Here is a 243,793-nt window from a genome sequence, read left to right as displayed (position 1 = left end):
ATTAAAATCTATTTTATCTGATGTCAAGATTGCCACCCCAGCTTTGTTTTGAAGTCCATTAGCATGGTAAATTGTTTTCCACCCCCTCACTGAAATATATATATGTATATAATTAGACTGGTGAATATAAAAGAGCCACACAGTTGATTTTGGGTGTATTTTTGTCTGTTAGGAGAGAATGCCTCCCAAAATTTTAAAGAAAAAAAACTTATATATATACAAAAACAAGGGTAAACACAACGAAGGGATGGAATATGACTATAAGATGAAAATTTTTAAAGTCCCTTTAAAAAAAGGATTGATAAGTTGAAAAAAGAAAAATAAAGGAGAGAATGTGATCAGGCTAGAGACTAGAACAAAGCTATATGCTAGATTTAGGGTATGTTCTGCTCTGTTAGAAGAATCTATATCCCAAAATTTTGAAGAAAGAAAGACATATATGTATATAAAAAATAAGGTTAAATACAATGAAGGGATAAAATATGACTATAACAATGAAAATTTTTAAAATTTTTAAAAAAGATTTTAAATTTTAAATTTTAAAAAAGATAAAATATGACTATAACAATGAAAATTTAAAAAATTTTTTAAAAAGATTTTTAAAAAGTTATTGATAAAATAGTTAAGTTAAAATAGGAAAGGGGAAATTTTTAAAAAGAATTGAATAAGAAAAAAAGAAAATCTAAAAAATGTAACTTTGAAAGACTAAAGAATCCTGGGGGAAAGCCATGAATTCTATGTGCTGTGTTCCCATAGCTCTGATGTTTTGCAATTCTCATTGATCAGTGAACTTGGTCTTGGCCAGAGGTTCTTGCAGATTTTCTGGGAGAGGGGCCTGTTTCAGTGATTCTCAAATGTCTTTGCCTGAGGCAGAATTGCACTGCCTTTGCTGGGGCAGCCTAAGGAATCTGCTCAGGTTCTCTGTAGCTTTTGTTTCCTGAATGCTTTCCGTAGAGTTCTGGAGGATGGGAATGAAAATGGAGGCCTCCCAGTCTCCCCAGGGTAGGAGCCAAGAGCTCGGGGCTGCATTCCTCAGAGTGACCCTGGAGAAAAGCGCTCAATCACTCCCGCCTCCCTGGTCTCCGGCTGCACTGCCCAGCCTGTAACTGAGCATTTCTATCTCTGGCCCATGGCCCTGTTTGGAGTCTCCAAACCCAGCAGATTCCTGCAGCATGCTCCTGCACTGCTCCTCTCAGTGGAAGAGGGGATGGCATCTCCCCGGATCTGCCTGTTGTGGGGTCCCTGCTCCATGAGGTATGCCTGACTAAGCCCTGGTTTAAGGTAACCCCGAGCTGAGAGCCCACTCTTCGGTTCCTCTCTGTAGCCTGCTTTCCCACTCCAATACCTGGGAGCTCTGCTGTACTCAGACACCCCAGGCCTTTCTGTGACCCCCCCCCCCCCACAGGTCCTATGACCACACTGTGCCCGTGAGGACTCCACCCCACGCTTAGCCTCTGGAATGACGTTCCTCCATGGAGCAGACTTCTAAAAGTTCTGATTTTGTTCTCCGTTGCTCTACTGCTTCCTGGGAGCCAGCCCCTCCCCGCTGCGGTCTATCTTCCCATATAGCACCTCAGATTCACTTCTCTGCATGTCCTACCTTCCAGAAAGTGGTCGCTTTTCTGTTCCGAGAATTGCTACTATTCTTTTTTTCGATCTCCTGTTGAGTTTGTAGGTTCAAAATGGTTTGATAACTATCTAGCTGAATTCCTGGGACCCGAAGAAATTTAGATTTCCTACTCCTCTGCCATCTTGCTCCTCCCCCATACAAATTACTTTTATGACATCTTTTTCATTATAATCCATCAATGCAATTTAGTAAGAACCTGATAACTTTGCTTCATATAATAATCAGACTCTAGATCCCTTTCTTCAAAATGCCTACATGCAATTCAAGCATCTTAGTAGTGGCATAGCGGAGATTTAATTGACCAGTCATGAAAACACTATAGACTGCTTTGTAAAAAATTATGTTAGAGTGTCTTCCAGTTATGTTATTTTTAAATTATTTTTTTTTTAATTTTATTTATTTATTTGACAGACAGAGATCACAAGTAGGCAGAGAGGCAGGCAGAGAGAGAGAGAGGAGGAAGCAGACTCCCCGCAAAGCAGAGAGCCCGATGCGGGGCTCGATCCCAAGACCCCAGGATCACGACTCGAGCCGAAGGCAGAGGCCTTAACCCACTGAGCCACCCAGGCGCCCCTATTTTTAAAAACCTAACTCAGGGGCGCCTGGGTGGCTCAGTGGGTTAAGCCGCTGCCTTCGGCTCAGGTCATGATCTCAGGTTCCTGGGATCGAGTCCTGCATCGGGCTCTCTGCTCGGCAGGGGGCCTGCTTCCCTCTCTCTCTATCTGACTGCCTCTGTCTACTTGTGTTCTCTGTCTGTCAAATAAATAAATAAAATCTTTAAAAAAAAAAAAAAAAAAAACCTAACTCAGATTTTTTTCCTCTCATCAGTGATACCAAAGATGATTGCCTTCTCTTGCAAGCTTAATTTGGGCATCCTCCCCAAGTAGAAACTTCACCTTTCTTTGTATTCCTTTGATCTTCCTTCTCAAATGAGGAATAGCATTTTCCTTTCTTGACGACTCCTTTATTTCCCTTTTGGTACCATCCGCAGTAAATATGTAAATGTAGAATAACAACTCTTCTGATGTATATGTGCCTGTCCACTGTATCTTACATATTTGTTTTTTTATTTCAATGTGAGGATTAGTCCAATACCCCAAAATAAATGTTTTATGCACTGACTTTGATGGTGCTCAAGTCTGCTTACACTGAGGAAATTAGCTGACTTGCACTTTTGTGGTACAATATTTGACCCTCAGCTCCATCAGCTACTTTTTTGAATGTTATCAAATGTTCCTAAACAGTTTACAGTGACTTGATGGATTCAAAAAAATAAAAATAAATATGAAAATGATGTACTATAAGGAGGTGAGAAAGATAAAGGGAGAACAAAGATAAAAATGGAAAAGTTAATACAAAAGTCATTCCTATTACATCTGCTCGAGGGAGAGAATTTGCCTCTAAACTTTCTAGCAGCTCATTAAATAAAAATCGATTACTTACATAATTCATGAGCCCATTAAACATTAAGAGTTCCTAATTATAAGACCAGAAAAACTTGCTCCCAAGTACCTTCTAAAAGACAGCAAGATGTGTCATTGGGGTCTTCAACGATATCCATTGAGTAGACAAATACCTTTTGCAGGTCTGTTCTTACGTATGTCCCTTACTATAACGTGCAGAATTTTATGCCTAATATAAGCAAATGGCATGAAAAAAAGAAGAGTTGGGAAAAGAAACTCAGGGGTATTACAATCCTGTCCTAGTACACTACCCTTATTCTGCTAACTTGGCTTGACTGAAGATGGTACACTAGAAATGAATGAACTCCATTGCCTTAAGTCTCTCCACTGATGATTGCTCTTAGCTGAATTTCATTTATTGAGACCCTCAGAGATTGCTCTGCTTAGGAAGTACCTAAAGAAGTGCATCCTATACCTGGCTTTACTGTAGAACCACCTGGGGAATTAAAGAAGAAAAAAAGACAGGGGGCACTCCTTCCAGAGATCCTGATTTAGTTGACTTAGAGGAGTATCTTGGTATAGGCCATGCTTTTTAATATCTCTAAGTAATTCTAATGTGCATCCAGCATTGAAAACTGCTGTCTTTGAGAACAGCTGTTCCACTGTGCCAGTTACTATGAGTAGATACCTATATTTTCACATACGTTATGGTTTACAAATGTTTGGAGAGAGAAGATGGGATCTGGGGTATTTTAATTTTGACCATTAATACCAAGATCTGACTGCCTTAATTTCTCAGTGTTTTAAATTGGATAAAAAAATAAGCATAATTGACTTATTAAAAAGACAAAGAGAAACAGCTGGGCTTTGATTTTTTTACATTAAATTATCCAGAGAGTATTATTTGGGGGAGGAAAAAGAATTGCTCTGTCATTCACTGAATTGGCCCTGAATTATCATATGCATAAAATCTTTTGTTCTAAGCTTTCTTCTTAGTTTATCAAATCAGCATATTCTTTCTCAAAATTCCCATGCATCTTTAAACTCTCACTCAACTGTTATATAAATTGAATATTTAAGTAGGTGAATGACAAGGGAAGCCAAAGACTTGGTTTTAGGGCCTTTTCCCCAGACTGTCATCTACCTAATAGCTCAAAGTTGGTGTAAGTCAAAGTTGATGATGCCCATAGCATACTTCTCAGATTTCAGTGAATATAAGTATCAGCTGTGGGTACTTATTTTGAGAGGACGGACTCTTGATCCCGTACCCAGAGTTTCTGATTCACTATGCTGGGTGGGGCCCAGATCTCTGCATTTTTAAGAAGCATCCCTGGTGATCTGGACCCAGGTGTTCTATGGACCATCTCCAAGAAATAAAGTCCCACAGAGAGTAGCCAAGCCTTAAAACAATTATTAGGCATACGAAGCCATGTTCTCAAATATATGGTCTCCAGAGAGAGAGGCCTAGAAGTCATTGACCCCACTTCCTCAAACCCACATCACAGAAACCACAGGTGCAAATTATCTTCACAGCCAGAACTTACCTACCAGCAACATCTCCCTTCCATTCCCTTAACAAGGATCATCCCAAAGACAAAAATACAAGTGATGTCGTCCACAGGCCACCACGCTAGTCTTATTTTCTCCTTTCAAATCACACCTAAAGGCAAGAATCCACCAGATACATTTGGTGTGTTTTTCCTGCATCCTTATTTAAGGGAGCATATATATTCAATCTAGAGAATACACTGATGATGATAAATGTGACTCCTCCTTATAGACTTCCAATTTCTGAAACACCAATACCCAGAGATGTCGGTCATACCTCTAAACTAAAGGTACAAAACAAGAAACAAGTATTTTCTGTGCTCCAAAACTGAGTACACTGTACCATCACAGGGATTTACCAAAGAAGACTTGATAAGAGAGTGCCCAAGTTTGGACATATGAAGAAAGAATATGAAATAGACGAGTTTATAAAGACAAGTTTGACAATAAAAGAACTCTTCATTTTTGAGGAAAAGTGCGTTTTCTCCTATACACATACATACATAACCTGAACAAACCAGTTACTTGAGAATGCTTCATTTGGTTCCTCTATTATACTAACATCACTCTCCATGTCTTTAAAAATATATATTGTCCAGGAGCTGACGTAAGCATGCAAATGGATGAAACAGCACAAATGCACTGGTTCTTACGATTAACTTCCAGATAAGGAGGTAGTTCCATTCAGTAGTGCAGCCTAGTCTTAGCCAATATTGACTTTGGAAAGAACGCCTGGTTAAGATGAGAAAGTTCTGAAATTCCAAGCACTAGATCTTACTATACACCATTCTGAACCCACCTATAGCTGTATCTTATATGCCTATAAAATACAGACCATTTTATTAGTCAAAGTTCTTTAGTCATAAATCACAATTTACACAATTCTTACTTATTAAGAATTAATAATGATAATAATGAAAAATTAATAATTTATTAAGGTATAGTACTACTATTTATTCATTCACATAACTGAAAAACTCAGGCATGGCTAGATTCAGCAACTCAGAAGATGCTATCAGGAATTTGCCTCCCCTCGTCCCTCAGTTTGTCTTTCTTCTACAAAGGATTCATTTTCATGCACACTCTCCACCCAGAAGTAATAAAGGTGGCAACCAGCAACTCTGAGTTTAAATCCTCCCAGCATTAACTTTGAGGGAGATACCTTCCCTTTCTAAAGAGTTCTAATACATTGACTAACTGGCCTGATTTGATTTCTGTGCAACTTTAGAATAAATCACCATAGGCAGGGCAAGTGGGATATGTAGAACCAGAGCAGAGTCACATCTCACAGTAACCACACTGATGATTTATAGAGAATTTGTTTCACCAAGGAAACTTCAGATACTACTGCCAGTTGAATAAATGTTGATTCTGGTAAGAAAAAAAAAACAGTAGACAGGCACTAATGTTCTATTTCTTGGATAAAGAGGTTTACTGAAATGCCTATTTGTGTGGTGCTTAAATTATTACATTAAAAAGGGACATTGAGCAATTAAGTCTGTACCAGTGTATAAATGAAAAGAGTCTCAAATTCCCACAAACAATACTGAATACAAGAAGAAGTGTTCAATTTGGATCGTTCGCAAAAATAATGACAATGAAAAATATACAAAGAAAACAAGAGCAAAGATTTGAGACCTAAAATCTGTCTCTTATACTACGATTTCTACTCATCTAAGGTTGATGGAAACAGGTAGCTTCGAATCAATAAAAGAGATAGTTGCCTTACTTAAAAAAAGATAAATCATGGATGTTCAGTCAATACTATTCATTCTAATACAAACAAATTATGATGTTCTTTTGTCCCCAGTTCTTCCTCTGAAAATTTCAAAGCTATAGCAATACTGAAGACTGTCATATTGACTATCCATATACCCTTCGCTTACACTTAACAGAGATTAACATTTTGCCATATGTGTTTTTCTCTTTCTCACAGGTGTGCAATGCATGCACACACTAGTTTACCTCTACTGAGCAATTTGAGAATAATTTGAGGACATCATAACATTTACTCTCAATAGTTCAACACATATCACCTACAAATTAGGCATTCTCCTACATAACCACAGAAACATTGTTACACAAAAGAATTGAACACTGATTCCTTAATATCGGCTAATATGGTAGTCTACATTTGAACCCCCAGTATCTCTAAAATTCCCTTTGGAGCTTTCTATTTTTGATCCAGGATCCAATTAATATTCACATGATGCATTTGTTTCTTACAACTCTTTTGTCTCCTTTTTAAAAAAATTTATTTATTTGACAGAGAGAGAGCACAAGTAGGCAGAGAGGCAGGCGGGGGGTGGGGTGGGGGTGCAGGCTCCCTGCTGAGCAGAGAGCCCAGTGCGGGGCTCCATCCCAGGACCCTGAGATCATGACCTGAGCCCAAGGCAGAGGCTTCTTCCCACTGAGCCACCCAGGCAACCCCTCTTTTGTCTCTTTAATGTAATTCTTTTGCCATTCTTTTTCTTCCAAAACATCAACACTTTTAATAATCCAGTCTGGGGCACCTGGGTGGCTCACTGTGTTAAGCTTCTGCCTTCAGCTCAGGTCTTGATCTCAGGGTCCTGGGATCAAATCCTGCATCAGGCTTTCTGCACAGCAGGAAGCCTGCTTCCCCACCATCTCTCTCTGCCTGTCTCTCTGCCTACTTGTGATCTCTCTCTGATAAATAAATAAAAATCTTAAAAAAAAAAATAGTGCAGGCCAGTCATTTTGCACAAGGGCTCCCACTGTAACTTCATCTTTTTTTCTCATGATTGATTTATAATTCTGATGATGCCTACCTCCCACCGCCTCATATTAGGAGACACACAATGTCAGTTTGCTCCATTATTGATGATGCTACATTTGATCACTTAAGTAAAATGATGTCCAGGGCACCTGGATGGCTGAGTCGGGTCATGATCTCAGGGTCCTGGGATTGAACCCTGCATCCAGCCCCCAGCCCCCTGCTCAGTGGGGAGTCTGCTTCTCCCTCTCCTTTGGTCCTACGCCCCGCAATTCGTGCTCTCTCTCTCTCTAATAAATAAGTAAAATCTTAAAAACAATAAAAATGTTTTTAAATGTACAACAAATTCCCCATTATATATGTTCCATTTCTACCTTTTCTTTATAAAGTGTTTCTGAGAGAAAACATTTTTTTGAGATTTATTTTTTATTTTTTTATTAACAAATAATGTATTATTAGCCCCAGGGGTACAGGTCTGTGAATCGTCAGGTTTACACATTTCCCAGCACTCACCATAGCACATACCCTTCCCAAAGTCCATAATCCCACCACTGTCTCCCTACCAACCCCCCACCCCAACAACCCTCAGTTTGTTTTGTGAAATTAAGAGACAAAGTAGGAGAGAAAGCATTTTTAAGATCATGTGAGTATCTACTCCCCCAAAACTTTTACCTAATAGTTTTTATATCCATTGGTGATGTTTTCCTAAATTTATAATTTGGGGGGAGTTCTTAAATAATAATGGTTTTCTAATTATATTATTTTTTCTTCATTTATTAGCAAGCATTCTTCTGTAAATGACTGAGTCTTTATCTCACTCCAATAAATATTGGTAGCATCTGTTCAAGAACATAAATGAATCCCCTCATTTTATTTATAATTAGTATGATATATTCCCCAAACTCATGGCACAAATATGGTCAAATACCTTCTATCATCCTACTTAACTGCTCAGGTCCTCACCTTTCTTACTGATAGAAAGCCAGCTACCAAACGTTTGGATTTTGGGATTCCCTCTCCTTTCCTTCTCTGAAGTGGTCAAAAAAACTGACGGATGGTCAGAGCAGGAAGGGGTGAGAGAGGGACAGAGGGAAGGAGAGATGAAGGTGACAGCCACATAGATTTTTATAAAGCATCTTCAGGGTAGTTATTACCAGTGTAGTGAATGGCTGACATCTGGTGGTAAAACAGTAAAAATTTGCATGGATTTGTACACTCCTAGAAGAGGGGCCATTTGGTGAATGACGGCTGTGTCTTCAAGAATAATTTAAAATGCTGCGAGTCACCCAGTTTTTATGTCCACATCATACCAAGCACCCAGGTATTTGAAAAGATCTGTAACATCAGCTGTCACATAGATACTGACAGTATCCATGTCATCTTTGACAATGGAGTCACTATTCTCCAAACCAAAGAACAGAAAACCATGAAATAGTTCAGCTACTTTTTCTTTTTAACATGAACACTTAAGGAAGGAAAAGTAAACATATATAATGGCACTCAAAATCATTTGCATATTTTGTTAACCCATTGCCATTTTAAGAAATAAGAGAAAATTAAAATTAAGTTCAGAAAAGTTTAAAAAATGGGTGCTTGGTATTGATCCCTGGGAAAGAAGACACAGGCGATAATGATGCCAAAGGCCATTACATCATTGGCTAGGAGATTGTGACCTGGACTGGATCTGAAAACTGGCAGATCTTTGTACAGTGCTGTGGGACTTGCTCATCTTCCACAGCTCTGGGGACAACGCCAGTCCCAGGTTTGTGCCCCTACTCATGAATCAGTTCTTGGTGGTGTATGGCAAGAAGCCCAACCTCAAGTTTGCCAGTCCTCCAGGTTTCAACAGCCATGGTGGAGCCCCACAATTCCTTCTTGATCATTCACATGACCTTCGATCATTCTTGCTGTGCCTTCATGGTCACCAAGGAAGCCATCTACGACATAGGTCAGCACAACCAGGATATCATACATACTAATCTCCATCATTTGATTGGGCAGGTTGTGTCTATCATCATTACGTCTCTGCAATTTGACAGTACCCTGAATGTGAATTTGACAGGCTTCCCAACCAACCTGGTTCCATACCCCCACATCTACTTTCCCCGGGCCACTGACTCTGAGGCATCTCAGCTAAGAAGGCCTACGATGAGCAGCAAGATCACCAACACCTGCCTGAAGCCAGCCAGTCAAATGGCCAAGTACATGGTTTGTGGCCTGTGGTGTTGGAGGGACGAGCCAATATCAACACAGCCTTTGCCAGCAACAGGATGAAATGCAACATCCAGTTTGTGGATGTTGCCCAACTAGATTTAAAGTGGACGTCAATTACCAGCCCTCTGATTGTCATCCCCCAGGGAGACGTGGCCAAAGAGCAACAGAGTGTCGGCGTACTAAGCAATACCACTGCCGTGGCTGAGGTCTGGGCCTGCCCAAACCGTAAGTTTGATCTCACGAAGCAAAGTGAACATTTATGTATTGTATGTGGGAGAAGGCATGTAGGAAAGAGAGGTCTCTGAGGCCCAGGAGAACTTGGCAGCTCTGGAGAATGATGGGGAAGAGGTAGGCATGGATTCTGTGGAAGAATAGGAGAATGCGGCTGGCAGCATGGCTGGTTTCAAGTTGTTTGCAATTAAATTTCCTGTATTAAATGATTAAAATAATAACTCTATGACTACTAAAAACCATTGAATTTTTACTTTATTTTTATTTTTTTAAAGATTTTATTTATTTATTTGACTGAGAGAGAGACAGAGATCACAAGTAGACAGAGAAGCAAGCAGAGAGAGAGGGGGAAGCAGGTTCCCCACCGAGGAAAGAGCCTGATGTGGGCTCGATTCCAGAACCCTGAGATCATGACCTGAGCCAAAGGCAGAGGCTCAACCCACTGAGCCACCCAGGTGCCCCTGAATTTTCACTTTAAATGAGTGAATTTTATTGTATGTTAATTTTACACACACACACACACACACACACACACACACACACAATCATATTCAAAACTGGCAAACAAAGACCATCCTCAAAGCCTGAAAACTCCTAGTCACAGTCGGGCCGTGTAGAAATCGCTTTGTATCTTCCAAAACTGAGTCATATCTCCTTCAAATAATGAATCATTCCTACCTCTACCAGGGGCCTCACTAATGAATTCTCTAGCTTCACACTTGTGAAAATGCCCTATAGCTGTCCTGCTTAGGCCAGCTGCCTACTCTTTCCCAGGGTGTCCTGCAGCCCTGCTTTCCTTGCTTAGGTAAAGGCCTACAGATATGGGAACATTTTTGTTGTGTGTGGAAGTCTGCATCCCACAGCACAATTTCTCTACCTGGTGCCGTCCTCTTGCTGTACCTTCCTGCCCTCCATCTCACTGTCAGGCACATCTACTGCCTACTGTGGATTCCACAGCTCAGGGAGCCCAAGTCTGTGACATTCAAAACCTGAAGAGTCTCCCATAGGGGAGAGATGAGAAGCTAGCTATGGAAAGAAAGGAACTGTGTAGGAGGAGAACAGAAAACATTCAGCTTTCTACTCCTTCAGTACCTTCAGTGCCCATTCTGTCTTCCCTACTTGTACATGACCAGTCTTTCCACACAGTTGGAATAAAATTCTTTACCACTGGAGCCAAACACAGCTTCCTGTCAGAGTGAACTGAAATATCATATTGTTTCAGAAAAGCTCTGTATCCCAATGATCTTGGCAATTCAGGTATCTCATTAAAATACATACTATGCTAAGACTTTCACGTTCTATTATGAACTGACTGGAATTCAAAGGAAGATTTAGGATTGAAGGCTAATAACTTCAAGTTTGTGAGGTAGGATAGGACATATTCCTAAGAATTTCTGATTCTTATTCTGGAAAAAAAAAAAAAGGTTCTGTCTCCAATTTTCAAATTGAAAATTGAGGTAAAAGTAGGAAATTGATATTCTATATAAATTACACTGGATTGTAAATTCCTTAGCAAAGACCAAGTGCTATGTGATTACAAAATAATATGTTACTGCAAAGACTAATGTTCTATCTCATTAGGTTTCTATTGGCAGATGAGAATGAGATTCTTGAAAACTTGCAGGCTTTATTTGTAGTCACTTAAATGTGGCGTTCACATCTGGTATACCCATCAAAAGGCGGAAGGGGGCCAAATGCTCTGCTGCCATCATTCATAAAGCTAGGAACCTTGCTTGAGCATCTGTTCGATTGGCCAGGTAATATAAATAATGCCACAGACTATGTATAATCAGTCACCAGATGTCTTGGATCACTACCTCAGCCAAGATTAACAAGAAATGTGGCAGGTCAATAGCAAGTACAGATCTCTGTAGCAAAGAGAATGTCTTGGCCTCTCCAAAGGGACACATATTAATTAAAGTTTCATTCTGGAGAGTTCCAAACTGTGCATAAGTGAATGCTCAATTCCTATCCCCAGGACTCCAGATTCATATCCAAATATCTACCCAGTGGATCTACTCAACGTATAATAAGCATCTCAAACTCAACACGTTCAAACTGAACTTCTCTTTTCTTTCCCAAACCTGTTCTTCCTAGTCTTCTTCATCTCCGTGCTTCTAGTCCTGCAAGCCTAAAAAGTTTATAATCCTCATAGATTCCTCTCCTCCTCTAAAAGCTATCTCTGGTGTCAGCAAATCCTGTTTACCTTTAAAATATAACTGATACTAACCATTTCTCATCGCCTCCACTGCTATCCGTGCCGTCATCTCTCCCCTGAATTACCACAACAGCCTCATAACCAGTCTGCCAGTGTGCTTTTTCTGACCATTCCTATTCCAGTTTGCAGAGTGATTATCTAAAACAAAAATAGTAAGTCAGATCATGTCTCTTTTCTCAAACACTTTCAGTGAGCTCCCATATTAAACTAAAAACAGAGTCCATACAATGACCTACATGGCTGAACACAATTTATTTCACCCCCTAGCCTCTGTGGTCTCCTGTTATATTTTTCCTTATTTCATTCTAGGTCTCCTGGACCCCTTCTTATTCCTCAAAATGCCAGACACAGAAACACTACATTTCTCACTTGCTATTTCTTCTCTCTGGAATGCTCTTCCACTAGGTATACACATGGCTCCTTTTCTCATTCTATTCAGAATTTGTCATCTTCTCCTGTTAAGTTGATTTTTCTGCTCCCTATGATGTTTCTGATTTCATCCATGCTTTCTTTTTATGTAGCTTTAACCTACTCATTTTCATTGCATTTAGCATTCTACTGTACAAATATGTCACAATTTATCAATTCTATTGATGGAAATCTATGGTGTTTCCAATGTTTTATTATTATGAAAAAAATCCTCTTATAAACATTCTTTTTTTTTTTTAGATTTTATTTATTTATTTGACAGAGAGAGATCACAAGTAGGCAGAGAGAGAGAGAGGAGGAAACAGGCTCCCTGCTGAGCAGAGAGCCCGATGCGGGACTCGATCCCAGGATCCTGAGATCATGACCTGAGCCGAAGGCAGTGGCTTAACCCACTGAGCCACCCAGGTGCCCCTCTTATAAACATTCTTGAACATAGCTCCTGGTTGGACATAGCTCCTGGTGCAAAATTGCTGGATTATAGACTTGCTGCATCTTCAGCTTTGCTTTGCTACATAAAGCTAAACTATTTTTCCAAAATAGTTGTGTCTATTGATACACTCACCAACTATGTATAACTGTATTATCTCCTCTACATCCTTGCTGATATTTTTAATTATTCCCAATATGGTAGTTTTAAATCGTCTTTAATAAGGGCTTTGATCTGCATTTTTTTCTGGCTATTAATGAGGTTGAGCATCTTTTTGTATGTCAATTGACTGTATCAGGAATCCAACAGGGAACAAATGACAAGTTAGTAATCAAAGGAACTAAGTACAAAGATGTACATGGAGTGTAGGAGAACCCAGTCTGTCCACAATAGTGTTGTTTCCACCCTAAACCCAAAAGGACAAGAAGAGGAAAAGGTTACTGAAACCCTAGAATAGTTCTTACAAAGCAGGAAACTATGGCTAAAAGAAATAGCTAGAGTGAGGAAGGGATCAAGGAGAATATCTCAACTTCATTCTCCTCCCTCCTTCTGGTCTATTGTCAGGAAGCTCCATTGGCTAAATCCAACTGGAAGTCAAAGGGAATAGGAACTCTGCCAATGCCAGGATCCTGGACAGAGCACAGGAAAAGAATGTAAAGTTGGTATGTAGGGGCAAACAAAAGGTATCTGTAGGTGCTGTTCATGTTCACTTTTCTCTCCTATGAAGTACTTGTTCAAGACTTTTGCCCATTTTTGCATTGGATTTTCTTTTTCATATTGATTTATATGGATAATAATTTCTATTGCAAATGACTAGTTTTTCTCGTAATCCTTATGACTTTTCTTTTTTCTTGTCCTAATATATTGGCTAGAGCACCTAATACAATAGCAGTGACACCTGTCTTGTTCATGATCTTAAGGAGAATACTTTCAATGTTTTCCTCATTAAGTATAAAGCTTACTATAAAATTTTTTCTTAATAACATATACTGTATCAGGATAGGGAAATGTTCTTTTGAGTTTGCCAAGAGTTTCCTGTTGCTCTTGTTGTTCTAAATTTCAAATGGATGTTAATATTCAGCGAATATTTTTTTCTGCATCTACTAGATCCAGGGTCTAAAAACTAGTGTCCTCAAAGGCCAAATCCTTCCCACATTTTTAAAAAATAAAGTTTTATTGGAAAACAGCCACACATACCTGTTTAGTACACATGGCTGCTTTCATACTACAATGGCAAAAATGTGTAGTTCTATGGCCAGCAAAGCTAAAAATATTTACTATCTAGTTAGCCTTTGGCACAAGTTTGCCTTCTAGATGATTATACAAGTTTCCTTTTTACTTCTGATCTTTTTGTTTAACTGGCTATTCTCAGAGTGAACACCCCAAATCCGCTCCTTGTCATTTACTGTTCCATTGCCTACAAGGCTTATTTTTACTGCTTGCATCCTGAAGCTTCCTTGCCACTTGCTTTTCCTGGAGGCTGACAAATGAGAGGAAATAGGGAGCCCCCGTTGGTCACAGCACTGACCAAAGGTTCTGGCAGTAGACACATTCTTCGATGGCTACAAATACTGATGGTTAAACCTTCTTCCATAACTCCATCTCTCACTAAGCATTTCCTCTTCTTGCGCTTTCATTCCTATAGGTTTCTGGCTCCTACTGGTCATCAAAGGGATGTCCAACTATCCCTTACTGGTTCCATTAATCCTTCTTTAACTTGTTCCTTAAATTTCCTTCAGTTATAACTGTTTTTTGTGTTTCATCTCTTTCTTGCCATGTCTCTTAGAAATGTAGCCATTAATTATACAAATTGCTTTTCTAAATCAATCTTTAATTTTGGGGATCTACTACTCAATTGCTCATAATGCATATTGTTATAGGTCACTGTATTCAGTTTGTTTTTTATTCTTTTTCGTGTTTGTATTTGTATTTATTTTGAAATTTTTATTTTATTTAATCAATTAATTAACATGTAATACATTATTAATTTCAGAGGTAGAGTTCAGTGATTTATCAATTGCCACATTTGTATTTATGGGAGAATAACTTGTTATTTTCCTTTTTCATTCTGTCCTTTTCAGATTTTGATTATTACAATTATGCCACCCTCATGTCAAGACTGAAGGAGTATCCTGTTTCTAGACTGAATAGTTTGTGTAAGATGTAATACTATGTGTTCTTTAAATTTTGTCATGTTTGGCAAAATCATCTGGCTTATTATTTTTTTTAATCACAGTCAGTTAAATTTTTTTTAGAATTTATCCATTTTAATGTTTCAAGTTTATTGAAACAAAGTTGTAATATCTTCTATCTTTTAAATATATGTCTCATATAGGTCCTGACCCTTTTTACCTCACAGTATTGTTTATTTATAAATTCCCTAGGTTTATTTTTTCTTAGTAGAATTGCTAAATTTTGCCTCAGTTCATGTCATTATATGTTCATTTTCTATTCCATTAATTTCCATTACTCTCATGATTTCAATCATTCCATTTTCTTTAGGCTTATTCACTTGTTCTGTTTAGATCACATTAAATTACATTAGCTCATTAATTTATAACCCTTTTTTTTTCCCAATATAAGCACATAAGTCATAAATTTTCCTCTAAGGACAATTTGAGCTGCATTCTACAAATTTTAAACAGCTTAACTGAGATATAATTCACACAGCATATAATTTACCCAGTTAAAGTGAATACTGTAACAGTTTTTGGCATATTATGTTACTCACTTGATGGTAAATTATAGTAAAATATATATAATATAGAAGTTGCTATTTTAACCACTTGAAATCTACCATTCATCGACATTAATTGTATTCACAGTGCTGTGCAAGCATCACCACTATTTCTAACATGTTTTCATCATTTCAAACAGTAACTTTGTAATCAATAACCATTAACTCTCTTTCCCACTCCCCTTGGCCCTAGTAACTACTAATCTACTGTCTCTATAAATTTGCCTATTCTTAAATTTCATCAAGTGAAATCATACAATATTTGTCCTTTTTGTTTGGCTTATTTCATTTAGAATAATGCCTTCAACAGTCAATGACGTAGCATTATTCAGAACTTCATTCCTTTTGATGGCTAAATAATATTCCATTGTACATATATACTGCATTTTGTTTATCCATTCACTTGCTGATGGACACTTGTGCTGTTTCCACCTTTTGGCCATTGTGAATAATGCCGCAATAAACACTGATGTTCAAATATCTCTTCCAGTCCCAGCTTTTAGTTCCTTTGGGTATACACCCAGGAGTGAAATTACTGGTACATACGGTAATTTTATCTTTGAAGAACAGCCAAACTCTTTCCTTAATTAACTGAACCATTTTACATTCCTATCAGCAATGTACAAGGGTTCCAATTTGTCTACATTCTCATCAATACTTGCTATTTTCCATTAAAATATAGTGCAGCCATTCTAGATGTGAAGTGATATCTCATTGTGGTTTTGATTTGCTTTTCCCCAAGTACTAATGATACTGAGCATATTTCCCTGTGCTTTCTGGCCATTTGTAGATCTTCATTGGAGAAATGTGTAATTGAGTCCTCTGTACATTTTTTTTTTTTAAGGTTTTGTTTATTTGACAGAGAGAGAGAGAGAGCACAAACAGGGGGAGTGACAGGCAGAGGGAGAGGGAGAAGGAAGCTCCCTGCTGAGCAGAGAGCCCAGTGTGGGGCGGGGGGGCTTAATGCAGGGATAGATCCTGGGATGCTGGGATCATGACCTGAGAGTTTTTATTTTTTTTTAATTTTTTAAAAAATTATGTTTTTAATATATATTTTTTCTGCACTTTAGGTTTTGTTTTGTGTTGTTTTGGTTTTTTTTACATTACATAAATAGAAGCCATTACCTCTTCAAACCGTATTAATTACCCTAGGTAAAATTAGTGATTATTAAACATAGTTGGGTATGGCTTAACAGAGGTCTGACTCTAAGTCTTGTTCTGAAAGCCTAGGCAGATTTGCCACTGATTTACTTCTAGCTATGATCAAGTCACATAAACCATCACTATGATCATTTTATCACTATTTATTACATAAAATTGAAAAAATGAGTAATATATATATTTGTAAGGATATATATCCTTATATATATATTTGTATATATATACATATATGTATCTCTTGATACATACATATTTCTTGATATGTACATATATACATATATGTTATATGTATATATATTTGTAAGGATGAAATTCTAAATAAGTAGAGCAAAACCCAGAACAAAACACTGCTCAGAAGCTCAGAGACTACAGATTTTGTATTATGATGCAATAGAAAAACGTGGTATTGGAGGAGAACTATTCCATCTAGTCTTTTTCCTCCATCGCTAATATGAAAGTGATACAGGGGAAGGATTAAAGTCAGACCCCCTTTCCTTTAGTTTCTCCTGATTCTCCACTTCGATTCCTGAGACTTTCAGAACTAACAGAGGCTTCCTTGGGATATAGGGGAGAGGAACAAAGTTGTCATTGACTATCTGGTCTCCTCCAACTACTCACCAGGCTATCTGGTTTCCTCCAGCTACCCACCAGCCAAGGCTCTCCTGTGTGCTCCTCACAAGACCTTCAAAGTCTGAACAGTGAGGTGGTCAGATACGGCAAGTCCCCTGGGCCCAGTGCCACTTAACTTCTAAACAAGTTGTGGCTGGGTGCACAAAGGAAGTAGTATTAATGGGAATAAGGAGAAAGGGGGTGAGGAGAACACTGAAGGATTGATTAGAGGAAGCAAAAGAGTCATTTTGCCTGGGCCTCACACTCAGGGCAAGCTACCAGTTTAGGTACTTTTTAATTTGATGGCACTGAATTGATCTTTGCCTGCTTAACATTAATTGTTAACACTGCACAAGGCTAGCATTTCCCACTGAATAATAAAGCACTTGTAGAAAATAAAAGTTTGAAAGAAGTTTGCTTTTTAAATGCTTAATTTTTTTTAAATTACTAATTATACTGGTTAGAAACTCCCACTGGAAGTGGCCCAGCCCTTTTTAGACATGTGAACAAAACACTGTTACAACTTTCTATATAGTCAAACATAAGCAGAAGAGAATACTTACTTCTTTTTCAAGGCTTAATGTAGGGATCTGAACAAAATGTCTGTGCAAAAGGCTACCAATGAGATTTTGATTGAACGTAAGTAATGTATTAATTAAGAACTGTAGGTACTACTTTACTATCCAATTGGAACATAAGCTCTAGGAGTGTAGGGATTTTTGTTTCCCACTAATATAACCTCAGTGCCAGAACAGTACTTGGAGCAGAGCAAGCATTTAATACACATCTTTTTTGCGTGTATGAATGAATTCCATAGCTACATATGTAATAAGTTTTCTTTTATAAATCTCAGTGAGTTACTTTTTTTAGACAGTCACATAAGAAAATTTTACACTGTAAATGTTAATAATGATATTTAAAAATAATTTTTCAAGCCAAGATATTATTCTCATTTAAAATATATTTCTCTTCTATTGTAGCTCAGGATCTCCATTTTCTACTATATCATGTTTTTAAGTGTTCCTAAAAATACCACAAGGTGGCATACAAAACCTCATAGAGACATTTCTGGAATTCTGTCAAAATTTTATTATAGACTTACAGAAAAACCACCCTGAAATCCAGGCAAGAGGGATTTGCTTGAGGGCTAGGATCTGTTCCACTCTAGCATATGAATCTCCCTACAGGGTGAGAAGACGACAGAGCCCAGGGACATGCCCCTCTTCACCTGGAGAACCTCTTCCAAGGCCTTCCTGGTCCGTCCCAGAAGGGCAGGTGAAGCTGGAGAGCACACACCAAAGGTCAGGACTACTCAAGCAGTGCATCTGCAGGAGCTAGGTGGGTTGTCCTTGGGAGAAGACGGCACTGGGACAGAGGGCTCTCTGAGTTCATCTCTCCCTGTTCTGCCACACATTAGTGCAGGGCTTGAGGAGTCCAAGAATTCTGGGAACCTTAAGAAGGCATGTTTGACAAGGTAGGAACAGTTTGTTAGTGTGATTTGTAACTTCTGGTTATTTAGGTAAACGGTATGTGGACCTCCATTTTCACTGACAGAGCCCTGCAAACATTAGAGACAAGACTGTGTGTATACATAACTTGTTGATTGTTGTGTGTATATTTGCTTACTTATAATCTGTACTTGGAATTCCTACTTTAGAATCCCAAGATTTCAATAACAAAATCAGCAGTTTATTTGAATAGCTTGTATTGGCTATCGGGATTTAAAAATTATTCATCAAAATGGCCTACAATAGAATTTGTAAACAAAGGTAAGTACAGCAGCTATTATATTTATCTGTCACTATTTTGGTTTTTCTCCTTCCAGGAATATAGGAGGACTGAACTTAACGTATCCTTTGGTGTTAGGTGTGGCTATGTGACATTTATTTTAAATTCTGGTTTAGACTCTTTATAATAATTTTATTGAGATGTAACTCTCATATCATAAAATTCACCCTTTTATAGTGCACAATTCAGTGGATTTTAGTATCTTCAGTTATGCAACTAACATCACTAACTTTAATCCTTTTGTACCATTGCCACCTGTACCCGTTAGCAGAGTATGACCAGATTTGACCACTGCAATTTGAGTAGGAAGGTTGTATATAATGTGACAGCAAGTCTTTTCCAGAGCTAGTGCTGGGTTCACCACCTTGTCCCCTTGCCACGGTGGCTGGTGTATTCCACAGATGAGGCTCTATCAGCCTGCATCTTGGAGGATACAAATGGAACCAACCATTAAGAATGTGGCTAAGAAATAAAAGTTTCATTATGTTTATTTACTAAGAGTCTACCATGATCCATGCACACAGGATAAAGATCTGTTTCATCAGAAACTACTTGAAGCGGAATTTTTTTACTGTGCTTAGAAATTGTAATTATAAAATGACTCATTACTAATCACCCCATTATAATGAAAAAGAGGCTATTTTGAATGAGATGACTATTGAAGGAAAGTTACTTCATTTGAGCTAAGGACACTTAACCAATTATATTTACCATAGAGGGTCCAATATGACTCCATCATGAACTTTGATCTGTTGATGGGAACATGACAGGTATCACTGTTTGGGACAACTATGCTTTAAGGTTTCCTTCTAGAATCCTACCTGGAATTTACTTGGTCTATGGTATAAGATAAAGCTCCAGATTGGTATTTTTTTCCTCCAATCTTTTACCCTCTAGCCTATATTAAACATAATCTTTCTTCTTAAATGAGTAATTGCAGTATCTCAGGTCTCCATTTTCGGTATCCTATCACTATTCAGTATGGTTGATACATAAAATGTGAGATATTCTATAGATCTTAAGCTATGCTCTATTCATGAATAATGAACGCTACCAGCATAGCTTAGGTTCCCATTACTCATCATCACTGCAAAATCGTTATCAATGACGAATGCCCATTCTTTTCTTCTCTCTTCCTCTAACGTACTAGCTGCCAGATTAAACTCCCTAAAATGTAGTTCTGATCGTGACACTTGCCTATACAAAAACCTTCCTCAGTTGGAGGAGAATTGGACTCTCTTCATTTGGGGTACTGAGTTAATTAAGCCTTATGTTGTGTGTAGGGTTTACATTAAACAAAACAAAACAAAACAAAACAAGAAGTAAAAAACCAACTCAAAATCCAAACACAAATTTTAAAAAATCCTCAGAAAATTTAAAAAAAACAAAAAAAGGTAGCTAGGTATTGTATTACTTTGCTAGGGCTGCCAAAACAAAGTACCACAAACTTGGTTGCTTATAAAAAAGGTTATTTATTGCCTCACCAGTTCTGGAAGCTACAAATCTGATATAAAGATGTTGACAGGGATGATTCCTTCTGAGGGCTGTAGGAAGAATCTCTTTCTATGCCTCTTCCTTAGTTCTAGGTGATTTAATGGTAATCTTTGGCATTCCTTGGCTTATAGAAGAATCACCCAAATCTCTGCCTTCTTCACATGGCACTATCCTTGAGTCTATGCCTAAACTTCTTCCTTTTATAAGGACATCAGTTTATTAGATTAAGACCTCATTCTACTGCAATATGACCTCATCTTAAATAATGTTTACATCTGCAATAACTCTATTTCCAAATGAAGTTACATTCTGAAGTACCAGAGTATAGGACTTCAACACTGGAATCTGGAGGTATACAACTCAATCCTTAACAGTATTCGAAGCCCTCCACTAGCTTTCCTACTTCCCTTTTCAGCTTTATTTTCCCATACCTTATTATGTCACCTTACACCTGAGGCACTGCAGACAACAAAAAGCTTTCTGTGAATCACTACAATACTTGTTCTGTCTGTTCATTTTTCTTCCTTTAATTCTTTTGGACCCTCTCATCACATCCTGTGCATTCTTCAAGGTCAAACTCAAATGATCCTTCTAATCCTTCTAAGCATAAACCCAAGATTTCTATCTAGAAATAACTTCTCTCTTTTTTGACTCCCTAGGTGTATTATTTGTACTTCTCTAATGGAATTTAGCATGTAATTTGTAACTTGTGTTATACATGGCTTATATTGGCCTATAATCCTTACCAGACTGTAAGCCTCTTATGAAGATAAGACACACATCTAACTCATCCTTTAGTTTTCTCACAGTATTCTTCAAAGTGCTTTCTAACAAATATTTGTTGAATAAAGTTATAAATATCATAGAGCTTATAGTTTAAAACCTCTGATACTATTTTATCATTAGTATTTACTTAAGACTGGCAGAAAAAATTTTATTAATGGGTACTTTTGACTTTAATATGTTTTATGGAAATGCACAAATGTTTTCAAACCAATATATAGATTCAGATGCAAATTCTGAGCCTAAAAGGTGAAATTATCAATATCCTATAAGAGCCCATTAAACAACTCTAAATTCTTTCCTACAATATTATTTTTGAAAGTTCCAATGACACAGAAACAAACTTCACTTAATTCACTGTTACAGTTGAATAAATATTTATTAAGCCCATTCTAGGTAGTTCAAACTTGTTTTTTAAAGGGGAGAAATAATCTAAAAAAACCTGTAAACTGAAAACATGGTACCAACACCAGAGAAAGATCTGACAGTCTTGAGCTGGAATTTAGTTTCTTTTGTAAGAAGCAATTATACTTTGCTTATTCTATTCTCATAAGAAAAAGTGGGTTTCATATATTATATGCTTTCTTTGCCTTTATATATATGTACTGACACTTAAACATGACACAAGTTTAGATAAATTAACAGTTATAAAATAAACCTTCAGGAGTTAGTCATTCAGAGAATGGCAAGACACTTCTATACAACTTTTTTTTTAAGTGGAAAAGATAAAGATTCAAGGAGTTATACTTTTTAAACAATCACTTTACGTGAGTTTTGGTATTTACTAACTTAAGTACTCAAGGACTTGGTTTGAAGAGTCCAACAGACTGAAAGTCTGCTTTTCAAGAGTACTATGATCTTCTATCAATGGAGAGATTTTGGCATTTCTAAACTCTAACAGTTCATGATCTTTGCTTGATGTGAGTAATTCATTATCAACTACACCAATAGTTGCATCTTCTACCAGAATATTTGCTTGGTATGCTCCAACTGGAATTTCAGGCAATCCAATGTAGTCATGATCTGCCACGACTGAACCTTGTAAGAGATAAAGACTGTCTGAAAGAAGAAACATTGTAAGTTCACCTTTTAGAATTACAATTAAACATCATTTAAAAATTAAACAGTGTTAAATGAGGATGAAATCCCAAGTAATAAAAATTAATTATAACTTCTGGTGGGTTCTCCTATCTGCTAAATAAATATACATGTCAAAGGGCGAATAAAATCATACATACATTTGACAGTTCATATATATAGAATTCGGGAAAGAGCAAAGATTTTAAAAGAGCCAACTTTTCCCATTCTCTTGATCTGTCTTTGGCAGGTATGTGTGATGTGGTAGAAGTGGCTGAAGATTATGGTGAAGATTACAAGCAAAGTTATAAAACTCTGCTTTTGATGATAGGCTTTACATACTATTGCAAGGCACCTCTGAGTCAATTAATGGGATACTGAAAGATATTTAACAAATTAAATTGTTACATTTGTAACTTTGGTCTTCAAATAATCCATATTAGAACAATAATGTCAGGTTGTTTATAATTAGGACAATAATATTGAGTTGTTTATAATATGAAATTATAAACTATGATGAAGTTCCTAGCATCAGGCTTATATGACAGTTACTAGTGTCAGACTCATACAATATAGGTAAGTAAGCAGGCTTATATGTAAGTAGGCAGTTTAAAATGCTTAGCTTATTTGGGGCATTTGGGTAGCTCAATGGGTTAAAGCCTCTGCCTTCGGTTCAGGTCATGATCCCGGGGCTCTGGGATCGAGCCCTGCATTGGTTTTCTGCTCGACAGGGAGCTTGCTTCCCTTCTTCTCTCTCTGCCTGCCTCTCTGCCTACTTGTGATCTCTGTCTGTCAAATAAATAAATAAAATCTTTAAAAAAAAATGCTTAGCTAATTTAAGCCCAATTTAATAACAAAATGTTCATGAACTTTTCAGGTGGAGCTAAAATCATACCAAAAATATTGCCAAAGAATTCCCCTTGTCAGCATTCAGTTCTGTTTTGAGCAAACTTATCATTACTATCAGGAAAAAAAAAAAATGCTTCATAAGAATGTGAGACTGACAGCAAAACAGGAGCAACTATTAAAAAAAAGGTTAATGTATATAAAACGATTCCTCCCTACCTGATATTTTAATTCATTACAACAAGGAATTCTTCCACCATAGATGATTAACTTCCTGGACCCCTGCCTTCTCTTTCTGGATTTTCTCCCAAAACATTAATGATTCTCTTTAAGATTTTAATAGCTTAAAGAACCCTCAAATTTTAGGTTCAAGAAATAGCAAGAGGAAGATTAATTGTCCATTAGATTGGAAGTCAAGGGAAGTTTCTCAGAGCAGATAAATTTCCTAATAAACCCAGGAACACAATCTTATTCTACCCATTCTCGTACTAGTATGCGAAAAGCTCAATGAACCTATTCCAATCCTGTAGATTTACACACTTAAGAACTTTTTATTTAAAAACTTAAAAAGGTCAAAGACATGCTGCTTTCTACCCACAGATGGCCTAAGTGGATTTGGGGATGTATGGACATTTAGTTTTGCACATTTTGTTCTTCATTAGGCAGAGTTTACTTGGAATTTTATTTTTGAGAGATTTTCCAAGTTTTACCCCACCAATTCTTATTTATGCAAAAGTAGTAATTAGACTAAAAAAGATGTAAGATACACATACTATGATGAAAACAGAAGCGTGGATAAATAAAGAACTAAGATTTGTTTTGTTTCATGAAAGCAGACCATAACTGCAGTAGAGAGAATAATGGGCCCCAAAAGATGTTAATGTACTAAAACTCCCTGGAACCTGTATATGCATTACCTTACATGACAAAGGAGAATTAGAGAAGTGATGGAATTAAGGTTGAGAGCCAGCTGACCCGAAAGTAGGGAGCTTATCCTGCATTATCCAGGTGGGCCCAAGGACAAGGGTCCTTAACTGTGGAACAGGGAAGAGAGAAGGCTGCAGAACTGATGTGGGGAGGACTCAACCTGTTATTGCTAGCTTTGAAGACAGAGGCAAGAGACCACAAGCCAAGCAGTGTGGGCAGCCCCTAAAAGGTGGAAAAGGCAAGGAAATAGGTTCTTTTTGGGGCCTCCAAAAAGGAACACAGCCCCAGCAATGCCTGATTTTAGCTCCTGATTTATTGGAATTCTAAGCTATAGAACTGTAGGATGTCTTAAACCATTAAATTTATGATAATTTGCTATAGTATCAATAGGAGACTTATGAAATATGAAAACCATCTCAGAAACTGTGAAGGGCAATCAGTAGATGGAAATCTATAAAAACTCTGCCAAAACAAAACAATAAAACTGCTCAAAATCTATATTGGGTAGAATAATGAATCAGAACATTAAGATTGCAAAGAGATACAATAGTATGTCCTAAAACTTACTAAAATAATTAGTCTTAAAAAAAGTACCTAGCATTGAACTGGACAAAATGACATATGCCTGCTTAAAATAGCAGAGAGAAATACTCGTGTACTGAATGTGCTCCCTCTACATTATGTTCTAGATAAGAATGGATAAGTAGTTGGCAATAGAAGCTTATCTGCTTTGGAGAGTGAGTCTTTAACACAGCTACAAGATATCCCAGCTGGTAGTAGCAATGACAAGTACAGACAGATAAATTCATAGTTCTTCTGGCTATACCACTTCCAAATTTATGTCAAATGAAAGAGCAGGATTTAAGACATTCAAAGGCATCTAGTTCGCTTTACATTCAGTTCAAAGACTCTTTAAAATCAGCTTTTGAGGTAAAGATTTTCAGGACAATATGTGATACTGAAGAAAAAGATGGCAGAAATCATATTTATTTTGAATTTCTACAAAGAAAAGAAACACAAAATAAGGAACAAATCAAGAACCAGATTCCAGGACGGCCAGATCACACTTCCTTTGGTTAACAAGAAAAAACAATTTTACCCATCTCAGTTTCTTATATGTACACTAGTACTAATATTGTAATTTCCTTTATACTACTGGAAGAAATATCTACATAGAATTCAAGCATGAGGGAAAAATTAGACTGCCTCTGTTTAGAAACTGTTCTACTCAATTGGATTCTGAAATATGCAGCAGTAGCAAAATGTTTGGCCTCCTTTCTGAGAAAGTCTTTGGCAAGAGCAAACTGCAAAATGTTGAAGCAGATCCTGATATAGCAACATTTAAAATGTAAATTTTGTATTAAGTAAGGAAGGCTAACACATTAGAAGGCAGTGACTCCTGAATGCTGAGGTTAGGGAGAAAATCTTGCTAGAAAGGAAAGGATAACATGTATCTATATAATCTTTTTTTTTTTCCCCCCTACTTAACTTACATAAGGCAGAAATCATAAAGGGCAGCTCAGTACTGAGAAGAAGTACAAGGAATGAAAGTGCTGATCTTCCAACAAAGAGAACACAGGTGCTATGAGGTTTCAGAATTACAACAGTCCAAGGTAAGTTTATTAATAGAGAAAACAGGCTGTCACAAGGAGAAGGAAAGGTACGAAGAGTTTTTAACTTGAGAGTTTTCATACAGATCAGTACAGATCAGAAGCAAAGTTGAGCTATTTACTGAGCAACCCCCTTGAGGGGGGGCTTTATCCTAAAAAAATAAGGTAAGATTAAATACTGTTATTTTTCTTGTAATATTCACTTATACCTATTAAATAACTCAGTTGTTTAAAAATGTACGAAATTCACCTTCCATTAATTGTTACTCATATTTAAGGGATATCAATGCTTTATTTTTCTTTATAGGAAAAATTAGCTGGCTGAGGTACCAATTCACTTCCTCTCAGCTAAATGCCCCAGAGAAACTCTAGGGAGAGGTTACCATAGGACAAAATAAAACAGTTTCCATTAAATGGGATTTAATCTGAAAGCCATAGCAAAATGTGATTTGTCTCTTAATTTCTGAAAGAAAGGGGTTAACCCAGAAGGATATCCTTCTGACTGTTCAAAACCACATCTGGGGTCAAGTTCAACCTTGTTCAGGCTATCACCTCTTCTTAAAGCACCTTACAGCATTTTGGTTACACCCGACCTTACAGCCTCCCCTGCATCTATCATGACCTGACTATAGCATAACATATAAAAATTAATCACTTTTTAAAAAGTTCCCTAGTATATTTATCTCAAAACAGAATTCTGGATGGTATGTTTGGTTTTGGCAACATTTATCTTAGTTGATATTTTCTCATGTTAAACTGAGACACAAAGTGACAAAATATTGTGAAAGTGAAAATTGAGAAGACGTAATTCTTCCTTCTGTGAAACAGGTCTAGTATCTCCTATGTGAACTATGGGTAAATGTGTGAAAAGGACACTAGAAGTCAGAATAAGATCTCTTACAACCCTGACAGTTTCAGAAGAGTTATTCTAATAAAAGAGAATACCTGAGATCTAAAACTATACCACATCTTATAAAAATGAGAAGGGAAAAGAAAACCTAACCGAGAGAAGGGGTTTGGGCTAGATTGGGGGTAGATTCTTATATTATTTTTAACTTCCGTCCTCATTCACAGGAAGTAAAAATGTAAAGAATTGACAGATGCTTACCTTGTTCACTGGACTCTCTTACATAGGGCTTAAGATGGGACATTTTGATAGGTCTTTTAAGTCTAGTCCCAGTGTTGTCTCTCAGAACAGCACATCCACTTTCTGTAATATAGTCTATGACACAAGGACCAACCCATTCAGATTGGAACCGACCATCCTTCCACCAATTTTTCCTTTGTCTTAAAACTTCATGACCCACTTTCAAATGAAATGGATTTAATTGCTTTGGTTTCTTTTTAACAATGATCTTGCTTTTATTTAGTTCATCAGGATTGCTGTTCTCCAACTATAAGAGCAAAATAAAAGAGAAAACAAAGGGATGAAAGAGCTGTAGTTTCTTGAAGGTAAATGTAGATAACAACAAGATGGTCACTGCTAATACAAAGCAGGCATGGATCCCATTTATTTTATTTTATTTTATTTTTTAAAGATTTTGGTTATTTATTTGACAGAGACGAGTGAGAGAAGGAACACAAGCAAGGGGGGTGGAGGAGGGAGAAGCAGGTTCCCCACTGAACAGGGAGCCAATGCAGGGCTCGATCCCAGTTCCCTGGGATCATGACCTGAGCCGAAGGCAGCTGTTTAATGACTGAGCCACCCCGGCGCCCCACCATTTAATTCATAAAGTCATATTTCAAAACCAGTATCATTACCCCAACTTTACAAAGAAGTTAAATAGACAAGTTAAGTAATCTGCCCAAATCAAACTGGAAAGCAACAAGACCAGGAATATGAATTCAGCTCTACTGGATTCCAAAGAATAAAGCTTTCCCATTACTGCCTCTCAAAATTTTATAGCTAATAAACATACTGCATAATCAAGACAAAAGCAGAATTTAACAAAAAACAAAATCTGGCTTAATATATCGTATGTATGCCATATGTGTGTGTGCATGCTGAAATTTTTAAAATTACTTCATGAATTTTTAGACTATAGAGTTTTCTATTAAATAGAATCACCTGTCTTGCTGAAGTTGTCTTATTCTCTGTTATTTTATCAGCTTCTTTAATTGCACCTAGAATTTTGGCAAACATACTTGTATCATCACCATCCACTTCATGAAGAGCATCTGAAGTCTCAGGCATATAAGGATTGCGATTAAACATTTGAAAATATGGTGTATTTTTAGGAGGCTCCTATTTTAAGGAAAACGGACAAGGATTTGTAATAAAATATTTAAGTAGCCAAACAATAGTCATAACTCAAAAGTACAGAATCATAAAAAGACACATACCAAGTGAGTTACATTGAACGCAAATGAAATGGCTGATAGGTGATCATCCCAGTTGTTTGGGTGGTCAGCACAGTGTTTAGAAAGAAATGCTTTGATTGTGCTAGGTGTACTTTCAGTTGGATTAATGGTTTGGGAGGTAGGAGAAATTACAATTTGCTTTGTGCCGAATAATCCACACAGTTCAACATTGATCTGAAAAATATATAAAACAAAGTGGACTTTAAAATTTGTATTTTACTTTTCCCTTGACTGAATGGCTTCAAAAGAATCTGAATCTTGCCATTTTCACTGAACCATACCCACGCTATATAAAAACATACATACTGTATTTAAAACAGCAGTTACCATTTAGTGAGTCCTTACCATCTACTGGTAAATACACTAGATGCTTTACATGACTGTCATTATACCTTACAACAATCATGAGTTCTCATTAACCCCCTTTTAAATAGAAGAAGTTTTGGGAGGCTAAATTCCTTGCCAAACATACATGTACAGCAAGGAAATGGAAGTACAGAATTTAACACTAACTCTGAGTTCATATAACATTTTAATTCAGCAGACAATTTTTCAAACAAACACTATATCACAAATCTAGTTAATAGTTATGTGACTTTAGCAAGTAACTAAGCTTCTGTGTACTCAGTTTCCTTATCTGTAAAATGAGGAAAATCCTACCCAGGACCCTTTTGAGAATTATATGAGTACATGTTTGTAAAGTACCTAAAACAGCTATTGGCAAGTATTAAGCACTTTATAAATTGTAACGTTGCTATTATTGTTGTGGATTTATTATCTGCAGAGCCTAAAAAAAAGTCAAAATGAGTTTAGAAAACTTCTAACAATAAGCAGTAAAATAAGAGTAAAAGAGTCTATTTTTCCTACCTTATGCCTCAGAGTATTTTTTCTTACTATTTTTAATTGGGTAAACTTTTGGTTAATAAAAGATTGTATTCTTGTTGCCTAATTGCAAGAAGACAAGTAGTACCACAGTAACAAAAGAGGTAAAGCTAGAAAAAACGCACCAAAACCAAAACCACATTTCCCATGCTTCCTTGTAAGGAAGGAATAGTCATGTGATATAGTTTTGGTAAAAAAGATGTAAGTGGGAAGTTATTGGGCTTTTAAAAGTTGTTGGGTAGATTCAGCTGCTACTAGGTATTTCTGTCTATTGTCCTCCCCATTCTTTCTGTCTGAAATACAGATTTTTGTGGCATGGCCTCTGGCAGCCATATTGTGATCCTAAGACTGAGTCACATCTCAAAGATGGTAGAAGAGAAAACTAGAAGCATGGGTTCCCAAAGACATTCAGGTTAGCCTTCCAACCCTGGACCATCTGGTCTTCTTTTACTTTTTGGAGATTATATATTAGGCACAAGAGGAGTTCTCTCACTTGCAGGTAATACATTTCCTAGCTGATATTTGTACTAATTTAGGCTACTTCCTTTTAATCTTTTTTTTTTTTTTAAGATTCATTTATTTATTTGAGAGAAAGCATGAGTTGGTGGGGGGCGGGGGGGAGGAAGCAGAGGAAGAGGGAGAGAATCCCAAGCGGACTCCACGTTCTGAGTGCAGAAGCTGATACTGGACTAATCCTATGACTATGAGATCAAGACCTGAATGAAACCACAAGTGGGATGCTAAACTGACTGTGTCACCCAGGAACTCCTCCTTTTAATCTTTTAATTTAGGAGTAGTTAAAAAGATATCCTAGAAAAAAAAAATCCTAGAGGGGCGCCTGGCTGATTCAGGAGATTGAACGTGCAACTCTTGATCTTTGGGTTGTAAGTTCAAGCCCCACATTGGGTGTAGAAATTATTCAAAAATTAAATCCTTAAAAACAAAAGAGAGGGAGAGAAATCTCAGAGAACTGGTATCATTTGGGTCAGCCTCAATCTGAGGTCATAATCAGTGGTTTTAAATGACTGAGCTCTGGAAGAGAGTCAAACCACTTCTTAGTTTCAAGAGGCTGTTGCCTAAGAATTATCCAGTGAATTCATTTGTGGGATGCCAGCCCGATATCCTAACCCCAGAGCCTTTTTTCTCCCATCAAACCATTCTATTAGTTGTTACAATTTTGGTTTTCCATAGACATATTTTTAAAATCAAAGAAGTAGATTTTCCTTTGGAAAGTGTATTTTCTTTCCTTCAGAGATTTACAAAAAGTTCATGCAGTTTATTGAAACATCCAATTGTGTGTGTAATACACACACACTGTATGCATCCACAGTGTAATATTCTAATCTTATTTCAACACTTAAGCAGTGTTTGGTATGTGTTTGCTGACAAAAGAAACCATTTCATTTTGTCACCATTATGCTAATATTTAAGCCATTTAAGCTAATATTTAAGCCAAAAAGAACACATTTTCTCAATCTTCAGTGATTTTTAGTTTTTTGCTATTAAACTTTACAAAAGAGGCTTATAAACATTTATTGCTACCTTTGTTAAAATTTCCAAAGACCTGGATTATCACATGACTTTAAACATAACCAGAAAAAGTGGTGACTCATAATAGCTTCATACAGTCATTATTTTTATCTCTGAGCACTTCATGCACTAAGGGTGAAGCTTTTCATTAGATATGGTGGAAGCAAATCAGTATTTCAAATCAGTTTCTTGATATTTTGAATTTAGGTGACCAATTTCCTATCATATTTGTTTTCATCTCATTAATATGTCTATAAAAGAACTAGTACCAGAGGTTAAGTAGAAGTGTCAGCTCTATCATTTTCTTATGGCTGACAGGTGATTGCATTATTGTATTATCTTGTTTTCACTGTAAGAAACTTAAGCCACCTGGCTATTCTATGAGGAGTAGTTTGGTGGAAACCAGATGATGTTCAGAAATGCAACTACTACTGAAAACAAAGAATGAGCTAGGAAACTAATGAAGACCTCTTACATGTTGTGGATTCTTATTCTTTTCTCAAGATAACTTTATATATCATGTGTGATATACAATCCTTTTTTTTTGTTTTTAAAGCCTTCTTTTTTTTGTTTTTAAAGATTTTATTTATTTAATAGAGAGATACACAGTGAGAGAAGGAAGACCAGCAGGAGGAATGGGAGAGGGAGAAGCAGGCTTCCCACCGAGCAGGGAGCCCGATGTTGGGCTCAATCCCAGGACCCTGAGATCACGATCTGAGCCAAAGGCAAATGCTTATCGACTGAGCCACCCAGAAGCCCCCAATCATCTGCCTTCTTACATGTTGTGGATTTTTACTCTTTTCTCAAGATAATTTTATATAACATGTGTGATGTACAACCACCTGCCTTGTTGATCTGGGATGCTCTTAATCATCTATACATACCATTAGCAAAACTTCTTTTCTTTCTTATTTATTAGGTAAAAAAGAAATATAAGCAGAACTTCTAACATTGTTTATCCTATAAACTGGATTGTTTCATATGCCTCATTTTGACTATTGCTCTGTCAGTCAAGGCAGGCAAGATTATCTGATAGTCAACAGAACACATTCAAGTCTCAGCTTTAATGCAACAATTTTACTGCTTGCTCTTATGAACCTGGCTATGCGTCAGAATGTCTCTTCATGGCAGTTATTCTTGACTATGTCCTAGATGAGAGAGATCCCACCACCCTATAATGTAATAACTGGAATGTTCTGTCAATTCCCTAGAGAAAAATTAAGTATTATTACTATTTTTGTTTTTTAGATAAGTTAAAATGGTCTTAATTTTCAATATTCATTCCTATTTAATTTGAACACTTTTCCACATTTGTTATTCATTTATTTATTTATTTTTTTACAGATTTACTTATCTGAGAGAGAGAGAAGGAGTGCGCATACTCGCAGATGCATGGGAGCTGAAGGGATCAATAAAAAGAGGGACAAGGAGACTCCATGCTGACTGCAGAGCCAACATGGGGCTCAAATCCAGGACCCTGAGATCATGACCTGAGTGAAATTAAGAGCCAAATACTTAACCAACTGGACCACCCAGGGCTAGGAACGGGATTTGGGGTGGGTTTCCACCATTCCCTAATTGATATAGGTTGCTCACAGCATTTAAACTATACAAACAAGGGGTGCCTGCGTGGCTCAGTGGGTTAAGCCTTTGCCTTCGGCTCAGGTCATGATCTCAGCGTCCTGGGATTGAGCCCCGCATTGGGCTCTCTGCTCAGCAGGGAGCCTGCTTCCCCCTCTCTCTCTGCCTGCCTCTCTGCCTGCTTGTCATCTCTCTCTGTCAAATAAATTAAAAAAAAAACAAAAAACGAAACAAAACAAAAAACTATACAAACAAGGTGGTTTATGCCAAACACCATTTTTCCTTTAGAATCTAGAATTTTGGTACGAGCCAGGCAGTGGGCACCTTCGTGACTAGCTACCAAAAAAAAAAAAATCCTAGGCACTGAGGGACACCTATGTGGCTGTTGGTTAAGCATCTGCCTTTGGCTCAGGTCATAATCTCGGGGTCCTGGGATTGAGCCCCACACTGGGTTCTCTGCTCAGTGAGGAGTCTGCTTTTCCATCTTACTCTCCCTCTCTTTCTCTCTCAAATAATAATTAGAAAAAAAAAACGATTAATCTTAAAAAAAATAAATCCTAGGCACTTTGTCTCTAATGAGCTTCCCTGGTAGCACATTTTACATGTGCTTGCTTTAATTCCTTGTTGACAGAATTAAACATGTCTGGCTGTAATTTTTGTTTATATTAGTACTCTGTTTAATTATGAAAATTTTAAAATACGCCTTAAGTGTCATAGTCACTATTCCTTTTTTAGAATTTTCATATATATTCTTGCCTGTATATTCTTTCAAGTTTACTTTAATCTGTAAAAAGATGAGGGCAAGAAATAAGCTCCCTCCTTATTAATGCTGATTAGAAATTAATTATATAAATTACTGTGATTTGGGAAAAATCAATACCTTTCAATACTGAATATTCTCATTCATAAACATGATATATTTTCAACTCTCCCTCTATATGTCAATCATATAATTTTTTTTTAACGATTTTATTTTTAAGTAATCTCTATGCCCCATATGGGTCTTGAACTTGCAACCCTGAGATCAGGAGTCATATGCTCTATCCACTGAGCCAGCCAGGGACCCCCAATCATGGAATTTTTAAGCTAGAACTAAACAAGGATTATTTGGTCCAGTTTCTTCATTTTTAGTTTTAGGAAACCTAAAGACAGATTTATAATTATTTACTTGCACAATCAACATAAAAATCCTGGTCTCTTAACTGCCAGTCCAGCTACCTTTGTGCTATGCAATATTAAACTTTAATTATCTGTACCAATTTATATAAATTTACTAAGAACCCTATAATGCATAGGTGTGCGTGGCACTGAAAGTTTAGTAAAATATGCTCTTATACCTAACTAATTATTTGTCTTACCTCATGAATGAACTCTTCTCTTTGGTCCATTATTATTTTCTGAGGTGGTCCATATAAGAAAAATATATTGATAATAGCTTTAGAAATTTCTGATGCTGAAACATCACAGAGAGGCAAAATCACAACCCATTTTGTGAACAAATCTGTCATGATTATAGTATAAACATGACTTCTGTTGCTTGCATGAAATGGGCCCATCAGATCAACAGTAACTATACTCCATGGATTTTCCACCTTCAGAAGGTGCTGTTTCGGTGCTAGAATAACTGTATTTTTTGCCACTTGGCAATGCTGACAGGCATATACCTATAAAACAGGCACACAATAAGAAAAAGGATATACAGATGTTTATATAGTCAACATAATAAAAGCAGTCTTATTAAGTATGAAGTTTTTATTAAAATGGCTAATAGTTACTTTCTGCTTTGAAGGAGAAACCGTTAGACTATTCTCAGAATAGAATAAAACCTTCTGTTCAGAATAATAAGCAAGTAATTACTTGCTATTACAATCCAGTGACTACTTTAAGGGGTCTTATTAACACAGAACATCACTCTAGTTTACATTCAACAAATATTTTTTATGTAAATAAATATTAAAACAAATTTATTATATCAAATTTATTATATTTTTAAGTCAATATCTGAATATATAATAATTTCTATAAGCAAAAGATTTTTGATCTATTCTAATGGTATTTACTAAAACATAATTTTATTCAAAAAATACTTAGAGATGCCAGAAATTCCTCAAGGTCCCAGGAAAATAGAAAGAACAAAAGCAAAGCCCATGCTGCCATGGAGCTTTTAATGTGAGTGGGATGAGAACTGATTAACATATGGATGGTGCCAATGCTCAGCATATTTTGAGAATTCCACTTTGGAAACCACTTTCAGACCAACTTGTGAACAAAATTTTATAAACTCTCTTTGCATAGTTACTTTTAATCAGAAGTTTTATTGTCCAAATTATATACTAGCTTTCATCATAAATAACCTCTATTTCTAAAAATCATATCCATTCTCAAATGATAAAGATCTGACAAAGATCAAAGAAATGTGTGGCAGGTTCTAAAAGCAAATACAAATATTGAGGTCTACCTGCACAGACAACAAACTGATATTATAAACAATATTTAAACGTTGCTTTAATTCTTTACACCTGAAGTGACAATCTTCTGATGTACTATTATAATTATTAAAAGGATCTCACATAGACACCAAAGTCATATAGAGTACACTAGAAGGAGTAGGGATCAGATGACCTACCAGTAAAAACACCAGAATTCCTAGGGGAATATACTTTAAGAAGCTGAAGGTTGTAGTAAGTTATAAAGTTACAAAACTCAGACTAATGTCATCATTTTCACAACTTGATTTTGACTTTAGTTGGTTTTGGGTCTCTGCCATATTTGACATTTTCTACATCAAGATGAGATATGCACAAAAGATAACAGAACACACTGGACCTGACTTACAAACAGATTCTCCTTTTGAGAAGAGATTAAATGATGGCCATTAAAGAGGTAATCATTTAGTCAAAGGAATTTCACCCCCATTTGAATTCTGCCAATATAAGAGTTCAATGATGAAAATCTGGTTCTAAATAATCTATTTTAATATGCTATTTTTCAAAATTTTAAATACTGTTTTAGTTCAAATTATGCTTTAGTGATTCTAAAGGAGAATTTGAAAACCTGATTTCTTTTTTATTTCGAGGGGGGGTAGGGAGGGAAAGCGGGAGAGAGAGAATCTTAAGCAGGTTTCATTCCCAGTGCAGAGCCTGAAGTGGGGCTCTGTCTCACAACCCTGAGATCATGACCTCAGGTGAAATCGAGAGCCAGGCACCCTGAAGGAGAATTTTGATGGGAAATAAAACTCCTTTTAAATGTTTTTGTACAAACACTACCCATAGAAAAAGTACTTAACAAGAGGTAATCTCCAGAGTAAATCTGAAGCAATAATGAATTCTGGATATCTACTACAAAGATACTATTTAAAATATTCTCAATATGTAAGCCATACCCACTGTTTGACATCATTGGTCACAGAAGTCCAATAATAATTGGATTCCACTAGAGTAAGGGTTCTGGATATGCCATGATGAGCTCCAGTGTCATTTTCATGGCATTCTCTTAGGACTTTCTTTTTTTCTTCTTCTGAAACAATTACCAAACGGTTTTGTTTTCTGTCTTTTCCAACATAAAAGAGCTTTTTTTCTGGAATAAATCATAACAAAAAGATACTATTGCAATTTTTAGAGATCAATATAGTTTTAAGATAATCTAATCATGGCCTTATCATCAAACCATTATGGTTTTTAAAAATCTTTTTCCCTCTGAGATAGAATACTTATTTGTAATGATGCATACATACAACCTGAGAGGGTCTCAGCTGTTATGTTTGCTTGTTATATAAGAGGATCACTAGTTGCTATAATTTTGTAGCTATCTGTACCAGTGGAGCTAGTTTGTTCACCAAAACATGTGATAACTACAGGAGTATGAAATTATCTTTTTATGGGAGTACTCAAACCGGAAAAATACTTGCAGGCACCCCTTAAAAATGGCATGAATTAGCAGATGAATTATGTATAGATAAGCAACTTCTGGAACAGAATTTTCTAAAATAGTATTTCAACATAACTTACATTTTTATAAGCAATCACACTGTTAAGTTTTTCTAGATTTGAACAGGAGGTGGGATGTGCAAAGCAGGAAAGCAAGAGAACCTTTATCCTTAAGATAGTTCTCTGCTTTCTTCTGGAGGGTACCTGAGAAGAATCCATAGCTGGAAAGCAATTGAGGTGGGGAAAGAATCCTCTCTCTCTCCAGGGTGAGTACATACTCCAAAATACAGCACTAAGTTACTAGTGTTTAATGAAGCATATGCTGAGTGAAACATTCCTTCCTTGAATTAGAAGGTAAGCAACCTAAGGGCAGGAACCTTATCTACCTTATTCATCCATGTATTATCCCTAAGGCCTAAAATGTGATTGACACACAGTAGGAAACTTGGTAAACATTTGCTGCATGAATGTTTAAATAAATAAATGAATGAATGAATCATAACTTTACTAAGAGCTAAGAGGTGTACTTATGAAGTATAAAGGAGTTACAGGACTGGATATACACAGAGATATGAGGAAGTATTTATATATTATTTTAAAGTCCCCTGATTTTGTACCTAGAGGAAAAAATTCCATTAATTAATAGCACCAACATTCATTTAGTCCTCTGGCAACCTAACTTCTAGCTTATTTCATTGCAAACGTCTCTTCCCTTTGAAGGAAGAGAAGAAGGAAAAATTACCATAATCTTTCAACATAAATTTTCTACTGCCTTTCAAATATTTAATCCATTCAGGGGGATTAGGTATCCAAAAATGAATGTGATCCTGAAAATATCTGATGGCAGAGGGACCACAGAAATAAATACAGTAAAAAGTCAATATTTTCAAATCAGCATCAAATAAGCTCTTCATCAATAGTGACATAAGTGCTAGAAAATGCCATTAAAGTAGGAACTACCTGAGCATGAGATGTTAATTCAAATGGGTGTTTTTTATTTTTTTTTTGCCATGGTTATCATTTTCTATGATTTAAAGTCCTTTTCATGCTTACTTATATTCAATTAGCTTCACTGGAATTTTTATTTTGCTTTTGACTGAGAGTCATCATCAACTGCGCTGGTAATTGTTAAACAACAACCAGTTACTGCAGAAAATTCTCTGAATTCCACAAAGTACACATGGAAAATCATCTATATTAACTCTACACTTAAGATTTGGGGCATACATGTTACCTTTGTTTCTTTTCTTTTTCTTTCTTTCTTTTTTAGAGACAGAGAGAAAGAGAGTGTGTATGAGCGGGGGTGAGGTAACAGGGAGGGGGAGACGGAGAGGGAGAAAGAATCTTAAAGCCCACACCAGGCTCCACCTCAGGACCCTGAGATCATGACCTGAGTCAAAATCAAGAGTTGGATGCTTAACCAACTCAGCCATCCAGGTGCCCCAGTGTTACCTTTGAAGATAAATTTTTTTGCTGCTCTTCTTATGCCACTTCTTTCACTTGGTAGTGTAGTTGGATGGTATTCACCAGTTCGTTTATAATATGCAATCTGTTTAAGATGAAGGTCACCATTTTTTCCACTACGGACCATGATGAACCTAGGTAAAGGTATTTAAAGATATAATTTGAATGGTAAGTTCATTCAGTTGCTATTTTGGTTCATGCTTCTGTCACATTTCTGCTTACATATGATTGAACATTCCCGGAATATTATCTGTGATGGAGATAAATATAGTACAGAAAAGGATCTGTGTGGTGTATACGAACTAAAATATTCAAAAGCTATTTTTGAGATACATCATAACACATTATCTTGTCTCCTTCCATGTGAAAAGAAATGCTGAAAATTTTCCACATACTGGGAAAAAACAAAATAAATGATTACACCTCAAAAAGTTTTGCATAAAGTCTCTCACTACCATCAATCGAAATCTTAGTTACATAGAATGGTTCTGTTGTATGACATTTAAATACGTGATAGGTTATAAAGGGGAAAAATGGTTTTTTTCCCCCTTCTTTTTTTTTTTTTTAAAGATTTTATTTATTTATTTGACAGAGAGAAATCACAAGTAGATGGAGAGGCAGGCAGAGAGAGAGAGAGAGGGAAGCAGGCTCCCTGCCGAGCAGAGAGCCCGATGCGGGACTCGATCCCAGGACCCTGAGATCATGACCCGAGCCAAAGGCAGCGGCTTAACCCACTGAGCCACCCAGGCGCCCCTTTTTTCCCCCTTCTAAATATATTCATGGTCATTGCAAAATGCAAAATGCAAAAAAAAAAAAAAAGTCCACTCAGGTAATTTATGAAAAAGATCGATTTTGGAAATGTTTAAATGATAAATGACAGAGAAGATATTTAGTTATGCCAGATCTCATATACTCTTCTGAACTACATATAAGCTGCTTTTTCTTGAACAGAACTGATTTTTGGTCCTGTACATACTTTATCTATGTTATAAAGAAAACTCTGACTGTACCAGCAAAAACAAAACAAAATAAAATTTGTCAATTTTAGACCATAAATTATATGGGAAACCATTAAGTTAAAAAAAAAAAAAAAAGCCCCTTTCAGATTTTTAGGTGAAAGAAACTATTCTATGCAGATTATTCTGTTTGCCACCACTCCCACCCTTCCAGATCAATCTTCTGGCCTTTCTTTCCCTGCTACTGTGCCCTAAGAGACTGACCCTTGGAAACTACACTTACAGTTTTCTGATTAGGCTTGCTCAGTGGGAGGTGCCAGGAGGCAAATCAGAATGCAGAAGCAGTCAGGATATTTATTTATTGGTTTAGACTGCAACCCTCTGCAACTACTGCTTCTGTAGAATAGCCCATCTTCCATGTTTCTAATTCTCACTGCAAGTCTATAACATCATTTCTTCTTTTCGCTAACGCAGGAGCACTAGTCCATCATCATGCCCTGCTGTTACTAATCTCAGAGTACCATGCGGATTTCTTTGACCCTGTTCTTTGGTCTTTTAAATAGGAGCTTCATTTAATTTTCTTCAGATTTCCAGGAGAATGTACCTTCTGTTTCTCCCCTCCCCCCCCCCCGATTTTATTTATTTGACAGAGAGAGAGAGAGAGTGTGAGCATGCACGGGGGGGGGGGGGGGGGGAGGGAGTGGGTAGGGAAGAAGTAGGCTCCCTGCCTAGCAGGGAGCCCAACATAGGGTTGGAACCCAGGAGCCTGGGAACATGACCTGAGCCCGGAATCATGACCTAAGGCAGACGCTTAAGGACTGAGCCACCCAGGTGCCCCATCCCCCATCTTCTGTTTCCTACTAGGACTATAACACAGAAGCTTAAAATTTTTAATTCTGAAAACAATACTGATATTTTCTGATTACTAGAAGATCTAGTGATGAGTGTACAAGAGAGTATTACCACAGAAAGAATGTTAGAATAAAAAAGAATAGACTGCCCAGGAACCTATGGCTTTAACAGTCTATTAAGTCTCTTCTCCTATGATATAGTATATGATATAACCATCTTTCCGATCTTTTCATAACTTCACTGAGGATATCAGTACATTTATAATATCTCTTAGTCTTGGGTTAGCATAAAGTGTAACCTATTTTATGGTCTATATAAAGATTTCTTCAACATGACACAAAAAACCACTATTCTTAATTAGGAGGAAAAAATTATAACAAATTGTATTTCATCGAAATCACAACCCATTCAAGAGACATCTTTAAGGAAAGGAAAAGGTAATCCACAGACTGGCAGAAGATATCTTTAATATGTATATCTAACAAGGGACTCATACTCAGCATACATAAACAACTGCAAATCAAAAAGAAATGGATAAAAACCCAACTCAAAAAATAAAAGTAAAATCTTACTTGGCACTTTAAAAAAGAAAATATCCAAATGGTTAACAAGCAAGTGAAAATGTGCTCAACATCACTACTCCAAAAGAAAATTAAGAAGTCATGATTTCTGTTAACTACACACTATCAAAAGGGGTAAAATTAAAAACATAGACAATGCCACCTATAAGAACAGGTAACAAATGAAACACTTATACATGATGGCAGTGCAAAATGCTACAGCTACCTTGGAAAAACTGAGTCTTCTAACTTGTCTACAGTAAGGACTTGACCAATCTACTTTTGAATTTATACCCCAGTGAAATGAATACATGACTACCAAAAGACGTGTAAGAAAATGTTCATAGACTTTTTGTAGTCAGAATAACCCCTAATTGGAAACAGTAAAGGCATGGAAAGATTTTACTATGTATATACTTAGCCCTTGTCCTGTGGTTCTGTCTTCAAATTCCATCATGCTCTAAATCTTAGTTCTTTTCAAACTCTCTTAGGTGAAGTACCATTCCCCCTGACCCCTACCACCCACTCCATCTGTCAAAGAAGACCTTGATGCCTTTACTTTAATGTCACCCTCACTACAGTTTTTCCCCTGCCGAATGATTCTGGCAAACTTCCACTGTTCATCAATTTTCATTTTAGGGAAACTGGTGAATCAAGTAGGGAATACAGACTATGCTGGCCTACCTATCCATTTGCCTGCCTGTCACTCTAGCTCTGTATTAAACCTCCTCAACTCTTAAACCAACAAGCAAAAATCATTTATCCTATTTTCAACTCCAGGGTACACTGACACAAGCTCTTCCATGTCCAAGGGAGAGAAAGAACTGCCCTGTCTCATTTTACTTCTTAAAGATTTTATCTGTAAGTAATCGCTACATCCAACATGGGACTCAAACCCACAACTCTCAGATCAAAAGTCACATGCTCTGCTCACAGAGCAGGCATCCCTGCTCTAAATCACTAGGGTCTATATTGTATAAAATATATGACCAACCCCAAATTATGGTTTTCTATGAGTGGCTTTTGGAATCAACAATGTTCTAAATCCTCTAAAACAGAACCTTGAAACATCCCATCCTAGCCAGCTTCCGAGCATGGTATTTGGAAGAAGACATGATTTATACAAATAAGATAAAATCCTTTAGTGCCTTCCTTTCAGAGATCAGTAAAGGTTGCAAAACCTGAAGGACCTTAAAAAGAAAAGGGAAGAAGCATTTTCAGGCCTATTAAAAAGCCTCCAGGAGCAAAACCAAACTCGCACACCTTATGAGAAAATACAGGTCCCATAACACAGAGGGATATGGGTAATTGTAACTGGTAGAAAAAAAAAACCTGGCTATTGGACAACAGGAATGTCTCCATAAACTATAGTGATGTCCATTATTTTCCCCTTATACTTAAAAACTTCTACCTTTTAAGTTCCCCCAACTGTCCCCTACAATTCTCCAGGGTGTCTTAGTCCACTTGGGTTGCTCTAACAATATACCATAGACTGGGTGTCTTATTAACAACAAACATTTATTTTTCACAGTTCTAGAGGCTGAAAAGTCAAAGCACAAGCTGGCAGATTCAGTGTCTGGTAAAAGCTTGCTTCTTGCTTCATAGATTACATCTTTGCTTTGTCTTCACATAACAGAAGGTGCTGGGGAGCTCTCTGACATCACTTTTAAAAGAGCACTAATTCCAGGGTGTCTGGGGGCTCTGTCGGTTAAGTGCCAACTCTTGATCTCAGCTAAGGTCTTGATCTCAGGGCTATGAGTTCAAGCCTTGCACTGGGCTCCACACTAGGCATGGAGTCTACTTAAAACAACAGCAGCAGCAGCAGCAGCAATAATGAAAGGCACTAATTCCATTTTTGAGGGCTCCATCCTCATGACCTAATCACCTTTCAAACGCATCACCTCTTAATATCGTAACACTGGTGGTTAGGATTTCAACATACAGATTTGCAGGAGCTGGGGTATGGGGGAGAGAACACACAAACATCCAGAAAATCTTTACTCTAATTACTCAATATAAGATAAAGCCCTTAGTACATTTAAGCATCTATGCTATTAGGATACTCCTGGCTGTCCTACCTAAAATACATGAGCAAAGATTCATGTTCAGAAAGTCTATTCACTAAAATTAACCTTTCCACTTTCAAACCCTTAACTTTTGAAGAACTGAAAATACATCAACATAGAACTTTTGCTCCTCAGAGCAAGCGCATAGTACAAAAGTTCGAGGAATACAAGAAATCAATAAAATTTCGAAAACTGAGTTCTCTGAGGTTTTTGGCTTTGTTGTTTGTTTGTTGTCAACATTAAGGTAGAGGACTCTTCTAATGGTGGAAGACATAAAAATCAGAAAATTTCCACATATTTTTGTATTTCAAAAGTGTGTTATATAAGGGTTGGCTGTCTTAGTAAAGAACAGAACACTAAAGGGGTGATTATTTGACAGTTACCTTGAAACTTAAAAACTATTCATTGTCCTAAGCATATTTTTATCTTCCAAATGAATTATTAGACAGAGTAGACACTATTAAAGACTGCCCTTGGCCATCTCCACTGCTTACTGACAAAGTCTGAACTATTTAGCCAAGCCTCTACAACCTGGCACAAAACAAGCTCACAGTTTCTCTTCTGGCCTTCTTTATATACCTTTGCCCACATCCCAACCACTCTGTACCTTGGTTTATGTTACCATTTCCCCTGTGAATGGTTTATCCTTCCAATTTTATCTGAGTAAATCTTTTTTTTTTTTTTTCCTAAGATTTTATTTATTAGAGAGAGAGAAAAAAGCAGAATTCCCACTGAGCAGGAAGCCCAGCTTGGGCTTGATTCCAGGACTCAGCTATCATGACCTGAGTCCAGGGCAGATGCTTAACTAACTGAGCCACATAGGTGCCCCTACCTGATTAAGTCTTAACCATTTTTCAAAATAAATCTCTTAGCACCTCACTGAAGCAAGCCTTTCATGATGTCTGAATGTGAAGCGGTCTCAACCTCTCCTGACCTTTGTACCACTGAAGAACTTCCTTTGTTTTATCACTACTGCAGTTGTCAGGCCTTTGATCCACGTAACTTTTTGTTTGTTTATTCATTTACCAAGTCCTTAAATCCTTATATGCACTAGGTTATGGGAATACAAAGCTAAATAAAAAACCAAAAAACTTTTGTTCTTTTATTTTTTTAAAAGATTTATTTATTTATTTGAGAGAGAGAGAGAGAGAGAGAGAGAGTAGAGAGAAGTTGACCAGGAGCAGGGGGGAAGGGGCAGAGGGAGAGAATCTCAAGCAGAAACCACCTCAGCACGAAGCTCATTGCAGGGGCTTGATCTCATGACTCTGAGATCATGACCAGAGCTGAAATCAAGAGTCAGATGCTTAATTAACTGCACCACCCAGGCGCCCCAAAAAACTTTTGTTCTTTTAAAGGCAATGTTAAGAAAGTGAAAAGAATAACAACAGCTGGGAGAAAATATTTGCAGTATACAAATATAATAAAAAACTTGTATTCAGAACTTATAAATAACTCTTATTTCTTTCAAGTTTTCATTTAAATTCTAGTTAGTTAGCATATATGATAAATTTGGTTTCAGGTGTAGAATTTAGTAGTTCATCACTACATAGAACACCCAGTGCTCATCACAAGTGCCCTCCTTCCTCCATCAACTCTCAGTTTGTTCTCTATAGTTAAAGAGTCTCTTACGGTTTGCTTCTCTCTTTTTTTTCTTTCCCTATGTTCATCTGTTTTGTTTCTTAGATTCCACATATAAGTGAAATATGGTATTTGTCTTTCTCTGACTTATTTTGCCTTGTTTAAATCTCTAGCTCCATCCTCATCATGGCAAAGAATTTGTAAAGAATTCTTAAATCTCAATAAGGTACAAACAATCCAACTTAGAAAATGGGCAAAAGATTTGAACAGACCTTTCATCAAAGAAAATATGACTTGCGAATAAACACATGAAAATATGCTCAACACAATTAGACATTTAAAAAAACAAATAGTGTTAAAATACTGCTATACATCTATCAAAAAGGCCAAAAAAGAAAAGAAAAGAAAAGGAAAACAAGCTAACAATACTAAGTACTACCAAGGATACAGAACATCGCTGGTGAGAATACAAAATGTTACAAACATGCTGGAAAACAGTTTTAACTCAAGAGAAATTAAAGTATATATCCATACAAATGTGTATGGGACTGTTTCTAGAAGCTTTATTCCTAACCGCTGAAATCTGAAGACAAACCAAATGTTCAGCAACTGGTGAGTGGATAAATAAATCATGGTAGATCCATATGGTGAAATACTACTCAGCACTGATAATGAACAAACTAAAAAGATCCTTAATAGGGATAAATCTAAAAACCAATGTTTTTATGCTAAAAAGTCAGACACAAAATGCTCCATACTATATGCTATTATTTAAATGACATCTGAAAAAGCCAAAACTACGGGGGCAAGGAATAATTTTTTTTAATTAAAGGAGAATTTTGGGGTGCCTGGATGGCTCAGTGGGTTAAGCCTCTGCCTTCGGCTCAGGTCATGATCTCAGGGTCCTGGGATCAAGGCCCACATCAGGCTCTCTGCTCAGTGGGGAGCCCGCTTCCCCCTCTCTCTCTGTCAAATAAATAAATAAAATATTTTAAAAAAGGAGAATTTTTAATTAACTGCAAAGGCAATTTTTAAGAATTGCAAAACATTTATACAATGCTTTACTGTGATGATCCTCACAACATCCTATGAAGTAGGCACTAGCTGTATATCCACTTTATAGATAAGAAAATAGAGTTTCAGAGAGATTATCCAATTTGCTCAAAGCAACACAGTGAGTGGGGGCACTGACATCTGAGCCTTGTTTTCTGTTGTTTCAAATTTTGTTGGCTTTTTTCTCCCTGCTATGCTAATAACATCATTACTGTCAATCTCAGATTTCATAATACTTGGTTCAGGCCTCTTCTAGTGAAGTTGTAAAATTATTTTGTAATTAATAATTCAGAAAGTCTTATTCACTTTTTAAAAATTTTTTATTTTTCATAAACATAGAGTATATTTTTATCCCCAGGAGTACAGGTCTATGAATCACCAGGTTTACACACTTCACAGCACTCACCATAACGTCTTATTAATTTTTAATGTTTATATCATTTCACATAGTTTGGGACACAGTGGACATTCACGTATTTGTGAATGAGCAAAGAATTATTTGCCACTCCTCATAGGAAAGATAGCAGTGAATTAAAAAAAAAGAGCACATGTTCCAAACGTAATTGTTATTGCACTTAGGAAAACACTACTTCTCTTACATATATATGGCAATATAAGTAGGGTGTGTCTACGAAGTCATGGCTTTCAGGAGTCAAAATTTGTGGTGTATGAGCTACCTAAGCTTCAGTAATCACATATGAAAAAAAAAATAATACTTATTCCTCCTTTTTCATAAATATCAGGATCAGTGAGATTAAGCATTTGCAAAGTCCCTTGCAAATGGTAATTCAACATAAAATTATTGTTAGAGTATTTATTATCATTCATATCAAACTGTTCAAAATAATAGAAAACTCTTTTCTCAAAACCTCTATCTACAAGGAAAAAGATTTTAAAATCTCGTTTTCACTAATGGTGATTAATGTTTTATGGTAACGTTTATGTTTTAATGCTAACAAGGAAAGCCAGAAGACTGAAGAGTTGCACACTTTGTAATGATTATAGTCTAATGTGGTTCACAAGCTTAAATACATAAGAAAAATCAGTTCACAAAAATGAAAATCATCTAAATAGGTTAAAGTTTGCTGCTAATATTTGGCATTAATATACAGAAATAATACAGGCTTTAAGTTGTAGGAGTAGAACAAACATAAATCAAGTAGTTTCCCATATCCAAATATTCAACAAAAGTATCATTTACAAGGGAGAATTAGTGGTTTAAGTTATAAAAATAAATATTAAGCCTTCTTTAAATAGCCCTTATTTTTAAGAATTTGTGTTAAATAAGTACTTGTGTATTAAAATATGTAGGGATGACAAGAGGAGGTGAAGGTGGCTGATTACAAGTTCTGATTTTGCAAGAGGAACTGTCAGGGTCAAATTTGATTAAGCTTTAACGCTAGGTCCCTAAGACAACGTCAAATAAAATGAGTAAGTAGTTGCGTAAATATTTGTTACTTAATTCCTTTGGTTTTTATCTTGCGTATGCAAAAACTAAGGCAGTTAAGTATCACTTTAAGTAAGAACTGGACAAAACCCATCAAGGGCAACAACTTCAGTCTCCAAAGAGTTGTCACATGCATGTGTTCCAGCTTAAAAACTTAAATTTTGCAATATTTCAACATATTGACTTGTGATCAGAGTTTTTACTTCTGATTTAGTCTAATCTTTGAGAAAAAGAGGAACACGATTTTTTTGGGTCAGGTCTAAGCATGGGAAAACTGATGACACCGGAACACTTGTAATCGGCTTCGCTTCCACCTACAAGTTCGCTGAACCAACAGGCCCTCCCTTCCAGAAGCAGACCCACAAAAGTCACGTGGGATCCATGAATTCCCATTTTGGAACACGATTTCTCTACTTTGGCCCAGAAACGCTCATTTGAGGAAAACTCACACTGAGGTCGTGTTCTTTTCCTTTTAAACTACACTACCGGGCTCGATTCTCCCCCGAACTCGGCGATTTTCCCCCGCCAAAGGAAATTTTAATTTGGGGGGCACGAGGGCAATATTCCAGATCAAACGACAACGACGGTCAAGGCAAGTGGGGAGAATTCTCCAGAGTCCGCCAACTGCGGCAGGTCAACCAGCTCGCGGTCTCGGACGCTACTTTGACTATCGGAGAGGAGAGCACGTCCAGCGAGTCTTGAACGACTCGTTCATCAATTCTTAAGGGCAAGGTCCAGCTACACTTGGCCTGACCAGCCAAACGATCTGAAGCCAACCTCGGTCCCACAGACGAAGCACCACCCCACGCCCAACTCCAGAACTCGCCCCTTTTCAAGTCAGCTGGCGCGGGACACCGCAACGCCCAAGCAAGGCCCTCTCTCCCCAAGAGCGCCTGCGCAATCTCCGCGGTCAATTAAACCCGTCCTTAAACTAGTCGATGCAAGTGGTTTCGAAATTACTGTCAGGGGATGCCTCACTTAAAAAAAAAAAAAAACAAACAATACCTCTAACAAAGCATACCGGAACGACCACTCACCGAAAGTGGTCCTACACACAAACGACAGGATTTAAGCTTCCTCTCGCGACTTATCTGGTGCTGCCGGAAACGGAACTACCGTGCCTTTAAGGGGGGGGTGTGCTTATGGGGGCCGGGCAGGCCGTTTGGCATTTGCCGGAAAGCGTTCCGCCCGGTGAGGTTTCTGTGTGAGACCCGAGGCGGGCGGGGAGAGGCGTGACCCACCGAGATAAGGGAGGTGGTGTAGTGCCTTGCAGTACCTCTGTGTGGCCCTACAGCTGCTACTGGAGTGAGAGACCTGCGTCCAAGCTAACAGCTGGAGTCTTTCGCGGACCGCTTGCCTTCTGTCTCTGGGATTAAAGGGGAAGCCGAAAGCTGGGAAGGGCGCGGCTCTCTTCTGCAGCTTGCGTGGCTGCTGCAGCGGTCGCAGGTGAGGACCAGCCCTGAGGAGAACCGAGGTGCCGAGCTCGGTCACCCGAGGCCGCTGCTGGGCAGTTAGTTGCTTTGTCTTCTGCGCTTTGCGGAGCTTAGACACGCGCTCTTCCCAGGGGCGTGTGCCAGGGCGAAAGGCGGCGTGGGCGCGGAGGCGTGACCCTCCAGCCCCGCGGGTCTTTTCGCGTCTCATTTTCTTCTTCTCCGCCGTTGCCTCGCTTCTGTATTCCTTGGGCTGGAGAGACCCGACATTTCAGAAGAAACCGAAGGAAACTGCCGAGCGGACTCCGTGGCTGGTACTCCAGGCGGAGGGCTCGCTCCTCCAGAGTAGGCAGCCTCGAGTCCGGGGACTGAGGTGTGGGTAGGGTAGCGACGGCTGTTTTGATTTCCCTCCCTCAGTCTTGACCCCTCTTCTCCTCGCCGCCTGCACCCCCTCACCCCCCCACTTCGGAAGAACCGAAAGGCCCTTGCGTTGCAGCGTTTCCAGAGTAAAAACGGAGACGGCAGGTCACCGCCTCACCTGATCAGTTCGAGTGGGCTGCACCTCGCGCGCTTCGAGGGAGAAGGACCGAGGGTGGGGACCTCAGGATCGCAGGGACTAGGTTCGGGACGACTTCTGGGAGTTGGCGACCTTTGGATTCCTGTGGGTGATCCTTGTTTTGCTTCAGTGTGCTGGAAGCCTTAGATGGGGGAAGTAGGAGGAAGCGTGGCTGGCTTTAGTACCCAGCATCTTTTTGCCCTAGCCTGGGATATTTTTGCTATTGGATAGTTTTGCTATTGAAAAACTTCAGTGAAAAATACAGTTTTTGTTTCAGGCGGTTGCCAGTAACTGAATTTTTTTTTTTTTTTTTTTTTTTTTTTTTTTTTTTTATGTACTTATTTGACAGAGATCACAAGTAGGCAGACAGGCAGGCAAAGAGAGGGAGAGAGAGGGGGGAAGCAGGCTCCCTGCTGAGCAGAGAGCTCCTCGCTCGGGACTCAGGGCTGGGATCATGACCTGAGCCGAAGGCATAGGCTCTAACCCAGTGAACCACCCATGCGCCCCAGTAACTGAATTCTTAATTGTGCCAAGTGCTTTACGTATTTTCTCATATACTTCTCTCAACAATTCCATGAGTTATATTAGAGTATTATTTTCACTTTACTGAGCTAGGTTCTGAGACTGAGAGAGGCCACTTACCTTGTCCTAACTAAAACCACTTTTGTTACTAGTAAACATTTAAGCTTATTATTAAATGTGTATTAGAAACCACATTTATTAGATTCCATAATCTGTATTCTTTTTTTTTTTTTTAAAGATTTCATTTACTTATTTGACAGACAGAGATCACAAGCAGGCAGAGAGGCAGGCAGAGAGAGGAGGAAGCAGGCTCCCCGCTGAGCAGAGAGCCCGATATGGGGCTCGATCCCAGGACCCTGGGATCACGACCGGAGCTGAAGGCAGAGGCTTTAATCCACTGAGCCACCCAGGCGCCCCCATAATCTGTATTCTTAATTATACTACTTTTTATTTTTGGGGGGGGAAGATTTTATTTATTTATCTGACAGACAGATCACAAGTAGGCAGAGAAGCAGGCAGAGAGAGAGGAGGAAGCAGGCTCCCCGCCGAGCAGAGAGCCCCATGTGGGGGGCTCGGTCCCAGGACCATGACCCAAGCCAAAGGCAGAGGCCACAACCCACTGAGCCACCCAGACACCCCTATCTTACTCTTGTCTTACCATTATGCTTCTTTGCTTCCAGTTTCTTCACTAATATTTTCAGTGGTTGAAAGTATTCATTAAAAAAAAGAAGAAAGTTTTCATTAAAAAAAAAAAAGAATTCAATATGCCTATTTATGTGTCTTATGAAATGATCTCTGTCCTCATGCAGCTTCCATATTGTGAGGCAGAAATAAATAGTTCAGAAACCAAAAGACTAACTGCAGCATGGGTTTTTTTTTTGAAAGCAGACGATGAAGCTAATGTGCAGAACCTTCAGAGTTGCATGGTCAGATCTTGCTGTTTTAGGTTTTAAACTTGTATGACTTTTGTGGTGGTTGTGGTGAGGTTATTACACTTAACAGTTGGTGGGACGTTTATTGATCACCCACATAAGTGCTCTGCACCAGTTAAGTACTAGGAATATACAGATAAGGTCCTTGTTCTCTAAAAGCACCGGCACAGCTACGTATACATAGTATTAGGGAACTACTAATTTCCTAAGTGGAAATGATAATTGGTTATATAGGAGGATGTCCTTATTTTTAGGAGATGCATACTGAAGTATATAGAAATGAAGTAAATTGATGTCTATAACTTTCAAATGATAGAGCAAGTATATGTGTATATAAATAGAAAGTAAATATGGTGAAAAGTTAGCAATTGTTGGAATCTAGTGGTAAGTATATGAATGTAAGTGTGTAGTGAATCATTCTCTCAACTTTTCTGAATATTTCAAATCTTTCACAATAAAAATTTGTGGAGGAAAAACCTTAACTCTAATGGAAACAGGTAATTGGGGAGATACATCTCAAATGCTGTGGATCATGAAAGATGGGAAAGATGCTGATGTGTATTTATGGGTTGTCAGAAGCATGACAGTTGTCAGAAAGGCGTTTGTTGAAGACTTTGCAGTTGTTTATTCAAGGAGGAATTGGAACTTTCAAGGGCAATAGTGAATTATAAGTAGAAGGACAGACAGGCTCAGCAAAAAGATAGTGTATGAATGTTTGAAGAAGGAAAAAAAAAATCAATGTGAGGGTTTTGTGAAACTTGGCATGGGCTTTCTTGTATACACTTCTAAATGATGCTTGGCTGCCTTTGCCAGCATGCAGAAGCCTATTTAATAACCTATTATGTAGCTGCAGTAATAGCGCCTTGCAACTGGAGCTACCATTTACAACAGTACTTGCATTGGAAACTGCTTTTAGGGTTTCAGGAAAATCAGGCTTTTCAAGAAAGGTGGGTTTATGAATACTAGGTATTACTGAGGCTTAATCAGTGGTATCATTTTAAGAATTAAGCAGCTTTGGGGCGCCTGGGTAGCTCAGTGGGTTGGGCCGCTGCCTTCGGCTCGGGTCATGGTCTCAGGGTCCTGGGATCGAGCCCCACATCGGGCTCTCTGCTCAGCGGGGAGCCTGCTTCCTCCTCTCTCTCTGCCTGCCTCTCTGCCTACTTGTGATCTCTCACTGTCAAATAAATAAATAAAAAATCTTAAAAAAAAAAAAAAAGAATTAAGCAGCTTTGACCGTGGTAGATCTGTTAAAGAGAGGAGTGTTTTTTTTCAGGCAGTAGTGTTCGTGATAGTCTCAAGCAGTGTGGTAAGACTGGAAAACATGTCATGAAGTCTCCAGTGTCAGCCGCAGCAGCAAAAAGGAGTTTCTGTGGCTTCATTACGGGGTGCTAAGTAGGTACCTTTTAAACTGAATTGTTTGTATTTGTTCTGAGCCAATTAAGATAGGTCAGGAATCTAGGTCTTAATTATAAGAGCCCGCAAGATAAATAAATAGCTAACATTTACTAAATGCTTACCTTGTGCTAATTGCCATTTTATCTTCATTTTCATTTAATTTGCATAATAATTAATGAGATTTATCCCATTTTACAGATGATGGCTGGAGTTTCAGTAACTTAGTTAAGGACACAGAACTAAGGACAACTTAACAAAGTTAACAACTTAACTAAGTTAAGGACAGTTATCAGCAAAAGCTATCTACCCAATTTTGTCAAAGTCTAGAGCAGTGCGTCCCAATGTGTGATTTCCAGGCCAGCAATGAGCATCACGTTGGAATTTTTAGAGTATTGGGTCCTACTTTGAGACTTTTTTTTTAGTTTAATATTTTAACAAGCCCTCTGGTGATTCTGATATGTGAAGTTTGAGAACCACTTCTTTGAGTGTGGATACTTAGTAGCATGGTAGTTTCCAATACAAAATTCAGAGTTGAGCAGTATTTGGTATTCATGAGCAAGTATTTTACTTTAATTTTTTAATCACCAACTGTTTCAAATTTTGTAACACTGTGAAATTTTAATTTAAAGTTTCATAAAGTGAAGCCTAGGTACGCTAGGGTTTTAATATTTAATAGGGAGTCACCAATTAAACTAGAATTAGATCTTTAGGAAAAAGAGTTTTGGGGATAGTCTTTGTGGTTCTAACATATAATCCAGCTTCTAAGAATATTTGATCAAATAATTTACTATATTACCAATAGGCAAATGAATTATTTGATATATCGTTTCATCTTGGTAGGTTATTAGTTTTAATATGACTAAGGGAACAGTAATACAAACAGCTTTGGTAAAGATGTTTTGAGATATCACTGTTATATGAGAGTTCTTAAACTGATGTTCATAGGCATCAGTTTATATAGAAAAGCTTGGATGTCAGTCATATAAAATTGTTTGCAGAATTTATTACTCATGTACATGTTTTTCTGAGGAGAAGATCTATAGATTTTATTAGGCTAGCCAAGGAATTTCTGACTTTTAAAAGTTTAAGATCTGCTGTTATAATGAAATCTTGTTTTTATTCTAATTTTATTTTGTTGATTTTTTTTGAGATTAGAATGCGAAACGGTTTTGTTTCTTGAACTTTCTAGTTAGTCTTTTAAAAATTGGTTTAATCAAATTTCAGATTGATTTATAGATGCCAGTGGGTTTTAAACCCACATTACACTTTATGGTTTTTTTTTTTTTCATTCTATTCAGGTATTCTTAAGTGCATTGCAGAGGTATTTAGCTTTTAATGGAATTTTGTTATAATTTGAATAATTTTCTCATTTGTTAGATATTTTTGGACTTGAAGAATTTAGTGTGTATTTTTGTTATTGTTACTTTGTTATTTTGTTACTATGCTTTTATTTTGAATCAGTTTGTCAAATTGCTGAAATGTAGATTATTGAAGATTAGAGCTTAGTTTTTTATATTTTATGGAAGCAAATGTCATTTCATTTGAAGGTATGCATCAAGTTACTGATCAGGATTTTACAAGTGTCATTTAAATAAATATTTTTGAAGTACAGTCTCCAAAATTAATTTTTTTATTGCATTTTAGGTAGAAAGATTACTGCATCAACTCACTGAAGCAATAACCTCACTCTTTGTCTTTTAAACTTCATCAACAATGAAGCAATGATATCTGAGAACAGAAGAGCATTTGCCAACTAACTGTCATCACAATTCCAAGTGATTGTATAAGCAGAAACAAGCTGCAACAGAGCTCTGTCTGCTAGTATAGAGAGAATGGTTTATTTAGAAGCAGTTTTAGTATAGTGCTTTATATCTGTATCAAATGAAATAAAAATGAGTGAGGCCCCCAGATTCTTTGTTGGGCCTGAAGATACAGAAATAAACTCAGGAAATTACCGACATTTCTTCCACCATGCAGATGAAGATGAGGAGGAAGAAGATGAGTCTGTAAGTTGTTTTTTTGGAGAGAGAAGACCAGTACAATATAGGCTTATTGCTAATCAATGTCAGGGTGAATTAATAGTATCTAAATTGTGAAGACATTTTTGCACATAGAAATTTGTTGGAAATCTTCTGCACTGAAAAAGCACATTTTGTTTCACTAGTAACATTATTGAATCTGTGGTACGGCAAGAAATCCATTAGGGGTCAGATTTCTAAGTTGCTTAATGATGCTAACTTTAATGTCTTTCATGATATGTTCACTGATATGCCTAGCGTAACACAGGATTCAGTTGAAAACTTGGCAAGGAGAAAATAATCAGGGCCATAAACCAAAAGGGTTTCTTGTATACAGAAGTACCTAAAAAGTACATGAAGATAAAGAAATAAGTTGAAGGAGATAATTTTAAAAGTACTGACTTAGCCAGCTTCTTTAAGTTTGTCATGTTGTCAGTAAAAGTCGTGGTTGACCCAAAGATAGCCTTATATATTAACTATTCAGGAGTCTGTAACTGTGTGACTAGATGGAGAGGCTACATCAAGTATCCAGAGAGGTGTATAGGAACATGAGTCTTGTTTTCTTTTTGATCTATCTACGAGGATGTATAGCTGTACCAAATCTTTGGGAATAACACATATTTATTATGTTCATTTTACTATAGTTACATCAGCTCAACATTTTTCTTTTTTTTGCCATTTTATTTTATTTTTTAAACATATAATGTATTGTCTGTTTCAGGGGTACATGTTTGTGATTCATCAGTCTTACACAATTCACAGTAGTCACCATAGCACAGTTGAATGCTATAGAGCCATAAAAAACAAAATCTTGCCATTTGCAATGACATGGATGAAACTACAGGGGATTATGCTAAGCAAAATAAGTCAGTCAGAGAAAGACAATTTTCATATGATCTCATTGATAGGAGGAATTCGAGAAGCAAGACAGAGAGGATCATAGGGGAAGGCAGGGAAAAATGAAATAAGTTGAAACCAGAGAGGGAGACAAACCATAAGAGACTCTTAATTTCAGGAAACAAACTGAGGACTTTTGGAGTGGAGGGGAGTAGGAGGGATGAGGGGATGGAGTGGTTGGGTGATGTGCTATGGTGAGAGCTCAATGCTTTTCTTACTTGTTTCCCCTTTAGAAGTAGATTGCTTTACTGTGAAAACTGATTTAAGATACAACCTTACGTTTGTTTTTTTTATATTTCCAGTTGAAAAGATAATTTTTTTAAAGATTTATTTATTTATTTGAGAGACAGAGAGAGAGAGTGGTGGGGAGGGACAGAAGGAGAGTGAGGGAGAGTCCCAAGCAGACTCCATGCTGAGCGCAGAGACCAAAACAGGGCTTGATCTCAGGACTCTGACTGAAACCAGGAGTATGTCTCTTAACCAACTGCACCATGCAGGCGCCCTCATAATTTTGTTTTCAAATCAAAACCCGTTATACTTTGTAAGAGTAGAAGAAAACCCAAAAGACAAAAATAGCTATTGGATAATTCTTAACATCCATTTTCATCAACCATTTTCACAGTGTTGTAACACATCTGAAATGCCAATGAGACTGTCATTCACTTAAAACCTATTCCACCCCCATCTTACCCCAGAAAAAAATGATTTTCAGGCTTCCCTTACCAGCAAAATATTTCATCACCTAAAGTTGTTATGCAGAAATCCAATGAATAAAACATACTTTTTTCTGTCTGCCTTAAGCTAGAAAGTACTATTGACTCAGCCTCTGCTAGCCTACCCCTTTTCGCCTGAGTTCTTCTGAGTTCATCTGTGAACATCACTGACAGCTCAAGTCCATTTCTTACAAATATTGTCTGTCCCTTATATCTAGAACTGTGCTTGTCTCTCCTCCCTTCTCCCTTTTATGTTTAAACAATATCAAATTTTTTTTCACGTATTATTCAATGTTGTACTATGCCTCTTCGCTCTTGTATGTATTTCTTCATCTCTGTAAAATGCCCCCGCCTTTTTAGATTTTATTTATTTGACAGAGAGATCACAAGCAGGCAGAGAGGCAGGCAGAGAAAGAGGGGGAAGCAGGCTCCCCACCGAGCAGAGAGCCCAATGTGGGGCTCGATCCCAGGACCTTGAGATCATGACCCCGAGCCAAAGGCAGAGGCCCAATCCACTGAGCCACCCAGCTGCCCCTGAAATGCCCTTTTCTGACGGGTACCTTATGAATTGTTTTTCATTCTTCAAAACCTTGCTCATATTCCCTATACATTCTTCCCCTTCTCCTTGTAGATTTGAATACTTCTTCCTCAGTACTTTTTATTTTTTTAAAGATTTTATTATTATTATTTTTTTAATTTTTTATAAACATATAATATATTTTTATCCCCAGGGGTACAGGTCTCTGAATCGCCTGGTTTACACACTTCACAGCACTCACCAAAGCACATACTCTCCCCAATGTCCATAATCCCACCCCCTTCTTCCAACCCCCCTCCCCCCAGCAACCCTCATTTTGTTTTGTGAGATTAAGAGTCACTTATGGTTTGTCTCCCTCCCAATCCCATCTTCTTTCATTTATTCTTCTCGTACCCACTTAAGCCCCCATGTTGCATCACCACTTCCTCATATCAGGGAGATCATATGACAGTTGTCTTTCTCCGCTTCACTTATTTCGCTAAGCATGATACGCTCTAGTTCCATCCACGTTTTCGCAAATGGCAACATTTTGTTTCTTTTGATGGCTGCATAGTATTCCATTGTGTTATTATTTTTTTTTTAAGATTTTATTTACTTGAGAGAGAGAGCACACACAAGCAGGGGGAGGGGTGGAGGGAGAGGGAGAAGCAGACTTGCTGAGCCTGACATGGCGCTCTATTCTCGGACCCTCTGGGATTATGATCTGAGCCAAAGGCAGATGCTTAACCAACTGAGCCACCTGGGTGCCCTCACAGTACTATTTCTGTACCTTGACACATATACTTGTATTCCACATAGCATGAAGTACTACATTATTACTGTGATCTGTTCGATTCATAGCACTTTGAGGATAGGTAGTTTCTGCTTATCTAACTTTAGCATTTAGTGTAATTCTTAGACTATTGGTACTAATTAAATTGAGTTCAAATTTCTGTTGCATAGTTGACACTTTTGAGAAACTTGATTTGGTTCATTTGGCCTGCAGTTTGATAAAATAATTGGTTCCAGGTCATTCTCCTATTTTTAAGATTAAAGAAAAGAATTTCAGAAAAATAAAATAAAGGTATGGATTTCATTTTAGACATTAAATCTATCAAAATAACTAAGATCTGGGGCGCCTTGGTAGCTCAGTGGGTTAAGCCTCTGCCTTTGGCTCAGGTCATGGTCTCAGGATCCTGGGATCGAGCCCTACATTGGGCTCTCTGCTCAGCGGGGAGCCTGTTTCCCCCTTTCTCTCTGCCTGCCTCTCTGCCTACTTGTGATCTCTCTAAATAAATAAATAAATAATAAGATATGTTTTTAAAGTTATTTTCATGCTTCCAAGGTTCTACCTAATAAAATCCTATAATTTTGCCTTAATAATGCAAGTTTATTTATGCATTTTAACTTGGAAGTTTCTAGATCATTTTAACTAATGAATAGATACTAAATAGATCTGTAATAAATAAAATTTAACTTAGTAGCCTTTTTATAAATTATAGAACAATAGGGAATGTTAGGTTGAGTGCTTTTTTTACTGAAGTATAATCGACATAATAGTTTCATGTGTACAATATGGTGATTCTGCAATTATATACATTATGAAATGCTCATCATGATAAATATAGTCATCATCTGGCACCATACAAAGTTACTCTTATTGACTGTATTCCTTCTGCTATATTTTTCATCTCCACGATTTTATAACTAAAAGTCTGTACCTCTTAATCCCCTTCGCCATTTTTATCCATCCCACCTCCCCCCTTCCCTCTGGCAGCCACCAGTCTGTTTTCTGTATTTGAGTCTATTTGCTTTTTGTTGATGTTGTTTTGTTTTGGTTTTTAGATTTCACATGTTAAGTGAAATCATAGTGTATTTGTCATTCTGACCGACTTATTTCACTTAGCACAATACCCTGTAGGTCCATCCATGTTGTGAGTAACAAGAATTTTTTCTTTTTTATGGCTGACTAATATATATACTACACCTTCCTTATCCATTCATTTATTGAGGGACACTTAGATTGCTTCCATATCTTGGCTTTCGTGAATAAGGATGTAGTCAGCATATCTTTTTGAATTAGTGTTTTTGTTTTCTTGGTAATACCCAGAAGTAGAATTAGTGGGTCACATGGCATTTTAATTAATTAATTAAGTTAATTAATAAAGTATTAATTTAATCAAGTATTTATTTAACCAATAATGATTAATTATATACTATCACTATTAATTATTAAATTAATATTAATTATATAATAATAACAGGGACCTCCATACTATCTTCCACAGTGGCCATACCATTTTACATTCCCAGCAACAATACAGGATAGTGCTTGCTATTAATTATATAATAATAACAGGGACCTCCATACTATCTTCCACAGTGGCCCTACCATTTTACATTCCCAGCAACAATATAGGATAGCGCTTGCTATTTTTTGTCTTTTTGATAGTAGCCATTCTTACTGGTGTGAGGTGATAGATATCTCATTGTGGTTTTGATTTGCATTTTCCTGATGATTAGTGATTTTGAGCGTCTTTTCATGAATCTTTTTCCCATCTGTATGTCTTCCTGGGAGAACTGTCTGTTAAGGTCCTCTCTCCATTTTTTAATTGCATTATTGTATTTTTTTGGTATTGAGTTGTATGAGTTCTTCATATATTTTAAAAATTGGCCCCTTAAAAAAATAAAAATAAATAAATAAAAATTGACCCCTTAGTGGATATATCATTTGCAAATATATTTTGTTGGTGGGGAATTATTCATTAGGAACATCATAAGCTATATAGAGGCTTTTAATCAGGAAAGAATTGAATAACGGTACATAAAAGTGGATGATCAAGGGGGAAAAACAGTAGATCCCAGGGAGATTAGGCTTTACAGTCAAATTCAATACCAGTTTAATCTCTAAATTTCATGAGTTAGAAGAGGGAATGAAGAAATCTAATTTTAGACATAAGAAGAATAGTAATTTAAATCTGATGTTACCCAATTTTATTTTTAGATTTACAATAAGAGAAAGACTAGTAAAACACTTTTGAGCTCAGATTACAATATTATGTGAAACATAAAATATGGAAGAGGGAAAACTAAAAAAAAAAAAAAAAACAAACAAACTGGGCACAGCTTTATTTATTTGATAAAACTCTTCATTACTTGAATGCAAAGATCTCAGAATGAATCTTGAGTCATTTTGTAAACCTCTGAGTTACTTAAAAGTATTTCTGTATCTTGGTTTTTTAATTTTTTTAGTTTTAGGACGAGCCGTGGCCTTTGAGCTGTAGCAAGGGCATTAGGAGATGAGCAATACCATTAAATAGGAATATTTAGTATGTAGTGTAGATTGGAGTTCAAAGAACATTGACACCTCTGTTAGCAGTTTGGCTTTCTCCAAAATTTTCTTCCAAGTTGTTGTTGACCAACTCCTATTCAAGCTCAAACTACAAAAACAGTTTAATACTATATAATACAGCTTTGTAGTCAGAATATCTTATTTTAGGCAAAAGAATGTTTTATCCCACTCTCATTGGTCTTTTTACTTGGATTGGATAGGTTTGGGCCCTCATTTTTCCCTTCCTATTGTGGCAAAGGTAAATAAATACTAGAGATAGTTAAGGAAGGAGTATTTTTTAAGTTTAAAATCAGAACAAAAATAGTAACAATGTCCTGAAAGTGAAAGTTTTTCAGACTTTTGTATTATTTTTTATTATTTGTTATTTATTGTAACAAAAATGTAACTTAAAAAAATGCCTTTTTTGGTTAATGTATCATTTATATTGATTACATCCTATAGCTACTTCTGAAAAAGATTTAATATAGCTCTACTTTGGAGTTTGTATTAAGTCAACTTGATTTTTTGTTGTTGTTTTCTTTCTGTTTTAGCCACCAGAAAGACAGATTGTGGTTGGAATATGTTCCATGGCAAAGAAATCCAAATCCAAACCAATGAAGGAAATTCTTGAACGGATCTCCTTATTTAAATATATCACAGTAGTAGTATTTGAAGAAGATGTTATTTTGAATGAACCAGTAGAAAACTGGCCTTTATGTGATTGTCTTATTTCGTTCCATTCTAAAGGTATTAAAGAATGGGGTGGGAACTCCCTTTATCGTCTTATAATAAACCTAATACATATTAATTGTAGAATATTAGATAAAACAGGAGAATAAAATTAAATTCATCCATCTCACAGATCAGTGATGTTAACATTTTTATGTATTTCTTTTCAGCATTTTTTTCTCTGTGCATTTTTCTAAACAAATTTACTGTGGCTGTGTATATGTAATTTTATATTTAAGTTTTTCATTAGTTATATCAAGGAGTTTTTTTTTTTTTCGCCTCTATTATATTCTTCAAAGACCTAATTTTTTTTAAGATTTTATTTATTTATTTGACAGACAAGGATCACAAGTAGGCAGAGAGGCAGTCAGAGAGAGAGAAAGGAGGGAGCAGGCTCCCTGCGGAGCAGAGAGCCTGACGTGGGGCTCGATCCCAGGACTCTGGGATCATGACCTGAGCCGAAGGCAGAGGCTTTAACCCACTGAACCACCCAGGCGCCCCAAAGACCTAATTTTTAACGACATCATAGGGTGTCATCATGAGATTGTCCTATGACATAGTTAACTATTATCCTAACAGTTAGTCTCCAGTTTTCATTATTAGAAATATGGTTGTTATGAACTCTTCTAATGCATATCTTTGTTGGAGCTACTCTAAGTTACTTAGAATAAATTCTTGGATTATTGGATATTTTTAGCCATATGCTTTTGCCATACAGAAAATGATCTATCTTTCCACATATACATATTCATATTTTATTTCTAAAGAGCTTAATATTTGAATTTTCCATTTTACTTGGTTTCTTCTATAAATCAAACAGAGGTATTAATTAAACTTAAGTATTACTTGATGGTAAATTATGCCTTCATAGTAAAACCCACAAATCAAAATTATTAGTGAATATTTGAAAATTTGTAACCCAAGAATCTGTGAATTAAGTGAATTTCTAAGAACTATAATTTAAAAGATGCATGCTCAGTTATAAATGTATTCATATTAAATCACCTTGTTACCAAAACACGTAATCTCCAGTTATGTTAAAGTTTTACTTTAGTTAGGTGTTCAAGAAATTTCTCCTTCAGCAAGAAGGAGATGGAACAGGGTTGAGATTTTTTGTGCTCCTATATCCTATAGATAAGCCAAGGCCCTGGTCTTTATAAATTGAAGTCCTTTACTTCAGAGAATTTTAAAATTGGCTTATCCTTCAGGGTAAGGTGGTCTTCCCTTACTACCACATGATTTTTCCTACCATTTTCCTACCTTTCCTATTTGTTTTTGTCTGTAAAAACTAGCTGCTATCTAAGGTCATATCCCATACGCTGTCTCTTGGTAAGGAAAAAGTTCCTCTTTAACAGCAGTAACAGAACCAGAAAACTGTTACAGCGGTTCCTATATGCTGAATTCGGTTAAGATGCTTTAAATCATAGACACTGAGCTATCCTGATGACAAGTGATGAATTCTTCTCAGAGTCTTTACAAAACGAGAAGGGTTTTTAGTTTGTGGAAGTCATTCTTGGTATAGAGTACTTTCATTAAATTTTAAAAACTAAGAGGAATTTAGGAATGTCTTTTTTAAACTGACCATAGTTGTTTGTTTAGTTTTGTTAACTTCAGTATGCCTTTGTACTTACTTCCCCTCCAACTGTTCTGATAATAGTACAAAATACAGTGTCTTCACAGTAATACTGTAGTACCCAACGTTAAATTCTAAAGTTATGCATGCTTAACTGATTTTTACGCTTTTCCATAGATAAGATATCCACTAAAATATTGTCACTTAAGGAATATTAAATATTTATCGGGCGCCTACTCTGTCAAGGACTATACTGTTTGATATATACTCCTTTATCGAGTTCCTCAAAAACTCTACTAGATAAGACTAGTATAATACCCATTTACAGCTGAGAATCAGGGGCTTAGCGATGTTAAATAAACTTACCCAGGATCACAAAGCTAATGAAAGATGGAGCCAGGATTTTGAACCCTGTTTTATTAGACTCTATGGTATACTGCCACAACATCTCTTAATAATATATATTGATGGATAAAATTGGAGACTTTTAGTGTCAATACAGAGAGTGCAGTATAATTATTAAATGCTTTAGATTTTTTTTTGGACCTCTTACTATATCTGCTATTTGAGTTGTTTTCCATGTAATTAGTAGTTTTATCAAAGTCTAGAAATTTTAGGGAGTTAATTTCTAATATCTTAACAGTGACCTAGTAGCAGCAAGTATGATTCTATGCATAAATTTTATATTTAGAGCATATCTATTGTATGTGAATTAACTTTTGTTTTTGCTATTTTTAAAGGTGCATAAGTTCTTTGAATAATTGGCAATTTATATGTATAAATATCAAACTAAAGTGAGAAGTTATATTTGTTTTCTTTTAAACACCAAGTGATTGTGATACACTTAATTATATTTAGATTTCTCTTTTGTACATGAAGTAATCTTAACTTGTTATTAGGTGACTTTGAATAATCAGGCATTGACTAACATGTCAGTGCTTTATATTTGGCTATATAGCCACTGGCTTGTTATGCCTTATCAATCAAATTAACTAGGAAAAAATAAGACTTATTATTAATACATGTCAAGTTTTATGTGTTTTTCCTTGCTTTGTATGGAAAGCAGTTATATGCATAATTAAATTTACCTTTTATGGGAAGTGATACAGAATCAAATTGATATAGTTATAGATGTCAACTTATCTTGAGATTATACGGAATATGTTAATAATATGTGTTCTTAGGATTTCCACTGGACAAAGCAGTTGCCTATGCAAAACTCAGGAATCCATTTGTAATCAATGACTTGAATATGCAGTATCTCATACAAGATAGGTGAGTGATGGAGATGGCTGAATTAAGGGAAGGAAAAATAACATTTATTTAATGCCTACTGTAAGCTGACATCAGGTGTTTTCATATATATTAATTTGTGGTATCCTCTAAATAATACTTAGAAATAGGAAATTATACCTAGTTTTATAGATGAAGAAACTTGAGACTCAGGGAGATGAATAAATTTGCCCAGAGTCACAAGTAGTTCAGTCAATAGTGGAACAAGGACTTAAACTAGGTTTGTTTAATTTCCAGAGCCTACCGAACCATTGAAAATTTAGTTTCAATTTGAAATTATGAACAGTTTCTCTCTCATTTGACTAAAGATGAAATTAGGGTTGTACTCATTGAACTAGACTTTTTTTTTAATGGAATAGTGCAATATCATGATATATCTCATGATATATCTTAGCATATATTGAAAAATATCTCATGATATTTTTGAAAAAAATCTCATGTTTTGAAAAATATCTCATGATATATCTTAGCATTCATTTTACAGGCTAAAAGCATGGATTTCTAAGAAAAACTGTAGAATACAAATATATTTATTTATTTTGTTTGAGTGCTGTTTCACTCTGATGGCTACCATATAATTCCGCCAACATTTACTTTTCTTTTGTGTTAGGATTATTGTACGAGATTATATGTGTGAAAATGCATTATAAAGTTTAAGGCCCTATAGTTTTCTGGTTTTGTTTTTTTTTCTGTTCTTCCAAATAGTACAATATCTAACATTTTAAAACATTTTCCCTAGATTTACATATTAATACATACTTCTTTGTTATAAATATATACATAAATATGTAAATGTATATTTACTTTAAGAAATTTAGAAAATAAAAGCAGAAAGAAAGGCATTTAACCCTACTACCGTCTATCCTATTTTTTCATGTGGAAAGCAATACATATATCCACTCACATTTTACACAACGAGGGTCACTTTTCTTTTAAAATACCATGAACATTTTCCCATGTCATTAAATATTCTTTGAGTATAAAGTTTTTAATAGATAATATGCTGTCATGTCATATCACAACTTTGCATTTAACCATTTCTTTTTATACATTTTTATTCTCACTTTGAAATATTAGTGTTTTAATATGTCACATAAAGTATTGTGCATATATTTTTGCTCTAATGAGGCTGAATATTTCCTTAGAAGTGTTTAATATTTTTAAATGATTTATTTGTTTATTTAAAAAATAAGAAGACTGGATACTCATGCCTTTTTAATTAATACAATAGTAATAATGTACTCTTCAAATAGAGCAATAAAACTTAAAAAAATGTTTTCCTTTTTCTTCAGGAGAGAAGTATATAGTATTCTTCAAGCCGAAGGTATTTTACTTCCTCGTTATGCAATTTTGAACCGTGACCCAAATAATCCCAAAGGTAAGAATATGAGATTTTGAGTAAGCTACCTTTTGTCATTCAACATACTTTTGAGTTATTTCCTTTCTAATTAAGTAGAAGGAATTCAGAGAACTCATACTATTCTATTTACTTTTTTTTAATGAGCATTTTGCTCAGTTAAAGTGTGCCACTATAAGCTAAAAGGCCCGCTAATAATTTAAAAATTATACATCCTACTTTTCTTTGTTCTACATTTAACATATGGAATCATAAAGATTTTTGAATTACATGCTTAATAAATTTGTATTGATTACGGGTGATCGGTAATCAGGTGATTTATCTGTGGTTGTTGAATTCAGGATTAGAAACTTCATGCTAAGATACCATAATTTCTGATAACTGGGAGTTCAGAAATATTACTACTTATTAATATCCTAAAGCACCCTTTGCTTCATTTTTCTGGTTATCTAAAACATAGCATGTAAGTTATATGTAACATTCTAAAAAGCCAAGATAAATGTTTATCTGCTTTAAGAGTTAATATTCTGACAAGGGTATTTTGGGGAATTTTGTTGATTTTATTGTAGTTTAAAGCAACTTTTGTTAAAAAACTAGATATAGCATTTATTATCAGTAACAGAGAACTTCTCTTATTTGTCTAGAGCAAAAAATTAATTTCCTGATTGGTTTGCTTGCTTACTTTATATAGGTTACTTTAATAAGTTAAATAATTTCATGTTTTATGGTATCTGTGATACAAATAATTCCATATAATTTTCAGGAGATGGTAGCAATCTAGAAAGATTTCTCAGTCTTTCTTGTTGGCATCATTTCATATCTAATATTGAATTCTGTGGGATGACAAGGTAAGATGTCAGGTTCATAAGATTTTGAAGAATAACTGTAGTTTTTAATGTCATAGATCATAAATCTTGATGTATATTTTTTGTGTAAATATTATTTTAAAGATGATTTATTATTTTAGCAAGAGAGGTTGGGGAGGGGCAGTGTAGAGAATCTTGAAGCAGACTTCCTGCTGAGTGTGAAGCCAAGACTGAGCTCCATCTTCAGAGCCATGAGATCATGACCTGAGCTGAAACCAAGAGTGGGACGCTTAACCAACTGAACCATCCAGGCACTTTTGCATGACTTTTTAATTAAAATAAAATCATACGTTATCCACAGTTACTTTTCTTTGTAAACTCTATTCTAGTAAAAACTTAAACAATAATGTTAAATGTAGCTAATATACAATATGTAATTTTTTCTGCTGTTATGTTTGATTTTTAGAATGCAATCTGATTGAAGGGGAAGATCATGTAGAAGTAAATGGTGAAGTTTTTCAAAAGCCATTTGTGGAAAAGCCAGTCAGTGCAGAGGATCACAATGTTTACATTTACTATCCCACATCTGCAGGTGGTGGAAGTCAAAGACTTTTTCGAAAGGTAAACCTTTGTTATCCTAGGGGATACTGTTACTCATACTTCATAGAAATTCTATTAAAAGTAACCAAGTATTCAGTAGAATTAAGATTAAATAAAAATGTACCATTCAGGTATAAATTCAAACATATCCTTCTTTGTTAGAAAAGCAAGATGTTATTTTAGTTATTTAATTTTGTTGATGCAAAATTTCTACATACAAAATACCAAGAAAATTACTTGATTTTCTTTCTATCTTCCATTTATGTATCTGGCATATGAGAAATACAAGCAAAGATCAGTAGTTTGTAAGAAAAATGGCCTCCAAGATAGATAATTCATAGGCACAAGTAATATCTATAACATTTACATTCATGAAAGTATGCTCAAAACTGTACCCATAATAAAATAAATGCAAATGAAGTCTAAAAGGTAATGACATTGAATTACTTTTTTGTTAACACAAAATCAAAAAGATCGAGATAGTTGCAAAACAGGCATAAGCCCAAATGTTGTTAGCAGAAATGTACATTAATATAGCCTTTATCCTCTTAGCAACATAATTTAACAGTGTATTAAGATCAAAGATGCACGTATACTTATAAGCAATTATGGAAATACAAAGTAAAACACAGTGAAGTACTATTTTATATCCATTAGAGTGGCAAATATTAAGTTTAACAATACCAATTATAGATGAGGATGTGGAGCAGTGGGAGCTCACATACATTGCTAGAAGACTAAAAATTATTAAAATAGTTCATAAAATATTTTAGATTTATCTTTGTAAGTTGAATATGAGCACCTAGTAATTCTATCACCTAGTAGTTCTACTTGTAGTATGTACCTTAGAAATGCCCTTGCACCTGGGACACTTAAAAGAATATTGAAAGCAATACTCTTCTACTGGCTAAAGGTTAGAAGACAACCTAAATATTCATTAATAAAATGAATGAATTATGGTGTACCTATACAGTGGAAAATTCTGTCGTGGAAAAAGTAAACAAAAGAGGGTTACATGCAAGAACATGGCTGAATCTTAAGAGCATTATTCTTACTGTTCATTGTATTCTTATGCTACTTAATTTACACGTAAGTTACATTACAACAACTCTATAGTAAGTGTTGTTAAATACTTGTTCACCAATAAAAGTTTTTGGAAATGTCTAAGATGGAAATAGATGATTAAGAAGTTATATTATAAAATGAGATGAATAACTTAGCTTTTATATTTGTGGACATCTTTTGTTTCAGATTGGCAGTAGAAGTAGTGTTTATTCCCCAGAAAGCAATGTACGAAAAACAGGCTCATATATATATGAAGAGTTTATGCCCACAGATGGTACTGATGTAAAGGTAGGATTGATTACAATATATTTTAATTTTGCCTTTAGTTTATCAGTGATACAGAAAAAGGGATTACCCCAAGGATAGACTATATTCTGGATCTCTTTCTTTTTATGACTAGGGATTCTTTATCTATTTTGTATTATGAATGCCTTTGGCAGTCTGAAACCCGTGAACCCTTGTTTTAGAATCATGTTTTTTGATGCCCAAAACAAGATTGCCAGGGAGACAAATTTTTTTGAAATGTAGTTATAAAAATATTTAAAAACCAACTTTGTGATACAATAATATGTGTGCTTCTTTAAAAGGACATTAAATAATAAAATATAGTGGGTTAAGGGTCTAATAGCCACTAGTTTCTAAGCACTGATTAGTGTAAATGATGCTCTGAGATCTGTGACAACTGTAGTGTAATATAACAATATGTTTGAAATTTCCTTGGGTGACAGATAAGGTCTTAATTGCTTTACCTTCAACTAATCTCTGTCTCATGAGAGTATCTTTTTTTCTAAGGTATAAACCTGATTGTGAACCTCTCCTTTAAAATTCTCTTATGGATTTTGTTAACTGTAGGGTAATAATCAAATTCATAAGGGTGGCATACAGAATATTTCCCAGTCTGTTCTATGAACCTTATTTCTTACTGTATAAATGGCACCAAATAACTTACTCTTACTTTAATACATCGTGCTTTTTAATGCTTCTGGCCTCTGTGTTTACTTAGGGTGCTGTTCCCTTTCTTTTCTGCCTTTCAGCATATGCTGCTCCTCACCACCACCATCACAATCTTTCTTTTGGCTATTACTTCCTTCTATAACGTTTCTATAATTATTTTTACTTCTCCTTTGGTTAAGCTAAAAAAAATTTGGGAAAGATCACATCCTATTCAACCTTGTGTTCCCTCATCTCGCTCAGAATAATCATTCTCTGTAGAGAACAGAACTTCATGTTACCAGTTTTGCCATGTAATTAATTATTTATAATCTTTTCCAGTGTATTGAAAATTTTGGCATGTGAAATAGAAAGAAGTGTGAAAAGAACAGTCTGGAGACTGAAGTATTTTTTTATTGATTTTTTTTTCTTTTGATTTGTTGTCTTGCTTTTTAAAATTTAATACATTTTTTATAATATATACATTTTTAATGTATATATTTTAACATTTATTAAAGGTTTATACAGTGGGTCCAGATTATGCGCATGCTGAAGCTCGAAAATCTCCAGCTCTTGATGGCAAGGTGGAACGAGACAGTGAGGGAAAAGAAGTTAGATACCCTGTTATTCTTAATGCACGAGAGAAATTAATTGCCTGGAAAGTCTGCCTTGCTTTTAAGGTAAGATGTTTTACAGGCCACATGGACCCTTGTAAAAGAAATTCTAATTTTCTCTCTTGAGTAAAAGAAATGTTACATGGGCATTTAATAAAGTGCCATTAATAAAAATATACAGTAAATGAAGGCCTTTGTTTTTCTGTATTCTTTCTGTGTTATGTAAAAGGGAATTTTGCCTATTTGTTCAGAAATTAAAGTTTGATGGACTTAACTAAAGCAGTAGCATTAACCAGTGTTTAGAGGTATTGTTTAACATGGTAAAAACAACTGGTTAAAAGTACTGTTTACTCAGAATTGATAAATGATTGCTTTGTTGAATAAAAAAGGTCCTTAGCAGTCTTTCAGCTTTGGCAATACATCCTATAGCCCATTTATTGTTTATGTTAAAATGTGTTCATGAAAGCAATATGAATACATTTCTTAAAGAAAACTTTTTATTTCTAGCATTTTACTAATTCCCTCAGTCTAGATCATTAGGCTTCCAATAATGTATGCTAAAGATGTAAACCGAGGTAGTACAACCTGATCTTTTAAAGGATAAACTTTACCTTTTGAAGTCTTGTCTTGGGTATATAATGTAAAGACTAGTGTATTACTGGTTATTAAATAATCCTTTATGTCTTAATATATTGAAGTCACTTTTGTGAAAGGAATATTTGTCTATAAATACATTTTAATAGCTTTATATAAATTGTTTTAATTTTGTAATACCAGGATTCCAAAAGACATGACTTAAAATCCCATTATACTGGTATGTGATAATTTGAATATAAGATGCAGAACATAGAAAATTTCAGGAGCCTGAGCAGGAGCCTTGCAACTGTTTCCTTCTCCCGAATAAAATAAATGTATTTCAGGTGCTCACAAGGATATAGTTGTCAGGGTGTAAAATATTCAGAGGGCAGAGCACCTGGCTGGTTCAGTTGGTAGAGCCTGCAACTCTTGATTTCAGGGTTGGAGTTTGAACCCCCCATTGGGTGTAGAGATTGCTTAAAAATAAAATCTCATTAAAAAAAAAGATTCATAGGGGTAATTGGATGTTTCCTCTGGGACATATCTTCAAAACTGTTTTCCTTTATGCATTTTTGGATTAAAGCAGTAGAATTTCTACTATGACAAAATTTAACAAAGCTTTGAAAAACTGTTACTCTTGTTTTTTAATTAAGTGTTACTTGAAGAACATCTTATAATAGTATGTTATTTTTTGGCCTCTCTAATCTCTTATACATTTTGGTTCTATATTTATTTCATGGGGGAACTCAAATGGTCATATGGTATGTTTTATATATTTTCAGAGTACTCAGGTTAGAGATGGGTAATTTCATTTATTACTATGAAATTAACTAATAATCAGTAGTAAATTTTTAGGCATTTATAAAATTTGATACATTGTAAGACTGAAAAACTGTGGATCCTAATTCAAATGTAACTTTTTAAATATAATTTATTTTAAATAGCAAACAGTCTGTGGTTTTGATTTGTTACGGGCCAATGGACAGTCTTATGTCTGTGATGTCAATGGCTTCAGTTTTGTGAAAAATTCCATGAAGTATTATGATGATTGTGCAAAAATACTTGGGTAAGAATTTTTCTTTACATTTCTCCTCTTTACCTTTGTTACAGCTAACGCATACTAGCTATTCAGAAACTAAATAATTGCAAACATCAAATGATCAGGGTCCTGAAAGCACTCTAGAATAAAAATCAATGTTCATAAAATGACATTCCCCAAAGAACTACACCAAATCCTGAGTTATACTTCGGGTTATCAAAGGGGGAGTGATTTATGGCCAGGATAGATGATGGCTTAAAGATACTTTAACTTAAAGATTTAGAAGTGCTATGCAGTGATTTTTTTTTTTTTAAGATTTTTTTTTTTTTAATTTGACAGAGAGATCACAAGTAGGCAGAGAGGCAGGCAGAGAGGGGGGGGGAGCGGGCTCCCCGCCTAGCAGAGAGTCCAATGTGGGGCTCAATCCCAGGACCCCGGGATCATGACCTGAGCTGAAGGCAGAGGCTTAACCCACTGAGCCACCCAGGTGCCCCATGCAGTGATTATTACAGCTAATTTATTAGGTTACTTTGTTTTGCAAGTTTTTGGTATATGAGTACAGTTGAAAAGGTTTCATTTTCTTACTTGGAGTTATAAAATGAATATTCATGAAATAAGTAACTGGATTAGAATAGAAATATTTGGAATTTAGAGTTCTTTTGAATGATAACTGTTTTCTACCATTACATGCCACTTAAAGATAGTCACAAGAGATTATCAAGTGAACCCAAAAGAAATTACTACATGTAGAAATGCGATTTTTATTTTCTTTGAACTATTTTCTTGTACCTTGATTTAGAAGATTCACAAGACATATTTTTAAACCGTTTCAAAGTATATATGACAAAGGCTTAAGAAACTTACATTTTAAAATGTATTGTCATAATTATCATATGATCTCTCTGATATGAGGAATTTGAGAGGCAGGACAAGGGGGTCCTGGGGGGAAGGGAGAGAAAAAAACGAAACACGATGGGACCAGGGAGGGAGACAAACCATAAGAGACTGTTAATTTCAGGAAACAAACTGAGGGTTGCTGGGGGGGCGGGATAGGGTGATTGGGTTATGGACATTGGGGAGGGTATGTGTTATGGTGAGTGCTGTGAATTGTGTAAGACTGATGACTCACAGACCTGTACCCCTGAAGCAAATAATATATTATATGTTAATAAAAATAAATTTAAAACATGTATTGTCGTAATTGGAGTCTGCTTTTATAATATATTTTAAAGATTGGGGAACTGACCCTTAAGGTGAAATTTGGGGGAGCTTACTAAATTTTAGCATGAATGCTGAATTGAAACAAGACAAAAAATGTTTTATAATTACTTAACATGTAATTATAAAATTATTGTTAACCCTATTAGTAAAATATAATGGATATTTGTTTAAAAAGAGCCATGGTATTTAGAGTAATTTCAAAAGCGATTAACAAGTAAGAAAGGACCCTTGGGGCACCTGTGTGGCTCAGTTGTTGGAGCTTCCAATTCTTGGTTTTGGCCCAGGTCAGGTCTCAGGGTCCTGAGATTGAGCTCCATGTAGGGCTCCATGCTCAGTGGGGAGCCTGTTGGGGATTTTCTCCTCCCTCTGCCCCTCCCCCCTTCTTTCACACACACTCTCTAAATAAATAAATAAAATCTAAAAAAAAAAAAAGAAATGACCTGTGGCCATAAAGAAGAGACAATCTTTGTTTTCAGAATTTATCTTTGAGTGGATATAATGCAGTTATAGTGATTTGACTCCAGTGTGATTTATACTTTGAAACTAATGTAAATAATAAATAATTCCAATTTTTTTTTAAAGATTTTATTTATTTGACAGAGAGATAGTAAAAGAGGGAACACAAGCAGTGGGAGTGGGAGAGGGAGAAGCAGGCTTCTCGCTGAGTAGAGAGCCTGAAGCGGGGCTCGATCCTAGTACCCTGAGATCATGACCTGAGCAGAGGCAGACCCTTAATAACTGAGCCACCCAGGCGCCCAGTAATTCCAAATTTATAGCGTTTCTTCAGTGTGTTCTAATGTACCAGTTTAGAACTGCTAATATTTGTTTTAATCAGGATTGATACTTTGAGTTACTTTTTATGTGCTATAATCACAGAATCACTAGTTTGACCGTAACTTTTATGATTCTGTATTATTAGTCATTAAATACTGAGTTTTGTCTTAAAATGAACTAATTTCTAGTTTGTTTTTGTTTTTTTTAATCAAAGCAATATTGTAATGAGAGAGCTTGCTCCGCAATTTCATATCCCCTGGTCAATACCCTTAGAAGCTGAAGATATCCCAATTGTACCAACTACATCTGGAACTATGTAAGTTTGAATATTTTCTTTTAGAAATTTGTGTGGTTTTGTATATCGATCTCTGCTGTTACAATAGAGATTAAATTTCTGATGGTTACTGGACACTTTGCTGTGTATGTTTTCATATGATTCACTTGGCAGATGGAGAAATAGATTACATGCTTTTGCGGGGTCCACCTAGACTAAAAATCTTTTATATTGTTAAAAATAAAATTCTGTGGGGAAAAATTTCTGAAAAATGCTTAGATAGTTATAGAACTATTGAATTAAGACATAAAAATAAATGAGGTGCCAACAGGTATGTCACTTAAAGGTTCATAGTTGATGGTTTTACAACTTCTGAGTGTGTACAGAAAAAATATACAGGTATGTCTTGAAGTAAATTAATTAGACCAATATTGCCAGAGTGTCTCATAACATTCTCCTAGTGAAAATTACTGCTTGAAACTCACCTGCTACTCAGGTGAGTTGACCAAATGCTTCATATTGACAGCTTAGACATTTACATTAGCATGTTAAAAATTCTGAGAAATCCTGGTTGGGTAGGGGGGACAAAAAAACATTTATAATGTTTTAAAACCAGTATTCTCAAACTATTTAGCATAACATTTTTTAGGTAACTTATTAAAATCCTCTAGGGTTGTATTCTGTGGCTTACAGTTTGGCACATGCTAAAGTATACCCTAGCGTTCTTTCTAAGACTGTGTTATCTTCTAGTAATTTGAGTTTGAATACCTGTTCTGTTCTTACAAGGGCAAAATAAATATAGTAGCTATAAAGTAAAGCATTATTTTGCTTTGATTTAATGAAATCTCAGTCCATAATGATCTATGCTACAGAACAAGTATTTCATGAAGTTCCAGGATTGCCGTTTGTTTACTTTTATCCCAGTGTGAGCATAACCATCTCTAGAGAGGAAGCTAATGTAAAGCTTCATATTACTCCCCCTCCAGCTTCTAAAAATCTTAAGATTGAATTTGATAAAATCAACTGGTTGTTATGAATACTGTTCTTCATAGGAAAGCTCTCAAATGTAAAAGGTAGCTCTAAACAAATAATGAGATGTTGTATTAGTCTGAATTATTTAACAGAAAACTTTGTTAGAAAATTGAAAGCATTTTTTTTTTTTTAATTTTAGGATGGAACTTAGATGTGTCATAGCTGTGATACGTCATGGGGATCGAACACCAAAACAAAAAATGAAAATGGAAGTGAGGCATCAAAAGTATGTTTTAGGAGGAATAATTTAAGATTTCTGATAGGTGATTAGCTGATTTGATTAACACATCTTATAGAAAAATCTGTTTTCCCATTTCTTGGCCATTAATTTAAACTGCTGGATGCAGTGAAAATCCATGTAAAATAACTGTGTGTATCAGCATCTGAAAATTATTATGTTAATTATTATGGTCTGACTTTCGTTTACTGCTGGAAAGGCATAGACATTCTAAGGTATTCTGTTTAATCTTAGTTTGTTATTCTCTTCATTGGTTTCTATGAGTCTTTAACCTCTCAACCTTCTAGAAGAAAATTAGTAGAATGGAAGTTTATCTTATTTCTCTTCAGTATTTGAATTGGAAATAATAAAATTTGGAAATAATAAAATTTGAAAACTTGAGCCAATAAATATATTATATATTATATATATAATAATATAATATATTATATATATTATAATAAATAATATATTTATTATATATAATATATATTATATTAAAAATAAATTATTATTTTTAATATGTATGGGTATGCAGTCACTTCAGAGAATGTAATACTTAGTATTACAATCATATACTCAGTTTCCATCATGAGAAAACTTAAAAAAATAATCTAGTGATTGTGAGTTTGATGTGCTAAGGAGAATAGTGAGTTTTATTGCCCAGGGTGGAGGAGCAACCTTCTATAGTGAAAGAGAACACACAGTATTTGAAATCCATAGACCCGAGTCCCATATCTTCATTATAAGTGGTTTGTGTAAGTATATGGTATTAGTACTAATTATTGCAAAGGACTAACTGTGCTGTCTTTTTTTATAAGATTTTTTGATCTTTTTGAAAAGTGTGATGGATACAAATCGGGGAAATTAAAACTCAAAAAGCCAAAACAATTACAGGCAAGTGCATTTTATTTCTTGTTGGTTTTAAATTGCTAATGGCAATGTTACATAAAAATTCAGTTCTTTATTATTTTATAGGAAGTGCTGGACATTGCCCGACAACTTCTTATGGAGCTGGGGCAAAATAATGATTCTGAAATTGAAGAAAACAAGTCAAAACTTGAACAACTTAAGACTGTATTAGAAATGTGAGAATCTTTCTGAAACCCTTAACTTTGATAATTACTTGCTGTGTTCTTTTTTTAATATATGAGTTTGTTAAATTTCCTTTACAGTTTAATCTTTTTGTAATTTATTGCTGAATCTGAAGAGAAATTAGTGAAGGTCTAGTGAGATTTTTATTTGTACCAGTGAGAAAATAGATGGTTGTTTTGAAGGTTATTATTTTAGTTTTACTTTTCATTTTGATGAGAAGAATTTGGATATTTTATGAAGTACTACTTAGGATGAAAGCCAAATTGCTAACATGACCACTGATTAAATGTTGTTAAATTAAAAAACAATTTTGAGCTGTTTTAGTCAAGTGAAATTGATAACACCGGTATGCCTATTATAAACTTTACATATTTGACCACTTAGAATTTTATTTCCTTTAGATACCCATACATTTATTTTTTTATATTTTTATACTTATTTATCTCTTCAAAATTGTCTGAGTTTTGTAGAGAAACCTTTTTGTATTTTCATTTTTAATGTGATTAAAATGAGTATCTATTTTATGGAGATTTTCTGTAGGATATGTTAGAGAATTCAGCAATTAATTACAAATAGAAAGGTACATTAATATGTATTTTTAGTTTTCTCTAGATGGGTGTAATTTTTCTTTAGGAGATTGCATTGAATACTTACTAAATGTTATTTGTTTTGCTTGTTGTTTGTTTTTCAGGTATGGCCATTTTTCTGGAATAAATCGTAAAGTCCAATTAACTTATCTCCCTCATGGTTGTCCTAAAACATCTAGTGAAGAAGAAGGTATATCACTATTAATGTCTATTGTGTTTTAATTATGTGTAGGGACTTAATTACTCATTTGATGACCTTCGGGCCCTCTTGAGTGTAATAATTTAGGGACTGACATGCTGAATAAAGGAAAAAATAAAGTAGAGTTTTGTTAACTTTCCCTAACTATATTTTAAGTAAAGGATAGATTTTATTCTTGATCCTTCAAGGATAGATTTTATTGTTTTAGAAACTGCTTCGGACTTCCTTTTTACTCTGGGATTGTTTCAGAAAGTTTATTTATGACTAGATGTTACTTAATGGATTCCTTTCTTCCTCTTTTGGTAAAAGAGGACAGAGTATACAGGAAGAAAGCTCAAAAAGTACAAGAAAACTAAAAAAGTACATAATGAAAGTGTTTCTGATATAGCTGTTTTCCTCCACTGAAAAAGTCAGAATAAGTATTTAAAGAAGGTCAGTCTCTAAAAGTAGTCAGCATAAAACTCCATAAATTCATTTACCTTTTAAAAGAAAAATGGGCAGGGGTTAGAGAAGCCATTTCATAGAGGAGTATAGATGCCCAATAAAATAATGATAATAATAGTAGTAACTACTTTTGCATATCACACTAGCAAAGTGTTTTCTTATTCTTTGTCAAATCGGTGATAAAGAATGTTAATGAGAAGTGTGAGTATATTTCAGTCTATTGATTGGAGTATAAATTGACGTAACTCTTTGAAAAGTTATTTGGCAGTATATATTAGAAACTCAGAAAATGGGGCGCCTGGGTGGCTCAGTGGGTTAAGCCGCTGCCTTCGGCTCAGGTCATGATCTCAGGGTCCTGGGATCGAGTCCCGCATCAGGCTCTCTGCTCAGCAGGGAGCCTGCTTCCTCCTCTCTCTCTGCCTACTTGTGATCTCTCTCTGTCAAATAAATAAAAATAAAAAAAAATTAAAAAAAAAGAAACTCAGAAAATGTTCATATGAATTGATCTTAATTCTGCTTAGAAGAATCTTAGGCGCCTGGGTGGCTCGGTAGATTAAGCAACTGCCTTTGGCTCAACTCATGATTCCAGAGTGTCTGGATCCAGTCCTATATTGGGTTCCCAGCTCCACAGGGAGTCAGCTTCTCCCTCTGACCTTCTCCTGTCTCCTGCTCTCTCTCTCAAATAAATAAATAAAATCTTGGGGGAATAAAAAGAAGAACCGATCCCAAGGAAGTTGTTAGATATTCAGGGAAAGATTGATCTTTGGGAATATTCTCAATGTCATTATTTATAGTAGCATAAATTGAAGTAATGATTATCTTAAATGAAAGCACAAATTTGATTATGTTGATCTTTAATAAATTTATTTTTAAAATTTGACATGTTGCTGTTTTGTCACACTTGTGATTAATAGCAATACAGATTAATTTCTTTTATTTAATGTTTGTGATAAAAAAATTCAGTAAATAACTGTGATTGAAAAAGTCTGTTAATTAATTTTCCTTCCATAAATTAATATTGGCCTGTGTAATAAACACAGCTACTATCTAATCCCAAGACAAAGGTTGATTTCTATCACTTTTAATGAATCAACATTAATTTTTTTAGCACTACTATTGCTTATTTTTATTTCTAAAATTTATTTATTTTAATTAATTTATTTTTTTTAAGATTTTATTCATTTATTTGAGAGAGAGAGAGACAGAGGAAAAGTGTAAGAGCCAGGGAGGTGGCAGAGGGAGAGGAAGAAGCAGGCTCTCCCCTGAGCAGAGAGCCCAACGAGGGGCCTGGATCCCAGAACCCTAGGATCATGACCTGAGCTGAAGGCGGATGCCAAACTGACTGAACCACCGAGGTGCCCTCTATTGCTTATTTTAAAATTACCTTTGTTTCTGTAGCCCAATACAGATTTTAGGACATGATAAAGGGCAGATGAATTAAGTTTAGAAACTCATTTGCTTGTGGAACTTCCACTAATATCTGAGAAAAATCTTTGGTAAGGAACATAAAGAGATTGTGCAATTCCAAATTTAAAAAGGTGCTCTTGGCTACATTTTATTGTATAAATCATTCATAAACTTAAATTATAATAAATTTTAGGTTTTCTCATCTCATGTCTTCCTAAAATTATGCAGATCATTAATTTCTCATCATAAAAATGTATACATCTTCACTTCAGGTAGCATTACCTTTTATGTGAGACTTTTGATACAAAGACAAGATCTTGATCCTGTGGTCAGGGAGCTCTTAATCTAACATTGCTAGCACAACTAAATTAAATATATTGGGCAAATCTTATTGGTGTCCTGTCACTATGATAGCAGGGAAGGTAGAAGCAATACTTCTTTCAGAAAACTAAGAGCCTTCTCCGTAAAGTATGGAAGAGATTTTGAAATTTGAGTAAGATTTTAACTGAAGGAGCGAAGAGTATTCCTGAAAGAAACAAAAGCCTTACAGACAGGTATATGTTCCAAGGAAAAGATAATTTAGATAAAAGTTATATTTCATTGCAGAAGAGAGAACAAAGAAAAAATTAATCTTGATAATATGTCTCTTTAAAAGAAACAAACTTGACATTTGCCTCTATCTATTCACATGTGTCTTAGACAGCCGAAGAGAAGAACCATCCTTACTTTTGGTTCTAAAATGGGGAGGAGAACTAACTCCTGCAGGCAGGGTCCAGGCTGAAGAACTTGGAAGAGCTTTCAGGTGTATGTATCCTGGAGGTCAAGGTAAATCTTGTCGTTTCTTTAATTTGGTTAAATCTATGCATTATGTTTCCAAATCTTCATTTATTTTGTGATATTATTAAATATTTATAGAAATATAGTGAGACAAAAATATAGCTTAAGTGATTTGAGTATTTATTTTCAGGAGATTATGCAGGATTTCCTGGTTGTGGTTTACTTAGATTACATAGTACCTACCGACATGACCTCAAAATATATGCTTCTGATGAGGGACGAGTACAGATGACTGCAGCTGCTTTTGCAAAGGTATAAATGTTTTTTAGAATTACTAGGAATGTCATCTAATATTACATTTTAAAAGATTTTTGCTAAGGCAATGTTTAAAAATTCTAAATTTGAAATTTCAAACTCAGGCCCTGAAATGGTGATGGGCTATATTATTAACAGTTTATTTATTGCACATAGTTAGCTTATACCTTGTGAAATTCAGCATGTAACAAAATAATTATTAAAATGCTTTCTGTTAATTTGCATACTAATTTTAAAATCTGTATTGGCTTTATTCAATATATTTAGGGGCTCTTAGCTCTAGAAGGAGAGCTTACACCCATTCTTGTTCAGATGGTAAAAAGTGCAAATATGAATGGTCTTTTGGATAGTGACAGTGACTCTTTGAGCAGTTGTCAGCAACGTGTGAAGGCAAGACTTCATGAAATACTTCAGAAAGATAGAGATTTTACAGCTGAAGACTATGAAAAGGTGAGTTTAAACAAACTCTTTTACATTGTGAAATATCATGCATGTACAGAAAAGTATATAAAACATAAACTTACAGCCTGTTGTATTAGAAAGCAAATACTCATATAGCCACCATCCAGATACAGAAATAGAACATTGGGACACCTCTGACCCTGTGTGCCCCTCCTCAATTGTAGCTCTTCCCAGTCTCCTAGAAATAATTACTATCCTTACTTTTTTTCTTTTTCTTTTTAATATTTTATTTACTTATTTGACAGAGAGATCACAGGTAGGCAGAGAGGCAGGCAGAGAAAGAGAAGGAAGCAGGCTCCCTGCCGAACAGAGAGCCCGATGTGGGGCTCCATCCCAGGATCCTGAGATCATGACCTGAGCTGAAGGCAGAGGCTTAACCCATTGAGCCACCTAGGTGCCCCACTTCTATGACTTCTTAAAGTCAAATGTTTACATACATGGTGCTCTTACTCTGGACAATGCACAGATTCTAGAAAAATATTGTGCAAACGTTAACTTGCATAATAATCATCTGATTATTCTTATTCATCCTATCTGGGATGGGGACTACGATTCAGCTTTCTAATAAGCTTCCAGTTTGTGCCAATGCCTAGTTCTGAGACCATACATTTAGCAGCAAGCCTTAAAATCCTTGTAACATTTGCCTACCTGTAACTTGTATGCTCTTAATATTGTTTAATTTTGTGTATTTTAAACTGTACAATGTTGTTTTGTTATTCTTTTATGCAAGGAGTTTTTAATTAGATTTATCCATTAATTTGCCCTTTTTTGGGTTTTTTATTTTGTTTTGTTATGATTTGTTTTAGTAGGCTCCATGCTCGATGTGGAGGGGCTTGAGCTTAAGACCCTGAGATCAAGAACAGAGCTGAAATTGAGTTGGGGGCTTAACTGACTGAACCATCCAGGCGCCTCTCATTTGCCCTTTTAATTACCTTTTATTCTTTCGGAAGTCCATAGTTTCCATTTAAGACCATTTTCCCTCTGTCTGAACAACTATATTAATTCTGTTAGTATCAGTCTACTGGTGGTGAATTCTTTTCTGTTTGAAGATGTTTTTATTTCAACTTTACTATTTTTTTTTTTTTTTCTAAAGGGAGGGTAAGGGAAGGGCAGAGGAAGAGGAAGAATCCTAAGCAGGCTCCATGCCCAGCAGCAGGGTCTGACGTGAGTCTCAATCTCACAACCCTGAGATCATGACCTGAGCTGAAATCAAGAGTAGAATGCTTAACCAGCTGAGGCACCCAGGCACCCCTCAACTTGACTCTATAGGATATTTTCACTGGGTATAGAGTTCTGGGATAACGTTTATTTTCTTTCATTGCACTGAAGATACTGTTAGACCATCTTGTAGCTTCTAGTATTTCCCTTAAGAAGTCAGTTGTTGATCTTACTGTTAGACCTTTGAAGATAATCTTTTTAAAAATTAATTAATTAGTTAATTAATTTTTATTCTTCAGTAACTCCTTCTGGCCACTTTTAACATTTTTGCCTTTGATTTTCAGCAGTTATTCTGTTACATGTTTAGATGTAGATTGCTTTTTTTTTTTAAGATTTAAAAAAAAATTTTTATTTATTTGACAGACAGAGATCAGAGGTAGGCAAAGAGCAGGCAGAGCGAGAAGGAAAAGTAGGCTCCCTGCTGAGCAGAGAGCCAGATGTGGGGCTCAGTCCCAGGACCCTGAGATCATGAAGCTGGAGCTGAAGGCAGAGGCTTTAACCCACTGAGCCACCCAGGCGCCCCTAGATCGTTTTTTGTTTGTTTGTTTGTTTGTTTTTTACTTATTCTGCTAGTAGTTCATTAGGATTCTTGTATCTGTGGCTTCAGTTTGGGGAAGTCGTTTTTGTGGTTTTGATTTTTGTCTTTTAATGTGGCATTTCTTACCTTCTTCTGGGTCTCTAAATACATGTTTGTTAGAAATTTCTCTTCTCTTATCCTTTAAAAAAAGTTTTTTTTTTTTTTATCCTTTGGTCTCTATGCTTTATTATGGATAAAATTTTCTCACCAGTCTTCCAATTTACTAAATCAGCCTTTGGCTGTATTTTATGTGCTTTTAATTTAACCAGCGTATTTTTCAATTCTAAAATTTCTTTTTGCTATTTTAATATTGAATTTGTTATTTTTCAGTCATTTGCAGTTTTTTATTTTTAGTGTTTTCTTTTATCTTTTTGAACACAGGAAGTTTCCTCATTTTTCAGGTGTTTAATTTTTTACTCTTTGTTTTCTTTCTTAATTCGAATACAGTTAACAGTGTTTTATTAGTTTCAGGTTTACAATATAGATTCAACGTTCTACACATTACTCAGTACTCCTCATGATTAAGTGTCTTCTTAGTCACCCATCTTCCATCTACCTTCCCTCTGGTAACCATCAATTTGTTCTCTTCAGTTAAGAGTGGCTGTTTTGGTTGTCCCTTTTTTCTTCATTTGTTTTGTTTCTTAAATTTCACATAGGAGTGAAATCATATGGTGTTTGTCTTTCTCTGACTTATTTCACTTAACACTGTACTCCTTACATCTATCTATGTTGCAAATGGCAAGATCTTATTCTTTTTCATGTTGAATAATATTCCTGTGTGTGTGTGTGTGTGTGTGTTTGTACACACCATACCTTTATCTGGTCATCTATATGTATACGCTTGGACTGCTTCCATTATTTGGCTATTTTAAATAATGCTGTGGTAGACATAAGGTGCCTGTATCTTTACAAATTAGTGTTTTCCTCATTTTTTAGTTCTTAATAAATCTAATACCTAGAGTCTCTTTGGTTCTGTTTCTGTTGTGTGTTATGCTTATTGGCATTCATACTGTCCTGTTTTCTTTTGTGCCTGAGTTATCTTTTTTTTTTTGTGCCTGAGTATCTTGAGTAATGGATGCATATTTGTTTGTGGAAATAAAGTTAGCTTAAGATTATATTATCATCTTCCTATATGGCTTTCTTAATTTGTTCCTGCCATGTACCTGTTGGTACAACAATCTAGGATTGCCTTAATCCAATTTCAGAACAGGTCTTTCAGAGCCAATAGTTCGCTTGAACCTGGTCTGCATTTTGTCATGGATTGGTTTGCTTCTGATTCATCTTTACTTTTTCAAACCTTAAATGTATAGTTTGCCAGAGTTCTACTTTTGGGAACACTGTACTTCACTTTGGTCCTCTTAACCTAATAAGACTATTAAACCTCTTTTCCACCTCTGTGCTATCTATTCAGACTCAATAAATGTCTCTGGTACAAAAATAGACCTAAATGCCAGGATCATTCTCTGGATCTCTGACCTATGAGTTTGGCTGCCACAATTTCTTACTATGCTATTTCTCAGATACCTTAAAGCAGAAATACAGAAGTTAGCCCAGAATTCTTACTTTTCTTCAGTGATTGGATTGATCCAAACTAACTAGTTTATAATAAAAAGAAGTGAAATTCAATTTACATACTTTAAAGAAACTTTCTTAATGATAAAATAACTTGCCATGCTAAATATCAAAACTAATTTGAAACTATGTTGTCCCTAACGGATTTTGTTGACTTAGGAAAATCTCATCATGATAGCATTAGCATGGTCATTAAGAGGACAAGCTCTATAGCCAGATCACCTGCTTTTTTTTCTCACTCTTTTTTTTTTTTTTAAAGATTTATTTATTTATTTATTTATTTGACAGACAGAGATCACAAGTAGGCAGAGAGGCGAGCAGAGAGAGAAGGGGAAGCAGGTTCCCCACCAAGCAGGGAGCCCGATGCGGGGCTTGATCCCAGGATCCTGGGATCATGACGCAAGCTGAAGGCAGAGACTTTAACCCACTGAGCCACCCAGAGGCCCATTTTTCTCTCATTCTTGACCTACTATTGGTTTGATCTTAGGCATGTCATTTAACCTCTGTTAAGAAACTCATCTGGAAAAAAGATAATGATAGTGATAGAGTCTTAGGGTTATTGCATGTAAATATATGTTGAATGGTTAAAACCATACTGAGTCAGCAATTTGTCACTGTAAGTTAGAATAAAATTTCATTGTAAGTGAGAGTACTTCTACGAAATTTTCTCTGTGAGTAATCTTATGATGCCTAATATTTACTATTTTTTTAACATAAAATTCTGAAATTTTTATTTCCTTCTTGATCTTATTACTATATTTGGGGGTCATCTTAATTTATGATATAGAATTATTCTCCAGCTATTGGAAAATTTTGTGTGTTATTCTCTTGGATAATTAGGCTTAACTAGATGTAAAATTTTTACTTTCTTCATTTGTAGCTTACTCCATCTGGAAGCATTTCTTTAATTAAATCAATGCATTTAATTAAAAATCCTGTGAAAACCTGTGACAAAGTTTATTCCTTGATACAAAGTTTGACTTCTCAAATCAGACATCGAATGGAAGATCCCAAATCATCAGGTAAATATTATGTATTCCTTGGGACATGAAACAAATGAAAATTATTATCCAGTTAAATAAACATTTTAAAACAAGATACATCAATCTTAAATTAAGCCTCGTACTCTTCTAGGTCTGAGTGAACATACATCCAGCAAAAGAATAATAGCTAGGTTACAATTTCTTTTCTCTATGATAACATGAAAAAGATAATAAAATATTATTATTTGATAAATCCCGTAGCACTGTCATATAGTTAATGGGCAAGTAGGCAGCTTATCAGAAACAAATATGGGAAGATGATCTGGGCTCTAACTCTGATATTAGCTTTGTTATAACTTGAGCAATTTTGAAATCTAGAGTTCTTCCCGGTAAAAATAAATCCTTTGAACTGTTTAATTTCTAAGGTTCCTTTCTGCTAAAGAGTGTCTATTCTGTTGTTAGTTCTGTGAATCTAGTAAGAAAGAATGGTACTTAAAATTTAGAATTGTAAATAGTCTTAGAGAGGCCTATTATAATTGTTGTTCTTTTTCTTCTGATTATTGAAGTGTGTAACATGAAGGTCTTTTCTTTAACCCAAGTCCTAAGCCAATTATTTACTCTTTGAAAGTCTACAAAATAAATACTTGCAAATGGTATATAACTATGATAACATTCCCTACTTTCTTAATAGTTTTACCTCTGACACTAAAAGAAGTTTCTAATTATCAATTTTTAAAAGTTTCTAATTATCAGCTTTTTAGTGTATTCCCTTAATCTGATTCTAAGTTTAATAATACTACATCTGTTATGTTGTTTTAGATATTCAGCTTTACCACAGTGAAACATTAGAGCTTATGCTACGTAGATGGTCCAAGTTGGAGAAAGACTTTAAAACAAAGAATGGAAGATATGACATTAGTAAAATCCCTGACATATATGACTGTATAAAATATGATGTCCAGCATAATGGTTCCTTGAAATTAGAAAATACAATGGAATTATACAGGCTTTCGAAAGCATTAGCAGATATTGTTATCCCTCAGGTAAGTAAATCTAGGAATCAGTTTTCTTAGAGTGTTCTTTAGATTCTTTTAAAAAAGTTCTGTCACTGGAAAAAAGATAGTTGGTTTTTATCTCTCTATAAAATCCATAACTTTTAAAGGAAAGTTAAGTAATTATGGACTTATATTTTAAGCTTTTTATTGTATTAAATCATTACTTGATTTTCTAATAATTTAATTACAATGATAGTTTAATAGTTTAATTACTACTTATTATGCAATAAAAAAGTTTTCTTTTTTTTTTTCAAAATACCTGCACATAATTAAATAGACTTGCAAAATTTACATAGGGCTACAACTACCTTTTTCTCCCACTCCCCACAAACTTCGATATTATGTACTATATGCAAGTATTTTGAAAAAAACAAATGTGCAAGTAGTTTGAAAAAAAAATTTTTTTTTGAGAGAACGGGGGAGGGACAGAGGGAGAGAGAATCTTAAGCAGGCTTCACACCCATTGCAGAGCTGGACATGGGGCTCCATCTCACGACCCTGAGATCATGACCCGAGCGAAAATCAAGAGTTCACACTTAATTGCCACCCAGGTGCCCCTTGAAAAAATTATTTGAAGGTCAAGGTGTAAGTTATTATTGGAAGGGTGCAAGTCATGGGTCTTTTCATTTATAGGAGAATAAAAATAAAGGTGTAACCAGAATTCAAATAATTGAAATGTAATTAGGCAGAGAATCAGATGGATAAATAAAGAGGCAAATGACAAGACAAGTGAAATACAGAACATGATAAAGGAAAATGGTTCCAGATTCCCTGAGCTGAAATCCAGAGTCAGACCCCTGACTGTGTCACCCTGGTACTCCTAAATTCTTCTTAAATTTGGGACCTGTTTTCTACTCAATGACAAAAGATTATTTGGATATTATAAAGAAGAGATTGGAGTATATCAGATATTCTACCTATGAATCAAAGTTAAATAGAAGGAAAAAAATGGGCTACCTGAAAAATATGAAGATGCTGAACAGAGGTAGTAGCCTTACTTAAAAATACGTATGAAAATGGTTCAAATAGTATCAGTGTCCCTTAATTTTCACAGAAAGTTCAGGAAAAACTACAAACTTAAAAAACTGGGAATTCAGACAGTACACAACTTACCTATAATTATTTGTGTACCTGCTAAAGATTAGCTTATTCTTTCAGCCTGAGAGAACACTGCTTACTTGTTTGGTCAGATGTGTAATATAGACAATCTTAAGTATATTGTATGATCCAGTGATGTGCAAAATGAATTCTTAAAAAAGAAGATAAAAATACGTCACATATCAAGAATATACTTTGGGCCTTTTAGGAAACTTCTCCTATGTATCTATGTATTTTAGGTGTATTGCTTAAATCACTGAAGAAACTTCTTACCATCTCTTTATAGCTTAAATATTTATAACGAATTTTTCAAAGTACTAAGAATCAGTAAAAATGAGAATGGGTTGGAGATTTGAAGCATCATATATATCTTTTAAGATAATTTGTCATGCTTGGGACGCCTGGGTGGCTCAGTTGGTTGGACGACTGCCTTCGGCTCAGGTCATGATCCTGGAGTCCCGGGATCTAGTCCCGCATCGGGCTCCCAGCTCCATGGGGAGTCTGCTTCTCTCTCTGACCTTCTCCTTGCTCATGCTCTCTCTCACTGTCTCTCTCTCTCAAATAAATAAATAAAATATTAAAAAAAAAAAAAGATAATTTGTCATGCTCAACTGTTCTCGGTCTTTATTACAGTAATTGTCTTCGGATGTAGTTAGGTTAGATCTCAGCAGTCTGAGAATTTACTTGAAGACATCTCCAAAATTTCTTTCTTGGATAAATTACTTATCCAAATCTTTGGATTCTTCAGACAACATTTTGCCTGTTTACAAGAATCTGTTTTATTTTTGGTAAATTTATAATTACATTTTGGAAAAGTTGTAACTTTGAAAGCAGAGGTTTTTTTAAATATGCTTTTCTGTAGTTCCGAGATTATAACTTGAGTAGAGGTCAGCTTTGGGTTTACCTCCCTAACTTTTTGGTTTGATATTTCTTATTGTGGCAGAAACTTGGGATTTCTTCTTTTTTAATGGAGTATTGAATTCAGTCCAGTAAATATTACTTTGCTTTGTTAGCTTTCCTAAATCCACAACTATGGATGAAATGCATTTATTTCCAGTCACTTAACAAACTAAAAGTTATTAATGTATTTATGATGAAACTGTAGTTTATAATGGAAAAAAATGAAAATTTTGCCTACTTATTTCTCAAGGAAATTAAGACTATTTCAAGCTTAGAGACTTGATTATTCAGTCAAATAACGTAGAATTTTGACTAGTTTAGAATAGGCTAATTTAGATTGAGGATATCACTATCTGCAAGAAAAATGGGTATAGGCACTGGTATACCTCAAAGTGTTATGCCTCTAAAAATGTATTTCTGTGCTTACATTGAATTGATTAATTCTTAAATGTACACTGTGTGAATTATGTAATTCTAATCACAACTAAGCTTAAATATGCAGTTTATTGCTTTTATTTATTTTAAATTAAACTAATTTAATTATTATAAATATTTTTCTTTTGATAGAATTAACTTTCCACTTTTTAACTAGTCTCAATTTTCATCAAATAGAGGCCGTGTCTTAAAAATGATGCTTAAAAATAGTCATGATGTTATGGCAGCAGATAAGAACCTCTCAAGACTAAATTTGGTATTAAGGTTCTCTTAACTGGGATCACATTTATGAGCATTTGAAGACAATTTGTTTAGTTATTTATGGATTATGAAGTGTAGAGAATTGTTTATAATAGCATTTACTATATAAAGTCCATTGATACTCTCATTAAATATAACCACATAATAAGCTTTCAGATAGCCTCATCTGGTATTTTAATTAGTTCTATCTATGGCAGAAATGTTGTAATTACACGTGAGAACTGGGATATCTAAACAATTAATTATTTGATCCTACTTGGTGGTGGCAGATGAACAAAACATGTATGTTGGTTAAAGGGAAAAATTTCTTTATTACAAAATTAATATGTTTGTGTAAAATTAGAAAATGTAGAAGTCACTGTGATATTACCAACTAGAGGAAAACATTTTAATGTTTTAGAAAATTCTTAAAGGATTTTTCTCTTAAATTCATGAAGATACAATTTTTCTCATACATATAACAAACATATTCTTTGCACAAATGGAACCAGAAAAAGCATACTCTTTTACTACCTGATTTTTTTTCCTTCACTTAGCACCAAGAACTTCTTTCCATATCATTAAAGCTATATGTACATCATTATTTCTAATGGGTAATGGTATGATATTTATTTATTTAACCAATTTTTCGTATTTGGGAATCTGGACTCTTCATTTCTTTCACTCTCTTTTCACATGTCTTTACATATACTCAAGACTGTTTTTGTAGCTGCAGAAATCTTTCACTAGTTTTTTTTCCAGGTAAACACAGTGTGAAAGCATCTGTCTCTTCATACCTTGCTAACAACACAAAAAAATTTCACCTAATGGTTTTTAAGTTCCAGTATTTTCCTTTTATTTACACTTACACAATTACATATATATCTTTTTTACATACTCTGTTCACAGTCATCTATATTGGCAAGACTGTTGAACCAACCAAATTTTAGTTTATGATAAAGGGACCCAAGAAGTTTCTATTTTCATGGGCCTTCCATCTGTAATCAGTCAGCCTTTTCTTTACTTGACAGTTCTCAGTTTTATTATCCATATAGAGTTTTTGCTATTTGGGAAGTATCTGATAGCAGGAAGTAGTCTTTAAATTCAGGATATCTTAGAATAAACTTGGAGAGAGAGGGTATGCCTGTTTATTCCCACCTCCTCTCTGCACTCCTTTCTGTCTCTGTCCCTCCCTTTCTCACTTTCGGCTTTTCTTCCTCTCCCTCTTTTCCATCTACACACATATCACAGCTTTTTCTCTTTATACATCAGGTCATTTTCTAACCTGTTTCTTTGAACTGTAATTTTTATTAGAATTATTATTATGATTATGTTTTCTTAACACTTCATATTGTAAAACCTCATTGTAAGTTTGATTAACTCATAATTATTATTGAAGTCATTAAATATAATTACATTACATTTTTTGCTCACCACTTTCAAAGCATTAGCAAAAGGCTTTTAAGTGATTTTTTAGCCTTTTTAATCTTTGGCATTTGAATAAACAAAAATCTCATGGTTTCATTTGTATTTCTTTTCATAGGTTTATTGACTGTTATTCTGTGCTCTAGTGTTTGTGTCCTTAGTCCATCTTTTTTTTTAGGATTGTTTCTACATTTAAAACCTTATGATTGAGTCAAACTACTGTCAATTAAGATTACATTCATTCATTCATCCTCCCTTCTTCAGAAATTACTTGCTTTTTCCATTCTACCAAAAAAAATGCCTTTCCAATTATACTTAGAAGTTTTAGGATGGTATACTTGCAGTTGCAAAAAATGTAAACTCAGAAATTTGTAATGTTCAAAAAAAGAAGCTTGATAAAGGTAGTTGTCTCTTACCTAGGATGTTTTAAATAAGCAGTGCATTTGCTAGAGTGCTTTGTCATTATACCCTTTTTCTAATAATGATATTATTTTCTGCTCAGGAATATGGCATAACTAAAGCTGAAAAACTGGAGATTGCCAAAGGCTACTGTACTCCTCTAGTTAGAAAAATTCGCTCAGACCTCCAGAGGACACAAGATGATGACACTGTAAATAAACTCCATCCCGTGTAAGAGACTGTACTGGTATTGTAAATCTATAGGCACCTGCTTTTGCATACTTCAAATCTAATGTTCCTATGAAGAAATCAGGAATGTGTTGCTTATTGCACTGTGGAAATAAGGATTACTGAGGTATTGCTAACATTTAACTTCCAACCAAGGTTCTTTAGGGGTCCAAACTGAGGAAGAACTGAGATGAAAGGGGACATGTGTCATCTTTCATATGGGATCATCAGTGTGTACCCCATTCAGCAAGATAAATATCTGTGAGCTTCTTTAGGGTTATGACCTTTGTCAATTTTTTTTTTTTTAAAGATTTTTATTTATTTGATAGAGATACAGTGAGAGAGGGAACACAGGCAGGGGGAGTGGGAGAGAGAGAAGCAGGTTTCCAACTGAGCCCGATGTGGGGCTCGATCCTAGGACCCTGGGATCATGACCTGAGCTGAAGGCAGATGCTTAGCAACTGAGCCACCCAGGTGTCCCCGACCTTTGTCATTCTTATTAGAGGAGCTAAAATGACCTATTTACAGTGAATTTGACTAATATTAATTTTTTTTAAGATTTTATTTATTTGACAGAGATCACAAGTAGGCAGAGAGGCAGCAGAGAGAGAGAAAGGGAAGCAGGCTCCCTGCCGAGCAGAGAGCCCGAAGCAGAGCTTGATCCCAGGATCCTCAGACCATGACCTGGGCCAAAGGCAGAGGCTTTAACCCACTGAGTCACCCAGGCGCTCCAAACTAATAAGTCTTTTTTGACTAATTTCAGAGATCCCAGTTAGTTCTAGTTAATCTTCATGTTAGAGGAATATCTAAAAAGATAACTCCTCAGTTGTGGTTGGAAGAGGGATAGATTTACTCATTATAGTTTTTTACTTCTAGTAAGAGTAAATTCCATTACAAAATAATTTCAGTACTTAATGTTTGACTAGATGGTTATGTTCTAACATTGTCTGCTACTAACTTTAGGTATTCCAGAGGTGTTCTGTCTCCTGAACGTCATGTCCGTACCAGGTTATATTTTACCAGTGAAAGTCATGTACATTCTTTGCTCTCTATTCTTCGCTATGGTGCCTTATGCAATGTAAGTAGAATAAGCTATTCCAATCTACCAAGTATGGTTCCTTGAACTCATAATCAAATCACTAGTACCAGTTTTTGCTGTTCAATTTCAGTAATTGATCATTTGCCATCATTTGTCAAAGGTCTACTATACACCAAGCACTGTGCTAGATGTTGGGGATAAAGACATGTTCTCTTCCCTTTGGAGAAGTTTAAGCAAACAATTGCATAAAATATTTTAGGTAATGTTATAGACTGGTGGTAATTAGATAAAAAGAACCTGATGAATTTGAGTTATTTAGGGGGTAGAAAGAACTTAGTGTTTGTTTGGATATTGTGCTTCTCATCTCTAGTTAGTAGTGAGTCATACCAAAATTTGGCTTAATACAGCCACACTTACTTTTATCTCCCACAGTTTAAAGGATTGACTGTGATACACTTAGGCAGTTTCACTTTGGGTCTCTGATGAGGTTGCAGTTAGACAATGGCAGGGGCTTGAATCTACTTAAAAGATTTCCTCTCACATCTGGTACTTGATGCTGTATGTCAGCTAGAACTTCAGCTGGGATTGTTGACTAGAATACCTATATCTGACCTCTCCGTGTGACCTCCTGCTTCCTCAAAACATGGTGGCTGAGTTCCAAGATTGAGTTTCATAATGGAACAAGCATGTGCAAGACTTTCTTATGATCTAGCTTATGCAGTAACATACTGTCACTTCTACTGACCTGAATTGGTTGAGGCAGTCATAGAGGTTCATCCAAATTCAAGGGTTGGGGAAATAGATCTACATTACTATATGCATGGAGTGTCACTGTCACATTGTAAGATGAGTACTTGGGATTAGATACATTTGGTGGCCATCTTTGGAAAATAGGATCCATCACAATCTGTCTGTTGAATACACAATCCATGTTTCTCCTATATACAAAATTCACTTAATCTCTCATACAGTATTACCTGTCTTATTTTATTACATCATAAACTTGACATCCCAGGTTTCTTCATCTAAGTCAAGTCCAGATATAGATGGGGTTCCTTGGACACAACTCCTGAATGCTCAAGAGCATTCGATCTTAATTCAAAGACCTATGAACTGAAGAGACCAATTATCTATCCTTCAAATATCCAACATACAGTGATGGGTTAGGCATTAGGCATAAGATAACTGCTGTAGATGAACTTTTCAAAAGAGGATAAAACAGAAGGTGCATTGTAGTCACTGGTCCATAGCAATTTAGCGAATCTCCCCAGGTCCATGTTGCCTATTCTTTATTTAGGGCTCTGTCATACTGCCAGGAAGTTGCTTTCAATGGCTCATGGCTTCATAATTTGGGTTCTTGATTGCTTCATCTGGGTCCTCCTTCCTTTAAAATAAAAAGTAGCTCATGTTTGCAGTTGAGTAGTTTTCTTCAACCTGCTTCCTTCCCAGAGAAGTTTGGGGTTCCAAACACATGTTTATTTTTAGCTCAGGTGGTGTTATTTAAAAAAAAAAACAAAACAAAATGGAATAATTTAGAATATATACTGTATTAAACACACCAAACCTAAAGATCTCTTAAGGATAGCCCTTTCTACTTTGGGTTCCTTATGTGGTTACTAAGGGATGGCACTCAGCAATCCTTATTGCTTAATACTGAGCATGTGGAGATACACTCCTAGGATCCCGAGAAAGTGTGTTTCTTTGGAAGATCTGTGAAGCACCTCATTACAGCTTTTGGAGGTCTTAGCAAGTGTTTTTTATAATTGCGCTATGTTATGGCAATCTTGTGTTCCTTTCTTCTCGAAAGTCTGTTAATTACAGCATCGTTTGGTACCTGAAAATGCTGTGAATGAGAAACAGTTTTATTTTTAGACCCAGCAAGCTTCTTTATAATTGACAATTTCCTTGTAGCTTATCTCTCTCCTAGTTTATCACAGGCAGTGAGAAGAATCTTGGTGACATGTTCAGCACTTGTCCTAAAAGTCTCCAAAACTAGTTCATTAGAAATACTTCTTATTTATTTTCCACTGTCTACAGGCTAGTGTTTTCTATACTTTATGCCACTACATAGCAGGAGTTCATTTTCCTGTAGCTTCCAGTAACATTTTTCTTACCATTATATAATCCCTCACCAACAACCTCCTCCAGCCTGTTAGGCTTTCACTAACGCTCTCGTCAGGACCTTTCCAGTGCTCACACGTATGGAGAGTGAGAAAGAAGAGAGAGTCAAGAAAGATTCCTGTATCTCTAATGTAGGTAATTTGGTAGATGATCCTACCATTCACTGATAAAAGTAACACTTGGGAGGAAGATCAGGTCTTCAGAAGGAAAAATAATGAGTTTAGGTTTAGACAGCTTGAGTATATTTGTATGTTAGGATAGAGGTTTGGGTTAAATGTACAGAGTTAGGAAGCCAATATACAAATGATAGCTAAGGTGGTAGCTAGTAATAAGGTTCCCAGGGAGTTTGTCATTGAAATGATAAAATGACATTGTAGGGATTGGCAATGAAAGTGATAGTGTACAAAAGAGACTTAGAAATTTTAATATCTGGTTTCTCAGTACACCCAAACTATAGAATACCTAGAAAAAATTTCACTCTATTGTGTTTTATTTTTTTTATTTTTATTTATTTTTTTAAAAGATTTTATTTATTTATTTGTCAGAGAGAGAGTGAGCGAGAGCGAGCATAGGCAGACAGAGTAGAAGGCAGAGTCAGAGGGAGAAGCAGGCTCCCTGCAGAGCAAGGAGCCCGATGTGGGACACTCTATTATGTTTTATATAACAGAGATATATTTCCATCCATCTCTAAAATTGCAAAAAATAAGAATTTTCCTTCAATTTTCTCTGTATGTATTGGTGTACACATCCGTACACATCTGTTAACAAAGTGGTTCTTAAAAGAAAATGTAGTTTTGTCTTATCTTTTTAATAAAGGGCATTTAGATATATAATGAAGATTGGTCAGTCTCTTTTTAAAAATGTTGTATTTATTTATTTATTTGACAAAGAGAGAGATCACATGTAGGCAGAGAGACAGGCAGAGAGAGAGGGAGGAAGCAGGCTCCCCGCTGAGCAGAAAACCCGATGCAGGGCTCGATCCCAGGACCCTGAGATCATGACCTGAGCAGAAGGCAGAGGCTTTAACCCACTGGGCCACCCAGTCGCCCCTGTTAGTCTCTTGATTCTTAATTTTATCATTAGCCTTGATGAATAGTTAATATTAAAGTTATCCTAAAATTATTTCAGTCCTCTGTTCTCATCAAATTTTCTCATTCCTATGTTTTTCCTTCTTGTTTTAGTTTCTTTGTCCCATTAAGGAATAGCAAAGTGACATCCCTTGCATGCATATGTGCATTATTGAGCTTTAATAAAGGAAATTGTAGGAAAAAATGATACTTAATTAGCAAGTAAGGAACTTAATTTATCCAGTAGTAATGATGGAATTGTTTGTTTTGGGGGAGAAAAACTACTTCTCCTATGTGGTTCCTTTTTGACTCGTACACTTATTTAGAAGGTGGAAGAAGCATGGAAGATACAGAAGCCAGCAGAACAAGCCTGTGGAGCATTTTAGTGAGCAGTGGGATGAAATGGCAACAGATAGGATTGGAGAGCCAGTGCCTTGATGATCCTAAGGGGATTGGGAAACCATTTTTAAGTAAATGGCTTTGGTTGCTGTGTGGACAGCAGATAGTCTGGAGTACATGTTAGAAAACCAGTTTGGAAGTTCTCTCACAGTGACCTGAAGAAAGGTATAACTTGGACTAGGGTAGTGGTAGTAGAATTAGAGCTTGTTGAGTATATATTGCATTCAGCTACATTTTTAAAACAGAAGCTGAACAGCTCCATCCTTTTAAAAATCTGCTTCCAGGATTTCAAAAAAAATTATTTTTCATGTTAGTAAATACATGTAGGATCTTTAATATCATTATGATGTCCCATTTTCTAATATAAAAAAATTAATTTATTTGAACTGTAATTCATTATTGCAGTTCATGTTACCTTTATAAGACCCTATAAGTGGTATCTTAAAACCTTGTTCAGTCTCTCCCCACTTGAAATTTTTTATTTTTTTCAGTGTGAACTGGGTAAAATCTAGCTCTCCATAATGGATTTTATTCAAAAAGGTGTTTGTTAAGGAAACATGATTGTAAGTAAGATTTCAAGGAATGTATTTAATAAGACTTAATTTAAAAAAGATATTTTATAGATTCTTGAATGTTAATTGTGTTCAGGAAGATGCTACTAAATATTATTTAATTTCATATGTTCATTAGACTAGACCTAGGAGAATCTATAACTGAAACACTGAATTAGATATTATTAGATGGTGTTTTCATTAATAATATAGGATCACAAACTCTAATATATCTTTTTACCTACTGAAAATTTTTAGTATTAAATTTAAATCCATTATTTATAGTAACTCACATTTAGTGAAACTCAAATGCTATGCTAATATTCTCCCTTACCAATTTTGAAAAAAACGCAGATACATCTTTGCATATATTCCTACCGCAAATACACAAGCAGGCACGTGCAGACAAACACAGACTCAGTTTTTTCCTCTGGAATGTTGCTTAGGTTGGGAATAGCTTCCCTAATGGCTTTGCATTAGAGCATTTAGAGGTGTGGATATCCATTTATTAAAATGATGCTAAGTATACATGGAAGAATACAAATTATGTGATGTATATTTAACTTTACTTTTCTAGAAACTTCAAAAGGGGAATGCTTCCTCAGAGATGTGTAATGTCTAAATTCGAAAAGTAATACATGCTGGTTTGAGATTTTGTTGTTGTTTTTTTAAATAAGTAATCAACATGTGGTCTTGTAAGTTTAGGCTTTTGTGTGTCAAATTTCATTTTTTAAAACAACAGAAATCTTCTGAAGTCCAAAATATTGTATACTCTTACTGTATGCAAAAAATTGTTGTATGCATTTATTTCTAAAGTTTATGACATATGAAATGCAGGAAAGTTTTCTGTGATGTAGACCCTGTTGCGCATTGACTGTAGACTTTGTACTTTGAGTAGTTTTGCCTTTTCAGATAGAATTTTCTACTTCGAATGCTTGTAGTACATTTTCTCTAGGATTCCTTTCAGTTCTCATGCTATATGATTATATGTTTAAATACCAATGATTACCTAAATGAAGATGGAGGAGTGATGAAAGAGATGATAAGATTAATCAAACTTGTAAATATTCCACCTTCTGCTGATTATTTTAAATACCACTGCAGTATAATGAGGCATATTTACTGATAAGTGTGTATTACATACATTGACTATATAATACCGGGAAAAATAGCTCTACTTTTAGAGGATAGTATTCTGTTTATGAAGGGTGATTCCACACTTTGGGAGTTAAGTTTAGCAACTCACTGCCCCTTACTAAGCCTCAAAATACAATGTGCTTTTGTATTTCAGAGATTTTTATTTTTACTTTCTAGAAGCTATTTAAAAAGTCACCATTAGACTTTCTATTACTGCTGATAAGAGATTCTTAAAATACTTTAGCTAAACATAAATAATTTATCAAGACTTAAGTATAGTTGAGTTATTTTGAAAGGTTGAGCATATACGTATTTACCTTATTTGTGTGGTATCACTCAGGATTAAACAAACTACCATAATGAAAATAAAGTGACTTTCAAGTAAAGTGGTATGTGAAAAATGCTTTTATACCTTTTGTTCAGGAATCAAAGGATGAACAGTGGAAACGAGCTATGGATTACTTAAATGTTGTCAATGAACTCAATTATATGACTCAGATTGTGATCATGCTTTATGAAGATCCTAACAAGGTAACAAGAGTTCTTGATTTGTATGTTATTATCAGAGGTAAATAAGTAGCCTGTAGTTTTTCATTTTGGAAATGTTCTATAATATTTTTTAGGATCTTTCCTCGGAGGAACGCTTTCATGTTGAATTACATTTTAGTCCAGGAGCTAAAGGATGTGAAGAAGACAAAAATTTACCATCTGGCTATGGATATAGACCAGCTTCAAGAGAGGTAATAAAGATGAAACTCGCGGTGTTTGGTTACTATAGTTCTAGATTTCTGTAAGAATTTCCTGTTAATATACTTCAGTTTTTACCTCAACTACCAAGTTGCAAGATGATATAAATTTCTTTATGTATGATTTGGGCAGACAACATTTCTAAGCATACTAGACTTTTATATTTTATTTAGATTTTTTGTATTTTTAAGACCAGTATTTAGAATGCTTAACTATAGTTTTAGTTGTTGTATTACTTGAGGACTAGTGCATGGTAAACACTGTGCTAATGAGCACTTGGTACAAATTATTGTTGTTTTAATCCTTACACTAACCTTACAAAGTTAAATATGTATTCAATTTAAAACTTATCACTAAATTATAATTCATATTGATAAATCATACACTTATGATTTAGCTTAATGATGTGTTACAGAATGAACACAATTACAAAATAGCCAGGCAGGTTATATGTAGCGTATTATCGTCATTCCAGAAGACCCCTGTATGCCCCCCTCCCTATCCAACCTCTCTTTCTTCTCCTCAAAGATACATACTGTTATCAACTTTAGCACCATGTTTGAATTATGCCTATTTTTGAACTTTTTATAAATCGCAAAATATATGCTTTTGCGGGAGTGTGAGTGGGTTTGGCTTCTTTCTTTCATTATGTCTATGAAATATATCCATTCTGTTCTTGATTTTTGTTGTCATGTAGGATTACATGGCAACATTAAAGATAAATAAATAAAGTGCAATGTGTTCATCTCTTCTACTTTGATCATTTATTTGTTTCTAGTTTAAGCTATGAAGTTGCTTTCATGAACATTTTTTTTTTTTAAAGATTTTATTTATTTATTTGACAGACAGAGATCACAAGTAGGCAGAGAGGCAGGCAGAGAGAGAGGAGGAAGCAGGCTCCCTGCTGAACAGAGAGCCCGATGCGGGACTCAATCCCAGGACCCTGAGATCATGACCTGAGCCGAAGGCAGCGGCTCAACCCACTGAGCCACCCAGGCGCCCCTCATGAACATTTTTGTACAAGTCTTTTGGTGAACATATGTACACATTTCTTTTGGATATACATCGAGGAGTAAAATTGCTAGGTCATAGGGTGTATATGTTCAAGTTTAGAAAATACAATCAAATAGTTTTCTAAAGATACTGCCATATCCTTGTCAGCACTTCGTATGGTCATTGTTTTTAATGTAGCTATTTTGAAGGCTATATAGTGATATCTTGTCATGGTTTAATTTTACATTATCCTCTGACCAGTAAGGATTAGCAATTTTCATATGTTTATTGGCCATTTGGATATGTTTTTTATGAAGAGCTACTGGCTTAGAACAGCATGATGTTGAATAGAAGTGTTGCTATTAAACACTTCACTCACAGTGCCCATGGGTGGCTCTGTCAGTTAAGCATCTGATTCTTGATTTCAGCTTAGGTCATGAACTTAAGGTTGTGAGAATGAGCCCAAGTCCAGCTCTAGGCTGGTTGTGGAGGCTGCTTAAGATTCTCTCTTTGCCCCTCTCCCCCCAAAAAATAAAATAAAAAAATAAATACTTCTTTATTCTCAAGCTAAAGTAAAAAGTAATGTTCCAAAGAGAACTTTTTGGGATTTTGGTTGAGATTACATAAATTCTGCAGATCAATTTTGAGGGCAATAAACTTACAATGGTAGATCCTCTAGTCCAAGGGGTTGATATAGCTCTGAATTTATTTAGCTGTTTTTGTATCTGTTTGGTAAAATTAAGGGTTTTTATGTCTTGTATCTTCTTTGTCACATTAATTCCTTGTTCTTTATATTTTTATGCTATCATACATGGTTTATTTAAATTTCATTTTGTTTGTTTTAGTGAATAGTGAATTTTAACTCAATTGTGTATGAAAATTTTATAACAGCCTTACTAACATGCTGTTATTAATTCTAATAATTTATCCATGATAATATATGTAAATATATATATAATATATATAAAATAGATCATATCTATTTTCTATAGATAGGATCATATCTATGAATGATGACAAATGTCCAATATGGTATTGAGTAGATTTAATAATGGTGGCCCCACACTAATATTTCAATGATTTATTAACTGTGATGATTGTTATCAAGATTTTAGATATCTCTTAACCAGTTAAAGAAGTTCTTTATTTCCTATACTCCTTAGTTTGATGATGGATTTTATGTACTTCTGTCTGATTTCTTTTGACTAATGTTAGGTTTGTGAGATTTGTTGAATGTAATTGTATTTAGTTTTAGTATGTTCATTGCTATTGCTTTAAAATGTGTTTTACTATATGTATGACTATGCCCCAAGTTACCCTTTCTATTATAGATAGATATTTGGTGTAAGTTGTTTTTAACTTGTTTATCTTTTATCTGGGACTCTATTTCATTCATCAGTGTCCTGGCGCATGGTACACACCCAGTAAATATTTAGTAAGTCATCATATGATTATTTATGCAATCATCACATGTGTTGGGACTATTTGGAACATAATTTAAATGTTCTGAAATTTATAAATTAAAATGCTGTTTTAGTTTGTGCTTATACTGATGATATTCCTGTATAATAAAACTGATCTCTGTTCTTTATTACTGTTACTTATTATTATTTCTTACTTATGTTGACATTTGACGAAATATAATTAAACAGTTGGTTTTGTGTGGCACTTTGTATTGTCACTTATTGTTTAATTTTTCCACTGTGTATTTCTTAAAGTCAGGAACTCTGTCATCTGTCTTATGATACCCAGATTAATATTAGGCTGTTGTAAAAACTCAGTTAATATTGATTCATTTGAATCAGCAAGCTTATATATGTGCCTCAACTAACTTCACAGTTGGTGGTTGAATTTATCATAAGAGACTCTTGCTTTATCTGAATTTTATATGTTGTATTCTTTGCTTATAGAATGAAGGCAGGAGATCTTTTAAAATTGATAATGATGATGAACCACATACTTCTAAAAAAGATGAGATTGATCGTGCTGTGATACTGTTCAAACCTATGGTATCAGAGCCAATTCATATACACAGGAAGTCTCCACTTCCAAGATCTAGGAAGATTCCTACAAATGAAGTAAGTATATGTGTCAGAGCATGTTTTTCATAAAACAAACTAACTATATTTTAATAAAACAGAAAAGAAAATACAGCTTTAATTACGGAGCTTGGGAACCTAACAGATTTTTAATTGTCAACTTTGCCTCTTTCTCTAATTAATATTTTAAAAATAGAGAGGCCGTTAAAAAAGAGAAAAAGCTTTAAGAATCTGGAGCTTTATGTATTATTTTCCTAACAAAGTTGAGTAGACATAGTAAAATAAGACCTTTCTAAAAACTCATCTATTTTTTTCTCCTGTCACGTTAGGTTATTCTAATAAAGAACTTTTTTAAAAGTCTGATTTAATAGGCAGAGAATAATTTTTGCCTGAAAGTAGAGAGGAGCTACCAGAAATGCCTTGACAACAACTGAGTCCAATGACACTGTAAATTAAGTATGAAATTCTAAGTTGTTAGCCTGATTGCACAAATCAGTATAGGAATTTGAAAATGTGAGGAGATAGTTGAAAATGTTACCTTTTGTATTAAGGTCTATAATTAAATAAGGCTAATTCTTATGTTCTCTAATATAATGACATTTAAATAACTACTAAAATAAGATTTAACAGGAAAGCTGAACAGTTGGAATGTAGCTTGTTAAGTAATTCTTTAACACCACTATGCATTTTTTATAATTCAAAAACCTTTATTTTGGGTTATCTGTATTTCCTATAGGCTGATTCTCCCAGCACTGATTGAGATTAGTGCTTATAAATCTTTTCTAAATGCTCAAGTGAAAGTACAGAGCAAGATTTTAAAATAGAAACCACCTTCATCTTTTAAGTTAGAAAAATATCTTTGTTGATCATGACATATGCCAAGTCATGAGAGTTAAATATAACATTTAACTAGCAGTTGGGGAGTAAGAACATAAATAACAACAAAACAGAACTATGCTCATTTCTGTTGCTCCAAATTATACAAAGAGAAGTGCTTTATGATTCTCAAATTTCAAATAAATATGTGGCCCAATTTGACAATTATGTATAGGAAAAACATCCATCAATAAGTAGATTGTGGTAATTTTATAATGGAAATTGTATCCTACTTAGGGTTTCTATAGGGATTGTGATATTTTAAGTTAATTATTAAAGACAATGACTAAGAGCTGTAGAATTTGGGACTGTGTTCTAGTATAGCTTAATTTAAAAATAAGAAACCTGGGACTATGTTCAGGTATCTTTAATTTCAGAAAATTGGGAAGTGACATATTAATAGAACTTAAACATCTGTGTGAGGGCAGTGATTTTGATGTTGTTGAACAAAACAATCTGCACATTAATCAGATTGTTCAAAATTTTACCATTAAACCTTCTGCTCCAGAAAGCTTCTAACACTGATAAAGCCAAATGTGTTGTGAGTCTTCATTTTGCAGCACATTTGTATTTGTAAAATCTTCAACAGAATCACTGCCCTTTGTTAATCTTAAGACGCAGAACACATTTATAAACCTTTTTTCTCATAAATACTTAAATAATTGCTTTCAAGAGATTATTTCTATGCCATGCTAAACTTTTACTTCCATAAGGTAAATTATTCAAGTAAAACCTTGAAGACTTTTTCCAGCGTCCACCATCTCCATGGATATCAGAAGTTTGTACTTCCAAAAGACACACAGAGAAAAAGACTATTCTCTTCATTTTGTGCAAGTAGATTTTACTCTGTCCTCACTGTCTGAAACCTGAACATGCAAACATGTAAATGATGATGTTTGCTGCATGTTTTGCTTACTGAACTCTATAAATAATCTTTGGAGGGGGTAAACAAAATAGCTTGAAAGTGGAAACAAGTGCAATTTGAATCCATTTTACCTCTCTTTTTTAAAGTGTCTGGCAGATAGGTTTTCTTTTCTACATCATATACATTGAAATTTCTGTAACCCTTTGCACAATTCTTTAGTGCTTTGGGCTAGAAGGTTATCCAGTATAGCACAGAATGTCTTGAATATTTAAAATTAAGCAGAATACTTTTATACTTTAAAAGTTGCTAAGACAGAAAATTGTTAAATCTTTCCAGTTTTAAGAGAAAAGAGACAACTATTAAGCAGTATAAATATTTCGTATATTGAAGATAAGGTAATTCCTATAATTGTTATCACATACAATTAGATTTCTAACTCTTCCCATGAATTTCTCAAATATTTGAAATATTTGGCTCCCAAATTACTGTTTAATAGTTTTTTTTTAAAAAATTGATAAATGCGAACAAACTGTATTTTTTTTTCTTTCTGATCATTTGGCTCTGTTGTATCTAACTTTGCATGCTCTGCTTTTTTTTTTTTTTTCTTTGCCCCCTTTCTCACTTCCAGGAAGAGAGCCCCCTGAGTGTGTCTAGCCCAGAGGGTACTGGTACCTGGCTGCATTATACCAGTGGTGTGGGTACTGGGCGTCGAAGACGCAGATCAGGGGAACAAATCACTTCTTCCCCTGTCTCCCCCAAATCATTGGCTTTCACATCCAGTATTTTTGGCTCATGGCAACAGGTTTTTAAACTTTACTTCATTAAACATTTTCCTACCCGCATTCAGAGCAACAAATAGCTGTCTTTGAGGACATCTAATCCCTTATATTTAACATCAGAGTAAATCCTTCTGTATTTTAATTTTCCGTTCATTTAAAAATAAGCTTGTGATACCTGACAATATTTGAGAGAAAGAAACCTCTTACATTGCATGTGTTTAGGATTTTTATTGGGAGGATTTTAAATATCCAGGATTTAAAAATTAATCAATAAATTTTATATTCCTGGAACTTTAGTGTGTTAATAAAAAATTTTAAAAAGGAAAGAAATCTTTTTTGGCATAGTTGTCCTTCAAAACATTCAGAAACAAAATTATGTAATTTGATGGTAAGAAAATTTAATGACCTTCCCCCCCATAATTGAAAAATTAGATTCTATTTGGAATTTGCTGAGAGTATGAACATTTTTTAAACTATCAAAATTTACGTGATCCTGTGTTAATTAGCAGGGTATACCTAATATTAATTATTCTCTCCCTCACTATTCCATTATCTGGAAGTATTCTAATATCTAGTGTGGGGTTTTTTTGAGTTGTATAATATTTTAATGCTCTCTTTATATGAAGATGCAATATATAGGTACCCATTAGTAATATGGGCTGAAATAAAAGGACTTCAGAAGGACTTTCTGTGATGACATTTGGAAATTTAAAATAATAGAATTTTCTTGCTTTTTTTTTTTGCTTTAAGAATGGAAGGTCTGCTGTTATACATGACTTTCCCAAGAATTTCAGCAACTTCCTTTTGGAAATATAATGCATTTGATTATAGGAAAAGGGATTATGGTATCCATTAAGGCTGTGAATATTTAAAGGTTACTCTGATAAAGCCCGTGCATGGATCAGTAATTGTATGGTGACCTCAACAGTCTCTGTCTGTCTTTTCTTTTGTTTGTGATTGTTTTTCCCCCCTTCAAATACAGGAGCTGTGTAAGAGTGGGCATTTGGCTTCTTTTAAGAGTGAAATTATATCAATCTATTAATTGTTTCTTTTCATCTGTCTTGTTTCATACATGATATTTCATTCTGAATGCCTGCTTCGCACCACTTCATTGCAAGGACTTCATATGAAATGGACTCCCTTCAGAAGGGGATCTTGCATGATCTTTCATGTTTTATGTACTTCTACTAATATTTATCATACAGCTTATTAACCTTTGTCTGTCTGGAACAGGCTTCAAATGAAGTATGGACTTTTTAATTGATTTAACTGTTTTGCCTCATTTATTTTGCTTTGCTTCTACAGGTTGTATCTGAAAATGCTAATTACCTGCGAACACCAAGAACTCTTGTGGAACAGAAGCAGAACCCTACTGTAGGTACGTGGTCTAAAGGGAAATTATATTCCAAACCTTCTTCAACTCCCTCTTTTGCACATACGTAAAATTTCAGTGATGAAAGCATGACCAAATGCTATGCTTTAGTTTTAATCTTAACACATACTAATTAAAAAATATTGTACGACTCAAAGTATACAGTAAAGTTTCAATAGAATGAACGAGGAATAGCATTTAATTTGATTTATAACTATTTTGACTGTCTGCAGTGTGAACTACTTAGTCCAGTTGCCAATGCTAGTTTTAATCTTGTATTCTATAAATCAAAATCCCAAAATGTTTTAATTTAGGAATGAAACTTCATTTTCCCCAGTTGATAAGATTGTATATATGCTATTGCAAACAAAAAAGAAACTTCTACTAAAAAGAAAAAAAAAAGAAGCTTCTTTTCTGATTAAAAAAAAATTTTTAAGTGGGAGTGTTTTAAACCCTTTCTTGGTATATTGATTTTCCTTTTGATTATCTCCTAAGGAAAACCAAAGCAAAACTAATGCATAAGTGCAGTTGTTATTCATTATTGACCTATGGAACGTAACTAGTTCTTTGCAAAAAGTGTTGCGAAGCAACATTGAAAAGGACCTTTCTAAACTTAACTAGTTTTAAGCTCATGGTTGGTAAACGATATGAGGTAATGGCATAGTATTTTCTCTATGATTACTTGTCTTAATAAGCTTAATAAAGCATGAATAAGGTTCAACTTTTTATGTACTTTGATCTATATACTAAGTATATGAACTCTTTGTTGATGACTATTTACTTGGGGATCTTCTTTAGTTAATACACACAGCTAATGTTGATAGCTTCTAATATTCCCACATTATCTTCCTTTATGTATCATAATGTATTTGATAGAAATTTTTTTAAACTTTACCAAGTGGTAAAAGTTTTCCTTGGGTATAAAGATTTTTGCTACAAATTAAACATCATTTTATACTGGCTATGTTTTATTTGCTAATAATGTGTTTCATGGGGTCTTATTAATTAAGATCTGAAGTCATTTAAGTATTAGAAACTTAAGGTGATTTAGGCCTGGATGACCTACAAGGAATTGTTCTCACATGGTCTTCTCACAGATTAGTAATTTGCTTTATTTTGTAACATATTGTAACATATACTGATGATTCTTAACTCAGGGGTATCAGAAAAGATTCTTCATTTATAGACATACATTAAAAAATACTGATCTGTTATGACTAGACTTGTGCTAGGAGAGGTTTTTTATATGACCTCATGCAAACTGAATCCCTTATCAACCTAAACTAATTCCTGTGGTAGTATTTTTAGTACTTTTTATATGTATATGTCTAGTTATGGTATAGTTATATTATTTTCCTCAAAGGCAACCTTTTACCCAGTGTTAAATACCTTTATTTGTACATACGATAAATGGTGGTGGTGATTATATTAAAGTTGACATTACAAGTGAATTGTGAGTCTATTGAAGGCACTGCCAGATAAGTGTGGTAAGAGCCATGTTATTGCATGCTGCATGAATTCCCATTGTGAATGGAAGAACACCCGTTGTGTATGTATTTTCTCTAACTCCCATCAGGGTCTCACTGTGCGGGCCTGTTTAGCACCTCGGTGCTCGGGGGTTCTTCAAGCGCACCTAACCTACAGGATTATGCTCGTACTCATCGTAAAAAGCTGACTTCTTCTGGCTGCATAGATGGTATGTGCACATATGCACACACAGATTCATATGCACACCCATGCACACACCCATAAACATACAGTACTTCTCAAAGGCAAGCCTAAGTCCACTGACTGATTCAACTAGAATCCTAGCTCCCTTTGATGACACCTAGCGCCTAAATGACAATCACTGCTTTCTTGTCCATAGCTTGGATCTGTGTTTCATCAGAATTAATTGTAGTTAGACACACAGTACTTATTCAATGACTAGTTTGTTGAAATGTGAAATTTAGAACTGCATCATATGTATTGGTCTTATGGACAGTAAGTAAGCCATATTATAAAGAATAAGTCTCTGATCTTTTAAACTTTTATTCATTGTTATCCCTCATTTTACTTATTGACAGTGATCTAAATGAAATAAAGTAAACAGAACGTTTATAAGTAGAAGAAGATATTTTGGCAATACTTTTATAAAATAAACATAGGATGAGAATATTTTAGAATCCCTAGTTGGAGAGCTTCTCACTCTTGTTAAAATACCTTAAGTGTTAATATTCAGATTGTCTTTTGAGGCTCGTGGAAGCTCGTGCCTGTTAATAGGAACATTTATTAGCCCTTTCAGGATTAGCTTTATTTAAAATGTTTTCTCATATATCCACAAATTTACTTAAGTCAGCAAAACATGGATTTACCAGAATTGCTGGCTCATCCCGCTTTTCTTTCTTTTGTATATTTCATTAAACACTTTGCCTCTATCATCAAGCCATTTTACTTTTAACAGTACCCTCTCTCATTCCCTTCTGCATGTTACCTAATTCTAACCTCCTTATATATTTGTTTTTTCTCTCTTTTTTTAAGTGTTCTTCTTTTGGTAGCTGTTATGAATTTCAGGTACCTGTTTTTCTCTTTCTCAGACGCCACACGCGGTTCTGCTGTTAAAAGGTTTTCTATCTCATTTGCTCGACACCCAACCAATGGTACGTTTTGCTTTTATTTTAAAAGATATTCCCCTGCTTCATCCTTTTTTATTTTTCTTTTATTTCAAACTGTGGGGTATACAGTATCATTCATTTCTTCATTCTTAATTTCAGTTGGCATATAATTCCAACTTACTCACCTGAAGCATTGATACTGTCTAGCTCCCCTTTTCAGCTGTAATTTACATAATCACTTAACATCACTCATCAAACTTTTAAATGACCACAATGATGATGAGTTTTAATACTAAATTAGCACCTAAAAATCCCTTCTAATTTCTCAAGTGATCAGTCTACACAAATTTTAAAAATACAATTAGTATTCTGTTTTCTTTTTAATTCTTAATCATTTTAATTTTTTTTCCTAATTTGTTTTCTGATCACGTGGTTGTTTTATTTAGTTACTTAAAGAAATACAGAGACACGCTTGTCAAATAGCCAAATGAGATGTGTCTTTGAAAAGTTCTTGGGAACTAGGAGATGCAGATTTCACTGTGTAACATCATTTATCTGTGGCTCTTTGTCTAAAGCAAAACTGTGTTTGGTCTGGAGCAGTCTGAAAACTTCATCTAGCCCTCACTTTGTTCTCATGTGGCAATATGGCAATATGGTTTGCTATGGTGAAGCAACCAGTTTTGGCGTTTTTTGTGTTGTTGTTGTTTTTTTTGGTACCACTGTTTTTTGCTAAAATTTGGAGAACTCAGGATAGGAAGAAGACTAGCTGAAAATCTAGAAATCTAATTCAATTAAATTAAATTTCTGAGGCTAACAATAAAATGTTTCGTGCCCATTTTGATAAACTGAATCCTTGCACTACTACTGCTTTCTTACACAGAGCTTGTTCTTCTGGGACAAAAGGGATTATTTACTGATCATTTTAAATAACTGAGGATCAAAGAATTTAAAGGAAAACATACAGATTTTTGCTTTTCTTCGGAGTGAAGTTGCTTTGGTCCCCTAGAAATTTTTTTTTTCTTTTTAACTGCAAATAAATCTTTCAAAAACTCGAGTCAGGTCTTTCAAAAACTTCTATGAAACGAAAGGGTTAAACACAGCTTATAGTCACTCTCCCCTGTCTGGATCCTTTAACAACACACTTAAGTAACAGTGCACTTAAATACTTCCTGGAGGTGGAGTAAGAAGATCTCATCCTCAAACAAGAGAAAACTTGGCCTTAAAGCCTAATGTGCTTTCCATCCCTTGTAGCTCTTTAAATGCTACTTTCTGAAGAAAAAGATCCTTACTTGATACAGCTGCAGCTTCTAAGAACCTCTTAGAAGAAAAACCAAAGTCACAAGAAACACAGAAGTCACAAAATCCTAAGAAGTGACATTGCAGGTTTAAGACTGACTGTAGTTTTTGTGTGGACTGCTTATGTATTTATAGCCAGTATTGCAAGTTTTATTTATAGGAGGAATCTGTGTTTACTGAAGCTTTAAAAAAAGTTTGTGAAATTTAACAGAAACTGGAGTAACTTTATATTCCTTTGGCCGAGACTTTGGCTAAGACCCCACATGTGGGTTTTCCACATGTGTGACTTAATGCATGTAAAATGCATTCTTTTCAACTCTAGAAATGTTTCTTTCGGGTTTTCAAGATTCTTTTTTTTTTCTTTTTAATACTGTGTTGTCTTATCTGTCCTATGAATTGTCATTTGACTCTTTCACTTTTTATTTCCCCTAACGTTTATGTTATTTCCATCTTAATACATATCATGGACTTACCCCTCCCTTCATCTTTAGTTCAAGGAACATGGTGAAACAAGTATCTTCTGACAGTGCTTTACCTTGTTTTCTGGGCCTCTGTGCAGAACACCTACACCTCTATAGGTGCTGGTCCGTTTCCTCTGTGGAATGTCTAGGCTCCAGTGGTATGTTTTCATAGCTTCTAAACATGACAGCAGGGTGGCTTTTTAAATTGCTGCGCTAACCCTTTCCTTGTGCATTAAATGCAAAGTTTACTAAAGATAAGTGGGGAAATATGTCACCAGAGGAACTTACTGTATTGTTATTTGCCTGTTAGGAAATCTAACAGGCAAATGCAAGGAAATAGTTGTTACAAAACATTCTGACTAGAGGAGAAAAAAAATCACATCGTTAAGTTTCGTGTAATGCCAAGAAAGGGTTTGCGTGTATTTGCATGAATCCTGTACTGTAAAAAACAATACTTGTGCAAACCTAATTTTTTTAGTGCTTAATTTAGGTGCTTTAACTGCTATTACGGTATAGTTTCTCTTTTGTTTTGTTTTTGAGTATATGTAATGTTACGTCATGCTTTGGTTTGATACCTGAAAAATCAAACAAACCGGTTTTATAAACCTTCTTCTTATTTTCATAGGAAGACTCCATTCTCTTTCAACCATACTTTCCCTACTTCAGCCAAGACTTAGGCAGTTCTCGGGTCACTCTTTCCTCCCCAAATTAAGTAAACAATCAGCCAAGTTTAAAATGAACACATGCCTATTGAAGCAGAGAGTTTTGCAGTCTATTTGAGTTTGATTTTTAATTTTTATTTAATCATATTAGCCTTTATAGAAAATCTTAATTTAAGTGTTAAAAGTATTTCCTTTGGAGGAAAATTAGTTCGTATTTTGCAAAGAATAGCTGCAGAAGGACCTATTATTTCAGTTGTATATGAAAGCAATTTTAAAAGCCATTCCGTTGAATAAAGTTTAAATGAACAGGCTATTCATATAAAAAGCAAATAACCTATATCCTATTTATTAAAAAAAACTGTATTTAAGCATTTTTGTTTCACTGATGGTATTAATAATATATATGTGCATGATTTGTTTCATGGAATTTTTGTATTTCTGTGCCATTGTTGAATGCAAACATGTCTGTATTTTGTATTGCTTTTTACTTGGCTTGACTTTACTCAACTAGCAATTTCAACAATAGCATTATTGAGTTAATTCAAAAAGGTAGGTAAATGTTTTGAATTTTCATTTTCAGCATAAATGAATGAATGTTGTTTACAGGTCACACTAGAGAGTCGTTGGCCTTGGTATGACTAGAAAAGCTAATTTAAATCACTCTTCACAAGTAATTACAACATAATTATTCTTCAATAAGAGGTTAATTTTAGCATTCTGGCATCAGGGACACATTATGGCATCAACTTATTCACCTTTCAAGTAGACCTGAAATTTTAAAGTAAAAACTGAAACAATATAATGTTTTCTGCTTCTCCCCACCCCCAGGTTTTTTCCTTTAAGTATCATTCTTAAATTTTACCAAAATATAGAATGAAATTGTGTGCATGCTATACTATGTGATTACATTTAAAATGAAATCTTTGTCACATCTTGTTCCAATCCCATATTGCATAGCATCTGGCGTCATGACTTCAGAGATCTCGTGTGTTTGCATGTGATAGATTGGAAAGACCTAACCCGCATAGTTCAAAGCAGTGGTTGTCTTCCTTATGTAATGATTTTTTAAATATCCAAATTTTTTTCTTTCTTTTTTTCAGGCTTTGAATTGTATTCCATGGTACCATCTATTTGTCCTCTAGAGACTCTTCACAATGCCCTGTCTTTAAAGCAGGTGGATGAATTTCTTGCTTCCATTGCTTCTCCATCAAGTGAAGTTCAAAGGAAGACCCCTGAAATTTGTAGGAAAATTATTTTATTATTATTATTATTATATCATTTTGTGGCAGTAGATACTATCTGAATATAAAAAGAAATATAATAACAAACTCAAGTAGTGGTAGTGAATAGAATTTTAGGAGAAAAGGGGGTATAGAGGAAGATTATTTGGAATTCTTTAGTGTAATTACTATGCAGTGTGGCGCTTTTCGTGACTCCTCCCAAAAATCTTTCTCCTTCCAGAAAGGAAAAAGAAAAAAAAAATCTAAGACCCAGCAATAGGGATGCCTGGGTGGCTCAGTGGGTTAAAACCTCTGCCTTCGGCTCAGGTCATGATCCCAGGATCTTGGGATCGAGCCCCGCATCGGGCTCTCTGCTCAGCAGGGAGCCTGCTTCCTTCTCTTTCTCTCTCTCTCTCTGCCTGCCTCTCTGCCTACTTGTGATCTCTCTCTCTGTCAAATAAATAAATAAATAAATCTTTAAAAAAAAAAAAAAAAAGACCCAGGAATAGAAGTCAACAGTATAGAGTCGTGGTCTTTTTTTTTTTTTTTTCATATTGTGTGTCATTTTATAATAAGCTTTTAAAAAAATTACAAAATATCATTTGTCATTAACCTACACAGGCACACATGCCCATCCCCACAACACCTTTGATAAGTAGTCATACTGACTGAGAAGGCACTCTGGACTAAAGAGAACAGATTAGGACGGAAGGGTTTTCAAGTTATATTCCTCAGAAAATAATTCTGAAAATGTTCATTCATTGTATGAAGAAAAGGGATTCATGGCTCAGGAAGTTTTGGAAACTGTTTATTATATTCCCCCTCCCTTTAGAGAGATAGAGTTATATTTGTGTAGAAATAGCTAAGATTCTTCTGTCAGGAAAGCTGTATACCTAGATTTTCCAAAACTTATTTTTTGAAAAAACATAATTTTGGTGACACATTCTTTAGCACTGTTGTAAGGGACATCATTTTGGGAAACCTGTAGAGCTACCTTTTGGGGTGTGAGAAGTCAGTTGACTGCTATCATTCTCAGCTCAATAGGATCCGTCAGCATGTTGGAACTTTAGGAAGCATACAGTTTGGGGAGAGCATGCTCTGCTCTGTTAAGAATCTTGCTGGGGTTAATCATATCTTTGGAAAGTCACAGTCTTTCAATGTATACTTTTCTCCTTTTCGTAAGTTGCATACTGTAAATCTGTTGCTCTGAAGAATGAAGCTGGAGGGCTTGGAATGAAAGCCACTTTCACGTGTTGCTGGGTTCTCTTCTCTGGCTACCACACTGTATTATTCTAGAGAGTTCTGTTCACATTGTATTCTGTCGGAATGGTGCCCCTGCATTTCTGCAGTATAGTGGGCTTCCCTTTTTCTCCACTTCTGGTAGTAGAGGTCAACATTGAATCATTAATGATAATGGAGAGATATCGGGGCATTCTAAAATACTTTTAGAAATGGTTTTAGGAAGTAGGTTTTAATTTCAGAATTTTCATATGAATTATTCTGATTCTGGGAACTAATAATACTGCAAATGAAATAACTTCTCCATGAAGTCAAAGTTAGGAAAACAAAGCATGTTCAGATGCCTTTCTTCTCTGTTAGGTGATAGAATGGACAGTGCTTTTCCTCAGACTGCATTAGAGAACCTGAATGAATTCTCATTTACCCTTTACCCTCTTTATACTTGATGTTTCACTTCTTCCCTGGGCTAAGGTTTTATGATCTTAAAATAGAGATGAAAGAAATATTCTGATTATTAAATTAGAACTTAGGATAGATATCAATGCTAGTTAGACTTTAGAAGATTTTCAGTGAATGACTTAAGGAAAATAGCAATAATGACTTCTGGGTTTTTTTGGAAAGAGAATTGTGGAATATTTACAAAAAAGGATCATCTTTGAAGGTGCATTCATTTCTGTGATGCTGTTACATTATGTTGGCTTTATTTCTGGGGTTAGTGAATTCAGTTCATCAGAGTATATTATTGAGGTATATTAATGAAAAGAAGGATATCAAATTCCTTTTCCAGTTCAGATTAGCTCTTCTCTGAATCATGGATATAAGTTGTACCCCAACCTGTAGCTTTCTTAAAATTTCCTGCCATTGCTTACTAAGGGGACTAGAGGAGAACGTAAATACAGTTAACACAGTTCATAGAATTGGATAAACCTTAGAGTCCATCTGGTTCTTTGGTCTTCAGTCTGTATTCCCAAGAGCTTTTGGAAGTTCCATGAGGACGACGACGCTGAATGGTTAGGCCTTATGTCTTGCATGGCTGCTTCAACCAGAGTATCTCTTTTTATCCATTTTGTTTTAAGATTTCATTTGGGAAAAATTTACTGTTTAAAGAAAAAAACTTAGAATACCATTGAGGAAATCAAGCAGTTAGTGGTCAAGCAAGACTAAAACCCAGGTCTTCTAAAGTATATGGTTTTTTCATTCTTTTTGAATAGTAAAGAAAATAGATGCCAATTAAAAGTTATCTGACTTTTTATTTTTTAATTTATTTTTTATTTATTTTCAGCATAACAGTATTCATTATTTTTTCACCACACCCAGTGCTCCATGCAATCCATGCCCTCTCTAATACCCACCACCTGGTACCCCAACCTCCCACCCACCTGCCAATTCAAACCCCTCAGATTGTTTTTTAGAGTCCATAGTCTCTCATGGTTCACCTCCCCTTCCAATTTCCCCTGACTAACTTTTTTAATTTAATATTTTATACTGTAATTGCAGAATTAATAATAATCATAGTACATTTACATTACTTATACTTAATTCCCTGAACTGTCAGGGAATTTGTATCATGATGTAGACTATATTGATTTTGTGCTGTTTATAATAAAGAAGCTGACATTGTTAATCCTCTGTCACTCAGAAAGTCTTTTTCCTCACTTAGGACAAATTTAATTCCGTGCTAACTAGTAGATAGCTTAAAATGGGACACTAACAATATCTGATGGGGAGGAGGTGTGGAAATGCTAATTGGATAAGTTAAAGAAGGAAGTTAACAGGATGAAAATATGCAAGCGGGAAAGAGCTTGGTAGCAATGTAGTGCCTTACATGGTACTTTAAGGATTTTTTCTTCATTTGTGTATTATGTCATTAATGACTACTTGGAGCTTCCACCAATGGGATTTATATTCATTCAGTGTAGATAGATATCAGCCATCTAAGGCACAGTCGGTGTTATTGGCTCACATATTTTTCAGAGACATGCTGTTTATTGCTATCAGGTCCTCCCCCCCAAAAAATCACAAAAACAGGCAACTTGTATTTTGTTAACTCTCCACCTCCTTTTGGTTGGGAACTCAGAAGCTCATGCCAGTAGCTAACTGGTTCTGGCCTATCCTTCCCCAGAGAAGCTTATTCTTAAGAATTACCCCTACTTTTCCTTTTTACACCTCTTAATTGCCCCACCTTGCTTAGAAAGAAAAAAAAATTCTTTAAAATTCCCTTGCATTAAGATAAATCTCAATTAGGTAATAGAGTAAGACAATTTGATTTATTACTTATAATCATATTAATTTATTCTTAACCAGAATAGTTTAATAGACCATAGTGTTCATGAATTATCTATCCCTGAATCTCCACCTCATATTTTTAAGGGAAAACAATTTGGCACCCTGTCTTTTTTTTTTTTTTTTTTTTAATCAGGCAATAAAAGTGTCATAAGCTCTTCACCATCCCTTAAGAATCTGAGTTTCTGTCAGGGCAGGATAAAATTATGTCTTTTGCTCTATTCTTGTTGGCATACCTTTAAAGATTTTATTTATTTATTTATTTGAGAGAGAGACAGTTAGAGAGAACGTGAGAGAGGAGTAGGTCAGAGGGAGAAGCGGACTCCCCATGAAGCTAGGAGCCCTATGCAGGACTTGATCCCAGCACTCCCAGACGCCCCATGGCATACCTTTAGTAAATACTGTTAAATGTTAATTATTTACAATAGAAACAAAACATCTATTTGGCTAAGAGCATGAGAGAACTTTTTATAGGAAAGATGATTTTGCTGAATTTACTCTCTAAACCTTACATTGTTTATTTTCTCCTGTAATGTATATTCATAAGTCCACTAAATATGTCATTAGAAACTTCTAAAATGTAAAGACTTGGCAGGAAATTACTGAACTGCCATATCTGTTGTGTTTTTTTTTCTTTCAGCCTCTACAGCTTCACGTTCCAGTCCAGTAATGAGAAGAAAAATAACTTTAAATACTTATACGCCTGCAAAGATCCTCCCAACACCACCAGCTACCTTAAAGGGTACGAAAGCAAGCAGCAAGCCAGGTTAGGACTGCTTGTGAATTTATGATTCTGTATAGCAATCAGAGGAGTAAAAATAGCTTGCTTTTTGGGGTTAAAATCTATTTTTACGAAAGATCATTACAATTCCTAGAGTTAAAAACTGTTATGGTAGTCCATTGATGTATTTGTATTTTTTTTCTCTTTTGGCTCTCCCACCCCTGTATCTGTTAATAAAAATTATTTCATACTTACATGTTTCTGCAAACTAACTTATGAACTCTTTTTGCTTTTCTTTTGAGTCTAGGCATTATTTTAGTCCTTTTATATGAAATTTTTTTGTCTTCCTTTACAGTGTCTTAATTTTCCATTCTCAGTCTAATGGTAAGAATACCAAATTCAACTATCTTTTATCAACTTTTTTCTGTTTGTTTCCGTGTGTGTGTGTGTGTGTGTGTGTGTGTGTATGTGTGTTTAAGATTTTATTTTTTTAAGTAATGTAATCAGCCTGGGGCTTGAACTCACAACCCCAGGATCAAGAGTCATGCTCTACCAACTGAGCCAGCCAAGTGCCCCAACTTTCTTCTGTTTTTAGTTTTGGCCATATTTGATTGTGTGATTGATCCTTCCTGAAACTGTATCTTATTCTGACTTCCACAGTGTACTCTGTCTTGGTGCTCTTTACCTGTATCTGATTCTTCTACTCTTCTTGTTTGAGGGTCCTTCTTCCTACTTTCCTATACTAAATAAGGACATTCAGCTGTTCTTTTTTTTTCTTAACCTATACTTCTTTTCTTCAGAGAATTCTAGGCAGCTCTGAGTTTTTGACTGTATCCTCACTGGAAATCTCTTAATTCTTTGCCTCATGGTAGTGCGCTCAAATATTCTTTTGGTTAACAGTTTGTGCTTGGGAGTGGGAGGAACCTAGATTAAAATCTCAACTCTACTACTTGTTAGTTATATGATCTTGGGTATGTTACTTAACTTCCCTGATTCTTGGTTTCATAGTCATAACATCAAGGTAACAGTGCCTCTTAATGGTTGTCAGAAATGAATCCAATAATATTATAAAGTACTTGACCTAGCAGTAAACACTCACTAAATGTTAGCTGCTGTTATTGTTACAGTGTTGCAGACTATTCTCTTCACTTCCCCCCAAATAAATCCCTGTGATACTCAGGTCATTTTTCTTCTTCTAAAATGTTCTCCCATTACTTCCCACTCTTGAAGACCCAATCCAGCCCCCTCCACTGGTGATATATTTATAGGATTACCAAAACAAGAGCTCTGATGACACTCTACTTCTGACTTGATATTTATACCTAATTATAGCTCTGTCAGATTATCAGGCTTTAATAAGTTAAAGACAATATCTTAAATATATTTAAACTTAGTACCTTCTAAATAATCAGAATATGCAGGTATAGACAACTGAAATCTTAAATATAATCTTAAATATAAAACTTAATATCTGAGTATCTTAAATATAAATTATGGTATATTCCATATGTAACTCAAAGCTAACACTTATATAGTTTTTTATTATGCAAAGAGCTTTTTTACTCTTATATTTCTAAACATGGCCCATGGCCATGCCTTTATGGATGAAAAGTTACAGAGAGGTTGTGACTTACTCCTGTTCACATAACTGTTAATTGGTAGACCTCGGACTTGAATACTCTTTGAATCATGGTACATTGTTGTTTTCTATATATTAGACACATAATAAATGCATTATTTCATAAGCATTTTTAAATAATGATGAAATGGTATTGTATTTGACTTTCCAAATATAAGCCACTAAAAGCCAATATTGCATTTCTGGGATAAACCTTACTTGGTCATGATGAATAATTTATTTACATGTTGCTGAATTCAGTTTGACTTTGAGGATTTGGGCACCTGCATTGGTGAAAGATAGGGACTGGTCTTTAGTTGGGTTTTTTGTTTGTTTTCTTTGTTTTTATAATGTCTTTTAGATTTTGGTAGCAGGTTGATTCTGGCTTCATGAAATAATTTGGGTAGTATCTCTTCCTCTTTCTATTTTCTGAATGAGTATTTGTAAGATGGGTATTTCTTAAATTTTGATAGAATTAATTTTGTTTCATTTTAGTGATGGCTTTGATAACTTGCAGTTTTCAAGGAATTTGTTCATTTTATCTAAGTTGTCAACTTTCTTATTACTTTATTATCCTTTTAATGAATATGGTAATAACTTCTATAATTCATGATACTGATAATTTGTGTTGTGGGTTTTTTTTTTCTTTATTACCCTTACTAGGAAATTATCCATTCTGTTGGTGTTTTCAAAGAGCTAGATTTTAGCTGTTTGTTATATATTTTATTGATTTCCACTCTTTAATATTTTCTTCCTTCCTTCTACTTATTTTATATTTATTTCCTATTTCTAGTTTCTAAATCACTTTTTGTGAGACATTTCTTCTCTTACTATATAAACATTTAAAGCTGTAAATTTCCCTCTTTTAGCTACACCTCACAAAAGTTAAATTTTATTTTCATTCTCATTCAGTTAAAAATATTTTCTAATTTACGTTGTGATTTATTCTTTGAGTCATGGAGTATTTAGAAACATATTGGTTAATTTCTAAATATTTGGGGGGTGGGGATTTGATCTTATTACTAATTCCTTGTTTCATTGCATTGCAATTACAAAACATACGCTGTTTTGTAACATACACGGATTGCAGTCTTTTAAATGTGAAACTTTTTTATGGCTTACCATTTGGACTTGGTACATCTTAAATGTATCAAGAGCACTAGAAAAGAAATTTTATTCCATAGTTCAGTAATGTAATGTTCTATCAGTACCCATTAGGTCAGAATTGCTGATAATCATATTCAGATCTTCTGTATCTTTACCATTTTGAGGGGTGGTAACAAGTGCATAGGAGAAAAGTTTCCTCACTGTTTTATCAGTTGCTTAGAGAGCAGTTTTCACTCAACTGTGGAATTGTCTGTTTCTGCCTTTAATTCAGTCAGTTTTTATTCTGTGCTTTGAAGCTTTTTTATTATGTACATATATATTCGATATGACTTCGTAATGTATTGACTCATTTCTCATCATGGAATTTCCCTCTGATTCCTAGTAATGGTTTGTCTTCAAGTTTATTTAATCTGTTGTGAATTTTGCTACTTCACATTTCTCATGCTTACTGTATGCATGAAGTATTTTTACAAATAGTCTGTGTCTTCATTTTTTTTTTTTTAGTATAACTTTTTTATTCAGAAAATAAAACCCAAAAAACCAGAAATGTTTTCCAACCATACACAGGAGAGGTTTGTGGTGGGGGGATGTCTGTCCGTCTAGCCCCAGCCCCCAGCCCATGTGGTTTTGGCAGCAATAAGGGGTGTGGGGTAATGGCCCCCAAAATAAAAATGGTGTTAATCTGTATGTCTGGGAAGGAGAGGGGTGCAAAAGCCGTGGGGAGTGGTGGGGGGCAAGGACAGATGAGGTCAGTACTGGGAATTCCGCAGGTGGGAGGCCACTTCCATAGGATTTCTTGTTGATCATACCACCATGGACACCTTCTTTGCCCATCAGCAGGACTAGCGTCTTGGCAGTCATGGTGACAGTGATTTTGAAAGTGGGGGTTCCACTGGTGCTCTTGGTACGAAGATCCATGGCAAATTCCCCGTCCTGCAGCAGTGAGTCCCGGATAACAGAACAATTCTGGCCTCTAGGTGTCAGTCAGTTCACGAAAAAACTTGACCAGTCTTTGCCAACCCAGGACACCAACCTCAGCTGGCATGATGCTGATGAAGGTTTTCCCAGGGACAGCGGCCCAGATGGAGGGCAAGTCCTTATAGGCCACAATGGCAGCGTCCTGACAGGTCCCGTCCGCCATGAGGTTGTAGATGTAGGTGTTCTACCCGGCCATGGCGCTGCTGCTGGGGCTGCTCTGGGTGCTGCTGCTAGGCTCCATGTGGGTCCCTGAGCCTCTGGCTGGCATGCAGGGGGAGGCAGAGAGCTCAGGGCGCGCTGCGGTCCGGACCTCGGCTCTGCTCTCTGCTGTGTCCTTGTATTTAAGAAATTATTTTGTTGTTGTTGTAGGCAACATACACTTGGCTTTTTAAAAAAAAACCATTCTAACAATATAGTTGAAGTGTTTATAACTCATTAACATTGTAATTATTGATATGGTTGGGTTAGATCTACTATTTTATTATATTTTCTGTTTGTATATTCTGATTGTTATTCTTTTATTCTTTTTTGCCTTGTTTTGTATTAATTTAGTATTTTTTAGTATTTTATTTTAACTTACCTATTACCTTTTTAACTTTATCTTTTTGAATTATTCTTTTCTTGGCAGCTATAAATACACATCTCTCACTTTTCATGGTCTACTTAGAGATAATTTTATACTCAAAATGTGGGAAGCGTTGCAACTATAGGTTTGTTTACCTTCCTGTCCTCCCATCCTTAACACACAAGTTATCGATGTGTGTTACGTCCACATGTATTATAAAGGCTATAATTTAGTGTTGGAATATTTGTTTTAAGTAGTCATATATGTATTTTAAAGATATTAAGAAGAGAAAAAAAGTCTTTTATTTATCCACTGATTTAGCCATATCAGTTTTTTTTTTTTAAATTTTATTTATTTGTCTGACAGAGAGATCACAAGTAGGCAGAGAGGCAGGCAGATAGAGAGAGAGAGGAAGCAGGCTCCCCGCTGAGCAGAGAGCCCGATGCGGGACTCGATCCCAGGACCCTGGAACCATGACCCGAGCCGAAGGTAGTGGCTTTTACCCACTGAGCCACCCAGGTGCCCCAGCCATAGCAGTTTTTATTCCATTTTCCAAGTCTTTGTTTCCATCTGGTTTTGCTTTCAACCTGAATCTTTTTAGCATTTCTTATACTGCAGATCTGTTTCTGTATTTGAAAAAGTCTTTATTTCACCTTTATTCCTGGAAAGTAGTTTGGCTGGATAGACACTTCTAGGAAGAAAGATGTTTGTTTGTTCATTTGTTGTTGTTACTGTTTTCAGCATTTAAAAGGTGGTGTTCCGATTTTCTGGTTCCCGTTGTTTCTGATAAGAAGTATTTGCTAATTTGAATTGTTCCACTGTATGCTGTGGATTAATGAATTATTTTTTTTCTTCCTGCTTTGAGTATTTTCCCTTTATCTTTGACAAAGTCTCAACAGTTTGACTATGGCAAGCCTGCCCAGGACTTTTTTTTTTTTTTTTTAAATAATTTGGATTGATGTTCACTTTTCCCTCTCCATTCTGCTGTTAACCTATCTAGTAGATTATTATTTCAGATATTTACTTATTCTTTAGTTTTAGACACTTTTTGATTCTTATAATTTTTTTCTCTTTGTAGATTTCCTATATTCCTATATTCTTATTCATTATAAGCAATCTTTTCCTTTGTTCTTGAGTATAGTTAAAGTGCTTGCTTTAAAATTTTTGCGTAACTGATCTGGCTGATCTTGGGATTGGTCTCTATCAATTTATCCATTCTCAAGAAGAAAGATGTTTTCCTGTTTTTTCATACATTGAGTAATTTCGGATTGTGTCCTAGACATTATGAATGAGATGTTGTATAAACTCCAGACTGTTATTTTTGTTATGTTTCTCACATCGCTTCTCGGCCTTTTGGCTAAGATCAAGTGTTGTTATGTTTCTCACAAGACTATTGAGTTGTTTGGGTTCTTGTAAAGCAAAGAGTTAACCTTGACGGAACTCAGATTGAAAACTGTGTCCCTTGAAGTCATTGATAGCTCACATTTCACTTCATTTCTTTTAGCCTCAGCTGGACTTCTTGGTGCTTACCCTGCTCATGCCATAAATATGATCAGGGTTTATACAAAAAATGGGGGGCTTTCCCTTTCTGGGATCACCCACCTGACTTCAAGCAGCTGTAGTTGTTCCAATATTTATCTTCTGGTTCTTAATGCTAAGAATGAGTTTTATGTTGGAGTTTTAGTCATTGCACATGGTTCAGACTAGTTACTCTGGATACTGTCCTCAAGCCAAAAGCTTTTTTTTTCTTTTCTTTTCTTTTCTTTCTTTCTTATTTTTTTTTCCTTTTTTTTTTTTTTTTTTTGAGAGCGACAGCTTGTGAGCCATGAGCTAGGGGCTGGGCACAGGAGGTGGGGGGTGGCTGGGAGGGTGGGGAACAGAGGGGCAAAAGGAGAGGGAGAGAGAGAATCCCAAGCAGGCTCCACACCCAGAGCAGAGCCCAATGTGGTCACAACCTTGAGATCATTACCTGAGCTGAAATCAAGAGTCAGGCACTCAACTGACTGAGGTACCCAGGCACCCCATTGTTTTTAAGGCCAGAAGCTTTTTCAAAAATGTATGTGTGTTGTGGGGACTCAGCATGGGTTTCCTTCTTCCAAGTGTTGATTTTTTCCATTGTATGCCTGCTTTTGTTTACTTTGCAGTGTCTTCAAATAGTTGTTTTTCATATTTTATCTTGAGTTTATACTTGTTATCTGCAGAAGAATTGGTGTGGCAGAAGCTTCCCATCTGGACCGGAAGTATAATCTGGCTTAGAATAATTTTTTAGTAACTCATTAGGGCTTGATTTTCATTTGGATATAGAAGGATGAATTCTCAATCAAGACTGTCTATATTGGGGCGCCTGGGTGGCTCAGTGGGTTAAAGCCTCTGCCTTCGTCTCAGGTCATGATCCCAGGGTCCTGAGATCGAGCCCCACATCAGGCTCTGCTCTGCAGGGAGCCTGCTTCCTCCTCTCTCTCTCTCTCTCTCTCTGCCTGCCTCTCTGCCTACTTGTGATCTCTCTCTGACAAATAAATAAATAAAATTAAAAAAAAATGATGAATAAATTAGTTTTCTAGGAAGAATGTAGAGTGAAAAGAAAATTTTTGGGGAACATGGCCCATTGAAATTACTTTTTTGTATTAGTGTTGAATTCTAAAATGTTAAAAGGTTAAAGATGCTCTATTGAATGTTTATAATGTTTCATTTACATCACAATTATAAAGTAATTATTTTATCACTTAGCAGTATTATTTGAACATGAATTCTTGTGAAAATCTAAGCAATAGTTTTCTTTTTTTGTATAGCTACCAGCGGACCTTCTAATGCAGTTGTTCCTAATACCTCATCTCGAAAAAAGAATATAACTAACAAAACAGAAATGCATGAACACAAAAAGATCACTGGGAAAAAGAAATGAAATCTTAGCAGAAGCTGGAACTCCTTAAATATATAAAAGTCATATGTTCAGTAGAAAAGGACACATAATAAACGTTGACTGAAAACTGTCAAAGCAAGTAGCTTATGTTTCTCTTATACATCTCTGAATTCATTTTAGAATATGTTAAATCTAGAGAATTCTTTGTATATATTCAGGTAAGGAACTTTTCTCATGATCTTGAAATGTTTAAGACAATGTTTATTAACATTTTATGATACCAAAAGCTATAGCGATGTAGGTCTGTCATTCTTAATGTTATGTTTACGGTGTACCTTTGATAAAGACAAGGACAGAAAAGCCTAGATAGCTTGTACCAGTGTCCCACCAATAATGCTGTTTACTGAAGAATCTGTGAGGTGACCTCTATATCCACTTTCATTTTCATGGGATTTTATCTTAGCTGTGAAAACCTGTAGCTTGGGTTAGAATTTGACAGTCAGGATTACTGATGCAGATTTTTTTGAGTGTATTTCCAAAGAGATTTCATTGACCATTTAGATTAGAAACCTTTTCCCCCAATTGTTAGAATTACATATATGCTGCAATATTTAAAAACTGGAGTATTAACATATGGGTTATTTTTTCAATCTGTGCTTTGAGTTTTTTTTATTGTATGTTATTTAAAATATTACATATACAGCTGGAATAACTACACCTTTATGCACATAAATTTCTTATATTAATTTGTAGAAAATATTTTCTTTATATATTTCCTTACCATAAGGTGCTTTTGCTCATCAGGAAAATTTTGCTTCATATGTTGGGAAGAAAGACATCTTTAGGGTTTTTTTTTAAAGAGATATAGTTGACAAGTTTATAAATGTTACACTTATTTTCAGAGTTCTTTTTAGATCTAAGGAAATCAGTTCAAAAATGGGTATCATTAATGTGCGAAAAATGTCTGAATTCTGTAGTTGGTAGATATTATCTATAGCACCTCTTTTTAGCATTTCTACTCTTATCTCTAGTGTATCAGTTGGTCTCACTAAGAAAGCTTAAAGACAGAACATTTGAAATAAATGCTCTTTTCAAATGATTAGATTTTGAAAGGAAATTGAGATCATTGTTTTGTGATTTCATCTATGATGTGAAAAAATATTTATTATCCTTGGTGCTTTCTCCCCCCTAATGCACAAATAATTATAAACCACTTGAAATGACTTAAACTGTAAACCAAACAGTACAACCTGATAAGAATTCCTTGCATTGCCAGTCAGGCCACTTAAATTGCTAAAGCTTTAGTTTGAAGCTTATGTTCAGGAAATTACTGAATTCTCATATGAACACATCTATTAAAATTTTTCAGGAGACTCTCCTAACTCTAGATCATCATCTAAGAATTGACTTTTAGAAAATAAGCATATTATGTGTTAGTTTTAAAAGTACCAGATACAGGAGTCACAAATATATATAATTAAACAAGTTTATATACTTCACTTGAATGTAATTGTATTATGTGGAGACATGTCTTGTAAACAGTTGAATGTACCTAAGCTTTCTGTATGTGAAAATGTTAATGTGCTCAGTGTGGGAGTAAGAAACTCCTTTTATTTTTTAAGTGGAACTGAATTAAAATATTTTATTTCCAGTATCAGAGTGACTTAAATGACAAATTATTTTTTATTCCTATTCTTTATCTTTCCTTTTAGCTTTCAAAATAGAAGTAAATGAAGAAAACTATTATTAAACAATGCTATCTTAGTTGTGAAATAAAACTTGCTGTTGGCCATACACATTGCAATATATTTCCTAGAAATTAACTAGAAAAGTTCAGCATAGCTCACTTTTTCCATTTTTATACAAGAACTGTGATTTGACTGTAGACACTAAACTCAGTAATATTTTTGTATAGACTGGACAGTCTTATTTCAAAGAATCTTTTAATCCTTTTCTAAAACAACAAAAAGGCTTATACATAAGAGCAAGAAATTATACTTACCACTATTTAGTAGAAGTTTGACTGAACCATCTGTTTCTCAAATGATTCTGTCCCTGGAAGGTATATTTTTCGTTTGTTTTAAATACTGGAAGATACTGCTTGCAGCCTAATCCTCCACCTGGCAAAGAGATGAGAAGGCGCTGCCTGAGGAACTGTCCAGCCATTCTGGGGTATTGATCTTAGAGTACGTTACTCATTCTTCCCATCCTTAACCATACATCTGAACTCAGACTTAACTTTGCCCTTGAAGTTGTGCTGGTGGCTTTTGCTGCCCTGGTTGTATTGAGGTCTCATAGTCCAGCCTCAATGGGAAATATTCGCGGGGTGGGGGCGGCGGGCAGGCGTGTTTCACCAACCTCAGGTTAAGGAGCAAAATGTGCTGAACAGCTGTTCTCATGTTTCCTTTGAGCAGGAAATGGAGGCAGAAGAAAAACAGTAAAGAGACAGAGAGCTTGTGACAGTGTGCTTAGTATATACATGGAGAGAGACAAGTTAAACGTACACTTCTTCAAGAAATACTTCATTAAAACTCTTGAGACAAGACAAAAGTCTGTTTCGAACAGTACTACCCAGATTTCCCTCCAGGTTTTCTGGCTCTGCTCTGCATGTCCACTATTATCTAGTTTCATGCCAGTTTGAACTAAGATCTTACCTTTTTGTCTGGTGTTCATCCTTGGTGAAAAGTCCTCAGTATTTCCTTTTGCGCTAATCAAAGTTTGCTTTCCGTATAGTGTTCATTAATATTACATCATTTTATCCTTGACTTACCTGGACAGTGTAGACGACTGCCTGTATTTTTCTTAGTCAAGTGCGGATCATTTCTGCGATGGTTCAGCACCTCCCTCTCTAGCCTCTCTCCAGTTTTCATAAACTGTACCTAGAGCTGTCACCACTAGCAGCTTCTCACCCAGGGGAACAATTTTTCTATTTCTTCTGAAGGAGTCACTTGTCATAAAGAGTCCAAGTAGAAACAGCTCTCCCTTTGTACAGAATAATGGGTACCACACAATTGCCTTGTGACGTTTTCTTTATATGGGTCAATTGTTTTGAAGGTCTACTCTATATTCAGAGAATGGAGAACTATATAAGATCTATTATTTTATATGTAAATTATATTTTGATTAAATATATCATTTAGATTTTCTGTAACCTTTTCGTTTGGTCCATGTGCTTAGGCATAACTTGAGACAAAGGTAAATGAAAGTTTTCACTTAGGGGTTTTCTCCTTTTATGGTCGGTTTTAATTTTTTTTCTCTGTTGTATGTGGCTGTGTTTTCCATTGCATATGAATTCAGGACTGCTAGATTTCCAATGTGGGTATAACCTTTATCATTACAACAAAATTTTTTGTTGTTGTTGCTGTTTCCCTGGGTGCTTTTGTCCTGTAATTTAAAATGTCTGATATTAATATTATGACTGATGTTTTAATTTAGCTTGCATTTGCTTGATTATATCCCTTTATTCATCCCTGTATTTTTTGTATTTTTGTCAGTTTTTTCAAGTTTTTAAAAATAGTATATGGTGAGTTTTGCTTTGTGATTCAATTTTAGGATTCCTCTTATTTCATATATTAGTGTAGTCTATTCATATGTAATATACCTTTGCTTTTAGGTTAATGCTTTCTATTTTTATTGCTTTTGTTATTTTGTTTATCTTTTTGTAAAAGAATACTTTTCACTCCAAGTAAGAAAAACTCCAGTTGAAACTTAAAATCATAAGGAAATTTAGAACACATTTCTGCAAGTCCGCAGGTGGGAGTTGGGTTCCAGCCACAGTCTTCTCAGTCCATACTGTCTTCGAGGACCTACCTTCTCTCCCTCACTCCTATAGCACTGCACAAGCTTTATCCCAAAGGTGTTTTCCCTCATGTTCACAAAACGGCTTCCCATGGCAGTTAGGGTTTTATGCTCCCTTGTTCATGCCTAACACAACAAAAATTGAAGAAAATTCTCTCTTACCCATGGAATAGTATGTCTTTCATTTCCATGTGATTGGGCCAACTTATTTGGTCATCTGTCCGTTCCTGGATGAATAACATTTTCTAGGAGATTTCTATGGGCTTGTTGGCTCTGAAGCTGGTGATAGGGTCAAGTTCCCCCAAAAGCCTCAGCATTGTAGATAGTTTGGACCAATTAATGCTTTATTGTGGAAGGCTGTTCTGTTCCTAGTCAGTGTTTAGCAATATTCCTATGCTAGGCTGCAAGGGTTGAGGTAGTCAATTAATACAATGAGCCAAAATGAAAATAATGATCAAGTCTCTGTTTACTTACTGTGATAATATAAGCAAGAGGCCCAAAAGAAAAGTAGTACTGGCTCTTCACTGTTCTTTTTTCCCTCCTGCCCCACCCCCCACTGAGTGGCACTGGGCAGGGATCAATCACAGGACATGTAGTGTGGATGGAGGAAATAGTCTCACTGCTGAGGAGCACTGAGCAGAAGATTCCTGCCTTTTTATGAACCCAGGGACAGGGAGGGGAGAGAAGGAAAGGCTAGAAGTAGAAAAAACAGGAGAAGTGTATCTTGGTCTCCTCTCCCCAGTAAGAAGGTCTCAGTGGCGATGCCCAAACATTGCCATAGCCAAGGTCCCCCTGAGAAGGAGGCCTCTGGATGGAGGTGCCAGGGCTGGGAAGGCAGATATGAATATGAGCTTGGTGGCCATTGGTGGCCCGAGTCCTTGACTACAGCTCCCTTCAAAGACTGTGTGGGGAGGACAGCTTTCTGTCATAAAGCCCATGTAAAAGCTTTTGTAATTGCCTGTGATAAGGCCTGAAAGATCATACGTAGGATTTTGGCCTGAAGCTGTTCTCCTGGTCTCTAACCTAAATGCCAGTAACTCCCCCTAAAAGAGAGTCCAAGAATGTCTCTAGATATTGTCAAAATGTCCCCTAGAGAAGCAGAATCACTCTGGGTTAAGAATTCTTCCTTTGAGCACATGATTATGTGAAGAAAGGATGGACATATGACCAAAATTTGGGTTCTGTCAGGGATGAGGGGTGGAGGGATGAATAAAGGTTAAGTGATCAACAATATACACTGTACACTGCATTATGTATCATCCGTATTTGCTCTGGTTTCCTTTGTCCCCCTAGTGGTTTTCTTCTTAACTGTAATTTGATTTATGTATTTCATTTTTTAGATGCTGTTGACTCCCTGCTATGAACAATGTCCAATTAGTATACGTTTTTCCTGCCTTCCCTCTAGAGCAGTTTTAGTTGACTGTATTATTTTGGTTTTCCTTGTGTATAGCTTTATGCCTATAAATATTTTATGGCTTTATTACATGCTTATCAATTTAAATGCCACATTTTGAACCCCTGACTAATCAAGATGAAACCATTTCTACCTTACCCCCTTTTGGCCCTCTCTCAGGTTCACTTCTCCCTTTTGTATTTCCTCTGGTATGGCATTTGTTTTGGGATGGCTTTTTCGCTTTTCCATTTCTTTCCTGAACTCTTACAAACTCCTATTGCATTTCCTTCTGTTGTGTTGCCATGTGGTATCTCTAGATGAACTTCTGGTTTCCTGAAGTTGAATTATGACAGTATATTTGGTCATATATTTCAGTAGATCAATTTTTTTTCTGATGAATAGTTTTCTCTACAATTTTTTAGAAAGATTTTATTTATTTATTTGAGAGAGAGTGAAAATGAGAGTGAACACAAGTAGGATCAAGGGCAGAGGGAGAAGAGACTCCCCACTGAGCAGGAAGCCCAATGTGGGACTCGATCCTGGAACTCAGGGACTCAGTTCTCGGACTCCTGGCTCACAACCTGAGCCGAAGGCAGACGCTTAACTGCCTGAGCCACCCAGGCACCCCTGTATCAACAATGGTTTTACCTGCTATTATTTCTCCTGTTCCTGTCCTTTTCTTGGAGTGTTTGTGCGAGTAACAGGCAGGATCATTTTCATTCATCACTCATCTTGAAATAAGTTTCTTTCTAGCTCACCTATTTGGTATACAGCCATATAGTGGGTAATGCAGCATTTTGAACAAACAGTTCTTCCTGGGTATTCAGGAAGCTACTTATGACAGGATTGTGGCTCTGCAAGAGCTGTTTTAGCCTTTTATTCTCTCCAGCAAACAATAATTGACAACTGCAGAGCTACTCCCTCTTGGAGACTCTTTCCTCCACTCTTGGCTCATCCACAGACAGCTTCTTGTAAGTGACATGTCTGTATCTCCTCCTTTGGCTTTGCCTCACTCGCTACTCTGTGGTCCCAGGCCGTATCCAGAAAACCCCTCATTGCTGATTCCCACCGCATTTCCATTGTCTCAGACAAGAAATTGGTTTTGCCCCTCAGATAATGTCCACTATTTTGGAGTCTTTTTGTCTGATGACTTTGAGGTCTGGAGTAGAGACATCCTCTCCAGGCATCTTCCTGTTAGATCTCTCTTCATTTGACAGCTTGTTTCGTCGGTTGTATCTGAAGTTACAACTGTTTTCCTGTTTTGTTGAAGACAGTTTATACCTCTGTTTTATATTTGGGGATAATCATTTTTATTGAGAAATGATTTCTCCATTTTCAAACGAGGAATCACTTCTTTTTTGGTTACTATCCTTTGACAAGAAGGAAGAGGAGGAGGAAGAAGTCAAGGAGAAGCTCCTGTTTTATAACACAGTTGATATTTTTTTCAAGATTTTATTTATTTATTTGACAGAGACACAGTTAGACAGGGAACATAAGCAGGGGGAGTGAGAGAGGGAGAAGCAGGCTTCCCGCTAAGCAGGGAGCCTGATGCGGGGCTCGATCCCAGGACCCTAAGATCATAACCTGAGCCGAAGCCAGATGCTTAATGACTGAGCCACCTAGGTGCCCCAAAACAGTTAATATTTTTAAATGAAGTTAGTAATGCCAGTTTTGCCTTAAGTCCAATATTGTCAGTATCAAATGAAATAGTAATTTTGGTAAACTGCAACAGGAAGAACAAATTTGAAGGATTATTTGTGTTCTTTTGTTGTAAAAGAGTTGTGTATAGTCCAAATGTCAACCAGGGCTCTGTTTTCAATTGCATTTCAGCATTTTTGCAGTCAAAGATGTTCTAGACAGTTCCCAATACTCTTTTATGGTTGCTTTTGTTGCCACGGGAACAGCCTGCCTAGTAACAATCTGACCAAAAAAAAAAAAAAAGGTTATTTTAGCATCTTTTTCATTTATAAAATCTTTAAAATAATACGTTCCATCTTAAAGCAGGGTTTGGGGGGAAAAAAAACCAACCCACAGTATTTAACAAAACAAAATGAAGTCGGCCTTCCCACCCATCCATCTCTTGTCACGTGTGGTTTGAAGGAATGACACAATTGGGTGACCCTGGTGAGATAATGGATGTATGGTTTAGGCACCCATTTTAAAGCCCTTACAAGGATGTATCTCAATGTCCTTATTTATCATGCTATGTAATGTGCTTCATGAGTGCTTGATATATAAAGGAAAATTTTTTTTTTAAAAAGGAAAAAACCAATATGCTTTCTGAAAGTATTTTGCTACTTTAAAAAACTAGATTTTTCTCAAACTAGTCAATAGAACAGAATGCTTAGTGTTAAAGGGGGATGGATGGATAGATGGGAAGTGAAGGGAAAAAAAAAATAAAGGACAGGTGAGGCAGAGAGAAGGAAAGAACATAAGATCTACTATTGTGTTGTCAAAACATTGCTGATATAAAGAAATGGGAAGCCAGGTAATCAAAGACTGTTTCACTATATGTAGAAAGAAATTTGTCCAATAGGAAAAATGAGACCTGGGAGTCCCAAATGTTATAATTCACAATAGTTTTGTATAACTGATTCTTCTTTGTTCATTTGGAAACCTTTCTGAAAGTTTCTAATATACCACATCTACCTCCTTTTTGAACACGAATTTAGGTAGATAGCGTAACTAAAATAAGTGTTAGTGGTACTGATATCCATTACTACTCCTTCTTGCTTCCCAGTGGCTCTTTCAAGGAATTTACTGTTAATGCAATTGATGTTACAAAGTTTGTAATTATAATTTTAGAATTATCTACTCGAGAATATTTACTAACTTTGGTTTATTACCCAGAGTGCACTTAGATCTAGATATTGCTTAGTATTGTAAATGCAAACTGTATTTTATATTAGCCTAAACAGTATGGAATATAGTTAGAGAAATGTTTTTGTGGCAAGAAAAAGAAAAAAATTATACCTAGTATATTGGTAATGTAGTACAATAGATTGTGTAAAAGCAGATGACTAATAGGAAACCTTTGATGTGTTCTATATTTCTGCTGCATGTGCATTATTGCCTTGTTTGCTTGTTTTAATGAACATCTGTAGTTATTCTGTAAAACATTAATCTGGGTTCTCAGCTCTCTTTACAGTCTCTGACCTGATTCTAAGAAAGTTCTTGACCTTGTTACTTTCTGCCCTCTATTCTGACCAATGTTGCAATGATGAATAAGTATCTTTCTTCCTGTTTGAGAAACAGCACACCTGATATCATTTTATCATAACATGATTATAACTCATTTTAACAACAACAAAAAATTATCCCTAAAAACTAGTTACCCCATAGGAATCAGATGATCTCTGGGTTGGGCCAGAAGGCTACTACATAAGCAGGAGAATTGGTTGCTAAGTAAGGAGTGGGAATTTGGGGGGAATTTATCTGCTCAAAATCGTACTTACTTGCTAGATACAGTGTCTGAAGTGTCAACAGTGGGGATCATATGGGGAAAATCATTAAGAAAGCTCAATGAACTCCCTGCCAAACACATAGATAGCCTCTTTTAAAATGCAAATACCCTTGGAAGGCTTACATCATTAATCTGGCCATTAACCCCATAATCTATCAACTGCTTTTCTCACAGTCATCTGAGAAAGGCATTCCTTCACCAAATGTGTGCTGGATGCTGATTATAAACCCATTACTGTGCTAAGCCCTGGTGTTATGAAAAGACCTGTTAGCATTCTTCGAGAAATTTACTGTCTTTTGGGGACCAAGTGCTTTAAAGCTACCACAGAGACCATGGCAAAATGAATAATTAAAAATTCTGGATAAAATACTTACTTTGGAAATGCATGTAACAGCTCAAAAACAAGAAACTAAACCAAAAGGTATTGGAAACAAAAGGAAGCAGTGGCTAAATCAAGCTTGAAGTCTTTTTGTCTAAGAGATTCAAAGGGTACCTCAATCCTTGATTTTTCAGGGATAATTTATTTGATCAGCGTGAGCTGTATAGCTAAGGGTACTCTTGAAGAAGTATGATAGGGATTGAGGTGGCAGACTATTTGCACGGCGAGTTGCTGGAGCTGGGCTCCGTTCATAGAAGGGAGCAGGAAAGACTCCATACTGTGTGAACCAGAATTGTAAAATCTTACACCTACTCATTGTGTGGAAACGTCTTGCAAGTCCACAGAAAGAATCAAATGCCGAAACACATCACTGGGATACTTTCACAGTCCAGGGCACACACAGGGAACTCCCCACAAAAGAAAATCACACTGAAAAAGGAGCTCACCATTAAAAAACAACTTGCAAATCCCATGAGAACATCACAGCAGACCTTTGGCATCCTAGGAGAATTTTGATCTGAGGAAGTAGGTGGTGGTGAGTTATTGTGGCATGAAAGGATCAGAATAAGGTTGGGGCGGGAAGAGATTGCGCGTAGGGGAAGATCGGAAAGACGAACAAGGACGGCTTCATGACTGTGCCTAGGGGGGTGTTGAGTGAGAAGCTTTAATTGAGGAGGCTTAAAGAATTTTGTTGACATTGGAGTCTAAACTACTGGAGACAGGGATGGTTTCCATGTTAATATAGTCTCAGAGTGAGTGCTCTGAACTGGTCGTCTGTAAATTGTAAGAGCGTTTCCAAACAAGTGATGTCAAGCTAATATGAAGTTCAAAAAAAACTTAAGTCATTTTTATTCCATCAGCCTGGTAAGACCGTTCTCATTTTGTCATGGTCTCTTCCAGTTACTGTTCTTAGATATCTTTACATACGTCTAATTACTGTGCCACAAACAGAAAATGTTGTTTTTCCTAGGTTCTTTACTCCATAGCATGACATTCTCCCATGACCCATAGTATTTATCATGGTCATAACTATCAACTTTAAAATTCTATCATTTCATTTAAAATGTTTTATAAGTTTTATTAAATTAATATGTTTATATTAGATCAAGTTACTAAAATGAGACAAAAGGGATTCACTTTTCTTCCTTTTTTTTTTTTTGTTGACCTCTACCCATCCCTACCCCAAGCTTATTTTCTAAATGCATCTCCTTACGTGTTTTCCAGCTCTTTCTTCAGAGACTCACCTCTACATTTCTATATAATAATCTTACACAACTGTGTTTTGATGTATCCATTTTAGATATTATCTATTGACTTCTTGTTACGGTAAGTAAGAATTTAACTTTCTAAATTCTGCTTTTCCTTTCTATTCTCTAATAAGGTTGTTAAATCATTAATCAGGACCTACAGTATGAGTGGGTATGTAAATATTGCTTATTGCTGAGCCAAGTAGTATGCTCTGATTGTTCCCTTTCTTGTAAAATACTTGTTTCTTCTTGAAACTTTCATCGGTTTCCATTCAGTGGCTGTATTGTGACTTCTTTAAATTCTCCAATGAATATGTAAAGTGGAGTTCAATATTATTTTCAACAACCAGGTAACTACTTAGTTCCATGTTCTGCCCCTGAATAGCTTCTTCTTGTTTCTTGTCAGTAGGATGACTTTAGAAGTTGGACACACAAAACTAGACCCCTCCCCCCGCCGAAAAGTGACAGATACTCAGAAGTCAATCCAATGACATCTTACCATACCTAACAGTTCTGTGGTCCTACCAGTCAGGAAAAATTTGAAGTGAATGAAAGATTCATGAAGTTCAGTATTTTTTTCTTTTTTTAAAAAGATTTATTTATTTATCTGAGAGAGAGAGAGAGAGAGAGACAGTGAGAGAGATCATGAGCTGGGAGAAGGTCAGAAGGAGAGCAGACTCCCCACGGAGCTGGGAGCCCAATGAGGGACTTGATCCCAGGACTCTGGGACCATGACCTGAGCCAAAGGCAGTTGCTTAACCAACTGAGCCACCCAGGCACCCCATGAAGTTCAGTTTTTAAAGTTACACAGGGGGGTATTTATACTTGAAGAAGGGCCAACGAAATTCAAAGTCTAATCAAGTCACAAAGCCAGTCATATAAAGGTGACCAACTTAAAGACTTCTTTGAGTAGACAGAAAAATTAGGTGACGTGTATTTACAGGCTAAGAGATGCAGGCTACGTAAAGGCCTCTTCCTCCTTAAGGTCATAGCATACTTAGTACAGCAGCAATGTACTATGCTCTGTAAGTCCCATCAAAGTTGAAGGCAAGAATCCCATCCCAGGCTAGTCCAAGGTCTTCTTGGAATAGAAAGAAACCTTGACCATGCTAACAAGGTGGCCACAAAAATGGGATGATAACTTCAATATTTTGTGGGTGGGTATGAGTTTTTTCCTTAGCGGGAAAGAACTATTTTTTTAAAAAAAATTTTTAAATTTATTTTCAGCTTAACAGTACGTTGGGAAGACTTCAAATTAAGCAGAGGAGTAGTTAAGGAATCAAACTTAATGATTTTTTTGTGTTAAAGAATCCCGGCAGTTTTGAGGTTTATGTAATTGTAGTATTTAAGAAAACCTGGTTAATGGCAGTTAACAAATCAGCCTTGTGATTTGAACTTTAAGGGGTGTAATTGATTTAACTTGATTTTAAGTTGAAATCTAACTTACCAAATCTATAAGAATTTATAAATTCTTGGAATATTTGTCACACACTTGAAGTATTTAAAATGCAATTTAAAAAACCTACACAGGTGTCATGAATGAAGCTACTCAATGGGACTGAATATTAATAAAAGGATCCCTCAAAAGTGATTAAAATTTACAAAATTTATGAATACCATACTGTTACCTTTTTTTTTTCCAAACTGTTATCTTTAAGTCAACTTAAATGCTCAAAGTCAACTTTGAGTTTATAAGTTTATTAAATTGAGCATTTTCAAAACCAAAGTGCTCTCTGCAAAATCTTTTTTGTACTCCCAGGCTGCCCTTTAATGGCATTACAGAACTCAAATTGACAGAGTGCCCTGCTCTGTGCATCATTCTGGGCCCCTTCTCCCTGAGCCTGCCTCCTCTGCTTTCTTGTGTCAGCTTTCTGTTTCCCACATTTCACCCGTGTCCTCCCCTGAATCACGTGGTCACAAAGTCACACTCAGAGAAGCATTTGGCATTCTCCTAGGGAGGAAGAAGGGTGACTGTAGAGGGCTGGGTGAGAAGCAGATGTTGAGAAAAGTACTGGTGTCTGCACACAGCCTTTCCCCCAAGCCCCATGCCATCCTTGTCTTCCTCTGAACCATATGCCCCCAGCCCTTCTGGGCTTCCTGGATTGACTGGTTTGCTTCACTTTCGTGTCCCCATCTGCAGTGCCTTGCAGTTGCCTCTGCCCTTTACACCCAGTAATACAATGTGGTGTGCTTTCTACTTTCCATAAATCTGTTGACACCTCTCATCTGATGTTCTTGTCATTCGTACTCGCTTTATGGTTTGTTATTTTCTAATCTCTCCTTTCTTGTCATTTTAGAGTGGTTGGGGGAAGGAAACTTAGATACATTTCAACAGTTCAACTTTCATTAAGAGGAAATCTCATTTTCACAATAGGTCAATAGTCTATTAGATCATCTACCATAATGTGTTTAAATGTTTGTTATTATAGAGACCTTAAATTCCTTTTTTTGTTTTCCAATCAGCTTTTTTTCTTTTTCCTGATAAATTATTCCCTTGCAATGAATTACGAGAGGTAGAATTATGGGCTGGAAAATTAGAAAGTGATACAATGTGGGTTAGTAGAAATGTGTGGATTTTGATATACAGTTCAACTCCTAATTCCACTCATTCCTATCTGTGTGATAAGCAATTTACTTTTTTGATCCACCTGAGCTTCAGTACCCAAAATTCAGATTAAGACAGAATCTTCATTCCAAAAATCAAAATACTCTGCAAAGTAAATAAAGTAAATAAAATTTAAAATAACTAAATATGGCTTAAAAAATAGAAGGTAAAATAGTCTCCTTGGTGTTAATATCCTGCTACATAACCTCTTTAACAAATTTAATTCCATGATTTACCATTTTCCTTTCTTAAGAAATCTCTAGGTTTGACAATTTCTATGCATCAAATCACTTCTAAGTTTTATCAAACTGTCCACATGCTCCAGGCTTTCTAGGGCAGGCGTCTGACGGTTGAACAGTTTTTTGCACCCAATTAGAGCTTGGCAAATGGTATTATAATAAAAAACAAGTTGTTTTCTCTAATAGCGTTTTGCAATTCATATAAAAAGTTATTATACCTTCCTGGAATCTTGCCAGCTTTTAGAAATTGACTAAGTAAGATCGGGAGGATACTTTATTTGCCTCATTGTCCTACTTGCATTACTAGGAAGTTGATTGCCCACAATGCACAGAATAGATTTGTAACTTTTCTGTTTCTGTTTTCACTTTGAAGAGAACAGTTTACTACAGATTTTTTTCAAATTGAAGCCCGCCCCGTTCTTGGTTCTTACTTTATTCTTCTCAGACTACAGATGAGACATTTAATATTTCCCTGAGTATACGTTCCACTTTCAACCAACACCTTTATTAAAAAGAAAAGCACAAGTGAAATCAGAGTAAATGGGGGTAGTCATTAGAACATCAGAACGGATTCTCTTTTTTTTTTTTTTTTAAGATTTTATTTATTTACTTGAAAGACAGAGAACACAGGTAGGCAGAGAGGCAGGTAGAGAGGAGGAAGCAGGCTCCCTGCTGAGCAGAGAGCCTGATATGGGGCTCGATCCCAGAACCCTGAGATCATGACCTGAGCCAAAGGTAGAGGCTTTAACCCACTGAGCCACCCAGGCACCTCCACCAGAACGGATTTTAAAATCACTTACATATTCCTGAATGTTTCACATATGGCCAGAACTAAAATACATAATTTTAAGAATGCTAAGTCTATATATTATTCACATGATTTAAAGAGAGCAGAAGTTCTAGTCAAGTAACTCAACTACAGTCCTTTCATTTGAATGAGACATATTCTTTTCAACTTCATCATGAATTATTTTGCCAAGTTCTTTAAAGAGCCTGGGGAGGTGAGCAGAACATGTATGATTATTCTTACTTGATAGGTAAGGAAATTGACATCCAGAAAGTTTGCCAGAGGAAACATAGTGGGCCAGTGACATAGCTGGAAAACGGATTCAGGTGCCCCAACTCCTGGGCATTTTCCTCTCCCCGAACCATCTCCTGATGACCAGCTCTCTCACTGTGTAGTACTTTGACTTGCTAACCTTGCTCTGTGGCTGAAGTTCTCAGGGAATATCATTTGGTGTTTGTAATTCATTATGCAGTTACTGAAAAAATGTTTTTCACATCAGAAGCATTTGCACAGAAATTCTGGTATCTTGACAGGGTTTCAGGAGTCTTTATTTAAGAAATAAAGCTCAATCTTCTCTTTTATTTATTCAGCCTCTACCTCAACTCTGACCACTGTGTGGTTACAGGAAGAGAATGGGTGAAAACCTGGGAGATCTGTCTGTCTCAGCCCTGACCTCCATGACTGTGTCTCCTGGTCACCCTCCTCTAACCTCCGTTGCTTCATAGGTAAAACTCAGGATGATATCTACTACTGCTTCCCCAAGCTTTTTGTGATAAGCAACACTTAAATGATATATGGGATAATGCTTGGTAGACTGTAAAGCAGACCACCAAGGGAAGATACTATTATTTCCTCAATACCACAGAACAGGGGAAGAGATACCTCTTAGTTTCATGGAAGAGAGAAAGTGGGAGGCTATTTAAAAGACATTTCAGGGGCGCATGGGTGGCTCAGTCGGTTAAACGTCTGCCTTCGGCTCAGGTTATTATCCCCAAGGTCCTGGGATCAAGCCCCGCATCCAGCTCCCTGCTCAGCAGGAAGCCTGCTTCTCTCTCCCTCTGCTGCTCCTCCTGCTTGTGCTCTCTCTCCCTCTGTCAAATAGATAAATAAAATCTTAAAAAAAAAAAAAAAAATAAAAAAAGACATTTCAGCCTTAGCTGTTAGGATTTATTTGCTTGAATGATACAAGTTAACCTTTAGTAAAAATCTCTGCCATGAAAGCAATACAAGGATGGCAGTTTACAGTAGGCTGGGCGTCTCTTTACAAAGTACAAAAGTACAACAGTCAGAGATAGATTAACATCTCAGTCTCCAGGGATGAGAGTAATAGGGAACAATCTGTAGGAGTAAATCCACGTTCACTCTAATTCGGAAGTTGACGAGTTGTTTTCAAACTTTCTGGCTAATGGATTTTCAAATCCTCCTATCTTAAGTAAACAGTATTTTTTGAAAGAGCAATAGTAAAATGTAAAAATTAGTAAAATGTGTGTATATCTGTGTGCGTGGAGGTACTCATGTAGGCAAGAACTAAGCATGGTATAACACCTGTCTAGTTCTAAATTTCCTGTTTCAGTTTGACAGAGAGAGAGGGGAACAGAGTCTGCCAGCTTAATACAAGTTGTATCTATGGTTGTTCAAACGTCTCAGTGCTTTAGTTGCCCTGAAGATAAACACCCGTGCATCCATTTCTACCCACTCTGCCTAACTTTGAAAATTCCTTTACTGTAGAGTTCGGAGATAAGAAATTTGGATCACTAAGTAGGTGAATAAGAGAGAAGAGCAGGGAGGGAGAAAAAGAAAATGAACTGATTTTTAAGTCAAAAAGCACCAAAGAAAATAATCATTTATTTTTTTTCAATTTCAAGATAACTTATTTTCTAATAAATTTGAACACTCTCTAATAATATTATTGGCCCTTTAAGAAAATTACATTTGTGACATTGGTCAAGTCATTAAGTGATGATGTTCAAAAGTCCCTTATGCATATAGCACTTTTGCAAATGGTCTTTCTGCATCAAAATAACCAGATGCTCTGCCACTTATTAGTAGAAAAATGGGCTTAATTTTTCAATTTTCTGATAAGCAATTGTTTATGATTAATAAAACTAATGGGAGAAATTAATGTAATTTTTCTCCATTAAACATTTTTTTTGACGGTGGATTGCACTGTCTTACAAAAAAGTTTAGAAATGGTTCTTACTTTCATGGCATTTATAACATAGCAAATCTCTTTGACCAAGAACTAAACAACCAAAGCCTTCTCTTATTTTTGTTCTTTCATGACTATTATCTTGCTCAAATCTTTGCTAGACTGATCCAAAAGATAGCCTGTCCACATGGTAGAACTAGGCCTTTTTGGAATGGTTGGTAATATGCTGTTCATTTAACACTGAACAGTTATTAATGCAGGTCCCCTGGATGTTATTAGCAATTACTTGGGGAAAAAAGTTCAATGATTAATTAAATCTACAAATAAGCTTAGATGAAACAAAGTCAAATGAGCTTCATTAATGCAGGAATCCTTCACAGCCTTTAAAAATGATAACAAGTTTGTGATTCTTCCACTGGAGAGTTTAATAGACCATGTTTTCCAAAAGCTTTTGACCTTAAACTTCTTTTCTCATGAAGGCCTCTCTTGGGAAAGAAAGGTAATTTAGAAGTTGATATTAGCATGAATATTAGGAAAGCCTTTAAAATGGTCTGGCTCTGGATTAGAATCAGACAGAGTTCTAGTCCTAGCTCAGCTACTTATTAACTATGTCCCTGGACATGTTACAAAATAAACTTTCTGGATCCCGACTTTCTCTTCTGTAAATGAGAGTAAAAATACTTCAAATTGTAATTAAGAGAATTAACAACAACAACAAACCCCAAAAGCTTATGTGAAAGTGCCCTGTAAACTGCAAGGCATTTTGAAGATAAAAGCATCACAGAAAAAAAAAAATGGATATAGCAAGAAAAGTTGGTCTCACTAAGAATGTTTGACCTACTCATTTTTTAAAAATGTGCTCTGACATTAGATCAACGATATGTAATAATCAGATTTCCTGATTCCACAAAGAAAAGTTGTTCTCTTCCAAACCATGCAGGTAGTTAAGTATTAACTTTAGGAGAAATAACTATAAGCCAATGAGGCAAACATTTCCATGTGGGTCATTATTTTATAACAATTTCACACGTGAATTCTTGCATTGTGCTTATTGAACTCGAGATTATAGATGTTAAAGAGTAAGCCTCATTATGGTTGATGAAATACCAGACTATAACTTTTCTCACTTGGATTGGCAGTGAAATACTCAGAAATGAGGAAAAGAAAATTATGTGAGTAAATAACAGGACGTTTTTGAGTTTCTGCCTAGCATCACCTAGATAGCTGGTGGAGAGCATAATAACCCCACAGAAGGTCAACAAGAAGGTTGGAGAAGAGCGAGGAGGCAGAGGGCCTAAGACATCTAGCATTACTGAAACAGTGAAATTGGTTTTCCTCTACTAGAGAAGAATGACAGTGTAGTAAAAGAGAGAGGTTTAGAGTTAGCTAGCCTGGGATTAAGTCCTGGTCCTGCCAGTCCATAAGTCATCTTTAAAATAGGTATACAGGGGTACCTGGGTGGTTGAGTCAGTGAAGGGTCAGACTCCTAGTTTCAGCTCAGGTCATGACCTCAGAGTTTTGAGATCGAGCCCCGCAACTGGCTCTGGGCTCGTCAACAACTTGTCTTAAGATTCTTTTCCCTTCCCTCGCCCTCTGCCCCTACTCCCACTTGCATGCTCATAAATTAAAAAAAAAACAATTTTTTTTTAAATACAATAATACCTATTTCACAGGTTTGTTGTGAAGAGTAAATGAGTTAGCATGATGCGAAAGGTATGTAATGTTAGACCTGTAATTCGTATATTTAACACCAGATGGCAGTGTGACCATCCCAGGTCAGATTGCCGGGGAGTCTGACAGAGGAGCCGGCGAGAATATCTGAAATACAGGGTAACCAAATTCTAGAAGAGTTCTATGAAAATAAGATGAATTTAAAGGCCTTATGCAAATACTTCCATATAAGTTCACAAATATAAATATATATATATATGTTTTATATATATATATGTTTTATATGTATATGTATATATATATATAAAAGATCTTTTTAAAAAAGAAAAGTTTAAATAAAGTACCTCTGCTTACCACGAGTTGCTTTCTGTCGCTAATTATTCCAACCATGGTTCCCCGGTTTACTAGGTGAATAAGCTTGGGCAAGTTACTCACCTTTTCTACGCCCCAGTTTTATCTGTAAAATAATACATGCATTTTAAAATTTTGTTGAGCCACTGTGTGTTAGACATTGTTCTAGGAGCTGTGGATATACACGTATTAAAAGGACAGAAATCTTTGCCTGTGTGATGCTCTCTCCAGTACCTAGAATCTAATGAATAATCAGAGCATGCCTATCATTTAAAATCAGACACTGGCTGTATACCAGGCTATTAGAGCGAGACTTTCCACTTCTGTTTTCACTGAATCCCCAAAAGTCTAGAACTAAATTGTAGTTTCAAAGTATCTCTGCAGATTCTAGGGGCCGCTGATACAGTACCTACACAAAGAGTTGTCAACCCTCAGCTCAGAACCTCCCTTGGGCATGTAGGAGAGCTTGGGTGCGTCGAAAGAAAGAACTGTTTTTGTTTTTTTATTTTTATTTTTAAAAAAGATTTTATTTATTTATTTGACAGAGATCACAAGTAGGTAGAGAGGCAGGCAGAGAGAGGGGGGAAGCAGGCTCCCTGATGAGGGGCTCAATCCCAGGGCCCTGGGATCATGACCTGAGCTGAAGGCAGACACTTAATTTATTGAGCCCCCAGGCATCCCTCTACTCGGCATTTTTTTTTTATTTGTTTGTTTTTTTTTTAAGATTTTAAAATTTATTTATTTGACAGAGATCACAAGTAGGCAGAGAGGCAGGCAGAGAGAGAGGAAGGGAAACAGGCTCCCTGCTGAGCAGAGAGCCCAATGAGGGGCTCTATCCCAGGACCCCAGGACAGAAGGCAGAGGCTTTAACCCACTGAGCCACCCAGGTGCCCCTTGAACTGTTTTTGTTTTGTTTTGTTTTTAAGATTTTATTGATTTATTTGACAGAAAGAGATCACAAGTAAGCAGAGCAACAGGCAGAGGGTGGAGGGGGGAAGCAGGCTCCCCACTGAGCAGAGAGCCTGCTGCTGGACTCTATCCCAGGACCCTGAGATCATGACCTGAGCTGAAGGCAGAGGCCTTAACCCACTGAGCCACCCAGGCGCCCCGCAAGAACTGTTTTTAAAGAGAATGTTTTTGGAGACAGTTCCCCACCGCAGGAGAGTGGGTAACATTCCTTCTCACCCCCATGAGAAAGGGACCTTCAGGAGAAGCCCTGGGGGAAGTCTGACAAGGAGTCTCCTGGAGCCGGAGCACTTCAAGGTCCTGTGAGAGGCTATGGCTGCTTAGCTCTAAGGTGGCAGAGCTGACGGAGGGGAGCTGAATTGCACGCAAAGTACATGTCTATTGCTGACTGGCCAAAAAGCAGGAATGCTTCTCACGGGCAAGATGTGAACTCCAACAATGGCAGAATCCGTATCTGGAAAGACTATCTCATAGAACTGTTAAAAGATAACCCGAGGCACATTGCAATTTTCACGAGTTTGTTTGAGCAAGCATGGATTGTTCTGAAGCCCTGCTAGGAGCACTCCGCAGACAAGAGGTGGGGGAAAGGCTTGCATATAGCAGACCTGGAAGGAAAGCAAGGGAAGGATTGGAGTGGCTGTAGCTTATGTGGTTGCCTTACTTAGGAACAGCCAGTTGGCTGTCTGTGATTGGTTGTTCTTCAATTTCATTTTCCTCGAGGGAGTGTGCTTACAGGAACTGACTCAGACTTAGGTTTCCGCTTGCTAATGTAGGCTACCGTGACATTAAAGGCACCTCAGTCTCCTGGCTTCCCTTGTTTAATTACTTTAACACCATAAAGGCCACCAAGTGGATGGCCAGGACAGGAGGGAGGAAGCATGATGACCACTTGGGGAAAGGCACGGTGAGCCTCATGGTGTGAGTACCCCAGCGACAGTGTCTTCGAGGAGCTCCACCGAGAAGGAATCCCGGCTGGCGGCCCAACAGCCCAGGAGCCCCAGGGGCTGTATCTGTGCCACTTGTCCCTTACTTCTCGCCGCACCTCTGAAGTGAAGACAGGAGGAGTTGCCCACACTGGGACAAGGAGGGAGCTGGAAGAAAGTTTGGAATAGTAGTTATTACACTGCACTGAACATTTTCATTACTAAAATGAGAATATTCTTGCATCCAGAAGGGATTCGAGGATGTATGTTTTTGTTAAGATCCTAACAATGATTATAGCTGCCTGACATTTCAGCTGGGGATGGGAAAATACTTAGCTCTCCGAGTTGAATAGAAGTGGATTTAACACAAACAGAGTGCCTCACATAGTAAATATTTTCAGTTTCCATCACTGTCCGTATTATCAGTCTGTGTAACTTGTTGGACTTTAAGTTGGATGACTCTCACACTGGAGATGGGATGTATGTGGCCAAGTGCTGTTCTGTGAAGAGCGGGCCAAGCAGAACTCATAGCACTGTTTCGTTCCTTCACCATCCGTCCACACCTCAGGGCGGGCTCTGTTCTCGAGCGCCCAAAAGGAGGGGGAAAGTCTCATACCTGAATGTCTGGTTCATATTTTCCAGTCTTCGGCACATAGTCCTTATGAGCTGTCCAGTAAGGCTCCGTAGTCCCCCCAGGGAAACAAAGTCAGAGCTACTCATCTTGAGATCAGCTCCTGCCATGCAGTGAGCCCTCCATAAAAATTTGTAGAATAAGCACCGGCCTGAAGGCTTGTGGCAAGGTTAGGTGGGATTCAATCACTTTGGTGATTTTGATGATGAACTCATCTGGTCACCAAGGCAAAATGGCGTGAATGGTGTCTTCAGAAACAGTTCTTTCTCACAAGACTGTGGGGGGTTTTCACTACTTTCACGAAAGACGGGTGGTATTTTTCAGAGTGGTGTTCTGCCACATTTTCCAGCACTTAATAGGAATGGAGAGAGAAAATTAAAGTTTCCACCAGGCAAATAAGCTTGAGAAATGCTACATGCTTTGTCTTCCCCACCAAGACATACACATCGACCTATTATAGAGCCCTGAAAATGGCGTCCATCAGTTTTGCTAAACCAAGCATATTTACTGACTTTTTAGGCACTCAGAACACCATTTTCTTTTCTCTTAGCACATTTGTTAACATCCTTTGGACCACTGTTCTTTGTCGCACCATTCTGGATACATGGCATTGAGGCATTATCTCTAGAAAGGCCCTCTGAAAAGGAACAGCGTGTAAATAAATTGGTGTGGATTATCCCCAGCCATGATTCTGGAAAGGAGAAAGCAGGACTGCAAGGATGCAGGATCCATGGGCCTGGGTAGCTTTTGAGGAAGAGACAGAAGATAAAGGGTTGAAAACCACTATAAATAGCCAGAAGACTGGAAGGTCAAAAAGGAGCAGGCGTCCAGTGGAGAAATGCAGTGTGTTTCCCAATTCTGTGTATGACAAGAGATAGAAAGAGTACTTCATGTTGCTCTGGGGGACAAGAAATACATCAGATTCTCAAAATAATTGTAAGGTAGGTCCCATTATTCTCGTGTCCATTTCACAGATGAGAGAACTGAGGCTCAAAGATACTAGCTTGCTCAAGGGCTGGGACTCGGGTCCAGATCCTGTCTTCAGAGTCCATGCTCCTAATCTCTGCTCTGTGTAGCCTTTGTGAATCCATAAAGTCAAATGGGACACTGCTGGAGGGGATCCCCCAAATCATCTAAAAATACAAAAAACAACTGCAAATATAAAGGGAAACTCCCCTTCTTCTAGGTCCTCTGAAATGGGAGAAGTTCTCCACTTTAATCAAAACCGACTGACATTAATGTTTACTCCTGTAACTTCTTGATATGACCTTTCATTTGCCCAGAATGAAACTAAAATTGATGTGAGGGAGAGCGTTCCAGGTAAAACAACTTATGTGATAAAACTTGTTACTTCAGCAATGTTGCCCGAGGGGCAGGCTTACAGTTTTCCTGGGAGATGTTAGGCAGAAGGTTCTGATGCCATTTCATGCACCATTTAATCAGGTTTTTCTGGAGAAAGAGGGAGAGACAGAAAGCTCTATTTTTCTTTTTAAAAAATATAACTCCTATCTTTAGTATAAAAGCACCTCATGCTCACTATAGACAACTTTGAAGTAACATAAATTATAATTAAGAAAATAAAAACTGTGCCTAATTTTACCACCCAAAGACAACTGCTTTGATGTATTTACTTCGATTCGTTTTTTCCTGTGCTGAATATATATGTGTGTGTGTTCCACATAATTATGGTCATTCTGAATCCATTTTGGATCTTACACATTTTATTTAACATTATGTTGCAAACATTTTTGCACTTCTCAAAAAATCTTTTTAATGTTTGTTTTGTCTGTCATGTTGCTTTAACTTTATTTTTATGTTTCGGTGCCGTGTCCTGTGTTCTTTGTCTTTCAATATAAGGAATATGGTTCTTTTGCTTTTGTCTTCTGTGGTATTTTATACAGTTTTCACTTCTTACTTGTACTTGCATCAAACAAACAGATCTCTAATGACTCAAGTCAAGATTGAAACCGAGTTTTTTTTCCTTAGCCCATGGATGGAGAAACTTTCTGTGTTTCTGTTGCCTCACACCTGTCCTCCTCCATTTCTTGATCTTTGCTAGATCATTTGGAGTTTAAACTATTGTCTAATATTTAATAAATTAAAATAGATTTAATTTATACTTAATATTATATTGTATATATTTATATTTTAAGTACTTATTGTATTTGTATATTCAAATATACCTTTAAAGATGATTTGTTAACATTTATAATTCTTGTGACCATATTTATAATGATTTTTTCTTTTTTACTTTTTAATTCAGAAATAATTTCAGACTTTCAAACTATTGCAAGAACAAAAAGATGTATAAGCATTTTTGGAAGTACAAGCACTCCTAGATAAGACTTGAAAAAGATTTCAATATATACTTGAGCAAAGAAATGTAAAGATGGCAAAAAGCATACAAAAATTCAAAAAAATTACCAGTCATTAAGGAAAAGTAAATTAAACCCGCAATGAGATACTACTACACCTGTGTCAAAATGAATAAAATTAAAAATACCGATTGTACTAAGTGTTGACAAGGAAGCAGAACCACCGGAGCCCTCATCCACTGCTCGTGAGAATATAAAGTGATATGGCTGCTTTGGAAAAGAGCTTGACAGCTGTGTTAAAAAATCACACATATGCATGTCATAGGACCCAGTCATTCCACTCCTAGATATCTACCCACAATAAATGAAAGCATATGTACACAAATTCTTGAATCTGAATATTCATAGCAGCTTCATTTTTATGTCTACAAATAAGTGAATGAATAAACAAATTGTGTTATATCCATACCATGGAATACTATTCAGCATTAAAATAGAACAAAGTATAGATACATGAAGCAACAGAAATGAGTCTCCATATAATTGTGATGAGTGTAAGAAGCCAGGCAAAAAAAGAATCCACACTGTATCATTCCTTGTAAGTAACTTGTTAGAATATGAAAACAAATCTAGTGCCCGAGCAGATCTCTTGGCTGCCTGGGTTGGGACTGGGGAGTGGGGTGGACAGGGTGGTGATACAGATCACTGTGGAAGAAAGGATGACAAAGACATGAGGCAACCCTGTACTGATGGATATCTTCATTATCTTGATTGTTGCAATAGCTTCATAAGTGTGTGTACATGTCAGTACCTATCAAATTGTGCTTTTTAAGTAAGTGCAGTTTGTTTTAATTATACAAACAGTTTGTTTTAATTATACAAATTATATAATCTGTAAAAATTCATAATAGACACCGTGTTTTATGTATATCTGGTACTGTTTTCTGGCTCTTTATAAAAAAAATAGGTATGTAAATGCATTTAGCACTCAAGTAGGCAGTTATAGGAGAGACTTGGTATAATTTACTTGAAAATAAATCTGTTTTAATATATCATCTTTTCTGTGAAAATGTTTGGTATAGAGTAAAAAGTTTACTTCTAATTGCGTATAGAATCATAGTTTCGTCTACGGCCATACCACCCTGAACGCGCCCGATCTCGTCTGATCTCAGAAGCTAAGCAGGGTCGGGCCTGGTTAGTACTTGGATGGGAGAATCATAGTATCCTTTTGGTATAGTTTCAGACTAAACAAACAGACTAGAAAAAACAATGCTAAAAGCAGACTGAAAAAACAATGCAAGAAACAAGTTTTCCTGGCCCATGGAACCCAATAACAAAGCAGCAAAAACAAGAGCTACATCATTTGCCTTGCTCTCTCTCTAAATGCATAGATACAGATACATATATGCACGTGTCTCTATATATAGTAATACATAATACAGGCTGAGAAGTATACCAATTTAACTCCATCTAAGAGGATTCCATAGATTTTTTAGAACTCTATTCATTGGTACCAGAATGTCAGAGATTTCAAAGTCAATTTATTAACAAGATGCCTTAAGCACTGTTGTATTCAATAGATATTTTAAAAAAGTGAATCAATGAACAATTTTGTTTTTTGAATTGCTTATATATTGATGCAAAAGTTTTAATGAAAATAACTTTCAATATGTTATTTATTTATTTTGTGAGAGAGAATGGGAGCACATGAGTGAAGAGGGGCAGAGGGAGAGGGAGAGAGATTCTCCAGCAGGTTCCAAGTCCAGTGCAGAGCCTGATGTGGGGCTGGATCACATGACCATGAGAACACGTCCTGAGCCAAAATCAAGAGTCTGCCGTCCAACCAAATGAGTCACCCAGGCAACCCAACTTTTGACATAGGTTTTAAAGATTTTATTTATATATTTATTGAGAGAGAAAGAGAGCACAAGAAGGGGGATCAGCAGACGGAGAAGCAGGCTCCCGCTGAGCTGGGATTCCTGATGCAGAGCTGGAGCCAGACCCTGGGATCATGACCTGAACCAAAGGCAGCTGCTTAACCGATTGAGTCACCCAGGAAACCCCAGCATTTGATATTTTAAAAATTTGTTTTGGTCCTGTAGCCCCAAAAGTTGTTACTATTTATGAAAAAAAATCCCTCTTAAGTAGCTTCTGATTGAAGATACTAAAAATAAATAAATAAATAAATAAATAAATAAATACTGTTTCCAAAATTATTTTGGCATTGAAGTTAGTATTATTTGTGTGACACTGTCTAGAGACAACTAAAAACAAAGATAATCACTCGATGGTTTAAAGTGGAAAATAAAAAAAAATACTTTCTTTTGTTTACTCTGATATCATTGGAATATCCTCATACTGTTATTACTTAAAAACTCTGGTTTATCAAATGCCAGAGCTCATTATAGCACCAATACTATTTTTTAATAGTAAAATTAAGGTGTTAAGGTATAGGAGAAGGTAGAGAGGGGAGTAATATGAGAAAAGAGAGGTAGAACACTGAAGATTTCTACTGTTAAGTATAAAAGATTACTAAATGTGCATGCCACATATGGAATTTCTAAAATCACCATTTAGCCTTGAGCTGATATTTAATCAGCTCATCAATAATTCAATATTTATTAAACTACTATAGTTAAGGAACTATGAGCAGCACCATAATAGATGTTTCTTAAAGCTTCAAGAAAGATAGTGCATAAGAAAAGTAGCATATGGCTGGAAAATGAATCTTGGGAAACATCTTTATAAGGGATGTGGAAGAAGTAAATCCACTGGGGGGGGGGCGGACAACAGAACAAGAGAATGAAAAAGCTAAACGGTGAAGGTGCGCATTATGTCATCTTGGAAATAAAGCTTGTATCATAAATACGGTGACACAGCACTGGGGACATGTTGTAGACATTACTGGTGCTCATCAATATCCATTCTCCTCTCCTTCCAGGCTTGAGGAAAACAACATACTCCAGCTCCCCGCCCCGCCTCCCCAAAGGCAGACGGGGCGATGTGACTGGTGATAGCCAATGAGCGTTCATGGGCAGTGAGGGCTGGCAGCCTTAGGCTCAGAAGAGCCGATTTAAGATGTCCCTTCCCTCCCTTCAAGGGCCACCATATGTTGGCTCAGTGGAACGTCCCTCAACCTGTGTCCTTGAATGACTACAGGAGGCAGAGCATTTTTATGGGGACCTATAATATGAGAGAGAAATGTTAACTTGTGGGGTGTTTAAGGACTGAGATTTGAGGGCTGATTGTTTTTAAAGCGTGTAGTTAGCTATTTTGACTGATACAGAAAGCCAGAATGAGCACTGCTACCTATCAGAGCAGCCAAGGTCATTTCTGCCAGGCAGATTTTGGTGGGCCTGTGATGGTTTACAAATAGGTAGGATGCTATCTTAAAGGATTTTCTCTTTCTGGATCAGAAAGACGACATCATCACGTGTCTCCAATGAACATGGCCATGCTTTTGGTGGTATGTATAGATTTACCATTTCCAATCTCACACCCTTCATATATCTTATCACGGAATACTATTTACATGCGTGAAAGCTCCACATTGCCGTTATCTGTACATCGCAATCAAGCATCTTACCACCGTGGGCCTCTACGAAATGTTAACAGTTTTTATGAAGCACGGGAGGATGACAAAGGATTGTATATGGGGTTTGAGTGACGTAAGTTTTAATCACCCCTTCCAGTCGAGACATTGTGCCATCATGCCCCACAAGATCACTCACCCAAGACCAACACCCGTGGCAGTAGAAACACCGGGATAGACACAAAGCTGTCAGAAAGTCCTGGGTGGACTGAGGGCTGTTTTGAACAGTTGTGCAAGGACATGCTGGTCCTGGTCTAGGGCATTCTCTGCCTTGCCTCAGGGCCATCAATGGTGCCAGGATCCAGGCCCATGCAGGCGGTGTCAGGTATAAAATCTTGGCGGTCCAAATACTGGTTAGGACTTCCCAAAAAAGCAGGTGGGGATTGATAGCTCTTGGATGGTCACTTCTCTTCTTCCGCCTCCTCACCCAAACAGGACAGGCGACACAAACTAAGATGTTTCTCTGGTGCCCATGGCTCTCCACCTTTAGACTCACACCTCTCTCCTGCCCTGTGAACAATCCAAGGGCATCACGTCAGAGCTAGACTGGAGTTTGACCCTTGCCCTTCTCCCATATATGTTCCTGGACAGAGCAATGAGTGTTCCAGTTGGAATATTAACTGATAGGTTAAATTGAGGAGATATTGAAGGAGGGAAGTTTTGTTTTGTGTGTGTGTGTGTGTGTGTGTGTGTTTTTAAAGAAAACAGCAGGGATGCCTGGGTGGCTCAGTTGGTTAAGCCACTGCCCTCGGCTCAGGTCATGATCCCAGCGTCCTGGGATCAAGCCCCACATCTGGCTTCTTGTTCAGCGGGAGCCTGCTTCTCCCTCTGCCTCTGCCTGCCACTCTGTCTGCCTGTGCTCACTCTGACAAATAAATAAATAAAATCTTAAAAAAAGAAACGAAAACAGCAAACTAGATTACAGAGTCCATCAAGAGAGTAAGTTTTATATGTGATGGGACAAGGATTCAAAATAGGCCCTGTAAATACACTCAAACAGATTAGGAACATTATTACCAACACGAATTGATAAAAAGAAAATGTAAAAAGAAACAGGTGGAAATATTATGTGTAAGAAAGCATAGGAGTTGAAATAAAGAGGCCCGTAGAAGGCATACATTGTAGAGTTGGTACAGCTGCCGAATTAGTGGACACACTTGAAATCTGATAGAGGCACTTTCCCAGAGGAAACAGATAATAATGACACAGAAAATGTAAAAGAAAAGTTAAGCAGTGTGGAGACGATAAGTAGAAAGCCTAACCTCTGGGTATTAGGAGTTCCAGAAACAAAGAGAGGAGTTAATATTTGAAGAAACAATAGAGATCAGTTCACCAGACTGAACGATGAATGCTTTCAGTGAAAACAACTGTAGTGTGACAACCATGAGAAATAAAGAAAAAAACCCACATTTTGGTGTATTCTATGAAATTTAAGAATACCAAGGACAAAAAAGTTTAGTTAATTCCAGGAAAAGCAAATCAGATACATCTAAACACTGACAGCTCTTCATTGGTGTTGGTTCTGCTCTGCCTATATGTACTGTTCATAAGAAACGGCTACGTTTCTAAGCTATCAACTTATCTGCAGTTGAAACAAAATAGCACTGGTTTGCCAAGGCTGATTAGAAAAATAATCCAACAAGGTTTGAGGATATGACTAATTAGTAAAAGAACAAAACAATTTATTCACCATGGCTGGGGAAAATCTATTTTTCCTTGAATATATGCAGTATTTCCTTTGACTCTTTCAAAGTCCTAAACAATAATCTGAAAAAACGTATCACCATGCTACATGACAACTATGAAGAGGCCTATATAAATACTCTAGGGGGGTAAAACTATAATAAAAGTAATCTTACCAACTACAGTGTTTATCATCATTATCATTTTGCAAAGTAATCTGGTTTAGATAGAAGTAGTTCATGTAAATGAGTGTCAGTAATATTGTTATAATCAATCAAAAGTTTGTTCTCTCCTCATTTTTTTAGTTCTCCAGTTAAAAATCAACTAAGTTTTGGGGCACCTGGTGGCTCAGTGGGTTACGCCTCTACCTTCGGCTCAGGTCATGATCTCAGGGACCTGGGATCGAGCCCCGTATCAGGCTCTCTGCTCAGTGGGGAGCCTGCTTCCTCCTCTCTCTTTGCCTGCTGCTCTGCCTACTTGTGCTCTCTCTCTCTTTGTCAAATAAACAAAATCTTTTAAACAATTTAAAAAATCAATTAAGTTTTAGTAAGACTTGTCATTCTCATCGTTGTCATCATCATCATCACCACTCTGGCGTGTATTGGTAATTTTACCCCCTCCCCCACATATATAAAATGGCGGTCTTGGTTCCGATTACCTTAAGTATTGGGCTTTCCTTGCCACCAACCCCCTTTTACCATGACTTAAAACATAAAATGCCCAGTTTTTTGCTTGTTTTTTTGCCAGATCATTTACAAAATGCTCCTTCCTTCCTTGCTCCCCTCAATATTGATTGAGTACTCATTTATTGTGTACTAGACTGGATGATGGTGATAAAAGAGAAAAAGAAAAGCTTTGGTCCCTGACCTAGACCTTCCATAAGATCACCAGACTCGTGAGCAATTGCTCCCTGCCCAACAGTTCAGTGTTGACTCTCCTGGGGACAAGGGGATTGGAGGATAGAATCCGGACCATGAAGATATTGAAGATATTGATTGTATGCCACCTGTGTGCTCCCAGGATATAGGAATGAAGAAAGTTCTCATGCAGGATTTGCAGCAATGGAAAGGCAAGTGGAAAAAATATGACTACAGTTATGATTAAGTTAAACTAGTTTCGGTGAAGAAGGGATGATCAGCAACTCCTCCAGGAATGTAGGAATGTCTTCTCTCTCAACCCTTCCCCCCCCTCCTTCTCTCTCTCTCTCTCTCTCTCTCTCTCACACACACACACACACACACACACATACACAGACACCCCAGATTTGATTTAAGTACCAATCTTAAGCATGCACAGTGTGATTTTAAGAGCCAACTCTTTCATTCTGACTCTGATGATTTTAGCACAGAAACACAAAAGCTTTCTTTTGCTTGGTAACTGTGATCGAGTTAGTGGTATAGCCTCCCTGAGATGGCTATGTCACTGAGGAACACAGGAACCAAAGAGCAGATTTATGGTTTCTGGCTGATGATTCAATAGGAATGGACCTAAGTTTTAAAAGTAATCAATAAAGGAAAAATGAACTGTGGGTGGGGGGAATCGGAGGGGGAGAGGAACCATGAGAGACCGTGGACTTCAAGAAACAAACTGAGGATTTTAGAGAGGAGGGGGTTTGGGGGGATGGGTTGGCCCACTGATGGGTGTTAAGGAGGGCTCGGATTGCATGGAGCACTAGGTGTTATACATAAACAATGAATCTTGGAACAAGATTCCAAGGTAATAAAAAAAAACGGTGTAATTAAAAAATAAATAAATAAAAAGAAAGTGATAGTGCAAAAATCACAATGCCTTAGAAGGAAGTCATCATTATCCTACTATTTGCTTGTGGTACTTAATATAATAACATCTTGATTAAACTCACCAAATTGTGTGAGTGGAGGTACCACCTCCTCAAAAAAACCGGAAGCTGTCAGATGTTTAAAAAAGAGTCGGGGGCAGGGAGTGGAGGGGAGGGTTTTTCTAGGTAAATACTTGGATGTTCAAAGGACAGAAAGGGTAGCCTGGAGAAGTGCAAATCTAGGCTTGAGAACCATTTGGAGCTTTTGTCTTCAGGTTGCCCAGGAAAGGTCCAAATGGGCCAACAAGGGGACCTGGACAATCTGACCCGAACCAATGGTGGTGTGTGCAATTCTTACCCAATTTTGAAAAAAAGTGGGCTTCTAGCATCAAATTGCTTTCTCTACCAAGAAGAAATATTTCCCTTGAGAATGATTAAGTGACCTTTCTGCTTCCAATTTGTCTTATAAAACTTTGGATAGTGAGTTTTTCCAGGAAATGGAGAACCCGATCCCTACAGTTAGAAGATTATCAGCTGTAGCACAGGAGGAGAGAACAGAAACTGCACAGTGTTCTGTGAATATCAGTTTATCATTTACAGATACACACGTCTCGACATTTCAAAGCCTTTGACATGGGCAACAGAAGGTGAGTCCGGTCTCATAATAAGACTATCTTCTTTGTCAATGAACCTAGAGAAGTAGAGATTAGTGACCATCGAGATCCATTCTGTCCCTGTGAGTCTTCTAGTCATATAAATTCTGCTGCATGCTTAGGTAGGATGATAGTTTCAATATGGAAATTTCTTAGAATTCCAAGAAGTCCAAGAAATGATCATCACCTGTGCGGTGCATATTAACATATGGGTAACAATCCAGAAACAAGGATATGAAAGTTCTGTGATTTGACTGCCCTTTTGACTACATTAGAATTTGAACAAAGAGATTACTGTATGCAAATTGTATACCAACAAGGGCAGAATACTTGGGAATGTGAATGTTAAAGTTACATGCTACTGTGCGGACTTCAAAAGGGCAACTGGAAACTTATAGGAACAGTAAATATTTATTTTTTTTCTTCATTTTCTATTTATTCATTCTCTACCTACAACATTTCAGAAACACATCTGACCCATGTGGCTATTGAAACAACATGGAAAATACAGAGACATCAAGGGAATGTCACTTAGAGATTCATAAATTTGAGGTGACATACACTAGGTTAATGTCTTTCGAAACCGTGGCTGTCTGCGTCATACTCAATTAAGGCAGACGCTGACGTGAATACAGTGTATTACTGGTGTTAATCTACTGATCTAATGGGAACCAACCTGCTAAAATGGGCTCAGATTGATTTGTTGTCTTATTTAGTTAGATGACGACACAGCTGATAATTCTCTGACATTGGAAGTTTGTTCCTCATGAAACAAACCAAGATAAGAAGGAGAGAGGTGAAGGTGGGGGAGGGGGGTTCCTTGTCTTAAAGGTGGTTTCCACGTTGTGAGAAGGGCTGCCTTGTGTCTACTGAGTGTGATCTGCGTGGCAACCTCTTCCCATTTCACCAACTCATACTTTCTCTTTAAGAGATTTACAAAGGAGGAAGTTCATTTCATACCCAACCCTGAAGCCTCAGCTCTGCAATCTCCATTCTCCGCTGGCAGCTGCTACCAACTACAGCTCCCTACTTTCCCCCCGACGCTAGGGAGCTGGCCTGGACTCCACGTTACTGTGGCTGGAAATTCCACACTTTGTTTACTTATTATGTAGTCTAACTCTCCAAAAGCACTAGCAGTCAAGGCTGCACGGGTGAAACAGTTTTCTCTGAAGAGTGAGGAATAATTAAAGAAAATTAATTATAACCAAGGATAAAAACCTTTAATATTATACCCAAATCCAAGAGAAAAAATAAAAAGAGGCAAGGTCAATCCCTGAGAAGGGGTCATTTTAAGATTTTACTTATTTGACAGAGATCACAAGTAGGCAGAGAGGCAGGCAGAGAGAGAGGGGAGGAAGCAGGCTCCCCGCTGAGCAGAGAGCCAACAGGGCTCCATCCCAGGGTCCTGGGATCATGACCTTTAGCCAAAGGAAGAGGCTTTAACCCACTGAACCATCCAGGTGCCAGAAGGGGTCATTTTAGAGCACACTGTATTTTTGTATTGTTCTTCTGCCTTCTTTTTCCTTGCTGCCAATGTTCTTCCTCCTCTTTTTAGGAAAATCCTACTGCCTGCCCCACAGGGATTTTACCTTGCCCTTATTTCCATCCCCCTCCTCCACGGAGGATAATCCAGAAAATGAAATCATCTTCAACCACATTTTCAATGAGATATTCAGTCTGGAACAACCTGAAGGAAAATCCAGGTGGGCTTTGGCACTCAGAAGGTGGAGTGCCGTACGGTTTAAGGCTAAGCGGTGCCTATTCATCCTTCCTAGGGGTAACTAAAGAATAACACATACACAGAGACAGAGAGAACAGAGAGAGGGCACTGAACAACAGTGTCACAGCAGAAAAGTTTAAATTCATAAAGGGAATAGAGACATTTTCCTAACTGTAATAGAATATGGGAGGTAATGTGTAAGAGCATCTGTCTTTATCTCCTACCTTCCTTGTTAATTGGGTGAATTTCTTGAGATCAAGAAAACTCCCCAAAGTCCCATGCACCTGTAAAGATTTCTTTGGTGGTTGGGTTTCTGTTGCTTTGTCTAACCTGGGGCCAGGGAGCCTCCAGTGGGGTGAGTGGATTCATTTCACCAGCACAGGTGCACAGGGCCCCCAAGAGTGGCTGCAGTGAGAACAAGCCCTCACAGCCAAAGCAAAGGCAAGGGAGAAGGCAAGGACTTGTCACCTTATTACTTTCCTTACCACTACTGAAGAGTTGCATCCAAAGGAAATGCATTGTTTACTGAGTTAAAGGGATCTGCCTCTTGAACTTTGCAAACTGGGAGGAGTGAATGCACCAAGACCTAGCAGTCATTCTGAGTAGCTCCCCTAGATTTAGGAAACAGCTTTGTGATGCTCCCTTTCACACTGCTTCTGCCGAAAGACTGGGTCCAGACTGGGGAACCAAGACTCCTGAAGGAGGAAGACTTGCTTCTTGTCGACCAGGGATCCTCTGGTTTTCACATAAAGTGAACTGTAACACGGCAAAAAACTGTTGCCTGATAATACTTTTTTTTAACCTAATATACCCCCTCTTGGAAATGTCCCCAATAGTACTGTTACAAAGTTCAAGTTGATTTCTTATTCAAGTAAATGGATTTTAGTGGGGATGGAAATTTACAAAGAAACTCCTGTTTCTTGAGCCCCTCCTGCATGCCAAAGCTAGGGGCCAATTCTGTGGCTTCATCTTAACCCCGACTCTGCAGGGGCGGCGGGGGGTACCATCCCCCTTGCAAAGTGTTCCATCAAGCAATGCTATCTGAGGGTCAGGCAGGAACTGAACCCCAGTTTGCCTGACTCCGAGGCCCGCCGACCTTGCTTTCTATACATGTGGCCTCTGCTCAGTGCTAAGCCCGGATGGACAGCTTTTTACACAACAACCATGTTCCTGAAAAATGTAAATTAATTTCTGTAAATGGAATTCTATTTCAAATGTGTGGAGAGGCACTTTATTTTAAAGCTTTATTGCCTCACTTGCGAAGTGATTGGAAGGAGGTGCTTTTAGCTACTAGTTCTCGTGTTATTTCCAACTTGAAAATGGGAGGATGGAGAGGCACATACCGGAGTCCTCTACAAAGTCCATCTAAATCCTGGACCCTTTCTCCGAGAGGAGCGCACAAGATCCTTGAAAAGCATAAATCGTAGGGGAGGACACAACCGTTATCAAGCAATCCTGGCTGGTTATGTGGTTGGAGGCCAAATACAGAGAGACTTTTCCACTTCATTTTTCATTTTTCAGGGCTATATCTATCACAGAGTGAGATCCATTTCATTCAGACTTTTGGAAATTTAGATAGAAAACTCAGGAGCAGGAACATTAGAAAAAATTTGGACGTGTTTTGATTCTAAACAAAAACTAGTTTTAGGGGCATCTGGGTGGCTCAGTGGGTTGTCTCTGCCTTCAGCTCGGGTCATGGTCTCAGGGTCCTGGATTGAGCCCCGCGTCAAAATGTAAGCCATCAATGAACACATATTTTGTGTACATATTATACACTGTATTCTTACAATAAAGTCTGCTAGTGAAAAGATAATGTTAAGAAAATCACAGAAAAGAGAAAATACATTTATAATACTGTACTGTTTTTAAGAGAATAAAAATCTTAGGGGCGCCTGGGTGGCTCAGTTGGTTAAGCATCTGCCTTCAGCTCAGTTCATGATCCCAGGGTCCTGAGATAGAGCCCCATATCTGGCTCCCTGCCCAGTGGGAAACCTGCTTCTCCCTCTGCTTGCTTCTCTCTCTCTCTCTCTCTCTCTCTCTCTCATTCTCTCTGACAAATAAATAAATAAAATCTTTAAAAAGGTAAAAATAAAAATAAAGCCAAGTATACATGGATGGGCACAGTTCAAACCCGTATTGCTCAAGGGTCAGTTATATTTTCCCAGCTGTTTTTATCAACATCAAAGGAAAAATCAAGCTAAAACTTCATTCTGGATTTCAAAGCAGTGGAGTCTTAAAGTTATTATTCAAACTTTTGCCCTGATGCTATTGTGGAATCTGAGAAAAGGGTCAGTAATTTCATAGTCAACACACTGTCCTAGCTACAATAGTAACAACTGGGAACACAGATTTTTCCATAACCTTCTTTTTTTTCCTGGAAAAGAATGGGCATATTAAAGTGAATCCTCCTAATTAAAAAAGGAGGATTTTGGCTAAGTGTTTAGGAAGAACAAGAAGTTGTAGTACCACACTAGGTTACTGATTCACAAGGGGGAAAATGCCACTTCGTGTAGTTTCTGAGTAGAAAATTAACAGATTAATCAAAACTGTTAACAATTGGAAACCATCAGGCTCTGACTGGTTGAGGGATTTCAAAACAGATTATGTGAAAAATCTATTTTTGCATAAGCATTAATTTTGCATCGTTCAAAATCAAAATATACAAAAGAATGTATACTAAATGAATTACCTCCCACTCTGTTCCCCAGACATCATCTTTTCCTCCCTGGGCGCAATTCATAGTTTCCACTTCTTGGCTGTGCTTCTAGAGATCTGTTGTCGACATGCAGATGGGCTGCTTTTAAACTCCTTCAGTATTTTAAAGCTTGTTATTTTGATTTATTTTGCAGTTACAGGAAATAATACAGAGAGAGCCCATAAACACTTTACCCAGATTCCCTCTTGGTAACTTACAGTAGAGTGCTAGCGAGTTCTACACTATGGTGCAACATCACAGCCTTAACCCCCGGCAACCACTACTCTTCTATAATTTTGTCATTTCAAGAATGTCTGTAAATGAAGTCATACAATTTGTAGCCTTGCCTTTTTTTCTTTCAGTATATTTCTCTGCAGGCTGTTCCATGTATCTATAGTTTGTTCCTTTTTGTTGCTAAGTAGTATTCCATGGTATGGATGTGTCACGGTTTAACCATTCACCCACTGAAGAACATCTAGGTTGTTTCCTGTTTCTGACTCTACTAAATAATGCTGAACATTATTATTATGAAGGTTCCAACCATTCATGTACAGGTTGTTGGGTGCATGTGGGTTTTCATTTCTCTGGAAAAAGTGCTCAGGAATGTAATTGTTGGGTCATATGTCACTGCATGTTCAATTTTTTTTTTTCCAGAATGTTTTTCCAAATTGTTTTCCAGAATGGCTACTCCATGTTTCCTTCTTCTTCTTCTTTCTTCTTTTTTTTTTTTTTTTAAGATTTTATGTCTTTATTAGAGAAAGAGTGAGAGCAAGAGAGGGAGAGCATGAGCCCAGGGGAGGGGCAGAGGGAGAGGGAGAAGCAGATTCCCTCCTGAATAGGGAGCCCAACATGGGGCTCGATTCCAGGACCCTGAGATCATGACCTGAGCCAAAGGCAAACCCTTAATTCACTAACCACCAAGGTACCCTACCATGTTCCATTCTTACTAGCAATGTGAGTGATTCAGTTTCTCCACATCCTCACCAGCATTTGGTGTTGTCATCATTTTTTTATCTTAGCCTTTATGCTAGTTGTATAAGTAATATCTCATTGTGGTTTTACTTTGCATTTCCTTAATGGCTAGTGATCTTGAACATCTTTCCATGTACTAATTTGCCATCTATATACCCTCTTTGGTGAAATATCTCTTTATATATTTTGCCTACTTTATAATTGGATTATTAAAAAAAATTTTTTTTTTGCATTTTAGGCATTTTAAATATATTTTAGGTTCCTGTTCTTCATTAGCTATATGGTCTGCAAATATTTTCTTCCAATCTTTAGCTTGTCTTTTGATCCTCTTAACAGGGTTTTTAGCAGAGCGAATGTTTTTAATTTTAATGAAGTCCACTTTATCAGTTTTTCACTTTAAAATCGTGTTTTTCATGTTGTAACTGAGAAGTTTATGTTTTTCTAAGTGTTTTGTGGTTTTTATAGTTTCATGTTTTACGTTTAAGTTCATGATTCATTTTTAGTTAATTTTTATATAAAGTATGAGACAGCTTAAACTTCAATTTTTTTTTTCCCCAAAGATACCCAATTGCTTGGAGCGATATTTGTTAAAATGGCTATCTTCCCTCTGTTACATTGCTTTTGCTTCTATGTCAAAAATCAGTTTGCCGTATTTCTGTGAGTCTATTTCTGGGTTCTTTATTCTATTCCTCTGTTCTCATTTAAAATAGCTATATAATAACTCTTGCAAAGGTGTAGACTGAATCTTCCTGTTTTCTTCTTTTTTTAGAAAGAGAGGGAGAGATAGAGAGAGAAAGCTCAAGTGTGAGTGAGGGGGAAGGCACAGGGGGGGATGGAGAGAGAGAATCCCAAGAAAGTTCCATGTCCAGTGCAGAGCCCTAAACAGGGCTTGATCTCACAATGCTGAGATCATGACCTAAGCCAAAATCAGGAGTCAGACACTTAACTACTGAGCCACCCAGGCACCCCTAATCTAGCATTTTTTTTTAAAGATTTTATTTATTTATTTGACAGACAGAGATCACAAGTAGGCAGAGAGTCAGGCAGAGAGAGGGGGAACCAGGCTCCCCGCCAAGCAGAGAGCCCGATGCGGGGCTCGATCCCAGGACCCTGAGATCATGACCTGAGCTGAAGACAGAAGTTTAACCCACTGAGCCACCCTGGCGCACCCCCCCCCCACCGTTTTAGGATTTTTTTTTTTTTTTTAGCTGTTCTGAGACTGTGTCTTTCCATATAAATTATAGAAGAATAAGTTCATATGTGTCTACATAAGAAACCTTGCAGGGATTTTGATAGGGATTGCATTAAACCAAAACATCAATCTGGGGAGAACTGACATCTTTACTAGGTTGGATCTTCCAATCCATGGACACCATATTTCTCTCCATTTATTCAGATCTTTGTTTCTTTCATCAGCATTTTGTAGTTTTCAGCATACATTGGTTAGATTTAAACCTAAGTATTTCTCTTTTTTTGAGTGACTATAAATTTTGCAGTTTTATAGACTGTAGTTTTGGTTTTCATATATTCATTATGGGTACATAGAAATACAGTAGTTTTTAATGTACATCTTGTATCTTGAGGCCTTGCCAAACTCACTTAAATAGTCCTAGGAACTTTGTTTGTTCATTTGTTTTTTAATAACATATAATGTGTTACTTGTTTCAGGGGTACAAGTCTGTGAATCATCAGTCTTACACAATTCACAGCACTCACCATAGCACATACCCTCCCCCATGTCTATCACCCGGCCACCCTAAACTGCCCACCCCTCCCCTCCAACAACCCTCAGTTTGTTTCCTGAGATTAAGAATCTCTTGGGCGCCTGGGTGGCTCAGTGGGTTAAGCCGCTGCCTTGGGCTCAGGTCATGATCTCAGGGTGCTGGGATCGAGTCCCGCATCGGGCTCTCTGCTCAGCAGGGAGCCTGCTTCCCTCTCTCTCTCTCTCTCTCTGCCTGCCTCTCCATCTACTTGTGATTTCTCTCTGTCAAATAAATAAATAAAATTAAAAAAAAAAAAAAAGAATCTCTTATGATTTGTTTCCCTCCCTGGTCTGAATATCTTGGGATTTTCTGTAGAAAACCAGGTCATCTGTGAATAAGGGTAGTTTTATTTCTTCCATTCAAGTCTGTTTGCCTTTTCTTGCCTTATTGTATGGGTTAGAAATTCCAGTGCAACTTGAACATTGAGTGGTGAGAACAAACAATTTTGTCTTTTCTGCAGCACTGAAGGGAAAAGCATTTCATCTTCCACCATTAAGTATCATGCTAACTGTAGCTTTTTTGTAGATGCTCTTTAGCAAACTGAGAAGCTTCCTTTTTTATTCCCATTTTTCTATGAGCTTTAAAAAAAATCATAAATAGCTGTTGAATTTTATCAAATCCATTTTCTCTATTAATTGATGAGATCATTCGAGTTTTCTCCTTGAGTCTATTACTATGTGGATAATACTGATTTTTGAATATCAAACCAGACTTTGATCCCTGGGATAAACTCACTCAGTCATAGTGTATACTTCTTTTTCCATATTGCTGATTTTTATTTGCTAATATTTTGTTGTGTTTTTTACAACTATATTCATAAGGGATACTTGTCTATAGATGTCTTTTTAAACAGAGTCTTTTTTCTGGTTTTGGTATCAGAGTACTATTAGCTTCATAATATGAATTGGGAAGTGTTCACTCCTATTTTCTGGGAGGAACTGCAGAGTTGGTTAAAGAAAGTTAAAGTTATTAGTTAAAGTTATTAAAGTTAAAGAATTAATTTTAAATGTATGATGGAGTTTTTTAGGAGTACTCTAGACCCAAATATTATTTTTGTAGAAGTTTTAAAATTATGAATTAATTTCCTTTAATAGTCACATGGCTGTTCATATTATCTATGGTAGAGATAATATGAATATGGTAGAGATAATATGTAGAGATAATATATAGAGATAGTATGATTATGGTAGAGATAATATGTGGTAGAGTGCCTCTGTTCATATTGGGTGAATTGTGGTAATTTGTATTTTTCAAGGAATTGGTCCGTTTCATTTAAGTTGTCAAATTTATGAGTATAGAGTTGTTCATAATATGTTCTTATCATCTTTTTAATGTCTGCAGGGTCTATAGCGACATCCTCTGTTTTATTCCTGATTTTGATCATTTGGGTTTTCTCTTTTCTTCTTAACTTTGCTAGAGGCTTGTGGATTTTACTGATCCTTTCAAAGAATCAGCTTTCCATTTCATTCATTTTCCCTATCGTTTTTCTCTTTCAATTCCATTGATTTCTGTTCTGATCTTTATTATTTCTTCTATTCTGATTGCTTTGAGCTTATTGGGTTTATTTTGCTCTTTTTGTTTTTTAGATTCTTAAGATTAAGAGATTAGATTAATCTGAGATTTCCCCCCCCTCTTTTCTAATGTATACATTTTAGTGCTACAAATTTCCCTTTCCATGTTGCTTTACTTGTGTCTCACCTGTTCTGAAATGTTGTATTTTCATTTTCATTCAGTTAAATAAATGTATTTTTAAAATGTCCCTCAAGAGTTCCTCTTTGATTCATGGACTATGCAGGGGTTTGTTGCTTCATTCCAAGTGCTTGGGCATTTCCTGGTTTTCTTTCTATTATTGATTTCTAGCTTGATTTTATTGTAGTTGGAGAAGATGCTCTGTACGATTTCAATTGTTTTCAATTTGTTCAGATTTGATCTATGAACCAGGATATTATCCTTCTTGGTATTCCAAGATTGTGCATCCTTCTGTTCATGGGTGGACACAGATGTCAGTTACATCCTATTGGTTGATGATGTTCTTGATCCTTTCTGATTTATTGTCTCATTGTTCTATCAGTTCTTAATAGAGGGGTGTTGAAGTCTTTAACTATAATTATATGTTTGCCTGTCTCTCTGCTCAGTTCCACCAGCTTCTATCTTACAGCTCTCCTAGTTGGTGCATTATACATTAGTATTTCGTGTATGTTGACCATTTTTATCATTTTATAATGTCCCCTTCTGTCTGTCCATTTTCTTTGATCTGAAGTCCACTTTATCTGATATTAATGGAGCCACTCTTGCTTTGTTTTCAACAATGAATGCGAGATATATCTCTTTATTCATTCTTAAACTTTCAACCTGCTTATATCGTATATTTGCTAAAGGACCCTAAATACAAATGACTGATAATGTGTGAGGCTTAACAAGACAGTCTGAGACATTAGGCATATGCTCTGTCTCCAGGTGTGGTGCTGGAGCCGGCGAGAGCTAAAGGGAAGGTTCATGAGCGTAGGACAGAGCCATCCCATCTATGGACACATTGTACACAGCAGCATGTTACTGTAGGTGGTAGCTCTGGGAAGGGACACTAGAAGCCTCTGTGGACAGATGCATATAAACCAAAGGACTTCCTCCCACTCCCTGTCATCTCCACGTACACATAGCCTGGTGTGGAACTCTTGGAACTTTGACCCTGCAAGGGAGTGGGGAAAAACCTTTAAGGAAAACTGAAGCCTTGAAAGTGAAATAAAAAGATGTGCTGATTCAGGGCCTGTTGGACCTCCAGGGCACATTTGATGCCCTTTCCCTACTTGCCTCTGTGTGGCCAGAGAGCGAACCCTGACGGGTGTTTCTTTGATTCTCAGGATGGCTGGGGTGGAAGTTTGGCTGACTGTCAGGCACCGGCAGGAGATGAGAGGGTGCAAGGAGAGGAAAATCTATGGTCGTTTCCCCCTTTCCCTTGCCCTAAATGACTTCTTTGGCAGTAGCTGTTCCTCTTCCATGGTCGCAGCTCCCAGACTGGCCGTACTGCCAGGCCCCTGGGCTCCAGGACCTGTGTCTCCTCCCTTTCCTTCTCCAGCTAGGGGCCATGCTTGCTAATTTCTGGATCACCTCACCAACCCCTGCTCAGCTTCTGAGTTCTTCCACTGTCTGTGGCATCATTTCCTTGCACTTAGTTATGCCCTTGTAAATACTCAAAATCCTCTCTTTCCCTGGTTAGCCCCTGACGGAAAGAAACGGGTTTAGAGCAAAGGCTGCAGTGTGATATTTCCTACACACTTGGCTTTGTAGTTTATATCCACTACATTATTATCAAATCTATCCACCTTGTTCTCTCAAGCTGGCTGTTTGCTAAGTGACGCTGTTCCATCCATATATAAGCCTTCTCAGGCAACCATCATTTCGAAGTCATTTTTCTGGGAAGGGTGGCTTGAGGCAAAGATGTAACTTACACAAGGGATCTTTGAGGGAGTGTTGGACTTCTCAGATTCAGACCTGTCAGACCACAAGATCTTTTCGACATGTGTCCTTATTGTTTATAAGAATGGCATTTTTCTTTATAGATTGAATAGATCTTCGTAAAACACAAAAAAGCTCTGGGAAGAAGAGCTTCTGCATTCCCCACCTCCCCTCAGCCACAGCCGCTACAAAGCCACAACAGATCTGAATTAAGGCAATACGCAATCAGGGGACCAAGGGGTCACACATAAAGTTATTATTGGTCATTAGCTGCCTCATGAACTGGTTTATTAGCTGGGTGTTCATTGTGATACTCAAAAACGGACTGAAATTTTGTGGGGGTGAGGAGTTAAAGGTGGGTTGGAAGCACCACCCGGAGGGCAAGGCAATTTCGAGGCAAAGCCCTTTCAAGGTGGCTAGCCTGAAGCCTAATAAAGCTAAGGGCAAACCAGCACTTTATTGCTTTTGGCCAAAGAACATTGCCAAACTTTCAGAGCAAAGGGCAAGTACAAGTCATTCTTCTGAGAGGTTATGAGATTTCAGCTAGGACAGAATAAAAGGAAGTTTCTGAATATAAAATAGACAATATTTTGGAAGAGGTTTTATGAGCATGAGCATCAGAGCAATTCACCCCTGTGTCAAACAGAGTATAATTTGAAATAATTGATGGAAAAAATCCATTCATTTATTTATTTAATACATAGTTTTTGAGGTTCCGTATTTGAGAAGCTACCTACGTATCTATGTTGGAAATAAAGTAATTTATGTTTCCTGAAATTGTTCTTTAGAGAGTATTCTTCAAAGTGTCCTTCTCCCTCTGTATTCCCATACTTACTTCAGGGCACACAGAGGTAGTATAAAATGCCTTCCAGAGGAGAAGCCCGCAGGTATCACTCCGTTGAAATAGGGGTGTTCAGGTTCATTTGCCTTTATATTCTCAGAGGCATATGTAGATTTTGGAACATGTTTGAATCAAGATTTATTTAAATTTGTTCAAAGTTAACAGCAAACTCTCTTGGATTGAGACTGGAACATAAATTAGCAACATTTATAAACCTTTTTGTGGTTCTACTCTCTGAGTTCAGGCTCAGCTCAGGCACTAACTAGGTGTGTGACCTCGAGGAAGTTCAACTTTCTAACCCTTTAAATTGTGGATCACATCCTTAGAGAAGTGAGAGGTGTAAATTTGGAAATGCATGTGAAAAGGCTTGGCACATCGTGAGAGGGAAACAAATGTCATATTCTTATCGCCGAGTTTCTTGTTTGGCAGAGGTGGTTCGTATGGATTGAGAATAGAAAAGACTGATCAACTCTTTTTAAAATTTTTTTTTAAAGATCTTATTTATTTATTTGACAGACAGAGATCACAAGTAGGCAGAGAGACAGGCAGAGAGAGAGGAGGAAGCAGGCTCCCTGCAGAGCAGAGAGCCCGATGTGGGGCTCCATCCCAGGACCCCAGGACCATGACCTGAGCCGAAGGAGGAGGCCTTAACCCACTGCCCAGCCTGATCAATTCTTATAAGAATGGAAAAGATCCAGTCTGAGGATTCAAAAACAGTGAATCCAATCAGAATTTAAATCTGAATGCACTTCACCCCGCGGTTTTCAAGACTGACCCTATAATTTGTCATTTCATGGGCTCCCAGTTTCTCCACTTCTGCTCGTGCTGAGTCCTTCAAGCAGAGACTCACAAATGACAAACCTCACCCCACCACCTCACTGAAGGAACCTGAGTGGAACCAGGCCTGCGAGTCGGACCGAGCTCCTGAGTCGGAGTGCGGGTTGGGACCCGGAGGAGGTGTTAGGACTCCTCCTCCCCACCCTAGTCCGCAACTCCCCCAGCCCCGCCAACTACTTCAGGCCTCTTAGAGCCTTTCAGTCGCCGGCCCGCCCTTCCTCGGGGTGTCGGAGCGGGCGCAGGAGGCGGGCCCCGCGCTGACGGGCTCCGCCTCGGCAGCCAGAGGGAGGAGGGCGGGAAGGCGGGCGGGGGAGGAGGAGGAGGCGGGGACTGCGCCGGGCGGTAGCTGGCGCCGAACGCGGTGGGAGAGGAGAGGGTACCCGGCTGGCTCGCCTGGCGGCCTCTGCCCGGATCTCGGCGCCGCAGCCCTGCGCCTCTCCCGCCCTTGTCTCCGGCTCCGCGGCCCGGGCACAGCGGAGGTGGCGGCGCCGTGGGCCACCGGTAGGTTGCACGGGGACGGCGGTTCCGCCTGCAACCTTTTGTGCTGTAGAAAAGGTGGTGGTGATGGGTGGGTGGTTTGGGGGGTGCCCCAGTCACCGAGTCCCGGTGCCAGCCCCAGTCGCGGCACCGCCCCTTCCTCCCTGCCTCGTGTCGGGGCCGGGCGCGCGGTGTCCGCGCGGTGCTGGGGAACCCCGGGCGGGCGGGCCCCCGGGATAGGCGGCGGGTCGGCCCCACGGGCCCCGGGCCTCGGCGGGCCGGTCCTTGGGCGCCAGAGCAGGAGGCTGGGGTCTGGTGAACTGGGTGGGGCCCTTGCGGGGTGCGGGGAGCCCGCGGCTGCTTGGCACAGGGGTGGGGCCGGAGACGCCGTGAGTGTGCAGCGCGTGTGAGTGTGCGGGGGCGTGCGCCCCCGTGTGCGCGCGGCGTGCGCTCGCCGGGGAGGTGCGGGGACTCGGCGAGCCGGAGCGCCTCTCCCGCGGTGCGGCGGTGCGGAAGTCGGGGCGCGTTGGCGCGCACGCTAGTTCCTCCGCCGGCGTGCCCGCACCGCGGGGCAGCTGGCCTCGGGGCCCCATTGAGAAGTAGCTCTTTCCCGGGCCTGCTGCGCCTCTGGCCGCACGCCCCGGCCGCGCGCCGGGTGCGACTGCCCCGGCCAGATAGCGCCTGGGGGCGAGCCCTAACGGGCTTATCTCGTCGGCCCTCTCCTCTCGAGCCGCAATCCGGGGGGTGAGGCCGCTCTCCAGCCCGCAGCCCGCGCCCGTTGCGCTTCTGCCGGTGCGGCGGGGGCGGACGGACCGACCGTGCCCGGGGGCGCGCGTGTAGATTCGGGCCGAGTGCTGGCCAGAAGCGAAAGCGGCAGATTTGTCGCCTGGGCATCTCCGCCCTCTCCCCACCTGTCGCGGGTGGACTTTGGGGCGGGTGGTAAGCAGAGGAAAGGGGTTTCCAGGCGGGCGGCAGTCACACGTTGAGCAGGCGGCCCCATTGTGAAGCTGCCAAACTCTCTCTAGTGGTGGAATCTGCAAATCTGCCAGCTAGGCGATGGGAACATGAAGGGAATGATGGCCCCGTCCCTTTCCCCTTGCAAATGTTCCACATCCTTAGGATCTTCCTGCTTCTCCGCCCGCAGCACTTTGCACTTGGGTGGGTTAGTTATCTGTGTCCAGCCAAGATGCTGAGAGGGTATGTGTATGATTGTAGTGCACAGGTAAAACTGGGGCTGGGAACTTTCTCACCATTTGAGGAAGAATAGAGACAGTAGCGTTTTATTGCATGCTCGCTACTCCTAGCTGAAAAGAGCAATTCTTGCACAACAATTCTGACGTTGCTGGAACTCTTTCTTTTATGTTCTTTTTCTGAGATGAGCCACCCTACAATTTAGAGTTGTTAGTTGCTTTATGTATTTTTTTTAACCCTGTAGAGGAAGTTACACACTAAGAGAGATAGAAATGATCTCTTCGCAAAGTTTATCTTCTCAGTGATTTCAAAATACAGTATTGGTTATTATTGCAGAAGTTTTGGGTACTTTATATATTCAAGACCATGATTTATGCTTACACAATTATGCTTAATGAATTTTGCATAGATTTCGGTGTTTCTGTCATGTGGCTGTGTATGCATTATAAACTTAATAAAATGACGAAGATGAAATGTTAGGATTAATGAACCCGTAGAGCTCTTGATTTGATAAGAGCAGTGTATACAGTATGCTTCTGTCAACATTCTAGTTAATTAATTGCAGGTGAGACTGTTTAATAGTGACCACCCCAGGACAAAAGATATACAGGGTATTTATTGACCTTGCATCATGGTCAGTGAATTTGTTTCCTTTGTATAATTTTGTATCCTTTGGAGAGCTCTTGTACACCCTTTGAAGTATTTAGTGTGGTGGGAGTAATAAAACTTTATATACAGGGTTGAAATTTGCTTTGCTGTTGCTGATTTATATCCTTTGGGAGAAAAAAATCAGGTCTTTTCCTCCAGAGAGAACTCTTGATTCCGTCACCAGCCTATCAAAATAAGTTCCTGGGTTTAAGCTTTCATGTGGAAGGTTAACCAATTCCACTGTGTGCACCTGTCCCATTTTGGTTGTGCTTTCCTCAGAGACAGATTTCTTGTAAAGACTGCATGTAGATCTGCAGTTCCAGTTACTGCCAGTCATATTTGTAGTGAAACCAGTTGTTTGGTTTTTTTTTTCCCCCCTAAAAGTGAAGGGTGACTTTACATAATAGTGAGACAACATTGGTAATCTAACTTTAATCTCTACTAGCAGAAATAGAGGGAAAATGGATGCTGCACTTTCAGGGGGTTGCTATTAAAAGAACTGATAGTAGGAAGAGAAACACCTTTTTTTTTTTTTTTTTTTGGTCTTACTGAACTGATTATGGGTTGTCTTACCCCCTTGGTGAGGTTAATGATTTGTTTGTAAGGTCAGGGATGGTGGGTGGTTTCAGAAATGTCACACCCTGCTCAATAACTCTTCCTAAAATTGCTGATGATTTAGTTTTTATGAGTTACAAATGGAAAAATGAGATTGAAGTAATCTCTATGATGATCATGTAGAGTAGGGTAGGTACAGCTAAGCGTTTTGTTCTTACGTGTGTGTTGTAACTTTAGCAGTTAAGCCATTTTATTTCTGCTCAGTGTTCTATTACTTGAGAGATGTTTTGTTTCTTGTCTTTTTTAATTTTAGAGTAATCTTTTGAGACTAGGGGTTGCAAAATATTTTCATTAGTCTGAATACAACGTTTACCTATTTTTTTCACTTGCTTTTTTTATGTTACTGATCTCTCCTTGAATAGCTACTCTGAGAAATATTGCCTGTTTTCATTTTTTTTCTTTGTGTGTTAGATCTAGAATTAGAACCCATAACTTCTACTCTACCATTTTTCTTTGCCTAAAATTTATCTTGTTTTCTGTAATATACTCTTTAATGATTAGTGGGATTTATTTACCAAAATTCACAAGGGCTATTTGCTGGCTTCTGTACATATAACCATATGATTTGGAAGTGATAGATTTAAATTTCCTCTTCTTAAAAACAACAACAACAACAACAACAACAACAACAAAAAAAACCTCTTTATAAAAGTAGACTCCATGGTGGAGCCCAGCATAGGGCTTGAACCCACAACCCTGAGAACAATACCTGAGCTGAAATTAAGAGTCAGACCCTTGACTGACTGAGCCATCCAGGTGCCCCTAATTTTTATTTATTTCTTTTTTCTTCCAAATTTTTATTTAAATTCTGGTTAGTTAACATAGTGTAGTATTGGTTTCAGGAGTAGAATTTAGTAATTCATCACTTATATGTAACGCCCAGTGCTCAACATAACTGGTGTCTTCTTCACTACCCATCACCCATCTAGCCCATCCCCCACCACCTCCCTCTGTCAACCCTGTTTGTTCTCCATTATTTTTTTTTTTTTTTTTACTGCTATTTTATTAGTGGATCTGTGCTGAAGTCTGATACTTATGGCTTTTTTGTACATAGGGATTTTGTGTGGGCTTGAACATTTCCCTGTAGCGCTTTCTGTACTGGGGGGAAAAATACTGCCTTCTCTGGGTTCCCAGTACCATCAAGTTTACTATTCTATGTTTTAGATTTCCTTGTGTTTCCATGTCTCTCTATCTTTCGTTCTTGCCTTGTCTCCAGCTTCACTTTTTGTATTTGCCCCAGTGCCTGTATAATGCTGGGATATAATAAGACTCAAGAAATATTGTTTCATGACAGAATGAGTGAATGAATAATTGAGCAGCTGAGTGGATACACCCAAATAAATACTCCTCAGACCTGTGTGGGAAGCCACCGTGCAAGCAGAAGGGTCTTTTAATTCCTTACCTTTTCATTGTTAAATATTATTTTTGAAAAGGATAACAGTATAATTGCCCAACAGGGACACTTTGGAGTGATAAAGGGGGTGCTATAAATAATTATGCCGCATTACTGGCTGTGAACTGAGACATATGGCCTTCCTACTTTTGAAGGACATTCTTCTTTATTTACCTGTTTTGATATCTATCACCCTGCCTGAGAAATTTGACACACTTCCTAGTTAATGTTTGCAAACTTTCCTATTTGCAGAAGCTTCATTTGCAGTCATATGTGGGGTGTCTTTTGCTTAGTCACTCATGGCTTCCCTATCCAGAGGCCTGCGGGAAGACCTTGGCCATGCTGACTTTTTCCTATTTTCATTGCTTCCAGCATAATGTCACGGGGTTTTCTGCTCTTTTCAGCTGTTTGTAGCTGGAAGCATTATATATTCTAGCCTCTGCTCTATTTACTTCTGTCTGTTTTTCTGCACAGCATTTAGTATATCTTGTAAGCCTTTCACATGAGTTCTTTTCCTTCTTGCTGACTGTCTTGGACAGGAGATCTGTTGATACCTTGCCAAGACTTCATGGTCAAAGCATTGGCCAGAATCCGTTGCAAGTGTTAGGGACTTAGAGATTTTTAAAGTATTCTAAAAATGTTATTCAATCTAAAACTTTATTCTAGATTTAAAAGCAGGGGAACCTTAAAGTATTTGTCTACTCTTGCCCTGGAGTTAAAGTGGAAATTTAGGAAATGGTTGGTACTTTCATAGTAAACAAGGTCTATTAATTCATCATCCCTATTCTGCCAGGGTCCGTGGGCTTTGGAGTCAGACTGGTAGGTGTTCAGATTCGTGTTCTGACTCTCAAATAGTGTATTACTTGGTCAAATACTTTAAAGTGGGGATGGTATTTTCTCCTTGAAGTAGCTATAAATTGCTTATAGCTTTTGGCATAGAGAAGACGTTCAAAAATATTGGTTTCTTTTTTATTAAAAATCCAGTTCTTTGGGAACTTTCATATGACATTACACACAATCTTAATTGTTTCTACAGGACATGGGATAAAGCCCTTTCTTTAGTTTTTCTCCTTCTTCTTCTTTTTTTCAACTAGATTCCTTTATAGGCAATCTCTTCAAGAAGACACATTCTTATACTAGTGTCTGGTCTCGTCTTTTCATTCTTCTCTTCGTCATCATCTTCATTCTCTTCCTCTTAGTCCCTGGGTACAGATAGCAGGTGGTTATACACACAGAAATAAGCAGAGTCAGAAATGAGGAAAAAATGAGACAGGGAATGGAGCTCCTTCACCTTAGTTTCGCCTGGGTGGCTCCCTTTGACTCTGTGTTTGTATTCTATTTCTGGCTTGGCACTGCCCTAATAGGGATAATCAGTTACTACACTTTGTTTACTATGAAATTACCGACCATTTCCTAGACTTCCACATCAGCTCCCGGGCAAGAGTTGGAAAATTACTTTAAGGCTCTCTGTTTTCAAATCCAGCATGAAGTTTTAGGTTGATTTTTCTTTTGCTCTTGAAGAAACTGTTGGAAAATATATTTTTTCATGCATTTAAGAGCTTGAAAAGAAGCACGTATCACCAAATACGTGATACAAATTACATGATAGCTTGAATGAGATTTTACAGTGTTTTCTAAAACTAGTCTTTTTTTTTTTTCTTAAAGACTTTATTTATTTATTTGACAGAGAGTTCACAAGTAGGCAGAGAGAAAAGGGGGAAGCAGGCTCCCCACTGAGCAGAGAGTCTGATGTGGGGCTTGGTCCCAGGAACCTGAGCTGAAGGCAGAGGCTTAGCCCACTGAGCCACCCAGATGCCCCTAAAACTAGTTTTTGTTTAGAATTAAAACACGTCCAGATTTTTCTTATGTTCCTGCTTTGTTTTCTATCTAAATTTCCAAAAGTCTAAATGAAATGGATCTCCCTCTGTGATAGAGGTAGCCCTGAAAAATGAAGTGGAAATGTTTCTCTGTATTTGGCCTCCAACCACATAACCAGCCAGGATTGCTTGATAACGGTTGTGTCCTCCCCTACGATTTATGCTTTTCAAGGATCTTGTGCGCTCCTCTCGGAGAAAGGGTCCAGGATTTAGATGGACTTTGTAGAGGACTCCGGTATGTGCCTCTCCATCCTCCCATTTTCAAGTTGGAAATAACACGAGAACTAGTAGCTAAAAGCACCTCCTTCCAATCACTTCGCAAGTGAGGCAATAAAGCTTTAAAATAAAGTGCCTCTCCACACATTTGAAATAGAATTCCATTTACAGAAATTAATTTACATTTTTCAGGAACATGGTTATTGTGTAAAAAGCTGTCCATCCGGGCTTAGCATTGAGCAGAGGCCACATGTATAGAAAGCAAGGTCGGCGGGCCTCGGAGTCAGGCAAACTGGGGTTCAGTTCCTGCCTGACCCTCAGATAGCATTGCTTGATGGAACACTTTGCAAGGGGGATGGTACCCCCCGCCGCCCCTGCAGAGTCGGGGTTAAGATGAAGCCACAGAATTGGCCCCTAGCTTTGGCACTTGAACTTTGTAACAGTACTATTGGGGACATTTCCAAGAGGGGGTATATTAGGTTTAAAAAGAAAAAAGTATTATCAGGCAACAGTTTTTTGCCGTGTTACAGTTCACTTTATGTGAAAACCAGAGGCTCCCTGGTCGACAAGAAGCAAGTCTTCCTCCTGCAGGAGTCTTGGTTCCCCAGTCTGGACCCAGTCTTCGGCAGAAGCAGTGTGAAAGGGAGCATCACGAAGCTGTTTCCTAAATCTAGAGGAGCTTCTCAGAATGACTGCTAGGTCTTGGTGCATTCACTCCTCCCAGTTTGCAAAGTTCAAGAGGCAGATCCCTTTAACTCAGTAAACAATGCATTTCCTTTGGATGCAACTCTTCAGTAGTGGTAAGGAAAGTAATAAGGTGACAAGTCCTTGCCTTCTCCCTTGCCTTTGCTTTGGCTGTGAGGGCTTGTTCTCACTGCAGCCACTCTTGGGGGCCCTGTGCACCTGTGCTGGTGAAATGAATCCACTCACCCCACTGGAGGCTCCCTGGCCCCAGGTTAGACAAAGCAACAGAAACCCAACCACCAAAGAAATCTTTACAGGTGCATGGGACTTTGGGGAGTTTTCTTGATCTCAAGAAATTCACCCAATTAACAAGGAAGGTAGGAGATAAAGACAGATGCTCTTACACATTACCTCCTCAGGAAAGGGAGAGGCCTAGAGGAGATGCTCGAAATCTTAAGCAATGTAGAAACTCTATAAAGAAGTGGTGTTCTCTTAAAAAAAAAAAAAAAAAAGAAAGAAAGAATGAAAACTGTTTTCGAAGGCCTTTCCAACCATTTGCCTCAGAGCGGTCTTATGAAGGATTTTTATTGTTGCTATTTTACGGCTATGATGAGTAGACAGCAAAAATTAATTGCATAATAATAACATCACACATTTCTAAAGGGCTTTATAACGTGCAGAACACGTTCCCCTGACTCCTCCTCAAAGCAGCTCTATGAGGGAGGAAGAATGGTATCGTCCTCATTTTCAATATTGCTCTTTATACAAGGTCAGGCCACAAAGTTCTTAGCCAGGCCGTAAATAAGACCTGGTCTTTTAACCCCAGCCTAATCATCATTTTTTCATAGGGTACTGTGAATTTCTTGAGTACATGAAGAGTGCTAGGGTGATGGACCTAACATTTAACCCCCAAATTTTTGTGTCTGTATTTAGTCCACTTAGCTGCTCTTAGTCTTGAGGTAGAATTTCAGCAGCAGAATACAGAGGAATAAACATGATAAAATGGTTGAAGTTCAGTTTAGCTAAACAAAGTCAGTTTGCTTTAATAAAAGGAATTAATATTGCGTCCTCTATAACCTGTACCTGATATTAGTTACCTCCTGCTAGTTTCTTCCTGTGTTGCAGTTAGCATTGTTCTAATTGCTTTGTAAGTTGTGTTACTTGTTAAATTAAAGGTTTATTTTTATATTCCATGTTTAGTATCTGGAGTAGAGCAGAAGAAATATTATGCCTGTGTTCCCTTGGGACTCATTGGACATTCTACAGTGACATCTTCTGGGATTTAGTCTGGTGAGTTATATTTTGCTTTTTCTTTTTGTTAACCCATTGTATGAACACATCATCATGTGTTTTAAGGACTACATAAACAGATGAATGTGAAATGTCGAGATATGATTGCAAGTATATATACTACAGTAATGAAATTTTTAATGATGGGAACTGAAATTATTGTTGCAGATTGCTAACTTTATTATCTTGAAGTGTTTGCCTTATTGATTGGGGTTTTTCCTTATTCCTGTGAGATAAAGGAGATTTTTGGAATAATACTTAAGAATAGAGTAGTTAAGAGGTTATTGCTCTGATTTCAGGGAAATTTTAGTAAAACATTAATCCCTAGAGATGGGCAAAATAATTTGCAAAAAGTTCTTGTTGTATATGGTCATACGTTATTAAAGAAAGGCATACAGGTGACTGAAAGGAGCATCAGTTTCACTTGGTCATACAGAGGTTCACTGCAAGTGTGACCTTCTTTTTATTACACCATCAATTTAAACTTGCTAAAATTAACGCAGTGCTGTTGTCTTTTCGTTGTCTTTTTTCAGTGCGTCGCCTTTGTATCTATGCCAATGCAGTTATCCATGTGACTCCATGTGTTTGAAGGTGAAAAGAATTTAATAATTATCTGTAGCTTCTTAGAATTTTAAAAAGTATACTCATGTGAATTCATTGCTGCTTTGATATCTCATTATACTTAGGCAAGATCTTTATAGGTCCTTGCTTTGAATTGGAGAGGTCAGAATCCTTGGGGGGGAAATACTCGGGGAAAAAAATTCTGGAAAAACTTCTGGTTTCATAATAAGTGATCTCCAAATTAACCATCAGCAGCAGAACGATTAAAAAAAAAATGATGGGGAAAACCAGACACTTTCATTTCATTAGTTAGATACAGTGTACCAGATTAATGACAATGCATTTTAAAACATTGGGAAAATGGAATCATTACTTTTAAGTTTTGAGGAAAAAAGCCAGGTGTTTGAAAACTCAAAGTACAAAATACTTAAGTGGCTGAGTTAACTCATCTAATTTAAATAAAACACAAAACTAGGAGTAGTGAGTGGAAGTTACAGGAATGTGTGTGTGGGTCTGTGTGTTTCTTTCTCTTCAGAGGCACATGTGTAGGTATGTATACATAATTGTGGATATAGTTATATATTAAATACAAGGACAGTCTAGCATAGCTGCAAAGGTGAAATGAACCAACAACTCAAGAGGTAATGAGTTACCTGTCATTGGAGGTGTTCAAACATAGACTGAACAACCATTAAGATGCCTTGTGATACTGAGATCCAATAATTTGAAGAATTTTAAAATTAGGAAGATGTTCAAAAACTTGGAAGTGTGTGACAGGCTTCTTTTATTTTAATTTAATATTTTTTTTATTTTTTGAAGTCAGACTTCAAACTGAAGTATAATTTGTATATAGTAAAAATCACCCTTTTGTATAGTTTGATGAGTTTTGATAAATGTACCCAACTGTGGAATACCCATTACAGTCTATATATATAGACTATTTTAATCACTCCTCGGCAAGGTTCCCTGTGCCCCTTTGTAGTTTTGTCCCCACCTCCCAACCTTGACCTTTTGCAGTTGTTGATTGATTTCTGTCCCTTTAGTTTTCCAGAATGTCATATAAGTAGAATCACACATATGTAGCATTTTCTATCTTCTGCTTTCACTCTTGTAATCTTAGTTTGCTCCTTTTTATTACTGAAATGTATTCCATAGTATGGATGGGTCACTCTTTCTTTTTCCATTTCCCTGTTGATGGACATTTGGATTGTTCTAGTTTTTGGTGATTATGAATAAAACTGTTAAAAGTATTCATGTTCAGATCTGTATGTGAATATATATTTTCATTTTCCCTGGGTAAATACCTACAGTAGTGTAGGTGGGTCTTTAAATAACATTTATTTAGCTGTGTCAGAAATTGCCAAACTGTTTTCCAAAGGGCTGTATCTGATACAGGCTTCTAAGAAGCTGGAGCAGTGTGTGCACACCAAGGGGCCCGATTCTCATTCAGCACAGATTTATTTTTATTTTATATCCAGGTTCAACACGTTTGATCAGCACTTGCTTTTTAAGCCCACAGTGGATTAGACCCAGTAAGCCAGAAGGCATTAGGGATAGGTTGTTACAATTTCAAGCAGCAGAAAATGTATCCACTAGTAGGACAGTAATGACTGATCTAAAACAAAGCAAAACAAAAAAGGCACGGACTTAGAGGAGTGAAATTCTTCTGTCTGATAAGTTCTGTCTGACAAGTTCCCAAACATGTCTGCAGAGTAGAATGTCCTGGAGGGGTGCCTGGGTGGCTCAGTGGGTTGAAGCCTCTGCCTTCAGCCCTGGGTCATGATCCCAGGATCCCGGAATCGAGCCCTGCATCGGCTTCTCTGCTTAGCGGGGAGCCTGCTTCCTCCTCTCTCTCTCTCTCTGCCTGCCTCTTTGCCTACTTGTGATCTCTATCTGTCAAATAAATAAAATCTTAAAAAAAAAAAAAAAAAAAAAGAAGGTCCTGGAGATCTTTTCGAAAAGTTCAGAGCCTAGGCTGTGCCCAATAGGACTTCAAACACAGACCTGAGGTAGAGCACAGGCATCGTAGTTTTTGAAGCTCCTTGGATGCTCTTTGCATGTGTACAAGTTGAGGAACCGTGTCCCCCACACGTAGCATGATGAAGTTGCCAGTGTCAGGAAACCGGGACTGCCTATCCCGCCCTGGGCAAGCCCCTGCCTTCATGGCTTCAGTGTCCTCTTCCTCATGATCAGAAGCTCTGCATAGGTGAAATCCAAGATGATGCTGGCACCGAAACTAAGTGGTTCTAGATATTGCTAGACTGACAGTAGTCATGCTTGGGAGACTCCCATTTGCCAAGAGCCGGCTTTATTCCAAATGGATCATTTCTTGAAAAGGATTTTGTTCGCACGGTGACATTTTTGTTCTGTATATTTAGACGGTTATATATGTTTTCTCTTAAATGGAATTGCTGCGTGTTACTAAAAACGGTTCAAGCATATGGGATAATTTTTTTGATTACTGATGGTGACTTTTTTTTTTGATAAGCCTGATTAAAAAAAAAAAATTCCCAGAATGCAGTACATTTCAAAAAGAATTCTTTGTAAGGCAATTGTGAAACTTCTCGGCTATTTTCGGAGCTGGTCTGAGGAGCTGAGGTACCTCAGTTATATTTTTTAAATGCTCCTTGTGCCAGACGCTTGGGAAGTTGGACCTCTTGGGGAGTGTTTAGAGCTGAGCATATTTTACACCGATGATGGTCTTTTGAATGTGCTCATCTCGGTGTACCAGGGTCCCCTACACATTTGTTATACGTTGGATCTGTTGGCATTAGTTGCAGACGGAATTCATAATGGCATGCCATACCCATATTTTTAAAATAATGTGCTATTTACATTTTTCTAGCAGATACTGAGGTGCTACCTTGTCTAGCCTGGTTGAGTTTTGAATCCTCCCAGATTTCAAAGAAACACACTGGCCCCTATGAACACAGGTCTTTCACGTTTTGTAAGTCTATGTCAGTACCTTTGTTATGGATTAGACTGGGAAGGAATTTGATCCTGAAGACCCTTAGGTGGCGGTTAAAAAAAATCATATATGTTCCTGGAACTTGCTTAGGAGACTCAAGTTTTAAAAGTATTCATCAGCTACAAGTTGAGTTTCCTATTCTCTGTTGTAATTTTTGTTGTAGACTCTTCTACCAACAGAAATTTTGCTGCTTCTGTTATTACAATAACAACACTTTTCGGCTTTCTGTTTCCGGTTTTTATTTTTGCTTTAAACTGCATATGAAAAGCATTACTGGAATCAATAAAAGGTTGTCATTGCTCTGTGATTTCTAGTGCTCAGCAGTGCAGAAGGTAGCCTGGTGCCTAGTTTCCCGGTTCATGTTTATTCTTACTGGTGCGGTGGGAGTGGCTGCCTGTTGCACATACCTGCAGTATTTGTAAGAGTTCTTTGTAATCTTTTATCTTGGCAGTAGGCATTTATGAGGCACAGTTTATTTTAGGATAGGAAATAAAATTCTTCATCATGAATGGTTTGTTAAGGAATAATAAACCTATATGATAAAATATGAAGAATATTCTGATCACACGTCATCTCCAGTTGTAGTCATGGTAGCCATGTTTCCTGATCACTGCTTTTATTAATTTCTCATTATTTATTTTTTTACAGAGAGAGCAAGTGAGCAGGGTGGAGGGGATGTTGAGGGAAGAGGTGGAGAGAGTCTTAAGCAGACATCACACCCAGCATGGAGCCCGACTCGGGGCTTGGTCCCATGACCCTGAGATCATGACCTGAGCCAAAATCAAGAGTTGGTTGCTTAACTGACTGAGCCACCCATGCATCCCTGATACAGTGCTTTTAGTAAGAAATTTTACTGTATGAAAAAGTATCTCCATCTTTAGTATCACTGCCTTTTTTGTTGTTGTTGTTGAATTACGGAATTAGAAAGTAGCTCGACTTCTTTTTCAGATGTGTTCCTATACTACTTCTGCTCATTTAAGAGGTCACCTGGGGAAGTTGATCCTGTAACTACTCCCAGGGCTTTAGTCCAGTCTTTAAATCCAGTCAGGAAATTCTCAGCAATTTAATAGCATAAGAAGTTTGCTTTCTGTGAGTCACATTGAAGAGTGGAGGGCATACTGCTTAGTCAGCATTTCACTTAGCTAAAAACAAAATATTTGCCAGTCCATGTTCTCTTTTCTGAAACGTGGCCGCCACCTAGCTTTCTCAGTGGTGCATGCTAGACGCTCTTTAGAAGGACAATTGATATGTAAGTAAAAAGTTTTTTTTTTAATCTAAGCAGTTTGCAGGAGTCAGGTTGTGCACCGTGAATGTTCCTACATGAATATCAAGATCTGAAGAGGTTCTCATACGTTCAACAATACACTGAAGAAACCAACGAAACCATCTCACAGAGCTGTTTTGAGACTCTTACTGTTTGGAGCAGAAGTACTGACGTTTTTATCGCTAAAACATGCGAGCACTTTTCCAGAATTTACAGTCGTTCATCAGAAGTTCAGTAGGTTGCAGCGATCTATGTAACATTTAAGACAAGTGTTCTTATGTTCCAGAACCGTGAGACTGTAATTAAGAAACCTGACGTAGAGTGTTGACCTTAGTTCCTAGGCCACATACCTGTTAGAGTGTATTGGAAGTGGTTGTGTCATTAAGTTGCTGCTTAAGTGGTGTCTTCTAACAGGGGGTGTGTTGTTTACCTCAGCAAAAATGGCAGGTTTCTTACACCAGGCTGCTCGGTTGGAATTTCCAGAGCTCTTAGATCACATCGGTTTCTTTTGTTTGACCATCAGGGTGAAATCACTGTCTGTCAGGTATGTGCCTGAAGATCCTGTTAGGTAGTTTTGGCCAACCCACGTGGTGGTTTTTACGATGTTATGGCTGCTGGAAACTGAAGCCGCAGTGTTACTCATCTCTTTGTATTGTCCTGGTAGCTGTTTCATGTCCCATCCAGTCGTCACCTTTATAGATCACTTCACTCACTGTCTTCAGTTTTCTCATTTTCTAGGTGCTGATTTTCTAGATAATACTTTCTGCCCTTTTCTCTCAAGCTTTTGCATCCTAACAAAGGTTTGTTCCTCTTCCCTTGCTTAGCAATTTTTATCCCTTAGAGGCACAGATGACTTTTAGCCTAGCCTCTGAATTATTACCCGAACCCTGATGGGTGGAATGTGGATGCTTGGATTGGGGCAAGTTTGTAATGCACCGAATGAGAACACAGGAAGGTGGCTGGTGGTGGTGTGTGGACTGTCATGGACTCCCAGATTTGGAAGGGACCTAGACCAAGGGTGTCCCCTCATGTGGACTGACTGCTTGAGTGCCATCACCTAGGTCATTCTTACGTGGGGTACCCATTTGCGTGTGTACTCCGTTTCCTGCACAGCCCTGGTTCTTTGAACCTCACTGGCCCTCCTCTCCTTGTCTTTCAGAATGGACTGTAAGAGATACACTTGCCGCCTGTAGCTCCCTGTCAGGTTCGGTAACTTGGAGGCCTTAGATCTGACCTCCTGGGCTCCTTCTGGGTATCTAGAATTAGTGAGAAAGGAAGTATTAGATTAGTATGTCCTTTGGCTTAGAGGAAACATTTGTTTATTCAGTATAAGGTTTGACAAAGCTCAGGCCCTCTGAAGTGTATCAGATAAGAAATCTTCAGGTTTCTGTATGCTCATCAAAGTAGCTGATAGTCCTCCTAACAGAGAAATAAATTACACAATCAAATAAAAATTTACTTTTTACAGTATACAATAAAGCCAGTTACTTTAGATCTGAAAGGGTTGAGGGGGCTACAGTATTTTGATTAAATTTGGAACTACATAGACTAAAGTTTAGAGCAAAAAGTAAGTAAAAGCTCTGTGGATCCCTTTGACTTTTGCTCTATCACAGGACTCCATTTTCAGCTGTGTTCTAGATGTCGGTGTAGTGAGGATAGGGTGGTGTCTGGGGACTTCTTCATAGTCTTGCTTTATTTCCTCATAAAGGAAAGAATAGCATGCAAGTGAGGGACTAAGGCTTTTTTTTTTTTTTAAAGCTTTAGAATTGCTTGGATTTCAAATGAATACCCAAACGTTGGGAAATGCTTCAACCAGGAAAAGGTGATTTGTTTCACAAAAGCATTTATAAGAATCATTTAATATAATAGTCTCTTCCAATAAATTTTTCATCTTAAAATTAGTTACTATTTGACATCATTTTGGTTGGCAACCTGAGATACTTAAAAAATTGTGTTTTCTACTCCATACTGATGATCAAGTAGAAATAAAGTTTCTCTGAAAAGACACTGACACTCAGTTTCCCTTAGTACTTTTTTTATTTTCCCAAATTTGACTTATCTGCAGCTTCCTAGAAACCTGGCCATTTTTCGTGGTACTTCTTGTCAGTGGGGTTTTCCAAAATATATAGTGTCATCATCATGATGAATAATATCAGCATTCATTGAGAATTATTCTGCCATTTATTAAACTATCCAAAAGTGCAGGATCTTAAGTATTGTAAAATAAAGTAATGTAAAAATCATTGGCCTATTTTCTCGAATAGAGTGCATCTGATATTTTATATATGCTTAATACTAAAAGTGACCTGATTTATTGGATTTAGGGTTTCTTTTTAAACTTAGGAAATGGTTTGCTGTAAATAATTCACCGGGGACATGGGAGGAAGAACATTTGCAACATTTGGGGAACTTAAGACTGACACCTCCATACCTTCAAAACATTTCTTTAGGCCTGTGTTGGAACCTTTGCAGAAATCCATCCGTTTTCATCTTTCATTATATGCCCCTTAAACACGTTTGGAAAAAAAAAAAAAAGGCGTAGGTGTGAAGAGCTCAGCGCTTATTTTAAATTAAATGATGGAAAATGTAAAGATGCCAATTTTCAAGTTGGGAGTCCTTGGTGGATTCTTGTGGCGCCGTGTAGGATATTTTTATTTGCCTCACGTTGAGATCTGTACTTGATTAGCTTACTACCACATCAAGGAATAAAGCTTGCGTGATTGAACGGAGTGCCTCCTGTAGGGAAGGACTGTTTTCTGTTTTCTTCTCTATCTGAACCTTTTAGTCGTCCTCCAGACTTTAAGCTGCCTCCACGTTTGTGAAGGTAGAGAAGTCATAGTCTTTCTTTTTTTTTTTTTTAAGATTTTTATTTATTTCTTTGAGACACAGAGAGAGATCACAAGTAGGCAGAGAGGCAGTCAGAGAAAGAGGAGGAAGCAGGCTCCCTGTGATGCCGGGCTATGGCATCCCAGGACCCTGAGATCATGACCTGATCCGAAAGCAGAAGGCTTAACCCACTGAGCCACCCAGGCACCCAGAAGTCATAGTCATTTTAATGCCTGCTCTGGAGTGCGTTATAGACACAGATAAACATCTGGCAGCTGGACAGTGGCCGCCTTTCGGGCCGGTGTTATTTCATGCTCCCCAAGCCGTCTAAACTGCTCCAGCTTGGCCCGAGGGTCTGTGCACGACGCCGTTAACGATCTGAGTCTGTTTGCTTTCAGGAGTGTGCCGCCTGGTGCCTACCATGGAAGTCGATGTCAACGGAGAGTCCAGAAGCACCCTGGCCACGCTGCCCCTGCCGGTGGCCGAGGCGAGCTCCCCCGGCAAGGCCGAAGCGGAGAAGCCCCGCTGCTCCAGCACGCCGTGCTCGCCCATGCGCCGGACTGTGTCGGGCTACCAGATTCTGCACATGGACTCCAACTACTTGGTTGGCTTCACCACTGGCGAGGAACTCCTGAAGTTAGCCCAGAAGTGCACGGGAGGTGAAGAGGGTAAGGGAGAAGCTGTGCCTTCCTTGCGCTCCAAGCAGCTGGATGCAGGACTCGCGCGTTCCTCCCGTTTGTACAAAACCCGAAGTCGGTACTACCAGCCCTACGAGATCCCGGCGGTGAACGGCAGGAGGCGAAGGCGGATGCCCAGCTCAGGAGACAAGTGCACTAAATCTTTACCTTACGAACCTTACAAGGCCCTCCACGGGCCTCTGCCTCTTTGTCTTCTTAAAGGTAAGAGGGCTCACTCCAAATCTCTGGACTACCTCAATCTAGATAAAATGAGCATCAAGGAGCCAGCGGACACAGAAGTGCTCCAGTACCAGCTCCAGCACCTCACCCTCCGAGGGGACCGTGTGTTTGCCAGGAATAACACATGAGCCAGGGGCAGAGAGTACCGACCAGTGTAGGTCAGCGTCCGCTTGGCTGGGAAAACCCACTGTCGTTCTCTGTACAGGACTCCTTCACATTATAGATGGTTATATCAGCTCAGTGTTCCTGGAACCTAAAAATTGTCTGGATCAAAATTTGAATACAGGAATGAAATCACAGGTACTTGGGGGGAAATCGTTCTAGAGCACGCCACTGCAAAGAAAACAGAATGTCGGCCATTAGTTTGAATAGCTTTTTAGCTAGGGGGAAGAAAGGCTGTGGTCAGTAATGCCATCTTTATGATTCTGACACTCAAATTGGGAATGTTATCTGCTTGGTTATTGCTGACTTGGTATGATTCATTAGAAAATTATATCTTTAAGTACTCAAGTACTTCTTTAATCTCTGTATTTTACTATACGATGTATGTAATGATTTGTTTTATGAAATTTAGAACTTGAACATTGCTGAATTGGACCACTTTTTATTTTTAAATATTGAGTTTAAATATTTTATAACTGGTTTTGCACTGAAAAATTTAACATTTCAGATTGACAAGAGAATAATCTGTCTTCACTTGCCTCAATAATACTGTTGAGCAGTGGATTTTTTTATTTCCGCATGGAAAGTTATGGATCTCTATGGCTGTAAAATATTTCTTTATAGCATTATTAAAGTGTGTCTTAATACAATTAAATTTGGGATACAAAGTATTTATTTTACAATGGGTGGGGGGAAGCTTTTCCAGAAAGTTTCCAATATGAAGTTTTCATAAGTTAAAAAAAAGTTTCCTTAGTGCTTACTTTCTAAGTTAAAAATTCATCTGGAACTTTAAAATAGAGAGGATTCTTTTAATTACGGATGATAGGCATAATACTGTTTGCATCTGAATGTTCTGTAAGTGAATGAAACTTTTAGTAGAAGGACTCATGATTTCTACTATCGAATGCTTAAACTAAGTATGGAGTGAGACCATTCAGCATGGCATCCGGGTTATTCTAGTTTTAGTTCTGTGCAGCTCAAGCACTCATTGAAATTCCAGTTTCTAGGATTAGTGTGGGAGCCTAGTGCTTCTGCAGTTTTAATGGGTTAATCCTGGATTACTTAACAATTTGTGTCAATTGCACTGGTTTAATTTGTTGCTAAAGTAATAACGCCCTGGCTTTAGTAACAAATACAGCTCAACTATTCTTGAATATATTTTGAGAAAAATGTATGTAACTTAACTTTTGTAAAAGTTTCTATTTCTTTTTTTTCTTTTTTGACTCTTGAAGGTGCAATTTATTACCGAATTGGCATTTCTGGCAGCATAGAACTGCTTATTTTAAATTTTAGTTTGGGGGCTGTGAGTTTCTTAGGTGTTAGCAGTCTTGCTTATAAAATAAGAACACCTTTTATTAACGAGTGGGTCATTCTTGGCGCAGATATGACTTTCCTTTAACCAGAATGAATGGCAAACTCTGTTTAGAGCAGAATAAGTATCAGAAAACCCTAGAACTCTTAATCAACATTTATTAGACTTTCACTGAGGCAAACCGTGTGAAAGCGCCTTGGGGAAGTTGACCCCTCTCTTACTGAATTGATCAGATTTCTTGGTGGGCTGGAAAGTTTCAGCTGTTGTATATTTTAAAGTAAATTGCACCTTTGTAACATAATTGTATTGACGAATGATCACTAAGATTAACTATCTATACAGTCATTAGTTTGACAAGAAATAGAATCCTGTCAGATGCCAAAGAGTTGGGATTTTTACGTTTAATGATTAAACACCGTTATTTATTGATGATTTACCCTGTGGAACTGTATTATTTCTAACTATGAAATAAAAGGGTGATGTAAACACACATCGTTGTGTGGTGCTTTAAACAAGGTCCATCATCTACAGGCTAGTTACTGTTCAGGAATTGCGCCTAAAGACTTATTTTTAGGCCCCATTTTTGTAAAAAAAAAAAAAATAATTATTATTTTTGGTGCTCATTTGCATTTTAGGGTAAAGGATATATTCATGGCAATGGTATGTATTCAGTCCATGAGGAAACACGGCTGTGTACCTATGAGATCTGTCCCCTGCCCATGCACCTAAGTACTATGTTGAGCTAAATAAAAATGTGTAGCTCTTATGTTTTGTTTTGTTTTTACTTAAAGACAAGTGAACCTCAGTGGGGAAAATGAAGGGGTTGAAAGTTTGAGATATGTCACGTGAGCAATGATCTGATTGGTAAAGAGAAATAGTTTGGAGTTTGGTTTCCTAGAAAGTGAGTTCTGAAACTCTGGGTCTGTAGTTCACAAAGTGTGTTTGGAGAGCTCCTTCTTTCCACCTTGCTTTCTCCGCACTCCGTGATCTTGTTGTGCTCCTATAGTAAGTAGTAGCTCATGGAAAAAAAAAAAAAAAAAGGTTGGCTTGGCTCTCTTTTCACTGGAGGAAAAAGAAATCCCCTTCTTCAGACTTTTGACATGGTTTATACTTTTGTACTCTCCCCCTACCATTTCTTTTTTTTAAAGATTTCATTTATTTATTTGACACTCCGAGATCACAAGTAGACAGAGAGGCAGGCAGAGAGAGAGGAGGAAGCAGGCTCCCCGCTGAGCAGAGAGCCTGATGCAAGGCTTGATCCCAGGACCCTGGGATCATGACCTGAGCGAAAGGCAGAGGCTTAACCCACTGAGACACCCAGGCGCCCCTCCCCCCACCTTTTTATTCAATTTAATATTTCATACTAAACAGGGCACACTTGCCCAGAAGACACTTGATGCTATCTATCCTACAGTGCCTGACTTTCAATAAATGGCAGCACCACCACACTTCATATATATATGAATATATATGTATTTTTTTTTCTTTTTTGCAAAAATACCATGTTTTTGAGGCTCTGTTGATGTTTCAAGTGGCAATAGGATTTCCCTCTTCTGCCAGTCTGAGGTGAGCTGTGTTTGCGTCTCTGACTTCCCCTTGGCTGTGTTTGCTCCTCTGGTCTCAGGGCTCCTGGAGTCAGCAGTCAGGGAGGAATGGACAGTGGGGGATGGATTGAAATGTAAACTGGTACAGACCTTGCAGACTCTGGCTCAGCGAGGCTCCTGTTCCAGGCTGTTGCCTTATGTCATGTGATGCCCCTGTGTGTGCCTTTTTCCTTCCCTGAAATAAGTAATTTAAATGATTTCAGTATTTGGGATTTGGGAAGCTTTTATAAGATTGTAAGTTAACTTACAAAGACAAACTGGCCTTTCACTAAAAAAGAATCTTTATTGAATTCTTGAGAAAAGCAACCTATTTTTACTTATTTTCTTACTCTATAAAATACTTTTTTTAAAAAAATAATTTTGGAAAGACTTTATATTTCATTATAACTGTTGAAAACATTTTAAAGGAACTTTTAAATGACCTTGGCCTAAGTGGTTTGGTCTCAGAGAAAGGGGGAGGAGAGGCTGTCTACCAGTTCATAAGTGGCATAAATGCTTTGGAAGGGTTGGGGCGGAGAGAGCAAGGATGCATGTTGCCGTAATGCAGAGGAAACAGCAAGTATTAAGCAAAATTGCCTTTTTAAACAATAGAATTTGATTAGGGAAGTGCAAATTGATGAAGATTCCCTTAGAAATATAATAAATTTGATTATAAAGCTAGAAGTAGAGATTGCCTGTGCTCCATGTGCTTTGCTTACTAATAATGCTGCTTTAGATAAGAATTATGAAATGGATCCTTTGATATTTTATATTACAAAAAAAAAATTAAGGATTTTTCTGGCTGAGGGGAACACGATCCGGAACAAATCAAAAGAAGAATGGGTTTGATTTGTTATTTTGAGTTTGCTGAGCCCCTAGGACATATCTGGGCTCCTGTTGGGGGTGATTGTTGAGTTTGTATTCTCACCATTGTGAAGCAACTTTGTGCAAGGTTTCATCAGATGATTTCAGAGGAGAAGCTGGAAACCAAATCTCCTGATGCTGTACCCCTGATCTCAGGGTTGTCTTTGATGTCCAGATTTATGGAAGAGCACCGGATGAGGAAAGAGCTCTTTAAACAGAAGAATGCAGCATCTCCTAGAATGAAAGCGAGTGGCTGCACTGTCTGTGGGATCCTTAAGTGATCCCGGCTGGTGTCGCTTCTGGAATGAAGAGCTTTGATGCTTTTGCTTTTGTGGAAAAGCTAGCGGCAAGAGGAGGGAACGCTGGGTCCATCGCATTGACCTTCAAGTCTGATTCTTCACCAAAACTTTTTTATATAAAAGGATGCATAGAAATAGATATCTGGAAGACTTTGAATCCTCTCCGTCCGTGGCTTAACACTTCGGTTAGGAAAGGAACCGAGGCAGGAAGCAGTTTCTGAAAGTCCTGAAATGGAGATTTTTGGCTCTGTGATTGGGGCTGGGATGGCCAGTACTGAGCCCACACAGCGCATGCTCCTCCCCTGCACCCGCGGTCGCGGTCGCTGTCCCGAATCCCTCAGAGGTCCAGGCGTGGTCTCCTTATCTTTCTTAACCGAGCACTATAGGCAGCTGCTACTGAATTGATCAGAATTCTGTAGGAGGTAAAACCTGTTTGTTTACCACATCCCCATACCCACTACAGTAGATTCTAATGGGAACTGAAAAAACGGTCTGGATTTTTTGAGTAGGAGGCTGTTCTTGATCCTTGTCTCCTAACCAGAGACCGCAGGAGAACCGCCCATCCCCATTACCATCACCCATAGGGCTTCTCCTGAGCACATGCTGGCACTCTTTCACCTCCAAGGACCTGACTCTTATTGGGAGAGGAGAAGGGGAAGGCAGCCTGGGATGCATGCCAAGTGCAGTGTGTTGAATAAATAGCGATTTAAGGAAGAGGAGCTGAAATCTATGGGACTGAGATCTGGGAATGAACTATCTTGTTCAGTAGCCGGGCCAACATATTTTGAATATATTCACCTCATTGCTGATGTGTTTAGAAGGTTAAAAAAAAAAAAAAAAAAAAAAGCCTTCATAGGGAAGTCTGGGGAAGGCAAAAGCTTAAAATAATTGAATCTAAGAAGTATCATGGCATGGCAAGAATGTTCGCTGGTTATCTACAGCCTTCTCCTCGGTTACCGACCTGTGTTCTAGAAGAGAAGCATTAAGGTAGATGGTCCTTCACTGAAATATTGGAATCGGGCTCAGGGCAAGTGAGAGCTATGAGGGAATAAGTAAATGGATGTTTTAGTGATCTCTTTGCCCTTGCCCTGCTCTTCCTGCTGGGGTGGGGTGGGCTGAGGATGATAGAAGGTTTTCTCTAATGATTTAGGGTCAGGGGTATATTGAAAAGTGTGAATTCTTGACATAATTTGCGTGAGAAGTTGAACTATAGGGGAAGTGTTTTGTGCAAGGAGATTCCTCATATGGATTATCTTTTAAAACAGCTAACTAGAATCCTGCATTATGTGGTAGATTTCTGTTTTATACTTTCCAATATTTATAAAGTGTGGGTTTTGTTACTCTCAATGTTTCACATACAGTTTTGGTGTCATGCTCCTATAATAAATTACTAAAGTTAAAAAGAAAATTTCTAGGATTGAATATTATTCTGTGTCTGTGGTAGGTCACATAAAGGGACTCAGTGGTAGCTCACAAAGATATTCCATAAACATGACAAATGGCCTTTTTTTTTTTTTTTTTAGGGGAAAAGGACATACTGTATTACATTTGACATAACACTGTCTAGCTACACCCCACCCTGAAATTCATTTTTTAAGTGTTTGCTGGATCAAGCCTTCCAAACAAAATGGATGGAGATTTTTTTTCTTCAGAAAAATTTTTAAAATTAATTAAATTAATTAATTAAAAAATTAAGAAAGATTAAAATATCTTTCCTTGTTTTTGAGGAACATTTTGGTGCTCGCTTCAGCAGCACATATATGAAATTAGAATGATATTGAGGAATGGTTTGACGAGAATAGAGATGCCAGAGAATAAACAGTTGAAAGGCTAACTTTCCCCACTGGGCCAGGCCATTTTGTACAGAAACCATAACAAATGCTGGAAATGACAATCGATCCTAATTTGTGAAGAGAAGAGTTGTAAGAGCCACCTCTGCTGGATTTAGTGTGACCGCCAATGAGAGGAGGTTCCTTTGTATGTTGATAACCAGACGTACTGGTCTTGGGAGGCTATAGACAAAATGCAAATCCTGGTTTGAAACAGAACCACCAAGACCTAGCTATGATAATTTATCTGTAGGAGTCAATGCTTCTTCAGGTTCCTGGATTCAACGTTTAGTTATTTATCCACAAAATATTACTGTGATATAGTCCATGTCAGGCACAGTGATTAGTCGTGAGAATGCAAGACCGTCAATCCCAGAAAGCCATAGTCAAGAACAAACACTCGCATTTTAAAGTGAGTGCTTCTAATAAAAAAAATTTCAGATCTTTTGAGCATGCAGAGGAGAAAGTTCCTGATTCCACCGTGAGTGTGGGGAAAGCTTCACAGGGAAGCTCTGCTGGGGTGCGGAGGGTGAAGAGGGTTTTGCCTGTGGGAGAATTCCTACGTGGGAATATAAAACTGGAAAAGGCCTTGAGATTCATCTGTTCTGCTTCTTCTACTATCTAAACCAACCTGGACAGAAGTATGTCATGTACTTTCTAAAAATGTCTAGGAACAGGAATCATATTGAGTCACTAGTGTATTTGGCCCAAGTTTTCCATTGAGGAGTTGGGCGGTGAAATTTCAAGTCGTGGTACTTGAACTGCCAAACCGAATTTTAGTCAGCATTTCTCCTAATCCAGCCAATTTTTACCTTAAAGTAACTACCTCAGCCCCACTGACCCCAACTTTTGTGGGTCTCTGGTGGTCCAGAGTTTTCAGATATTCTTTGCATATGTGTCGGGAAGAGGAGTACGTTTTGGGGTACCAAGTAGCCAGTTTCAGACTCTCTTTGAGAGCACAGCCAGAAACACGGGGCCCCCAAGAAAAATCCAGGATGCTCCCAATTAACAGAGTCGATCCAGCGAGATGAGTGGGGAGGGAATCCGGCTTTCCCTGTCTCCGCTGCTCTTGATCAGGGCGGAAGAGCACACCCTGCTCTGCAGGCTCCAAAACTCAGTCTTCACAAGTTCATTGTTAAGGTGAGAGGAGGGCCTTGTTTGGGGAAACAGTGCTGGTTAGACTCTGAGGTTTGGGACGACTGTTATTTGAAGCTTACCCTGGGCCTGGGATCTCTGAACACTGGAACCGCTCCCAGAATTCTGTCCTGCAGGCCTCTTTCTAGGACTGCGTGCTGGAGGAGAAGAGAGGGGCAGGTGGAAATATCTGAGGGCTGTTTTTTTTTTAAATGAAGGTAATGTTTAATAGCCAACCATTTATTTCTCTGTTCCCCTCTCTTTGCTTTAAGGAGCCAGCCAAAAATAAAATATTGAAAGAGCTAAAATACTGGCCTTTCGCATCATGTCTTAGAGTTGTGATCATTTTGCTTTTGTGGTTTTAGGAATACCCACCCTGGCTGTGCCACTTATTTGTAGGAAACAACTGATCATGACATATAGTTTCATTTCATTTTTATAAAATAGGAAAAGTGATTTCTACTTTATAGTTCTTGAGAGAATCAGACATACTGAAAGTAATATCAATGCCTATCTCATTGTAGTTGCTGAATAAAATGCAGTTATTGACAGTGATAAAAACTGTCTTCCAAACTCCTGACCTGCTCTCTTAATTTGCCCCACAACTGCTTTACGAAGGTTCTAGACCATAAAAGAAAAGCACTACATTTAAAGTTGAAGTATTTTCAATAAAATACTGCACAATCTCAAAACATGTTTGAGCTGTGTCTGAGCCAGTTGGTGAACTAGTGTTGTCGGAAGTGAGTTGTTGATGTTCCAAGTTGTGCAGCTGTGCAAAGATCATGCACTTGGGCATGGGAAGAAAAGATTAGACCTAACATGAAAATTCTTCTTGTTGAGTCCAGTTTCGTAGAATTTTATCTTATTAAATGTTTGTAACATGGGCTTGAGACTCAGCAAGATTAAAAAATAAGGACTGTTTAAAAAGGAGTGGACAGTTTTTTATTTTGATTCTTATTCTCCATCTTTTTTGCTAGTAATTTTCTACCCAGTGCTATATTTTTCAGATTTCTTGGATTTGCTGTCTAGTTCCTAATTTGAGGACTTAATACCATTTGGGAAATAAAAGACACCAGAACAGAACCGATCTGTCTCAATAGGTTTCTGAAGTTTGAGTTGTGAACCTTTTCCCGTGCACACATTATAGTTTTGGTTAGGGACTCCTGAACCATGCAGTGAAACATTTGCTGAATAACCCATTTGCAGAATCCATTTTTTGTGCCTTGAATGAGGTCGTGTTCTCGGTCATGGTTTTTAGTCATGTCTTTTAAGAGAATGATAACTACTTTACTGTGAAGAACTTTCTGCTTCTTACCACATAGTTCTTTCAGGTTGCTATCTCCGATCATTTGAAGACCTTTTTTTTTAGCACATTAAGCAGAATTCCTGATCCCATTCTCTGGCCCATGATGCCTCTCTACAGAGGTTGATTTCAATTGCACCTATAGGTCGATTGTGCATATGGTTACTCTTCCTATTCTGGAAAGAAAAAAAAAAAAAGTAAAACCAGAAACTGTGGTGATATATTTTGTTACCAGTATCTTTGGCAACAAAGGGATAAGTAACAATGACAGAAAGCATCGAGAAAGTCGCTTCTTCCTTTTTGCCCTGATGCAGCCACAACTTCTAAGAGCTGGAGCTCACCCCACCACTCTCTCTGGGCCCAGGCACTGAATATAAAACACGGGGTTGGGTGTGGTCCAAGGACCCACTTCTGGTAACCCACACATGGTTCCTCCCATTTTAGGACCAGCTGGCTCTCAGGGCTCTCATCAAAATATACAGTGTAAGTAACATAGGCCATCCCTCTAATAGTGATTAGCCATGGCTGACTTAATAAGAATGGAGAAGAGAAGAAACTTTGTACATGTACCATAACCTGAATGTTTACATCTCTCCATTAACACTTGTTTGTATGTCCTCTCAGTGCCTGGTCTGGTTTCTTCCTCCCTCCCTCTCTTTTTTCCTTCTTTCCTTTTTTTTTTTTTTCCCCTTAAGATTTATTTTGAGAGAGAAACAAGGGTTGGGTGGGGGAGGGGAAGAGGGAGAGAATCTTTCAAGCAGGCTCCCTTGTGAGTGCAGAGCCCAAGGAGGAGCTCCATCCGAGGACCCTGAGATCATGACCTGAGCCCAAACCAAGAGTCAGACACTTAACCCATTGCCATCCAGGCGGCCCCCTGGTCCAGTTTCTAGTGTATATTTTTTGTTTAAGTGTTGTTTTTGTTTTGCCTAGGCTAAATTGAAAACCCAGAGGGTAATTTTTCAATTATTTCTGCAGGAGTTTTCCTGAGTTGCTAATGATGCCCTTTTTTGTTGTCTAGCCACTATGCAAACTGGCTTTGACAAGAGCCGCTGAGAATTTAGCTTGTCTTCTTTTTTTATATAAAAACATATTAGCCATTTTTAAAAATCTTTTTTCCAAAAGTCTCTTGTGGCTGGTACAGCTTACTTTTTCATAGCTTCTGAAGTAAAACACAATTTTTTTTTTTTTTAATGCACAACTGTAGATTCTTCATTCTGTAACAAAGCCTCAAATGGACACATTCTTTTTAATGTTCTGTGATATACCTGAAAGGTGGACATACTGGCAAAAAACTTAAAAATCAAATTTTATTTGGTTGGAAATGGAAAAGGCAAAAGAACCAATTTGGCTTAAATCTGCATTCACAACACCTCTGTAGCTGCTAGTTTCAAGAAGCAATGGAATATTGGGGTGGAGGAGGAGGAGTGTGTGATTGGACCTTTTTGAAATTACAGAAATTTTCAAAACATTTTGTACTTAAAGGCTTTTTAAAGCTGTGTTCCATTCATACGAATCTAGATACATAATCGAAGTTTATAATAGCCCTCTGTGCAGTGGGTTGCTCCATTAAAAAATCTGTACCAACAAGCATCTTTATGTGGGCTGTTAAATGAGTAACTCCCCATTCACAGACTTCATTCAGCATACCTGGGAAGTCTTGTTGCCCCTGCTGAAGGCCTGCCTCTTACATGGCATGCCTGGTGTTTCGTTTTGAAATCAGTCACTGTTACAGACTTTGTGTGTGTGTGTGTGTGTATTTATTTATTTGTTTTCCCTCTGGCTATTTCCTAGGTTTAAACTGCCTTGGTTCATTCAGATTATACATTGAGATCCTACTGTGTGCACACAATGTTTTGACCCTAAACCAGATTAGGTTGTAGGTGGCTTTGAAGGATAATGATTAATGTTCAGAAAGCCTCTGCATTTTCCTTAAATTAAATATAGCATGCTCTTTGTTTTGTGTACAGATAACCAAGGGTTTTGCGCAGTTGGGTTATCATGAAAGATATCATCTGTTTGACAATTTGATAATAGTTATTTGCTCTCATGGATGTACTATTCAAGAAACTTTGAAGTGACTGTTCTAAAAGGAGATGAAGAACTTCACAAGTAAATAATTTCACTTAATGTTTGAAGAAATCTGTGAGTAAAAGGCCTTAGGATGATCAAGTCAGCCTATGTGTGAGGGTTTCCAGATAATTGCTCTAGATTTGTTCAAACTCTTAATGATAGTGCCAAAATGAAAGGAGCAATGCAAACACGGTGGAAACTGAGAAATCGAAGTAGGTTCAGTAACACTCACCTCTTACTTTTTTTTTTTTTAATTATCACCTGGTTTATACTTAAAAATAACTTTGCAATTGTAGACTTCCAAGTTTACCCCAATGTTCTCAGTACTGTGGGCTATATGTGGTTGCACAGTGTGTGTTAGCAGTACCATCTTGAGATTTTTTAAATGACTTGTTATTACTGTGAAGTCACAAAAAAACGTGACTGCTGAAATATGCAAGAATTAGAGCAAGGTGATAGAATCTGGAGCATCTTATAAAAACCTGACCTTACGCTTTCATTTATTGAACTCCCACACAATCTTTTCTTCTCACAAGTTTAATTGAGTTGCACTCAATACTTGGTTTTGTGGATTAGGATAATTATGCCAGAATGACTTTAAAATCTCTTTACATGTACTGTTTAGCTTGGGCACTTCTTATAATCACTTGGGGAGGGATGGGAGTATCCTATCCAGAATTCCCAGGGTAGGGAGGTGGGGGAGAAGAGGAAGGTGAGTTTAAGGAAGCAGCTACCTTTGTTCCGCACGTTCAGAGCTGCTAAGGTTGATCATGGAATTGAAAGCTTCATGACTGGAAGGAGCCGGGTAAATGTGAAACCGAGCAGCAGAATATGCGGTGAGAAGAACATGGGCCTTGAAACTGGACAAAACCTGGATTTGAATTCTGGACATGAACTCTGGCACTGACGCTCTGAGCTGTATGACCTTGAGCGACTGAATTTGAGACTCAGTGTTTTAAAATGTGTTGTGGAGGATGGGAGTGAAATTAACATGTCTTTGCTCAGCAACTGTCTGGTGCTGTAGTTACTCTTTTTTTTTTGTCAGCTTATGATAAAGAATGACATCTATTCACCTTTGGCGTATAATTAAGGATAATGCATCACTCATTTTTATTGACTTTTCATTTTTTTAATCATTAAAATAATGGCATGGCATTTCACAGACTATGAAAACTCAGTTTAAAAACAATTTGGGGAAAAAAAAAACAATTTGGGGCATATTCTTCTCCTATGAAGAACAAGCTATTTTCTCAAGATATCTTTGATATTTGATGGTGCGCAATAGAAGCGATACGGCCGATGTCAAATCCGAATTGATTTTCCAAGAAGAGTGTCAAGCCATTGTGCGTTTGCACCTAGCTGAAATCTGAAATGATTTTCCTTCCTCTCGTTTGTATGACTCATTTTCACTGTGAAGGCAATTCATAAAAACAATGTGTAATCAAACCTGCCTATCAAGATAAACCATTCTTTAGCCCACTGATTTAAAATTTTGTGTTTTTTCTTTAAAGATTTTATTTATTTATTTGATAGAGATAACAAGGAAGCAGAGAGAGAGAGAGAGAGAGAGGGAAGCAGGCTCCCTGCTAAGAAGAGAGCCCCATGCGGGGCTCGATCCCAGGACCCTGAGATCATGACCTGAGCTGAAGGCAGAGGCTTAACCCACTGAGCCACCCAGGTGCCCCTGATTTGAAGTTTTTTAAACAAACAACAAACAAAAAAACCCAACCCTTTCATGACCAAACTACAAAGCATCCTTCAAACAGATTGTAAAATTAATAGAATTACCTAACTTGAAAATATTTAAAAAGCATTTCTAAACCGCTTCCCAACCTAGACCTATATGTTAGTTACAACAGGTTAGATTTAAGTATTTTCCTGATGTTTCCTGATAATTAATTGCATAGCCTCCTGGAATCTGATATTACAGTGTAGCTAAACAAATTCAATTGAAGATTAAGTGATGAGGTGGAAATGTAGCCTCACCTTGGTTTCAGACAATATTACCCTTTAAATAAGATATAGTAAACCGTTAGTCCTGAGTTTTTTCTTTTTTAGTTATTACAACTGCTTCATATTTGTTTGTAGAATAAGACTGTACAACCTTTCCTCTCAGTCCTAAGTCATTAAATGAATGCTCTGTGAGATCCTAGAGATGATTTTGTTCCATAGTCACATCAGTTTATGAATTCAGTGTAGGAAAAACAGAAACAATTGCAAATTTAATCCTGGAGATCATGGTCACTAGCTTAGTGGAGTTATTTTTACTGACTTTATTGGATAGAGTATCTGCTTTCTGTGTGATTTCCCTACCCTATTTAATAAATGGTGACACAGCAGTTTTATGACTTTGTGCCTGCAATTGCTTATTTTGAGAGCAGCAGGTTTCTTTAAAGAATATTTACTTGGGATTTTTTTTTTCCCCTCTTGCTGCTGCTACAAGTCAGAAACTTTCTAGACCAAATCAGAACTATTTTGATCAATATAACCTCATTTACACATTTAAAAAAATGTCCTGTTAGGTCTAGTCTATCACAAGGGAAATATTTTTTTCCTTTAACATACAAATGAGAGAGCTAGGTTAAATATAGCAGATAATCTTAATGCAGTGAACATGCTGAGGACCCATAAGTATGGCTATTTACCAATTTGAGTTCCCTAAATGAGGGCAGTGAGCATAGGAGCCTGTGGTTAGCTGGAATGAACGAGCAGAAACAGCAGTGACCTTTTGTATCAGGGGAAACGCATCATTCTGCTTCTGGCTTTTCACAGCTTATGTGTTCGTGTTTTTAATGTATGACTGAACCTGAAAGTTCATCTCTAATCTTGATCCACAGGGAATGGCAGAAATCCTAACCAGCCAAATGATACAAATTTAAATTTCCTGTGGAGGAAAGGTCAGTAATGTTCTGTTTGTTCGCTGGGGACAGTCTCAGCACAGCAAGCAATCCTTCTGATTAAAATTCCCGTTGAGAGCTAGTGGTTTGTCTGACTGAAAAACTAAATAAGTCCTTAATCACCTAGATAAGATGACATCACTGGCACATCATAAACTGTCCAGCAGATGAAAAACCCCTCTCAAATATCAACTTCATTTCAAAATTGAAAAACAAAAACATAGGGCTACATTAAACAGCAGCTATTTATAGTTCTGTGATGTAAGACCTCCAGCTTCCTATAATTCCCATTGTTCTCTAAAAATAAAGACCCATTTAACTGAGGAGGACTGGCAAGTGATCTTGTGATGGATTTCAGTTATTGTTCAATGTGTAAGACCAGGCAGAGGACCACAACAGCATGTCAGTACTGCGGGGAGCCTCTGGGTTGCTGGGGGGTGGGGGAGGGGCGGCGGCTCTCTGCCCCCAGTATACACCTGTTTGCACCCTGGTGCTGTTGAGGAAATAACACTCTTGTGGTTGGCTTCTGCTTTTCTAGCAGAAAACTTAGTCCTTTTATACGATGAGCACATAGCCTGCATACTTCGCTGCTATCAAGTGACTGACCCAGTGAATTAGGTCAGCAAGGAGAAGATTTCGTTCCCTTGCCCCATCCTTAAAGTTCTTGTTTTTTTTTTTTTTTTAAACCGTGGGAGCTTTGTATCTGTATCACCTACATCTAACTAGGGCCTTCCTGTGCAGTCTCAAGACAGCCTTCATCCTGAATTTAAAATAACCTTGGATGCACCATTTTAAGTAGAGGCCAACAAAATAATGTTACACCCTTGTTAAAGTTTCTAATATGAGATTCGACTTGACAGTCCCTTCTTTCAGTTTACTGCTTTTCTTTCTCAGTTGTGATGTGCGCTCTGGGGCCCGCCCTTTTTCTTTCTTATAAGACAGGAGAAAGTAATACAAAACAGAAGTTAAGAAAAGATATCCAGGGGCGCCTGGGTGGCTCAGTGGGTTAAAGCCTCTGCCTTCAGCTCAGGTCATGATCTCAGGGTCCTGGGATCGAGCCCTCCATCGGGCTCTCTGCTCAGCAGGGAGCCTGCTTCCTCCTCTCTCTCTGCCTGCTTCTCTGCCTACTTGTGATCTCTGTCTGTCAAATAAATAAATAAATAAGGTCTTAAAAAAAAAAAATAGAGAGAGAGAGAGAGAGAAGACATCCATGCAGACGAGGGGCATTTCCAGGCTCATTTTGAAATCACATAAAGCAGCGTGTCTTTCCTGGCTCTGTGGTGTAAGCAGAGCTCCCAAGGAGAGCCAGGGACAGGGTCTGTTTTGGGCGAGGCCCTGGGAGTCCTTGCCTTAGGCTTCTCATCTTGTCAGGGCTGAAGGGCTGAAGGAGAATTCAGGGATTTCTTACAATCGGCAAACCCTGGCATTTTGTCTTTAATCTCTTTTTCAGTGTGAATTCTGTCAGCTGATCTGAGAAGGCTCCCAATTACAGTCTGAGGTGCTCTCCAGTGTCTAAAACTGCTCAGGAAAAGGGCTTTCTTTTCAGGAATATGATGGCAACTGTGTTTTCTGAGCCTTTAGCTTTTCATATGAAATCATACTAAATTGTGCATGAAGGTGAAACACTGAGGATGATGCAGCCTTATTAAATTGAATTTAGTGGCTGGTTAATTCTGATGATGCTGAAATATTGCTCATTGGGAAGTAGGCGCATCAGTGCCAGGAAAGTCCTTGGTGCATTTGGCGTGGAGCTGTGACATTTCACTCTTAGGCTCGAGTGAAACATGAATAGAGCTGACAGGGCGACAAGGGCTAGGCACTTGAGTGGTCTCACTTCTAATGCATTTGGGTAGTTCTCTGTGTGCCTAATTATAACCGAGAACTTTCTAGATTTTTCTATTTGGTAAATACATGCTATTTACTCAATTTATTTTTTTATTTTCAAGATTTTATTAACTTATTTGAAAGAGAGAGAGAACACAAGCAGGTGGAGAGGCAGAAGGAAAGGGAGAAGCAGGCTCCCCCCTGAGCAGAGAGTGCGACGCTCGAGGCTCGATCCTAGGACCCTGGGATCATGACCTGAGCCAAAGGCAGACGCTTAACTGACTGAGCCACCCAGGCACCCCTATTTACTCAATTTAAAAGGCTTACTGCTCGGATAAGTAAGTCTGAGATATATTTTTAAATTATCTAACTCACACATTCTCTGTTATCAGAACCAGCTCTATTTTGTGTGTGCAAGTGCATCTAATACCAAAGAAGCTGAAATATTTGACCAACGCTTAGTAGGTTTTCAAAAGCAAAATATTTTCAAATGTTTATCCGTGTTTTAAGTGGACACCTGTTGTAGGAAGCAATGGACACGAGGAGGCAAGTTCACAGACCGAAAACTTGATAAAAGTATTTTTGTGGACAAAGAAAATGATAATCAAAAATGGGGGGGGAAGCCCTTGAAACATTCTTGCTGAGCCCAGTGTATAATTCATACCACTAAGTGCTGACAGGGCTAGTGAACCCTAAGAAGGTGGATAGGGCTTTTTCTCATTATTCGTATAGAATTCTCTGCAGATGGTTGTGCCTTATGTGAAAATTTGAATTTTAACCCCAATTCCACAGTATCCACTTTGAAGTCCTTGATACGGTGAAATTCTTCTGGGTTAGCACTGAGTGGGCTTTCATCAGTGAGTCTTCACATTTTGGAGAGAGAGAGAGAGAGTCCAAACTGCTTTATCGGCTCGGTGGCCCGAAGTGCTTTGCTGATTCCACAGAAGGTTGTGTGACAGACCACGTCATATGGTCTCCGCCTCAAACACTACTCAGGAAGCATAGGGATCACACAAGGACGTCAGAAATCTGCACCACTGGGTTATTTGCCAGAAGGCTCCAGGTGGGATTGACGTATTTAGTTTTCATTTGGAAATATATCCACTTGTGAAGTATCAGATACCAACACAAATAAGCAAAATAATAATAATCTTAAGTGATTTGTAAGATATGTCCTCTTTTTCTATTGTGCTTTATGACTCCCTGCAACTTCTTCTGAGTCTAGAAAATCACATTTCTCATACCTAGCAATATGAATTGAATATAGTTGACCAAATTTACTATATATATAGGGGTACTAAAATTTCAAATGTTTAAAAGCTCATTTAAACATTTTTACTGGGGTATTATTTTAAAAGCATTGACTTTTTTAACCAGGGACGCCTTTTCCTGCCACCTTATCTAAAATTGCAAAACCACTTGTAACTGTCTTGATAGACTTTTTTTTTTTTTTTTGCTTTATTTTTCCTCTTGGCTTTTATGACAAACATACTGAATATCTTACTTATCCTGTTTATTTTCAGTTTTTCTCCATCAGAATGTAAACTCCTTGAAGGCAAAGATTTTGTTTTGCTCACTGCTGTCTGTCCATTGCCTAAAACGTTGCCTGACACAGAGTTGGCGCCAAATGAGTATTGGTTAAAAGAATAAATAAATTTTAGGAGACACAGGATTCATTTATTCATATCAGACATTTATTAAGCAGGCACCGTGTGCCTCTGCCTCATATGAGTAAGTACCCATCTTGGTTTGTGAGTTTGTTTATTTATTTATTCATTTGTTTATTTTTGTCTGTGAGTATATTTATTCAGTTAATGAATGTTAAATTCATTCACAGTTTTATTAAATGTACAGTTCCAAGCACTCTTGTGCCTGAAGAGGTCTGTGATTTTCAGTATTGGTGTTCAACAGGGCCCTACTGACTTGTAGGAATTAATATGGGCATTAAAAAGACTTCTACAGGTGTAGTTTATTTACTTACTTATTTTTTAAAAAGATTTTATTTATTCATTTGACAGGCAGAGATCACAAGCAGGCAGAGAGGCAGGCAGAGAGAGAGGGGAAGCAGGCTCCCCACTGAGCAGAGAGCCTGATGTGGGGCTCGATCCCAGGACCCTGAGATCATGACCTGAACCGAAGGCAGAGGCTTTAACCCACTGAGCCACCCAGGCGCCCCTACAGGTATAGTTTAAATGCTAAGTGTAATTGCGTGAATCACTCCAAGTGAATCATGTACATTTAGAGGATGGGAAGGAACCAAAGAAAAGAGAAATCTTCAAATCCTACAAATCGTGCCTGGCCAAGGTAGACCATGCCTTCTGTCGCTTGACAGTTTTGCCAGGGCGTCAAAGCATTGGAATCACGTGCCTGGGTCTGAAAGCTGGCTCCACGACTCACTGGGTGACCTTGGGCACGTCCCTTAGCCTTTTTGTGTCTCAGTGATCGAATCTGAAAAGCGGAGTTGGGTGAGGAGGAAAGGAGGTCATGCATGTACTGGGCTTAGGACAGCGCACAGAGTAGGTGCTCACTGGTGTCCGTGTTGGTGTGGCTCTATCTAGCTCAGGACACTTTCTCTGTTTAGCCTGTTTTTGCCTTTCTTTAAGTACTGTGAGATTCATGCTCTAATATTTTTGCTTTATTGGAGAAAGGAGAAGCAGTGATTATTAAATGTTGTCTCATGATCTTAGTTAGCCCAGTGTTGCTTTCCCTCTCTAGGGGAGCCAGGGATCAGGTACCTTGTATACACTGTGTCCCAGAAATGAAAACCAAGGGGTAATAGTTTGTGAATTTAAGAAGAGTTTAGGGGGACAGTTTTCAAGTGCATTGAACCCTGGGGACTTGTGCATCTGGCCTGGTGCTACTGGGGGATAGATGGTAGGACAAACAGCCAAGTTGCAGTGGGATCTCCCTCTTCCTGGTGATGGGATTTTTAGAGAAGCAGAAAAGAGTGAAGGGGGAGGGCGGTAGGAGACAGAGACCTTGGTTTAAATCACAATGCTTACTGGGGCGCCTGGGTGGCTCAGTGGGTTAAGCCGCTCCCTTCGGCTCAGGTCATGATCTCAGGGTCCTGGGATCGAGTCCCACGTCGGGCTCTCTGCTCAGTGGGGAGCCTGCTTCCTCCTCTCTCTCTCTCTCTCTGCCTGCCTCTCTGCCTACTTGTGATCTCTCTGTCAAATAAATAAATAAATTAAATAAAATAAATCACAATGCTTATTAATTAGCTATAGACTTTGGGCCGGATTGCTGACTCTCTCTTGAAGGCTTGCTTTTCTTATCTGTATATTGGCCACAGAAGATTCTCTTTCATGCTGCTGCGAACGTAAGACCCACGTTAAATCACTTTGCACTGGTTCATGAAAGATGCCCGGGACTTTGTTGCTGTGATAATGATGGGTAACAACAGGGTCTACCTTAAAGATTTAGGGACTAAATGGGATCTATTTAACACCAAGCACATAGGATATGTTTTTAAATTGTTCTTACTTCCTTCCTTCATGGCTTTTTCCGGGAATGGGTGCCATCCTCCTGCTTCCCCAGAGGGCCGTCTGTACCTTCTGCTCCTCCTTCTCGTCTCCAGCAGCACACCTCCCCACTCAGACTCCATGAGTGTTGCCCCTCCCTCACACAGCGTATCCACCCACATCTCTTGCTTTGTACGCGGGAAACGCAAGAGTCAGAGGAGGATGGCAAAACGGGCCCCTTAGCGAACGCCACGCATTTCATCTTTTTGAGCTCTTCCGCTGAAAACATACCCACCTACACCCCTCTCTTCTTCTCAACCATGATTCTAGATACTCGGTACTTAAAATCACAGAATTCTAACACTAAATGATGTTTTGTCCCGAGGCAGAAAACCGAGGGCCTGCAGGCCAGTGCAGCCCAGAGACATTTTCTTTCACTGCTTACAGTTGGCTTAGGTGGGTGTTTTAACAATTTTGAATTCGTTGATAATATTTTTAAAAGTCTGACACTTCAGGGGCGCCTGGGTGGCTCAGTGGGTTAAAGCCTCTGCCTTCAGCTCAGGTCATGATCCCAGGATCCTGGGATCGAGCCCTGCATTGGGCTCTCTGCTCAGCGGGGAGCCTGCTTCCTCCTCTCTCTCTGCCTGCCTCTCTGCCTATGTGTGATCTTTCTCTCTCTGTCAAATAAATAATAAATTTTTAAAAAATCTTAAAAAAAAAAAGTCTGACACTTCAAAAACAGACTCATAAATGTTACTGGCTACTCTGGCCAAGTGGGACATTTGGACAACCCTCAGCCCAAATCCCCAAAGGCTACGCCGGGCTGGAGTGGAGCGGCAGCTGTCCCCTTCCTTAGTGTCCCCTGTGCACACCCAGTCCCTCACTACTGTCCTCCTTCCTTCCTTTATTTATTTATTCATTTATTTTGGCCTTCCTATATTTATACCTGTATGGATGCTGTCCTTGCAAAAAATCCAGTTCTTTCCATTTACCGATGTGGCACCTGAAGCCCACTGGGGCTGAACGCTGCTGCTTATAGATCCTAAAGTGAGTTAGTAAAATGGGTGAACATGGGAATTCTAGTTTTTAGATTCTTTGACTCCTACTCTTTTTATCTCCTTAGCTGAAATTCATGGAAGGTCATTATTTGGCTGAGGACAGGTCGTGAGCTTTTCTTTTCTTTTTTTTTTTTTTTTATGACGAATTTTCAAACATCTTGGCTCATTATCTTTCCTGGTTAGAGCCTGAGCAAGTCTAAATGAATTCACGAGTTCCATTTTGTTCTTTGGTCTTATTTCTTTCCTTTGTTAGGGTTTGCAGCCTCAGGCCAGCCCCCCGTACCCATTCCCAAGCTATAAGGCACTGATGCTGCTTGCAGACAGCGTTTAGAATATAAGGTGACTTCTTTCAACACCATCCATCCAGAAATGGCAAACTCTGATTCCTGCCCCTCAGAGCCAGGCGGTTAACTCGTGGATGTGACAGGCTGGGGACACCTGAAGAAAGAGCACACAGCCATTCCTCAGGTGTCAGCGGCTGTGAGGGAATCCTGGGGTCATCACATCTTTTTATGCTTTTCTTTGGAAGGGGAAGCCTCAAATGAAGATTTTATATGAAATCTCAGGCTTTAAACTTGGCTATTAATTCACATTTGTAAATGAAACGGTTCTGTCTAAAAAGAACAAAGGCTCAAGTTTGTGAGCCCTACTAAGGAGAAATCTGGATTAAAAAAAAAAAAAAGTAGTCTGGGTTTAAAAAGAAAAAAAAATGGGGGGAACAAAAATGCCCAGAACGGCAAAGGGAGATTGACACAGTGCACAAGCTATGGTTTTAGACAGACTCGGGGTTTGAATCTCAGTTCTACCACTAGTCCTGTGTGATGCTGGTCAGATGACTCATCTCTGATCTTCAAAACCCTCTTGTGAAAAACATAAGGACCAAAGGAAAAATGTAAGTACAATGCCTCTCACATAACAGGTACGGAGTTGAACTCAGCTCTTTTCTTCCGTTGTTGATACCATCGTGGTTTTTGTAGGATAGTGCATTTGAATTTAAAGTCATGTACTTACTTTGGTGTTCTTTTGCCCCCCATCTCAGAGTACCACGAGTGTGGGGGATTGAAGACTGACTGTTCCCTCATGCTCACTCTCTTAGATGGAGGACCAAAAGTGATCCTCTAGGCAGAGATAGGCTGTATGAAATGTTACCTGGTACAATGAAAAGACATTGAAAACAAGTTCCTATTTATGGCATTAAAACTGGAATCAGCAATTAAAATACATTCAAATATGGCATTATAAGGTAACGATTCACTGAGAGGAAATATGCTATATTCCCAAGTAGCATTTCCATTAAAAAAAAAAACATAGATATCAGAACAATCCAGAAAGTCTGGAAAATTCAGATGTTCAACTTTATTTTTAGACATCATTTCAGTTTTCATGGGGAAAAAGACATATTTTATAGCTTTTTTCTTTACTTTTTAGGGGGGAAAATCAAGATATCTCCTACTGGATTTGGTTGAACTTCGAGAGAATTCGAAGTGCCTTTTTGAATAATGAAAGCTTTTAGACTGAAGAAATGCCCACCTTCTCCCTTAATATCACCAATGGGAGCTGGGGTGGAGTGAGGTTAAATAACTACAGACAGAATTTTGGGATTTAGAGCCTCTACGTATTGATTCTGTTATCATCCAGTTAGAAATTGTTTGATTTGTAACCATTTTTCAGCTAGGGGTGGAAACAAGAAAAGCCACAAAGAAAAGAATGGAGCCAGGGGTCACCAGACCAACCATATCCCCTACTGAGATGGCGCCAGAGACAGGGAATCCCGTCTCTATCCACTTGCCTGGTTTACATGTGCCTCTCTCTCCCTCTCATGCATTCTCTATCTCACTGTCATCTGATGTTATAGAATGGCTTTCCATTTTTTTGCCCTTAGCAAAGGATGAGTGATTATAGATACATCCTTAATTTTTTTTTTTTTTTTTTTTTTTTTTTGGTGCCCGGTGTATGGCAAGTCTTAATTTCCCTAGGCATATCTTAGTTTAGGGGAAATGTTCCCATGGCAAAGATAAAAAATATTCGATAAAAATCTTTTTATATATTTTCCTATAATTTCTCTTGTAAGCTTAGAAGTGGTCTGAGTTGTATGATGTAGCCGTTGCTAGGGAAACTTGCTTTTTAGTGAGCAGCAATTTTCCAAAGCAGATGCATTTCCTCTCTTACTAATGAGTGTGTAAATGGTACCTCTATTGCTTTTTGCCTCCATATTTTGGAAACAACTTGAACTATTTGCTTAGGACAGCAGACATCTGTTTTATAAAATTGAAGCAGATAGACTCCTAGAATGTCTTATTTATATGCAACTTGTGCTGCATATTTCAAAAGCACATTTGCTGTTCGGCACTTTCTTGTTAGAAGACATTTTACACCTGTTAATGGCAGAAATAATTGCTTAGATTTAAAAAAAAAAATAGTCCTCTCTAAAAGGTTTAACTATGTTTGGTTGCATTGTGCATCTCATTTGCACCAAGCCAATGGGAGAGAGAGGAACTTTCCTGATTTGGGCTGGGCAGCCGGCTGGAAGTCCTGCTACATAATAGCAAACGGAATATTGTTATGCAAAGTTGAGCGGGAGCAAGGCTATTTCAGAGGCAATAACATTTCCTTCCAGTTCACTGATCCACTAATTTCTATTCACTTTAAACTGCTCTTGTATTTTTCAAAGAAAAAAAAAAAGCTATTTTCTACCATTTGCACTGTTCTAATCTTTGGCTTTGAACAGAATCTGCCTGGATAATAAGGAGGAATGGTCACCCTCCTGCTTTTACAGACAGCTGGTAATGGGTCCAAACACATGCAAATAAGGAGTAGAGCTATTTCCATAAAAGGTGGAGCCGCATGCCCTCTAATTATGCTCTCTGGTTTTAGACAGAGGAGAAAGATGGATTTAAGGAGTTAGGAAAGGGAAAAGGCCAGAAAAGGAGGGCAGCAGCTTGGGTAACATAAAAGATTATCTGAGCAAAAGACAATGTACTCACAGTTTTTTAAGTATCTCCCTCCCTGAAACAGTCCTCGAAAAGTTTCTAAATTTGGTGGCTTTTTATAGTACCGCTGAAATGAAAGCCTATTATTCTGCTTATTAGTTTAAATTTATAAGAGTGGCCCTCTGATGTGATTATACAAGATCATACGTATCTTTTTTCATTTTGTGAAATCATTTACTCATTTTTTTTTTTCTTGAAGTTTTGTACTTCTTAACGATCTTCCTTAAAGGGATTAAAACTGCATTAGCATTGGGTATATTATGGGAATGGTTTTATGGTTTGAGATCTCAGTTTATTCAACTTGAAGCTTTTTAAAAAAATAAATAATATGCTTTACTAATATACAGTTTCAAGCTGACTTGGCATTCTGGTTGTAGCATGTATAAGGGAGAATAGAGAGGAATTAGTATTTTTCTAATATATCTCATACAAGATTATCAAGAGGATTCTAATGTACCCAGAATGAGAGCCAGATTTTCCAACAAGTTACTTTGAATAGAGACTTTCTCTGTGGGTGTGATGAAGTTATTGCTCCTTTCCCATTCCTGTATTGGGAATGTAAATTACCTTGTTTCTAGGGAATTGTGAGAATTTTTCCTCCCTGAGTTAGATATCAGAATAATGCTTCTATTCTTGATAGTATTTTTCTTTTTTTAAACTACACTCTAGAATTCATTTGAATTTCATGAGTTTTTCTGTTAATATTTCTGCCGGTCGTGGACAGTTTCTCAATCTTTCCTTTTTTTTTTTTTTTTTTTTTTTTTAATTTAATTAACCCCCATGCTTTCCGAGACATTGATGGCCTTGAGGAGTACTGGACACTTATCCTGTAGAATGTCTCAGATCTGGATTTGTTTGAATTTCTCCACCGCCCACCCACCCCAGCCCTGAGTTAGGCTAGCTAGGGTTACCATATTAGGGTGGTCCCTTGCTACTATAACAAAGTACCATGGATTGGTTTGTCTGTTTGTTTGTTTTAAAGATTTTATTTATTTGTTTGACAGAGAAAGAGAGACCAGATGCAGGGGGAGCTACAGGCAGAGGGAGAGGGAGAAGCAGTATCCCTGCGGAGCAAGGAGCCCTACGTGGGACTTGATCCCAGGGTCCTGGGATCGTGATCTGAGCCAAAGGCAGATGTTTAACCAACTGAGACACCCAGGCACCCATGATTTGGTTGTTTAAACAACAGACATTTATTTCTCATAGTTCTAGATAGTTCCAGAGGCTAAGTCCAAGATCAAGGAGCTAACAGATTTGGATACTATGGGAGCTCTCTTCCTGACTTGCAGCCAGCCACATCACTATCTTCCCACATGGGGAGATAAGGGGGAGCAAAGGACAAAGAGGGGGAAGGAAAGGAGTGAGGTAGGATGGAAGGGGTTGGGGGAGACAAAAAAGGAGAGAGAGGGAGAGAGGTAGAGAGAGTGCTAGTGAGAGTTCTAGCCTCTGCTTCTGACAAGGACATTAATCCCATCATGAGGGTCCCATCCATCTGAAGCTAATTAACTTCCAAAGGCCCCACCTCCAAATACCATTCCTTTGAGGGTTAGAACTTAAACACGTGAATTTGTGGGGGACACATTCAGTCGATAATGGCCTTAATCCACTATGACTGGTGTCCTCATAAGAAGAGGAAATTAGAACATAGGGAAACATAGACTAGACACAACCATGTGAAGATACAAGGAGAAACTGGCCATCTGCCAACCAAGGAGTGAGACCTCAGAAAAAAATCAAGCCTACCAACTAATACCTTAATCTTAGACTTCCAGCCTCAGGGCCTAATCCAGTCAGGGTTAGTGTGGGGAGAAGGGAAGAAATGGATGCAGAGGTTTTACTGAGGAAGTCACATTTAAGTTGGGAGCTCAGGAAGCCACAAGGCCAGGGTGCTGAGGACAAGGGGCAGAATGTCTAAGATGAGGCTGGGGAAAGAGACAAGCACATGGCAAAAAACAGGGATCTTGCTTCTTTCAGTTGGTATACTGGTTCATGTGGCATTACGGATTCTCTTAGAACAGTTGAATTTCAAACTGTGCTCCCGGAATCCTAGGTGTCCTTGGGGTACACGATTGCCAGCCAGGGCCTGGCTCTGGGAAGGTGAACCTACCTCAGCTGGAAAGATTTGCTTTTATCATGCAAGCTTCTCTTAAAAGTCTTACTTACAGGAAAGGTTTTACCCAGAAAAAGTTTGAGAACTATTGTTCTACATGACTTTTATGTTCTGCAACTTGATACCTGCTTATCTGTTATGCGGGTATGTTTTACTTTATTTAACCAATTCTCCCATAGCCACATATTAGGATTGTCTTTAAAGTTTCATTAATAAAAACTGATGAGCTTCTCTATTCAGACTTTTGTTTGCATGTAATGACTTTGTGCAAAGTTCTTTCCTTGGAATTCTATCCACACACAACTGACTGCATTTTTAGGAATAGAATTGTTGGTCAAAGGGTATGTCAGTTATAAAGCTGCATAATAAATGACCCCCAAACTTAGAGGCATAAAAACAAAAATAAAGCTTTATGTTGGGTCAGGGATTCAGGAGTGGCTAGCAGGGTCTTTCCTGGGGTTGCAGTCAGATGTTGGCTGGGCTGTTGTCATTTGAAGGCTCGACCAAAGATGAAGGATCCACTCCACGTGGCTCTACATGTGGCTGTTAAGTGGTGCCAGCTGTAGGTGGGAAAACACCATTCATTCTTCTTCCCATGGGCCTCTCCACAGGGCCGCTTGAGTGTCCTCACACATGATGGCCGACTTCCCCAGAACAGAACATTCCAGAAAGCAAGACTGAGGTTGCATTGCCTTCAATGACCTCACAAAGGAAATCACATGCTGTTCCTACTGCCATTTTCTATTGGTCACTGTGCTGAGCAGAATAATGATGCTCCCTCAAAGATGTCCTAAAACAGTGGAACTTGGAACTATGTTATCTTTTATGGCAAAGGGGAATTTACAGGTGTTGTTAAGTTAGGATTTTGAGATGGGTCGAGTGTCCTGGTTCTATCCAGGTGGATCCAATGTAATCACAGGGTTATTATAAGTAAAATAAGGAGGCAGGAGTGTTAGAGTCAGAGATGTGACTATAGGCACAGGTGTGTCGAATGGTGTGATTGCTGGCTAGAGGCCACGAGCCAAGGAAGCTGGAAAAGGCAGGGAAACAGATCCTCCCTTAGCGACTCCAGAGAAAACACACCCTGTCGACACCTTGCTATTAGCAGTTGTGACCCATTTTGAACTTCTTGCCTCCAGAACGTGAAAACACTAAATCTGTTGTTTTACGTAGCTACATTTGCAGCAATTTGTTACAGCAGAAATAGGACACTACTGCGGTCGCCCAGGCACGATTCACTGTGGGAGGGAACTCCAGGAAGGAGTGAATTCCAGGAGCCATCTTGGATGCCACAAAGGATATGTTGGCTTTTAAGGTATTGATAATTCTATTGTCACACTGCTCCCTAGAAAGATTTTATGAATCTCTACAATCAGAAGTTTGGGGGAAATACAGATTTCACTGAGATCAGAGAAGGTGTCTTTCAAATGAGCAATCTTTCCAGGTCCTTCATCCTCCGGTGGAGGAGAATACAAAGGGGAAGTAGGCTCTTTAACTGCCCAAGTTTCTTTCCATCTGACCTACTGGGAGAATAGGTAGCAAATAGGAGGACCACAGCCAGAGGCCCTCTTCCTATCTTCATGTTTCCTGAGACCATTTTCTTTTCCCGCCACAGTTTATTCTGACCTCCTTCAGTAAGAGTAGATTCCTACTTGCAACTCCATAAACGCAGTTCTTGGTTAGGAGAAAATAGACTCTAAAGCCAAGAGATTTCTAAATATTAGATGAATTATTTTGTTACCTTTAAGTGTTATTCTGAGATTTGTCTCTCAACCGGGTGAACCTTTTCATACTGTTCCAAAAAGAGGAACTTGAAATAACGACTCATGTGTGTTTAAGAGAAAACAAGTGGTCTCCATAGCAGCTAAGGTGAGCTTATTCTTTGAAGAAGGCAAATTCTCTGTTGGGGAAAAATTTTAAAAGCTTATCTCTGGCTCCCTGTTGATGAGGCCTAATATCTGAATGTGCTTTCATAGCGCTGATATTATATTACAGTCCTGGGGCCACAGTGAGTGAGGAAAGACTTATTTTTCCCAAAGAGTATCTGCTGCCCAGAAGAGAAACACCGAGCAGGGTTCTTTCTCATTTCGGAAGTTATTATTGTTTTTCCTAGAAGATATGAAATGCTTTACAATGAGTTAAACTAAGGAAGGGAATATGCCAGTAATCAGATGCTATTTCCAGCGAGGAAGTCCGGGTCCTCCATATGCCCCCTCAGGTTTTCCCCACAGAACTCACACAATTCCTCAGAGGGAATTTAGAGGCCACTTAGTTCCCCTCATGCTTTAAATGAGGGATCTGAAGGCTAGAGGCTTGATCTGCCCTAAAAACTCAGGATGTGTGGTTACTAGGCCAAGGACTCGACTGAAAAGAATATATTTTATTTACCATGCAAGTAGTTTTCTCTTCACTTCCTATCTTTTCCCCCTTCCCTTATAATCAGCTAGGAACTTTCAGTTGAAAAGTCTCAAAAATTCTAACCCCAGCTTGTCTGAGCCAAGGATATTCACTGCGTAATGTAACTTACAAATCCCCAGGTAGGTTTGATTCCCATGACATTTGACTCAAGCGGTTTCTTTCTCTAGGCTCTGACTTCTCTCCCAGTCCCTTGGTCCTCCATCCTCTGCGTCAGAGCCGTTTTCAAATACAGTTCGTCCTTGCAGTGATAGGAGCCTCTCCTTCTCCAGGTTCATGTCCGGTAGGAGAACGAGCTTGCCTCTCCCCTGGCTGCCCACCAAGTTTCCCAGCATCCCATTGTTTTTGACGGGGTCCTGTGCTCCTCATTCAACCAGCGTGATTGGCCATGAGGCCGCATCACTCTGCTTTGTCAGGCCTGATCCGTGTGCCATAACCCTAGAGCCAGGGGTAGAGCCAACACTTCTTGAATCACAGGGACTGAGAGTGCAGGGAACTTCTGGGTATTGTGACAAAAAGAAGGGGAATGGATGCTCTCTGGCCTCCAAGTTGCAAGTGGTTTTCTGTATTCCCCTTTAAAATATCTTCCTTTCTATTTAATTTATTGAGCACCTCCTACATACTAGGAATGTGATCAGGGAAGGAGTACAAGTAATTATTAAAATGAATAACCCCACAAACAGGTGAAGTAAAAAAAAAATTAATGGTTAGTGCTTGTGTATTAGAGAGACATCCTGTAAATACAGATAGCATGATGTGATGGCTGGGCTTTTTTCTTCAAAGTTGTCTGCGTTTGTGGAGGAGGGGTTGGGGGTGTGGATGAACTAAAATTGGGTGGATAATTGATGAAGCTAGTTGATGGGTGTGTGGGGTTCCATATACTGTTCTGCTTCTGTGTATGTTTGAAATGTTCTATAATAAAAAGTTTAACAAAACAGTCCTACAGAAAAATATGCTGTTGGGTAGTGACATGGAGGAGAAAATAAGTATGGTAAAGTGATATTTATATATATAATATATTCTGTAATATATTATATATATGATGCATCAAGTTTCAATGGTCGGGGAAGAGTTTCCAAGGAGGTGATATATTTGTTATAATCTGAAAAAGGACTAGTAAGGAGACATTAGGAGGACTACACATAACACTACTCTCCTCCTGCTTGAGTTTGGAAACAATTGAGAGGAAGACAAAGGAGTCAGACAGATGGAGATCAAAATACCAACTTTATTATAATATAATTTAGAACAGAGCTTATACATATAGCCAGATAAGCTTGCTAATACTTCTCTGAATTGAATTTATGCTTTAAAACTGCACGCAAGATCACAGACTAGAATACACCCTTATGGAAGCTGGAATAGAGAATAGGATAAGAACCTGACCAGGGTTAATCAGTCCCTTCCTGCAAACACCCCAGTCAAGTGCAGCTCCCTGTCCTAGGATGAAGTGAGTCAGAGTGGGAAGGACAAAAGACCGTTTAAGTGTCACTGTGGGAATTCCTCATGAATGGGTCCAGGAGGAGTGAGAGTACAATGTTCTTTTCTAATCAAGTAGAACAAGTAGTAGTAAACGTGGTTAAGGGGGGTGAGGTGGGTGGAGAATAGAGAAGTGTTTCCTGGGTAAATAAGACCGTACGTGCAAAGGCCCTGTCTACTGCCGTGAACAAGGCACTATGCCTCGTGTTGGGGGTACATAGGGACGAGCCAAATTTGGTCTCCACCCTCAAGTTGTCTGTGCTTTATATGAGAGACAAACCCAACAAGATTCAAACCCAATGAACTTTAATACTAATACAGAAGAGTATGTGCAATAGAGGTTAACATCATAGAGAAAGATGATTCTGAACAGATACTAGTGGAGGAGAGGGAGAAAGAGGGGAGAGTAAAAGAGGAAGATTAGGAAAGGCTTCCTGGAGAAGCAAGTATTTAAGTGGTCCTTAGGAGTGGGTAGAATTCCCATACGGGGAGGGGCAGGAAGGACGCTCCAGGCAGAGAGAACTGCACGAGGCCTCTTCTGGCCTATTTTTGCCCACTGTTCCACCTGTATAATTGTCTCCACATTGTTCCAGCTTTTGAGGGAGGGGAGGCCCCTTCGATCACCTCCCCCAGGTTCCAGGAAGCCTCAGAGCCCAGATCCCACATTCAGCGCTATTGCCCTCTTTCTCCCATGGTCCCACACAAAGTGACCCTACCCTCAGACTTTCTGAGGCTTCTACTTGTACGGCTCGTGTGGGTGGACGGCTGTCAGCAAGCCAGGATGCACGCTCACAATGAAGCTGGTTTTATTAGTGGCTTGAGGTCAAGATTGCAGAGAATCAGAGTTTGTCTCTGCAGAAGGGAATACTCTTGAGGGAGCGGCAGAGGACTTTTCATTGTATGCTGTGGTTGTCACATGGAATGACATTGTCATCCTGTTCTGTTCCACCTACTTTCTAAAGCTTTTAAACAAACAAGCTTGAGAGGGGGCCTCTTTAAGAAGTAGGGGGAGTCATGGGAGAGAAAGTTTCCCTCCCAGGAGCGCAAGTGACAGGTCTTTCTCTGATGTCTTTTGCATAAATAGTGGGATTCCCACGTTGAGGTGGTTATTCTTAAATAAAACAATAGATTGAAAGCGTGTCTGTTTTCAAAGATTCACCCAAGAGCTATTCTCTGTTTTTAATACTTGAAGGTGTTTTTCCTGCCCTAAAATAATTTCTATATGGCCAAAGTGCAGCGGAGTCCTTGCTGCACTGAATATTTTCAAATCTTTTGGCATTTACAGTTCACAGCAGGTGGTGTTAAGGGGTACGTACTGACCAGGGAAAAGAAGAGGCACGCTTTTTTCGGAACGTCTAAAGGTTAATTGACAGGCTGTTGTTGATCATAGGAGACGGCTTGGAACAGGTCATCTGTGGCAACCCCTCAGGATCATAGCTACTCTGAAAATTGTAAGAAGGCACCATTCCTTCAGGTGGAGGCCGTTCCAGGCCAGCCCGGTACAGCTGGGTGTGCAGAGCACCCGCTGGGTTTCAGTGCCTTCTTTGTTCTCGGTCTCAGGGCGTTTCTTCATTGATTCGCCAACACACCTGGGGCTATGTTCACCAACAGGCTTAAGAGTGATTAGCTACTCTGGTATGAGTCGCTGAGTTTCCTTATTTTTGCCAAAATTACATCCTTTTAACCTTGAGGGTTGTGATGGTGGGTTTTATGTGTCCACTTGACTGGCCTGCGGGTTACCCAGAGAGCTGGTGATACATTATTTCTAGGTGTGTCTGTGGGGGTGTTTCTGGATGAGATTAACCTTTGACACAGTAGACTAAGTAGTTTGTCTTCCCCAGTGTGGGTGGGCATCCTCTGATACCTTCAGGGCCTGATTATAGAAGGAGAAAATAGAGGAGGGGAGAATTCTTTGGCTAATTGTGCTGGAACATTGGTCTTCTGCTCTCAGACTGGGATGTACACCATTGGTCCTGCTGGTTCTCAGGTCTTCCGACTTTGGACAGGAGCTCTCTCAGAGCTCTTGGGACTCCATCTTGTAGACAGCAGATTGAGGGACTCCTCGGCCTCCATAATCCTGTGAGTCATTTCCTTATAATAAATCTCTTTATATATATATATATACCTCTTGTTTCTGTTTCTCTAGAGAACCTTAACATAAGAATCAATAATGGTATAAAATTGTTTGATTTTTCACAAATATATCATGGAGTTTTCTTTTTCTGGGCCAAAGGATGTTCATTCTCCATTCAAAGCACTTTATTGTTCTGATCTTCCATACTTCTCCCTTCATACCACAGTACTGCCCATCTTCTCATTCTTTTTGTTTCTGACTGCATTTTTGCAATATATCTCAGAACTCCTAAATCTCTTCAGTTATTCAAGTTCATTCATATCCATCCTGGTAGGGATGTTCTGGGGAAGGTCAAGGAGCTGATGTTTTTATTTGGTCACTGTAGACATGAGTCCTATCTCTACAAGTGTTGGCTTAGAGTTCCTGCACATTTTAAGTTAAGAAATTTTGAGGCTATTAAAGAATACAGATTCATAAAAACTTTATTTATATACTTGATGTACTCATCCATATACCGAGTGCCAGGACTTGAGCTACATGCTGTGGAGAAAACAGCAGATTACAATGATGACCACATCATCAAGGTTCTTACAGTTTAATGACACCGTAGACAAAAATAAACGTCTTATGATACAAGATACAGTGGATCTAGTAGGCAAGCTCCAAGTGCTGCAGCAGTTCAGATAAAGGGTAGGAGCTGGGAAAGCTTGATGGATGTGACTTTTGAACAAAGGTTGAAGAATAAATTGGATGACAAAGGGGTGGGTGAGAATTATAGACAAATGGGGTGTGGCAAAACATAGACAATGGGGGGTGGGCTGAAAATGTGGTCTGATCTAACTGAAGCTTACAGTAGAATGATGAAAATAATTAGACAAATTATTTACTGAGTACCTACTATGAGCATGCATTGTACTTAATCTCTAAACCATAAAATAAGCATGGTTATACCCTTTCCAGATGAGAAGGTCTTCATCTTCAAGGAGTAACTTGCCCGCAGTTATGGAGCTGTTAAGTGGTGGTGGTGGAAGTCAAATGCAGATCTGTTAAAAGCTTGTGTTCTTTCTACTGTGCGACCACTGTCCATCACTTGTGGATGTGGAGGAAAAAATGAGGAATGATCTTTCATTCATTCAGTAGATTGGGTAGCTTAAGAAAGAAGAGGTATATGCCAGGAAAAGAATATGCTTTGATTGAAAAAAATTTAATAGGCAAGAATGACAAAGGAATGCTCATAACTAGATGACACTAGAAACATGATATTGGTGGTAATAATTAGGTGTCATTGAGCTCCCAAAACTGGTTAAAAATTACTTGATGTCTGTACTCACAACTAGGTGTAGTACAGTTAAATGATTCATTACCTGATGTGGTGGGAAGAACAGAGGTGTAGACCCAGAGAGAACTTGGTTAGAATGTTAACTTTACTATACTTTTTCTACACTTTGAATTAGATTAAATTAGGTAGGTTATTTAAATGTATGAGTTTTAGTATCCTTATCTGTAAAATGAGCATATATGCGTATGTACTAGAGTTGTTGTGAATGTAGAAAAATGTTTTAAAAACTTAAAATGCATTTTGTAATAACCAGAGTGGGAGAATTAGGTAATGAAAATAAAATTCTGCTGTAGAGGCAAGGGTATCTCTGAGCATGTCTAATGAAAAACATAATAGTATGATAAAAATATGAATATTCATAGCATCAAAATTAACCCACCTTAATAAAGGTTGTTCTTCCCTTTACAAAAAGAATTATGTGCCAGAACAGGCAACTAAGGATATGACTCTGAATTAAATGATATTCTAAGAACTGAGAGGATTTATATTAATGTATCTAACAACAAAATATACCTAAAAATTATCAGTTGTAGAATCTCATGAAAAATACAATGCATTCTACTGTGTTGAAATAGGCTTTTACATCCATTGTGTTAATGCACTTCTGTCTGAATTTTTAATGACAGTTTTTAATTCTTTTTGAGAAAAAAAAGTCAGTACATCAAAAGTAGGTCATGCTGTGCATAGATTTCTTTTACTAGCTTGATGTGTGTTAACATAGTAGACTGAGAATCGAACCTTCTCAGAATGAAAAATGGATGATTCTGACGTTTATATCGAGCACCAGAAATATTATAAACATATTTATTGAAAATGTTGCTGTGGTTGTTTTGAGTGGAACATTCTTGCAAAAAACACTTGTCTAGAAGGCTTTGTTTTTCTTAATAGACTCTTCTAATTGAGACTCTTAGGTGGAAACCTCCCAGAGGGAAATCCTGTAATTGCTGAAAGCAGGGAAGGAATGTCCACCATGCCAGATAATTTCACCTTCCTCAAACCCTAGCCCCTGTTGCTTTAATTGATCGCTTACCCTATCCCAGGGCACTGGACCTCAATTAACTTGTCCAGGGAAATATCTGGAATGACTTTTAAGCATATCTGACTAGCAGAGTCTTGAGGATGTGTTTACATGCATTTTGTAAGGCATCATCAAATAACTATCCTAGAACACATTGTGAAGAATCGTATTGAACTCTATCAATAGTGTTATCAGATTTGTAAAGCAGAAACAAATAAAGACAAAACACATAAAACAAAACGCAAACCCCAAACTGGGCAAGTATATTCTTGAAAGAGTTCTCTTCAAGACACTAGGGCAAAATGCTGAAAAAGAAGTCCATCCTGCAAGATATGTCATCATTCTTGCTCTGGAGTAACATATGCACAGAGTGTAGTTTTAAAAGTTGCAGAAATGATTGCAATAAACTGGTAAGTCTCACTCTGACTTGCAGTCTATATCTGAGTAATTTGTTTCAACAGAGAGACATATAAATGCTACAATATCATTTATTGCTCTTACATTCTTAGTACTCAGGTATCCCCAAGTCTTTGGGGTTCTTTTAAGATTTTCTTTTCTTTTTTTTTTAATACCTGTCAGTTTTCTTGAATGATGACTATGCTCATAGTATATCTAAATCTAAGGTTACAGTATTAAAGTACAGAAAATTAAATTAATAAATATAATCAGTGAGGTTCATATGCAAAATTCAATTTTACTTCTATATATTGCTAATTGAAAAATCTAAAACCTGTTTGATGTTATTTGTTGCCATGTAAAAGCAAATACTTGGGAATAAATAAGATTTTTTTTTTTTGAGAGAGGAAGTGGGGGTGGGGGAGGAGCAGAGGGAATGGGACAAGCGGACTCAGTGCTGAGCTTAGAGCCCAATGTGGGGCTTGATCTCATGACCCTGAAATCATGACCTGAGCTGAAATCAAGAGGTGGATGCTTGAAGCACCCCGGTGGCTCAGTCAGTTTATTGGCTGCCTTTTGCTTGGGTCATGATCCCGGGATCCTGGGATGGAGCCCCACGTTGGGCTCCTCGCTCAGTAGGGAGTCTGCTTATCCCTTTCCCTCTGTCCCTTTCCTGCTTGTGCACTCTCTCTTTCTCAAAAAAATAAAAAAAGAAAAACTTTAAAAAAAAGAGTTGGATGCTTAACCCACTGAGCCCCTTGGGTGCCTCAAGTATCCCCAAGTCTTAAAAAAATTTGTGCATCTTAACCTTGGAATTTATCCCATTTTAAGGGTTTGTTCCATGTAAGTAGCCATAAATTTAGATACATAAAATGTACAAAAATGGTCACTGTTGTTTTATTTATAACAGCAAAAAAAAAAAAAAAAAAAAAAAACTGGAAAAATACTGGAAAGAGCCCAAGTATCTAATAATAGGAGAGTGTTTAAATACATTAAACTAGAGAGTCATAAGTTGGAATATTATGCAGCCATTAAAAGTGGAGGTTTCGGGGCACCTGTGTGTCTCAGTGGGTTAAAGCCTCTGCCTTCGGCTCAGGTCATGATCCCAGGGTCCTGGGATCAAGCCTTGCATTAGGCTCTCTGCTCAGCAGGGAACCTGCTTCCTCCTCTCTCTCTGCCTGCCTTTGCCTACTTGTGATCTTTGTCAAATAAATAAATAAAATCTTAAAAAAAAAAGTGGAGGTAAAGATTTTATTTATTATTTGAGAAGTGAAGCAGGCAAAAGGAGTGAGAGAAGCAGATTTCCCACTGAGCAGGGAGCCCAGCATGGGACTCAATCCCAGAACCCTGGGATCATGACCTGAGCTAAAGGCAGACGCTTAATGGACTAAATCACCCAGGAGCCCCAAAAGTGGTTTTTGAAGAATATCTTATAATTTCAGAAAACTCTTGGAGTTTGATATAAGTATCAAAATTAAAATTGTAGATACAGTTTCTACCTAAATTATAAAGATACCAAAATATGTTTGCATTAAAATTACTGGAAAGGAATACACAAAAATATCACTGCCTGTTTTGGGGTATGGGAATTTTGAAAGATTTGGTTTTTTTTCATTTGTTTGTTCACTAATTCATTCATGTAAGAAATCTTTATTGAAAACCTAACATGTGATAGGTGCTATAGGAGAGATGAACAAATTAATGGAGAGCAAAAACTAAATAGCCTCCGTCATCATTATGCTTCCAATCTATTGGAGAAGACCTATATTAATTTCAAAAATCCACATTCAAGTAAATGTAAAATTGCAACTATGCTAAGTGTTAAGCAGGGAGGCGACCATGAGAGCATACAATAGGGAACCTAGCATAATGTGCAGTTTAGTTCACAAAAGAAATGACAAGCATACTAAAATTTGGTATGTGGGCAGATTGAAGCAGGTACGTGGGGAGGAGGATGCTCAGCGGGGAGCCTGCTTCTTCCTCTCTCTCTGCCTGCTTCTCTGCCTTCTTGTGATCTCTGTCTGTCAAATAAATAGATAAAATCTTAAAAAAAAATGGGCTTGAAGCAGTGAATGATCAGGGAACACTGAAGACTCCTAGGTTTCTAGCTTTAGCAACTGGTTGGTGGGTGGTGCCTCTAAGTACTTGGGAGGAGGATTAGACTTGAGGAGATAATGTTTGATTTAACATGTGTTAATATGAGATGCCTTTGAGGCATTCAAGTGGAGATAATGGCAGGCGGTTGGATATATGGGTCTTTTTTTCTTCCCTCTTTGGATATATGGGTCTTAAACTCAGAAAAGTCTGGGTTCATTCACTCTCTTATCCCAGGTGACTGGCATATTGTAGGCATTTAAAAAATCTTACAGAATGAATGAATAAATGAATGGACTGAAGAAGTATATTTGGGAGTCACTAGCTTATGGTTGATAACTAAAGTCCTGTTGGATAAAATTCCTAAGAGCATAGACTGAGAAGAAAAGAGGACATAGAAAAATTCCATTTAATGACTTTGAAGTTTCAAGAAAACTAGATATCATTCCGTCTTGAAAACCACAAGGGAGAGGTCAATCTTCTCAAAACTTCTGATAAATTGTATTTGGTGAGGATCCAAAATGAACATCCAAAATAATATCTTCGGGTTTAGATATTAAAAGCCATTAACTAGTGAACTTAGCAAGAGTTATTTAGGTAAAGAGTGAGTGGGATGTAAGGGGAGAAGGAGATAGAAATGGTTTTGGGACACCTGGGTGGCTTGGTTGGTTAAATGTCTAACTCTTGGTTTCAGCCTAGGTTATGATCTCAGGGTTCTGAGATGGAACCCTGCTTGGAGCTCCCATTGGGCTAGACACTCAACATGGGGTTCCTCTCTCTTCCTCTGTCTCTTGAATAAATAAGTAGAAATCTTAAAAAAAAAATATATATATATATATATATATATATATATATATATATTATCTAAACATGAGGGAAGGGGCAACAGACGCTGCTTATTGATTAATTGATTGCCAGGGATTTAACTCTGGTTAAAGTCCACGGGGAAGGATAGATTCAGATTGTGTGTGTGTGTAAGATTTGAAAATACAAGAAGGATAAGAAAGAGACTATTATATAAATTTCCTGTGAGGCTCAGAGGAGATGAAAGTCAATGCTATCCTAGTCCTGAAGGAGTATCTTCTTAGGATAATAAAAGCTGAGGAAGTGAGTTGGTTCTCAAAGAGAAGAGGGGTACTTTCTCTTTGGTACAAGGTGAATGGGAAGGGTACAGAAATAAGTTGACATGTTGAGCATGATGGTCTCCATTTCTTCTGTGAAGTAGAAGGATACATAATGTGGAGAAAAGAAAAGAAAATTGAGAATGGGAAAGCTGGAGGTTTGAGGAAAAATGAGGGCACTTTAAGTAGTCATTTTATTTTATTTTTTTACTTTTTTTTTTTTAAGATTTTTAAAATTTATTTATTTGACAAAGAGAAATCACAAGTAGACGGAGAGGCAGGCAGAGAGAGAGAGAGGGAAGCAGGCTTTCTGCCTAGCAGAGAGCCCGATGTGGGACTCGATCCCAGGACCCTGAGATCATGACCTGAGCCGAAGGCAGCAGCTTAACCCACTGAGCCACCCAGGCACCCTATTTTATTTTTTTAAAAAAATTTATTTTTAAGTGATTTCTGTACCCAAAATGGGGCTTGAAATTATAACCCTGAGATCAAGGGTCACTTGTTCTACCAATGGAGCCAGCCAGGAACCCCTAAATAGTCATTTAAATAGATTGCAAATGAGGTGGTCCGAGAGACATCATAGGGAGGTTGCCTTCCTGAAGTTGGTCCTATTAGTTCATAGCGATGTTAGTCTGTCCCAGTTGCGGACTTCCTCTAGCAGAGCTCAGCCACTCAGAGAAAGGCAATAGTTGGGTTTATCCAGAGGTGGGATATTGCCATACCAGTGAGACGTGAAGATAGCAGAGCAAGAGAGTTCAAAATATCAATGGAGATTTTTCTGTAACAAGGGACTCTGAAACCTAAGCTGGATATGTGAAGGAAAGAGAGGGATCCTAATGTCCTGCTGATAGATTGACACTAGAAGGATCAGTGGACTCGTGTTTCCAAAGAGGTTGGAGATCGATCATAAGTAAGCAACTTGAAATGTAGTTTTTGTTAAAGAATGGAATTTTTGAATGGCTAACATTACCTATGAAATTCTACAGACACCCCCTCCTTCCCACCAACCCAGATCTGTAGCTTTTCTTTCTGCAGTTTCAGGTTACCTTCAGCATCTGCAATCAGAAAGCACATGATTCTTTTCCTGATGAATTGTCAGGTCGATAGTAGCCTAAGGATACATCGCAAGTCTCTGTCATTCATCTTCGTCACATAGCTGTTTTAGCATCTCACATCATCACAAGAAGAAGGATGAACACAGATAATAAAATATTTTTAAAATTTGGGGGGTATAGCTGATACACAATGTAACATTAGTTTCAGGTGTACAACATAGTGATTCAACTTCATACATTACACTGTGCTCACCACAAGTGTAGCGGTCATTTGTCACCATACAACACTATTATGGTCTTACTGACTATATTCCCTATGCTGTGCCTTTTATTCCCATGACTTGATCATTCCACAACTGGAAGCCTGTACCTCTCACTGCCCTTTTACCATTTTGCCCATTCTCCAGCTCCCCTGTCTTCTCTCTGGCAGGCATCACTTTGTTCTGTGTATTTATAAGCCATAATACGATATTTTGAGAGGGAGAGAGAGACCACATCCATGTAATTTTATTATAGTACTTCTATTTTATTATAGTTATTGTTATTAATCTCTTACTATACCTAATTTCTAAATTAAGCTTTATTAGATGTATATATAAGAAAAAAAATATGTACTTTGTATAAAGTACTATCTTCAGCTTCAGGCATCCACTGGGTGTTTTGAAATGGATCCCTCATGGTTAAGGGGTGTGGGGACTACTGTATTTTAAAATAATTAACAAATTTAACTTTAAGTTAGTCTATGTGCTTCTCATCCAAGGTGTCAAATAGTTTTATTATGAGGAACCCTTTACACTAACAAATTTTGAAGGTCCCCACCCGCATGTTCTAATACTAGCTATTGAATGAGAAGATGCTTTTCAGGCATACTGGGTCATAGGTAAATCTAATGAAAACAGTAGCATAGAGAAGATTAGGAGAAGGAAGGGAAAAATGAAGGGGGAGAAATTGGAGTGGGAGATGAGCCATGAGAGACTATGGATTCTGGGAAACAAACTGAAGGTTTTACAAGGGAGAAGAGTGGGGGGATGGGTGAGCCTGGTGAGGAGTATTAAGGAGGTCACGGATTGCATGGAGCATGGAATGTTATACGCAAACAATAAATCATGGAACACTGCATCAAAAACTAATGACGTATTGTATGGTGATTAACATAACACAGTAGAAAAATAAACAAATAAAATTATACTAATTACAAAAAAAAGTAAAAATAAATTTAAAATAATAGCCAGAAAAAGAAAGATAGTATTTGTAACAAACATAAATTTTGAGGCTGTGTGCATTTGAGGGTTATCTATGTAGGTGGGTATAATAATTTAAAAACTCAAATTAGTTAGAATTTGGGACAAGTAGCCATTGAACTCCAACCTCCAGGGTGAGGAATAGCTGGGCCATAGTTTTTCAATGATCAGTTTTGAATGGGTTTATGGGGAGAAATACACTTTGAGAGATTTGAAATTGATGGCAAAAAATGGTTTGGTGGTTTTGAGTGAGAAGTGTGTTAGAGGTCCCTTCACTGAAAAAGGTTTAGTGCTGGGCACAGGATGATGAATAGACAGTGGTATGCACAGGTTATATCTGAGGTAAGATTGAGGTGACATGAGTCAACCAAGGAGAAAGAAAGTAAGACTATAAACATTCTGACTCCATTTACCTTTTCATTTTTCTGACCCAGTGAGAATTAGTTAACCTTAATCCCCGAGTTGATTTGGCTTCTGTGACGTGATTCTTTGTTTCGCACCCTGTCTCTCTGCAGCCTTCTATGTGCTGCTGTTTCTAATTCACATTGTGAAATGAAGGATTGTGCTCTAGGTGGGAAAAGAGTTAGGAAAGTCAGAAGGTGATCGCACATCATCCATGCTTTGCGAATGTTGAAGAGAGGGAGGAAAGCACAGCAGCGTGAGAATTTGTCCTTATGGAGCTGATAGAAAACAGTTTCAGGCATAACTATGTAGAGCTGTGATTTATAATTCAGTTTACAGGCTACATAACATGCTAGTTTAACATAGGGGATATGGAGTGAGAATATTTTAGTTTAGATCCAGTAAGTAGGGATCTGTGCCTTAACAACTGCGACCTTGAACATGATACTGAACCCCCATATGTCTCAATTTTACAACACGGAGTTGTTTGAATTTTGAGTTGTTTAAGATTATTAGTGAGATAATCCACTTAGAATACTGTCTGGGACTTAGAAATCTGAGTTCAACTAATGTTAATTCTTTTTATTATTTTTCTCATTAGTAAAGTATTATCAGTGGTATTCTATACTGCAAAATGTAAGTGTTGGCTTTTTTGTTTGCATAAAACTGCTTGCTGGTTCATTAGCATTAATTCTTGATAAATCTAGCCAGTGTCTATTAATACACATTAAGTTGTTATTGTGAGTGGATGAAAATCTGATTTCAGACATTGGCCTAGTGCATGAAGTAAATATATTCATTAGTGTTTTCTAACTTTCCTTATCCAAGCTTAGCTAAAATCATTAGAATCAGAATACATTCTTAGAAAAAGCCTGGGATAGCAAGCTCCCTTCTGCATATTCGTAAACCCTCAGCTCCCCAGCCATTGTGCATTTTGACTTCTGATGATCTCTGAAGAGAGAAAAAAATATTAGCTGTTTTCCCCTTGCCGTTTCGAGTGAAGTCATTATACCACAAGCAATAATACTCATAAATGAGTGATAACCTAGTGGCCTTAAAAATGAAGGGAATGATAACATTTTGGGTGTTTTTAGGTTGTAGGTGAATTACAGTTCATATTTTTTTTTTCCTTATTTAATAAACATATATTTTTATCCCCAGGGGTACAGGTCTGTGAATCACCAGGTTTACACACTTCACAGCACTCACCAAATCACATACCCTCCCCAATGTCCATAATCCCACCCCCTTCTCCCAAACCCCCTCCCCCCAGCAACCCTCAGTTTGTTTTGTGAGATTAAGAGTCACTTATGGTTTGTCTCCCTCCCAATCCCATCTTGTTTCATTTATTCTTCTACCCACTTAAGCCTCCATGTTGCAGTTCATATTTTTTTTTTCATTTTTTTTTGTATTAGCATACAATGTGTTATTTATTTTAGCATACAATGTGTTATTTATTTCAGGGGTACGTGTCTGTGAATCATCGGTCTTACACACTTCACAGCACTCAATGTAGCCCATACCCTCCCCAATCCCCAATGTCCATCACCCAGCCACTATATCCCTCCTCCCAACCCCCCAGGAACCCCTAGTTTGTTTCCTGAGATTAAGTCTCTTATGGTTTGTCTCCCTCCCGATCCCATCTTGTATCATTTATTCCCTCCCTACCCACCACGATCCCCTGCCCTGCCTCTCAAATTCCTCATATCAGAGAGGTCATTTGATAATTATCTTTCTCTGAGTGACTTATTTCGCTTAGCATAATACCCTCTAGTTCCATCCACGTCATTGCAAATGCCAAGATTTGGGGTTTTTTTTGATAGCTACATAGTATTCCACTGTGTGTGTGTATATATATATACATACACACACCACATCTTCTTTATCCATTAATCTGTTGATGGACAGCTAGGTTCTTTCCATAGTTCAGCTATTGTGGACATTGCTGCTATAAACATTTGGGTGCACGTGCCCCTTCGGATCACTACTTTTGTACCTTTAGGGTTAATACCCATTAGTGCAATTGCTGGGCCATAGGGTAGCTCTATTTTCAACTTTTTGAAGAACCTCCATACTGTTTTCCAGAGTGGCTACACCAGCTTGCATTCCCACCAACAATGTAGGAGGGTTCCCCTTTCTCTGTATCCTCCCCAACATCTGTCATTTCCTGACTTGTTAATTTTAGCAATTCTGACTGGTGTGAGGTGGTATCTCACTGTGCTTTTGATTTCTATTTCCCTGATGCTGAGTGATGTTGAGCACTTTTTCATGTGTTTGTTGGCCATTTGGATGTCTTCTTTGGAGAAATGTCTGTTCATGTCCTCTGCCCATTTCTTGATTGGATTATTTGTTCTTTGGGTGTTGGGTTTGGTAAGTTCTTTATAGATTTTTGATATTAGCCCTTTATTTGATATGTGATTTGCAAATATCTTCTCCCATTCTATCTTCTTGGTTTTGTTGACTGTTTTCTTTGCTGTGCAAAAGCTTTTGATCTTGATGAAGTCCCAATAGTTCATTTTTGCCCTTGCTTCCCTTGCTTTTGGTGTTGTTTCTAGGAAGATGTTGCTGAAGTTGAGGTCGAAGAGGTTGCTGCCTGTGTTCTCAAGGATTTTGATGGATTCCTGTCTCACATGGAGGTTTTTCATCCATTTTGAGTCTATTTTTGTGTGTGGTGTAAGGAAATGGTCCAGTTTCATTCTTCTGCTTGTAGCTGTCCAATTTTCCCAACAACATTTGTTGAGGAGACTGTCTTTTTTTCATTGCGCATCTTACCTGCTTTGTTGAAGATTAGTTGACCGTAGAGTTGAGGGTCCATTTCTGGGCTCTCTATTCTGTTCCATTGATCTGTTTTTGTGCCAGTCTTGATGTCTCATTACTGCTTTGTAATGGAGCTTGAAATCTGGAATTATGATGCCACCAAATTTGGTTTTCTTTTTCAACATTCTTCTAGCTATTAGGGGTCTTTTCTGTTTCCATAGAAATTTTAGGATTATTTGTTTCATTTATTTCAAAAGCATTGATAGTATTTTGATAGGGATTGCATTAAATGTATAGATTGCTTTATGTAGCATAGACATTTTCACAATATTTTTTCTTCCAGTCCATGAGGATGAACATTTTTCTATTTCTTTGTGTCTTCCTCAATTTCTTTCATGAGTACTCTATAGTTTTCTGAGTATAGATTCTTTGCCTCTTTGGTTAGATTTATTCCCTTGTATCTTGTGCTTTTTGGTGCAATTATAAATGGGATCAGCTCCTTAATTTTCTTCTTTTGTCTTATTGTTTGTGTATAGAAATGGAACTGATTTCTGTGCATTGATTTTATATCCTGACAATTTACTGAATTCCTGTACAAGTTCTAGCAGTTTTGATGTGGAGTCTTTTGGGTTTTTCTTGTAAAGTATCATGTCATCTGCAAAGAGTGAGAGTTTGACTTCTTCTTTGCCAGTTTGGATGCCTTTTATTTCTTTTTGTTGTCTGATTCCTGAGGCTAGGACTTCTAGTACTATGTTGAATAGCAGTGGTGATAGTGGACATCCCTGCTGTGCTGCTGAGCTTAGCGGAAAAGCTCTCCATTTTTCCCCATTGAGAATGATGTTCGCTGTGGGTTTTTCATAGATAGCTTTTGTGATACTGAGGTATGTACCGTCTATCCCTATACTTTGAAGAGTTTTGATCAAGAAAGGATGCTGTTCTTTTTAAGTGTTTTTTTCAGCATCTATTGAGAGTATCATATATTTCTTGTTCTTTCTTTTATTAATGTATTGTATCACATTGATTTGTGGATGTTGAACCAACCTTGCAGCCCAGGAGTAAATCCCACTTAGTTGTGGCGAATAATCCTTTTAATGTATTGTTGGATCCTCTTGGTTAGTATTGGTGAGAATTTTCACATCTGTGTTCATCAAGGATATTGGTCTCTAATTCTCCTTTATGATGGGGTCTTTGTCTGGTTTGGGGATCAAAGTAATGATAGAATGAGTTTGTAAGCCTCATAGAATGAGTTTGTAAGTTTTTCTTCCATTTCTATTTTTTGGAACAGTTTCATGAGAAAATAAGTATTAATTCTTTTTAAAATATTTGGTAGAATTCCCCTGGGAAGCTGTCTGGCCGTAGGCTCTTCTTTGTTGGGAGATTTTTGATGACTGCTTCAATCTCCTTACTGGTTATGGGTCTGTTCAGGTTTTCTATTTCTTATTGTTCAGTTTTGGTAGTTTATAAGTCTCTTGGAATGCTTCCATTTCTTCCAGATTGTGAGATTTTCTGGTGTATAGTTGTTCATAATATGCTCTTATAATTGTCTGTATTTCTTTGATGTTGGTTGTGATCTGTGCTCTTTCATTCATGATTTTATTAATTTGGGTCCTTTTCTCTTTTCTTTTTGATAAGTTTGGCTGGGGGTTTATCAACCTTATTAATTCTTTCAAAGAACCAACTCCTAGTTTCATTGATTTGTTCTACTGTTCTTTTGGTTTCTATTTCATTAATCTCTGCTCTGATTTTTATTATTTCTCTTCTCCTTGCTGGATTTAGGCTTTATTTTCAGTTCCCTTTCTAGCTTCTTTAGGTGTAGTGTTAGTAGGTTGTATATTTGAGATCTTTCTTATTTCCTTTGAAAGGTTTATATTGTTATATACTTTCCTCACATGACCACCGTTGCGATAGCCCCCAAATTTTGAACAGTTGTGTTTTCATTTTCATGAATCTTTTAAATTCTTCTTTAATTTCCTGGTTGACTCATTCATTCTTTAGTAGGATGTTCTTTAGCCTCCATGTATTTGAATTCTTTCCAACCTTCCTATTGTGGTTGAGTTCTAGTTTCAAAGAATTGTGGTCTGAAAATATGCAGGGAATGATCCCAATCTTTTGGTACCAGTTGAGACCTGATTTATGACCCAGGATGTGATCTGTTCTGGAGAATGTTCCCTGTACACTACAGGAGAATGTGTATTCTGTTGCTTTGGGATGGAATGTTCTGAATATATCTGTGATGTCCCTCTGGCCCAGTGTGTCATTTAAAGCCTTTATTTCCTTGTTGACCTTCGCTTAGATGATCTGTCCATTTCAGTGAGGGGGGTGTTAAAGTCCCTTACTATTGTATTATTGTCAATGTGTTTTTTTGATTTTGTTATTGGTTTATATAATTGGCTGTTCCCATGTTAGGGGCATAGGTATTTAAAGTTGTTATATCTTCTTGTTGGACAGACCCTTTAAGTATAATATACTGTCCTTCCTCATCTCTTAGTGTAGTCTTTGGCTTAAAATCTAATTTATCTGATATTAGGATTGCCACCTTAGCTTTCTTTTCATGTTCATTAGCATGGTAAATTGTTTTCCACTCCCTTACTTTAAATCTGGAGGTGTCTTTGGGTCTAAAATGAGTTTCTTGCAAACAGCATATTGATGGGTCTTGTTTTTTTATCCATTCTGATACCCTGTGTCTTTTGATTGGGACATTCAGTCCATTTACATTCAGGGTAACTACTGAAAGATATGAATTGTATTGCCTGTTGGATGATTCTTACTATGTATTGTCTCTGTTCCTTTCTGGTCTGTTACTTTTAGGCTCTCTCTTTGCTTAGAGGACCCCCTTTAATATTTCCTGTAGGGCTGGATTGCTGTTTGCAAATTCTTTTAGTTGTTTATCTTGGAAGGTTTTTATCTCTCCTTCTATTTTCAAAGATAGCCTAGCTGTATATAGTATTCTTGGCTGCATATTTTTCTCTTTTAGTGATCTGAATATATCATGCCAGTCCTTTCTGTCCTGTTAGGTCTCTGTGGATAAGTCTGCTGCCAATCTAATATTTCTACCATTGTATGTTACAGACTTCTCATCCCAAGCTACTTTCAGGATTTTCTCTTTGTCACTGAGACTTGTAAGTTTTATTATTAGATAATGGGGTATGGACCTATTTTTATGGATTTTGAGTGGTGTTCTCTGTTTCTCCTGGATTTTAATTCTTGTTCCCTTTGCAAAATTAGGGAAATGCTCTGCTATAATTTGCTCCAATAACCTTCTGCCCCCCTCTCTCTTTCTTCATCTTCTGGGATCCCAATTATTCTAAAATTGTTTCATCTTATGATATCACTTATCTCTTGAATTCTGCCTTTGTGGCCTAGTATTTGTTTGTCTCTCTTTTTCTCATCTTCTTTATTCTTCATCATTTGGTCTTCTATATCACTTATTCTCTCTTCTGCCTCATTTATCCTAGCAGTAAGAGCCTCCATTTTGATTGCTCATCATTAATAGCTTTATTTCTCCAGGAAGAGATTTTGTTTCTCCAGAAAGGGATTCATTAGTATCTTCCATGCTTTTTTTCCAGCCCAGTTAGCACCTTGAGAATCGTTATTCTGAACTCTAGTTCTGACATATTACTAATGTCTGTATTGATTAGCTCCCTAGCCATCGGTACTGCCTCTTGTTCTTTTTTCTGTGGTGATTTTTCCCACCGTATGATTTTATACAGATAAGAATAGATGACTGAAAGAATAAAATACTAAAAGGGTAGCAACGACTCCAGAAAAATATAAACTAAGCAAATCAGAAGAGACCAAAAACTGGGGTGGAGAAGAGAGAAAAAAGAGCGGGGGCATATATATACATACATATATATATATATATTTTTTTTTTTTAAATTTTTTTTAGACTGGTGAAGAGAACACAGCTACACACTTGGTTCTGGGTGTACTTTGGTCTGTTAGAAGAAACTGCCTCCCAAAATTTTAAAGAAAGAAAAACTTATATATATATACCAAAATAAGGGTAAACATGATGCAGGGATGGAATATGACTGCAAAGGTGAAAATTTAAAAATATTCTGGAAAAGAAATTGATAAGAAGTTGGTTGAGAAAAGAAAACAAAATGAGGAAAGAATGTTATCAGGCTAGAGACTAGAACAAAGCCATATGCTAGATTTAGGGTCTATTTTGATCTATTAGAAGAAACTGTATCCCAAAATTTTAAAGAAAGAAACTCATATATGTATACAAAAAATAAGGTGAAATACAATGAAGGGATAGAATATGAGTATAACAATGAAAATTTTAAAAAGATTTTTTAAAAAGGTATTGATAAGATAAAATAGTTTAAAAAAACATTAAAATAGGAAAGAGGAAACATTTAAAAATAGAATAAGAAAAAAATAAAATAAAATAAATTAACTTTGAAAGACTAAAGAATCATGGGGAAAAAGCCATGAATTCTATGTGCTGTATTCCCGTAGCTCTGAAGTTTTACAGTTCTCATCTATGGGTGAACTTGGTCTTGGCTGGATGTTCTTGTTGATCTTCTAGGATAGGGACCTGTTGCTGTGACTCTCAAATGTCTTTGCCTGAGGAAGAATTGCACTGCCCTTGCCAGGGGCCAGGCAAAGTAATCTGCTTTTTTGCTCTTGGTATCTTTTGTTCCCTGAAGGCTTTCCGTATAGCTTTGGAGGACTGGGATTGAAAATGGCAGCCTCCCAATCTCCCACCCAGAGGAGCCAGAGCTCAGGGCCCCAATCCTCAGTGCGCCCTCAGAGAATAGCAATTAATCCCTCCTCTCTCCCTGGTCTCTGGCCACACTCCATGCTCACCTGGCCCCTTATCGAGTGTTTCTAACTCTGGTGCATGGCCCTGTTTGGAGTCTCCAAATCCAACAGATTCCTGAAGCACACTCCTTGTGCCACTCCTCCCAGAGGAGGAAGGAGGGGGTCTCCCTGGATCTGCCAGGGGTCCCTGCTTGAAGAGCAGTGGTCTGACTGTGCCTTGGATCATGGTTTAAGGTAACCCCAAGCTGACACCACACTCTTTGACTCTGTCTCTGCAGCTGTTGTCCCTGCTCTGATACCTGGGAACTCTGCTACACTCAGACACCCCTGGTCATTTTGTGACCCGATGGGTCCTGAGACCACACTGTCCCCACGAGTTCTCCACCCCTCATTTTTAGACTCTGGAGTGACATCTCTCAGTGGAGCAGAGTTCTAAAAGTTTCAATTTTGTGCTCCACTGCTTTACTGCTTGCCAGAAGCTGGCCCCTTCCCCCATGGTCTATCTTCCCGTATGTTATCTCAGATTCACTTCTCCTCACCTCCTACCTTCCAGAAAGTGGTTGCTTTTCTGTTCCTAGAATTGCTGTTCTTTTCTTCAATCTCCTGTTGAGTTTGTTGGTGTTCAGAATGTTTTGATAGCTAGCTGAACTCCTGGGACTCTGTGAAATTTAGGTCTCCCACTCTTCTGCCATCTTCCTTCTCCTCCTCTTGAGTCACTATTCTTGATCAAACTTGAGATGGTTTCCAAAGTATTACAGTATAGAGAAGGCAAATATTGATCAAAACACAAAAAGAGCTTTGGAAAATGCTGCAGGGATTAGTTTAAATGCTTTATATTTGAACAATGGAGTAAATATCATTGATAATAATTGGCAATCAATCCATTCTATATCATACAGCCCAATTGATTATGCACCTAACAAAGAAAAGTCTACATATGTAAGTGCAAAATATCCTCAATTAACATAACCTTTCAGCCTATTTATACTTTATACAATGTGTAATATAGAACTGATTGTATCAATCATTAATTAATTGTACTGATTATATTAGCCATTAATTGATCATTAATCACTCTCAAACACTGGAATGTTAAAATTCTCCTTGAACAGTTTGAAAATCCCGTATGTATAACTCTCATTGATGCCATCATGAAGTTGGGCAATGAATCTATTACAGTTACATTTACTGAAGTTCATAAAATCCCTGTGGCTTTCTTTATGTCACATAAAGTTTATCAGTGGCCACAACTGACAACAGTTTTCTGTGCAACGATGGCATCACGGAGTCAGACATGCGGTTCTCTTTTATGTCAAATCCTACCAGAGACATTGTGCTTTGAGAACTTTGGTGTGGATGACTTAGAACTTGACAGAAGAATATGGGACAGATCATAGTTTGGGTTACCAAGACCTTCGTAGTGGCTTTTATTGATTACTTTCATTTGCCAAGTTGCTGTTGGAGCATTTCTTATACTGAGCCAAGGGTGGAGAAATACGGCACATTTATCTCATGCAAGGTTTATGCAGATTACATTCACTGTACAAAGTGGGGGGGGGCAAAGGGCACAGGGTTAATAATAATCTTCAGGTGATCCTAAGGTCTTATGTGTGTTTCAGCTTATTCCTCTTGAATTTTTTTTTTTTTTTTTTTTGCAGAGCTATGAAGATAAAACAAAAGGGATTGACAGACATATCACCATGACCTTTCTCTCTTACACATTGATGAAGAAGGTAATGAGCAGTAAAACAGAATGAGTAGGCAGCAGAAGGGGAAAAGGGGGCTCACAATCATCTGGCACATTAGGCTTGGTATAATCATAAATAGACTGCTTTTGGACAGTCTCTTTCCAAATTAGATGAGGGCATGTGTCTAATTTTTATTTCTGAAAACACTATAAGCACTGCCCCCATCACACCCCATACTTCACGTAATATAGGCCCTTCCAAAGTGGCTTGATTACCTTCCACTGAATTATTCTATTAGGAAAGAAGCTTTCATTGCTTTTGGGCAAGAAGGCAGGCATTGTGAGGATGTGGTCTGCCACTCAGTGACAGTGTACTGCTGTGCCTTTGTTTCTTGAGTACACACTGAGAAAAGAATACTATAGCAGACCCCCCTGCCTAAATGGCTTAGACTCGGGAACAATCAGACAAAAACATAGGGGAAAGATGGAAGAAATGGTTATTATCAAATGTACTAGACATTGCCCTTCACTAGTCAATGTTAAAGTCTGGGTTAGTGTAAATCAGAGGTGGAGATTCTGAAACAAAACAGAACAGAGATTGAGATGATTTTGTTGATGCTTCTTGTTTTTCACATTGTTTTTGACTCATTTATGAGAGATGCATTTTTGCAATGGCTTTTTGTAATGTGCCTCTTGCAATGTGTGTGTGTGTGTGTTTTGATTAGTGTTGTATGTGTAACACTAGTATTAACAGATTAAGGTATCTGCTGGTATGTGTGTTGTGAGTGGTGACTGTGTGTAAGTGTGTGGTGGTGGTAGTTGTGTGTGAGAAGGGTGGTGAGTGGACATATGTGAGAGAGGCTATTGTTGTGTGGATTTGTAGGAAGTATGGGTCTAGCTTCTGTCCAGGCAGACCACTGAATTAGTATTTGGCCATTTGAACAAATGAACCTTTGTCATCCTCAGTTTATCCAAGTTCAGTACTGAGATGCTGGCTCTTTTCTTTGAAGTCTTTAGTGCTTGTGCCAGTGAAATTCCATTGCAAGTTCTGAGGAAGTCTTGAGCATCCTTCCAAAGCAATTGCCCTTGAACTCTGGTTGTTGGGGAACCCCTCCCTCTGAATATCTTTTCGATCTGCTTTAGGAGGAGAGAAGGAATGAATGTGAAAGGAATAAGAGGAAGAGAAAGGGATGGAGAGGGCTAGGGAGAGACAGACACAGAGATTCCTGCTGCTGTTCTGTGGCTCTGCCATCTCTAGGACAACCTGGGCTTTTTCCTCTGGGGATTCTCCCTGACCTGGATAGTAGGCTGGGCTCACAGAGCATCTCTAGAGGCACTAGTACTTATTCCCACCATTATAAATGAGTGGAGGACTAACTAAATTATTGCTGGATGGCTTTGTGAAGCTGGCAAAGAACAACATTTCGACCAACCTTATCTGGGACAAAATTAATCTTTTCAATTCTTGACTAAAAAGTCCCGCAACAACTCAAATCCCAGGTTCATACCAAACCAAATTATCTCCCTTTGTACATATAATGACTGAGAGAGAGAGAGAGAGAGAATATGAATGAGGGTGTGGGAAGGGGCAGAGGGAGAGGGAGAGAGAGAATCCCAAGAAGGCTCCACACCCAGCGTGGAACCTGACCTGGGGCCTGATCTCACCACCCCAAGATCACAACCCAAGCCGAAATCAGGAGTCAGACACTCAACTGATTGAGCCACCCAGGTGCCCCTTAGGTGATAATATTTTGAAAAAGCAAGTGGAAAAGGGAAGGATAGCCTCATTTTTGTTAGCTGATATGTATACAAGGTGACTCTACCTCAGTGACAGCAATGGCCAGAGAATTATTGCTTTTTGATTCTGTGACTCTGTTAGGTCTTCAGAAGTGTATCCAAAAAATCAGTGTTATCTGGCTTTAGAGGAAATGTTTTTAATGGGCCTGTTGTTGCCTGGTCACCCTGGGATGCCTGATCAATGTCTCTGCACATCGATAGAAGCACTGTGCAACCTGTTTCTGAGCAAAACATTCTAGGGGCTCAAATGCTTACAGAGGTCAGACAGATGTTATAAATGTGTTCAACAATTTGGTATATGACAGTAGGTAATATTGGGGATCGTGTGAGATTGAGAAATGTCTCTCTCATGTAAAGGAGGTTGCTACTCTTTATCCCAGTCTGTGGATGCCCTGAGGGAATGAGTGTTGTGGGAATATCTCAAGGTTTCTCCATATCTAATATAAGAAACAGTCTAAGTCGGGGTCATATACAGTTAAACCTGTGAATGAGTCATCCTGAAGAAGGAGGTTAGAGAATCCTCTGATACTAAAATCTCTCAGGGAGGAGTATATTAGTCTTCTAGGGTTGCCATAACAGAATACTACAGTCTGGGTGGCTTAACCACTAGAAATTTATTTTCTCACAGCTTTGGAGTCTAATATCAAATTATCAGCACATTTAGTTTCTGAGACTTCTCTCCTTGGCTTGTAGAAGGCCGCCTCATGGTGTCCTCATCTGGTCACTTCTCCATTCTCTGGCATCCCTGGAGAACTTTTGTGTGTCCAAATGTCCTCCTCTTACAAAGACATCAGTCAGATTGGGTTAGGTCCTGTCCCGCCAATCCCATTTTAACTTAATTACCTCTTTAAGGATTCTATCTCCAAATATAGTTACACCCTCAAGTCCTGACTGTTAGCACTTTAATATATGTGAAGCTGGAATTGGGGAGACACACGCAATTCAGCCCATAACAAGGCAGCACCCCACAGTTTAGGTTTCTCAGAGGTGGCAGCTTGGGCATCTGTGTCCCATTCTCCTCATTCAGACCAGTAGACAAGTATGTATTATAAACAAGGAGGGAACAACTCCAGCATCACACACACAGTGATTTAATTAATGGTTTAAGCTTATCCCTAGACAAGAATCCCCAAAGAAACTTGTGATTAATGCAGATTATAATAAAGGCTTGCTAGGGACAGTGTGGAAATACTTAACTATTGCAACAGAATCAACTTTTTTCATAATTGTGAACCGTATTCCATTCTGGAGATGGCATTGTCCTTAAATAGTTAGTAATTGGTACTTCAGTGCCTTCTGGCATTTGTTCTAAGCACAGCTCCTATCCTCTAACACAAAGCATCTGTGGTGAGAAATGGTGGTTTAGATGTTCTGTCTGCGTGTTGCCACCGTCTCTGAAGTCAGTAAATGCTTAGACTTCCAGATAGAGGCTCCCACACGGATGATGAGAACAACTACACAGACTACTTTTTCCAGTAAGTAAAGATGAATTTAACTTTTGTGGGGGGAGGGAAGGCAAGCAGAGTAGAAATTAAATATCCTAAGGATGTGCTTGGAACTCTTCACCTAAAAAGAAGTGCATGTGCTTTTTGTTGGGTTGGATGAAAACCAATAATATTGATCTGATAACTTAAGAATTTGGAACCAAATATTCTCACTTCACGTTTCTATAACTTCACTTGGTTACTGGATGAATCAGAATGCTATTGTTACGTGCTGAGGCGTTTTTGCAACCCCATGGGTAGACATCATGATACAGCCTCACTTCTGGAGTCCTAGGAAGCAGTCTTCGGAAAAAGTCGTAAGTAACAAACATCAGGGAATGAAGACTTGACCTAAACTATTCTCATCAGTTTCTCCACTTAAGAATTTGGAATTAGGTTCAGAGACTTTAGTTCATCCCTATTGGAGATGAGGGAATAGAAAAACGGGTGTGTGTGTCATATTTGGGCCGTGTGCATCCCAAGGTAGAGAAGGCCTATCTGCAGAGAAGGAGAAGAATAGAGGAGACAGAGCAATAAATGTGGAAATGGGAGCATCTTATCTTCTAGGGCCATGGTAATTGTCATCACAGTTCCTAACTCCCATGTTCTTGCTTCTTTCCTTGCCTGGTGTGGCTTAGGGATATTTTCTGCCATCTGAGTTCAGTGAAATATCCATGTATCTTTTTAGTAAATACAACTACTTGCTTAAGAGTGGTTGAAAGATCCCGTTTCTTACAATCAGAATATATCCCAGACCAAGAAAAGTAATCAATTAATTGTGAAAATCATCATCCAATTCTGAGTAACCATCCCAAATCTTTCCGTGTCTTCCTTCCTTGGAGATTACCTTTGTAGTCAATGTACCCTCAGTTTATACTCTGAATTTTGAAGAAATGACTATGGTGAATTTTGCTTGCTGGTTTATATTACCTATTATCAGATTTTCTATGGTCTAAAGGTTTTATTTCTGAAATATGGGAGCCAAGTATGCTAATTTTAATGCTATAGTGTTTAACACACTTCTGGTCCATATTAGAGCCTCAATAAATAGCTGGGGACGGATTCATTTTGCCTTCTTTTCGAAGTCCCTCATGTGGCCCAAAGCTTTGTATTGTTGGGTAATACACTTGGTCTGGCTTCTAGTGGATACGGACTTGATCCATGCTGCGAAGTGACTATGTTAGAATCAGTGCAATGACTCTATCAACTGCCTGAATTCAGATACTGTCAATGTATTTCACATTTCTTATCTCTTTTCTTACTCTTCTGCTGTGGAGGATTGCCAAATAGTCCAGTCCAGAGAAATTCAGGGCTAGATGAAGATTCATTTTCTTGGATAAAAAATGCGGGATAGTATGCTATTCAACTGATGGCATACTTTGGGTCTCTAAAATCACCTCGTGTATAGTCGGTTGGATAATCAGGGTCAGGCCTAAGGTAGACTGGCTGCCACCGGCAGGTGTGAAGCCCATGGGATTCTTAACACCATAAATGTAGTCTGATGCACTTGTCCTTTGGAAGAAAACACCCTCCAATTACTGAGATTTGACAGTTTTGCCTTCAGCTCTAGAAACTGCTGCCTGGTAATTAGTGGTACAGCCTTAGGGCAGCTCCTGCATAGCTGCTACAAGTACTTGAGGCAAGAATCTAGCTACCTTGAGTCAGAGCTTTCTTAATACCTTTATTTGTCCTTTTTACAAAGAAAGATATAATCTTGCATTTATATAATTAGAAGTGGCATGGGCACAACAAAGTGAACGCACTTAACGCTACTGAACTACACACTGAAAAGTGATTAGGAGGATAAATTTAATGCTACATGCATTTTATTACAACAAAAAATGTAAAAAGGTAACAACTGGCTCATGATCTTCTTCTTACCTATATTTTGCCTGAGGTCACAGGGAAGTGCTGATGTAGGCTAAAGATGGCCCTTTGGTTTTAAATTTATATTAAATGTTTTGTTGGATTAACACTCTCCCTCCATTCACCTTGAATGCTAAATATTCTCAAATATCTCGTAAATACCCCAGCCTTCCTCCTGTCTGCTTTGCTCCTATCAATGTTCGTTGAGCATTTATATCTGGAACAAAGGATTCCAGGAGCAGGATGTGCTCCCTGCCCCTAAGAAGCTACAGACTGGTTGGGATCACTGACAAGCAAACAGTGGAGCAAAAATTCTAAGACAAATATGTATGTCGACATGATGTTCAGGAAAACCTGAGATGGGCATCAGCCAAGTCTGTGTTGAGGGTACAGGGTGGACTTGCAGGGCTCAGGGGAGGAGGTAATGCAGAAGGGAGTCAGGAAGAGTGAGAAGGGAGTAGCCGAATGAAGAAGGGAGAGCAAGGCATTGGAGACAGAAGGAAAACCATGGAAGAAAGTACAAAGCCTGAGGCGCATGAAATACTGCGGAGAATTTCATATCTTTCCTGACTTGTGTTTATGTGAGAAGGAGCTGCTGGGAACAGGTTAAGAAAGGTGGGGAAGTGGCGAGAAATGAGGCCAGAGAAATAGACAAGGTCAGACCCTGCTATACTGTGACCAGGAGATTAGAGTATCCTAAAGTTTCCTCTAAATATTTGGAGGTAGAATTATCAATGGAATTTAAACAGAAAAGAACATCAGATTTTTGGTTTGAAAAAATCACCTCGACTGCTACAAGAATGAATTAAAATGGAAGATACTGGCTGACTTTTCAGTAATCCAGATGAGAAATGACAAAACTATGAACTAAAGCTGTGGGCCTGGAGGAGAGGGAAGGGAGTTGAGAAATGTGGAGGATGACTGGGTAGGAGTGGGTGGGGAGGAGGAAGGAAGAGTGGAGAATGAGTAGTGCTTAGAGTACCACTGAAGATTTGTGCATGCGATACATGGAAAATCACCTTCCTTAAGATAAATGTAGTGAATAATAGTCATGCTCAAATATTTAGGGGTGAAGTGTACAAATATCTACAGCCTACTTTGAAAAAAGATGGATTAATACAAGGCTAGATGGATTGATATGTGATAAAGCAAATATAACACAGGTAATAGAGGAGAATCTAGGCATATAGGTATTCACAATTCAATTATTTTAATTTTTCTGTAAGATGGATAACTTTCAGAAATATGGGATATTAGATAGAAATATATAGAATAGAAATAAGTAGAAATATGGGGGGGGGATATTGATCCTAAATTTATGCCGTGTGGAGAAATTATAATATGGCTTATTATATAAAGCAATTACAAAATAATTCGAGTTATCAAGACCATACTCAAAAACTTAAAAATCCCATCACATGTACTACTCATAAAATAGAGCATTTCTACTCTGTGACCATATTAATAAACTAATGGATATTTTACTTTAATCTTTTTGCTTTTTCAAGCCATATATATTTTCCGCCAAATAGTTCAGAGGCAAATGACCAGACAAAAACATGCCATTGAGCTAGATACCAGTAGGTAACATATATAAAATATAGCTTACTGAAGATTATGTTATTCTACTTAGAGACTAGTATAATTGACTTTGGGTACTGTATATGAGATGGCAATTTTAAATATTTTTGAAAAACAAAGAATTTCCCAATTTGTTATATGACAAAGGCAATGATTGTATGCTTAAGCAAGGAAGGGAATCCGGACAATAGAATAGATTTGGGGGTCAAGGGGCATGAGCAGAGAGGGTTATTTTAGGCTTGGATATAATGAGTGTGAGGTGTATATTGTTTTGAAATTCAGGGGAAGGTTCTATGATGGAGGTGGGGAGTCATTGGAATATAGTCTGATGGTTACATGGACAAGACACCGGGAGGGAGGTAGAGTGCAAGAAAACATGACCAAGATTAGGGCTTTGGGGGAACGTTCATAGAGATACAGCAGCCAAGTCTTCTAAGGGGACTGGGAGGGAACATCCAGATAGGCAGGAGGAAAATGCATGCACATGAGGAAGAGGCAGAAAGAGACATCACAGACCTGAGAGAGATCAGTGAGTCAGAAGGAAGGGGTGCCTAGCAGTGCCACGTGCTCCCCCGAAGTCAAGGCTAAGGAGTAACTACGGGTTTGGTGGTTCTAAGTGATCAGACACCTCGGTAAGAGTAATTCCAGTGAAAAGGTAGATTCAGAGCATGGGATACAGGCAATAAGGAGTTGGGGAGCAAACAGGTTAGATTTAGACCCAGCGAGTGTACATTATTCTTTAAAGAAGTCTGACTATGATAGATAGAAATAAACACGGTATTTTTTATAAGATCAGAACTCAAGTACATCTGAGGACTTGGAAACAGATGAAACAGAGTAGAAGTTGGTAATAATTGAGGCCAAGTGCCTGAATGGCTGTGAGGGTAAGGAACCCAGAAGTCAGATGAAGAATGCAAGCCTGGATGAGCCTAGGGAGAACTCCCTCACCTCCCACTGAAATGGGGAAGAGGAGGTGAGTGTGTGTATGGATAATTTCCTTTCCTGGGTGGGGAAGAGGGCAAACAGGAAGGTGAAGAAGCTCTACTTCCTGGCATCTTATTTTTTTCTATGACGTACCATATGATGTGGCCAGATTCCTGTGATAGGGAGAGTGGTTGGGGCCAGGTCTTAGGAAGTTGATCTAAAATAACTATCGTGGAACTGTGAGTAGAATCAGAATAGAGTCATAGAAAGGAATACCAGGTCATCAGAAGCAAGGTTGGGTAGTTTTCTCTGGGAGCGCTCAGCTACTTAGATGTAAGAGACCTCTCTCTCCAGTTCCACTCTGGACTGCTCATCAGCTCTCAGTTGCCTTCTGCTTTGAGTTTAAGCCTCAGAATGTACCAGAGGTTGATACTCCTTGTGTAAAGGGATAAATATTTTCCACCTGTACAGCTCACAACAATGAGAAAATGAGTTTAAAGATGTTTTCTCCAGAAATCTAATTTGAAATATACTCCCTTTTGATGTTGGTACCATAATTAGATTGACCCCCAGGCAGACATGACCACTTAAGCTGGACATGATCTAGCATTTCTGTTGTATTTGACAGCTTGTCTCCTTGGGCAGGTAGTGTATTCTGGTTTTACAAACCTAAATGCTCTTTTACTGGAAGACCAGTTGCCCAGTCTAACTCTCCTCTTCAGCTCCTACATATTTTAGGGTGGGAGTCAAGATTTCACAGCTTTAAATTATAATCTTATTATTCATGTTGTGTTTTCCCACTGGCCACGTGTCATCCCAGTGTTCTTTCTGGACAAGTCACCTCCAGTCTTCATGTCTACTTTCTCAGATACAGTTTCAAGGTAGGAATCAACTTAAAGGCAGGGTCAGTCTCTGGTGTGTGGCTTCCTGTGTGAATCCTAGATGCTTCATTTTGACAGCTTGCTTCTCATGTGGTTTTCTTCTTTACCTCAGCTTCAGCTGCAAGTCTTTCTCTGAAATTCCTTTAAGTGAAGAGCCTCTTGGTTTCTCCAGTGATCATTACCCCGACCACTCCTCATTGACATCCAGAAAAGCCCACCACTGAGTCTTTCCTGAGTCACCACACTCAGGAGACAAAACTTGTTGGAGTATCAACTTGGTTTCACTTGGTTTCCCATGGAGCAAGATTAGTAAATGTTTCAGGAACAGTAGTGAAGTATGGAGTCAGTTCTGAATCAGAACCCAAAATAATTTCTTGCTTATTACATCTTTGAAGATTTTATCCCATTCTTTGGATTTAATGAGCTATTTGACGAGTTCCACTTCCCTACCTTCTGCTTACTGAAAGGTGCTCCTCAGGGTCCCAGGCAACATGGCAAGGCAATAAAGAGACAGATAAATCACAGTACTGGTCATCAAAGGTACTTACAGTTTGGTGAGAGACTAGCTAACAGCTCAAAAGATAGTGGTGCTTTTTAAAAGATAGGGTACAGAATAATCAACTGGAAGGCAAGAAAAAAATGCAGATTGCGGAGCACATCCTTAGATCTATTCTAGAGGGCTGCCAAAGAATCTGTGTTTTTAACAAGCCTGGAGGGGCGGGTGGGCTGGGCCATGGTGGAGGTGAGTCTGATGCGGATGGTGGGAGAACCACATTTGAAAAAGCAGCACAAGATGATGTATGGGGTTATGGTAAAGGTATCTGCCGTGGGTGCTCTGGGATGGAAGGAGGGGCTGACTCGCTAAGCTGATGGAAGTGGTTATAGGGCGAGGAGGCTGAAGAAAGGAGTTTTTATTACTATAACCATATTGTCCTCTCACATGATCTGTAAAGATGAGGTCCTATAAATCTCCTTGACCTTTGGCCCTTGGTCTCTAAACCCCTCCTAAAGTATTTCCTGCTGGATTTATAGTGTGCACACTTTTCTCTTATATATGTTTTTATGTTTTGACTGAACACATTGCACTCTCTGTAGCTTCATGGATTTTGTCTGTCTCTTCCCATTTCTAGACACGTACTTTAAGTAGCAGTTTCCTCCAGAACCAAGTTTCCCATCCTTGGCTCCTTATTTCTCCATTTCAATTATTGTGTATGTTTTTTGTCTTTGACAAACAAGCTCTTTTCATTACTTTTGAACTGAAAATATAACCCTTACCTGACTCAGACTGTGAATGCATTGTTTGTTTCTGTCAGTTCGAATGTAGAATGTAAGTCCAGTGATACTGGACTGCAAAGAAAAAAATGTCCGATTGAGAACAAGATATATTCTTTCTAGAAATCCATTAGCTTTAATGGGTATGAGTCTATAGTTTTTACCCTTGGGAATTTTACAAAATGAGGGCTACATAAGCAGACTAGGTTAGAGTAACTAATGATAAGTATTACGGAATGTTATCACAGGATAGCTTAGCACCTTTATATTTATTTGTGTCCTTGAATTTACACGTTGATGTGGAGAAAGTGTGAGATGTATCACATGCAAATCTTTGTGTAGTTAGTCTTTCAAATAAGTCATCACTGAGAAATGAGAAACAATGTCAAATCTTTTTTATATCCAAGTATTTTTCCCTCATATTGAAAGGTTGATATACAGAGACAAAGTTGTTGTGTTACCTTGACAGAAGGAACGATGTGAAAGTCGTGTCACCCATTTTATGAAAGAAGACACTCTGAACTGAACTGTGTTCTCCTAAAATGAGCATGCTGAAGCATTGATCCCCAACATGACTGGTTTAGGAGAAAGGGCTTTTAGGAGGTAATTAAGGTAAAATGAGGTCACGAGGGTGGTATCCTCCTTGGATAGGATTCGTGGTTGTAGAAGAAGAAGAGAAAGAGATTCTCTCCTTGCATCTGCACGTAGGAAAGGCCATCTGAACATGCCGTGAGAAGGCTGCCCCTGCAAGCTGGGAAGTGAGACCTCACTAGAACCTGACCATGCTGACACCCTGATTTCATACTTTGAGATTCCAGAACCATGAGAAAATACATTACATTTCTATTGTATCAGCTACCCAGTCTATGGCATATTATTATGACAACCCAGTGAGGCCAGTAGAGAAGATATACTTGGCAGCACAGGAGTTCTGATCTGGGTTCTCATTCTAATTCCACCGTCCTTATTCTGTGGTTCCAGAAGTTTCATGAGACTTCACTTTTCTCTCTACAGCACAAGGGGAGTAATGCTGACTGACTTCAAAGATATTTTTTATTTTTTGAAATCTTTGATTCAAATTACATAAAATGAACTGCTTTGTTGGAAATGATATACAACATTGAGTCAGAAGCAATCTTCAAGGCCTTTTTTACCCAACTTTCTCATTCAATGAAAAAGGAAATTAAGGCCCCAACATATTAAGTGATACACCTTTTCCATTGTCACACTCCTATTCCTAACAGCACCTCAAGGTGTAGACATTCTTTGTTCCTCTTCCTGGTTACACCACTGAGTGGGGTGCCAGCTGTTAAGTGGGATTAATGTTTTCTATCACAGACCTCTTTTATTGGGAAAATGTTAGTAAATTAGAAAATACCATGCTTTTCAGAATAAAGCAGTTTTTATTGTATTGTGGCAATTTATGATGAAAATACTCTATGAACATTTGCTTGTAAAGTTACCTAATATTGTATTTAAGTATTTTCCTCTAAATATTAATTAATAAGTAATGCCAATAGGCATATATAGCAGTATTTTTAATAAATTATTTGACAAATATTTTAATAAAATAAAAATTAGTTTTTTAAAAAAATGCATATGGTAAATCATTAAATAATATAGATGAGTTTATGAAGAAAACTAGGTTTCTCATCCACAATTCTCTATTTCTAATTATATTCCCCAACGGCAAAATCTTTTAGCTTTTACCTTTTAAATCTCTTTCAAAGACTACTTTGATAACTTGAAAGCATATGTTTATTCCTGTGCTCTTCCATAAATCAATGAACCACATCCATAGACTTCTTATTAAGAAAGTTGAGGTAATAACTCCCATTGCCCCATTTCCATCTCCCATGCTAAAGTTTGTTATTAAGATTTTTGTTTTTTCTAAACCTTTGCAATTTTTAAATAATATCATAAAACTCAGTTTTTGGGTAGGATTGTTGTTGGATTCTTTGCTTGTAAAATGAGTACATTGAAGTAGTAGAACTCCAACTCTTTTCTCACTTTTTATTTCCTATTTCAACACCCTTCTCCTGTCAGCTACACTTCTGTTTTTACATTGTCAAGGTTAACATTTACATCCCATTCTGCAACCACAAATGTGTTACAGCTTGTACAGACCTTGACTCTGAATGTTGAAAACCGATAATACAATGTTTAATATTTTATTTTTAAAGAATGTTTTGGAACCCCAGATATTCTGTACAAATGGATTTTCTGCAAAAACAGAAATCAAAAGTTTGCCCCTTAGGCAATCCTGAATTTAAAAATTACATTTATTTGAATTATGATGGTAAGTAAATATGCCATTATTCTCTGCTTTGCTTTTAAAAAATGGCTTAGCATACATAAGATGTGTGAAAGGGTGTTATGAATATCATTTAAATAATTTTTTTAACTGTTAATATTTATAAAATCAGAATTTCTGGTTTGGTTCAAAAGGTATGATTAGACACTGCATTAAATTGTATTACTTTAGAAACCTTGATAGTGACTCTTTGACAACTGCTTTACTCATTAAATTCAGTAAAATTCTACCTTTAATTTGCTTCTGCCATGTGAAGCTTAAAATTATTCCAAGTAACTAAATTAGAACCTCACTATAAATCATCCTCAGAGTCACACCAAAAAAACTGTTATTGTTAAAGTGTAATTACGATAGTTGGTTTGGGATGAAGGGAAGGTCTTAACCTTAATAATCTCCCTGTACTAAATTCTCTTATGTCCAGTGAAGCTTGTAGGAGATTTCAGTGGGCTTTGGGTCAAGTGCGTCTGTATTTTTAATTATATCAACAACTCTAATACATCGCCTTTTTCTGTGGTCGTATTTCCAGTATGGTTGCTAGGGAGTTATTTGTATAGCAGGGACTACAAGCCTCTATGCCTTTTCGATGAAAATATGTTCTTGAGCTTCCTTGCCTGTTTAGCATTTCATATCTTGCAGACATAAATCCTGGAACTAAGCTTAGCTCACACAGCTCTGTATATTTTTACTTCCCCAAGGATAGTTATATCATTTCTGAGGTAAGAGGATCAATACGGAATAGGGTTCTCTAAGTAAGGGCTAAACCAGCACCAAATATAGCACTGATGAAGCATTTAGTGGCTTCCTGTTTGTGATGTCCATCAGAGCTATAAAGCTGACTAATACCAGGATTTGAGCTCTGCAGAGGACTGTATGGTCACAAAATATCTGAGGCAGTCTTCAAACTTGTCATTGTGCCTGAAGGTTTCTATTTTTACAATAGGTTGAAGTAGAATTTCCTTTTAAAGCCCTCAATTCCTGATTAAATCACATTTTTCATTAAGACAGAATTTATTATGAACTAATATTACTATATTTCAGTAGATTGTTCTAGATTATGAACTCCTAGAAAGCATTTATTATGCTTTATTTTTTAAAGTATGCATGTATGTATATACTTCTTTATGTTCAGTTAGCCACTGCATAGTACATAATTAGTCCTTGATGCAGTGCTCAGTGATTCACTAGTTAAGTATAACACCCAGTGCTTATCACAGCTTGTGCCCTCCTCAATACCCATCACCCTGTTACCCCCTTCCCCCATTCTCCTTCCCTCTGGAATCCCCAAGTTATTTCTCAGGGCCCATAGTCTTTTGTTGGTTCATGTCCCTCTCTGATTTCTCCCCCTTTGGATTTTCCTCCCTTCTCTCATGGTCCTCCATGCTTATGTTCCACATATGAGTGAAACCATATGATAAATGTCTTTCTCTGTTTGACCTACTTCACTTAACTTAATCCCCTCCAGTTCCATCCATGATGATGCAAATAGTGGGTATTCCTCATTTCTGACGGCTGAGTAATATTCCATTTTGTACACGTACCACATCTTTATCCATTTATCTGTAGAAGGGCATCTTTTCTCCTTCCATAGTTTGGCTATTGTGGACATTGCTGCTATGAACATTGGGGTGCATATACCCTTTCTTTTCACTCCATCTGTACCTTTGAGGTAAATACCCAGTAGTGCAACTACTGGGTTATAGTGTAGCTCTATTCTTAACATCCCGAAGAACCTCCATACTGTTTTTCCAGAGTGGCTGTACCAACTTGCATTCCCACCAACAATGTAAGAGGGTTCCCCTTTCTCCACATGCTCACCAACAGTTTTTGTTTCCTGTTTTGTTAATTTTTGCCATTCTAACTGGGGTAAGGTAGTATCTCATTGTGGTTTTGATTTGTATTTCCCCGATGGCTAGCTTTGTTGAGGATTTTTTCATGTCTTTTAGCCATTTGTATGTCTTTTTTAGAGAAGTGTCTATTCATGTCTTTCGCCCATTTTGTGACTGGGTTATTAGTTTTTTGAGATTAGTTTTTTATAGATATCAGCCCTTTATCTGTAATGTCATTTGAAAACATCTTCTCCCATTCCATGGACTGCCTTTTAGTTTTGTTGACTATTTCCTTTGCTGTGCAGAAGCTTTTTATCTTGATGAAATCTCAAAAGTTCATTTTTGCTTTTGTTTCCTTTGCCTTTGGAGACATGTCTTGAAAGAAGTCCCTGTGGATGATGTCAAAGAGGTAACTGCCTATGTTCTCCTCTAGGATTTTGATGGATTCCCATCTCACATTGAGGTCTTTCATCCAATTTGAGTTTATCATTGTATATAATGTAAGGGAATGGTCCAGTTTCATTCTTCTATATGTAGCTGTCCAATTTTCCCAGCACCACTTATTGAAGAGACTGTCTTTTTTCCACTGGATATTTTTTCCTGATTTGTCAAAGATTAGCTGACCATAGAGTTGAGGGATCATTTCTGGAGTCTCTAGTCTATTCCACTGGTCTATGTGTCTGTTTTTGTGCCATGCTATCTTGGTGATCACAGTTTTGTCATATAGCTTGAAGTCAGGCAACATGATGTCCCCAGGCTTATTTCTCTTTTTTTTATCCTTCCCTTGGCAATTCAGGGTCTTTTCTAGTTCGATACAAATTTTAGGATTGTTTATTCCAGCTCTTTGAAAAATGCCAATGGTATTTTCATAGGGATGGCATTGGAAGGGTAAATTGCTCTGGGCAGGATAGACATTTTAACAATATTTATTCTTCCAATCCATGAGCATGAAATATTTTTCCATCTTTTTGTGTCTTCCTCAATTTCTTTCATAAGTGTTCTTCAGTTTCTAGTGTATATACATCCTTCACCTCTTTAGTTAGGTTTCTTCCTAGGTATCTCATGGTTTTTGTTGCTATTGTGAATGGAATTGATCCCTTAATTTCTCTTTCTACAATTATATTGTTAGTGTATAGAAAAGCAACTGATTTCTGAGCATTGATTTTGTATCCTGCCACATTGCTGAATTGCTGTATGAGTTCTAGTAATTTGGGGGGTAGAGTCTTTTGGGTTTTCCACATAAAAGTATCATTTCATGTGGGAAGAAGGAGAGTTTGATTTCTTCTTTGCCAGTTTGGATACATTTTATTTTTCTTTGTTGTTGTTTTTTGATTGCCAAGGCTAGGACTTCTAGTACTATGTTGAACAATAGTGGTGAGAGAGGGCATCCCTGTTATGTTTGTGATCTTAAAGGTAAAACTCTCAGCTTTTTCCCACTGATAATGATATTCACTGTAGGCCTTTCGTAGATGGTTTTTATGATATTGAGGAGTGTTCCCTCTATCCTTGTACTCTGAAGAGTTTTAATCAGGAACGAATATTGTATTTTGTTAGGTGCTTTTTTTCTGTATCAATTGAGAGGATCATATGTTCTTATATTTTTCTTTACTGATGCATTCTACCATACTGATTTGAGAATGTTGAGCCACCCTTGCTTCCCAGGGATAAATTCCACTTGTTTGTGGTGAATAATCATTTTGATGTACTGTTGGATCCCATTAGCTAGGATCTTG

General features: G+C 37.6%; 3 protein-coding genes and 2 pseudogenes across 22 annotated transcripts; 3 read left to right on the top strand and 2 right to left on the bottom strand.

The window, feature by feature from the left end:
* The first annotated feature begins 4,641 nt into the window (after positions 1-4,641).
* LOC101681397 lies at positions 4,642-9,889 on the top strand (annotated as a pseudogene).
* An 8,439-nt stretch (positions 9,890-18,328) lies between these two features.
* On the bottom strand, positions 18,329-47,250 carry GIN1 (gypsy retrotransposon integrase 1). 5 transcript variants are annotated; one of them, XM_045074520.1, is made up of 8 exons: positions 47,160-47,250; positions 37,599-37,744; positions 35,603-35,796; positions 33,579-33,884; positions 28,210-28,401; positions 27,935-28,111; positions 26,975-27,260; positions 18,329-18,792 (listed from the first exon to the last, which is right to left on the bottom strand). In XM_045074520.1, the coding sequence occupies exons 2-8, from the start codon at positions 37,735-37,737 to the stop codon at positions 18,755-18,757; spliced, it is 1,332 nt and encodes a 443-aa protein (XP_044930455.1). In that variant the 5' UTR covers positions 37,738-37,744; positions 47,160-47,250; the 3' UTR covers positions 18,329-18,754. The 5 variants fall into 5 exon arrangements, with proteins under 5 accessions (XP_044930455.1, XP_004769328.1, XP_004769329.1 ...); XM_004769271.3 differs by lacking the exon at positions 18,329-18,792 and adding an exon at positions 20,586-22,465 and having other exon boundaries at positions 47,160-47,249; XM_004769272.3 differs by lacking the exon at positions 18,329-18,792 and adding an exon at positions 20,586-22,465 and having other exon boundaries at positions 47,128-47,212.
* Positions 47,251-47,430: 180 nt separating this feature from the next.
* Positions 47,431-121,192, top strand: PPIP5K2 (diphosphoinositol pentakisphosphate kinase 2). 15 transcript variants are annotated; one of them, XM_004769274.3, is made up of 33 exons: positions 47,433-47,568; positions 50,836-50,954; positions 52,602-52,963; positions 58,985-59,180; positions 61,920-62,010; positions 63,321-63,406; positions 64,658-64,812; positions 66,043-66,144; positions 67,305-67,466; positions 68,921-69,042; positions 71,225-71,326; positions 72,456-72,542; positions 73,355-73,430; positions 73,512-73,621; positions 74,320-74,405; positions 76,965-77,090; positions 77,233-77,354; positions 77,625-77,807; positions 82,067-82,208; positions 82,989-83,212; positions 87,825-87,952; positions 88,913-89,027; positions 94,687-94,794; positions 94,887-95,003; positions 97,914-98,081; positions 99,632-99,748; positions 100,412-100,585; positions 101,868-101,940; positions 103,511-103,630; positions 104,511-104,573; positions 108,048-108,188; positions 112,330-112,455; positions 119,468-121,192. In XM_004769274.3, exons 3-33 carry the CDS (start codon positions 52,850-52,852, stop codon positions 119,578-119,580), a joined length of 3,849 nt encoding a protein of 1,282 aa, XP_004769331.1. In that variant the 5' UTR covers positions 47,433-47,568; positions 50,836-50,954; positions 52,602-52,849; the 3' UTR covers positions 119,581-121,192. The 15 variants fall into 15 exon arrangements, with proteins under 15 accessions (XP_004769332.1, XP_004769330.1, XP_044930448.1 ...); XM_004769275.3 differs by lacking the exon at positions 50,836-50,954 and having other exon boundaries at positions 47,431-47,568; positions 77,236-77,354; XM_004769273.3 differs by lacking the exon at positions 50,836-50,954 and having other exon boundaries at positions 47,431-47,568.
* On the bottom strand, positions 115,885-116,309 carry LOC123390435 (annotated as a pseudogene).
* Positions 121,193-162,748: 41,556 nt separating the features above from the next.
* MACIR (macrophage immunometabolism regulator) lies at positions 162,749-181,608 on the top strand. Of its 2 annotated transcripts, XM_045074422.1 has the most exons (4): positions 162,749-162,942; positions 170,743-170,832; positions 171,366-171,423; positions 178,850-181,608. In XM_045074422.1, exon 4 carries the CDS (start codon positions 178,873-178,875, stop codon positions 179,494-179,496), a length of 624 nt encoding a protein of 207 aa, XP_044930357.1. In that variant the 5' UTR covers positions 162,749-162,942; positions 170,743-170,832; positions 171,366-171,423; positions 178,850-178,872; the 3' UTR covers positions 179,497-181,608. The 2 variants fall into 2 exon arrangements, with proteins under 2 accessions (XP_044930357.1, XP_004769340.1); XM_004769283.3 differs by lacking the exon at positions 171,366-171,423 and having other exon boundaries at positions 162,750-162,942.
* Positions 181,609-243,793: the final 62,185 nt, after the last annotated feature.

Source organism: Mustela putorius, unplaced genomic scaffold, assembly GCF_011764305.1.
Source record: "Mustela putorius furo isolate JIRA1106 unplaced genomic scaffold, ASM1176430v1.1 tig00537350_pilon_pilon_pilon, whole genome shotgun sequence".
NCBI lineage: Eukaryota > Metazoa > Chordata > Mammalia > Carnivora > Mustelidae > Mustela > Mustela putorius.
The sequence above is the reverse complement of the archived record's forward strand: the minus strand, read 5'-3'. Positions and strand labels throughout refer to the sequence as shown.

Bases quoted from the DNA above. Each gene is read 5' to 3' on its own strand.
- GIN1 (XM_004769271.3), bottom strand. From the start codon at position 37,737: ATGGTCCGTAGTGGAAAAAATGGTGACCTTCATCTTAAACAGATTGCA. The intron at 28,112-28,209 runs GTATGTGTCTTT...TCCTTAAAATAG, and splicing joins CGTTCAATGTAACTCACTTG to GAGCCTCCTAAAAATACACC. The intron at 22,466-26,974 runs GTAAGCATCTGT...TTCTTCTTTCAG, and splicing joins AAGAGAGTCCAGTGAACAAG to ACAGTCTTTATCTCTTACAA.
- PPIP5K2 (XM_004769273.3), top strand. From the start codon at position 52,850: ATGAGTGAGGCCCCCAGATTCTTTGTTGGGCCTGAAGATACAGAAATA. The intron at 62,011-63,320 runs GTGAGTGATGGA...CTTTTTCTTCAG, and splicing joins CAGTATCTCATACAAGATAG to GAGAGAAGTATATAGTATTC. The intron at 87,953-88,912 runs GTAAGAGACTGT...TACTAACTTTAG, and splicing joins GTAAATAAACTCCATCCCGT to GTATTCCAGAGGTGTTCTGT.
- MACIR (XM_045074422.1), top strand. From the start codon at position 178,873: ATGGAAGTCGATGTCAACGGAGAGTCCAGAAGCACCCTGGCCACGCTG.